This window comes from Solea senegalensis, linkage group LG8 (genome assembly GCF_019176455.1).
Source record: "Solea senegalensis isolate Sse05_10M linkage group LG8, IFAPA_SoseM_1, whole genome shotgun sequence".
Classification (NCBI taxonomy): domain Eukaryota; kingdom Metazoa; phylum Chordata; class Actinopteri; order Pleuronectiformes; family Soleidae; genus Solea; species Solea senegalensis.
This window is the reverse complement of record NC_058028.1, coordinates 2800324-3022107: the sequence shown is the minus strand read 5'-3', so window position 1 is coordinate 3022107 and position 221784 is coordinate 2800324. Positions and strand designations below refer to the sequence as shown.

The following is a 221784-nucleotide window of genomic DNA, read 5'->3' as shown; positions in this document are numbered from 1 at the left end:
CACAAAGCTAATATCACCTCTTTCTCTAAAACCCCTCTCTGATTCCACCGCTTTTATTTTGTCTATTTATTTAGCTTAAAGTTCCCCCGGAGCCGCAGACGTGCTCCACTTCTACAAACGCTGCATTTTTAAACTGAAGGCGCTCGAGGCCACGCCAACACCTGTGTGGTTTAGAGACTGTATGTTTCACGAGACAGAGAAAATAATAATCCTAATAATGATAGTAATTGTAGTGAAAAGGTTAAATGGATTTTTATTCCGCCTGATCTCAGTGTCAGAGGTAGAAACAGCGACGAGACGCTGAGGTCAGGGTCGACTTTTCATAACATTTAATTTTCCCTCTTGTTGATTTTGAAGTGCTGATGTTGACTCTAATGTGCTGCCTCGTTTACTGTGATTTTTGTTTTTTAGAAGAGACAAACAAAAACATGGACCTTTTTACAAACATTTATTTTAGCTGTGAGAACAATATTGTTGCTTTTTAGTTCAGAAATAGAGTTGAAAACTGTAACCCTTAAAAACACAGAGACACATTTTTGTGTCTCTGAATAGAATATTTTATCCTCTTTTTTCATGCAAATTGTTGAAAATTTATGCCAGTTTGTCACGCGTATTTTTGATTTAATTTCAGTCTAAAATACTCACAGTAATACACCTACGGACAGAAATGTCCTAATTGAAACTCATTCAGATCACTGCTTTTAATGCATCATGACAAAAACTTGAGACTTTAAGGGTTAAAAACTTAATGTACTGAAGGACTGATGTTGGTTTAAAACATTAAAAAAATTAAATAAAAGATGTGTAGAATTCTTATGAACACATTTTGGTGCTCCATATGTGTGACTTAAGCACATATAAGGGTTAATGCAGCTCTAAATCATCATAATGATGACAATAATGACATTTTACAGACTTTTTAAAATGAAAGTGTATGATTGATATATGCAAAATTAATCTAAAAATTTTAAATATACAGAAATAACTCATAAGTTGATATTAAGTGGCAGGCCCTTTGATGTTTTGATTTATTTATTTATTTATTTTTCTATTATTATTATCTTATCAAAAAAAAAAATTAAAGCCAAGAGAAAATACAATTTCATGGGTTTTGTGTCTGTTTCGTTTTGTAAGAGGTAAATTATCTCGTGTAGAATAATACAAAATGTTTTATGTCTTACTTTATTTTAACTTGTGTTTTTGTTAATTTGAAAATGCAAGTTTATTATTTTTTCTGCTCATTTTCATTTATGTTTTTAGTTATTTTTTATGTGTTCAAATTCAAAGCTTTAAATGACTAAACACAGGCGGTTAAATGAGATTTTCTCTCAGATTTTGATTCTTTGTGGACCCGAGTTCAGGTTCTCAGGTTCTGACTTAAACTGGTTTAAATCCTACCTGCAGGTCCGAGCTGCGGTCTAAGAAGTGGTCTAAGACGTGGGCTAAGATGTGATCTAAGAAGTGGAAGTAGCAGACCAATATTCCTCCAAGAATACAAGAATGACGTGGCGGTGTCCCTCAGGGATCAATCCTCGAGCCACTTCTATTCAATTTCTGAGGCATTTAATGTAAGTTTATTCTTCTTTCTGCTTCTTTTCATTCACATTTATCAATCATGTGTCACTTTCTTGTCATAGTCCATCGTTGACTCTCTACGAGAGATTATTATTTATATCTACTGCTCTCAACAGTACTAATTGCCCATCTATTATTTGACATGTATGTGACAATAAACATTGTAAATAAATAATCAACTAATAATTGATCATACTTGTGATCACATGTTGAAATAATCTAGTTAAGTACATAAGTCAACTAATAAAATGATTGTGTCAACAATAAAGTGTTTATACATTCCAAGACTAAGCTTTTATAACTATTTTATTTCCAGTGTAATTCAATTTATTCATTTCTTGATAATTGTGATTGTGTTCTTTTATATTAAAATGTTCTGTGTTAATTACAATATGTTCTATAATTGTTTAGATGTTTCCCGATACATACTGGTTTGACTTTGCTGCATTAAATGTGATTTACAAAAAATATAATTACTTCACCTTATTACACAGTATCAAAATTATTCAAATGTGTGAACGCTGCTGAACAACAAAGACAAATAAGGCAAGAAATAAATGTTGAAATGACTTCCTCTCAGCTCGTGCAGATGCTGCAGGTCGACTAAATACCTCACAATTCACTTCAAAAATATATATTACATGGAACAATTCAGTGATAAACTAAATTGCACACCTTTAATTAAGTGCAAACACAGCAGAGAGTGTTTTAGAGTCGATGCACAGCAGGAAACAAACGTGACATTGGCCTACAGACACATAATATACATGAATAATGGAAGTAAATGAATCATTTATGGATATTTTTACCTGGGGTTTAACAGAACAGCTTGACTTTTGGGAGGTGCACATGTTTGTTTTCATGCTGAGACGGTTAGCTTAGCATGAAGAAGACAAGAAAACAAGGAGAAACAGAGAGTCAGAAAAACATGGAAGTCTACGTCTGATTTATGACAAAAACAAAAATAAATTCACATTCTTTGTGTTGGACGATTTCTTGACTCCATCAGCAGAATTTTCCCATCGTCTGCTTTGAATTAGCAATTCTACAATGAAAGTGTTTATGAGTAAAAAACAAATGTAACACAAAGCAATGGGAATAAATGTTCTCACATTAATAAAACTGACTGGTACCAAATATAAAGTTTCTCCCGAGCAGGAAAGAAAGTTATGTTTGAAATAATTGAGCAAATGACAGAGATACTTTCATTAATTCACTAACTATTTTATGCTGATTATTCCAAACAAAGTCAATCAAAGTCAATTTCAACAGGTTTAAAACTTTGAGCCAAAGATATTGTCAACTTTGTTGCAGGATGATCATAAAAATCAGTACCAGTAACATTAATTACACAAAATATTTGACTCTTTAACGTGTAGAAGAAGAAATGTGTTATTTTAAAACTGCATGAATGTTTCCTGTATTTTCTTGACGTATTATAATAAACACGTCAAATGGCAGACAAAGACATTTGCTCAGTAAACTTTGGCTACGACACCCTTCTGATGTTTTGATGTGGGACTGCGGTAACTGTTATGACCACTAGAGGCTGCTCTTGTACAAATTCTACATTGTTTGAATGTTTCAGATCCACTGAGAAAATGGCTCTTTGGGTTTTTAGAACAATTTTAAATTTTAATGGAGGAATGGATGCCTTGCTTTGGGGGCACTTTGACTTGTCCTGGATTTTGAACCGGCGACCCTCTGGTTATAAGCCCATTTGCCCCTTCCTCTTATCCATGGCTCGCCCCATTTTCAGATGGAGACCAGGAGGATAAAATATGCGGTGATTTCAACGCTCACCATGAGATGAGTCCACTGTGCCACATGGACGACGCGGTGGACCAGTAATTAGCGTTGTTGCCTCACAGCAAGGTACTGGGTTTGAACACCTGTCCGTCAAAGGTCCACAGAGGTTCTGGTTTGTGTGGGTTTCTCCAGGCCCAGGGTTTCCTCCTGCCACCAAAACACACGTGTTTACCGAAACCAAGAGATGGAAATTAACCATTTTGAGTTTGTGTTATGATTCATAATAAATACTTATATTGATATAGATATATATATATACCCTTTTAAAGGTTCAGTTTTGGACTGAATTTAAGGTACAAACCCCAAGCTTACATAGAAGTACCCAACGTCAAGGGTACAAATATGCACCACTCCAGTGACAAGCTGTTGTGTCTCCAGAAAACACAATTCTGAACCTTGATTTCTGTATTGCTGTATCGTTCTAGAAAGGTTCCTCGTAGACGCGGTAAAATGCAGATGACGTGTTTCTTAACCTTCATCGATCTGCAGAAAAGGACGCAGTCCCCGGTGCTGCTGCACTGTTTGAGATGCAGTGAAGGCTGTCAGTCTAATCAGGGACCAGCAGGGTCTAATTATCAGCAGCACAATGAAAACACTGCTTTAAAGCTGAGTACTGTTTGTGCTCAATGGTTAAATAGTTTAATATTCGAGGAGAGTTTTGTTTCCTTCTGTTTTTGTCAATTTCAAGGAATTACGTTGTGGTATTTGTTCGATATAAACACTGCCTGAGCATCAGCTACAGCCACGTTTCAATTTCAAAACCATTACAACAAGAAAGGAAGAGCAGCAGCAGTGAGTGTTTTCAGCTAATGAGGCATCTCTGCTGCCACTTCTGACAACGCCGCAGAGTCGAAAACACACTTAAACGGGAAGCTTCATCGCGTGACGCGAGGACGCTCTGATTGCACGACAACGATAAAAAGCAACACAAACAAAAAATACATCAAACGGGACAAGGACGTCAACGCGAGGGACAGAGAAAAAACGCGCTCCGTCAATCACGCTGGTTTTTAATTTGATCAGTGGAGATTAGCTTGTCTACTTTTATGAGCTACGGCAGCCTTCAAATTAACAAGCTTCAAATAACACTGAAGACTTTTCTCCTCTATGGCGTTATTTTAGTGCCACGGGACTGTTGAACGTGAGTGAACGCGTGAACACACAGAACTTACAAATGTGCTATAATTACAACCAATCACAGACTGACTACCTGCCGACGTATCAGCCAATCATAGACGAGCAGAGGGGCCGCATCGACACATTTTACATTCAGTTGTTGTTGTTATTGTTGAACCACACGTCATGTGACTCGCCCTCCCAACGAGCCGCCATGTTGCCAGGCGAATATACGGCAGAAAATGAACAGGATCAGTGCTGGATTCAACCTGGCGCTTTAAAGCCACAGAGATTGATCGATATATCGCAAAACTTGTAGGTCATACTTTTCAAATACCTGGATTGCCAAAAACATTGATAAACTCATCAATTATTTTTAGCATAGCATATTTTTCTCTTGAATGCTAAAGAAGAGAAGTTTCAAGAGAACATGCTAAAAATGATTGATGTGTTTATCAATGTTTTTGACAATCCAGGTATTTGAAAAAGTTTTGCGATATATTGATCGTTGAATCCTGCACTGGTCTTGTTCATTTGTATTTCTGTGTTCACACCGTCCTGAAAAAGAAGTCTCACCAGATTCCCTTCATCCCGGTGACGTGAACACAGTCAGAGAATCGTGCAAGGACGAGTTTGTCTCTTGTCAGTTTGAACACAAGCAACGGTGTGTGTAAGCTTCTCCGACATTAGCTTACAAAGGTGTGAAATCACGCTTATCCGCGTGCTCGGAGCCTCCGCTCAGCCGGGACCGGGAGAATATCTGGAGCTGTCCATCACAGGATTCTTCTGGTCTGGGATTTACAGATCACCGCATCACCACCATCTGATCAAATATTCCGACGAGTCTTTGATCGCAAACCTCCCCGCATGAAACGATCTTCTAAAGATGCATCTTGTGCGCACCAGTTTCTACACCGACTGATGTGAAGCCGTGCACATGGAATAATTTTAACCCCTTTTTTTAGATTCTGACAGCTTCTTCCCCACAGAGTCTGCCAGTTGTGCCAAAGCTGCGGGGCATCGGTGGAAACTCCGAGTCTCCGTGTTGAGACAACTTAGCAAACGGAGTGCAGGGGGATATTTTTAGAGACGCACCAACATGAACAGTGGCAACACGAGTCCCCTGTGATGGAGCAGCACACACAACGTTTTGTCAGTTCTGTGGGGAAGTGACGTGGGAGCTTTATTCTGCAGCTCCAACCCTTCAGGGAGAAATGGTAGAAGATACTCGGTGTATTTTTAGACCACGCTCCTCGTGGCCTGAAATCTATATTACTGTTTGTTTTCTTTGTTCTCGCTCTAATTTATACCAGATAGCGTGTGGATGCGGGCGATGCCGGCATTCGTCTGTTCCAGATAAAATGGAATGGATTTACTGACGCTTATCCAGGTGCAGCTCACATCACATCTCTCCAGGTGGGACTCTGAGGTGTTCCTCAGCCAGCCGAGAGATATAATCCCTCCAACATGCCCTTGGTCTGGCCCTGGGGCCTTCTTCTGGTTGGACATGCCTGAAACACCTCCGCAGGAAGATGTCAAGGAGCTTGAACCACCACCACTGACTCCTTCTTACAATAATTTCCATCGGTCCGTGCAGTAAAAGGTGTAATGCTGCCCTCCACAGTTCCAAGTTCCCAATCACACCCTGCTGTCCGTAATCACAGCTTGAAGATCTCCAACATAGATCGAAGTTGTCCTTTACTCTCTTCTTGATAAAGCTGCTCTCCACAGCTCAAAGTTCTCCATCACAGCTCAAAGTTCTCCATCACAGCTCAAAGTTCTCGACTACTTCTAATAAATTCCTCGGCTCTGAAGTTCAAGGCCTCCCATCGTAAATCGAGGTCCTTCTTCTTCCAAAAACACCAAAGCTGCTTTAATGCCGAGGTGATTGTTCTCCTCAAAGCAGAGGAGTAACATTGAAACCCTGAGCCTCTCCCAGATGTCCACGCTCCTCACCAGCTGCTTGTATCTGCGATCTTGTTGGACCTGGAGAACGTAGACTGAGCTCAGCTCCTTCTTCACCACAAAGGACTGGTAAAGGGTCCACATCACTGCACATATGCGATTATTATGATATCGGATTGGGCACATTTTGAACAGATGTGGCACAATCGCTGGCAAAGAGGGGTGGCATCATTCCACATGTTAGCCATGATGAAGATGATGAAAGTGGACCGGATCTGGGCCACAAAACTCTTTGCTATCGAGGATTCTTCTCTTCCTCCCGTTTATCTAATGGGTGATGAAGAAGAAGTTCCTCATCGTTTTCATCAGTTCCAGCCAATGAATCACAAGCTTTGTTCGTTTTTCCTCTTTTGGGACAACCCCGGTCCACAGAAAGCTTCCAGAACCCTTTGTTTATATGGAACCAAAACAACACTAATGCTCTAGAATCATGGAGCCCAGTGAAGCTGTCTTCCGTGGACTCAAAAATAAAACATTTATGTCTCCACTCTGAGCTTCGTAAACTTGCCTTTAGCTTTTTTTTTTTTTACATGAAATAAGTGCAGAAACCAGAGATTTCCATCATTTTAAACAGTTACTTGATTTGTTACTACTTTTCTGAGCTTATTTTAGTAATATCTACTTATTATATGAATTGTTTTTATTTATAAATCATTGCCAGACATGTTTGCCTCCTGTCTGCATTTGTTATATTTGTCTTTTTTATTGTTCTTTTCAACGTTTGTTTGAATGTCATGTGAGTGCAGATTCACTGCAGAGCTGTAAAATAGGTCAGCGCTGAAGTCGATGTTCCTGAATAAACAATGCTTAACAGATAGTTGGGAGGTTGAGGATTTGCCAGCTGCTTTACAAATCCACAGGGCGGGCGCTCTCCCGCTCCTGTGCGACTAACACTTCACTCTGGACGGGAAAACGGACATCGGGGAGCACAGGAACTCGCCCACATGTCGGCTGCACATCTGTGAAGGCCATCTGTGCTTCACAGAGCCGGGGGAAACGTGATAAGCAAGTTCGCTGTGGGCGGAATTTCACACAAACAGGTTTAACACCTGACTGAGGAAATGCAAAAGGTGCTGCGGGGAGTTTCTAACCTTCACTGAAGAGGGTTTAATGAATCCACCTGTGTCTATTTGTTCTTTTTATATAACATTTTACAAAACTTTTATTGTCACTTAAGTCTTTTTGTGTGATACAATTATATTTTGGTGAAAGACGCAGCAGCTTTGAACTCTTCTGTGAGCCGTCACCGTCACTCCTGGACCGTTTGTGACTGTCCGGGGTGTGACTCCGCCTTTCGCCCTGTCACAGCATCCCGCCCAAGTGACCCTCATGTGGAGGATGAAGCGGCAGAAGACAGAGGGGTAGAACCTCAGGACTTCTGCGGAAGACGAGCTTCACCAGCGCGTCACGCGTTTGTTCGTGACGTCAGCTTCTCAATACCGTGACTCCGAAACGGCCGAATAACTGCCAGATATGGAAAGTGAACGTTATCTCTGGGGAAAAAAGGGGCAGAAAAACTCACTCATTGAACATTTTTGGACAATTCTACAGCCATAAAATCTAAATAAATCCAGGCCACAAAAGAATTAAAAGGATGAGCAGCTGGTTTCTCATTAGCTCATCGAGGAAGGCTTGTACATGTGATGCTGCAGGTTGCTTTAAAGCTGCACTATGTAACTTTTTCTGATTGTTGTTGTTGTTGGTTCAAGTGCTGGGTGTGACACCAAACTGCATCCAGGCGGAGTCAGGAGGTCGTGCATGAGACAGGTGACCGTTCACTCTGTGACGGTCGGCGCCACAGAACTGAACTGAGCAGGCCCTTGGGTTTCTAGGGTTTGGAACCTTCAAGTTGTCTTGCAACTGGCGGATGAGAGCAGCGCCAAGCGGGCTGGTGTCTCCATCCCCAGTGGTGCGAAGGCTATTCGGGCCTGAACTTTCTTGAGGCCCAAAGGATCTGATAGGAGAGTCAAGTCGAGCCAAGTGAGCAGGGATAGATATGTATAATGGTAAAGGACCCAAAATAACCCTCCTGTGACTCATCTGTGGGGCCTGACCCCGCCTTTGAGAACCACTGCACTTCACAGCAGTAAGGTGAGAAGTCAGCGTGAACTGTTGATGTTTGCATCTACTGTGAGTTACAGTAGATCTGTGAGGAGAAAACCACCGTAAATCAATTCTCCCACACGGGTCAGCTGAGTATCATCAGCAGCAGCAGCAGCAGCAGCAGCAGCGTTTACCATAACAAGGGTGGTGGTGTTTTCTTCTGACTTCACACTTCAGCTATTGACCCAAACACTTGCTTCCGTGATGATACAGCTGCTACAGTCTTGTTTCACCAGAGACGCATCAGTGGGAAAACCTGGACCTGGACTGATTACCCTGCGCTGAGCCTCGCACTCCTCTGGCCGCCGCCACCGCCGCCGCCACCGCGGCCTCCAGCAATTAGCTCGGGAGAGACGACAACAAAGGCACACACATCGGATTAAAGCGGGACTTTATTCACTTGTCAGCAAATCGATGCAGATCTGTCCCCCGACGCCGCGAGAGGCAGCTGTGCCTGAAATTGCGTGAACAGAGTGACGTATTTGTCGCCTGTGCTGTGATTTTCTCTGTGCTCAGTGAATGTGTTAAAACAGTCTGCTGGTATTGAAGTACTGTCAACGAGCGGCAAAGGAATTACGACAGCATCTGCAGCGCTGGTTTGTGGCTTTGTTTGTTTGGTGGTGCTTTCTGTTTTTTAGAAGCAGATATTTTGGTTATTCTCTCGTTCAGCAGCAGCAGCAGCAGCTTGTCATTTCCTCCTGCACATTTCAAGACTAACGAAAAGAAACTGACAAGAATCACAGAGGAATATTTCTCCTTTGACAGAGGTTGTTTTAATTGTGTGCTTACTTGAACTTTTTGGCAGGAGTTGCCCTGTTAGTTTGTATTTCCTTTTCTTTTTTATTATTATTATACAACCGAAATTGCACAATTAAATCACAAGGTCAGATGGAGGGTTGTGCTCACACTAAACCACCGTGTTGCCCAGTCTTCTAAATCCCAGTTTTGAAAATTGTCAGTATTTTGACATTTAAAACTCTTCACTCCAGAGGCTTAAAAAGACAACCAAACTTTAGAAAATAAACAATCAAAACAGCTCGATGTTCATGTTAAAGAGTGAAGATGCTGCTGGTTGTTGTGCGAGAACAGTTAAGGGACAAGCAAAGACCCGGAGAGAGTTGAATGACTTCAGTGGAATCCACAGATAATGGATTCCACCTGAAAGCAAAAGCAAACTGACCAACTGAAATATCTTCTTTCTAACACACTAACAGTTGATTACAGTAAACTGTCTCGCTGCGTATGCTAATGTGATGCTAAGTTATGCTAAATGACACTCATGGTGCTTTTCCATTATACCGTTCCAGAGTCGAGCTCTTTCTTCTCCATCATTGATTGAACCTGGTTGTTTTTTTTTTTTATCTCAGAATTCCAAAATCTATTTATAATCCCTAGTCCCACTGATTGGTCAGAGAGCGCGACGTCCGACACAAGATTCAAAGGCAACAATGTCCAACTGTAGCTCCGCCCCTCTCCAATTTTACTCTTAGCTTCACAACAAACAAACAACAATTCAAACAACCAGTTTTCACGCGGCCGTGCTGTGATGACTCCGCCCACGGATTCAAACTCAAACGGTTTGAAACCAGCGCCGGTGCAGAAGCGCTTCCTGCCAACATGGCCGTTTAAACAAACTCGCAGCTCCTCACGCACAAGTCTGCCGCTTGGCCACAGGCTCCAGGTTCAACATCAGGTTGTGTTTACTGTAAACAGAGCTGAGGTCGAGCGTGTGTGTGTGTGTGGGTGGGTGGTTCAGATCCATCACTGATACACACATTTACATGTAAACACCACGTGTGATAATAATAATAACGTGTGTGTGTGTGTGTGTGTGTGTGTGCCTCAGGGCAGCAGCAGAGCACAGAGCGCCGCGGCAGAGCTCAGCCTCAGATGCCCTGCAGCCTCACACTGAGCAGAGACTCGTGCTCACATCTGTCAGCAGAACTCAGCAACAGTGTCATCACCTTTCTTCTCACAATGTGATCAAAAAAAAGACAGAAATGTTCGTATTTCATACTTTTTGATCAAAGAAGTCATTGATTTTTGTAAGCGTGAACGCTAGCGAGCCGCTAACCTTTTCCGGACTTTATTTGCGTAAAGTAATGACTTTAAAAACGTAAAAACACAATTACAATAAAGACTTTCTGTTGTGTTCTGTTCTCATCTGAATTGACATAGAATGTAAAATAAAGCAGGAAATGCTCATCAATATTAACACAAGCATGGGCAGAAGTTAAGGGGAAATTTAAGGGAGAAGGGTTTTGACAGAGATATGATTTTTTTGTATAGTTTTAACCCTTAAGAGATAAGATTTCTTGAAAATGTGATCATTTTTGTGTGACATCAGTGAGTCGATTCTTGGGAAGTTACTAAATGACGGACACATTTACAGAAAGTGAAAGATGAAAGTCACGCTGGTTCAACATGAAAGAAGATTTTTTTAAAAAGGTGTTAGAAAACACGAGAAGTGTTAGTTCTCGTGTTTTCTAACACCGGCGAGTCCTCTTATCAGCGAGGTTGTGGACTGAGACCACGTCAGTGACAGCGACACTGAAAGTCTTGTATCTTGGTATCGATTTCTCTCACTCGCTGACTTTCCACTGCGAGCTTCCAGCTCGGCTCTTAATGGGACATCAATTGAAAAAGTCTCCTGTTAAAAGCTGCTGCTGGATCGATGACCAGCTCTCCATCAAAAAACAGTACATTTAATGAGTTAAACCACTTCATACACACTCCAGTGTTTACATGAGAAAGTTGTGTTTGGACGAGTAGAAAATCCAGGAATAATCCGGAGAAATTAATAAAAAAAAAAATGAATGAATTCACATTTGAAAATGAACGTAAACATTTGAGAGAGTAATGAAATATTGGACAGGAAAGGGATTTAAACTACAAGTACAGAGAGATTGTAGGATTAATTCATTTCAGGGAAAAGCAACTCAATATAATTTGGGTAACAATCAGAATCAGAGACAACGCAAAGTGTTGAACAGAAATAACGACAATGTAAAAATATGGTTAACACTAAAGAAAATTGTGGAAAGGACGGGAAACGATGATTCTGGACAGACGCATGTATAAAAAACTCACTCAATGAATATAACACCAAAAATCAAAGGAAAATTCATTAAATCATGGAGGAAAATTCTGTTTAAAATTACAAGCATTTTTGATTTAAAGAAGCCGATCCAATTCATATCATTTTAGATTTTATTCCATCAGGAATAATAAAAATCTTTAATAATATGTAGCGTATGGAAGAAGATTAGGGCCACATGTGATTTATTTTTAATAAAAAAAATAAAAAGCCAGAATTCTGAGGAAAGAAAATCTGATTTCTGAGAATTTTTTTAAATTTAAAAAAAAATATTTAAAAATACTTATCGTTAAGGTAACGTAAATAGATTAGATTTACTGAAACAGTTTAAATTTACTGAATCTGTTTAAATTTATCCTAATTCTAGTTAGGTATACTTTTATGTGTGTTTATATACTTCATACAACATCACGCACAATTTAGTCGAGCTATGGTCAATTAAGTTATTTAATCTTCCCATTTTCCACTAGGTGGCGATGTGCGTTTTTCAGTTGACGTAAGTAATTCATGTTATAACTTTGGGAAATACAATGTACTGTCAGATAAACACTTCAACACGTATGTTAGAAGTCAGGTTTTAGTCTTATTTTAATTCTTCTGTTTCTGGTGTATTTCTGTGGCAGCGATACAGCGCCATGTACAGGCCTGGCATATGTACTGCAGCTTTAACTTTCCGAGATTTTGGTTATTTAGTTATTTAATAAAGAAGCAAGAAAGGGGACAGGGACGTTTAAGTTTTACTTTAAGCGACTGCTTCACAGACTGTTGTGTTTTCTTATAGGTTGTTGTTTTATTTCATGTTGAAACTCTAATTTAAATTACATGCGGCCCGCCCACCACTTTGGGAGGTGATGGAATAGAGACAGAATATAAGACTAAATGTATTTGCCTGCAATATTTTTTATAATAGTAATAAGACACTCAACATGAAATTACAAATATTTAAGCTGTTTTAATCACAATCATCCTCATCATTTTTTGCGCATTTTTGCGCGTATTTGTGCATCATAAATATGTTTTTATTGTTAAACATTTTATGTCAAAACAAGTACTTTTACTTTTCAATTCTGTCTAATATCATAATGAATATCTTATATTGCCCACCGGCTACTAAATAGTTGTTTTTTCCACTTTTTTTCCTCTATGTTGGCCCCCACTTGACCAGATTAGACACTCATTGGCCCCCCAGGTCATTTGAGTTTGACACCCCTGAGTGTGTGTGTGTGGTAATATGATGAGGATCAGTGTTTAAAGAAGAACTCAGTGCTGAACCGCGTCGATCTGCGTCTGTATAAAAGCTTCTGCCAGGTTTCGCCTCGGCCTCATTTTTCACCCAGAAAACCCGGCCTGTGCTTTACTCGCCGCCTTGGCAGGAACGTCTCTTTATTCAAACTAATGGCCAATAATACATCTTAACCCAATCACTCCACTTCTCCTCATCCTATAGTCCACTGAAGAGCCATTTCAAGTCATAATCAATTTGAGCTGGATCAATATCTCCTGGTCAGGGAGGAAAATGGGCTGTAAGTTCTCACCGTGTTGTCGTTCAGACACAGTTTGCTCCATCAGTCTGTCGCCCGTTATCTGCCCCGTTTCTGTTGTTCTGCTCCCTGATGTTATCTCACTGATAAATACACACACACAGAGACAATTATGTCAGCATATCGGGGGTTTTTTTTTTAAAGGTTCAACGTGTAAAATTTAAGTTGCGTTTGACAAAAGCAGCATCTGAAATGTTTACATACAGAAAGAAGAACTTTCTAGATCTGTATAGAAATGAACCTTCTTATATCTGTTACTAGCTGACATAAACATGACACATTCATCCTGATCTGTTCAGATGTCGCTGAGATAAACACATGAATCATGTTACATTAAAATTTAACACCAAATCTGTAATCTGGGTCAGATCTAGATGATGGTAGAGACTCAGATCCCGCATTCAAATCCGATTATATTATAAGAAATTATAAGAGAGTGAGAGAGAAAAAACACCTGGACCATGTCATATTTAAATTGACACCAAATCTGTAATCTGGATTAAATCCATATGAAATTTAGTCCGATGGTAGAGAGTTAAATCCTGCATACACTTAGTGAATTTCATTCAAATCACATACGTTTTGACAGAGATATTTTATTTTGTTTTTACAAACCCATTATACATTAAGAGAGAAAAATAAAATTCCTGAACCTTGTTACATTTAAATTGACACCAAATCTGTAAAAAAAAAACAATGTTCTTTGACAGCGATGTGTTTTTTAATACAGTTTTGCACATTATAAGAAAGTGGGGTTGTTGGAAAGTTTGATGATTATTTGTGACGTCATCCGTGAGCAGATTCTTACCAAAATGTAATGGAAACATTCTCGGGTGATCCCCCACCCATCACAAAAAAATCTGATTGATTCATTAAAAAGTGTAGACAGGAAGTTGCAAACAGTAGATCAAATTTACGTCGATGATAATGGAAAAAGGTTAAACAAAATAAAGCTGACAAAGTGTCTCACATCCAAGTGTTTCTTTCTATTTCATATTATTCTGCACAAAATAAATGACCTGTCACAACCACACAAATCAAAACAAAACCTAATTTTAGTTTTAATTTGTATATATTAAATATATATCATATTTAAAGTGAAGCGCAAAGTAATGAGTAATGAACAATCCCCAACTTCAAAATGAAACCAAATAACTTAAGCTCAACACTATTTAGATTTATAATTTGGAATTGTAAGGCTGTCACAGTGGAACATATTTTTTTTGGATCCGTATCATGTCATCACGTGATAATATAATGTACAAACAGAACATTTAGTGTGTAGTGTACTCTGTGTACTTTTAGCCTGCAGTGTCACATCAGCCGCCTTCTTCCTTTGTTCCAAACCACTGCACATTTGTACAATATATTATCACATTATAACGTGATACCAATCCAGAAAAAACACGTTCCACTGTGACACTTCCGTATGATTTAATCCATAAAATACTTAGTAGCTTACTTAGCATCCTTCTCCTCCTCCTCCTGAATTAATAATTCAAAAATAGTGTTTTACCCGCGAAGCAGGTGAAGGAGTGAACCGTGTGTCGGACATTTTTCCTTTCACTCCAACAACAACAAAAGCACTTTACACGGCGACGAGTGCGTTCTGGTTTCGCAAATGGGAAGTATCATCTTTCCGATGACATGTGAAGGCAGCGTGATGTCAGCTCTGATTCTCTCTCTCTCTCTCTCAGTATAATTCTCTATCACCAGTCTGATGCTGCTTATATAAATGACATTGTAGTTCTATAAACACGTCATCACTGACTCAGAAACAATTGTTGTATTTCTGCTCCTGGTCTCTCTCTCTTCTGTCTCTACCTCTTTTTTCCTTTCACCACAACCTGTCTAGGCAGATGCTGCACATGTTTTAATGTGGTTCTGTCAGAGTTCCTTCTCTCCAGTGATGCCTCTAGTGTTTGCTGGTTGTGTGAACTGTTGGGTTTCTAATGTTGTCTATGTACAGAGCCTGGAGATGTGTGGTGTGATTTGTGTTATACAAATAAAGTCATTTTCATAAGTAGAAATATATGAGTCAATAAAGTGACACCCAACTTTTCTGGGTTAAACTGAAACGGTCTTTTCCTTCCTGTTTCCTGTTTCCACTCACTTTTCATTAGCTCTCCCCGGCTCCTCAACATGAAAACTCTCCTAAAACCAACATTATTCGCAAAAAAACGACGGAAAATATTCTAACGGCCTGTGTGTGTATGTTGACATTTGTTGTTACGACCACATCTCGGCGGCAAATGTGCTTTTTTTCCGTGCAGCTGGAGTTTTAGCTCGTCGTTTAATTCGCTCATGATCCACCGTCTGGCAGAACGGGTATATGAGCAGCCGAGTAAAATTGAAACGTGTCGTTAGGCCATTTTGATATTTGCAGGATGGGATGTTTGTTTATCATATTTACCGCCGCAGCGTTGCCGTGCCAGATAATGCAGGTCGACTGCGATCGTCTCACAGAAAGAATAATTGCTTTTTTTGCCTGCGTTTGCACGAAGCTTTTCTGAGAACAGGACTCATCTAATACTACACACACACACACACACACACACACAGGCTGTGGTGGGTTATGTAAAGACAATCATGCAAACACGTTCATCTTCAAACATAGAAGGTTCCTGAAAAGTCTGAAAAATGTAATGTGTGTAATATTAACGCATTAACGTTCTGCATTTATATCGAGCGTCTCTGGTCCTAACAACACTCCACTCTCTCTCTCTCTCTAAGTCTCATGATCCACAGCAGTGAGTCTATAAATAGCTCTGCATCACACATCATCCTCACTCTGCTGACACCGGCTTCCATCTGGAATTTCAGGCTCACTTTTCTTCCCAAGTGTGAGGGAAATTCATAAGTCTCAGAGCTCTCTGGGAACGATATGTGGGAAACATAGATATCGATATATATGACAGTATATCAGTGGCTGCTCTTTAAACCAGGCTCAGTTATTTCGACATAAATTCTGCAAACAAACAAACTAGAATCTCATCTCTGATCTGGATGAAAATGTGGCTGTTTTTATTGGAAATTACACAATATCACCTTCACCCGTCTGATACTGAAACCACAAACGATGTCGATATCAGTCTGATTTATTACAGTGGACACATTTGTGCCGTTTCAAACGTATGTAATGTAATGTATTCTGTATTCTGAGAAAAGTCGGAATTCTGAGGAAAAAGTCGGAATTCTGAGGAAAAAGTCTGTATTCTGAGAAAAGGAAACGTCTGTATTCTGAGAAAAGTCGGAATTCTGAGGAAAAAGTCTGTATTCTGAGGAAAAGGTCTGTATTCTGAGAAAAAGTGAGGAAAAGTCTGTATTCTGAGAAAAAGGAATTCTGAGGAAAAAGTCTGTATTCTGAGAAAAGTCTGTATTCTGAGAAAAAGTGAATTCTGAGGAATAAGTCTGTATTCTGAGAAAAGTTGGAATTCTGAGAAAAGTCTGTATTGAGAAAAGTCTGTATTCTGAGAAAAAGTCGAATTCTGAGGAAAAAAAGTCTGAGAAAAGTGAATTCTGAGGAATAAGTCTGTATTCTGAGAAAAGGAATTCTGAGGAAAAAGTCTGTATTCTGAGAAAAGTCTGTATTCTGAGAAAAAGTCGGAATTCTGGGGAAAAAGTCTGTATTCTGAGAAAAGTCATAAAAGTCTGTATTCTGAGAAAAAGTTGGAATTCTGAGGAAAAAAGTCTGTATTGTGAAAAAAGTCTTAATTCTGAGGAAAAAGTCTTAATTCTGAGAAAAGTCATAATTCTGAGGAAAAAGTCTGTATTCTGAGAAAAGTCGTAATTGTATTTCCTCAGACTTTGTTGTCAGTGGAATTGATTGATAAACAGAAGAGCCTGCCCTCTGGTGGTGAGGTAAGACGTTAGCTCTCCACCACACCTTCAGGCATCCTCAGCATAATAATAAATGGGGTTTTTTTATATCTAAAAATGTATGAATAAGAGTTTTAATAAAGAAATCCTAGCATCCTCAGAGATTTGTCCTGTCATGACTGAGCGTCAGAATTAAGAAACAACATCTATTCACTGTCACTTTGGTTTGAAGAATTTGTTTCCTGTTGACACACACACACACAGAGCAGAACAGTGATGACATGTGGTTAGGTGGAGAAAGACGAGGCCCTGCAGGCTCACACAGTCACTGAGGATTAAACACTGAAAGCTATATTCATACACAGAGTCACATTAGCAACACGAAGCTCTGCTTTATCAGGAAAGCAAGCAGCGTTGGCGGTGTTAGCGATGTCAGTGGCGTTAGCAGCGTTAGCAGCATCAGTGGCTGAGACTGAGACCATACTCTGCTTTTATTTGTTTCTCTGCAGGTCAAAGTCTCACTGTGAACAGACTCTGTCAGACCAGAGTGAGGGAGCGTTTGTCTCCATACAGCAGCAGAGCAGAGCAGTCTGACTTTATCTCCACCAGAATTCTAACTTTCTTCCCTCAGAAGTCTAAATATTTTCTCTGAATTCTGTCTTTGCTTTTCCTCAGTGCCTTCAGAATCTGACACTGACTGTGTGGTTTAACTCTGGGAAAGAGGCCAAACAATGACTTTCTTTGTTGTCAGAAACCTACAAAGGGCAATAAGTATTAATAAAAAAAAAACATATATATGTATGTATATATATATATATATATATATATACACACATACATATATATATATATAAATATATATATATATATACATACATACATACATACATATATATATATATATACATACTGTACATATGCACACATATATATATTAAGTAAGCAAATAGACAAGAAAAAGAAAAGTGTTTACATAATAACATTTGTAGTTTAAAGAAATGTTTGATTTGCAGAATCTCAGGTGTCTGACTGATGTTTTTCCTAAATCACCACTTTTACCTTAAATTATTACTTTTGGAGCAAAAAGCTGCAGAAATCCTGTTTCACTTCAGTGTGAAAATGATAGTGTGTGTGAGTTTGTGGATGTTTTCTTTCTGTTTTCTGCTAAAACAGCCTCTCGTTCACCGCTCTGTATTCGTCAGAGGAGAAAACAATCAGAATCGTCTGTGATTGAGGCGACTGTTTCTTTATCTGGACTCTGTGGAGATCTCAGAGTTCTGGTTCTGACTCCTGTGAGTCTGGACCTGAAAACCTGTTTGTTCTGCACATATGCAAAGTGTGACAACTTCCTGTCCCAGAGATTCAGGGATTTTAAATAAAATGACGTTATATACGGATTTTTGGAGTAGTTTAGTAGTAAAATGCATGTTTATGTTATCTTTTTTTTAGTGGTTATTCCTACAAAATAAAATACATGTTTTGTGCTATTATTTGTTTTAGCAGTTATGCCTTCAAAATAAAATACATGTTTTATTTCATCTTTAATTCTATTAGTTATTCCGACAAAATATTAATGTGGACTTTATTTTCTTCACTGTTCACTGTTCTGTTCAACCTGGCTTTCAAAATAAGAGCCTCTGAGTTAGGCTTTTTACGACTTACTGTAAAAACGTTTTGCCGTAACATTCAGCGATAAAAACAGCTCATAGTCGTTATTCTTATAAAATAAAATACACATTTTTATGAGATCTTTCACGACTTTAGTTAAATATAAAATAAAATACAAGTTTTTATGTGATTTTTAGTTCAAGCAGTGAATTCATTAGAGGTTTGTGTTCACACTGAACTGCTGCTGCTGCTGTTCTTACTGCTTCTGTTACTGCTGCTGCTGCTGTTCTTACTGCTTCTGTTGCTGCTGTTCTTACTGCTTCTATTACTGCTGCTGTTGTTACTGCTGCTGCTGCTGTTCCTGATGTTGTTACTGCTGCTGCTGTTGTCACTTTTGCTGCTGCTGCTGTTCTTACTGCTTCTGTTACTGCTGCTGTTCTCACTGTTACTGCTGCTGCGTTTACTGCTGCTGCTGCTTCTCACTGTTACTGCTGCTAGTGTTGTCACCTTACTGCTGCTGTTACTGCTGCTGCTGCTCTCACTGTTACTGCTGCTCACTGTTTCTGCTGCTGCTTGCTGTTACTGCTGCTCTGCTGCTGCTGCTGCTGCTGCTGCTCCATTGGCTGCTGTTACTGTTGCGCTGCTGCTGCTGCGCCACTGCGCTGCTGCTGCTGCTCCTGCTGCTGCTGCCTCACTGTTACTGCTGCTGTTACTGCTGCCGCTGCTGCTCTCACTGTTCTGCCTGCTACCGCTGCTGCTCTCACTGTTACTCGCTGCTGTTCTGCTGCTCTCTGCTGCTGCTGTTGCTCTCACTGTTACTGCTGTTGCTCTCACTGTTACTGCTGCTGCTCTCACTGTTTCTGCTGCTGCTCTCACTGTTACTGCTGCTGCTGCTGCTGCTGCCACACTCTTCCTCCCTCCACCTGTCTCGGTGCTGCTGCGCCTCCAGCTCATTTCCTCAGGTACAAATGTGACACGTTTCCTGTGCTGCTGTTTCTCTGCGTGCTTCACTGGTGCAGCACAAACACACAGACCATTAAATCTTCCTCCTGCAGCAAACACTTCAAACACAAGCCACAAGGAAACGCTCACTGTGCCCTAATTTAACACCGTTATTAAAACGGAGAACATTTTCATAAACTCCTCTGTGATCATTTTTCTAACCGTTTGTCTGTTCCTGTCTCTGCTCAATAATTCCTGTAAAGCATCATGAAGGATAAATGTACGGCTGATCTTATATCTGATGTATATCATTCAATATTCAATATATATCACCATTAATTAAATCAACATTTCAATATATGAGTGATATATATGAGATATACATAACAAAGTAACAAGGGAGTAAGTCAAAATATTACGAGAATAAAAGTCAAAATATTACGAGAGTAAGTCGTAATATTACGAGAATAAAAGTCGTAATATTACGAGAATAAAAGTCGTAATATTACGAGAATAAAAGTCGTAATATTACGAGAATAAAAGTCAAAATATTACGAGAATAAAAGTCAAAATATTACAAGAGTAAAAGTCAAAATATCACGAGAGTAAAAGTCGTAATATTCCGAGAAAAAGTCAAAGTATCACGAGAGTAAAAATCATAATATTACGAGAATAAAAGTCAAAATATTACAAGAATAAAAGTCAAAATAGCACGAGAGTAAAAGTCGTAATGTTAGGAAAAATTGATCTTGACTCATGTCACAATACAAATATGACCATATTACAAATATGACCATCCATATATTGACCTGACGTAAATACATGTGTTTGTCTCTGAAAGGTCAAAGGTCACAATTGATACAAAAGCAGCTACAAAGAAACGCACATGATGATGATGATGATGATGCTCAGGCTCATTCTGAATTCAAGACACACACACAGTGTACTCACCTTCATTGTCCTGTCATTAATGGCTGCCATAAAGACGTTCCTCTGCATCCACTCCTATTTTCACTGTTCTCGCACAAGTTGTCCGGTTGTCAGTCTTAGTCAGACTACGACGTTAATTCAGTTTTCTTATTGTCAATGTCTCGTCTTAGTCGGACTAACATACCTGGATTAATGTGACTCATAGTCCGATTACTCCTGCATTTAAACACACAAAACCAAAATGTCCTCCCCACTCTTTGACCCTGAAGTAGAAGGACACGAAAGGTCAACAGGAAACTGATTCACTACACACTGGCTTATCGAGAGGATACAGCGCCACCTACGGAGGCGGAGTCACACGTACACGGACAATAAATCCATTTCCTCCTCCCCATGTGAACTCAGACTGTAAATTGACAGATCGCCAACGGTCTTAGTCAGACTACGACCTTAGTCTGATTAAACGTACGAGTGATCAGCGTTTTCTAAATGAATCGACAGATTAATCATTGGTTTGAGGCCTGGATTTGAGACAGTTTCTCCTTCTGCTGATCAAGAGTTAAGTTTGGTTTGAGTGAAAGTGAAACTCCTGGTCTCTGACTGAAGACGCCGCCGCCGCCGTACAGTAAATTCTCCTGGAGTAATTTGTCAAACGTTTGACTAAACTCTAAACGCTTTAAAGTCTGTTTCTGTGCAGTTTCAAATGTTTTCTGGCAGAATCTGAGTCCAGGAGTCACTTTCTCACTTTTCTCAGAGACAGAAACATTTCTGTGGAGAAATACTTTTTTTAAATGAGACAGTGACGATGTGAACAAAGCAGCGCGTTTGAAAGAGTGCAGCAGAAAAAAAAAGGGTTAAAAAAAAGTTCCTAAAGGGATTTTTTTATTTAACTTTAAAAGCTTTTTGTTCTCCTGCAGCTTCTTCTTCTTCACTAAAGGTCTTCCGTCTTCAAGCGACTCTGTCAAAACATCATCTCCAGTAGGAGGTGGTATTTTCCGAGCAGTTTCCCTCTTTTTCATCTTGTTCCAGAAACAGGAAACGGTTTCACTGACAGAAAAATAAATAAACCAATTTTCCACTGAAACCGGAGGAAAGGGGTGTTTTTGTTTGTGAGACTTGAGGTGTGTGCAGATGCATGGATGCTGTCAGACACCGCAGCACAGCCTCAGGCCACAGCTTCCTCCTCCAGGGACCACTCTTCCTCCAGACTCCTCCTCCTCCTCCTCCTCCTCATGGAGACATAATCTGTGAGTCCCAGGGAGAAAGTGAGCGGAATCATGTTGTGGACATAAATTTGACTCACCACGACTAAACGCGCGACTTCTACTTGGACTCTCCTGCACTCAGGACGACAGATCGCGTGTTGTGGTCACCAGGGGGCGCTGATGTGCCGCTGCAGCTTCTACCTGAGTGATGAAGAATCTCAGAGACTTTTTTTTAAAAGAACAGGGAAACTACGGCGCTGTGGACGTCATGTGACCCGGTTTGTTTACTCCGCCATGTCGGCAGGAAAAGCCAGTGCTGGATTACAGCTGTAAGAGTTTACTGTCACTTTAAATCCACAGAGATTAAGCAAAAAATACATTACAGAACATGACAGATTAAACATTTCTGAGCCTTATACTGCCCCCTGGTGCGAGTATGGACGTTAGTTAGTTAGTTAGTTAGTTAGATACTTTATTCATCTTGCAGATAAATTAATCCAGACTATTAGATTAGATTAGATTAGATCAGATAGAAACTTGATTAATCTGTTTGTGAAATGTTGCTTTTTTTCCAGCGTAATGTATAAATCATCGGATTAGATTAGATTAAATTAGATAGAAACTTGATTAATCTGTTTGGGAAATTTTGCTTTTTTCAGCCTAATAGGCAAATCATTAAATTAGATTAGATAAAATAAAAAAATGTATGCCTTTGTCCCTTTTTTGTTTCAGTCATTAGATCAGTTTAGATTAGATTAGATTAGATTAGATTAGATTAGATTAGATTAGACTGAAACTGTATTAATCCCTTTAGGAAACTGAACTTTCCAATTTTTTCCAAGTATAATATTTTATTCATTTGATTAGATTAGATTAGATTAGATTGCTGTAGAAAGAAACTGTATTAATCCAGGGAAATGTATCTTTTTTCAGCCTAATGTTTTAATCATTAGATTAGATTAGATTAGATTAGAGGGGAACTTTATTAATCCCTTTGATACATTTCTTTTGGTTCTAGTCGTTTCAAATATCTAAAGGACACAGAGAAGAGAAGAACAGAGCAAAATAAAAGATCTACATTTTTAAATATTAGTCATCGTTTGCTGAAGTCCGAGAACCCTGACACACGCTGAGGCACGTGCACAGGTCATGAACTCAACGGTCAAAAACAATAACATAAAGTTAAACAGCATGAAAAACTGAGTGTGAGAGAAAAAAAAAAAAGAGGCTCAGAAGCAACAAAAGATCAGTTAGAGAAGTAACAACACAACATGTGTTCAAAGCCAAAATAACAGAATATTAAAGGTATCTCTGTACAGAAGAAGTGGACAGACAAGGAAAGAAGGAAAGGAGAGGAGGGAGTGGACTGTAGAGAAGTGTTTCTTAATCTCAATCCAGATGATCCACTGACCTGCATGTGATAACGACGTCTGAAACATGGAGGTCAGTGGATTATGATGAAATGATGGCGTTTCCTGGCGTGTTTCATTTTATTTTCACTTTGACAGTTTTCGGCTCCTCATTCTCCGTCTAATCACTCGTTACTTTGACACCTGAGTGAACTCGGCTCCGCGCTGATGAGCTGCTCTTATTCAAAGCAACGGGTCGTCCAATTAGAGAGCAGCAAGCGAGACAAGGTCACACGCACACGCACGCGCGCGCACACACCTGTACGTACGGAATGAAGAGCAGCCGCCGGCCTCAAAGCCTCAGCACTGAGTCAGTTCTTGTGTGAGCGGTTACTACAGGAGCGACGTGACACTTCAAAGTTATCTTGTTATCAGGAAAAAAACACAGCAGGAATAGTAATTTCAGTGACGCTCAACCTTTTGATGTCTCTGCGTTCTTTTTTTCCTTCTTTAAATGGAATGAGTATCAGGGAAGAGAAATCCTCCACGAGCGCGGTTTAATAAAAACACCACGAGCTGCAGATCGACTCACAATTCAAATGTTTCTTTACATTTGCGGGGAAATGACACACGTCAAATTGACTCCAAGTAAATCCTGATGTGTCAATGATATCTAAATATTTAATTTAGATACAATCCTTTTTCTAAATAGTGCTAATCAGAAGTTTTTCCATTTAAATTCAATGTCTTATTTTGTGATTCAAGCTCCTGCGCTCTAATGTGAAGAAAACAAGAGTGACACCATCCATCCATCTTCCATTGCTTATCCAAGGTCCACACTTCCCTCTCCCCGGTCACTTTGTCCAGCTCTTCCAGGAGGAATCCCGAAGCGTTCCCAGGCCAGCCAGTCCTGGGTCTCCCCCCCTGGTCTCCTCCTCCTCCTCCTCCTCCCAGTGGGACGTGCCTGGAAAACAGGAGGCCTGAGCCACCTCACCTGGCTCCTCCCGATGTGGAGGACTCGCAGATGCGACGAATCACGTTGGGGGTGCGAACACAAAACCTGTTCTTGTTCTTTCAGTCAGGGTCTTGTCTACATTTGAATTAATATCAGTTTTGCTCTGGGCCCCATAAAGACGTGGACCGGCCCTGACTGAGAGACGAGTGATTTTTCTCCTCTGTGGACGTTTATTTGCAGTAAACGCGGACGATAATCACGCAGCTGATTCATGACGCTACGTTTCTGACACTTAATTGTGGCGATCTGGCATTTTTAAGTGGTTTTTTATCACCACAACAATCTCCTCTTCTCTGTGCGGAATCAATAACGGAGCAGATTATGACAAAACGCTGCATAATCTACTAAACAGTCACTCCCAGAGGGAACCGTAGCGGCGCTGCAGATTAATCTGAAGAACTCCTCAGACACAATCGTGGATTAACTTTGACTGAAACAATTATTAGAAGTATTTCCACCTGTCAGCCTTTTTGAGTCTCTCTCTCTCTCTCTCTCTTTCGTGCTCAGTCAAAGAGAAAAAGAGGAATAATAAGCAGCTTGTGCTGGACCAGTGTTTGGTCAGCAGCTTCCTGCTGCACCTGCTCCTCTGTCACACAAATAAGCAAATAGCTCAGAGCTCAGGTAAAGAACCAGACTCATGAATCTTTAGAAGCACACGCAGTGTTTTAACCCCATTCATTACACAAACCCCACGGGTGCTTTCTCTTACATTTGTCTCCATGTTGTCACAGCCACAGGCCTCTCTGTGTGTGTGTGTGTGTGTGTGTGTGTGTGTGTGGATAAAGTCTCAACATGTGCCACGAGTCCAGACGCAGAGGAGCAGCAATAAAACTGAACCGGTACAAGAGCAGAACCTGTCGAGCATGACCCAGTGATTTACTGAAAAAAACAGGCACTAGACCAGGAATTTTGTGTGTTTCCATCGCAGGAACTCGCCACAGGAAGTCACTAAATGAATATTTCACTTTTTATTACTGTGGCTTTCGTAATAAAGCTTTAAATGACGATTAGTTTTAAGTTTGGGAACCCGGTAGAACAGGATTTCACACTCGCATCAGAACTAATTTGCTGGGTTTCGTTTGTGTCAATTGAGGATTGAGGGACTCACGATACGACACACGATACCAATAATATCACAACACAACGGTTCTATGACGATATCTGTCCAAGTGAAGAGAACAAAAACCTCAACGGGAAAAAGTGTCAGACTTCTCGGTTTATTCACACCATGAAGAAAGGTCAAAGGTTACGAACAAATCCATATTATGAGCCTCACCTACAGAGGATTCCTGGAATTTAAACTGCAGTTTTAAGCCAAGACGCTGTGATTGTTTTTATGATTGGGTCAAAGCAGGACACAGATTTAAAAGGATAAAGACACAGTATCTCAGCTTCTGCCTGAGACGGTGATGGTTTGTCCGCAGTCGCATCCGTTCCACAAATTATAGTTTCATATTGACCGTGATGTGCGACGCTTTTCATTCAATCCTGTTTATATTCTGCTAATGGAAACAGAAAGTCAATCAGTCTGGACATAAACTGTGGAGTAAAAGCTCAGGCAGGTGAGAGAGCTGTAATAACACAGCCGCACTGATACTGAAACTTAAATTACAACAATTTAGCCAATAACCGATCATTTAAAGTTGTGTTTCCGTGTTTATTTATATCTACTTTTGTGCCAAGGAAACAAAGAAATCATATTGATAGAAAAAAAATAGTATATCAATAGTTCTACAGACGTTCCAGCTCTTAATTAGACACAGAACATTTTTTTTTAATTAGGAAACATTTAACTGTACAATAAAATAGAAAAGTACATATGTCAGGATGAAGCGCGCACTCATGTGAGATGAACTATCTGTAATAAAACTCAAATAAATGAGTCAATCTTCCCTGACTTTAAAGACCGGTTTAATCCTGGCTTAATCCTGGTTTAATCCTGGTCTTCAGCTCTGCAGACACAGAGAGGTGAAGAAGTCCTCGGTCATGACCTGCTCTGACACAACGTCACAGTTTACAGCCGTTAACAACTGAACCTGCTGCAGAAAGCGCTTTGTTTTCCACAGCCTGAATCAACCCAACACGCAACTCAGTCATTATGGATAATTATTATCATATAATGTCAGATAAATAAAGGGTAAGTTTTGCTCTGGTCTAAGTCTAAGATGACGGAGTATTAGGGTCACACTGAAGAACACAATATTTATTTAAGTCACAATATGATGAGGAAAAAGTCGCAATATTATGAGAAAAAAGTAACAATTTGATCAAGAAAAGTCATAATATTACGAAAATAAAGTAGCAATATTATAAGAAAAAAGTTGTAATATTCCGAGAATAAAGTCACAATATTATGAGGAAAAAGTCGCAATATTCCGAGAATAAAGTCATAATTTGAGAAAAAGTCGTAATATTACGACAATAAAGTCGCAATATGATGAGGGGAAAAAAGTCGCAATATTCCGAGAATAAAGTCGCAATATTCCGAGAATGAAGTCACAATATGAGAAAAAAGTTGCGATATTTATGAAAACAGTCAGAATATTACAAGAAAAAAAGTCGGCATATTATACGTTTGTCATCGTTAACATTTTGCAAAATGTAATTTGGGATTTTGCCGATAATTGACATATGTACGTGTTTTTCCTGCGTCCAACAGTCGACGTCATTTCTCTTCTTCTGTAGAGAAATTAACAAAATAATTTGTCGCAGTTTATGTAGATATATTATTCTTAATTGGGGAAAATAAATAAACATAAACAAACATGACGCCAGCATAGAAGACAAGGAAGCTTGGTCACATCAGGGGATCTTTGTCATGTTTGATATTTGATGATACTTTTATTTTAAAGCCAATATCAGCCACTAATATCGCAGGTATATAGGTCGTAAATAAACGTGTTTGTGTGGAGACAAAGTCAGAGAAGTTTTTTTTATCACTTTACAGAAACTTTCAACAGAAACATTTCACAAATCAAGTCTCGTATTTGTGTTTTAACAAAGCAAAAAACATTCTGGAATGAATGTAACAGAGACACATGTCTCCACATCTGCCTTCAACAAACAAAAACCTGGTTACAAACTATTTTATTCTCACTAGGAAAGAAAGAAAGAAAAAACAATAACAGAAAAAAACCACCACGTTGTTGCTTAAATAGGAAATGATGTTTACGTGCTTGTGTTTGCAAGTGTCAGACAGACAGACAGACAGACAGACAGACAGACAGAGTCTCAAACAAGTGCACAAAATAAATGCTGGTTCTTATATTCACCATCACTGAAGACACAAATCATTATTTTACAAAGGAAATAAAGTAGGAGCGTGAGGATTATTCACACACACACAAACAAACACACACACACACACACAAACAAACACACACACAAACAAACACATAAACAAAAGCTTCAGGAGAAGTTTGTCAGGTTTTTACTGAGCCGCCAGCTTCCTGATGTTCATGATCAGCCTCTTACTGTAATCTTTGTGATCCACGGTCTTCACGTCCAGAACCGTGGCCTTGATTCTGGATTCATCCTGTCACAGGAAACACACACATGTGACTGAGTGAGTGAGTGAGCGTGACACACTGGACTCTTGTGTGTGTGATCCACAGCAGATGAAGCTTCTGAAGCACTTCCTGCTCACATTCACTCATTCACGGCCCAACCAATTCTTTCATGTGTTCACCTCAAAGCAAAGCGCTGTCTGTGTGTAAGAGTGTGAGAAGTTGTCGTTCCTGCTAAAGATCTTGTGATTTCAAAGATCTTTTAAAATAACTCGTCATGGGACGACATGAGCTTCTTTAAAGCACCAGTATGTAATTCCTGTCACTAAAACACTGCTAACGTTGCTAAACGCTAACGAATGTCCATTCATATTCTAACCATTTCTCACTCAATCACGTCAAGTTAATCCTGCACACTTAAGGTTAAGAGAATCCCTTAACTTAAAATCGGTTTCTTTTTAAAGACGATAATTTAATTTACTCACTTTGACTTTTCTGTTTTTATCCGTTGAGAAAAACGTGTGCTGTATAAATAAAGTTTTATTTTATTCTGTCTGTCAAAATAAAACCAAGGTGTTTGAGTGAGTAAATAAAAGAAAGAGATAAAAAATTAACCACAATCTATTTTTAGCTCACAGATGGAATGACGGTGTTTTAAGATCTTTTTTTTTATCAGTTTCTCAGACTCATTTCCTTTCTTTATTGCAGCAATACGTTCCGTCTTTAAATCTGCGGTGACGGCTTTTTTATTTCCTCAGATTAATTATTATCTTTGTTTTTACTCACGTTGTACGTTTCAAGCTTGACTCTGTTACGGAAGACAAACGTGTTGAAGTTGGCGTTTTGGAAGATTTCATCAAACGCAGTTTCATTCTGAAAGCGAAGAAGAAAATATGTTATTTTATTATCAATGAAAGCAGTTCAGACATTATCTATCAATCTTTATTGATATATGTAGATATATATATATATATATATCTATATATAGATATATATAGATATATCTATATATAGATATATATATATCTATATATAGATATATATATAGATATATATATATACACACGTGTGTATATATATATGTGTGTATATGTATGTATATGTATACATACATAACACTAAATATAGTAGAGTAGTTATAGTAAATATAATCCCCAAGATACATACCCAAGGTATAACTTAAAATTCAAACTTAGACTTTAATCCTAGAATTCAAAATTCTTATGTGGCCCTAAAACTCTTCCAAAATCTTACATAAATATCAAAATAAAATAAGAAAAATACAATAATAGATCAGGAAAAAACAGGAATAATAAAAAAAAATGTTGCTGTGAAAAGGCAGATTATAAAGTAGATAAAAATAAATAAATCAATGAAAAATTAATTAATAAAAATAATAAATAAATAAACATAGTAGTAAGTACTAAACAATTGGTAAAAACATGTAAGAAACAAGGAGGTAAAAATCTTTATTATTTCATAAAGTGGAGTTTGATCAGTGAACTCTCACAAACGACTGCTGTGATTTTCTCAGTAATTATCCCTCGAAGGCACAGAACACACACACACACACACACACACACACACACACCCGTGTGATAGTGTGTGTGTGTGTGAGAGTTCCACTGAGCCACAGTTTAATATTCAGGACATAAAACAAACGAAGACTCTCACCGAATCTTTGAGTTGACCCAGGTAAGCAGCGTTCTGGCCCAGAATGGCCTCAGCGCTCTCCTGGAAACACGTCACCCACTGGTTATCGCAATGATCAGCGATGTTTGCCTGACGATGGAAAGAAACAGAAAACAAGACAAAAGATAAGAATGGGAAGTTCTTAAATGTTAAAAATACTGCTAATAACGCTGCTGCACAACTGATGGCACTGGTTTTTTGTTTAAAGAATATGTAAAATAACAATTAATGCCGTTTATTTTATTTCCTATTGTTAAATCTGTGTGATCTACAGTAAAACAGACATTTAAACACAACATCCTACAGACTGAAGAGAACATCTTTGATCTACACAAATATCACACAGTAATCATCGTAAATAAGTTATTTGAATGAAAACAAGAAAACTTCAGTCAAAAATAATTGCGATTAGATATTCAAAAAGATTCAGCCCTAGAATGTTGAGTTTAGAGGAAAAGACGCATTCAGGAAACCTCGTAAATTTCATGACAAACTGAATACTTGCTGCTGCTGCTGCCACCTTGTGGTAACTAAATTCATGTTGTTTTTTTAAATACTAAATGCAACCACTGATAAAACGTTTCCTTTTAATATATTTCAAAAACTCAGAATCTACTTTGTAATAATCAAGCGAGTTATTTAATTCTAACGCCCACTCCTGACTGATTCATGGTTTTAATTTGTGTACTTATTTTAAATATAGAGCACTTAAAAATTCCTTTCAGGAAAAATACTCTTCATGATTCATGAAGTTGCTGCGATAGAGCGATAAAAATGTTAAGAATTCACTTTCTGATGTAGACTAATAAGTTTTAATGAGTTCAAAACACATTTATATATGGGGGGGGGGGATGTGTAACAAAATCATGATTCATGCTTCATCGAGAATCACGCAGCTCCGGTTCACACATGTGCAGACAAATGTTCTCTGGTATAAATGTTTGATGAGGTTTCTTTGCCAGTTTGCTTAAATGTGGTATGTCGTTAACTAAAATGCATCTCGCTCCTCTTAAGTCATTACATCCTCTAATTAGTCTGAATCCTGCTGGCAAGCCTGCGGAAACATAATCACAGAGCTGCACCAGCCATGCACACACAGACACACACACACACACAGCGGAAGCTAATTCACAGCTTATGCTACAGCGCGTGAACAACAACAATCGACAAAAGCCGCTTATTTCACGAGGCTGCACCGATGCCGACTGAGCCACTTCTAAAACATCTGTTTGTGAATGAGCAGAAACAACGAGGCTGCGTTTGTTGTGTTTAACGCTGCACTTTAATGTGTACATCGACACAGCAACAGTGTGGAAAAGCTGCAGCGATTAAACACACGACGCTGTGATGCAGCGAAAGAGTCACAGAACGACACTGGAACAGCGGAAGTGACAGTAAAAGTCACTAAAACTCAGCAGGAGAGGTCGACTGACAGTGGACTTTTATTACATTCTTTCATTTGTCGGTTATCCACCAAGAAACTGACTGCCAAATAATGAGCTATTCTGTACATCTACCAACAAACTCACTGAAAAATAATGATCTATCCTGTATATCCACCAAAAAACTGACTGCCAAATAATGAGCTATTCTGCACAACCAGCAACAGACTGACTGCCAAATAATGAGCTATTCTGTACATCTACCAACAAACTGACTGCCAAATAATGATCTATACTGTATATCCACCAAAAAACTGACTGCCAAATAATGAGCTATTCTGTACATCTACCAATAGACCGACTGCCAAATAATGAGCTATTCCAGACATCTGCCAAAAAGAAGAAAATGAATCATTTTGAGTGGTTTTTTTTATACTTAAAACCAGTTTGTGATTTTTCAGCTTCTTAAATGTGAATAGTTTCCGTTTCTTTGCTCCATTAAACAAAGAAATCATTAAAACTCAATCATTTTCTATTTGTGGACAAAAACAAGACATTTGAGAACATCATCATTTCCAGGTTTGACAAACACTGATCAATATATTCGACTTGTTACTCGTTTCACTGTCACCCACTTACTTTGGGAATGATCAGGCGAAATCAAGAAAGTGATGAATTTGCTCATTTCGCTGCAATTTTTCTGTAATTTGTGCTCAGTTCTCTCCTCAGCTCTGTGGAGCTTTGGTCAGGGCTGTAAAATGTCCTTTTAGGAGCTGATTAAACGGCTACAATGATGAATTGGTCGACCTCTACTAAGTAAAGAAAGCAGATTGGAGGTAAGTGGCTGAAGCATAAGGCGAACGAGTGGCTCGAGTCCCAGGAGAGAAAGAGAGAGAGAGAGATGAATAAAGACAGTGAGTCAGGAGAACGACAGGACAATGAAGAGGCTGACACCCACTGCCTCAGCACAAGCATCTGTTCAGGAGCGAGCAGGAAGAACAACATTTGCATATCTGCTTGTGTGTGCATGTGTCGCACTGCAAAAAAAAATAAAAATGGAATAAATAAATGGAATAAAAAAAATAAAGAGTCAGAAGTTTCAGGGAAGCCAGCACTGAGTCACTCACAGAGAGAATGAGACGGTACTTGAAGTTGGGGAACTCTTTGTCGCACTTTTCGCAGCGGAACATGCCGTTCTGTTGGTCCAACACTTTCTTGTTGCAGTCCTGGCTCGGGCAAGCCTGGTACAGACAGTTTTCCTTACGCAGGTAAACGATGGTGGCTATGCAGGTGTAGTAGTCTGCCTATTAAAAGACACACACACAAATACACATTTAAAAAAAAAAGAAGGTAGAGATGAGTTCCTGTCACTCTCACAAGACAAATGTGTGCAAACCAGGCGTAAACAAGTGTTACTTTAACATGAAGAGGACATTTTCACAAACAGAACAGGTAAGAAATGTCAGAAAAGCAGACACAATCATTCATTCATGTGAATCTTAACAGCTCTGGCACAAATACAGTGATGAAGCTGCTGCTGCTCATAATCAATCACTAATTTAATTGTCAATTGGGTTCGAAATATTGTATTAAATCAATCTGAATTACAGTGTGAGAGGCGAGGTTGGCAAGACAATATGGAGACAGATCGGTATCTGTCCAATACTGGTCAAAATCACTGGATCGGTTATAGGACGGATATAAATATAAAATCAGAGACAATTCAAAAATCCTATATGTATGTATATATGTAGTATATATCTTGCATGCTTCACTATGCACAGACTGTAAATACAAATGAGCAATAAGTCATGTTTAATTCTGCTTTATGAGAGAACATTATTTGTTACACAGTTGGACAATTGTCTGAATAATTGTGAGTTGTTATTGACATCCATCAAGACTACCTGCCAAATAGTGATCCATTCTAGACATCCAACATCAGACTGCCTGCCAATTAACGAGCTGTTATCAAGATCTATCAAGAGACTGGCTGCAAAATAGTGAGCCATTGTCATTATCCATCAACAGACTGCCTGTCAAATCATGAGCTCTTCTACATACACCAAGAAACTGACTGCCAAATAAATAATAATCGAGCGACAAATTGACTGCCACAAACTGAGATACTCTATACTGCCTGCCAAATAATGAGCTATTCCAGACATCCACCAAGAAACTGACTGCCAGTGAGCTGTTCTCTATATCCACCAACAGACTGAATGCCAAATCATGAGCTGTTGTCTATATCCACCAACAGACTGACTGCCAAATAGTGAGCTGTTGTCTATATCCACCAACAGACTGAATGCCAAATAATGAGCTATTCTGCACATCCACCAAGAAACTGACTGCCAAATAGTGAGCTGTTTTCTCTACACACCAACAGATTAAATGCCAAATAATGAGCTATTCTGCACATCCACCAACAGACTGACTGCAAAATAGTGAGCTGTTGTCTCTATACACCAACAGACTGAATGCCAAATAAGGAGATATTCCACACATCCACATGCCAATGCAGATGAAAAGTGTCAAATATCGGTCAGATTAGTGAGTTTACCTATAAGTTACTTTATAACTGCAGAACATCAGAGTCTTCAGACTCGAGTGTAATCAGAATTTTAAAACTGACTGAAAACGACTGATTTATTTATAGAACACTGCTTTAAAACGCTCTCATGCAGACGTCCTCGTCAGCGAGAGGAGTGTCGAGCTGGATTTCCCCTGAGATGTTTGAGAGAGGCTTAATAGCACCGTGTCATCATGACGGACTGAGTGCGAGACATATTCGTGCTAACATGGTGGACGTATGTGTCCTCTCCTCTGCCAACACTTCACAAACTTGATTTCTCAGAGAGTGAAAAAAAACACACGACCACCACTTTAATCTCATCCACTACAGACTTTAAAAAGGACTTCTCTTTGGGTCCTGACCCAGAAGAGCTGGACGATAAATCAGCTATATCTATTCATTCATTCATTTTAGGGATGAGCCGATATGATACTGGTTATAATCACATAATCGGGACATTTTCGGGATGCTTATTTTCTTATCGTGTTTCAGACATGAAAAGGTGATATTTATTATGTCACTTTGTAGTTTAGGAGGATTTTTCTCTTTAACTTCCACCGCTGATGCTGCTCTTGAGCTTCCGTAGTCAAGATAAAATCCCTGGAAGTTGTTGTTGTTGTTTACAATGACATCTTGTTTACATGCCTGTTTCGAAGCTTGTGTTTTGTTGCACTTTCACCCTAAAAGGGGAAATTTTGTTTAAATCTCACTTGAGAAAATAAAAAAAACAAACTATAAAAGCAACGCCAGCTTTTGAATAATTCAAACCATAAATGGACAAAAACACTCGTCGGGCTGTGGCAATCTTCGAAAAGTCACCACGACATAACATCTACAATCCAAGACAATTTCACAAAACAGATATAATATCCATACATTACCCAGTCCTCAGAGAGAGGAATAATGTGGATACAAAAACAGGAAATTCTTTCTTCACAAAGTGATTTTGACCCCGTTTAACTTTAGAACCAGGACACATGAGACTTTGTGTCAGCAAACAAAATAAGAGTAAAAAACATTTGACATATTCACACACACGTCGCTCCTCCTTTTCGGTTTAATTAGCATTTTCATTTACTATAAATAGACTTCAACCTCCAAAAGAGGTTCAATTAATCAAGTCAATGTCTCTTCAGCGTGGGGACGAGGACAGGAGGACAGATTTTTATTTTCTCCTCTCCCCCAAATACAGTGTCAAGTGAACAAGAGCAGAGGGCGACCACTTCCTGTCAGCGAGGGCACAGGAGCGGCGTGGAAACGCGAGATTATGACACAAAGACTTTGTGACGGGGACGATTAATTGCAACAGACGACTTTAGCAAAGAGGGGGACGATGGAGGGGGGAGTTTTTGGAGAGGTTTGACCTCCGTGTCCCTGCGTCTCCGCGTGTCGGACGTCTCACAGAGGTTGAGGACAGCCAGGACTCATCACACGTTTTCTTCCTCTACTTTTTTTTTTGCTCTGCAGGAGTCACAGCCTCGCTGACCCCAGGGTCGATCTCATCCTCGCTGAAGAAGTCTTTTCGTGGACAGGTGGACTCGTGGGTAAAGTCAGGGAAAATTAAAAGCTACATTAAAACGAGCGTTGAGACGCAGCAGTGAAGCTCTGACACGAGCAGATAGAAAGGTCTCAGTCATGATTAGGGTCGTCACTTTTATTCAAAATTCAATATGATTTTTAAGAAGTGGGAGGAAAAGAAATTTAAACGCTGCAATTTAGTAGTAGTACTCCTTAAAATCCAGCAGGGGGCACGCCAGTGGCGGGCCACATGCAGCCCCGCCACTTGAAGTTATTTGTTTTTATTATTAATAATAAAAGATGAACAGATTTTGCATTTACATTGTGAACAATTCATTGTTCAAAACAAAAGCTTTTATTTTGAAATTATGAGAAATATTGTCATAGAAATTATCATTTTTGCTGGGTTTTTTTCTCAAAAAGTTTGAGAAAATTACTTTTCTGGGTTTTTGGACCTGAACTCCATCTTAAATATATGATTGGAGACTGTGGAGGATGACACGTCACTTTTCGATGATTAAAACAAGTTTCTGTGCTTCTTCAGCTTCTTAAATGTGAATATTTTCCAGTTGCTTTGTGCCATATAACAAAGAAATCATTGAATCATAATTGTAATCATGCTCAATATTCAGACTAAAACCATCAGATCAATTTGGCTTTTTAGACTTTAATTAAGCTTAACGGTCAATAAAAAACAAAAAAATAATGGTTTTGTTGAAGCCATTTATTTGACGATTTCTCTGTAATAACAGGGCCTTTATATTGTCTCTGAGTTTCCAGTGAGACATTAAAACTCTCGTCTTCCACAGACGCCGCAGAACTTGTCATTCTCGCGCCTCTCGCCAACTCATCATAATCACCGGCATCTATTAATTGTCCTGGTTTTAATGGGAAACTGTCGGAACACTGCGCCGATCACTAATGTGTTACATTATGTTAAATGACACGCGTTGGGATCCGTGCACAGGTCACGTTATCTCACACACTCCGCTGAGCAGCGTTTCATTAAAACACCAGCGGAGAAACTGAAAGAATCAACGTTACTTTAGTGATGAGAAGGCAGGAATTTTACCACTGAGGTCAAATGGAAGTTATGTAATCTGAGACATCAATCTTACTTTCACTGAGGCTGAAAATGAGTAAGAATATGATGATAAAATACAGATTTACTAAACACGGTGATAAATAAGCCTGAAACTAACAATTATTTTCATCATCGACTAACCTGTCGACTTGTTTGTTCGGTAAAATGTCAGAAAATGTTGATCTGCGTCTGTCAAACCTGGAAATGATGATGTTCTTAAATGTCTTTGTTTTTGTCCACAAACACAAAATGATTCAGTTTTAATGATTTCTTTGAAAATATTCACATTTAAGAAGCTGAAAACTCACACAAAGTGGTTTTAATTAGCAAAAAAAATGTAGTAATTGATTAATAATCGATGAGTTTTAAAGTACAGATGTTAAACCGACCTTTACTGATGAGGAAATAATTGATAACATGTTGATTTTCTCTATTGAAATGGTTTTTGAAGTCTTCAAAATATCTAAAATTCTCTTAAAAATACTTTATTTTCCTACTAAAAACTTTCCTCATCATTTCATGATCTGACGTTGTGTCTTTAAAACTTTCCTTCGACTATTTTCTCGATGATTGATTTGTCGTTTGGTTCAGAAAAAGTAAAAAAAAAAAAAAATGGAGCAAAAAAACAAACAGGAAATAAGAATTTAAGAAGCTGAAAAATCTCATTAATTACAGAAAAAAAACACTCAAAATAGATGACAATTCATTTAGTAACTGGTTAATAATTGAATAATTGTTGCAGCCCGTGTGACAATACTATGTATCAGTGATTCACAACCACTGGCTAAGGACCCATGGATGGGTCACAGGGGATTCTTTTGGGATCCTCAACAAATTTGATTTTTAAGATTTATGTGTTTATGTTTCGAACAGCATGCACAAACAGAAATTCTTTAAAAAAGATTAAAGGTTTTACAGATATGGTTTTAAAGGTACAGAACTTATACATCCCAAAAGTCTGTTTATACGCAGACGATATTCTTCTGACTCTCACTAATCCAAATGTAAATTTACCCAAATTGTTTTCCCTTCTCCACAAATTTAGCTCATACTCGGGATGTAAACTGAACTTAAATAAGATAAAGAATATTCAAACTAAAATGCAGCCAAAAACTAAAACAAATGCTCTATTTTTGCTTCTCTAAAACCAAAGTAGTGAGGACGACAGACTTACGCAGAGCACAATGTATGTGTTTTTAAATAAAACCAGAACAGTGGAGGATGTAGAGCCTTGGAGAGGACACACACAGAGCAGAGGGACTAATGAGCAGTCAAATCAGGAACCGCTAATATCGTCCAATTTTCAGTACGCACACCTGGCGCAGTGATTCTAATCAACTAATCAATCAATCAATCAATGATCATCAAGATTCATCACGCCGACAAAGGAAGTGCCAAGGTGACACGTGCGCTCGGCGACGGGCGAGCAGCTGTGTGAGCTCTTAAAAGTACAAATGCACTTTGATATTTGTTGTTTGAGATTCAACGCAGGTGTTTTCTCAGTTTGTCCTTGAACGTCTTCAAAGAGACATCTTTGAATAACAATGTGTATGTGTGTGTGGGGGTTTCCGTGTCTTCAGAGTGTGTGTCTGTACCTTGTCTCCGTGCCCCAGGTGCTCAGTTTTGACGTCAGACAGAGACTTCCAGTTGGTGTTTCCTCCTCCGCCGCCGCCACCTTTCAACTCGGTCAGAGACTGTCCCTCCATGGTGTGTCCCTCCTTATCGTACCTGTGTGAGCAACAGTTCAAACCTCTGAGTCATGATTTCACCACCAGCATTAAGAATTAGAGCCTGAACAATGTGAGGTTTGGAGTTTGATAAATGATTTTCCATGGTGAGGAAACTATTTTCTAATACTATTTTTCCTAGTTCTCTAAATGCCAAATAATTAGCTATTCCAGACATCCACCAAATAGTGAGCTGTTCTCTACATCCACCAATAGACTGACTACCAAATAATGAGCTATTCTCTACATCCAACAGACTGGCTGCCAAATAATGAGCTATTCTCTACATCCATCAGACTGACTGCCAAATAATGAGCTATTCTCTACATCCAACAGATTGACTGCCAAATAATGAGCTATTGTAAACATTCACAAACGGACAGCCAAATAGTGAGCTATTCAAGACATCAACCAATAAACTCACTGTAATATAATGAGCTGTTCTATAAATCAAGCAAACAGACTGAATGCTAAATAGTGAGCTATTCTACATTCCCACCAAAAGACTGACTGCAAAACAGTAAACCATTCTATGAATCTTGCAGCACACTGCCTGCCAAATAATGAGCTGTTCTAAACATTCACAAAATGACTGCCAAATAGTGAGCCAAAGTTTACACCCGAAGTAACATGTGCTGTGATGCCTCGTACGAGTGTGATCAAGGCTTCAAGAGGCTTGTGAGTGCAGAGGGACTGATGAGCTGGTCTGTGATATTAGAGGACAACTTTTACCAAGCGCTGCCACGGATTCAAGCTAAAGAGGAAAAGAGAAGGTGACGTAAAGAAGGAAGAAGAAGGAGGTAAAATGCAGTTATGGGAGGAGGGAAAAAGAAGTTTAAAATGGTCGCAGAGATCAATAAACTCACTAATCTGTGCACAATAGGGAGGTCAGGTTGTAAATACAGTGAGCGGTCGCCTGCTTCGCTCCTGGAGGCTCCACTAATTGAAAATATCCCCATTAACGTTTAAGAGTAGGAGCGAGCTTCACATTCCCACTGACAAATGTGAGCAATTCTTCAACGTGACACCAGATTCCTCACCAGTGCACCTGCTCTGACTCGCTGTAATTGTACTTGCACACAGTTAGGAGGAGGTTGGCAGGGACCAAAAAAAAGAAAGAATATTCTGACAAATCAATCCAGATTTATCACAGAGAGCGTTTCCTGTCGCAGCTTCAACAGGAGAGAAAAATGAAGTGACTTTTTAAAAGAGTCGGAACGTCAGCGTGTTCAACTCCGACCAAATCTGATTCGACCAAATATGTAACTGTGATTTTTCTGACATTTGTCACAAATCTCAACATCAGAATTCACTGAGAAACAGATGTGAAATAAATGATGTCACTTTAACACCCAACACTAAACATTCACTACACTATAAACCAATACAAGGATATAAAAAAAAAAAACGTCTGAGAAGCTTCAACCAAAAAGTTTTAAAATTTTTCTTCAAAATAAAAGCAGAATTCAGCCTAGTTGATATTTAAGTCCGTTATGAATTAACTTCCAATAATAATAATAATTCAGTTTTGGATAAACTGCTCCTGAATCATCATCAATGAATCTGTAGATAGTTATTTTCTATTATGGGATTGTGAGAATGACTTATTGTTGACCGTTTATTATATTAATATTACTTATTTTATTCAAATATAAATGGACTGAAGAAATCTGAATGGAACTCACGTCTAAGACCCAAACAGATTCATCTACTGTCAAAACAGCTGACGGTTAATTAAGTCGTCAATCAATCGTTTGCTGCTGAGAAAACACTGGAGTCACGGTGAGGCAGAGGAAATGGAAGCCAAAGTCATGTGACAGCATGAATTAAGCGTGAACGTCTGAGAGTGACAGCAACATCAACAAACATGACTCGACACAAAAGTGATCGTCCTGCTAGAAAATAAGACAAGAGGCGGCACAACCTTCTGTCAGTGCGCTGTCGCCACCTAATGGACAAATGCTTCGGCACACTGATGGACACAAGCAGTGGGGAGGTTTATTTTTTATTTTTTTACTTTTTTCCCCAGAAAAAGAAGCTCCTGCAGTTTTATAGTTAAATGAAACGGCATCACATCGTCTCACAGAATCAAGAACTGAGCCCAGATTAACCCGAGGACCAGGACCAGGAGTGTCTCATGCTTCAGGTCTCATTTCGGGGGGAAATTAAAACCAGGAAAACGAGACACACAGACACATACAGATACACATACAGACACACACAGTGATGATGCAGAAAATAATGAATATTTATAACCTTTGTTTTTAGAAATCAGTCAATTATTATTATTATTATTTTGTTTTCAGAAGCAGGCGATGATGATGGTGCTGCACAACTACTGTTTATTTCATACATGTCTGTTCTCAGAAACTTGATAAAAAGTTTCAGCGTCGCCACGGTCGATATTAGGGCTGAACAACTCATCCAAATTTGATTGAAATCGCAATGCGGCCTAAATGTGTGTTAACATGACTATTTTAGAGTCCACAGACTGAAGAAAGCATCTTTGTTTCCCACAGATCTGCACAAATATCACACAGGAATCATTTGAAATATTATATATCCAAACGAGAATAATTATGTAAAAATGACCATTCCCTCTCACACTGCGGTCGCAATTTCAGTCACAAATAATCACAATTAAGCATTTGTTCAAAATCTTTCAGCCCTAATCTACAGAACCTTGAGTTTAAGGGACAAGATGCATTCAGGAAACCTCGTAAATTTCATAATTTCTGTCCCTGAATTCCCTCTCATATCACAATTTCCACCACAATTAGATATTTATCAAAAATGGTTCAGCGGATATTATAAAAATATTTCTATAGTTACCTTAATATAAATCAAGAAACTTAAAAAAAGTAATAATATATGATAATATGATAAATTCTCCAAATATTGACTTTTTATTCACTCTTAATTCATCAAATGACTTAAAGGACCTAAGCAAACGTGTTATTTTCTTCCATTTTTGGCAGACACAAAATGACGACATGTTTAAATATTGATGTGAAAAATGTGAAATGATTATCTTAGTCTGACTAAAACTGGACTTTTAAACATGTTAGTCTGACTAAAACTGTATTTAAAGTCAATTTGTTTACGTTCAACTGGACACAAACTATAATCAGTGACTCTGCACATGACCCACAGAGCCTGCCCTTGACCTTTGACCCAGAAATAATAGAATAAGCAGGTAAAAACAAGGAGAAGAAAAACACGAGGAAATCCAGACGTCATATTTTGAAGTCAATGTATGGCAGTAAGATTTTGGTCGACCAGTAAACGCCTCATACCAACAAGCTGACAGGGGAAATATCGCCCCCTAGTGTCGAGGAGTTGAACACACAAGTCCCTGCTGGTGTTTTACTGTGACCATCGTCTCATAAAGTCAAACCACAACCGTCCCTCGTCTTACATGAGCCTGAAACCAGAAAGAAAGACGACAACAAAGCCTTTCTTCCTCCGCCCTCCTGATGGAGACGAATCAAACACAGATCGTGCCTCACACACAAGGGAGGAGAATTATTTAGGAAAGAAAAGAAGGAAGAATCGAGGAAGTGGGCGCGAGGGACCAGAGGAAAAGATGAAAGCTGGAGACTTTAAGTGTTCCTCTTCTTTTCCTCAGCAAGAGAAGCCGCGAGGAAATCTTCAAGGAATACAGTCACACGTCTATAATTGTGAGAGTGAACTGTAACAGAACAAAGCTGTGGTTCTAAAAAAAAAAAAACAAGCTACTATTAACTGAAGAGCGGAAAACACACGACGACGACAACACAGAGACTTAAACACACGGCGACAGCAGCTGATTTATACTTAATAAAAACATGGATTAGACGTGTTCAAGGAGGAAACATCATACTTTACATGTACACACACACTGCACCATGTTAAAAAAAGAGCTAAATTAAATATAATCACACAGAAATGAGTCTGGATTTCATTTAATCTGCAAACGGGATTAGAGGAGAAAACACACATTTCCACAGATTTAAGTATAATTTCCATTTATATGTAATGCTTCAGGGAAGCCACACACACACACACACGGTGGCTAATGGGGGAAACTAATCGTGATAATAGGAATCGGAGCATGCTCTCTCACAACTTAGGGAAATTATCCGTTCAAATCCTCAGAGTTCTTCAATCTCAACAGTAAAAGTCGTGAAGTGAAGTTTGTCAAGAATGAAAATAAATAAGGAATTAAAATGTTAAAGAATATTCCAGTGTTCTCTTTTTTTTACCTGCTGTCAAAACACTTTGTCAGTGAGTTTATTTTCTAGTTTCTTTCATTGTTCAGCTTCTTACATGTGAATATTTTCTGGGTTTTTTGCTCCATAAAACAAAGAATTCATTCAAACTGAATCATTTTGTGATTGTGAACAAAAACAAGACACTTTTCCAAAATGATTCAGTTTTAATGATTATTTTTTGTGTTATGGAGAACAGAAAACTCTAAAACTGAACAATCGATCGAATATAGCAATCGATTATTAATTGCCCTAATTAATTCTATATTTAAACGTTAGTTGTAGCTCTAGTCCGAAACCGACAGCACCTCGAGAGAAGACGATGGAAACCAAATGTTGCGTTCACTGTCCTGTCATAAAATAGTACAAAATCTAAACAGAAGTCAATAACTTTAAAGTGTCTAATCATTTATTGTTTAATTTGTTATGCATCTAATTATTATTTAGTCATACAATACAGTCGAAAACCTTACGAGCGCCCTCTGCTGGAACCTAACGAGTATGACTTCAAAAGTTCTATGAGACTGCAGCAAAACTTTTACACTCCACATTTAAAATAATATGAGATTTGAAGTAAAGCGTGACAGGTGCGACCTGACCTGAGGCAGCCTGACTCACCAGCCTCTCAGCTTATGCGCCTCAGGGATGTCGGGGTTGATCATCATCGTGCTGCTGAAGGACGCCGACAGAGACCGGCCTCCGAAGTCCGACAGCTTCGCCCCTTTGATGGCTAAGATGGGCTGACCGGCACCATCGAACTTCTCCGCCTGCACAGAGATGCAGAAACAAATGTGTTAATAATATGTTGTCGTGTTTATCTGGATTTCTTCCGTTTGGTTTGTCAGGTTCTGTGTTAGAATATATGAGAGATTAAGATTAAGACTTCACAGGCAGAATAGTAGTGTTTCAATTTGATCGGACAGTTTAATAATAACAAAAACAATCCACCTTTTCCAGCTTTATTAAAAAATAAAATAAAATAAAAAAGATAATTAAAACTAGTTTTCAGATGTTTTATTTTAACAAATTTGAAGACATCATCATTTCCAGGTTTGACAAACACTGATCTCTTTTTTTACACGTAATAAATGAATCAAGAAAATGATTGACAGATGAAAAGATTAGGAACAACGTAAAACTCACTTCCTCTCCCCACAGCGTGACGGACACCACCTTCCCGGACATGTCCATCAGACTGAGCGTCCTCTTGGACACCTCTTTGTTGGCTTTGGTCGTGAGACGCGTCAGCTCGTCCACGCTCTTGCACACGCCGATCACATCTGGAACGACACACAGACAAATCAAAATCAGAGTCACTCTGTTTGCAGACGACGGCGTGATGTTTTCTGATGAGGTCACGGAAAAAGAAGCTAAAAAAATAAGTTTCAAATCACAGCGGCGTCGACTCAGAATGATCTTTTCGAGTCTCTCACACACACACACACACAATGATCGGTTACTGGTATCAGTCCCGTTGCGGCTGCTCCGTGTGTACATCCCATAAATATTAATTGCGGCGTTTACGCCCACAGGTCACTGCAGGTTCCGTGGTTTCAGGCACAAACCGCCTCTCGGGAAATAAGTAATTCATTCACTTCATACAGGTCAGCGCTCGAGCAGCGGACGCTCGCATCAGTAATGCAGCAGAGACGCCGTCAAAGTGGCTTTAATTGTTCCTACAGACGTGTTTAATCAATCACACGCTGTCCACTAACACAATTAAACACAACAAGGTGAGGCGGAGACATCTCTTACATAATGTTCTTATACTTGCTCTGCGTTTCAATCAATTACTGAATTTAATCTGCAACTATTTTGATATTCGATTCATTGGTTTCTGTGTTGCTATTTTTTTTTTTTAGCATTTAAAAATAGGTTTCTGGGATTTTTCAGCTTCTTAAAATGTGAATATTTTCTACTCTGTGTCATTTGTGTCGCCCGCTCACCGATGACGGCGTCTTTGTCTCTGCTCTCGAGGTCGGCGATGGGAACAAAGTCGCACTGCACCATGGGAACGTCGGAGTTGTCCTCGCAGGGGATGACGGTGGTCTCCCCGTTCAGCGTCATCTCGTAGTCGTTCTTCACCGACGTGTACTGTTTGTTGGCGATCTTCAGCGAGCCCTTGGAGATGTAGTAAACCTGCGCGAGCGAGACGGAGCAGCGAAGAGTTAACGCGCGTTCACCACAGATCAGGAGGCAGAAACTTTCATCTGAGAGTCGGGGAGGAATCAAACGCTGGCAGGTGCGTCATAAGCTGCTTAGTGAAGCCAGATGACTCACTGAGTCTCTGTGGTTTGGATACAAATCACTCTAACAACACAGTCTTTTTGTTTCCTTCAGTTGAACATCAATGTTATTCAACAAACACCCTTCTTACTTCATACACTCATAGATATCTATCTATCTATAATAATCTGTGTTATGTTAACATGTGTATCCAACAGTTTCTTTAAAATGATGCAAAATTTCCTGTTAACTCTCATCAGTTCTTTTAAATTCCCAGGGAAAAATTCCAATTTGAAATAAAAATCTAATGGAAACTCTGGAAATATACCAGGAGTTTCTTTGCAACCCTATTAACAGTTCAGTAACACCCAAATATATTACATGGGTGCACAAATCCAACATTTACTCCAAAACGAAGAAGATTAACATGTATTTTAAGTCTGTTTTTTTGTCGTTCTGACTCAATAACTTGGAATAACGTAAATCTTACCTTTCCAACTTCAATAAGGGTGAAGAACTTGTCCACCTCTTGGTTAAAGCCAGTCACTCGTATTTCACCCTGTCATAAAATAAAGCATTTAGGTTTATGGGCATTATGTTTAAGATTCGTTGAGTAACACATTCATAGAATTGACCCATTTATCAAATGTGTCTGTAGAAAATGTCACATTTACCAAGAAATGTTACAGAAACGGCCGTTAAAACGTCCTATTTTTATTTCATGACATTCTGCTGTGAATTTGGGTCACGTGTGTCCCTTGATAAAAAGTCTTGTGTAGTTCATTTACATAACATGCAAATGAACGCGGTGACTCACGCTCTCGTCCACGATCTCCATGGAGAACAGTTTCCCGTCACCACGCGAGTTGCTCCACGTTCGGATGCTGCTCTTGTTGGTGACGCGGGCGCGGACGGTCCACCTGACAGAAGAAGACGACTTATTCACGTCACTGTTATTCATGCCACTGTTATTCACGCTCTTTTTCCAAAGCTCCTCATGGACGCACAACGCACAGTTGTTTATTCAAACTTCCAACAATCTTATATATAATCTGCCCCCCAGTGGCTCTGAGGGCGAAGTCAACACTAAACTCTATTCATCTTTATAAACATAAATATACGAGGGCGACGGGGTAATAATTAATGTAAATGTGTAGAAAGAAGGTTAATTATTTACAACAATGGTTCATAGACAGTGAATAAATGAGTGTTTTCTTCTTCCTCCCACTTCAGTCATTAAATCTTCATTCAGTTACTTTGTCAATCTGTTGTTTTTAAACTCCCATTTTCTGCCTGTTGTTAGAAATAAACTTTAATTTAATTCACTCCAATGAATACAAATCAATAAATGGATGTAGACAGAACAGATTAACGGCAAATTAGCTTAGAGAGACAGACAGAGAGGTGAATTAACCAGCTAGCATGGACGGATAGACGTCAAGTTAGCTAACTAGCTTAGACAGATAGCTAGGTTACGAATTGTAGCTAGCTTCAACTGATAGATGGTGAGTTAGCTAACTAGCATGGATGACGATGTCTAGTTAGCTAGACAATGAATTGTAGCTATTTTAGACAAATAGATGGCGAGTTAGCTAATTAGCATGGATGATCGACGTCTAGTTAGCTAGACAATGAATTGTAGCTATTTTAGACAAATAGATGGAGAGTTAGCTAACTAGCATGGATGAGCGACGTCTAATTAGACAAATAGATGGCGAGTTAGCTAACTAGCATGGATGATCGACGTCTAATTAGCTAGACAATGAATTGTAGCTATTTTAGACAGGTGGCAAGTTAGCTAACTAGCATGGATGATCAATGTCTAGTTAGCAAGACAATGAATTGTAGCTATTTTAGACAAATAGATGGCGAGTTAGCTAACTAGCTTAGACAAAAAGATGTCGAGACAGATAGCTAGATGGTGAATTAGCTAGTTAGCTTGGACTGAAAGATGGCTAAAGTATTAGCTAGCCATCTTAAAACAGACAGATACATGTAGATGACAAATTACCAAAGTATCTCAGACAGATTATTAAATTAAATTAATCCCACAGGAAATTCAACTCACAGCAACATCAACATACATCAGTGTTAGACATTTAGGACATAAAATAAAAAAATAAAACCCATTTGAAAAATACTGTAGTGAAGGTAAAAATGTAAATAAACGCTTTATATAAACAGTAAATACAGTTTAAATGCAGGAGTCTGTGAAAACTTTGTTGTTTTGTTTCCTCTCCATCGTATTTAAGACGTGATGGACAGTCTTTGAGGACACACACTCACTTGGACTGGTACGGGTTAAGGCTGGCGATGGGAACCACCTTGGACCCGCCCCCTGGAGTGCTGGGCATGGCAGATGTCGCCTTCTTCCCAAAGTCTCTGTTGAAGCCTCTGTTCACGCCTGGAAAACATGAAGCGAGAAGAAACACATGATCCGTGAAGAGCGAGTGATGGAAGCAAGGAAGCAAGGAAGGAAGGAAGGAAGGGGAGCAGGTGTGGGGGATTAGGGAAATCCAATTTTCTGAGGACGGCAACTGTGATTATTGAAATTATTTCACTTCATGAGCAAAGTTTCACCGACGCGATGACTTAAAAGTAAATGTATGACATCAGAAATCCAGTTGAAATCCAGAGACTTGTGATCCAGCGTTTGAGAAGAAAGAAAAGCTCTAATACGCTGGAGCTTCTTCCCCAGGAGAACATGATTACTGCTGCTGCTGCTGCTGCTGCTGCTGCTGCTGCTGCTGCTGCTGCTGCTGCTGACGACAAACCACTGAGTGACTTTGAGGTTTTCAGGCTGAAAAAGCAGCCGCACGTTTGATATGTGTGAACGACAAACAACGATTCACACGCAGGACACGAGACGGACGAATATCAGCGAGGACAAAACCTGCTGTGATTTCCCTGCTTTAGCTTCACATGAACTCATTTAAGTTCCTAATTAGGATTGCAATGAATCATTAATCAATTACTAAATCCATCGTCAACCATTTTGATAATTGATTAATGGGTTTGAGTGTATTTTTAATAATTAAAACCAGTTTGTGTGATTTTTCAGCTTCTGAAATGTCATATTCATATATACACATATATATATACACATATATATATGTGTGTATGTATATATATACACATACATACATACACACATATATATATGTGTGTATATATATATATATATATATATATATATATATATATATATATACACACATATATACATATATATATGTGTGCATGCATATATATATATATATACACATACATATATACATACACACACACATATATATATATACACACACACATATATATACACACACACACATATATATACATATATACACACATATATATATATATATATATATATATATATATATATATATATATATGTATATATATATATATATATATATATATGTATATGAAATCTTTTTATAATCTTTTCCAGATTAAATGATGACTTCTCTGGACAGGAAATGATGAGCAGGAGCAAAGAAACCAGAAAATATTCACATTTAAGAAGCTGAAAGAAATCACAGAAAACTTCTTTTAATCTAAATAAAATAAAATATCAAATTAGTTGATGATGTATAATCGATTTACAGTGAACGTTTAGAAAAAAACTATTAAAAATGATGATGTGATGAAAACTGTAACTGTGTGAGGTCACCGACTGAGTTTATGACAGAAAACTACAAAGAAATGCTGCCATCTAGTGGTTACTGACATGAAATAAAGGATTTAAAAAAAAGAAAAGTAAATAAAATCGCATTAAAAAGCGTGAAAATCAAAAGCTCGACTCACTTTCATTTCTGTTCTGTGGCTGCAGAGGACGAACCTCAGGGGCCGGAGCCGACGCTGGAGCTCGACTCTGACCTGAGGAAACAACAGGAAAATAATCCATGTTATTCATATTATTCATATTATCATAAATAACAACACAATAGGCTACAATTAGGACGGCTCAATATTTACTTTTGGATAATTGATGAATGGGTTTGAAAGTTTCTTTTTCTACATTTTAAACCAGTTTGTGTGATATTTTCAGCTTCTTAAATGTGAATATTTTCAAGTGTCGTTGCTCCATGAAACAAAGAAATTTGAGACCGTCATCATTTCCAGGTTTAACAAACACAAGTAATCTATTAATCTAGAATCTCATGTCTAAATCTGTTCAATCTACAGCTACAAAATAAAGAATGATTGACTGTTCTGAAGCCCCACCCTCAGTGTACGGAGTCGGGTCTCCGATCTTTCCTCCGACTTCTTCAGGACTTTTGACGACGTTGATCTCCACGACGATGACCACGCGTCTGCGAGCGCACAGAGAGGAAACACTGTGTTACAGTTTCACTGACGAAGAGCAAACGTCGTCATTACCGTCATCACATACCTGCCGTCCTTTAAGATGTTGGTCACGTGTCTCTTGAGGACACAGACACAGTTTGGGACGAGGACGTTTTCTTCTGCCAGAGTGTTGAGCTGCGTGGACAACATGAACGCTGCAAAATAATAATAATAATAATAATACATTTCAGTTATGAAGCACTTTTAAAGATCCTCACAGGAGTTTTACAGCAGAAAATGACAAAACTACACATTCTAAGACGCTGATTTTGGCCAAAAGTCAAGTGACGAATAATTTTTGTGATAAATTGTGAGATAATTAAACATTAAAAGGACATTTAACTGTTTCAGGAGTGAGAAAAACAGAAACTATTACATACATGTGGGGTTTGAACAGTCCTTAAATCCTTCTACCGAGATTCATTTAACATTTATTTATTTCTTTTACTTTACAATAAAGATTATATGATGTTATATCACATGAGTTATACGACACGTGAGGAAGAAGAAGAAGAAAACAAACACAAACGTATTCATCTCCTGAATGACTTTTCGCTGACTCAGCGCAGCACAGATTTCTCTTTATTGAGCTTTAACTTCTGGTTATTATCGTACATTCAACAGAATTCATCGGATTGCTTTTGTTGTTTCTTATTTGTTTGTAATTGCTTTTGCGTCCAGAGCTCACGCTGCATTGTTCTCTTTTATTTTATATTATATTGTGTTCTTAAATAGTTTGTTTCTGTTGTTTTTGCTGCTAAAACACTGTAAAATGATCCGTAAGACAGATATTGTTTTACATTAGAGTGAAAAAAAAGTAAATAATGAAAAACCTCAACATTGAATTCACGTACTTTTAAGTTATATCAGTGTGTGTGTGTGCAGATGTAATAAAAATACAAATATTAATTGAAACAAATATAAAATAATAAAATCACTTACAGGACAGCGTGTTCTGTCCGTCGCTCATCATCACTCGGTAGCGAGCAGGACCACTGCCTCCCTCTATCCTGCGGATGTTCTGGAAGAAATGAAATTATTAACAATAAATGTTAAAGTTTTTGTTTAAAGAAAAACAATGTGATGATTATTCTCTTTGTGACACATTTACCTACAGAAAAAGTTGCTGAAATTACATTTCCATATTTAAAATTTCATGTCAATTCATCACAATAACAAAGCCTGTTTTAACATTTAACAGCTAAATTCGACTGTCGGGATAGGTATATATAAAAAATAAAGTTTTAGTGACTTCTTATCAACATTTATTAAGTTACAACTTCAAGCTAAAATGTACATGTTTTTTTTACCTAAAAGGGAATTAAAGCCAGTGGAAAATAGAACACATTCATTTTGACAAGAAAGAGTTAGATTATTTTTATATATCTGTACTAAACATCCAGGTGAGTGATGATATTTTTAATATCATTTACTCACCTATAACTGAATGTCTATACCCTATTTTTCAATAAAAACAATGAATAAACTTAAAAAACTTTCAGAGAAGAACAATGCAGCAAGTGTAAAAACTGGACATATTTTGGTTGATTCAAGTTCAAATTTAATCTGCAGGGGAAAGACAGTGGAAAAGCTGACATTATAAAAATCTGACACAAATTTTGACAAGAAAGAGTTAAGAACACACATATATATATATATATATATATATATATACATATACATACACACACACACACATAAATAACACACATACATTATACATCCAGGTTAGTAATAAAATACTTTATTTTTAATTTACTCACCAATAATTGAAGCACAGGATCAGTGGTGGTGACTCCATTAGCCAGAGCCTAAACACACACACACACAAAGAAAACACACATTAATTCAACATGATTATTCTGTAAATATGTCATTTTATTTCAAACACAAATATTCAAATCAAAGAAAAATTTACGACAAAACTTCAAATCTGTCAATAATTCTTGACACTAACATTCCACAAAATAGATTATTTTCATGTTTTTTAGCAATAATAGAAGAATTCGTGTGCGAATAAACGAGTGTACTACTACAGCTGAACTTGTCGTTAATGTTCTTATTTTCAAATTTAAAATCAGATTTTTGTTGTAAATGTTAGTGTCTCACCTCAATGGCGCCTTCAGAAAGCTTCGTCATGTCCGCGAATGAAAATAAACTTCAGATTTCAGGATAAAAACACGACTTTTCTGAGCAGAAAAGCAGAAAATCTCTTCTTTCTTTCAAAAGCTCCTTACTGTGTGTGTGTATGTGTGTGAACAACGTCAGTGGCGCCAACAGCTCGGACACAAACCCGCCAAATGACGCTTCGAGACGCTCAATTTCCGCTTCCGGTCACAGATCTGACGTCAGTGGTTCAGTGGAAATGTAAACGGATCTAAACCGCGTTCTAAACTGACAAACTGACCCGAGACCAGCCGAATGACACTTAGCGCCAAACCTCGCGTGACGTCAAGACAGGGAAGCGAGCATTCTAAGATGCGTTCAAGGCCACTGGGAAATGTGATGTTTTGATGCCGCAGCACGATTAGCACGAGACATTTACGGTACATTACAAGATAAAAAAAACAAACACTGAGTCAATGAGTCACATTTTCTATTATAATATAAAATATATATATATAATATATTTATTTTATATACATATATTAATTGTGTCATATTAATAATAAAGGACATGGATTTTTATGTTATTTTATTGCGATATGTGACCTGGTGCGTTCAAAGCCACTGGGATATTTGGCATCTCATACTAAATCACGATTACGAATCATTTTTAAAGGATTAAAATCACATTTTAGGAATTACTAGAGGTTTAGAATTATAATATTGACATTAATTATGTCATAATAATAAAGTACGTGGGGGTTTTGTCATATTTTACTGCGATATATACTGTACATGACATGATGCGTTCAAGGCCATTGGGATATTTGGTTACTTATACTTAATCACGATTATTAATAATTTTTAAACTATTAAAAACACATTTTATACGTTTAGACGTTTTAAATCATGATGCAGGACACAAATTATATTTTTTATATATCAGTAATGTGGGAATAGACACGTGTGTCAGTTTGTCTGAATGCAGTGATTACGGACAATATGTTGATGAAAAAAGCCAAATATAGTCAAAAAACTACAAAAAAAGGAAGGTTGGTGACTTAATTATGGAAGAACTGTCAATACAGACAAGCAAAAAATGTCAGTGTCAGAAAACTACATAAAAATAACATATTTACTTCCATTCCATTTTCAACTGCTTTTTCCTCCACAGGAATAAAATATTACCCAAGAAATAAAAATATCACCTGTTTTTTTGACCATGCACTTTTTAAACAGTTGTGTTTTGTTTTATTACTTTTTATAACAAACTTTGCATTTACTTTGGAACATTGTTAAGAAATGTACATAGAAATCATGTTTATTAACTTTTTTCTTTTACATACCCAGGTCAATTCAGTTTGTGTTTATTCCATTACAACATTATTTAAAAGTTAACTACATTCACACTGACACTGTCACATCAAATTATCAAATGTTGTCATGTTATATATAAATGTTATCATGTAATTAAACAAAAATAAGCATAAACAATTGGATTTAAACTTTTTCTTTTTAATATTGTAGGGCAAACTTAGCTCCTCTGTAAGTTTGTTCTCTCATGAAATAAAGTAATAAATGAAGAATAAAGAAGCACATGTTTTCACACAGACTTTGACTGCAGCTAAGTGATATCCTCAGGATACTGGGATTATCAGATTATCAGTCCCTACTTGGGCGGGCCTCCAAACGAGCCCTCAGAATTCTTGTCAAAGGGGAAAACCACTTTATCTTTGCCGCCATTTTCTCCTTTCTGCAGGACAGGAGTGTCGGGACTGGGGTTGTTGATGATGCCCATGAAAATCGGCACTTGTGTCATATCGTCCATGAGAGCGAAAAAGAAGGGGTGGTTGAGGTGGAAAATGGGGTTGGACGCACGTGAGATGACCACAGTCGTGGCGGCGGACGCCTCGGCGCCCTCCTCGTTTATCTCCATGCTGGACTTGTGCTTCACGCTGGAAACCAGCAGGGGGCCGTCTGCCATATCTGCCAAGTTTGGATTGGAGAAGAGTTGTCCCATACCTGAAGAAGAGGAGGAAGCAAAGACTCAGGGTTACCAGTATCACCCATAAACTCTAGCATCCACCAATACCGATATCACAATCTTTGGTTACAACCGATATAACAACCTCCAGTATCTACAAATACCAATATAACAAGCTCTAGTGTCTACAGATATCGCAACCAGTATCTAAAAATACCGATATCCCAATCTTTGGTATCTAAAAATACCGTTATCACAACCTCTAATATCTACAAATACCGATATCACAACCTATAGTATCTAAAAATACCAACATCACAACCTACAGTATCTACAAATACCGATATCACAATCTATAGTATCTTCAAATATCGAAATCTTAAGTATCTAAAAATACAGATATCCCAATCTTTGATCAGAGGTGGGTAGAGCAGCCAAACAAATTACTCAAGTAAAAGTACTGGGGTTCGACTCCACCCCTGGCTGATTGTACTCAATTCCATTGTTACTGCTAAATGACATGTAATGTAATGTAAAAAGTACTGTTACTTTAAGATAATTACTCAAGTAAAAGTACTCAAATACAGTACAAACTCAGTGCTGAGTTTCTCCGGATTTATTTTTGAAATATTCAGAGCAACACAAATGGTACAAAATAGACACAACATAATATAAAACAGCAATGTTCAAATTAAGATATGTTAAATAATGCTATTTAAAATAAAACAATAAATATGGTCTTTATAATAAAATAAATGACCCATGAACTAAAATAATAATAATAATACATTAATTCTTTGGTTTATTAAATACATGACCCTTTAACTAAAAGTATAATAAATTAGGATTATCCAATTCAGATACAGCTGACAGCTGAGAGCTGAAACAACTGATCGATGAAACCCGGCGTCCGGAGTGTTCAACAGAGACCCGGAGACAGGAGACCAGAAACCAGAGACCAGAGACCAGAGACCAGAGCCTCGGTGTCGGACACAGTAAACAACGAGCAGCTGGTGTGTTTTAAGTCCACTTGGAGCCGAAATCTGCTGCTAACAGCTGAGCGGCTAACAGCTTGAGCCATGGCACGGAGTCACATGACTCAACTAGCTGCATCTGATTGGCAAGATTTTGTCAGCCATAGCCAACAGGGAGGGAAATAGATCACTCATGTAATAAAAAAAAAAAGGATATTAAAGTAACGAGCGTCACTTAGCCAAATGGAACGGCGTAAAAGTACCAATCCAGATATCACAACCTCTAGTATCTAAAAACCCAGACAGAATAAACACTCCTTGTCTCCGCCCGCCCTTGCTCTGCTGCTGTATACACTAAAACGCTCCCTCAGACAGGTCTGATAGTTTTCCCAGACAGAGCCTGTTTTCAGCTGAATGGCCCTAAATATTTCACGCTTGACCTTTACTAAAACAAACTAATAACAGCCTTAAATTGGACATATAACTAAAAGTTTTTACCCATCTTGGTGAAAACGTCCTGTAAATCTTGAGCGTAGTCCAGTTTGAATTTGGGGACTTTGACTTGAACGGCTCTCTCTTTAGGAAGACGATTGTAAAGCTCTGAGATGTTGACTTTGGAGTAAAGCGAGGACAGTTTGACTTGAGTGGACAGAGGCATGACCACCAGCAGACTCATGCCCTTAGTGAACGGGAACTTCGCCACCTGCAGGCGAGACAAAGAAACACAGCTCATTCACACTAAAAAAGCACTTCATTGTACATTGTACAGGATTTACGACACAACATTTGAGCCGCAGCTAAATCAGGAGACAGAATTCAAATGATAAGAAAAAGACAATTTTAACAAAACATAAAATAAAATTATAATCAGTCTATTTACATCAGAACTCGGAGCTGAGAGTGACATCATCTCTGAATTCAGTACATTGCAGAGACATGTAAACCTGTCCCATGCTACGCTAGTATTAGCAGTCAAACGCTAACACTACAACATCAGTTAGCAATACCAGTGGATTGCTAAAGTAGCAACATCAGTTAGCAAATGTTAGCAATACCAGTGGATTGCTAACACACCTACATCAGTTACACATTGTTAGCAATATCAGTCAATTGCTAACATAGCTAAATCAGTTAGCAAATGTTAGCAATATCAGTCAATTGCTAACATAGCAATATCAGCCGATTACCAATGTAGCTACATCAATTAGCAAATGTTAGCAATACCAGTCGAGTGCTAATGTAAGAATAGATCAGGATATCAGGAAACTACGGTGGCCTTCACAGACCACAAAGGACATTGTTTCTTGTTCTTCTTCTTGTTCTTTATTTGTGTTGTACATTTCTACTTTTAAAAAACAAAAACTCTAACTGTGACTGTGTTGTCCGTCCAGGTTGCCGTAAAAACACCTTAACTACGTTTTACCTGAGCTTCCAGTTCATTGTGAAAAAATAAACTGAGAGGATGTTTGGCGTCTTCCATCACGTCCACGTCCACCATGCGACTGTCGTCCAGGTAGAAAACTCCTCTGGTGGTGAAGCGAGGATCAAACCGAGCTTTCCATTCACCTGTGGACGAACAACGGTCAAACACGAGAGTCCATTCAAATCCCATCAGAAAACAAAAGACAACAACATTCATTACTTTCAATGGGACATTTCAGTCTGATGACGACTTAAATGTCCAGCGTGTGTGAGCAGTAGTGACATCTAGTGGTGAGACTGCAGATTGCAGACAACAAACAGAAGACTCCTCCCCTTTCCTGAGTGAGTAGAGGATCTTCTTAGTTTGTGATATACATAAACACACAGGTTTGTCCTTGCTGCCTACTGTAGAAACAAAATGGCTGCCTCTATAAATCAAGGGCCCTGGTCTGTCGTGACCTCCATCCACAGAAGTCCATCCAAACAGATGAACACATGAATAACAAACACATACAGTATATAACAGAAGAATGGGAGTGACCTTTGAAGTGGACGGCGTTGATGAGCATGATGAGCAGGTTTGGTGGTAACCCAGACAGGAAGTCGGTCATCTTTCCTTGCGTGGCGTTCTCCACCCACTGGTTGATCTGCTCCACACTCTCCAACACGGACGGCTCTGAGTCGTACAACCTCCGAGATTCATTCAGGAACAGTTCCTTTGGATAAAAGCCTAACACATCAAAACATCTTCAGTCTAAAGCAGGAAGACAGTGTCTTTCATTTTCATTCATTGATTTCTTCCACATTAAGAATGTGAACAAATACAAAGCCCTTTGTTTATTTAACGTCTTCTTCTGGGTTTAAACGGCAGCTCACACCCATGGTGTTGCATTACTGCCACCTTCTGGAATCAGAAAACTCCTACGCTAACCAGACCATCCTCTCATCTCCTCAGTCTCATCCTTTCATTTCTTGCTTCTTCTGGGGACTGACCTTGACGCAGGAAGATTCGCGTGGCGATTTTCAGGTCGTTGTTTCTGAGGCCGACCATGATGTTCCTCAGAGACTGATGGTAACAGGGGAGCGTGTGTCCGTGCAGGTGAGACATGAGCAGCTCCTCCGTCTCATTCACTGCACCTGTTCACAGAGACACAGGGATGGTCTTCAGACGACCAGAAACCTGAACAAGCTGCCGACGCAGCTCATCAACTGTGGTGAATGTGTATGTGAGTGTGGTGTGAAAGCTCCAGCAGGACACGAGTACCTAGAACCAGCTGAGAGAGAGCCAGTGAGATGCTGAGAGGAGAGATGATGATGTTTGGTTCCTGAGGCGTCGTCTCCAGGTTCTGCAGCAGCTGAAGACCCAGTTTCTGGATGGCAGTGGCCATGGCCGCCCTCGACTCCGGGCTTCGACCGATGGACATACATCCTTCCTCTTCTTCTTCTGATGTTTCCTCACCGGGACTAACTGTTACAGGTATCTTTGTGGCATCTGCGACGTCTGGTTGTGCTGTACTTTCATTTTCTGCTTTCTGTCAACGCAGAAATTAGACAATATTGATTAAAAGGAAAAGGATCTTTATTGTTTATTCTGTTGTATTGTCTGAAATTACGAGGTCCGAAGGAGCGTAGATCAGCGCGTGCCAAGTCACCAACCTAACCACCAACCTTCCTAGCCACCTACCTACCAAGCTACCTATCTAGTCACCTACCTACTTACCTAGCCTCTAACTTACCTATCCTTCTAACTAGTCACCGACCTACCAACCACATTACCCATCTAGCCAATTATCTACCTAGTCATCAACCTACCTACCAACCTTCCAAGCCACCTACCTACGTACTTACCCAGCCACCTACCTACTTACCTAGCCACTAACTTACCTACCTAGCCACCTTACTACTGTACCCTGCCACCTTCTTACCTAGTCACCGACCTACCTACCAAACTACCTATCTAGCCACCTACTTACCCAGTCACTGACCTAGCTACCAACCATCCTAGCCACCTAGCTACCTACCAAGCTACTTATCTAGTCACCTACCTACTTACCTAGCCACTAACTTACCAACCTAGCCACTAACTTACCAACCTAGCCACCTACTTACCTAGTCACCGACCTACCCACCTACCAAACTACCTATCTAGCCACCTACTTACCCAGTCACTGACCTAGCTACCAACCATCCTTGCTACCTACCTACCAAGCTACTTATCTAGTCACCTACCTACTTACCTAGCCACTAACTTACCAACCTAGCCACCTACTTACCTAGTCACCGACCTACCTACCTACCAAACTACCTATCCTAGTCCACGACTGCATCAAGAAATGCAACCAGGAACTGTTTTTCACAAACATGAAGACACACCGTTTATTAAGTCTCAGCATCAGAGAACAAAAGCATGGTCTGATCTTCAAATATGTGAAGGTTCCATTGATGCAGAGACTTATTTTGAAATACTGGAGACACAAACGTTCTCACAAACTTCACATAAAGTGTGTGTTTTTGATCCTGATTATGAATGAATTATATCAGTCCTCAGTAAAACAAAAGCATAAGCTTGTATTTTCACATGCTTTCCAGAGAGAATATTTCCTCATTTTCATTCTGCTGTGACTCAACAAACACGTGACCTTTGCCTCTGACCTCTGTGGGTTGACTGGGGATCAGTGGGATCAGAGGAACCATGGGGATGGACCCATTTTCAGCCACCTCAGCATTCTGTCGAGTTAAAAAAAACACGGTTTAAAAAAGCATCAATAAAAACTCTGAATGTGTTTAATTCAGTGTTCATGTTTTACAGAAACTCCGAGGCTGCAGACGTAGATCAACAGGAGTGTCAGACGCAGGTCCATGTCCTTCAAATGAACTGGGCAAAAAGACAAATTGTGTTTCCAGCATTAAATTAACTCCTCATATACAGTTTAGACATTTTCATATAAGAGGACACTCACCTTTGTTTGTTTGTTTGTTTGTTTGTTTCCTGTATTCTCTGCAGGTCTTAAATATTTAGTCACCCTCTTTTAAAGGAAGAAGATCATCTGAAAAACGAACTAAAACCACATCAGTGGTGATGGAAAAAGAAAGTCGTTTGTGGAAAAGAGTTTCAGCTGTTAAATCTGATTAAAGTTCTGAAATTTCAATTTTTTTTGTATGCAACTATTCAGACATTTAAAATATAAGAATATTAAACTTTTATCCCATAGTTCTACTATAGTCGGTTTTTTAATCATTCTTTAAAGATTTTTACTTCATGTACATGTTTCTATTGTTTTTTGTTTATTTTATTCCTGTAAACCATATATTTTAATATTTTCCATCCCTGCGTGTACCCGTTTTTCTTTTGTATGTAAAAGCAATTTATAAACTTTGAAATATAAAGTGAATACTGTTATCATAGAGAATGAATTAAGCTTGCCTCGTCTAAAACAGTCACTGTCCAAATTCCCAAAATTGCAGATTAATGTCATTAAATAACAAAAGAAATGTTAAAAACTGTGCATTTGTACAACAGAAAACGGATTTATATAATATAAAGTGTGCAAATGTTTCAGGAGTTGAGCAACAAAGTCTCCTTCAGACTAAAGGGGAAAAAACATTAATATTCTAAATATTCCTTCAACTCTTTAAACTCTGCAAATGCATAGTTTATTTTGGTGAATTGATCTCAAAAATTTCTGCTCTTACCTTAAATTTAAATAGAAAAAACTTGCTGCCTTGTCCAAAAAAGGAGCGAGCGAGTGCTGGTGGACGACAGAATTCCTGAGAGTGAAAGATTGGCATTTGCTCAGCAAACAGTTAAATATCAACTTACATTGATCGTGGGCCTCGTATTAAGCCACACTTCGTTTGTAAATGCAGCCGCGGAGACTCAGAGACTCTTCCAAAAACACGGAACACGGAAAACCCGACACACTCCCGTCACCCAGCAAAAAACACACATTATTCAACCGCAAATGTTTGCAAAAGTGTGATTAATCTGAGATTATGAGGAAAAACAAACACAATCTTCTGATGTCACAGAACATGAGTCATCATTTCCCAGAATCCTTTAGATTTTTTAACATTTAAATTAGCCTAATTATTTGGTTTAAACTTGAGATGAATCAAAATATAATGATAATAATAATCTTTAAATGGAGTTAAAGGAGAGAAGAAAACAGCTGATTTGATCACATTGATTATCTCGGACGTCACATGACCAATGTCAGCAAACACACACCGAGGACTTTGTTCAATTTGAACACGAGTGACTGAGTGAAGACGACAGCGGAGTCAGTGGTGATGAATAAAAGGTGAATCACACACAACAACAACAACAGCGTCATCAAAGTCAGGTTTTTTTTTATTATTAATCCTGTTAATAAATAATAATATTTTTCATTTTCCTAAAACATTCACACACAGACGGTGGATCGGCTGTAACATTGTCGCTCGTGCGACTACAAACTTGATTGTTTTTACAAAAAAAACAAACAAAAAAAAGTAAAATGTAGATATCAAAAAGGTGTAGAACATTTTGTCAAAGCGTTTAAAGCTCCGAGAAAAGTCGGCAGTTATGAAATTTGAAAAAACGCGAGTTAAAAGAAAACTGTGCTCGATCTCGACTGTACATTAATTTGCGTTTTAATTGACTCAGCGTAATCATCCTCGGTTACATAGAAATGTTAAAAATACAAAACAAAAACGTTATTATCTTGGCGTTGACTGTTTCCTATGTCAGATTTGTCGCGACAGACGCTAACTGCGAAAACCAAGAAGACAAAAAAAACCCAAAGCAACTTCAAGTAATTTATTATTTAGTGGATTAAAAACATTCAGTCTTTAAAATCCCCGACTGAGAGTCTAAATGTTACAATCCAGGCGGTGAATGTGCAGCAGAATAAAGGCTGTGCATTTGCGTGCGTGTGTACGCCGACGACTGCGCCGCCTACGCTCGTCAACGCCAAAAACAAAAAAAGAAAAGAAAAGAAAAGAGAAAAGCAAGTTTTTCCCAAACAAAGGGACTCTGGAGCACGGAGAAAACACAAAAAACAAAGACTCGATCCACAAATACTGCATAGTTTCATCAGTGCGTTTGGATGAATGAGTGAATTCTGGCACGGGGGAAAAAGGAAACGGGATATTTTTTGGTGTTTTGTGTGATGCGTCGATTTCCGAAAAGAACCAGACTCGGTTCCACCTTCTTTCTTCCTGAGCTCGTCGTTGTCTCATTCATTCACTCACTCATACAGAATTCAACATATTTGTTCACTTATAGGCTTTTTGTTCTCTCTAAAAAAGAAATACCACAGGATTTTTTTTGACATGGTGAATATCGATAGTTTGGCCGTTGAATTCAGTGCCAGCAGCTGAAGGTGAGTCGTGACGAGACGTTCACGTGCAGCGTCTTCACGAACAAAAAAACTGTTGTTTCACATCTTTGTCGCAGTGAAAATCGCAATTCTTTTTTCCTTTTGAAAAATGTGTCACTGACCACTTTTTTTTTAACCAAATTATTATGATTTAAAAAAAGTCTAAAAACACTGGGGGCGTGTCAAACACATACAGACCATTTAATGTAAACTCTCTATTATCAAACATTTCCACATATTTTGGTGTCAGAATAATGACAAATTGTCCACTGGTTTAATTCGAGTCCTGCTCTCTGTCTCCCCCTGTGTCTATCAGTGGTACTGATAGACAGTGGTCTGCTCTTCTTAACTTCATCTTTGGGATGTAGTTTTAAATAACGCTTCAGAGTTTTTCTGTGTGGTTATACATGATTTCCAGCAGTGATTTTAATTGTCGTGTTTGAGGAGGAGTTATAATAACTATTATTCCAAATTAAATCTTCTGAACAGAAGAGAGTTTTGATTCACTAACATTTTCGACGATTGTGACGATGAGAATCTTTGAATTTGCTTTAAAGGGACTTTATTTTGTTTTCTTTTGTTTACAGTTTAGTTGAGACGTCACATTTCATGAACAGGTGAAAAGAAAACACCACAGGACAGAGGTTTGCTTGCTAATTTTAGTGTTTTAGAAACACGTTTTTAGACGCTGCATGTGAACGGCCCTCGTACGACGTCTCCACCTGTGCTGCTTTGTTCAAAGAAGAGAAACTACCATTAAAACTGACCTCACACACAGGAGAACGCTCAGACTCCTGCTGTCTTCTTCACAGCAGATGGGTCGAGTAAGTGCAGACATGGGAACCCACACTGACTGATGCTAAGCTAACAAGCGGATGGCTCCGTTCTCGGAGCCGAGCAGCAGGAGCCTCTTGGTGGGCAGCACGGCCAGGCTGGTCAGAGTCCCGCGGAAGTTCTCCGAGCTCAGCTTGGTGCTGCTGACGGGGCTCAGGGAGATGTCGGCCATCGAGTACACGCCGATCTTGTTCGCCACCGTTCCCGACACGATCTCCGAGCCATAGAGGTCGAAGGCGTGGATGGGGTCGGACGGGGACTTGTACTGACGCACGGGCTTGTTCTCCAGGTCCTTCCACACGGCGAGGGTGTGGTCTGTGGACGAGCTGACCACCAAGTTTCCCTCTGCGGCCTGAAAACAAAGCAACACCAACATGAGAGAAAAATATTAACTGTTGATGCATGTTTACAAGTGAACAGACCAGTTATTATGACCTGCTCTGTTTGTGAGCAGTAACTCTGTCCGTCTGTTAATGGCGACAGTTCACTGAACAGCACTTGGCACTTCACAGTTCCAGCACGATTCTGCTCCACTCGCTTTTTTCTTTGCTTCTCCATCAGTGATAGAACCTGATGTTTGTTTTAGTTCCTGCTCTGACGAGGTTCAGCTGAGCCCATACTAAAATGTGACGCCATCAGACTGACAGAAGGTCATGGATTGGTCAGAGTGTCGTCACTGAAGAGTCGTGAGCGCGACGTCCAACACAAGAATCAAAGCCAACAACGTCCAACTGTAGATCCAAGTTAAAAAGACTTAAGAATCCTACTTATAGTTCCAAAATCCACTTATAATTCCAAAATCCACTTATAGTTCCAAAATCTACTTAAAGTTCCAAAATCCACTTAAATTTCCAAAATCCATCTATAATTCCAAATTCTATTTATAATCCCTAATCCCACTGATTGGTCAGAGCGTGTCGTCACATGAGCACGACGTCCGACACAAGAATCTGAAAACATGCGTTCATCTCCAACATTTAGCAAAGCAAATGTATTGAACAGAGGAGTGTGGTGCATTTAGAGACAGCACTGCTAAAAGCCGGCCATCGTGACCACGTTCACTGGTATTTCAGTTCAGTGACTGAAGGACTGAACCATTCTGTCAACACATCTGAACTAATGATTCACTTTCATCCAAAACAACTGCTTTACAAGTCACTCGTTTGTGTCGCAAAGAAAGCCACGTCACGTCAGTTTTCACGCGACCGTGCTGTGATGGCTCCGCCCACATTGAGGACGCACTATAGTAATGAAAAATTATACCAAAATGAGTCGAGTGGAGCCGAAACTATATAGTGGAAAAGTGTATTTTCCTGTGTTTCCATTAGGAAAAGAAACAAAATAACCAGCTCCCACAGTTCCATCCTTTGGCACCCTTCCCTTTGGGAACCAGAATAAAATATACGGGGGGCGGAGTTTGACCTGCTCCTCTACAGATCAATTGAACAATTAAAACTTCCCTTTTTTTTGCTTCTTAAATGTGAATATTGTCAAAATGTAAGAATTATTTTAGAACAAAGGAATCATTAAAAACTGAATCATTTTAATTTTGTGGTCAACATTTTATGGACCAATTCATCGAGAAATAATCAACACATGAATCGCTTATAAGAAGAATTGTTAGTTTCAGCCCTACATTATTGTTTTTATGTTTAAATGACTTTAACTGACCACATTTGTGTCAGAACATTAAAAAGAGCACAGAGTGAATGATGTGTATGAACTCAGCTGAAGTCTGAGTAATGTGAAGGAGCCAATAAGAAGAGCTGCACTGGCTCTTTTTCTAATGAGTAACTCCGGTCCATGTTTGTCTAAACTTGTGCCTTTAAAACCAGAGACACAATCCTTGACCTAACGTGGGGTTAAATAAAGTTTGCTCATCCCTCTGTTGACAACAGACTCACCGGGTACAACTTTCACCATCTCTGTTACCACTGGAAAAAACGATACAACACTTTTCTCATGTTGAACTTGTGTCAGGGTTTGAAAATCACATTGATCATAATCAATTTAGGCCTACACACAAAGGAGAGATGAACATTTTCTTATTTTTCTATTCCTGCTGCCAAGTAAACTCATATTTTACACTATTTTCTCCATTTATTATGACACATCGTGACTGCATGGGCTGTGTGTTCCACAGTCTTTCCCAGAAAATCTGATGTGATTTTAAAAACACGCCCATTTTAACAACTTTGTCGTTAACTTAACGACAAACAGAGACACAGTTCATGTCAGTGAAGATGTCAGGGTTTAGGGCTGCTATCACTTATTGTTCATTGGTTAAGAATTACTTAAAAAAACAATAATAATAATAATAATAATAGTCAACTATTTTGATCATTTTTAATAGTTAAAACAAGTATACGGCTTCTTAAAAGTGAATATCCTCTGGTTTCTTTGCTCCTAGAGCTGCAACTAACAGTTATTTTCATAATCTGTTGATTATTTTCTCGATTAATTGAGTCATCGTTTGGTTCATAAAATGTCGAAAAATATTGATCAGCGTTTGTTAAACCTGGAAATGATGATGTTTCTCAAAAGAAGTGTTTTTGTCCACAAACATGATTCAGTTTTAATGATTTCTTTGTTTTATGGAGCAAAAGAAACCAGAAAATATTCACGTTTAAGAAGCTGAAAAATTACAGAAATAGAAAATATTCACATTTAAGAAGCTGAAAAATGAGAGAGGTAGAAAATATTCACATTTAAAAAGATGAAAAATTACAGAAACTGGATTTAATTCTTTAGAAGACAATCAATTATCAGAAGAGTTGACTATTCATTTAGTAATCGCCAACTATGAAAATAATTGTTACCTGCAGACAAGTCTGCATTATGGTTCAAATGTCAGTTAGCTGTAAACTTCTCAAACAGCAGATTCAAATAAAATCAGCCGGAAGTAATAACAAACACTTTGGTTAATTGTGTCCAGTACTTTTAAAATGACGTAATCGGATTAGAGCTGAAACAATTACTCGATTAACCGATTATTATTATAAGTGAATATAAAACTAAAATCTCTGACCAATAATGTGATTAGATTCATCTGTGTTCAGTCAAACAGACACTAGAGGGAGACAAGGACACACACACACACACACACACACACACACACACACACACACACACACACACACAGAGTAAACGTACCTTCATCTGGAGGATATCTCCTTCATGAGCAGGCCAGCCCTTCAGAATGAGTCCCGTCCGAGCGTCGAGAAGAACAATGAAGCCCGACGAGAAACCTGCGGCCACAGTCCGTCCTGAAGGACTCACCGCCAGGTAACGGATGAGACCGGCGCTCAGATTGCTGTACGCCAGACGGAATTCATGCTGAGGATGAAGACACAGGTTTGTTAGTGAAGAACGTACAAAACCTTCAGAAGTCACAGCAGAAACAGACGGGACTGAGAAGACTTTATCACTATTAAATTAAAATGTTTCTTGTTTCTTGTTGTCTACAGAGCTCCCCCTACAGTTTGGGAGTCCAGGTGTTTATGACACCGTGTGTGTTTGTGTGTGTTGAGTGCCATGAAGCAACTTCTTTTTCTCACAAGACCTGAGACTTTGCGAGACCTCCTGGTCGGCTATCCTAGTCTTACAAAGCTTACAAAGTGCAAGAGAGAGGCGGAGCTATGACATCATCATTTCCCCAACATTTGTCTACACAAAAACACAAGGGTGCAGTGATTCTCCTGAACGTGTCCTGTGTACGCTGAGTTTATAAATATATAAAGTATAAGTATATAAAAAAGAGACTGCTGCTGTTTTTGATGACCATTTCACGTCACACGTCTCCACAGAGTGAGTGAGTGAGTGAGTGAAAGGTAAGTGAGTGAGTCGTCACCTGCAGTCCTGGTTTGCGAGGATCAATGAAGCGTAGAACAGAGTCTGCGCTGCCAAACACGACGCTGCACTGAGGCGCCGGCATCGTCGTGACCGCTGTGATGGGATTCTTCCCGTCCACAGCTTCATACGAGCGGATCCATTTGCCTGAGGGCAGAAAACAATGTGATTCTATGATGAAAGATTTGAGCGAATTTAGCAGAAAAATAATGATACGAATGACGTACAATCTTCTCTACAGAGTTTGTCCTGGACAAACTAAACTTCTTCAGAGCTTTAATGATACTTGAGGGCTACAGTAGGTTCTCAGGGCGAGGTGAACAGCGAACAGCTGCTTTATTCTCCGCTGCTTTTTTCACTACTTTGTCACTATTTCTGTCCATTTGTTGGAAAGAAAAAACATTTTTTGACTGTATAAACAAAGTGAATTCACATGTGATTGTATTAACCTATGTCAGTGTGTTTCCCTGTCATAGTTATGACACTAAACATTGTCATTGTTCACTTTAAGAGTTTGCTAAACAATATTTATTGGATGTGAGATGCAGGAAAACTGATGAGTAATGTACAGGAAAGTGATTTCAGAGAATTTTACAGAGCTTATTTACAGAATTGTGTCGTGAGATTTTCAAATTGTACGGCCCCTTTTTTTTTTACTCGAACTCTCGTACCTGTATACTGGTCCCACAGGTGAATGGTGCCGTCGCAGCTGACGACCTCCTGCGAAGTCTCTAGCTGTCCCACGTAGAAGATGGACTTCCGGTGTTCGCTGTATGTGAGCCGAGGCTCCACCTCCTGCGTCCCGTCGCCATGGTTATACAGCGGCCAGAGCTTCACAGTCTTGTCCTTGCTCCCGGAGAGGAAGTAATCCTCGCCAGCGAGGGGCGCCAAACACTTTGTGGTGCCCGAGTGTCCGAGGAAGCTCTGCAGTCGTATCTGGTGGAAGTGGAAGTGTGGATCCTGCTGGTTCAGACCGATCTCGTACTGCCAGTACGCCAGCCAGTTTCCCTGCAGCGAGCGGCCGCTGCGGGGCAGCTCCTGCTTCAGTGCGCTGTCCTCCAGGTTTGAACCCGTCAACCAGGAGGTGGGAAGTGCAGCAAACGTGTTCACAGACGCTGTGGTGAAGGTGGATGACGTGGTGACGCTCGGCGCGGTGTGGCTGGAGCGACCCCAAGAGGTGGCCAAGCCCGACTCAGAGTCCCGGGACACCTGGATACGGTTACCTACCAGGTGGCTCCCAAACGTGCCGGACTCGGGGAGGGAGTCTCCCAGAGGACTGGAGCTGTTTGACGGTGCAGGGAAAGGCCGTCTGCCAGACAGATCCACGGAGGACGGAGGCTGCTCTGGCCTGGACGTTGCCGTGGCGTTGGTCTCGGGCGTCACCTGACTCAGACTCTGGTGGTAGGACTGAGCCAACTGCCAAACCAGCTGATGGTTGGGAACCAGCTTACGGATCGCCACGTCACCTGCAGAAATCACAATAGAAACACAAGTGTAAGAGTATGTTGAAAAGTATCTCGGTGTGTTCTTGTAAATTCACACCACCTATGAGACAGTAGAAGGGGATGTAGGAGGCGTGGGCCATCTGAGGATTGAAGACCGTCTGCAGCTCTTCCAAGACGCTCAACTCGTACGTCACGTTCGACTCTTCGGGCGTACACACGTCCACCACTGTCACTTCTCCCACAACTCTGCGGGGGGCGCTGTCCAGCTGCAACATAAGAAGATGAGAGTGAACGGATAAACGTTTAAATACAGAAAGTACAGCATTTCAGAGACTTTCATTTTCTAATTTCACAGGTAGAACACGTGCTTCAGCTAAATCATTTCAACTTGAGAAGTAAAGTAACAAAGTACTAATGTTTATCTTCATAATCCTGCCAAATGTCTGTTTCAATAAGGCCTGCTATGATTAATCAAACTATTTTAACAATCGATGAATCAGTTTTAATAACCAAAACAAGTCTTTCAACGTGAATATTTCATCAATATAGATTAACTGATTATGAAAATGATTGAGTTTTAATGACTTCTTTTGCAGAGAAACCAGAAAATATCCACATTTTAGAAACTGAGAAATCAGAGAAACTTGTTTTCGTAAGATAGAAGATGGAACACTGATAAGCTCTTTGTGCATTTAGATCAATATAGTGATCTGTGAAGTCATGTATTTACATTTTTTATTATGATTTGTAAAAATATGTAAAGATTTGAATGTTTTTAACAGTTTTTATATCACGTGTGTGTGTGTACCTGGGGCTGCAGACAATGCAGCAGAGAGAAAACAGCGAAGAAGCCCCGCAGAGTGTCAGCCATGTGCTGCTGCACCATCTCCCTCCCGATGCGCAGACAGATGAGAGCCATCAGGCTGAGAGTCTTCAGACACACTGCGGTGCGCGTCTGCACCCCGCTGGGGAAACTGTGGTACAGCAGGACGAGCGTGACAAAGCAGAGGACGAGTGTTTTGTTATGATTACCTTTCAGCACAAACAAAGAAGCATGTCACTACCACCATGTGTTAATGTGTGTGTGTGTGTTATTTACCCCATAGTGGGAGTGGTGAGCAGGTCGAGCAGAGGCAGAAGCACGTCCTGATTGATCTTCATGAGCATGTCCATCAGGGTGGTGTCAGAGAGGAAGACGACGATCTTCTGCGTGAGTGCGACGGCCGCGAGCAGACTCGCCTCCTTACGCGTGTTGAGGCGCTGCGAAGACGGCGGAGACACCTGGAAGACACGCGGGAACAAAAGTCAGCTTCTGAAACGTCCTCGGTACGAAGACGAGTTTCACAATGAAAAACTAACTTTGTGATTTAAGATGTGTTTTAATTTGAAAGATCCGATATTGATGAAGAAAATCTCTGGATCGACCATTTAACATTTCCTGTATCCTCTGCACTAATGTCTCATTTGTTTCTACCCTGGACTTTTCTTTTGTTCTCTAACTCAAACTGTTTTTTTATGACAGAGTATTAGGACTTTGAGAATAAAGTCTTAATTTACGAGAATAAAATCTTAATTTACGAGAATAAAGTCTCAATTTATGAGATTAAAGTCATAATATTCTAACCTGTTGTTTTAGAAGAGGAAAGCAAGAAAACGCAAACCTTTATATCTTTACCTGAAATTATGACAATGTGATGCTGATGTGCCAAAAGATGAGGTATCTCCTTGTTTGTGAAACCTATTCTTAAGTACAATTCCACAAAATGCTCCACGGCCCTCATTTTAACAACTCTCCTCTTCTAAAACAACAGGTTAGAATATTACCACTTTAATCTCGTAAATTTACGACAAAAAAAAAATAAAAAAATCACAGACCTCAAGAATAAAGTCGTAAATTTCCGACTTTATTCTCAATGTCTGGGTTTTTTTTCTCTCAATGAGAGAAACTTCGTCGTAGTTTTTAACTCAACTCAAAGTTCATTTATAGAGCACATTTAAAAACAACCGAGGTTGAACCAAAGTGCAGTACAGAGTGACGTCAAATACCAAAATAAAAACAATAAAAAGAGAAAGCCTAAAAACATAAAACATTTAAAAACGATACAGAGCGTAGTAAAACACATACGAACAAACAAACAAACAACAATGGGAGTCCAATAGAGTAAAAGTAGGTTTTTAAAGAGGATTTTCTAATGTGCCTCTGATGTGCCAGGGCAGGGCGTTCCAGAGCTGAGGAGCTGCCACTGCAAACATCTAACTGCAGCTGATTAAGGTTCAGGTTTTACAGCTGCACTGCAGAGTTGCACTGTGTTGGGAATCGTCAGGGTATGCAGTAAAATTGTCCAAACAGCCCAAAATAACCTCTCTGATCTGCACAAGGTGAGGTCAGATACAGATCCAGACCACCGCCTGCATGAAGAGGTCAGGTTGCTTCCGGATGCAGAGATGCGAGACTAAAAGATTCATTAGTCCCTGCAGCGATTAGACTCGGGTTAAATTACCCGTTGTAATCTGTTTGTCATGTTTTGTTGTGGCTGTGAAACAATAAGATTATTGAACATGAACTTGTGTGGTCATATTAAATTAAAAAGTAAGCATTACTGTAACGGCTTCGGGGTAAATTAGTATGAAAACTTTAATATTTCATGCGATGCAGCAGGTTAGAGATCAAACCTTTATACAATTTTCAGCATTAGTTCTGTTAAAATATCCAAAATAACCAAGCAATATTGGTATGAAGACTAAAATATCTCTAAATAAATCAAATAGAATCAAATTGGGACCTTGTAAACTCAAATCTTATTCATAGATGTGACCAAAGTGCTGCAGAGAACCACATCAACCTGAAATAAAGGCCAGGGTGAAAAAGCAGGTTTTAAAAGCTTTAAAAACACTAAAGGTACTTCAGTTTAAGTAAATTATTAAAATTCAATTGAATGGGAATCAAATTGATTGAGGAAATCAGGCCGACTTCATAATCATGATATAAAACAATAGAGTGAATGTTCTCCTCTCACCAGGTATCCTATATAAGGCAGGTACTGGTACGTCAGCACAGGCTCTCCATAGAGCTGAGCGATGTAGATGAGACAGTCCAGCACAGGAACTGCTGTGTGATCACCAACCACAGGTTTCTTCTCATACACGCTGCCCATTCCCACGCTGTCCAGGCTGCTCTGCTCCTGAGCAGGAGCCACAAACAGGTGGTTCTCAGGCCCTGAAGTCAGAGAACACACGGTGGCGGTGAAGAACGAAAACATGTTTATGTTTTAGGCTTAAAAAGAAAATAGGAGGGGAAAAAAAACGTACCGATGTAGCAGTTTGTCAGCAAACGCAGCAAATTTCTGGCAATGAATCGAGACGTGAGCGTCGGTCCGAGCTTCGCAGAGAGCCAGCGAACGGTTTTGCACATCGTGTCTGTGTGGAGACATTAAAATCAAACATTTCATACAAGGCTGCAACGATACATTTTGAGAATCGATTAAATCGGTTTCTGTGATTCTCTGTGAAGTTTTCAGATATATCAGCTTCTCAAATGTGAATATTTTCTGGTTTCTTTTGCACAATATAACAAAGAAATCAACAACAACATTCAACAATCAACACGTTTCATTCATTTTCTGGACCAAAACCTTCAATTAATCAAGAAAATGACCGACAGATCAATTATGAAAAGAATCGTTAATTGTAGGCCAAGTCTACACAACAGAGTTGTCACTAGAGGTAGACAAAATGCTCAGTTGGGCTGATTAATCTAATTAATCTACACTGGCCAATTATTATTTATTAATTAATGCATTTTTGTTCTCAGAAACCTGATAAATGTTGCTGAGTCACTAAAACTTATTTTCATCGAAAAGGTTGACACAACTTATAATCAAGAGATGAATCAAATATGGAAATAATCGTGAATTGCAGCCCTAATTTCATGCATCCAGAATTCACTCACCTAGAAGAATCTTTTGCTCCTTCTCCTCAGAGTTCTCTGATGGATCCTGGCCGTCGTCGTCCTCTTGTCTTCCCACGATGCCTTTCTCCGGTTCTTCCAGAGCCATCCCGTTGACGAACTCGCCCTCCAGAGTAACAACTGTGGCTCCTGAAGCTTCAGTGCAGCCAGAGAGCGACAGCTCCAGGCTGGTTTCGGTGGTTTCCTTCCCCTCGTTGGCCTCAGTCACCTCCTCTTCCTCCAGTTCTCCTCCTTCCTCTCCCTCGCTGCCGTGCTTCAGGTCCTGGCTGCTGTCGGCCGACTTGAGACTGACCCGATCGCGAATCGAGTCTCCGTCGCCCAGCGAGAGTTCACTTGTGCTGCTTTTGTCGCTGAGTTTGCCCACACTCAGAGACTCCTGGTCCTGGTCCTTGGAGGCAGAGTTGTGGTTGTGCTGTTTCCCGGCAGCCACAGCAGCTCCGTTGTTAACGTAGAATCCGTTCTGAAAGTCCTCGGCCTCGGAGAGAAACACTTGATCGTTCAGACTGATGCCCGACGAGTAGTCGACCAGCCCCGCGTCTCCGACTCCACTGCCTCCGCTGCCACCGCCCATATTCCCGCTGACAGACCCAGACGAGGGCCGCACCTCACCGCACTGGAAGTCCTCTTCCTCTTCAAGATTACAGGTCCCGGCCCTCAGTCCTTTACAAGTGTCTGCACCGGAGCCCGAGGTGCAGCTTTCAAAGCCAGTGATGACCTGCAACACGTGGGGAAGTAGGCTGGAGAGAAAGGCCTGCAGGCCGAGCCTCACAATCAGCTGCAGGATGAAACAGTCGGTGTAGAGATAGAAACGTCCTCGCAGGCAATGAGGGTTTTCGTAGACGTTGATCAGGGGCTTCAGTAGGTACTTGTTTGCGTTCCTGGGACCCAGTACTCTGGAGATGGGCTCGAAAAGGTACCAAGCAGCGTAGACAGCTGTGGATTCCTCGAGCATGAGGGCGAGAATGAAGGGCAGGAGAATCTCAAGACCTTCGGCGGTGATGTTCCCGCGCAAAAGCGTCTCAAGCTGCTGCCACAGGTGGAAGACGACGTCCCTTCCTTGAGCACCACACGACGTCTCCATCTTGGTGTGGAAGGAGAAGATGAAATTATGAAGTGCTGGGAAATAGGGTGGGAAAGGAAAGGGCGAGATGACGGAGTTCAATAACTGGCAGGGGTTTGGAGGAGGGAGGCCGTCGCAGATGGGGTCGTACTTGAAGAGGAGTGGACGCGGGCAGTCCGGGATTTCTCTGTGTGCTTCTCCGGAGTGTTTCTCTATGAGCAGCAGCGTCTCGAGAGCGTGGTGCAATGACAGCGGTACGTCCCGCAGGCTGGCAGAGCAAAGCTTCATCACGGCTTGGAAACGCTGGGCGAGCGGCGTGCCTGGCTTCAGTCCGCTCAGTTTGAAGGAGAAGAATATCTCTGCGATGAGAACACCCAGGGCCTGCATGTCTCTTTGGTAGAGCCGGGTCAGGGAGGGCAGAGATTCGGCCACCGCGCCACTTCTCGTGCAGCCGCTGGATCCTGCGAGATGCTGCACTTCAGCGTGCAGACTCTTCACCAGGAAGTTGCTCAACTTCTCCAGCTCTTCCAGAGGTTGTAGCGGGTTGAAGCCTTCGGGGAGGGTGATTTTGATTTCCTCCGTCACGGTGGCCGTCACACTTCCATCGCCGTGTTTTTTGTTCACGGCTCCGCCTCTGTGCAACACAACACTGCGTAAACCCCCAGGACCTAAGCCGCTCGTAAAATCCCCCGGGAAGGAACTCGGAGACTGAGACACGATCAGTGCAGCGTGCTCTCCTCCGAGTTTCCCTCCTGCTGTACTGACACACGGCAGCGGCACAGAGCTGGACGCCCCGGTGGATGCCAATGAGTCCAGAGCTTCTGTACCTTGCTCCAGCTCATCATCTCTGTCCACCATGGTCCAGCCAGTGGACTCACATCCGATGGACTCGGGCACCATTCCGTCCACAGCGTCGACCACCGCGTTGAATTGAGGGATGTGAAGAGAAGGCACATAAAGAGCAGCAAGACCGAGGAGAGGAGGTTCTGCTGGAGCGTACTGTGTGGGGGACAGGCGGGGCGGGTGCGGTTGGTCAAACAGCTGAACGACACCATACGTAGTCAGATTGGTGTGGTTGTCCACGAGGTGCAGGCACACGTTCTTGGCTTTCACGGCTTCTTTACCAGACAGCTTGAAGCCAAAGGTGAGGTCGATCCAGTGATGCAAATGCTGCGACACCTCCCTGCTCTCCAGCAGATGGCGGTGGACCTCAACAAACTCCTCACAGGACTTGCACCACGAAGGCACATCCAGGTCCGGCATGTCGGGGTGGATGGAGCGGAAAATGGTGGGATCAGTGTAGAACTCTGGGATGCACTCGTCGGGAGTCCAGCTCTGCATTCGCTCCATACTGGCTGGGTATTCGTTGGGCTCCCACTGAGACCTCACGTGGCTGCACAACACTGATTTGGGCGTCTGCCGTGCTTTGTAGACGTAGTACGTGATGTCCGAGAGCACGTCAGAGATGTGATGGGGAACGTGGAGGTGGTCCGACTGTCCGGCACCGCCGGCACCAACAGAGACGCCGAGATCTCCACCGACACCACCTCCTCCGGCCGCCAGAGCCTCTTTGGTCATCTCATATGTAAAGTCCAGCTGTTTGTCCCCCTTATTGAGCCTGAACTTTGACCTACGGAGGTCCCGGAATTTTCCAAATGGCACAGTGAAATCCACCACCCACGGCAGCACTGGGTGGTAATTAGGGTCTCCTTCTCGTCGTCCCGCCAACCTGTTAAGTTCCATCAAGTAGCGGAAGTTACTGACTCGTCCGTGCACCCAGTCCAGAACCAACGTCTTGAGCTCGTCAAAGCAGTCTTTGCACAGTCTTTTGTTCTCTTGGCTCACGCACAAGCGGTCCCGTGGTGGGACACTTTTTGGCACTTGTCTGCCACTAACGTCGCCGTTTGTCTCCCCCTCTGCCCCCAGCTCCTCGTAGTGGGCCAGGTTGAGCTTGAGGCGACTGCAGAGCTGCTCATCGACTGCTACGTCCTGCAGGGAGAGCTCGCCACAAGACAGACCCGCTGCGTGACACGCCTGCAGAGCGCTCAGTAACTGGTAGAGGATGAACAACACTTTGGCGTGGCTGTTAGCGAGCTTGGCTGGGCTGAAGGAGACGATATCTTGGAGCGAATACTGAGTGTATGGTAGGATGACGTACAACATGTCTGCCGTCTCCAGCAGACACTCTGCAGGCAGGACGTTAGGACACATGTTGTCTGACGGGGACCTGGGAAAACAAGACGAGGTGGACGACGGCAGGTAGTTTTCTTTCTCTTTCTCTCTGGCCGGAGAGAGGGATGGCGACGCTCTGTCAGACGACATGAAGGTGGAGTTGAAGAGCTTCTGCAGCGCGTGACGCACGGCGTCTACGGCGGCAATGTGCATCTGCTCTCCTGCTCCTGTGTATGGCTGCACGAGTTTGTGATGAAAGTCACGCCACAGGTTCCTGGAAAAGGCAAAAGAAAATCTGTTACATACGGGTTTTCTTTCACCTGAGGAACATTTAAAGTCATTGTATACAAGACATTTATCTTCTGACATCAGGATTTCAAACAACACAAGTTTAACAGTGAATTTATTAACTTTGTACAATAAAACAACCTCATGTGGGGCAAAGAAAACTAATACATTAATAATCAAACTGTTGAACCAATAGTCAAAATAGCAGCTTAACAATTGATTACCAGCTGCAGCCAACCTCATTTTTAATAGTGAATAAAAACATGAAGGAACCCTTTTTTTCAAGTTTTTAGACATATTTTAAAATAAATAATAAACATAATAAATCATACTAACATAAACATTAAATAATGGTTAATTGTTGCTTAATTAATGTGCTTTGTGATACATGATCCACTTCACAATAAGGGGTGCAATAAGCATTAATAGATGTTAATAAATGCTTAATTTTAGATAATAGTGTATATAGTTAATAGTTTTTTCTGTGTTGTGGCTTCATAAACTGTTGAATAAAGTATGAATACCTTATTTACCCTGAATAAAATGTTAATTATTAACATTAGTACATGCTTACGACAATAACAATTAATGTTATTATCTTATGTAAATATACATGTACACAGTACCTGACATTATGCTGGGACACACACTGCATGGTTTTGACATAAGAATCCTTTGCCTTAAGTTCCATCTGTTGGTCACACGGGTCTCGGGCCAGTCTGTAGCTCAGCTTGTTTTTCCTCACACCCTGAACACACACTCGTGTCCAGCCTGCGGGCAGCTTTGCCTGAGAACACTGGAGGTACGTGCAAATCTCCGCCTCGCTGACGCTGTCGAAGCGGGCGCAGCGTATCAGCCTCCTCTCCCTCAGAGCCGTCGCCCAGCGCACAGGAACCAGGGCAACGAGCTCGCGGGGACGACGGCCCGGACCTTGCTGCCGCTGGTCGACGCCCAAGTCTCTCTCCACGGCGTGCATCAGCCAATCCATGGCGAGTCTTCAATACTTGTCCAGAGTTTGCCACTGCTCGGCTGCGTTTCCTCCACTGTCTCACACTGGTGATGATTCTCAGTCATCCATGGAGGGGGAGCTCGTCCACTCCCTCTGTCCGTCTGTCCCTCTGAACATTGGAACAAAAATCAATAATTAATCAAAGATTCTTTCTAGTCATAAACTTACAGTACAACACTGTTTACCAGGAGTGAAAGTCAACTTAATGAATAGATGACAAAAACAAGGACACACTTAATAACCAGGGCTGTAACAATGATATTATTAGAGCTGCTGTAAACAATCATTGTCATAATCGACTATTCTGTCGATTATTTTCTTGATTGATCATTTGGTCCATAAAATGTCTTTTTTTGTCAAACCTGGAAAAGATGATGTTCTCAAATGTCTTGTTTTGTCCACAAACCAGAATGATTCGGTTTTGATGATTTCTTTGTTTTACAAAGCAAAGAAACCAGAACATATTCATGTTAAATAAGCTGAAAAATCACAGACAGTGGTTTGTAATGAAAATAAACTGAATTTCTTTGTTTTGTGGACAAAACAAATATTTTCCACATGTTAATTGAGAAAATAATCAAATTAAATTGTAATGCTTATGAGAGTACTCATTAGTTTCCAAGACTTCCAATTAAACTGTTAAAAATGCAAGTAACGTACAACAACTCGCAGCCCTAATGTCAACAACAATAGACTAAAATAGCTATAAGATATGAAATAAATATAAATCTCTAACAGTGCAGAGGGAGCACTTTGCTGACAAAAGTTTATTTCACGGTGCTTTCACTGTCACACTGTCAGGCTCTGCTGATACCACAGGTTATTCTCTAAAACAGGAAATAAAGAAGATTACTGTCACGCAAGAAGGATGTGGAAAAAAAGAAAAAAGAAAAAAGAAATGGTGACTGAGCGTGACTGAAGTTTGAGCTCATCTCACATGACTGTACTACTTCTGCTCTATAAAAAAACAATCAGGTCCACACTCTGGTGGCAAGAAAGCAAAGGAAATCCTAAGTAACTGCAAATCACGACAATATTGCAATAAATGTGTTGTTTTTCAGATTGTGAAACATAAATGGGGAAAGCCTCCTGTGCATAAAACACAGCTTTAATGTTATATTGAACATTTTTAAGTAATTAATGTTTAACCTGAGGTAGAGCTCATAAAAGTACATCCCCAGTAACTCTACAATAAACGGTGCATTTTAACCTACAATGAATTTGTTCATATATATAAACGATATATATTCTTTGTTGCTAAGTTTTTTCTGTGTAAAACAGTGTAGATACAACTTCATTTCACTGCTGCTAAACTACTGCTAGAATACAATGCATGCGACAAAAAATTCTGAAAACGTAAATGACAAACTTATATGTCACATGTCAGGAGTCAAACATTGAGATTTTTCTTTCCTAGAACAAAGATATTGTGTTAAAAGGAAGACGTTGTATTTCCTTGTCTGGTGCTGTACTACCTGTAATACCCCCACAGCCCACTAGAGGGCCGCGACTCACACTTTGGGAAGCACCGAGCGCGACGCTAAGGCTATGAAAGAGCTAACTGTCCAGCAGAGACTGCAGTCAAACACGTCAAATAAAACCAGAACACTTCAGTGAGTCTGTTAAAAGTGACTCCGTCACTGTAACACGTTAAACTCACCTCCTCTCACACACTTAAACAAGATGACAGCTAGTTAGCATCGAGCTAACGGTGCGCCGCCGCCGGTTTCACGCATCATTGTGTAACTCGTTCCTCTCACGTCACGAGGACATGTTGCGGTGCCGGCGCGTGCCTGCTCCGTTTGCCGGTGTTTGCGGACGCGTGACAGCGGCGGCGGACCCACGACAGTCCGTCACAACACGGGCTGCTTCTGCTCAGCGCTAACAAGAGCCATGTTTGAAAAGAGACGCCTCACGTGACAAAACAGCAGCCCCGTGTCATGTGATTCCTGGCTGCAGTTCCTGCTGCCGCCGCTTCGTGGCGCCGTTGCTGTTGCTGCCGCTAGTACCGCTAGTAGGCGAGTGGCGCCACCGCTAGTACCGCTCCACTAGCAGCGACAGAGAAGGCAGTAGCTATTGGCGCTAGTACCGCTAGACGCAGCGGTACATTTACCGCCACACTAGCAGCGGCAGAGGCCTCAGCAGCCAATGACTTTTACCGCAACATTAGCAGCGGAAGAGGGGGTAGCGTCACGAGCCGCGGTACTAGCGGCAGCACTCGCGGCAGCACACGCGGCAGACAACACTAGCAGCGGCAGAGGCGGTGCTTGCAGTATTACTACCACTACTAGCGGCAGGTGGTTCCGACGCCACTACCGCAGCTGGTACCAGTACTGTTAATGCCAGCGGTACTAGTTCCGATAACGCCGCCTCTGCCGCTGCCAGTGGTTAACGCGGAAGCCGCTGTTCCGCAAGTGCTGCTAAAAACATAAGAAAATAAAGTTGAATAAAGTAAATAATGAAGACAGACAAGGATATTAATGTAAACATAAAAAGTAATAAATACAGCTGAGTCATGAATTATAATGTTGCCCAATTTAATCTGGTAATTAAATATAATCTGGCCAGGAATTCACTTTCATGTTGTTCATCTTTTGTTTACACTCTGCTCATTCCAACACAGAAATATCATCAGTGAGAGGTTTCACCACATGGTGGCGTCGTGTGTGTCATTTCAAAGAGAAATCATTTCAGCAGTCTTTTACAGTTCTACACAAAAAAACATGTAATTTAAGATAGGTTGTGTTTTTACTGTTGTGTGAATCAAACATGATGAATGTGAGTCAAGTGTGTGATTGATGTGTGTTTGATTTACATACATGATTCTCAGTCCTATATCATTCTTATTTGTTCTTATGTATTTATATGTCTTAATATATACTGCTGTCTGTTAGTTACTTGATTTTGACTTTGTTCCACTGTTAAATATGTTTTTTAAAAAAAAAATAAAAAGTTGTATATCACATTCCAGTGTTATAGTACACACTTAATCTGGATATTTGCTGTGATGTGAACTTTGACCTTTTCACTAAACATCAACGTCAAATCAGAATTTAATTGAATGAACACAAAAAATTAAATGACAACAATAAAAATGTAAAACGTGATTGATTCATGAATCAATATTAGTAGCGGTACTAGCGGTAATGATTCTAGCAGTATTAGTTGCAGTACTAGTAGCGGTACAAACCATACTAGTAGCGATACTAACAGTAAAATTAGTAGTGGTATCAATACTAGTAGCGGTACTAGTAGTAGAAGCGATACAAGCTATACTAGTAGAGGCACTAGGAGAGGTATTTGCAGTATCTGTACCAGTAGCAGTACTAGCAGTAACGATCCTAGCAGTACTAGTAGCGGTACTAGAGGTAGCTTTACAAGTAGCAGTACTAACTATACTAACACATGGTAGAATTGCTAGTGGTTGCGGTACTAGTAGCAGTATTAGTGGTAATAGTAGCGGTACTAGCAGTTCTAGTGGCAGAACTAGCAGTTGCAGTGCTTGTGATAGCATTACTAGCGGATTCAGGAGTATTTGCAGTACTCGTAGTAGTACTAGTAGGGTTACTAGCGGTACTATTCGCTGCTAGCGGTGCCTGCTGCGAGTGCGTCTCCTGTGCGTTTTTCAACAAAGTTGTGAAGCAATAAAATAAATAATGAAGACAGATAACGATATCAAATGCAAACTAATAAAGTCACAAATAAAGATGAAAGTGGGGGTGTTTTTTTGTTCTGTGCATAAAAAATAAATATTTAAGCAGAGAAACAAATCTGATTTTAAAAACTGTTCAACCTCCTCAAATGTTGACACAATTGTATGTGTTTGTTGTAAAATGAGTCTATTTAAAGTTGTTTAAACTTTAAAAGTTGTGAAGACGAGGACGATCGTGGATTATTAACTTCAGAAACACAAGTGAGATTATATAATAGAGTCATAACAGCCACTGACGGACTGATATCATGTCTTATCTTTTAATAAGACTTTTCTGATATAACAACACAAATAAAAGCTTATTTTATTCTTTGTTTTCAACCACATTTATAGCCTGACACTGACAAAGGAAAGTGAGTGAATGAAAATGTTGTAACAGTGACAGTGACTGCAGGATAAAGTTATATACAAGGAGGGGTCACATGTGGCTGATTAGTTATCAGAAATAAAAACAACAGTGCTGATAATGACGGGAGTGATTGTCGTGTATCTGCAATAAGGTCAAAGGAGAAGTTCATGTGAGAACAAACAGAAGATAAAAGACGTCATGTTTTGATTTTGTCCATCTGTAGAATTGAGTCAACTTAAGACTTCAGTTTAATTTTAGGTCATTTTACTCTGTTTCTATCAATCACTATAACAATAATAATAATAATAATAATAATGATGTATGTTTTCTCTTTTGTCTGGCAGCTTTACAATACAATACAATTTTTATCTCAATTATGCAATTCTTAATAATGATAATGACACTTGTAAACATGTTACCACACGTTTCCAAAGACTTCCTAACACTTGTTAGCATAACACAAGAATATGTTCTGAATGATTTGTCTGTCATAAATAAATCAAATGTTCTTCCTTCTCGTCTCCTGTGCCAGTGTCAACACAAATAAAATCAGCGGGACAATAAAAAGAAGACACCTTAAGTAAATAAATAAATAAATAAACATAAATAAGGAGTGTGTGTTTTATGTGAAGCAAATTCTTGTTACATTGTACAAGTGAATGAATACATTTTTCTACCATCTACCATACCACTTCTTTTGTCTCTCTCTCTCTCTCTCTCTCTCTTTGTGATTCGTCCTCTCTCTCCCCCTCTCTCCCCCCTCCCCTCCCCCTCCTCCTCTGGTGAAAAGCCTCAGGTCGATGGAGCCTCAGTGTTCTTGTGTCTCCGTGTCTGTGTGTCCTGCAGGATGGCAGCAGCAGCAGCAGCAGCAGCAGCATTCTTCAAATATCTGCTCTCCATTAAGAACGAGCTGATCCTCTTCTGTGCTCCGTTTCTTCTTCTTCCTCTGCCTCTCGTCATCGGGACTCCGGTATGTGACTGATGTAGATTTGGGGGTTTAAACACGTAGCCTACTAAAACTTATACACTTATTTGTTCAGAGAAGTCTAATTTCTCATTTCTGCGAGCAGTACATCACGAGAGAGTTGCGTTTCCACAGGTTTAAAAACACAAAGGGTCTCAATCCTTGCGCAAATGTAGCGCGTAATTGACATTTTTGCGTAAAAACGCATGCGTGCTGCACCTGCTGCTGCTCACTGATCACTGATCTGAGGCTGAAGCTGAAGTTGGTTTAACATCAGCGTGGGAACTGAACGCAGTCACAGGCTCCCGTGTGTCCACGCGCATGAGAGACACACAAGCATGTTATGATAGAGACACACGAGGACACGCAGAGTGTGAGAGGACACAGAGGACACGTGAGCCTTGACTCACACTGAGCGGTTCAGTTTTGCACTTTTCTGTTTGGCTTTAAACTGTCGATTATTTTCCAGAAAATATTGATCACTGTTTGTCTTGTTTTGCGTACAAAATGTTTTAAGAAGCTGAAAAATCGGAAAATTCATAATGACAATAGTTGACTGTAATCCTTAATCTGGATTAGATCTGGATGAAACTGTATTTCATTCAAATTCGATGAGTTTTAACAGAGATATGATTATTTATTCAGTTTCTCATTACAAGAGAGTGAATTTGAAACTTGAAATTTCCAAGAAACTGTAAAAATATTAAGTCATATCTCTGTTAAAACTCATCGGATATGGATGGACTTTGGTATTTGTGTGCAGGATCAGACTCTTCATCATATTACTTTGTGGTACTTATATAAAATGGTAATAGCTGTAAGTAGTAGCAACAATTTATTGATCACTAAATTATTCTGTTTTGATAAATTCAATGATTGTTCAGCTTCTTTTCGTGAGTATTTTCTGGTTTCTTTGCTCCATAAAACAAAAAATCATTCAAAACTGAATCATTTTTGGTTTGTGGACAAAAACTGAGACATTTTGACAACTTTTTTCAACACTTTCTGACATTTTTGGACAAAACAAATACCAGGACATTAGACAAAATACAGATTACAGGCTGGTGAAGTTACTCATACTGAGGCATTTTGTTAAATTTAACTTATAAATACATAGAATTGTCATAAAATGTACAAGGAAAATAGAATTTGACCATATTTATTGACTATTTCATTTCACAGTTTTCAATTTCACAGGTTTGTTTTAATAAAATGTAAAAAAAACTTTGACAAACACAGATAAAAACCAGATAAGATTTAAAAATCTCAGCAAAAGAGAAAGAAAGAACTCGTGAGAAACGGCTTTTGAATAAAAACAGGGTGATAAAGGAGAAGATGTATTTCCAAGCAAAAACTTCTAAAAAAGAAAATTTTTAGAGCTTTTTATTGAGATATTTTAGGAAGTAGCTTTAAAAATATCATGATTTATAAGTAAATCTCAGTCACTCTTCACGTATCCACACCCTTTGAACCATCTTCACTGATGATGCAACACTTTCTGAGCTCAGATGTGTTTTTATCACCTCCGGCAGAGAGGTCATGTTTTCACGAGCGTGGCTTTATCTGCAGGTTTGTGCTTCTCTTGGCAACTTCCTGTCTTCAGCTTATTTCCTCTTTAACGGATCAAAGTGAGTTTTCTGTGATGTGTAGATGATCACACGGGAATGTTTGGTAAGAATCTACTCGCTGATGACGTCACAACAAAAGCAAACCCAAAGAAAATCATATCTCTGTCATAACTCTTGTATTCAGGATCAGACTCTCTACCATTGGAACTCAAAAACGGAACATCATATCTCAATCTACTGATCTTTGTTTTTTAAACGATTCATTCATGTACATAAATGGCACATTTAAGAGACGTGTTTATTTAAAGAAGTAGTAAAGTAACTTCACTTAAATTTGCCACAGACTTTAACTCATGTCTTAAAACTGCTCTTTAAATCAGTTCTTCATTTTCCAGAATAAAAGTCTCTGAATTCTGCGATTTGTTCAGCAAATATGTATTAAAAAAAAAAAAATCGTACGGGGCCAGATATTAACACTGGTGGGCCAGTTTTGGGCCCACTTCCCCAACTTCTTTTTGGAACGCTGTGAATTTGGAGGTAACGAGTTCCAACGTAAATGGAGCGCAGCATAAATTTAATCCAGGGCTGATCCAGATTACACATTTGGCCATAATTGTCTTTTAACTTAACTTAATATTTTCTAATAACACTTTAATTTATATGATGACCTTTTTAACATCTGTCCAGGAACTACAAAATATCGGTTAATTCTAAAAATCAATATAAATACATTCATTGTCCCTGTTAACTAAATAAATAAGTTCAGATGTGTATTTCTCAGCGATGTAATGTAAGATAATAATAAAATTTTATTATTATAAATAAGATGTTTTTCTTTGTCTCACAGGAAGCAGAATGTGCTTATGTGATCGTCCTGATGGCCGTGTACTGGTGCACCGAGGTTCTTCCTCTGGCCGTCACCGCCCTCCTGCCCGCGCTCCTGTTCCCTCTGTTTGGCATCATGCAGTCTAAAGACGTGAGTGAAGCTGGAAGTGAACGGAAGTCTGTGTTTGTCTGTGTTCTCCAGTGTTCATATCGTACGACGTTGAGCGGGTTAAGTGGGTTAAGGTTTTACCATGTCCATGTCTCAGGAAAGGGAAAACAGCCCAAATGAGTATTCTTTTGTTGCAGTACCACGAGTGGCCACCGGAAATAAAATTAGCTACAAGCCAAAGGGGCAGGTGCTGTATCCAGCTTTAATAAAACATCCATGTCAGGCACCTGTGTGTCGTACGGGATTTGAGTGCAGCGCCACCACGCGTGTGTGGCAACAGCAGGAATAGCAGTCGGTTTATTCATGGAGACGTTGACAACTTGGTTTGGAAATCGGTCTGTAACGAGCGAATTGACACATTTTCATACAGTATATTTCACTGTTATTTACTTATTTCAGGGAACTCATTGTACAGAAAATGTAATTCTGTAAAAGCGCGACACAGAAATGGACGATGTCTCAGAGCTGCCCCTCTCGAGCTGTATTTCCATTTGAAAAAGAGAATAATGAGCAGACACGGAAGACGAGCAAGAGGAGGAAAGTGAGACAGATAGTGAACAGCGAGTGGACGAGCAGACGTTTGTCCACATGTGACACAATAATGGACGATGTTTCAGACCGAGCTTTAAGGAGGAGCTGTGTAGCATTCATAGTGAGGACATCCTTACCCTAACCTGAACCATCACAACTACTGTAAGTGTCTAACCCTAAAACCAGGTCTTAACCCTGAAATAGACATTTTTAGGGGTGTCAGAATGGGAGGACCAGCCAAAATGTATATAAGTTTTTTGGTCCTCACACACGCACGTGTGTTACCCTGCTGTTCCAGGTGTGTATGCAGTACCTGAAGGACACAAACCTGCTCTTTGTTGGGGGGCTGATGGTCGCCGTCGCGGTGGAGCACTGGAACCTTCACAAGCGCATTGCTCTGAGGGTGCTGCTGTTTGTCGGCGTGCGTCCAGCGCTGTGAGTCACTTCACTTTCCTTGAAAATCCTTGAAAGTCTATGAAATATTTGAAAAAGAAAACAAATTAGCCAGACATGGGTTGTTGAAAGTGTTTTGAATTTTGTGCAAGAAAAGAAGTGAAGATGATATTGAAGTAAATGTCTCCCTTGATTGTTACGACGCCACCTACTGTTTCATGCCCTGCGTTGCTTGATGTACGTGGACGAGGCCGACGCAGGACAAACGTGGAGACATTGTTACCGCCATTGTTGACGTGAGATTCCGTGCAGAACAATGAGCGAGTAAAGTTAAGACAAGGAAGAGATCTCTGTCTCACCAAAGACAAATGACAAAGACTGACTCTGACCAAGAGCCCGAGGACAATTACTTGTCCAGAAGTTCCCATCTTAAACAGTGTCAGCACATTCACTCCTTGAATTTGAGGGAAATGTTCCTGGAAAGTCCTTGAATTTGATGTCAAAGATATGGGAGCCCTGATTTTATGGCTTCCATGTAATCAGCTGTGGGATCGTAAAACACCTGGTGGAGATAAGAAGGTTTTGCCTCCTCCTTGTTGTTGTAAAACATTTTCAGAGCCACGGCCGTGAAACGTGTTTTCTTCTTCTCCTCTTATCTCCGCTCAGTTTGATGTTGGGTTTTATGGGCGTGACGGCCTTCTTGTCCATGTGGATCAGTAACACGGCCACCACGGCCATGATGGTGCCCATCGTCCAGGCCGTGCTGGAGCAGCTGAGCAACAGCGAGGCGGAGGTTCCTCAGATCCTCAGCACGGACGAGCAGCTGCAGACAGCAGAGGGCGACGGCAAGCAACCGCCACTCACCGAGAAACAGAGCGAGGGGCAAGGTGAGATCAGAGAGCGGAGACCTCCACCAAGAATTTAACGTGCTATGAACCAGCTCCTGAAATGTTTACATTCTGATCCACTGGATCCAGAAGAACCTTCTGGATCTGTATAGAATTTCATTACCATCTTACATGAACATGACGAAACTCATCCAAGATGTTGTTGAGATGTTGAGATGTACACATCTGAACTTGCTCAATGGGATTAAACCAAGTTCATTTTAAATTGACGCCAAATCTGTAACTTTCCTGCAGTTATAACCTCCACTTTCTCCTCGCACAGCTGCTAAAACACGCCGGTGAATGACGACATCAACAATCTCGACATTATCAACAGTCCATTTTTAGCTGGAAACCACAAATGAGACGCTGAAGCTCAGAAAATCTTTGTCTAAACTCGAAACTTTTGTCGCTCTGTGCTTAAAGGCCAAGTGGTGGTGACTTTCTTAGACACCGCAGTGGAGGCCGCCAAACAGAAGGAGGCAGCAGAGAGGCAGAGGATGTGCAAAGGCATGACCCTCTGTATCTGCTACGCTGCTAGCATCGGAGGAACCGCCACACTCACGGGAACTGGACCCAATCTGGTGCTGAAAGGCCAAATGAACCAGTGAGTGTTTCTTCATCAGCTCCACCTCCAGGAACAAGGAGGCAACCAAACTGCAGATAAAGCCAATGAAATATTAACAGAAAACAAACTTGGATTAAAAAGTGTTTCTTAGTCTAGTGCCTCCTAGTGGGCAGAGGTGGGATTAGCAGAGTTAGGTTAAGATAAGGTAAGGAGATAGGATAAGATGAAATGGGATGAGATAAGATAAGTGATATCAACAAGATGATATCATGACTTTAACTGATAAGTAAAATGAGCTGAGATAAGACAAAATAAGATGAGATAAGATAAGTATAAATGAGATGAGATCACTTCAATAAGATGGGATAAGATAAGTGAGATCAACAACATGATCTCAGATGTGATGAATTAAGTTAAGTACAATGAGATAAAAATGAATTAAGATACGGAATAAGATAAATAAATTGAGATGAGATAATCTAAGTTTAATATAAACCTCTATGCTGATGACATTTTCATCGTTGTTGATGATGTGAAATGTTTTGGTTTCCTGACCTGTGTTGACATTCTGTATCTGTGTGTCAGACTGTTTCCTGAGAATGGTGACGTGATAAACTTTGCCTCCTGGTTCGGCTTTGCCTTCCCCAACATGATCCTCATGCTCACGCTGGCCTGGCTCTGGCTGCAGTTTGTCTTCATGGGATTTAAGTGAGTGTGTTTCCATGGTTCAAACCTCAGCTTCACACACTTTTTTACAGCTTTGAGTCGCTGCCTTCAGGCTCCTGCTCCCGTCACCCTGACGAATTGTCGTGATTATGCCAAAAAAGTAGAAAATACCAGTGTTTCCCAAACCCAAGGCGGACGCGGAGACACTTTTTTAAAGATATTTTCCTCTTTTTTGTCGTTGGTGACTCAAATCACAATGTTAATCATGACAAAAGCCAATTTGTGCGCAATCTAACGACATATTCACAGACTTACAGCCATATGTGTAACACCTGATACGAGCTGTTTGCAAACTTCATTTAAAACTTGTTATTTAAAACATATACACAATTAATCTGAACTAAAACTAATAAAAAGTTTTTTTGGAAGGCACCCAAAGAAAATCTCCCATGACCCATCTTTGGGTCCAGACCCAGTGTTTGGGAATAATAGAAAATATTTCTTTCAAAACAGTTTTCATAAATACGGCGTTTTGCGCTACCATGACCGTGGCTGACCTGTAGGTGGCAGTGTAAGCGGAAGTGGTGACTCAGTTTCCCTCAGTTTTCAGTGACTTAAAACTGAGTTTTCATGTGGATTTAAGGCAAAAACCCATGAACAGATATCAGATTTGTGCAGACACTCGTCCTCGTCAGATTTATGATCCGTCCACAGCTTTAAGAAGACGTGGGGCTGTGGAGCTGTGAAGACAGAGAAGGACATCGCCGCCTATAACGTGATCCGTCAGGAGCATCGTCTGCTCGGGCCCATGTCCTTCGGTGAGATCAGTGTCCTGGGTCTCTTCATTCTGCTGGTGGTCTTGTGGTTCACCAGGGACCCGGGCTTCGTCGACGGCTGGGCGACGTATCTCTTCAACTCCCAAGCAGAGTTTGTACACGTGACTTTTACACTTTACACACTTGATTTGTCCACATGAGCTCGTTTGTGAACCGCATCTCGTCCGTCCACCTCTCAGGTACGTGACAGATGCCACCGTGGCCATCTTCATCGCCGTGCTCCTCTTCGTCCTGCCCTCAAAGGCTCCAGGTTTCTGCTCACGGAGGAATCGCAGTTTTGACACAGGTGAGTCGACGTTCTGGAAGAATGTAAAATATGAAGGAAAGTGTCACTGCAGTGCAGCAGAGACTTATCACATGATATCGTCTTTAAAATGTAGTTTTTATTCATATGTTTTATCAGATATTGGCAAACAAGCCAAGATTCCCCCGATATGAAGTATCTTGGTAGTTTAACTAGTTTGAATAAGCTGCTGATTCCTGGACTTTTATGCTTTTATTTATTTATGAATTTTGCACAATGAAGAAAAGTCATATCTGCATCTACTGTGACATGAATTTGAAAAATAATATGTTTATGTTTATATGTATATATATATATGTATATACACATATATATATATATATATATATATATATTCATAGTTGAGTAACTCTGCCATAAACTGGACTGTTGAAGTACAATGTACTCGATAAACTATGAGTTTTCCGCCTGTAAACAAAGATTCAAACAGATTTGACATTATGTTTGCTTCGTGATTTAATATCATACATTTCTTACATCTTTAAATGTCATATTTTTATTTATGTTGTGAGAGTGGGAGGACACTGATTAATCATGCAAATATCGTTACGTGTAGTTCCTCATGAGAGCGTTGGGCCGACTCCGCCTCTGCTCACGTGGAAAGTCGTGCAGAAGAAGTTACCGTGGGGCATCGTTCTCCTGCTCGGAGGAGGTTTCGCTCTGGCCAAAGGCAGCGAAGTGAGTGAAAGGAGAGAAAATAGGTAACTCTGAGTCTGAGTCTGAACCTGGTCTTTACTGTATTCATGTTTATTTTCATGTGCAGGTTTCGGGACTCTCGATGTGGATGGGCGATCAAATGACTCCTCTGAAAACCATCCCTCCCTGGGCAATTGCTATCATTTTGTGTCTGCTGATTGCTACCTTCACTGAGTGCACGAGTAACGTCGCCACGGCGACGCTCTTCCTACCTGTCCTAGCCTCAATGGTAAGTTATCACAGCGAGAGAGAGATGTATTTAAGAGGATTAAGAAGTTTGAAGAGAGATTTGACAGAAACCAACCATCCTGAAACATCCGTCACTTAACAGTGGAAGTGATTTACGACACCAGTCATTAGCTGCTTTTCTGCGACGTCAGCGCTAATGTTTTAACTTTCGATCTCGCCTCAGACGCCTGAAAATCACACGACTGAAGTTACAGAAAATACAGCAAACGTGGAAGAGTGATGGTAGAAAATGATAAACACTACGTTCGCAAAAGGATCAGCTCAGTGGCGGTGTGAGTCGTCTATCAAATGGAAGGTTGTAGGTTTGATTCCCAGCAAGACACTTAACAACCAAGTTACTCTTGACGTGACTGTTGTGTAAAGCAGCTTTGAGTGACTAGAAAAAGTGCTATATAAATACAGATCATTAACCATTCATCAGGAAGTTAATTCAATTTTATTTATATAGCACCAAATCACAACGTACATTATCTCAAGGCTCTGTACGTAGTAAAGAAAAACCCTTTACAGTATTACAGGAGAAGAGAAACCCCAACATGAGCAGGCACAGTGGAGGCAACAGTGGAAAGAAATCTCTGACAGAACCAGACTCAAAGATGTGCAGCATGTGCCCAGACAGGTTGTGGTGAAAGGAAAAATGGGGGTCAAAGGAGAGGTGGGGGGAGAAAGGGAGACCAGGAGCAGAAATATAATGTGGAGGTCTCCATCTCAATTTCTGTCCAAAGACACAATTTACTATAAAAACAAAAAGTTACAAAATTCTTACTCATGGTAACACAAATACGACTACGACATCTGCGACGAGCGGGCGTGAAGTCACCCATAAGAATCTGAACTCCCGTTTTAAAGCCTCCATAATCAAGTTTGGCCTGTGAGATGTTCACTTGTCAGAAGACATGTTTATTTCAGAGGTGAAAGAACTTCAGAGTTCAGTCACTTTCATATTTGAAAAGCAGGAGCTGGATGACAAATGTCTGATGCCCAGATCTGAACCACTTTTACAACTTTCATCTGGAGCTCCTACCACGTGGCATGAGGGCACTTGGGCGGTCCCACTCCTATTTACCAGAACTGAGCCACAGGCCGGTCACTGCGTCACCACAGGTCGACCACATCTGTACCAAAGGTGGCCCACAACGGTCTGAAGTTTGCCAAGAGGACCGCATGTTTGCCAACAAAGGATAACATTTGTCCAAGGACATTCAGGCCCACAGATGCCTCGTCACATGTGGGCCACTTTAAATCTGTCTGGACCACATGAAAGCCGGCAGAGCCACATCCACACCAGACGTGGTCCACATCCACACACTTTCTGGGGCTGTAACTTCTCCTGAACCCATTTCCCCAATAGGAGTCCAGGATTTCGGCCCCTCCCAGTGGGAATCAGCCCACTTGGCCTTGTTTGGGCGCCATAGTTCTCGCCGATCATGGCTGAATGTGAATATCTTTCAGGGGTCCCTCCCCCCACTTCCCCCCCTCACCCCCGACCCCTCCTCCCATTGATGAGCTGCCAAACGCCACCAGAGCTTGAATGGTTGATGCTGAAGAATGGCACGACTGTGCCTGCTGGCCGAGCTCTCGAGAGGACAGCAGAAAAGACGGTGCCAAGCCGCTCCATTCACAGAGATATTTACTGAGGATGAGACCAACACTCGTGAGAACAGAGAGGAGAATGGAAACACTGTAAGCAGTGATCATTACACTGATGTTACATTCAGGTCCTCTCCTAATTTATAGATTTATTTGCCCTCTATGGCACAGTTGACTGTTTTTGTTAGATGTTTTCCTTATTCTATGTTTCTACCTTGTACGTCTGCTGTTGTAGCCTCGGTGAGCTCAAGAAAGGCACTTTTGAGTTTTTGAGGCAGTTATTGTTTTTGTTCCATTCATTTAAACAGCACTGACCTTAACCATAACCAGTTAATGACTAACCCAAACCCAAAGTTTTAATTACAATTCAAGTCTTAGTCCTAAATTTAACCAGTTCAGAAATTACAACAAGGTCAGTGTTTATGCTAGGTCCTAAAGAGGTAACAAATACAAGTATACAAGTAAGTTGGGCACTATTGAGTCTTTTATAACCATTTGTTTGGTTGCTAACTCAAATATTTAGGACCCCAAACTCACACTATTGCCTTTGATCTGCCCCAAAAAAAACCTTTCTTTACATCTTTATAGACCTAAACATTGCCATAATAAAATAATTCACATTACTAGACCAAAACATCACAGTGATAACCAGTGCTAACCATTTTTTTGGTTGCTAACTCAAATATTTCACACTATTGCCTTTGATCTGAGCACAAACCCTCAGGTCCAGCACTTACGTAAAGTTTGAATGTAGTTAACTTAAGGATTTACATTTTATACCAGTGTTTCCCAAATTCAACCAAATTGTGACTTGGTATTTGTGGAACTATAATGCAGAGGTTCTCAAAGTCTGGGTCGAGACCCTGAGATTAATCGTGGGAGACATTTTTGGGTCCCATAGCGGGGACTGTTTTTATTGTATTCTTCTGGAGGGTTGTTTTTAAAATGATGATTTCCTTCCTCCTGATTCCCTAAACACACACGTTTGCCTTTGATGTGCCCTCTCCAAATTTCCTCTTTAGTATTTAAAAAAAAACTGCTGCAACGTTCTGATGTACACATTATAAATCATCCCAAACAAATGGGAATTGCTGAATCCGCATTCTCATCCATTACATTAGAAATAAAAAAAAAACGATGTGAAAAGAAAAGGTGAGAAATGAAACTCAGAGATAACTGTGTTTGCTGTGATCCATGAATCCTTCCTTACAAACTGTAAAAGAATCTTTATTTCTTCATTTAAAAAAAAAAAGGACAAAACTCTGACTAGGCAAAATGCCGTCACCGTGGTGACCTGGTTTAAAAACGTCTTTTTTCCCCCTCTTTGTTTATTCTGAGAAGCAGAAATTATCGTGTACTCGTAAGCTACAGTGAGACGGGATATGTAATTCAGACGCACATTCCGCAGAGTTATGTTTCCTCCGCCGTAGCAGTCTGCCATTAAAGCTGCTTTTGCACTGTCCTTCTTCTATTTTGGAAGTCATGACTCAGCAGCGAGCTCGCAGGAATTACATCTCAATTACACGGGGCCTAATGAGAGTTTTCACTCAGCGCGGAATTACACAGTGAATTTTCCCTCTGAGTTACGAGTCAGTGATTACGGCGGCTGTGGAGATCATCCCTGTCTCAGACTGCTGACGCTCGCTCTCTGTCTTTATTACAGTCTCAGTCCATCGGCATGAACCCGCTCTACGTCATGGTGCCGTGTACGCTGAGCGCCTCGTTCGCCTTCATGCTGCCTGTGGCCACGCCGCCCAACGCCATCGTCTTCTCGTACGGATACCTCAAGGTCTCTGACATGGTGAGTGTCGTCATTATTCACTCCACTCATTCATGCTGTCACTTTAAGAGCAGCGCCATTCTTGCTGCATACACAAAAACTGGGTCGGGACCCTTAGATGGGTCATGAGAGATCATTTTTGGGGGGTTTTCCAAATGTTTAGTGACGATTGATGTGTATATGTAGAAAAATCAGTCATCAAGTAGCAAATATAACGTGAAACATCGCAGTCATAAAAGTATTCTCAGTACTAGACCAAAACTTTGCAGTACTAAAAGTATTCTTGGAGCGAGACAGAAACATTGCAGTACTAAAAGTATTCCCGGTAGTAGAGGAATAGTATTCTTGACACTAGACATTCAAGGTCTTGTACTGAAACATTGCAGTAATTGAAATATTCAAAGTACTAGAGTGAAATAATGCAGTAATAAAAGTATTCTTGATATGAAAAGTCTATTACAAAAAAGTTCTAGACTTGGAAGTTCTATCCCCAGGACTAGACTGAAACATTGCAACAAGGAAAGTATTCTCTGAACTAGATGTATTCCATTTACGACCGAAACACTGCAGTACTAAAAGTATTCTCAGTACTAGACTGAAACATTGCACTAATAAAAGTATTCTCGATATGAGAGGTCTATTACCAAAAAGTTCTAGACCTTGAAGGTCTACTACCGAAACATTGCACTGACAAAAGTATTTTCGATACTAGAGGAAAAGTTGCAGTACTAAAGGTATTCTCAATGAGAGGTCTATTACCAAAAGATTCTAGACCTTGAAGGTCGTTCAAGAACCTTTGCAGTCATAAAAGTATTCTAGATACCAGACCTTTGTGGTCTACTACCAAAACACTGCAGTACTAAAAGTATTCTTGATACTAGACCTTTGTGGTCTACTACTGAAACATTGCAGCACTAAAAGTATTCTTGGTACGGAGGTCTAGTGCCAAAAAGTTCTAGACCTTGAAGGTCCTTGAAGGACTTTTGCAGTAATAAAAGTGTCCTTTGTACTAGACCAAACGCAGTTTGTCAGTTATCAAAGTATTCTCAACACTAGACCTTCGTGGTCTACTGAAACAAAAAGTTCTTGACCTTGAAGGTCTAATATGGAGAAGTCGCAGAATGTCCCCACGTTGATTAAAGATCCCTGGCTGCTCTTGTTCTCCCCCTGCAGGCCAGAACAGGAATAGTCATGAACATCATCGGGATCCTGTGCATCACGCTGGCCATTAACAGCTGGGGCAGAGCCATGTTTGAGCTGGATTCGTTCCCCACCTGGGCCAACGTGACGGGTGTGTGAGCCTGGTTCCACCTGAGGAGATGATCCATGCACAGCTGGCCTCCCACCAGGCTCCTCCCACCAATCCTCCCACACACGAGAAACAACGGCAGCGTGCGGCGGCGCAGTGCGTCGCACCGCTGTGAGGACACGGGCCACACGAGGCTGCTTTTCTTTGACTGGTTGCTTGTGAAAGAACGAGGTGATTATTACGAGAAGAGAGAGAGAAAGCAGTTTAAAACTTTAACTTTAATGTTTTTTTACTCATGTACTGCAACAAAACTACACTCTAGAGCCATGGTAACACTTTTCTATAAGAGTATGTTACTTCATAGTTAGTAAATTTCAGGTTAATAAAGGTAATTAACAGTTAATAATGTTATTTAATGTACTGTTATTGTAAAGTGTTACCCAAAGATCCCTTATATGAATTAAATATGAGTTAAAATGATATATTGTGTTAATATTTACATCCAGAAATAAAAAGACTATTTTAGAGACAACTCATGTACGGTTATTATTTTTTTAAATAAGGAAAATCAAATTAGGTTCAAAATTTATCATAGCATTGAAAAATTAAACATAATATAACACAAACCCTTGGGTTCAGGACTTAAGTGAAGTTTGAATATACTTAACTTAAGGATTTACAGGGTTTACATTTTATACCAGTGTTTTTCAAATTCTACCAAATTACGAGTTGGTTTTTGTGTAACTGTAACGCAGGGGTTCTCAAAATCTGGGTCGGGACCCTGAGATGGATCGTGGGAGACCCAAAAAGGGGTCTCCAAAAAGACTGTTGTTGAATTTTCCTAAACTTTTATTAATGTGAAGGCTTTTCAGTAAGTTTTATTTTTAATAGTTTATTTGTAAAAAGTGACGTCCTGGAACACTGACACTGGTATAATGTTTATGACTTTTTATAACAATTGAATTAGCCCCAAATACGGCTATACGTTTTTTATGTCATATATACATGAATACTGCCAATTCATTTGAGGTCACGTTTGCTTTTATTTTTGTACATGCAAGAGAAAAACATGGTCTTTTATTTAAAAAATAAATGATGATAATAAAAAAAGCTGTAATTTTTGGTTCATGTTCATATTAATCTTTAATAACGGTTAATGTTAAATATGAAAACCAATATACAGTATATAGTAGGCACCACATCCAGATGCATTAAAACTGTAAATGTTAATTCTTTAATAATAATATTACAGTAAAATTACACATACTCAGTGTAGTTCTGTTAAAAAGGTCTGCTGTACTTTTTTTTAAATTATACTTTATATTCATGTCAATATTTCTGCACTTTCACTTTAGTAAATATGACTTTAAACTGCAATAATGTTGTTGTTTTTAGATGATTTCTTTTTTACTGTTTCTGCTCGTACAAATGCCAAGTTTAACATAAACAGCCCTCGAGCTAATCCTGCTTTTCCACTACATGGTCCCTCCCACCTCGCCACCTCCTCCACGTGGGCGGAGTCATCACAGCACGACTGCGTGAAACTGTGATGACGTGGTTTTCTCCGCAGTTGTTTTGGGTGAAAGTGAATCATTAGTTCAGATTTGTTGACAGAATGGTTGAGGTCCTCTGTGAAAAGACATTTGCTTTGCTAAATGTTGGAGATGAACGCATTTTTAAGTCTTTTTCACTTTGATCTACAGTGGTACATTGTTGCCTCTGACATCGCGCTCATGAATCTTCTCTGACCAATCAGTGACCTTCAGTCTGATGACTTCACAGTTTTTCGCTCCTTAAACTGAAATAATCGCAGAGGTTTGAGGAGAAAAGATTCTTCCAGCATCAGCTTAAACTTTGAACTTTATCACCGCGACCAAAGTGCAAACATTCCGACACATTTCCCGATGTTTTCAGTCGATCCGTGCTCTGATACTGAGAACTGTCTGTACTTCTGTCTGAATCGTCAATAAATATAAAAAAAATCACTGTGTTTGTTTGTTTTCATTTAGTAAAACTATGACGACATGTTTGTACGTCGTATTCTACATGTATTAACTGATTTAAAAAAAAAACACCACTATGACTCAGCAATTCATCAATTTTTCACATTTTCAAATTTAAGATTCTAAATTTGCTACAAAACTTTAAATATTTTCATGTTCTATTAATCAGAGTGTTTTTTTTATATAATTAAATCAAGTTTGTGTGATTCTTTTCTTCTTATTCCAAGTTAAATGTGAAGATTGTTTGTTTTCTTTTGCTTCTTAAAACAAAGAAATCCTTAAAAACTGATGGTTTGTGTTTTATGGACCAAACAACTCATGGATTATTAGAGAAAATAATTGACAGATTACGAGATTAGAGAAATAATCATTAGTTGCAGCCATCAGTGTATCACAACAGTTTTACTGTACATTTTTTTTTAAATGATAAATGTCTATTTTGTTTATATATTATTTTAATAAGTGTTTATGAAAGACATTTGCTGCTTTTTTAAGTGATTTTATTCTTTTTCCTCTCTGCATGTGTTTGATTGTTATGATAGTTTTAATATTTTGTATAAATGCTGTATATTTATTTATTTAAAGTGTAAATTGTGAGCTGTTTTATACATGTTTTATAGTTGCCCGATTTTTTATGGTCTAATTTGACATTTTCTGGTCATATACTTTTGTTTGTTCATCAGTTTTTATTCTTTACTCACCAGATTTTCAATCCATGAGGATTTATGACAGATTTTAATCTTAAAGACCGGATTTTTTTCACAACATCAGGCCAAACACAGATAATCCTGTTTTCATCCCGTCAGCTTTTTCTCAGCCTAACGTGTCCCGTTATACGCTAGAACCTGCTTTTCTTGCTCATAACCACCCGTCTTGCACACAAAGACGCTTTAATCCCATAAACACAGAGCGGCAGGTCACCATAATCCCGCGCTGAAAGGCCGCGCCTAATCTCACGAAGGCAACTGTCTTAGATCGTGCAGAGACGTTACGTATGGGAGCGGTGGGTCAAAGGTCGAGGCGGGTGCAGTTTTACAGGTGAGACGTCACAGTGGTTTTATTAAAGATAAACTGTTTTCATTCATAATTTTTCAGAAAATTAAAAAAAACTGTGCTTCGTGGAAATGAAATGTCTTTATTTTTGTCCACAAACACAAAATGATTCAGTTTTTAATGATTTCTTTGTTTTATGGAGCAAAGAAACAAGAAAATATTGAAAATGTCTGTGGAAAAACAGAGGAATTAACACCTTTGACGTTTATGGTCTGTTTGTTTCGTTAACACAGCTGTTTTTTTAAGCATAATAAATTTAACCTTGTTAGGTTAAATTTAAAGTAAAATGTACTTCACTTTACAAAGTGATTCAGTGCCATGATACCCGGACACTTTATTATACTTTATTCACTTTTATAGCCGTCTATTATTCTTTAACACCTTATTATATTTTTCTTTACATGCATCTGTGCAAAGTCTTCAACTCAATATGAAAAGTTTTCCGTTTATTTCTGTGATTGTTAGATCATTATTTTGACTTTTTAACTCACGAGTTGAACCACACAGTGATTCAAAGTGAAAGATCACTGCAGTTAATTTGGGATTAACAAGGGATTTTTAAAGCAGCAGCAGGTGAACTTCTCTATTTTCTGTCTCAGTTTGTGGCTCTGTGCTGAAAACATGTCAGAGGAAGGATCATATCATCACTGGACAATTCAAATGTAAAAAAGGTGGTTAAAGAGCCGTTTGGTTCACGTCTCTGTGATCTTTGCTTCCACTGTGGAAGAGGCAGAAGAAGAAAAAAGAGAGAAACTTGTGTAATTACAGCGTGGTTCTCCCTCAGCCACCCACTCATTATCTAAGTAACGTGTATCACAGCCTCCATTATTGACTATAAATACACGCGTGAGGCTGCACATTCTCCTCTCTGAGACCTGCTGTGAACCCAGAACCAGACCTCGGTGTTCGTGGATTAAGCAGCGAACCAGATTAATAAATGACTTCCTGACAAAAAACAAAAAAAAATCCTTCAGGCATGCGCGAGGTTTTTGAAGCGTGCTCCTTCTTCTGTATCAGTTACACACGAGCACAATACGCAGCCTGTGAGATACGATCGCTCCTCTGAAAACAAAGACCAGATGGTTTCAGGTGGAAATCCGAACAGACAATTAACTCAAACTGTCCAGGATGCAGCAGACGACAGAGGCTCTTTTCTTTATTCTCGGGAAACTGTTTCTTTACAAACTATAAATCACTGACTCCTCATCCTCGTTCACCGCCTGCGCGTCCAGCAGAGACACGGCGTACGCTTACATGAACGGTGTAGTCGAGATAAAGCCGCAGTCACGACTAAAGCTGGGGACACACGAGACTAAAAGACTGAAGTCGTGTTCACAGCAGCTCTCGTCGGTTTGCTCGGAAAGTCCGGTTTCATTTGTGGAACGTGTGAATGAACCGAACTCTGATCTGCATCAAACAAGTGAACTCTGCTCCGGCGAAAGCATCGGCCTCAGTTTGCTTCAAGTGAACCAGGGGAACGCAGGGCATCGTGGGTAAACACAACCAGAACATACGCGTGCGTAGAACAAGAGCCGGGAGAAATGTAAAGAATGTGTCGTATGTTCACATAAAACTATAGAATTGGATGCAACTCCATATTTTGTTCTTATGTGGAGGAAACAGAAGTTTTCCTGCAAAAGATGAGCCACTTTTCTGAGTAAGAGAGAAAACTAGAAACTAGCTCGGCCTAAATGAAGGAAGAAAGAAGGAACTTTTGCTGTTTGAAGCAAAACATCAACCAATTCATGTACAATAGTAAATATAAGCCATCGTGTACAGCACTCATTACAACATTAATTACAGAGTGCTTCCATCACGCCAGAGTGCTTCTGTCACACCAGAGTGCTTCCGTCACGCCAGAGTACTTCTGTCACACCAGAGTGCTTCCGTCACGCCAGAGTACTTCCGTCACGGCAGAGTGCTTCCGTCACACCCAGAGTCGTCAGACACGCAGAGTGCTTCCATCACACAAGAGTGCTTCCGTCATGCCAGAGTGTTTCCGTCATGCCAGAGTAATTCCGTCCGCCAGAGTGTTTCTGTCAAACCAGAGTACTTCCGTCACGCCAGAGTGTTTCTGTTAAACCAGAGTACTTCCGTCATGCCGGAGTAATTCTGTCACACAGAGTACTTCCGTCACGCCAGAGTACTGCCCTCACACAGAGTACTTCTGTCACGCCAGAGTACTTCCGTCACGCCAGAGTACTTCCGTCACACCAGAGTAATTCAGTCACACAGAGTACTTCCGTCACGCCAGAGTAATTCCGTCACGCCAGAGTAATTCCGTGACATTTTAGTCTTAGTCTGACAAAGTGTTTACATGCAGGAGTAATCGGACTATGAATCACATTATCCAGGTTTGTTAGTCTGACTAAAATCAGACTTATAATGTCATGTTAATGCAATGACAGTTTCAGTTTCAGATATACAACCTTTTATTTTGAAGGTTAAACGTCAGTTTAAATCAGATTTAATTTATTCATTATAATTCTTGTGTGTGTCGTTTAATGTATTTTTTGTCTATTGTTATGTATTTGCAGCTTTTTTAAATATTTTATTTTACTAAATAAAAGCCCGACAAGGGGCTGCTACAAACTCTTTAGTGTCGCACATCAGATTCCTGCTCTGTCTCCACGACGTTAAATTGCCGTTTTAACTTTAAACATTCATAGTAAACAACGAGGAGGAGAAGAGACAGAGTGAAGAAAGTCTGGGCGACGAAGGAAAGAAAATAATAGTCATCACAAAATGAAAAGACCAAACAAAGAGCAAGAGAGAGGGAAATGGGCGGGGCTATGACGTCATCAAGGGTGGGGTTTTCAGATTTCTCCACTCTGCTCAGTTTCTGCTAAAACGTTTGTTTCCATGAGGATAAAAAGCTTCAACAGTTGCAAAATGGACTTCAATGCTCTGTTTGAAATGTGACAATTACTTTGTTTGCAATTTATTTTACCAGGATTTAAGGCCCTGAAGGACATTTAAGGTGATTGCCAGAAATGTCATGTGGTTCATATCCAGGGTTTTAAGAGAGCCCTGAAATTGTGTCTGAAATTGAAATCGCTTGATTTTAATGTCTTATTGTTTTTATATTGTATTCTGCGTGATGTATGTTTTGAATAGTTGTAACATTGCGCTGTCTAAACTGTTTGTTTCTTGCGGAAGTGATTTATTCCTCTTTAAATAAAAGATTGAATAAATAAAAATAAATAAAAACATTCACATGAGTTAAAGTAAAGACATTAACAACCTTCACAATCGTCTCCTCGTCTGACACCACAGACATCAGTATTAGCTCCGATTTATCTTCAAATGTACCTATTTTACTGAACCATCTCAGCTGAAACAGTATTTAATACCGTTTACCTTTACGTACACTGTAAAACACACTCAGTAACTTTTACTAACTGACAAACGTCTCTGTGAATTCATTTTCGTCTCATTTTACGCATTAAAATGAAATAACCGCACATTTCAGTGGAAGTTAATGTTACAAACATTATTCACTCTACGTTTGGACAGAAGTTTTGAAACATTTAAATGAACTTTTCTGTCAGTTTTCAGTCGTAAATACTCACCTCAGTGTTGTCTTTGTTTCCTGATTTGAACAAACACCAGAAAATGGAGGAACTTACCCTGAAGAGCTCCGCCCACAGGAAGTGGAAGAGGCCACGATTGAGTCAGAAGAGGGGGGGTATTTTGTTATTATTTTATGAGTTTTGTTTTGTTCTTTGACTTTATAACTTCCTTCTTTTGATAGACTATGTTTGAGTTAATTTAATTGTTTTAAAGCTTCAGTTTTGTTATTAATAAATCCCCCAATTCCATCTTTGACCAGTGGATTGACAAGGATGATATAATCTCCCTCTACAGTTATTTTTATTTTCAAAACTGAAACCCTCTTTTTGTGAATTACCTTCATGTTTCTTCAGTTGCTGAGATTTCTTCAATTTTCTCATTTGTAAATTTAATGAATGATTTAATAATTATTTTCATTACTTTGTTTTTCTGTTTTGTTTTTTTTTAAATCTTCTTTGACTGGAACAACCTGCTCATTCCTTTAAGAAACAATTCACTCACTACAGCTGTTTAATAAACCAGTAGATCTGTCTAATTTCCAGGGTTTTGGGTTTATCATCAGCATAAGTTTGACTTCCTGTTAGCAACTTGCTGTCTACAGTTTTTGATGGACCAGTCTGAATTTTTTGTGATGGGTCGGTGATCACCTGACTACGCTCCCATTACATTTTCGTTAGAATCTACCCACTCATGACGTCACAAAAGTGATCTAATTTTTCATAATCCCCATCTCATTTAATGGACAAAAAGGTCATATCTCTGTCAAAACTCTGCAAATTTGAATGCAGAATCAAACATTGGACACATTTAATCCAGATTATGGATGAAAATGAGCAAAAAGAGATAAAATAAGACTAAATGATAACTTGAATTTATAAATTATTTCAATTTCAATTATAAAAGTACTGTTATTCATATTCACTAAAGACAATTTGCCACACTGTGGACAGTAAAGCTGAGTGTCCTGTGGTCTCTTTAGACGAGGACAGACTGTGATTCACTTCCATTCACCATCACAGTCGTTTCGTGTTTACTGCTGTTTTCTGCATGGATTCGCCTCGTGTCAGGGAAACGCTCGCACACTTGTGCACCTTTGGTCAAAATGACATTTTTAGACGCCTGTTTTGGTTGCGTGTTGCTGCAGGAGCCTCACGTGTGCTGGAACACAGGCTGAAGGATGACTCAGCAGACCGCGTGACCACAGGTCGTGTGTTCTTTGCACTGAAAAAAGGGGCATTTTTCGGTGTAATAAGAGGTTGAGTCAGTGCCACCCTGCTATTGTGTCGCTGTGTCGTTCTCCGTTTCACTGTTTTCATCAAACTGTCTGGTCAGATTGACATTTACAGAGTTGTCACGCCTGTTTTTCTCGGCGTCGGTGGATGTTTCTGCTCCAGAACAACAGCATCTCGTCAGTGAAGAGATGAAGCCGTTCACAGTCACAGACAGCAGCAGCTTCTTCGTGTGAGCGACGGCTCTGTTTTGATGTTCTCGTGGTCAGAGCTGAGTTTATACAGAACATAACTTCATTATTACACAAACAGCGCCGTAAACATGAGGATTCATCTGTAAGTTCCGTCTGCACTGAACTTACATGAAGACAACGTGTTTGCTTTAGGTGTTAATATTTTTAAGTTTGGCACCAATTTCCGAAACGTTTAATATTGCAAAATTGATTTTAATATTCAAGATTGGGTCACACGGGGATGTAGTGGCGAGCATTGTTGCCTCACAGCAAGAAGGTCATCAGAGACCCTTCTCACCGCCTGTCATCTGTTCCACCGTTTGCCCTCAGGGAGGCGCTATAGGTCAATTAAATCACGCACCTCCAGATTTATTAAGTTATTTTTACACCCTGACAACCGAAGGACGTTTAGCAAAAATAAAGATATAATATAATTTAATATAAAAATAATTCTACACACACACAGGTTTGTTTAGCTAGGACTCTGCATTGACTCCCATTCATTTAAACAAAGTCTTATCACTAACCAGAAATGAGATAAGATAAAATAAGACAATTTACATTGTTACAGCAGCAAAGATGGTAAAGATAAAGATAACAAATAACAATAATAATAATAATAGACAGTAATCATATAGATTTATAGACAGTTTGCAGAGTAGGACTTGATATTTACAGTGTATTGCACGTGGAAGGGAGGGATGAGGAGACGTGTGGTCTACCTTTGATCTGTTCTCTCCATTCATTTCTAATGAGGGAAAAACAATTAGAGAAAAACATATTCAAAGGATTCAAAGCTGAAAAATAAATAAATAAAATGCATCGGGAATGTCCTGAAATCGCTGACTCAGCATTGTCAGTAGTAAAGTGTTGTCAGTAACACAAGGAAATGTGAAAATAGGAACATTTTCAAAAAAAAAACAAAAAACTGTGATGGGTTTGTCAAAATAAAAAAAGTTCCAGTGTAAACTATAGCAATATACAGTAAATAACAGAGGGAATCTTTATTTGATTAAAAAAATAACTTTGCGTACAAAGTCAATGCAAAGATGTACATTTCATGGATAGCGTGATTTATTTTTGCGTCATTCGTGTTTTTATGTCATTCACTCGACGTGGAAATTTCTCCACAAACAACGATGTGAGAAGTTTTATCTACAGACGGTTTAAAAAGGTAAAACAGCTCAGAATGATTCACATGAATGCACATATTATAAAAAACACGTGTCTGACCACGGCAGAAGGATCAGCTCTGTTGATGGAGATGTGGCGCCATCTGCTGGATATCTGCAGCAAAACTTGACTAAGAGTTAAGCCTGTGATGTTTTGAAGAGACAGAATATATGAGTTTATATGTATATATGCTCAGAAATATTTTTTGTTTGTTTGTTAGTGGTGGTGGTGGTTAATACACAGTTTGTAGAAACTGTGAATATCTGAGTGTTGACAATTAAATAACAAAAAAACTTTAAAAATAGATTTCAAAACGTTTATGAAAGAGTTCTAAAATATAAAATTTCATTTTTATAACAGATGGTCAAGCACTACACACACACACACACACACATAAATAACTTTATTATGAGGTACATTAACCCAATCCAAGACAAAATGTGTAATATATAAGTTTATAACATATACAGTATATATGTGTATACATATGTACATATATATAAAACTGTTTATATCATTTTAATATGCTGTGATGTTTAATGTTATATACATAATGACATGATTCCATGTTTTATTTAAACAAAAATCAAAACTGTCGTGACAAAATTAAAACAAGTATCTATACATATATACATATATGTGTATATATATATATGCATAGCTATATACATATATACATACATATATACATATATAAATATGTATATGCTGTAAAAGAGAAAATATAAATAAGAACAGTTTACTTTAATCTCTCTCGTACCCCTCCGAAAGGAAGTGACGTCACGTCGTGTCTCGTGTTTCATTTAAAGGCGGATTGCCTAGTATTTCAGCACACACACACACACACACACACACAGAGGCAGAGCGGCAGAGATCGTCGTGTGAAGTTTCATCTGTGATGAAGATGATGAGGATGAGGCTGGAGAGCAGACACAGGGACAGGGACAGAGACAGAGACAGCAGAGACAGTGTCTCTGGTTGTTGTCAGTTGAAGAGGATCCAGCAGCTGCTGCTGCCTGTTGGTTTCAGGACAGAGATCAGAGAGTTGTCGTCACTGGCTGCTCCAGTGGTGAGTTTCAGTCCACGCTCACAAATCACGTCATACTAATCAATAATCCATAATCAATAAAAAAAAAAACAAAGCAATATCTGTGGGATCCTCGGGTCCGCGGGAGCGCGCACTGCGTCGCGTTTTACTGTTGAAATAGATGAACACGTGACGAAGCTGCGCGTGTGAACTGTAACGTTTTTAAATGATTCTTTCAAAGAAACTGTGAAGTGATTCTGAAGCAGAATGAATGTGTGTGATTATTATATGTGTGTGTGTGTGTGTGTGTGTGTAACTGTTTACACGTGTAAAATAAAGCACTAATAATTTAATCATTTCCTCATTTAAAACTTCTGTCAATCACTTCAGTCACTGTCATTTTTCCTGATTTCAGACATAATAAATGCACAAATACAGTGTTATTACATTTTAATCCTGAGAAAATGTCATATATAAATATATACATAAGTATATACGCCTGTAACTGACACACTTACTGTATGTGTGGTTGTTTATTAGGGCCCAAGCACTCACACAATGATGCGATGACACATTGTTATTTGTTTGGGTTTTTTTTTGGGTGGTTGTTTGAGATTAGTTTGGTTAGTTGTTTGGTTTTTTGGTTGGTTAGTTGGTGAGTTGTTTGGTAGGTTAGTTGTCTTTCTGGTTGGTTGGTTGTCATTTGGTTGGTTGGTAGTTTAGTTGTCTGGTTGGTTAGTTGGTTAGTAAGCTAGTTGTTTGGTTGGCGAATTGTTTGGTTGTTTGGTTGGTTGTGCAGTTTTTTTGCTTAGTTGTGTAGTTTGATGTTTATTTGTTTGGTTAGTTAGTTGTTTGGTTGGTTTGTTGTTTGGTTAGTAGGTTAGTTAGTTGTTTGGTTGGTTAGTGCTGGTTTGTTTGTAGTAGGTTAGTTTGTTTGCTGGTTAGGTAGTTGGCTGGTTTTGTTTGGTTAGTAGGTTGTTGTTGCTAGCAGGTTGTGTTGTTGGCTAGTAGGTTAGCGTTTGCTGGCGGTAGCTGGCTGGTTTGTTTGGTTAGTAGGTTGGTTAGTTGTTTGGTTAGTAGGTTAGTTAGTTGTTTGCTTAGGTAGTTGGCTGGTTTGTTGTTTTAGTAGTTAGTTGTTTGGTTGGTTAGGTAGTTGGCTGGTTTGTTGTTTGGTTAGTAGGTTAGTTAGTTGTTTGGTTGGTTAGGTAGTTGGCTGGTTTGTTGTTTGGTTAGTAGGTTGGTTGATTAGTAGGTTAGTGAGTTGCATTCATCAGTTCTCTCAGCAGTCTGATCAGATGTCAGATACTTTAGTCTCCAGGATTTTAACATATTCTAATATGTTATGATGCTAATGTGGTTTCTTTCTGTTTGGACCGTTTTATGATGTTTGCTCCTCTCTTGCTCTGTGAACTCTCACAACAGCTGTTTAAACAGAACTAATTGACTGTTAAGAAATTACAATCAGGGTTTATTTTGGATGTGACTCTGACACTTTGTTCTGTTTTATCTCTTTGTCTGAATTAAACTGATTTACTCTGAAAATGTCTGCAACAACATTTCCTTTCTCAGCTGATTGAGCTTCTGTCAGATGTTCATGAGGAGATCTACCTTCAGACTCCTGTCCTTAGCCTAACCTTAACCATCACCCTAACCTTAACCAACACCCTTAACCTGACCCCAGCATTAACTCAATTCTTCTCACATTAAAACCAAGTTTTACCACTCACAAACATCCTTTAAATGTGTGATGACCAGACAAAACCTACGATCTGTTTTCATTTTCTTTTTAGTGCATTTCCCAGCTAATGGTTTTCGCAGTGAGTTTTGTCAGCACGGTTTTCTGTGGACACCTGGGAAGAACAGAGCTGGCAGGAGTGACTCTGGCCATCGCAGTGAGTTCTCTTTCATAATAATAATGATGATGATAATAAAACTAATCACAACAAGAATAAACTTTACTCACTCTTGTTTTAATTATCATCTAACATCAGAAAGTGAACATAACCTCACTAATTGTGTTTTATGTCCACGTGTCCTCAGGTGATTAATGTGACTGGAATATCTATTGGCAGTGGAATGTCTTCAGCCTGTGACACTCTGATTTCTCAGGTTTGACTCTGTCCATCACACTGTTTTCTCTGTGTGTGTGTGTTTGTCAGACAATCTCCGTGTCTCTCTCTGGTCTTTAGACGTTTGGGGGCGGTAACCTGCTGAGAGTGGGCGTCATCATGCAGCGAGCCATCCTCATTTTACTCCTGACATGTTTCCCCTGCTGGGCGATCCTCATCAACACTGAGCCCCTGCTGCTGGCGGTCAGGCAGGAGCCGGAGGTTGCCAGGTCAGATTTCTCTTCACAACCCAACCCCAAGTACAGTATGTCCATGTGGGTTGAAACTTGGGCTGACAACATGGGTCCCAGGCAGGTTTGTCCACGGTTTCCGTGGAGGCCCCACGTCAACAGGTTTGCTCACTTCAAGCCCATGCCTACTTAATACACTTCCCATGATACCTGGGCACTAACACCGTGTTTCCACTGAGTAGAATGGTTTGGTTTGGTACAGTATGTATTTTTTTGTGTTTCCATTAGAAATAGTACCAGAATAACCTGCTTCAACCATTTCATTTTTGGTACCCTTTGGGGTATCCATCCATCCATCCATTTATTTTCTACCACTTTATCCTCCACATGAGGGTCGCCAATCGCAGATGACATAGGGTGATAGGCGGGGTCACACCCTGGACAGTTCACCAGCCAGGGACACATACAGAGACAAACAACCATCCACTCTCACTCACACACCTATGGACAATTTAGAGGGTTCAATTGACCTAATCCCCCAATCTGCATGTTTTTGGACTGTGGGAGGAAACCAGAGAACCTGGAGAAAACCCACGCACACACAGGGAGAACATGCATACTCCCTTGTTCTCAATGTCCTTGATTTCCCACAGGTGATATCAGATCATCCTCTTATTGATCTTGCAGGACACCCAAGTTAGAAAGCAATATAACCATGGGAGGCCAGCTCCAGCACGGTGTGAAAGCCAGGGACTCCTGATCCAGATCAAAAGCCCTTTGAAGAGCCATGAGAAGGCGTTCCCTAAAGTATACATGTAGATGTCTCTTGGTATGTCAGTGTCTTTGCTGTACAACACTGCTCGTGTGCAGACTGAACTTTCTTGCTAGAAATAAAAACTTGTCGGCCGGCAGAAGTCTTCATAGTTTCATTATACACCAACAACAAGCAACAGAGAATTTCCACAACAGGTACCAGAGTAAAATGGTATTTTACGGTCACGGCAGTCAGCCGATTGGGCGTCCGCAAAACTCAACTCTGTTGCGATCGGTGTCAGCCAACACCCCGCCAACCAAGTAAAGGTACTGTTCTCAGTCAAGCCTGACCCAGGACTTTACCATTCCAAACCAAACTGTTCCATAATGGAAACACGGCTTAATCAGGTATGAAGTGGACAACTTATGCAGGTCCCCAGGTTTAAAGTAACATTGGAAGTCCATGTGGACAAACACACACAAGTTGGGCCACCATGGAAACCAGGGACAAACCTGCTTTGGACAAATACTGTCAGCCAGGATATGACCCTCGTGAGGCTCACATGCACATGCTGGCTGGGACATGCCAGCAATAGTATGTCCAAATTGATAGGCTGGATCCGTCGGATTTTGCATCCGCGTGGTCGACAGAGACGGTGACTCCGTCAGTCACATCCTTCAGAGGATCCAGCCCGTGGATTGGGACACACTGTAGATATTCCCTAAATCACTCATGTCCTGAGTTCTTGTTGATTCTGACAGAATATTTCTCTCCAGGTTGGCTCAGCTGTATGTGAATATTTTTATGCCGGCACTTCCTGTGAGTATGACTAATAATTGATCAGATGACGTGTTTTTGATTTTGATTAAATTGCCAAATCGATTGTGAAAAAAACAATCATGTCTTGTCGTGTGTGATTATGTGGACTCTTAAAGAGGGAGGAGCCAGATAATTGAGCACTTTGTGTACTCAACAAACTTCAACACTAAACAGTCAAAGCTCGATGCACTGTCTCTCTGAATAATGATGGACTTTCGTCCAGTGTCGCCAATGTTTGTGTGCGTTTGCCTTGAGGGACAAACATTTTTAGAATCTTATTTCTTACTCTGGTACGTTGTTGTTTTGGAGTTAGATAAGATTCCATTGCACAATTCTGTTTCAAATGCCTTTTAAAAAAGTCCAAGAACACAGCAACGACCGCACGAAGCAGAGGTTAAACGAAGGCTGAGGGTCAACGAATATTCAAAAAATCCGATTCAATCTTTAAAAGAGAAGAAAAGAAAAGCAGTCACTGTGCTCGGATTAGAAGGTTCAAATTTACATTCTTCTACCACTAATCCCACTTACCTCTCCCCGATCACTTCTTTGTTTTTAAAATGACATATTGATCTTAATCACCTCATTGATTAAAGCTTATATTCAGTATATTCTGGAAACTGACTGTGTGCTCTTCTTTTTTTTCTATTTTTTTTCTTTTTTTAAATCTACAGGCTGCGTTCATGTTTTCATTACAATCAAGATATCTGCAGAACCAGGTAAATACACTCTTATTATTTATTATATTATAATAAATATATTTATTATTTACCTTTATTAGGTAAATAATAAACGTATTATATTTTAAAGTTTTGTAATTTAAAAGGTTGTGATATTTTATATCGGACACAAAAACAGTGAGTAAGTTTTTGAAAATCACAAATTCAATAGACATGGGTCATTGAAAGTGCTTGATTTTTGACAAACGTGGCGTCATTATTAATAGCAGTGTCTCTCTGGTGTTGACGTGAGATTCCGTGCAGAACAATGAGCGAGTAAAGTTAAAATGATGATGTGATGTCTGTGAAATGAGAACTCCAAGATCCCTGTCTCACCAAAGACAAACGACAAATCTAAGCTGTGTCAGCACATTCTGTCCTTGAATTTGAGGAAATTGGTCCTGGAAAGTCCCTTGAATTTGATGTCAACCAAAGTGTGGGAACCTTGTGTCATGCCGCAGTCACACTGGAGTTGACACACAACGTCAATGCACAGACCATAATAGCGTAATCTCTTCACTCGTACTTCTTCTTTTCCTCACCTTTTCACTTCTCCATTGCCATTTTTAATCCACAATAACATCCATTTGTCGGCCGAAGCAGTTGTTGTTTGGGGGTTTGTTTTCTTTGATGTGTTTTTGTCCTGGGAAGCACTTTGAGTTGCATCGCCTTGCATGAAAAGTGTTTGATTGACATGATTTTGCGTTGGCCGGGCTGCGTTGAGATTCTCCGACTGAGAGAATTTCTGAAGTGGTATGATGTGTTGGTTGTGTCTACCCACAATGCCCTATGTTGGAGTCCTCTTCCTGCATTTGAGACGTACGTTTTTAGGCGGACCCGAGTTCGCGTCTTTGATGTGCATCAGAGTTGGGTCGCGCGTTCACACTTTCTGAGCAAACAAACTGGGGTTGGATTAAGAAGAGCTGAGGTCTTACTCAATGTTTGCTCATGTGTCATTTGTCCTTAATCTATGTTTTATTCCAGGGCATCATCTGGCCACAGGTCATTACAGGCTTTGTGGTGAATCTTCTCAACGCGTTTTACAACTACATCGTCCTCTACGCCTTAGACCTGGGAGTCGCGTGAGTAGGGTTTATGGTCTGTTCCTGACTCATTCAGCGTGACTGCGTTTCTTCATGGTCATAAAACCAGAAAACACTCGTTCACAGAGGTTCTGCCGTCGCCAACACCATCTCTCAGTTCTCCATGGCGATCATTCTCTACGCTTACATCATGTGGCGAGGTCTTCACAAGGCAACGTGGGCAGGTGAGAGCGCTGTCAGGGCGGAGCTAGAGCTTCTCTGATAGATCTGTCGAGTTTCTTATCCAAACAACCTTCGAAGTCGCCTCCACACAAGTTTAAAAACCTGTCAAGCAAACTGTATGTGATTTCCTTGTGTTCAGAAGACAAACACGTGATTTCTTGACTCTGTGATTGACTGCATGACTTCACAGGTTGGTCCAGAGAGTGTCTGCAGGACTGGCGCTTGTACGTTAACCTGGCCATCCCCAGCATGGTCATGATGTGCGTGGAGTGGTGGACGTACGAGATCGGAAGTTTTCTGGCAGGTACCGTCTCTCACACTCTGTCACGTCACGTTGTTCTCGGGTTTGAAACCGTTTGTGGCCAAGTGGAAGGGAACCGGGCTCAAACGCCTGGGATGTCCCTGAGCAAGGTTCCTCGTTGAGGAGAACACGAGAACATTGTTTATCATTGACAGGTTTAATCAGTGAAGTGGAGCTCGGTGCTCAGGCCATCGTGTACCAGCTGGCAAACGTTGCATTCCTGGTGAGTTCCGTCATGTGAAATAATCTCTCCACCAATTTTTACCCAAAATAACTCTTTCTTTTCTTCTTAGTTCCCATACGGTTTCAGTATCGCCGGCAACGTGAGGGTTGGAAATGCTTTAGGAGCTGGAGACACAGAACAGGCCAAACTGTCGGCTAAAATGACCATTCTCTGTGCAGGTCAGTGTTTGATGAAGATGATGTGATTTTGAAGTTGAAATAATACTTTGCTAAATAACAAGAGGGTCGAGAGGTTCTCACTTTCTTAGCCAAGGATCTTCTTCAAATTAAAAAAATATTCCAGGAACCCCTGGACCAGAGTTTTCGGATTATGAATTGTTGGAATTGTTTCATGGATCTTCATTTAAGAACAACTAACAACTGTATTATTGTTAGTTATGTCCCGTAGTTAGCTGCAGGCGACTGGAGTTTCGTTGAGAAAGTTGTTAAGTTAAACAAACAGATCGTTCAAACACTGACCCAGTTCCAGGTTGTTGGTTTTACCTGAGTTAGGCTCACCTGAGACACATTTCTACTCGGTCATGTCTCAGTTTTCTTGGTTTAAAAGCTCCAATAGAGCTTGGGACGTCACAAACAAACATGAGTTTGTTTACACCACGACACTGGTGCTTTTTAAGAGTTTGGAAACAGCCAACAACTTCAACTTTCTGATCAAATTTGCCTCATCCACCTGTGGAGAAGTCTTGGAGGCGTGTTAATCATTAACTTATGATGTGACCGTTGTATGTTATTGTGGTCTTGACTGTAGGTCAGACGTCACAGAGCGAGTCTCTTTGTCAGCTGAACGTTTGTCACATGACTCATTGTTAACACACCCGCTTGTGTTCAATGGAACTCAGTGTGTTAAAGTTAAAGTTAACCGTTTGATGACCGAGTCTGTTCCTCTTCAGGTTCAGTGTCTATATGTACGTCCATCCTCATCGGGAGCCTGAAGGATCACATCTCTTATGTTTTTACATACGACGAGTGAGTATGTGTGTGTGTGTGTGTGTCACGTCTTCCTCTGTGTGAAAAATAAAGTGAGTGAAGTTGTGTTCACACATGTTTAACCAGTTCAGAGGTAACAATATTACCGTTCACTGGCATGTGAGGAGGAGAAAACCCTGACCTTTACCTTCATGTTCTGTTACATATTAATCTGGGCTAAAGGGTGATCTCATACTGAGTCGCATCACTCAACAATTTTAACGACCGGATACTGTTTTATTTTAGAGCTGCAACAAACGGTTATTTTCATAATCTCATATCTGTCGATTATTTTATCGATTAGTTTTAATGATTTCTTTGTTTTATGGAGCAAAGAAACCAGAAAATATAAATGAAAACGTGTTTTCATTATTTAAAAAAAAAAACAAACAAAAAAACAGTCAATCCAATTAATAGATTATCGGCTTTGTGGTCATTTTGAGGGGATTAACGTGCATAAAAACTCTGCAAACTTTGCACGGACGTCAGGTCTGGTGAAAATGCGATATAGGCATAGGGCTGGGATATGTGTGTTGCACCAGGGCTCTTTAGCGCCCCCCTATGGTGAGACATGGATGGAACACGCCAAGATTTTAAGCTGCACCGTATTTCATGAAATTGTTGGGACCACGGCCTCAACTCAACAGGAAGTCGGCCATCTTGGCGATTTGCACACTTCGTAAATGAACAAACTCGTCTCAGCGTGTTTATCGTAGCTGTGCTGCGGAAACACGGCTAATTTCCCCATTGTGGGACAAGTGAAGGACTCTTTTCGTATCACATCTTATCTTACGCTGCGTTTCATTTACACCAAAGCCTGGAAATCTAATGTGGGAGTGCCGTCACCCCAACATACATATCTCTAGGTTAGCAATAGTTAGCCATTATTAGCAACAGAGGGGATAACAACTGTACGTGGTATGTTGCTCTACAGAAGTAGCATAGTGACATGTCTACAGATAAAACTTAAACAGTTCTACGTGTTTTTATTTATAATGTTGTTCTTTGCTTCCTGCTCGAGGACAACAGATGGAAATTAGCACGTAGCGAACACTAGCTATCTGTTTCTGTCAGCTAAACGAGTAATAAATAGACAAATATAAATAAAAACATGAGGTAGATTTTCATTTTGTGTCCTCTTTGTCGACAGACAAATCAGAGAGAGAGTTGCGGACGTCATCGCCTTCTATGCTCCTTTCGTTCTCCTCGATGCCCTGTCAGTAAGTAACGTGGTGACTCTGACGTAAGCATGGTAACCGCGCTTTTGACGCAAGGTGTTGTTCGTTGACTTTTGTGCAACTAGGCCGCCTCGAGTGGCGTCATACGAGGATCGGGTAAACAGAGAGTCGGTGCAGTCTGCAACATCGTGGGTTTTTACGGGATCGGTTTCCCGATCGGAGTGCCACTCATGTTCGTGGCCAAATTAGGAATCAAGGGTAAGATTAACAGCTAATGGTGTGTTGGAACCTGGTGCCTGATACCAGGTTCAGCTGTAGCCGATAATAATATTCTTGTCACAGGTTTGTGGACCGGTTTGTTCATCTGCGTGTTCCTGCAGTCCTCGTTTCTGCTCGTCTACCTGGTCAAAATGAACTGGAATAAAGCTACAGTGGAGGTAAACACCGGTTTAACTCCATCTTTAAATCAAACAGCATCCACTTCTGTTATGTTTAAAATGTTTTGCTCACTGTGTTTCTTTTCCCTCAGGCTCGAATCAGAGCTGGCATGTGTGGGAACGACACAGACACAAGTAAGAGGCGTTATTATTATTATTATTATTATTATTTATATGTGATTTCTTTCAGCTGCTCCCTCTCTAAAGGAGTCGCCATATTTATCCAGGCTTGGCACAGACTCTTGGAGGGCACTGGATGTGGCCCCCCTTGTGGCTGGGGTCAATTTAGAGTGTCAAATTAATGAGCGAAGGAGATTTGGTGCTTTGCTCAGCCATTGAACTGGTGGGGACTTGAACCCTCCAGGTTACAAGCCAAGTTCTCATTAAACAGGGTTTTTCTCAACTGCGTAACAGGTGTGCCCACCAGTAAACAATATTCACATTGGCTAGAAACTCAAGAAATACCAAAATTGTCGTAAATTGACAGTCAGACGCCGTATATACAAAATACAATACCCTGCTTATACATGCGTCACATATGTAAATGTTCCCAATGCTGTTTTACAGAGAAAAACTAAAGACAAAACAAACTAAGGACAGAAATACTGGTAGGAATCTTATGTCCAATAATCTTTCTAGATTATAATAAGTGTCGTTTAAACTGGTCACTGTTTCAATAATTCAAAAGGACTCGCAGGAGGCCTCAGAACAAAATCCAAATTTAATTAAACATGCAGGTTTCGGTTACACAAGAAAACCTCCCATTGAGCTGAAGGACAGAACAACAGTTACACACTGGAGAAACCGAACGTGCTGGAAGGTTCACAGAGAGCTCAGCTCATGGTGAGAAACAGGTGGAAACAATCAGGAAGAAGAGGTGGAACAGGAAGTGAGAAACGTGTGTGAAATGTCAGGAAGTGAAACGGGAATAAAACAAAAGAACGGATGCAAAGTGAAACAAGAACGGAGCTACAGAACAAGACAACACCAATCAATTCAATCATGACTCTATAAAATACAAATATACTGTATATATAAAAATAGAGAAAAATGCTTAGGTGATTTCTTCAAATTGTTAATCAAAACTGTAGTTTAAAAGTATTTAATTTAATTAAAATATGTTGATATGGTAAATTAACGTGATCATTAAAATAGTCACTCTATCGGCCCCCTGTGGATTTCTGAGTAATTACCAAATCTGTGTTGTAAACCTGTCTTTTAACGTAGCGTTACTTGTCCACCCTGCAACCGGGAAATGTGATTGGAGCTGCGTGGTGAAGGAACAGCAGCAGTTGTGAGTGGTACATGCAGGCAGGTGTGCAGGGAGAGCTTAATTGCTGTTGGCGGCACCGTCCCATTCCAGAGGAAGCCAACGATTGTGTCCGACTGAACGTCCAGGTTGTTATTTTTAGCGGTAGAATCCGCCTCTGAAAGTTTTCATGGACCTTTCCTGGTGCTTTTTCAGCGGAGACGAGTCTCGGTGAATCTGCCGACGTTTCTTATCGCATTAGCGCTTTATCCTCACGGAAACAGTGTTTTGGACGCGGTAAAACTGCTAGTTTTTGAAAACAGGTCTCAAACAGAGTCTGAAAACACCGCCGTTGTCATTTGTGTGGACGACCAATACACTACTTTGAGAGAATGATGATGTCATAGCTCCACCTCCCTCTTGCTCTTGTCTTTTTCTCTTTAAATGAACTTTTATATTTTTTATTAACTTTCTTCAACATACAAAATAAGGTTCATACACATGCTCAACATCTTCTTCTCTGGTTTTGGTGTAGCAGCGTTACAGCGCCACTCATAGGCCTGGCATATGTACTGCGATCATTGAAGACGAAGATGGAGACGTGTTTACGGAAAACTTTTTCAGAACGGAAAAAATAAAAAGAGCGTTTACATTTAGTTTGCGTGTGTTCTGTGTGCTTCTTCCTCTCAGAGCGGGAATGTCTCCACAGACACCAAAAACAAACTCAAACTACTGAGACACACAATGAGTCATGTGGAGCTGGTAGATTGAAATCAGCACCGTGTGAACTCATTTGAAAAGGGTTTGAGTTTAACAGACATTTGTTTATATTTAAAATATAGATTAATAAAGATTTCCTTTGTACAAAATTCCAATCCTCAAACATCATCTCTGATTTACAGATCATGCCCTAAATGTCCTGGCTGTTACTGTCCAAACATTAAAAATGGTTCTCATTCATAACAGTTTCTATTGAAAGTTTTGTGCTAAGGGATTATTTTTCTCCAAATATCATTAAACGAGTAACAACTGGAATAAAATCTACTGGATATTTGGACAAATCTGATTTATTAGTTTGTGAATCTTCATAAACGGCTGATCTCATGTCCTTATTTTTCTCTATCTGTGTTTGTTTCCAGGCGAGCATTCGGACGATCCGTCGTACTCGCAGCCGCAGACGGACACGACGGAGCTGGTGGACGCCGACGACGCAGTGACCGTCACCGTGCGAGGGGAGGAGCTGGCGTTCCGAGCTCTGGTTCTGCGACGGGGTCTGGTTCTGGCGATCATGCTCTTCGTCCTGTTGGGCGGAATCACTTTGAACTTACTCGTCACTAACTTGGTCACGTGATCGGAGAGCCACACTCAGTGGGCGTGACCCGCGAGCCGGCAGCCCGGTGCGATGCAGGTGTTTGCACTGCAGCAGGTGGAAGCAGGACGGAGGAGAACAAGAGCAGGAAGCAGAGGGGGAGACGGACAGATGGACGGACAGTGACTCATTCCATGAATAAAGACCTGCAGCTGTCAATCACACTGGTGTCCACTCATATGTGTCGCACTTCATCGTCTGTTTTGGAGGAGCTGAAACTAGTGTTTGGGACCATTAACATTCACCGAAGTCAGAAATCAAGTGACATTCAGGCTGATTTTCAGATTGCTCTTCAGATCAATACAGAGAAAACGGAAGAGGTTGTGTTTTCTTCGTAAAGTACCAGTTAGTATCCGGAATGACAAAAAATAAAGACGGTTTTCTCGTGAATAAACCGTTACCATCGAACTGGAGATAAATGCTTCCAAGATTTACGAAGTTCCGACTGAAGAACTGCAGCATTCCTTCCTACTTCCTGGTTTCCACCGGGAGACCACGTCCATTTATTTATAGTCAGTGAGAAGAACGTAAGTCTTTTAATCTCTTAATCGCTAGTTTCAGCTCTTCTTTAGTAGAACATGAAGTCCGTTTTGTAACTCATGTCCACATTTGGAGGAAAACAGACGATAAACTACGACACCAGTATGACTGACAGCTGTTGACGTCTGTGGATAAAAACCCCAACATGGCACTGGACAAATCACAAATCCTGCGTCTCCTTTTAAATCCATTTCTTCCGTACAGCCCATGTTTACGACCAGTGAATCAAACTCATTCTAAAGATTTTTTCCAGTGAATCGACCAGTATTTTTTTTTTTTTTACATGATCTCTGTACACAACGCAGTCTGATGTCGTCACATTAAACACTTTACGCTGACTCCTCCTTTCGGCTTAAATGTGATCCGGAGTGAACGTGGAGTTGATCCAATCCGTCGCGTTGTAGCCGCCCTCCGGGGCCAGAGGCACCAGGAAGTGCACGCTCGCTCCCGCGGCCAGAAGAGCGAGCGCTGCAAATGCGGTGAGGCCTCGCCTGAGGATCAGCTGAGCGCCGGAGAGACGACCGCCCGTCTGCTGCTGCTGCTGCTGTAGCGCCACATGTCCACCGCGTGTCTCAGTGTTTCCATTGTCACACTCACTCCTCACAAACACCTCTTCATCCACAGGCTGGGAGAAAGTATCAGAGGAATTGGTGGAATTATGGGTTTGAAGGCTGCTTCATGTTTCTACACGTGTACACGCTCTGTGACACTTTAAAACTCACATTCCATTTGCGTAGCAACAAGGGGAAGATTTCACCCCCCACTTGTGTGTCCTTGTTTGTGTCGAGGCCACGAAGAAGAAATAATGTCCAGATTATTGCCGTTTTATGTGATTTCTGTCTGGGCTGCTGTAGAAAATGGCAACGCATTGTTTGCCGCCCTCGTAAAACAAGTGCTGTTTAAAGTCCATATAAAAGGCTTATTCTCACACTAAGCAAACAATCTTTGACTCATGAGTAACGTTTGTTTTACGATGATGTGTCACTGCCGTCTTGTTTTATGGCAGCGGGAATAAGTGATGTTTTACTCCTGCTGTGTTTCCATCGTGGTACGTTTCCGTTTGGTACAGTGCGGCGACAACAAACATCGGGACGACCTCCGTGGGATCTTTACGCCGATCGCAAGGGAGTGATGTTTTTCTGTCGCCCAATCAGCTGACCTGTCGCAGACGGTCGCACCGTACCATTTGACTCTGGTACCCCAAAGAAACAGAGTCAAAGAATGGAATGGTCGGAATATTTTGGCACTGTACCAAACTGAACTCGTTCCACGAGGTGGAAACGTGGCGCACGACCTCCTCTTTTGTCAAAGTCAAGAATCTCTTTGCCTGAGGCGAAATATTGATAGGAAAATGTGGCGAAAGAGGCTCATTTAATGATATATCTGTCACATTTCTACCTAATATTTCTTGTGTTTCTTGCCCAAACGCCGCCGTGGTTGGCACTGCACACACTGGTGCCCTTAGCAAGTGTGTTAAGCTTATGTTCTTTGAATTAATTACGATATTTCTTACATATATAGCACCTTTAATGCTGTGAAAGTTGCTGGTTTAGGTTGATGAGGTGACTTACATGGTCATTACCTGCTGTTTGGTCAGCAGCGCTGTTCCCTGCGCTCAGTAAAGTCACGCGAGTGTTTTTCTGTGCCCGCGTCACCGCCTGAAAACAAGCACAGACTCAAACAATCACTTGGTGTTTTCACACGGAACAAACACAGTGGCCTTTGAAGGCAGCAGTGAGCGCACCTCCTCTGTCATTCTCTCCCAGTTCAGCCTGAAGATGACAATGATGTAGAAGGTGGATTGTAGAACGACACAAACGAGGAGCCCGAGCCAAAACCCTGCAGACACAAGAGTCCAGTAAACTCTCATCAGTGCTTTGACATAACTTCTTAAATACAAACAAAAAGATCTAAATTACCTAAAACTCGCAGCTTTGCTGCAAACATTAACGTAACGCCAAGTGAAAGTCCTACGCAGTAATATCCGAGGAAATTGGCCACGGCTGGAATCTTCTGTTTGCCCGTGCCCAGGAAAATACCGGTGCACACACACTAGGACGTAAACACAGGAAACACAGTGTGACGTTCACACAGTAACATGTGGATCAATCAACATTTTCATATTTGACTGAACATAAAAAAAACAACTCACCACGAGACCATCGAAGAACTGAAGGAAACAGTAAACGTTCATCAAGTGAGACACAAGAGCGATGATCTTCCTGTAGATAGAGATAAATATGGTATGTTTCTCATTTTCGACTTTATTTTATGGTAGTTTTTACAGCATTTGTAATTTACTTATTTATTTAGTTTCTTTCTAATCTTTCTAAAATCTAATTACGAATATTTAAATTTCACATTTAACATTAAAGGCATTTGAAAATCATGAAACAATGTAATTTAACATGTACAAAAAAAAACAATCATTAATGAACTATAAAAGAAATAATCTTTGGATAAACATAAGCTAGCTAGCTGCACTAAGACAGATAGTTTGCTAGCTTAGATAGATATTTAGCATAAAACAGATAACACATGTAATTAACTAGCATAGATAGGTAGTTAATTAGCTAGCTAGCATAAATAGACAGCACAGATAGTTTGCTAGCATAGATAGATAGTTAGCATAAATAGATAGCACAGATAGTGTGCTAGCTTAGATAGTTAGACCTAACATACATTTACATAGAAAGTAAGTTGTAAACAAACTACAAAGAATAATCTTTGGATAAACAATAAAATGTATGGGGGGAAAAGTTCTAGCTTAGTTATATAGTTAGCAGTTTGCTTGCTTAGACAGAGAGCTAGCATAACTAGTTAGTTAGTTAGCTGAGATAGTTGGCTAGTTAGTGTAAATAGATAGCACAGACAGTTAGCTCAGTTAGCTAGCATAGACAGATGTGAAAAACGGTTTTCAGAAGTTGCAGGAGAAACTACAGCTTTGATGAAACATCACAAATCATTTATTTACTTTTATTGTTTCTTTTAACTCTCAGTGTGTGTGTGTGTGTGTGTGTACTGTCATTGACTCCCAGGTCATGTGGACATGTGATCCAGTACTCCTAAGCTAAGCTCAAAGACTCACAGGTCAGAGGTGAAGATGAAGCCGAGCACTGATTTGGTCGAGCCGAGCACCAAACCTTCAACGACGGCGATGATTCCTGTGAGAGAAGAGCAGCCGTGAAACCAAGAGGGACAAAAGAAGACGAGAGGACAAGAAAGAATAACTGACCTGCGAGACTGAGGGACACTTTGCTGCTGATGACGGCTCTGGCTGTGTCTCCGGCTCCCAGAGCGTTTCCCACTCGAGCACAAGCTGCAGCTTGAAGACCCAGAGGAAACTGGATTTCAGATTTTAGGAAATAACGGACACATTTAGACATTTGATACCAATGCAACTTTATGAACTTCATGTACGTTTTGTGTGATTTGTCTTCTTATATCATTGTCCATTTCCATGCTAGTTTTAAAATACATAACATAATGTAAATAATGTAAGAACATATAATAATTATAATGGGAATTTTTAAAGATTGACGACTCGTCGATTAATAGATTATCAATCCTTTATTAATTTATTTCTCAAGTATTTTGATCACCTGTTACAGGCATAATGGACTTCATACGACTTATTTTAAATAAAACCATTGATGTTGTCAATATCTTGTTTTTTTCCACAAACCAAAATAATTCAGTTTTATTGATTTCTTTGTTTTATGGAGCAAAGAAACAAATATTCACATTTAAGAAGCTGAAAAATCACATTAACTGGTTTTAATTCCTTCAATAAAAAGTCAAACTTATTAATCGTTACCTGAATAGTTTAGTCATCGATTAATAATAATTTCCACGATAGAGGTTCATATAGGATGTTTATCTTTTTAAGGGAAGGTAAACAAACATGTTTTTAGAGCATTATTTAAAATGAAAATGTAGCAGGAGAAATGAATACCATGTATGTGATAAACGACACCATGATCACAGCGTGTTGAGCTGCTAGCTCGTCTTCACTCAGCATTCCTGATCCACACAGAGAAGAGAGGAGGAAAAATCATTATCTATAATCAAAACTAGTATTTTACTGATATGAAATGAATGAATTACCTGCAAAGAATCCCCCAAACTCATAAACCCACCACTCAAAGCACTTCATCAGAGTACTGGGAACGGCCAGCTTCATGTAAGAGCCCCACTCCTGCAGTGATTCCACAGACCAGCCTGCAGGGGGAGACAACCTCACTTGTTATACACCCAGAAAATCTGTTGTTCCACGTGCACCAGAAGGGAAAGCTCTCCACATGTCGTTGTATCATGTTTTACAAAGACAATAAAGGACTGTAATCCAGTCTAAAACAAAACACTGCGTCTGTTTCCTGTGACGTTCAAACAAAAACAGTTTCTCACCTCCCCACGTGTTCACGTGAAGATTCTTCCAGCGAATGTAGGCAAAGAGAAAAACACAGATGTAAACCTGAGACAGAGCGTTGGCTGCTGCTGATCCACTGCAACACAAACACACACACACACACACAGTGTGGGAAAACGCAACAGTTCCATCCGGGTGTGCGATACGAGATATTATAACAATATTTGTGACACGATTTCAAAATAAAAGTGTTGAACGATATATAATTTAGTTCATATTTTAAAAACACATTTATGATACAACAGGAATGTAACAAATGGCAAAAATTGTCATTTTATGGTAATATAAAGTGGCGGGCCGGATGAAATAGACGGCGGGGCCGCAAGTGGCCTGCGGGCTGCAGGTTTGAGACCTCTGTGTTACGGTAGATTCTCACCGAACTCCCAGATCCAACCAGTGAAGGGTCACGTAGTTGGTGAGCACATTAGCGACGTTGGCCATCGCAGCTGCGTACATCTGTGGCGTTATTATTCCCTGTGTGCACAAACACCAGGTCATGTGATCACTGACACCTCATCATTTCACATCGGACATTCTAAGTGCGTTCCATTTGTAGTGGGAACTCGGACGAAATCTGCTACTTTCACCATGAAATATTAAATATCAATTTATGATCGTAGACCTGTGTGTAAAAAAAACACACAATGTTTTTTTCCAACTTCAAGTGGAACTTCCGAGTTCCGATGTAAATGAAACACAACTTTAATCGTTACATATGGTTAGGCTCAGATTTGAACTACGGTATTTTGGTATTAAAAAGCAGCTAAAAATGGGGGAAGTAAATGTGTTTTGTTAATGTTTATTTCAAAATGATTTTTTTTTTGTTACTCAAAACCAAACAAACCAAACCATGTTTTTTTACATATATAATATTGTTCTCATATATGCACAAACTAAATGAAAAAGGGGGTTTAAATCAAAGATTTGGGGCTGGGAATTTCACATATTTTACTAAAACTATTATTTGTACACAAAACTGTTGACTAAATTGGTTAAATAAATTAAAAGTTATTTCTTTTCTCTGATTTTTGAAAATGATATGAAAGTGAGCATGAACACACCTGGTTCTGCAGATACGACACCTGGAGATGATGCAGAAACATCGCCTGCACAAAAGAAGAGAGAATGGTTACAATTATTCATTTAATGTGTAAACAGTGTATTTAGATGAGAGACAAAAGTCAGGACTCACAGGAACAGCAGGAAGGAAAGCTGTGATATACAGCTGCGCTATTCTGAAATACATACACACTGCTTTCACTTCATATTAAGACAGTTATTAATAATATTTACAGCAATAGATTCACGGAATCTACAGCAATAGTGTATTTAAAATTAACAAAAACATTCTGCATTTCTGAAACATAAAACCAGGGATCATAATAACAAATAACCAATGACATAAAAAGAAAAAAGCTTGTACTAATTTGTGTAAATGTACAGTATATATATATATATATATATATATATATATATATATATATATATATGTATACCCTCTGAAGTTGAAGATGCAATATATGGTAACATGGGATTTTGTTTTAGATTACAGCAGAAACTCATTCAGAGATGACGGTGATTCTCTCTTTATGACGTTATATTGCCCCCTAGTGATCAAACAGTTAAAATGCAGGATAAGTGAAAAATCAAAGTGTTTCTACAGACTATTTCCCTTTCCCACAATTACAGTGAGAATATAAAGAGGTGAGAAACAGAATAAATACTAAAACTACTAACTACTAAAAATAAAATACTACTTCAGTATAGTACCTTTACTTTTAGTATAATGTTTATAATAAATTGTAATAATTATGTCTTATTGGTGTTTTTCACCAAACTGAATATAAAAAAACAGATTGTGTGAATAATTCAGAGAGAAGCTGGTTTTTTTTTTATTACCAGTCAAACTTTCCCCTCATCATTGATCGCTACAAATATGTGTTGCCATGGTTACCTGGCCACCTCCGGCTCCTGGCCCAGACGTAAAAGGATGATCTGGGCGTTGATGAGCAGAGCCCAGCACGGCAAGCAGAACAACATGAGGATGATGATGCCACGCTGAAGGATCACTCCCACACGCAGCAGGTTCTTACCCCCAAACGTCTGCACACACACATTCATGAGTTTAGACAGAAACTCAGTCATGAACAGAAAACGTTTAGGTTCAAAAAGACTAATAAACCCACAGTGTGTTATTCATAAGTCTTAGGTCACAACTCATAACCATATGATCATATTAATTTTCAGGACAAAATGACCAAAAAGACAATATTTTATGTGTTTAATGAGCTATTATCTATGTCTACCAACAGACTGACTGCCAAATAATGAGCTATTATCTATATCTACCAACAGACTGACTGCCAAATAATGAGCTATTATCTATATCAACCAATCGATTGACTGCCAAATGAGCTATTATCCATATCCACCAACAGACTGCCTGCCAAATAATGAGCTATTATCTATATCTACCAACAGACTGCCTGCCAAATAATGAGCTATTATCTATATCCACCAATTTACAGACTGCCAAATAATGAGCTATTATCTATATCTACCAACAGACTGCCTGCCAAATAATGAGCTATTATCTATATCCACCAATTGACAGACTGCCAAATAATGAGCTATTATCTATATCTACCAACAGACTGTCTGCTAAATAATGAGCTATTATCTAAATCTACCAACAGACTGCCTGCCAAATAATGAGATATTATCTTTATCCACCAATTGACTGACTGCCAAATAATGAGCTATTATCTATATCTACCAACAGACTGCCTGCCAAATAATGACCTATTATCTATATCCAGCAATCGATTGACTGCCAAATGAGCTATTATCTATATCCACCAACTGACTGACTGCCAAATAATGAGCTATTATCTATATCTACCAACATGTTTTCCCAAACCAATAAGTCAGGTTCTACAGCATTAAAATGTCTAAAATTAAAATAATAATTAGTTAATTAAACTCCTACACAATGTGGCAGCATTTGTTTTAATGTCGAGTTTACACAACAGATTTTTACAGTGAAACTTGTGACCAGTCCTGTTTATCGTCATCTTTATGAAAATATTATTCCTGACCTGAGACACCAGAGTATCACAGGCTAAAGCCAGACCATATCCTGTCGCTGCAGTCGTCACATTAATCGTCTGAAAACAAGAAGAAAAAGAAACACAGTTTAATTGAGTTTGAGTTAATATACAGTGTAGTTGAAAAACAATGGTACAGATAAAACTGAATAATTACAGCCTTCTTACCTGAAAACCAGAAAACTTGGACTTCTGACTTTTAATCTCAGAATACTTTAACCCACAGAATCCTGGCTTTAATGATTCTTTTTTTTCATAATTCTCAGAAATCCGCCCCTAAAATTCGAACTATAATCTCAGTATTCTCAGAAAAAAAAAACAGAATTCTGGCTTTATTCTCAGAATTCTTAGAAAGAAAACACAACTTTAATCTCAGAATTCTTAGAAAAAAACACGACTTTAATCTCAGAATTCTTAGAAAAAAAACACGACTTTAATCTCAGAATTCTTGGAAAAAAACTTTTTTCTCAGAATTTGAAATTTTCTCACATTTCAAAACTAAATGTCCACGTCCTCATCTTCAAAAACAACGGTACTGACAGAATAATTTCTGGATTAGGACTCACAGCAGAAGCTAATCCATATCCAGCCATCACTTCATTCCCCAGACGACCACAGAACATGGTGACCACAAATGGAAGGAGGTAGTTGAGGATGCGAGAGAGAAGCTGCAGAAACAGACACATGTCCACGCAGATTAAAGATCACAGATTACAAAATCAATCAAAATGATTTTGCAAATGATGGTCCACTCTTTGTCAGATTAGAGTGACTTTTAAAAAACAGTTTTCTTGATCTCATATTTACAGGGCGTGGATTAAACACAGAGCAGATTCTCACCAAAGGTCCGGTCATCTTCAGGATGTGCTGGAGTTCTTCTCTGTGATGAACCCAGCAGCAGAAAAGCCTCTCTCTCAAACCTCCCATGTCCACGGAGACGCCGGAGCAGGACTGTCCTCTGAAGACTGCGACTCCTCTGTGATCCCAGTTTCTCTGCAGGAAGCTGGAAAAGACGGAAATCTTGTTGTGGTCCCGGTTTCCCTGGAACAAAGCCAGGGCAGCTGAAACAACGAGGACTGTGAGAGAAGAAGGCCGACAAACACAAAGACTCAGAGGAGACTGTTGTTGTCTTTGGCTCCATCAACACATCGAGTAACTGTTTACTGACTGTGAACTTTATCAGACTCTTCCTGCGTCCAAACACGACACGTTTATGAGACAACACACACTATTTATTAGCATCAAGAGATAAATGAAAAACTCATTTTGCCTTCTTATGAAGACAGGGATTAACAATCACTGACTAATCATTCACATCAGTCAATCAACAGAACTTCAGAAAAAATCAACTTGCTAAAATTTGATAAAATAAATGTCACTGTTGAAAAAAAAAAATGAAATGATGGCACTGAAATTCATCTGTTTCCTTCAACTGTCACTTTAAGTCTCTTACTTGAGCGTAGCATCTTTGCACTAATGAATACAGTTGTACAGTTTGCATTTACATATCACACTTTCCCACTCAGGCGTAGTTTCTCCTAAATACAAAAAGATCTGATTTTAAAATCTTTTAGATTCTATAAAATTATAATAAAACCTTTTAAATTTTTAAAAAATGTTTAATTTTTACCAAAACATTTAATGATGTAAAATATTATATGAATAGAAAAGACTGAATAAACATCTTAAAGCAAAAAATATTAAAAAAGAAACAAGAATAAAGGAAAGTTAAACATCACAATAAAAATCTAAAAAAAAATAAAATGAAACATTTGTGTCTAAAAGACGTTTGAACTTTTACAGTTACATCATTTATTTATTTTACTTCACAGTTTTATCAACATTTACCGGAGTCATTTCATGATCAGAAGACACTAAAGACTGAAAACTCTGAAGACTCCGAAGATTCTGGAGACTCTGAAAACTCTAAAGATTCTGGAGACTCTGAAAACTCTGAAGATTCTGGAGACTCTGAAAACTCTGAAGACTCTGAAGATTCTGGAAACTCAGAAAGCTCTGAAGGTTTTGGAGACTCAGAAAGCTCTGAAGATTCAGGAGATTCTGCTGTCTCGTCTTACTGGATGAGCTGAGTGGAAAGGACTGGATCAGGACTGTGTGTGGCATCGATCCAGTCCAGCGTGTCGTTCTTCTCTGAGGAAACGTTCTCTGGTACAGGCACGAGGAAGTGAACACATGTTCCCACGACCAGAAACAAGACGGCGGTGAGGACGGTGAGGCCTCGTCTGAGGACCAGCTGAGCCGTGGAGAGACGTCCTCGCGTCTTCTGCTGCTGCACATCTTCATCCTTCACCTCAGTGTCGTCGTTCACCGGCTAAAACAGAGGAACAAAAACTTCAGGTAGCTGTAGCATCGCTCTCCGCTTCTTTGGTAGCAATGCGTCCTAATCCCTGCATCCAGACTTGCACCGCCACCCGATGGTTAAGAGGGATACTACAGGACCCTGGGTCGCATTGCGAGGACCCTGGTGTACTCGATATTTTCACCATTAGCAAAAACATTGTTGCTCTCTCTATTGTGGAAACGTCTGCAGCGAAGAAACGACGTCATTCGGAGAATCTCAACGGCCGATTGGCCATCGTGTTGAAAAATTTGAAACCCGAGCATCAGACGAGATTTGTGCGATGGGCGCCATTTTGTCGTGTCACTGCACGCCAATCGCATAAAGTTGCTGCGTGACAAATTTGCGGGAACACAGCATTAATGTTGGCTTTAATCTAAATAGTAGCAAAATCTTGTGTTTGTAATGAATCGATCAATCCAGAAACTCAGCGACAGATTAATGGATTATGAGAAGAATCGTTTTTTGCAGACCTAATGAAAAACCACTTAGGTTGTTAGTGGTAGGGGGTGAAAAAAAAGCGAGGCCACGTACATTCCCGTTACCCACCGTGTGGCTCTCAGCGATGTTACCGTTGTCCATCAGAGCTGCGTCGCTTAACAACGTCATGTGAATCTTTTTCTGGGCTCGTTTCACAGCCTGAAAACAAGAGAACAGACAGAAACTGTCGATAAAAAAGTCCTGGAATGTTTTTGATAATAGTACTTTGTTTAAAATGTGTTTTTTCTGCTGGACATTCACTTCACTACAGTTCCTCCGCAGGGTGCAACACTAGTCTTTTAATTTTTTATTTTTAGCTTATTAATGGCTTTTATCATTTTAACGTGCATAAAAACTCTTGAAGCTTTGCACTGACTGAGGTCTGGTGAAAATGTAATATTGACATAGTTCCCAGAACCTGTGCTTTGCTTAAGGGCTCTGTAGCGCCCCCTAAGGTGAAAACAGAGACAAAACTGAGTTCTGCCTAATTTCCCTAAACTTGGTGGAAAGATGTTATAGACCAAGACAAACAAAAAACTAAATCTGAACCATGGCCTCAACCCAACAGGAAGTCAGCCATTATGAATTTTGGCGTCCATTTTGGCGAGTTGCTCCAATTTATACTCGACACATCAAAGGCAAAAAGCTGTCAAAAGGTTTTACAGATTCTAGAGGGCGTGGACACGGCAACCCTGGACTATTCGACACGAAACAGGAAGTGCCCTTTAACTTCGGCATTAATTGACCAGTCGCCTCGAAACTTCATACCTGACTCAAGAGACCGACCACAGACACGTCTATGGACACAAACTTAACCTAAAGTGAAGACTCTTGAGTGAGGGGGACTCCCTGACTTGCATGAGGGCCCTTTCAGTCCTAATTATTATTATTATTGTTATTGTGAAGCTGAGTGTGTGAGGATTATCAGGCCTGTGTGTCTGATATAAAGTGAGCTGTTGTTCCATTAAAAACCTGCCACATTTTTCAGGTTATTTGTGTTATTCTTCTATAAAACGGATGTTCCTGACTCTTTCATACAGCACCTCCTCTGTCATTCTCTCCCAGTTCAGCTTGAAGATCACAGTGATGTAGAAGGTGGACTGAAGAACGACACAGATGAGGAGGCCCAGCCAGTAACCTGCAGAGACGGGATTCACTCGTCACATTCACCACTTTGTTTGTACGTGGAAATAATAAAACATTAATCCAGTCACCCAAAATCCGAAGCTTTGCCACAAACACTAAAATTATGCTGAGGGAAATTCCAATGCAGTAGTATCCCACAAAATTAGCCACAGCTGGAATCTTCTGTTTGCCGGTGCCCAGGAAGATGCCTGTGCACACACACTGAGGACACACACACACACACACACTGTGAGGAGGAACAAACACACACAGTCTATAAAACCTACTTTTGTCATCATAATATAAACAGCGTTGATCAAAAGTCTGAGTCTCTGCTCACTTTGTTGTTTCAGAGACGTTTTAAAAAAAAACCTCTGTTTCCGGCACTGTGTTCAATTGAATTTGTTTATTTCTTTTTTAGACAACATAACTTCATAACTGTGTCAACGGAGGAGCAGGAAACACAGAACATATACCGTATATCTCACTTACAAAATTATGATTTAAATCTCAAAAAACTTTAATTTCTGACTTTAATCTCACACAATTTTAATGTCAGAATTATTGTTTTTTTATATATATTTTTATCTCACATGTGGCCCTAATCCTCTTCTGTAAAATGAGCAAAATTAAATTTTGACATCTCGTGGAACTTGAACGCCTTCTGGTCGTTCAAAAAAAGACACACTGACAAAATTCTTATTAGATCTTGTCAGATTTCGACATTTTCATTTGTTTGACCTTGACCTTGTTTTTTATAACACATACGTTTGATCACTGATTTTCTCTTTGATGGTGACTTTTCTAACAGATTATTACAATGTGGTCACTTTCTGAGGGACAATGATAGAGAAATAAATAAATAAATATGATCATTAACACGATGCTAAACAACAAATCTAATCATTGTCTATGAGACTTTGACATACACAGTATATATATCTATATATATATATGTATAGATATATATATCTATATTTTATTTTTTATATATATATATATATATATATATGTATATGTATGTATGACTCACCACGAGACCGTCAAAGAACTGCAGGAAACAGTAAGCGTTCATCAGCTGTGACACCAGCGCGACGATCTTCCTGACGTGGAAATTCAAATGTGTGACACAGTTTGTGTTACAGCTGATATTAAATAAGTGTGTTTATGTTTAAAGTCTCACTCATCAGAGGTGAACATGAAGCCGATCACAGATTTAGTCGCTCCCAGGAACAGACCCTGAACGATCGCGATGCCGCCTGTGAGAGAAGAGCAGCGACCGCCGCCAAACATCAAACAAGTGTTTCCAGAACTAAACGTGGAGAAATGACATCTTCTTTGTGAGCAGCAGAGTATGTTTACGACCCACCTGCGAGAGCGAGCGACAATTTGCTGGCGAGAACGGCTCTGGCTGTGTCTCCTGCTCCCAGAGCGTTCCCTACACGAGCGCACGCCGCACCTTGAACTCCCAGAGGAAACTAGCGGATTTGTTATTTTAGAAAGAAAACACATTTTTGATTTAAAGCCATTATACACGTAAACAAACACATTTTCCTGCTGATAAACCTTGGTAAACGTCTCCCTCTGAACCTTTAAAGAACTCTTTTTCAGGGGAGAATGAAAGGTACCATGTAGGTGATGAACGCCACCATGATCACAGCATGTTGAGCTGCCAGCTCATCTTCACTCAACATTCCTGATCCACACAGAGACGAAGAGGAAAAGTCTCAGTCACCACTCAGACTCAGCCCGTTTAATTAAACTGCACAACAAATATTCAGATTACCTGCAAAGAATCCACCAATCTCATAAACCCACCACTCAAAACAGGTCATCATCGTACTGGGAATGGCCAGTTTCATGTAGGAGCCCCACTCCTGCAGTGACTCCATCGACCAGCCTGCAGGGGGAGACATAACATAACGTAATATCGTACAAACCGGATGAACATGTGTGCATGTGCATATTAAATCCCTCACCTCCCCATGTTTTCAAGTGGAGCTTCTTCCATCGAATGTAAGCAAAGAGAAAAGCACAGACGTAAACCTGAGACAGAGAGTTGGCTGCAGCAGATCCACTGTAACACACACACACACACACACACACACACACACACACGGTGTGTGTTACATTACTCAGAATGTGATTGTGTTTCAGTGACATGAGTATTTACACACCTCACTCCCAGATCCAGCCAGTAGAGAAAGACATAGTTTGTCAGCACATTAGCGACGTTAGCCGCAGCAGCCGTGTACATCTGAGGCAAAATCAGACCCTGAGAAACAAAACAACACATGTTTGTTTGTTTGTTTCCACAACACATCTGATGAAATACACTGTAAAACTGTAAATAAGCCAAATATTCTTACAGGTTTGTGGCTTGAAGTCAATTTTACTTGTATAAAATACTTTTAACTAACTCAGATTGTAATGTCATTTACTTAAAGTAAGTAAATAAATTAAACTTTATTGTCATTATACACAGGTACAAATCTCTCAATTGCGACTAGAAGCATCTCTGCACAAATAATAGATAAGAAATGCAGAAATATAAGAGCTTGAAAGTCTAAGATTGCACAGAAATGTACAAAAATACACTGTATAAAAATTGCATACGTTGTATAAAATGGGGCAAGATATAAGAAAGTTGTTCTGATCACAAGCAAACAAATTCTATTATGTAAGAAACTTAAAATGAGTCTCCCTTAACTTAACTAAGCTGACTTTAAGAATGTTTGTATTAGAATTTCTTATATTTTCACACTCGCCAATCTGTGATAGTGAAATCTACGTTATACACACCAGTCGTGAGCACTCAAAGCTAGTTTTAGCTTGTTATTTAAGATTAAAATAAGATTACATTTCTATATTACGTAATTACATTACTGTAGAGTATCTGTGTGTGTGTGTGTGTGTGTGTGTGTACTAGACCTGGTTCTGTAGATATGAAACCTGCAGCTGATATAGAAACATTGCCTAAAAGACAAAGATGAATAAACAAATGAATGAATAAAAAGTCTTGATTTTATTAACGTGAGTTCCTTGATTTTGTAGATGAACGAGTGAAAAGTCAAACTCACAGGAACTGCAGGAAGAAAAGCTGTAATATAGAGCTGAGCTATTCTGAAATAAAGAGGGAAATATTCAGGACTTTTCCTCCTGGGACACAAACATCATGAAAATGTGCTACGTTCATAAACACAGCACTAGCATGACATCACTTAGCTCGCATCATTAGCTAGCTTAGATATTTAGCTTACATTATTAGCTAGCTTACATCATGTAGTTCGCTATCTTAGATAGCTGGCTACATACATAATGTAGTCAGCTAGTTTAGCTTGCTAGTTAGCTAGATTATGTAGTTAGATAGTCTTCGTTAGATAAATCTTGTCCAAGGTTATTTATGTGCGTAATAAATTAAAAAAAGGGTGCAGAACTCTCTTAGAATTCTCTTTGTGAACAGCGATCAACTGTGTCAAAGTCCTTATTCAACACATAAGCTATGTTCAATTAAATTGTACGTCGTTCCCCTTTTTCAGTGTAGGTTATATTTTCAAACACTGAGGGGATAAAATATCTTGACATTTCTTGCAAATTTGAATTGCTCCAGGCTCATGTTCTGACATTTGTGCAGTGTGACACACATTGAGCTGACAGAGACCAGAGCTTTTGTTGTGTTTTTGGTTTTACACTCTGTGGCAGAATGAAGCACGACTTCATTAAATGTCCATGAGAAAGTCTCTCCTTGTCCCTGTGGGACATGACTTCGAATGATCCTCTCCACCGTGGAAGGATCCTTGTCTTTGAGAATCTCCATCTGACGGAGTGATGTGAGGATAACTGTTGGTTACCTGGCCACCTCCGGCTCCTGGCCCAGACATAAGAGGATGTTCTGGGCGTTGATGAGCAGAGCCCAGCACGGCAAACAGAACAGCAGCAGGATGATGATGCCGCGCTGAAGGATCACTCCCACCCGCAGCAGGTTCTTACCCCCAAACGTCTGCACACACAGTGGAAGAGAGTGTTGGGATGTGGAGTTAGTCAATTTAAAGGAATACTTCACCCATTTGCACTTATATTTGTATTACTAGAATAGGGGTAGTATTTTTTGAAAAAATGTGCTTCCCTACCTCAGTTGAGTTGAGAAATATCTTCATTCTTTTCTTTATGTGCCAACCAGTGACACACTCAAAAATAATGCACCTATTCTAGTAATAATAAGCTAAATGCAAATCGGTTAAGTATTATTTAAGGGTTATGGTGCATTCCGGTTGTAGTCGGAATTGTGGAGTTCCAAGTCAGACGAGTTTTCACTGTACTCAATATTTGTATTATCTATTTTACTCTGATTTTAGTGATTCTTGAATGTGTATTTTGTTATTTTTATTAATAGAAAGGAAACTCAGTAAAAGCGCTCTGCTACTTTAAATCCACTTCTGTCTTTTATCAGTTGTTCACATCGTACTCTTTCTTCAAATTTAAGCTATTTTGTGTGAGTAAAATATCAATAGAGCAGAGGTCGCGAACTCAAATGACCTGAGGGCCAATGAGCATCTAGTCTGGTCAAGAGGGGGCGGGTCATGAATTTATGTTTATTTATATTTATGATGACATTTCAAAGTAGAAGTGTTTGTTTTGTTGTTTCAACTTTTAATGTAAATGGAACACAGCATGAATCAAATATTGGGAACTTATTGGGAAATAAAAAAGGCACGAGATGAGAACTTAAATAAAGAACACTTATAGCTGTTATATACTGTATACTACTGTTTTGTTGCGGCTTCAGTTCATTATTAGTTTTATTATTTTCTGTCACTCGGGTTGATTCTGTTTTCGATCGACTGGTTTTGTGAACAATGGCGAGCCTGAACGAGGCTTGTGTCCATGTTTCTTTTCCCTCCGACTTCTCAACTGGAACATGATCCACAAGAAAGTTCCGACCTCCGATGTAAACGGAGCGCACCATCAAAATCAAAATTGCACTGAGACCTGAGACACCAAAGTATCACATGCTAGTGACAGACCACATCCTGTAGCGATCGTGGATATGTTAAGAGCCTGAAATGAAAACATGAAGAAAACTCACATCAGTAAAAGCACCACGTAATATTTCAGTGACTCGTGATATTTTGATAAAATCATCACGTTTCTGAGAGTTGTAAGAGCTTCTTGAAGTTCTAGTGTTTTTTATCACAAATTAAACCTCGAGTACTTCTTCTCATGTCGGCCTCCACACCTCTGACGATCACTTACCGCAGAAGCTAATCCATATCCAGCCATCACTTCATTTCCCAGACGTCCACAGAACATTGTGACCACAAATGGAAGGAGGTAATGAAGGATTCGAGCGAGCAGCTGCAGAGAAACAGACAAACATCGACAAGAGCAGCAGCAGATAAAGAGAGCAGCTCTACAACCAATGCTAATCTGGAACTAATCTCACAGCTGATGAATATATAACTGTTTATTCCATAAATCAAACACAAAATGACTGATTTTTGAAAAACACTGTAGCAAAGTGTTATTGCCATCAACCAGAAAATAATCAGTTCACATTATTATGACAAACAAACTTAAGACGATATAACAAGAAACTGTAAGTTGTCTCAATATAACAAATAACAATGTTTAAATGTAATGTGTTCAGGATCAAGGAGCTTTATTTGTCGTTCAACAAGTAAGGAACATGAGAAACCTTTAAGGAACATGTGGAACCTTTAAGGAACATGTAATGAACATAAAGAACATGAGGAACCTTTAAGGAACAAGTAAGGGACATGAGAAACCTTTAAGGAACATGTGGAACCTTTAAGGAACATGTAAGGAACATAAAGAACATGAGGAACCTTTAAGGAACATGTAAGGAACAAGTAAGGAACATGAAGAACCTTTAAGGAACATGAGAACGTAAGGAACGAACATGAGGAACCTTTAAGGAACATGTAAGGAACATGTATGAGGAACACAGTAAAGGAACATGCAGAACCTTTAAGGAACATGTAAGGAACATAAACAACATGAGGAACCTTTAAGGAACAAACATAACCATGTAAGGAACATAGGAACAACATGAGGAACCTTTAAGGAACATGTAAGAACATAAACAACATGAGGAACATAAACAACATAGGAATAAGGAAAGTAAGGAACATGAAGAACCTTTACGAACATGTAAGGGAACATGAGGAACCTATAAGGAATATGAGGAACATGTAAGGAACATGAAGAACCTTTAAGGAACATGTAAGGAACATGAGGAACCTTTAAGGAACATGGAGAAACTTTAAGGAACATGTAAGGAACATAAGGAACATGAGGAACCTTTAAGGAACATGTAAGGAACAAAGAACATGAGGAACAATACTTTATATATTTAACTAAAACTACTCTATATCAGTGACCAAAGTCTGGTTTGGGGACCACAGCTTGGTCGTGGGACAATTTTCTTGTGTCCCCAAAAAAATGAGCAGAATTTTCCCAAACGTTTAGTTAAAATTTATACAGAACAGACTTTTTAAAGGTAACGACCAAATCACAATATAAGTTGTGAAAAGAGCTCATTTGTCATAATAACTAATAATATTACTTTGACTTGTTAAATAAAACGTTTTCAAGAAATGTTTGGTAAATTAATTACAACTTCATTTCATGTATGTTACTTTAAACAAATACATACAAAGTTTGCAAAAATTCAGCAAACTGGTTTTGGGACCCAAAAACAATCTCCTGCGACCCATGTGTGGGTCTCGACCCAGTGTTTGGGAAACCCTGCTGTAGTGCGTAGTCTCTCCAATCTGCATTTTTAAACACATAAAAAAGGAACGTATAATAATATAATTTAAAATAGAGTTCTTGATGGAAAAATAAAGTTTTAGTGTCTAAGTTTGAGTGCAAAAATGTAACTTTAAAAATATATAATAATTTGCCAAAGGTCAAAAAAGATAGAGATTGATATTTTTAACACTTCTCACATATTTTTCTTTTTTTATAGTACTGCTTACTGTATTTTTGAGTTTGTATATTCTTTATTTTAAACGCTGTTGTATTTTGTTGCTTGTCTTCCTCTCACTCCTCTGCTGCTCTAACAAAGTGAATTTCTCCACTGTGGGATCAATAAAGTCAAATCTAATCAGAGAATCTAATCTCATTTGAAGATGGCAGACGCGAGCAGACTGAGCAGCCTTTCGATCATCTCTCCTCACAGGTAAATGCGCTGTAAATCACAGTCAACACCAGTTACAGTTAATTAGCTTTTGCCATGTTTTGAAATTGAGCCTGTGCACTTTCATCGTGTTGACAGCGTACAGGCAGCCACCGGCTGAAATCCTGCACAACACTGCTTTAGTTTGACTCATTGCTGCCTCGGGAACCCAGACACAAAGTCTATTTTCCCCCTGACATTTCAAAGCAAACACTCTCATCAATCCTGGGGTGAAGAAACCAACTCATTATTGAGAACACCCAGGAAGCACGGAAACCACAAAGTCTGGTTTCCATGACTTCAGACGACATGACTCGGACTTATGTCCGCGACCTGGAGACTTAGGGTCACTCGCTCTTACCTTAACCATAACTAATACTGACCTTAACTTCACCCTAACCTCAACCCATGGGGACTTGAGTTTCATGTAAACAGGTCCCCACAAGATGAGGAATACCTGGAACACACACAAACCCTTACCCTTACCTTAACCGTCACAAATAAATGCCTGACTTAACCATAACTTAGGCTTAAACAAAAGCCCTTTAAAGATAAAATGTCCCCACAAGGTCAAAATGTCTGACTAAAGCAGTTAATTTTTAATCCTAAACTTAGCCTAACACCACTATGGATCCATGCTGTTGCACCTTTTGCCGATATCAGGTCTTAAAGTGTATTTTTCATACTCATGTCACAGCAGATGTAGATATACATTTTCTTTAACGTGCAAAATAAACAAACTTTATAAATTATTATAAAAAGATAATAAACAATAATAGCCATAGAGGGCGCCAGCGAAGAAGTCGAGGAGGATCTTGGTGTGTTTGACGATATCTGATAATACTCTGTAAAGCCAATATCGTGCCGATAATATCGTGCTCATAATATCCTGTGTCTCGACAAAACCACAATTCACATCCGAGTCCTAAACTTAACCAGTTTCCAAGAAAAGAGGTTCTTCCTCACTAGGACCAGGTTTTGTTCTCCATGAGGACTTCTGGTCCCGACAAGGTCAGCCTCAGACACACACACACACACACAGTGCAGGTCTTACCAGAGGTCCAGTCATCCTCAGGATGTGATACAGTTCTTCTCTGTGAGCTCGTGGAAGCTTATCCTGAACAGACCTGCAGCACAAAAGCTTTTCCCTGGATTCTCCCATACCTGCAGGACCAGAGGCTAAGACTGGACCAGAGACCGAGACTAGGACAGGATCAGAGACTGGTGCAGGATCAGAGAACTCAGAACTGCTGCGTTAAGTATTTTATGATCTGAAAAAGTTACTATTTAATTTCCGTCTCTGTTTGTTTAGCTGGTTTCAGGTTGAGCGCTGAGTTACACAGTAGCCAGTATATTCACACTGTACCATTTATTTATTTAAATATGATATATGTTAAAAAAAAAAAGGGACAACAGTGACCTTTAAAATGTCACACTGTGTAAAGAGTTGGTTGCAAAGGTTTCCATAACTGTCTGTAATTTAATTTGAACATTTGTAACCATTCACGAGGAAGGAGATTCTACAACTACGGTTGCAGAACGACAGCCGATAGTCGTGAATGACTCTGGTTTATCAGGCTCTTCTTGGCTTGGTTCTTTTCTTCAGAGAACAGAAATTCATTATTACTGATGTTTTTATTAACTATGATGTGTGCTGCTGCTGTTCTTGGCCCAGTCAATGCTCTTTTATCTGGTTAAATGAAGGTTAAATCTAGTACGTGGGGGAGTTTTTGTCAACCAGCGACGCTCATTTGAACGACGAAGCTACGTGTGTTATTCTCATTGTCTGTAAACGAGACTTTTTTAACCCTAACCTCACTAATGGCTCTTTTCCATTAAACACTTTTAACTCTACTCAGTTTAGTATCAGTCGTGTTGTTTTTCATGTATTCATAGCTCCTCCTCAACATGGGCGGAGTCATCATATAATGATTTGCTAAATGTTGGAGATGAACGCATGTTTTCAGGATATTTGAGTCTTTTTAATTTTGATCTACAGTTGGACATTGTTGCCTTTAAGTCTTGTGTTGGACGTCGTGCTCGCGACACTTCGGTGACGACACTCTCTGACCAATCAGAGGCCGGCAGTCCGGCAGTTCCAGAGCAGGAACTAAAAAAAAAAACCCAGGTAAGACCACGTTCAGTAGATTCATGGGCCCGTCGCAAAAAATTCACATTGATTCGTCAAAAACTGCAGACAGGAAGTTGCTAAAAGAAGAACAAATGTACAGATAAACCCATGCCCATGAAAACAGAACCTTCTTGATGGAGGTAAATATAATTGGAAATAATTTGGAAAGAATAATTGTACGGGAGGAAATAAAATGAAATTGCTCCGAGAAAGTAATTACCTACAAAGCAGGCGCAGAGAGAAGGTCAGCTGCTGTAGCCACATATCAGCGCTCACACAGAAGCAGCTGATTTATGACGGACCTGCGACGCTTCACAGCACAACTCAAATACTTCACTGTCGTTATGAACCGCAGACGTTTGTGTGACTGAGATTCAGGTTCACAGGCTGAGATGACAGAACGTTATTTCTGTTCATGTTCACTTATTTAACTCACACTCACACTGAACACATGCTACATGCTAATAGCTGAAGTCACACTTCCACATTCAACTGGAGCCACGCATTTTCGCACTTGTGTACATTATCATGGTTGTGTTCGTACTTTCATGAGGGTTCACGTCAGGCTAGCCTCTCACATCAGGCCAACTAGCCTTCCACGACAGGCTAACTAGCCTCCCACATTGGCCTAGCCTCTCACATCAGGCTAACTAGCCTTCCTTATCAGGCTAACTCGCATTCAACATCACGTTAACTAGCCTTCCACATCAGGCTAACTAGTATTCCACATCAGGCTCACTAGCCATCAACATCAGGCTGACAGGCCTTCAATATCAGGCTAACTAGTATTCCACATCAGGCTAACTAGGCTTCAACATCAGGCTTACTAGTATTCCACGTCAGGCTAACTAGCCTTCTACGTTAGGCTAACTAGCCTTCAACATCAGGCTAACTAGCATTACATGTCAGGTTAACTGGCCTTCAACATCAGGCTAACTAGCCTTCTACGTTAGGCTAACTAGCCTTCAACATCAAGCTAACTAGCATTACATGTCAGGTTAACTGGCCTTCAACATCAGGCTAACTAGCCTTCCACGTGAGGAGAGTCGTGACTTTAAGTTGGCGGAGGTACATGTGATTTGACAGCTTGAGGTTCCGCCCACTTGTAACCCCGCTCCCTCTCTTGTCATTTGCGTAATTGTGACCTAACACTAACCCTCATCACGTAATACTGATCTCCTATTACTCTCTAATTTTTCAAATATTCCGCCCACTTGTAACCCCGCCCCCTCTCTTGCAGTCTGCAGATGGATGCGACTGATTTCACAAGCGTTTCCTCACCAGGTAATTACCTTCTTTGGCGTTTCCCTTGGATCCAGTGAATGGTTACCGTCTTTCACCTTGTATCTTTTGACCAAAAAAAGAGCGCCACCACGTGGTTAGGCATTAACAGGTCAGTTAGTGATAAGGCTTTGTGCATGTGTGTGCTCCTCCAGACTTCATCGATGGTTAACTCTGTAAACGCAGACGTTGTTTATTTAACCTCTGTTGTCTCATGCGTCGTCCATTAACAGATTCAAACGTACGCTGAGCTGTGAAATGCAGTAACGGCGAATTGTTGCTACATCAGAGTTATCTAACACGTCCACAGTTCGTCTCCTGTGATTCACCGTGAATGTGCATCAGCAGAGGAAGAAGTTGTTGGAGAAACGTTCGCCTCCTTGATCTCATTTTCATGTGAAGCGATGAGCGTCGAGAGTAAAAGAGAAACTGTGACTCAGACAAGACAAGGTCATAAACTCACACCAGTCATTTTTAAATCAGTTATAGAATTTGGGAAGCGTCTACTTTACTGAGACTGTAAATCAGCACACGTATATAAGTTATTATTTGTCTGTGACACTGGAAAATGTGCTGCTCTATTTTGTAAAAAGGAGATTTTTAATCTCAACGAGGCTTTCTGAGGCAAGGAAAGGTGACAGTAATATGAATATGATGAAGAATATGAATGAAAATAAATAAATTAGAATATCTTTGAATTTGTATTAGGAGCATCACCCCCTGAAATGTTGCCTCTCATTTTCAAGGATTTCAGCAGTCAACAGAACATCCTTTGTGCACATAGATGTTTATTCTTGGACACATTCAGTTTTTTTTAAGATTTACTGATTTTAAGTTTGATTTCCTTTTATCCTCTGTCATATATAGTATTTTTTTTTAACTGTAGTTAAAACTGTAAACGAGAACGTAAAAGAAGTCCTGAAGCAACTGAAAGAGAAAGATGATTGTTCCAGTCAGAGAGACTTTTATTTTGAAATGATCGCCACCAGGGGAGGTTTTAAAGATATAATAATCATTATACCTAAATCTTTATATGTAACATGCATACATAGTATTTACATTTTGAAAGTAAAATCATGTAAGAATACATCCAAAATGTGATTATTTTGATATAAAAGTCTGGCTGTGTTTCGCCGGCTAAATGCTAATAATATGAAAGTGAGATGGGCCGGATAAAACTGGTTTGCGGGCCGTATCTGGCCCCAAGGCCTTATGTTGGATATGTGTAATCTATGCCTAACTTAATAAATGAATACATAAAGATGACTGCCAGGTGTGTTTGAGTCTAAAATGTCAGCATAACTGAGCATGAATAAGAAAATATGCTGAAATAACCACCTATCAATATTTTTTTACAGTGTATTTGTAACTAATGAAGCTGAGTAAAATGTCTGACACTGAGAATATGTCATAAAAAAACACAATAATGCCTCGAATGTACAACTTATCGACAGAGAACAGGTTTTTCTTTCAGACAATAAAACGTCTGAATGGACAGAAACAGGAAGAGGCGGCAGATGAGAAAAGATTACGATACAAAACCAGATGGAGTGAAAAGAAACGAGCGACTCAGCAAACACAAAGAGCAGAGCTGCGTTCAGGAAAATAACAAGTGACAGATACAGATCAGCAGAGCTGCGGCACATGGTGTCGGTGGCACTCGTTCCTGATTGATTTAGGCAGAATAATGTCCACAGGGCTTTGGGTTGTCACACAGTGGGAGGCTCATTCTGTCTCCAACACAAACTGAAAACCTCGACGAGGAAGAGAAATGCAATATTTGACCGTCAGAAGAGAACATGTGCAGGTCTAACGAGATGTTTCTCGTCTACTTCTATCTGGGAAAACTAAATCTGCCTTGTTAAAGAGAAAAGAAAAGAACAGAAGCTCCTCCTCTGTCAATTCTGTGCTTTTGCAATTTAAATTGTGTTACTGTCTCAGCTTGTTTTCATGCACGTCGTCACGTCTTTGCAGAATCATTATTTATTTTTGCTGCAGAGAGAAAACAAACATGTTTTCACACATTTGAGTAGCAGACACTCATATTTTTAAAGGAACTGAAAGGTTCCTGGTTCAATGTGAACTATTATATGAGGAGATTTTACACAATGCTGTGGACAATATGAAAAACTGAGGCACAACTAACAAGTTCCACTCAGAAGGTTCCTCAACTATCTCAAAGTACTACTCCCCCAGGCCATGTCTCCACTGTATAGTTATAGGCAGGAACCTTAAGTAACAAGAACCCTTTTCAAGGAACTGAAAGGTTCCTGGTTCAATGTGAACTATTGGATCTTTAATATCAGGAGATTTTATGCGATGTTGTAGAGATGGATTGGCTGATATGAAAAAAAACTGAGGCACAACTAACAAGTTCCACCCAGAAGGTTCCTCAACTATCTGAAAGTACTACGCCCCCAAGCAGGAACCTGAGGTCACAAAATATACATAAGCTATTTCTTCACATTTCTCCATAAACCAGTTAGGTATAGTTCCAGGCAGGAACTTTAGGTACCAGGAACCCTTTTCAAGGAACTGAAAGATTTGTGATTCAATGTGAACTGTTGGAGATGTTGTATTCTGCTAGGGTTAGGCCCCCAAGGAACTTTTTTGGGCCAAAGAATCTACCAGAAACATAAGCCATGTGTCCACTGTATAGATCCACGCAGGAACTTTTAAGTACCAAGAATCCTATTCAAGGAACTGACAGATTCCTGGTTCAATGCAAACTATTGGTTCTTTAATGTGAGGAGATCGTACATAATGTTGTGGATTGATTGGGTTAAAAACTGAGGCACAATAAACAAGTTCTACCCAGAAGGTTCCTCAGCATCTGAACGTACTGCCCCCTGTACAGATCGATGAGGTTTCCACCTCATCAATCCATGCAGGACCTTTAAGTACCAGGAACCCTTTTCAAGGAACTGAGACAGTCCTGGTTCAATGTGGATATTTACTGTAAGGGGATTTTAGGTTCTGTTGGGCATACATTGATTGATTGACTGATATTAAACAGTGAGGTACACCTAACAAGGTACACCCAGAAGGTTCCTCAACTATAGATTAGCTGATATGAAATTCTCAGGCGCATTGAACAAGTTCCACCCAGGTTCCTTAACTATCTAAAATGACTGTCCCCGAACCAGAAACCATGTCCCCAATGTATACTTTAGATACCGGGAACTGAACTCAAATATAAACTCAATTTTATGCGATGTTGTGGGGATATTAAACGGTGAACCACAACAACAAGTTTCACCCAGAAGGTTCCTCAACTATTTGAGCATAAAATCTCTACAAGCACTTTTTGAAGTGTCACAAAATCAAAACCAGAAACATGGTTACGGAACTGTAAGTACTAGAAACCCTTTCAAGGAACCGAAAGGTTTCTGGTTCAATGTGAACAAGTGGATCATTGATATGAGGAGATTTTACATGAATTTGGAGATGGTCACCTATCTGAAAGTGCTGCCCCCTGAAGCAGGGAACTTTTGCGGGGCAATAAATACACAACAGTTGATCCACGTGACAGTTTCCATGTGTGACACGTGTCGTTCTGGTTTCCTGTGTGATGGCAGCAGAGAGCTGCATCTTAATGTGTGTGTGAGCAGTGACTGATTAACCTCTGCTGAACCATGTGACACGTTAACGTTTCATTTCCTCAAACACACGTGTGATTCCACCGCGCCGCCTTTAACGTGCAAAGACCACGCCGACCTCTCACCTCCGGTATCTGACAACAGAGAGGTTAATGCGTTAATGCGCGCTGACCTTTAACAGTCGTGTAATTACACAGTCGGAGTGTGTGATGGAATGCAGAATCAGACTCTACCATCAGACTAAATTTCATCCAGATTATGGATTTGGTTTAGTCCCATTGAACACGTTCACGTGTGTTTATCTCAGTGACATCTGAACAGATCAGGGGGAATTTTACTTCTACTTTTCAAGTCCTACAAATAGCTATACGCATGTTAAATAAGCAACAATTAACCATTAATTAACCATTATTTATGCTCCTACAACTGCACACCAACACATTTGTTTAACATGTTTCCCTTTTTACAATAACGGTCACAAGGAGCATTAATAACAGTTAATTAATGGTTAATAAATGCTTAATTATAGTTAGGTAATGGTGATTTAATGCTATTATAAGTCACTATGCTTTAATGAACTGTTCATTAAATTGAATTGAATTGAATTGAATTGACTTTATTCCTCCCCCAGGGAGGAAACACACATTCACCACAGCTCAGTTGTGAAAAAAGAGAATAGAATAAAAATAAGAATAAGAATTAAAAAAATAATATATATGTATATATATATATAATAAAATAAGATTAAAAAAGAACAATACAGTGCAATAGTGAGAACATTTCAAAAAATAAAATAATCAAAAAATAAAATAATAAAAACTAAAAAAATTAAAAAATTAAAAAATTAAAAAAACTGAATAACAGTTAAAACATTAACTGTTAGTAAATGCTTATAACAGCATTAACTAATGTCAGTTGATGTGACCTGACCTACAAATTGCTAATAAATGGCAAATTAGACTCTTGGACAAGACAAATTCATACTTAGTCATTGGTAAATTATGAATAAGTCTTGTATTTTACAGACTGGTGACAAAATTAAAGAAACGATGGAATAAGTGAGCAGACGCATTGGTTACTAAGTAAAATCCAGATTAGGACGTACAGAATATGTATTAGTCAGTTAATAATCTCAGGATTTATATACGTTTTTAAATAAAAACATAAAAGAAAGTGTATTCAGTTTAAAACTAAATGAGTTAGACGTTGAATGAATGAATGAATGGTCATGTTTATGTCGGATGGCAGCAGCAGACAAAGGTGCGTGTGCGTGTGTGTGCGTGTGTGTGTTCTCTGAATGATCGGTGTGTGTGTGTGCAGCGTCGTTATCGAGTGTCCATCACTTCAGATTTGAATGAATTCCTAAACTCTGCTCGTCCGTGCGTCCAGGATTCAGCAGCCGCGTCACAGAACAACATAGAAGACGACTCTGCTGTGTTTGAATAACAACGAGGATGAATCACTGATTCACTGCTTCACTGCTGCTGCGGCTGCTGGACGTCACACTGAGCCTGAGGTCACTGCCAACACTGACTCATGTTCTGCATGAAAGGATGACGGCGTCGCTCTCTTACGCAAGGGTGACGTCGCTCTATGAATATTATGTCAGACTCTATGAGAAAGACAGGAGACGTTTCTTTGGGCTACAAATAAACAAATAATCAGCTTCTTAAATGTGAATATTTCCTGGTTTCTTTGCTCCATAAACCAAAGAAATCATTAAAAATTCACAATTTTTAGTTTGTGAACAAAACCAGACGTTTGAAAACATCATTTCAAAGGTTTGGACAAACACTGATCAATATTTTATGAACCAAACAATGAATCACTCATCACTGCAGTTCACTTGCAGTTGTGATACATGTTATGTTGTACAATATGAGGTCCTTTTAACATCCTTTATCACTCCTTTCATAAGACTTGTATCACAGTACTTTATCTTTAGTTTTAAATCCACTATAATGCTTATTTTTGCTTATTTTACTTTTTGAAAATCTCCTTACTTTACTACTTTTCTCTCAGCTTTTCCAACTACACTTTATTATTAATTCATCATCATTTTTGCTAACAGAAGCATTTTTATTCTACTTTCATCATAATTATAGTCATCTCTTGCTATATTTCTCTGGGTCTGTGTCTCCTCCAACAATTCATCACATCCTTGATGACATACTTGTTTGTCTTAATCTTAAATAATCTGTGATGTATGGCGTGTATACCGTAGACTGTGCATTGATTCCTTCTCGTCCTCTCTGTGTGTGGGTTCTAAAAGCCTCGGTGTGTAAGAGTTGCCTCATAAATAAATCTGTCTTCCTCATCAGTGATTCCTCAGAAAATTCCTCATATAAATGCAGCTCAGTACTTTGCGTCCCGCGGCTGCATCACTCTGCCGAAACTTATAAATATATAATCCCGAGTCGTGCTTTTAAATTAGGAAAACTTCCCGGAACATAAAGCATGAGCTGCTTCACAAATCAGGTCCATCCACCTTGAGCCAGAGTCGGGTTCTGCTTCCTAACGAGACTCCGAAAAACAACAATCAGGGGAGAAGCGGACGACATTGAAAACCTTCCTTTGAGGGTTTTCTTGTCGTTTATCTTTTTCCATTTTTCCACAAAAACACTGCGGTTAAATCAAGTCCTCTTGCTTCAAATAGACGAGCAGTGATGCACTCGCGCGTCAGTGGTTTGTGAACGAGCGACAACACTCACTAAAGACTCTCAGGGGAAAATTACCTGGATTCAAAATATTGATCGGCTGAAGACTTAGAGGAAAAACAAAGAGGTGGAGAAAAGAAATGTGCTCTTTTTTTTTTCTTCAGTATTATATATTTAGCGATCACGTAGAAGAAGAAATAAAACATCGCCCCCGGAGCAAGAAGCAAAATTATCCAAGTGTGTAGTATCTTTATTTATACAGCGATAAGAAGTGACGTCAATAACCACAACAATTATCTTCATCATCACAGCGGAACAAAAAAAACAGTTTTTTCCCCACAGTTAAATAAAAAGGCCACAGTCAGTGTTCAAATAAACAGTAAGACTTTATAATAAACATTAGTTCATGCTATAATAAGCATTTACTAACGTTAGTTAATGTTTACTAAGGTTAGTTAAGGTATTAATTCATACATTATTCAAGGGTTGATAGTGATAATGTTACTTAACTATAAATAAGCTTTTATTAACCATTAATTAACTGTTATTAATGCTCCACTTCTCTACATACTAACACATTTGTGTATCATGTTTCCCTTTTTACAATAACAGTCACAAGGAGCATTAATAACGGTTAATTACAGGTTAATAAATGCTTAATTATAGTCAAGCAACGATAGCTTCTAGACCTTTGAATATTATATGAATAAATAAGTTAATTAAACTGAATAACATGAATAAATTGTTAAAGCTTAACTGATAGTAAATGCTAATAACAGTATTGACTAACGCTAATTGATGTACCCTCATTGTAAAGTGTTACCTAAATAAAACCACAAAGGTAAATAAAAAGCTCAGACCATGAACTCACCGTTAACTTACAAAAACTTCTTTAACTTTTTAAAGACCTACAAATTGTTAATAAATGGCAAATTAGACTCTTTGACAACACAAATTCGTACTTAGTCACTGGTAAATTATGAATATTTGAGGATGGAATAAGGACATGCACAAAGATGTCAGTTAATAATCTCAAAATATTTCATTTAAAATGGTTTGAAGGGGGACGTTTTTGTTCCTTAGCTGATGAATGCAACAAAAATGCCACAGAAACAGAAGTCAACATTTGAAAAGATCACATAAAAACACTAATCTTTTTCAGTTTTAAAGCGTTATACATTAACACAGCCAATCAGATTATCAAAATATAAATTCTCAGCTTTGTTCTGGACTTGGATTAACACTGACCCCCTTTAACTTCTCCATCATAAAGGACTTGATAAAGTAAAGCAGAATGAGATCAGACTGCATGCAGTTGAAATTGGAGAATATTTCTGTGACGTTACAGAGCAAAACCTTTAATTTCACGCATGAACGCACACGTGAGGGTTCAGTGGTCAGGGTTCATCAAAACCAAATTATGGATCATTTATAATGGATTTAAACCTGTTATTTTTTTCATTACAGCATTAATGTTTTTCTACATGAACTTACATTATTTTGTTTTCGTGTTGTGTCACTTTTTAAAAAGAACTACATTCACAGCACCGTAAGTCCAAAATTGTCCCATCCACATTAACTGCTATTAAACTTTTAATCTTCAACTTTCAATAAACATCTATTTTTTTTTAAAACCAACGTCAATCCTGATCATTAGAAACAAAACAATATTAATGTTCAATACTTTCAGTGTCAGTCATGGTCACATGCTGCTCTACCAGTAAAATTACATCCATACCAAATGAGGAAATCAGGGTAAAGTATGATGCTCAATAATAAAATAATAATACCCAAATCTGAGGCAAGGAATTCAAAATGTTCAACAATGTACATAAAATGCATTTTATAATCTAAAATGAGTTTATGATGGGTTTGAACTGGTACATTTTTGTACTTAAGGTGGTGAATGTAACAAATTGCTTTACACGGTGTATTTTAGACATGATGCCAAAAAAACCAGACGACTAAATTTCAAAATATCACACAAATATACTTCTCTCTGTCAATTTTCAAGCACAGTCGGCCAGATTATCAAAATAAAAGATGACCAAGCATAAAAGAACCCAAAGAATTCATGAAGGGGATTTTTCATTTATTATTTTGTCATCAGTCTGTTGTGTTGTACTTGACCAACACTCGACATTTTACGGTTTAAATATCAGTAGTTTTGTTGATTTATATTTCAGTTAATCTCTGCTATTTATCTTTAATACTCTTTTCACAATTGAATAATCATTTATCGATGAGTCCTGATTCAGTTTTTAATGATCTTTGTTTTATGACGCAAAGAAACCAGAAAATATTCAAATATAAGAAGCTGAAAAATCACTTGGACACGAGAACTGGCAAATTATTTAGTCATCGATTCATTGATAAACTGTTGCAGCCCTGAAGTAAAAGTACACTTAATTTAATTTTCAGGAAGAACATTTCTTATAAAAGACAAATTAAACAATTAACACAAAATGGTCTTGATCTTATTCCATAAAAGTCTGTTTCAGTTTCCATTCATTTCACTAAATGAGTGAAAGTATAAGGAGGGAACATTATCATCTGCACTTTGCCTCAGTTACAATTATTTCTCACAAATGTAAGCGTGTTAATAATGTGTTCATAAATAATTAGTCCTCGCTTATTCACAAATGACGACTGCGAGGGAGGCGCGGCGGTCGGAAACAACTGCCGATAACGAACATGAAGAGAAGAATCACCAGTGGATCGTAATTTGCCATTTACTAAACGTTGCTCTGCTAAAATGCTTGAATATTTCACTGCTCTGGTTTCAAACCATGACAGAAAAACATCCTCACACGTGTGTGTGTGACACAGACTGACACAGTCACTGGTTCGTTGTGTGTACATTCGCGGGCTTGTGTAATAATAATGTTTATACTTTTACAGAGTATTTCAGTGTTTCTACAATATCATACAATCACCGACTTAATTGGTGTTTCTACGATTACAGGGGCGTCACTACAGGGAGCCACACACACACACACAGTGGTAATCAGAGATAATTACTGCACCACCTACTGGATTATAGTTCAGGAGGTAAAAGAAAACAAGTCATAGATACAGCAGCGCCTCCCTGTGGCTCGCACGCTCCACTGCACGAGCGTTTCCTCAAAACTACACGCACAGACACACACACACACACACACACCTGTAAAAATACACACTGTACTGCAATGAGAACATGCAGGTATGCAAACACACACACTGTTACTACAGTTCCACCACAACTCAACTTACACACACACACACACACGTATATACACAAGCTTTAAAACAAAATGTCAGCCGATAAAAATACACTTTGACGAATGTGACGTAACAGGAAAAACAGACTGTATATAAAAATGGGCGGAGTCTTGCAAAACCAACTCCCGTTTTGAAGCCACAAGGTTTAAAAAATGTGGCTCCTATTGGACGATACCAGCTGTCAATCACACTGGTGTCCACTCATATGTAGGGACGCACAATATTGTCTTTTGGCCGATAATCAAAACAAAAAAGGTTAGATAGAAAATAACGTCATGTTTTTCGTACTCATGTAAATTTTCTTCATTGTGCAAAATAAAAAGCGGTGGATGACGCTAGCATAGAAGTCAAGAAGTAACGTACATACTGCGATATATCCACACAACAGCTCTCACTTTTAAAATTCAACGTTTGTCACCTCAGTTAAAAAACATACATGCAAAAATAAAACACGAATTTGACACTTGGTGTTTACAAAGCAATACAAATATCACCACGCAAAATATCGCAATATTTCACCTGCATTTGTTCCCCCACCTCTAATATTCAGCGAGTGTTTGTCATTCGTTGATTTGGGGGATCTTGTTACGTGTTCAGTAATATCTGATAAAACACTTTCAAGCTAAAATGTCTAATACCGATATTTTGCCGATAATATTGAACATTTACAGACATTTACGCAAATTTTTACTGTTCTTTTCAGAGTTATTTTTGCAACCAGCAGAGTCGCCCCCCGGTGGCTACTGAAACAAAAAACTGTTGTAGGGGCACCAAAATAAAAGTCAAGGAGGTAGCATCGTATTAAGTCAACTGTTTTAGTCATTAGTCACATAGGGCGATTTTGGCGCAGTCTCACAAAAAAAGTTAGCGCACAGGCATTTAACGAATACTGTGGCACATTAGCATTTTTACGTAAAAACGTAAACGTACGTTGAAAAAAATGTCAATTTTGGCGAAAAACCATTGCCAAACAATTTGGCGAACAATTCTGCGACTGACGTCTGTGTTTGACGTCCAACAAGAAAAACTTAAGTTTTATCTACAGAGAGCTTTTAAAAAAAAATGGGAGAACAAGCTCGGAATAAACTCAAAATCGATCTTAAGTCGCGACATTCGCCTCATACGCACCACATTACGAATATTTGGGTTGTGTGACGACAAACTAGAAAACCACGCCCACTTTTAATATACGGTCTATGTCTGTGAGCAAAACTCAATACTTTGGTCAAAGAAGTAAAATAATCGTTGTTTTTTTTTGTTTATCTAACAAACACAAACACATCAAATCCAGTTTAAGGCAAAAATCAACCGTTCAACAAGTAAAAGGTTCCAAAACATAGACGATGAAAATAGTTCTATTTACAGTTATTTCCTCATAGAAAAATAAGTTTGACTTGCACAGAGTTTTTAAAACATGGTCACACTGTTATTTATTTATTCTACACGACGTCAGATCTCATCACAAATCGCTGTCGTATGTAACGGATTCCGTCTATGACACAGAATCCTGCGAGCGAGCCACTAAACTAACGTTACCAAGAATTACATTTACACTTATTACTGTAAATATGTCAAACTGTCGTCATGTAAACAAACTCCGGGAGCCTCATTTTTAAAAATCGGCGTAGAATCTGTACGGAAACCTGGCGAACGCTGGAAATCACAAAATCAAGGAAAATATTCATATTCAGAAAATGTCGTGGCACAAAATAAACAAACACCTGCAAAGAACCTGCAGTGTTCTGTTCTCAGTGTCTTACAACAATCGTCCAATCATCGTTCGTACTTAAAGAATATCCAGACCTAATTAATGGATCATCGACGCGGGAAAGAACGGCAGAAATAAAATGTCAAATTTCTGATGTCAGAGCATCAGGAATCATTTAAAATTAAACTTTTTGGAGCCTTGGCAGCAGCAGAATTTTCCCCTCACGCCTAATATTAACATTGTTAACATTCCATTTACTTTTAGTTTTTAGTTGTTTTTAAGTCTTTACATGTATTTTATTGGTTTGTGGGAGGTTATAAACCTTTCATTTATTCTTCTGTGCAGCACTTTGGTCCAGTGTGGTTGATTTAACGAGCTTCACCAATAAAGATGGACTGGATTTTGTCAGGTCCTCACATTTTTAAGGGATTATTCAAGGGTTAAGGTTAGGGCTGCTGCTGAAGCTCATTTGATATCATAACTGAGGACGGAGATTTTTATTTCATGATCTCACTGCGTCACAGTCAATGTTTTCCACGTGGAATTTCTTTATCAATCCCACTCTGTGTGGTAAGAGTTGCAGACGCATGTTTCGCCAGGTGACTTTTATAAATGAGGCCCCAGATTTCTTCAATCTGTAAACATTTTTATGTTCAAATCACCACTTTTCACTTTTGTTGAATCCTCCAGTTGTTACAAGAACAACGTAAATACAAGTCCTAGAATCACAGTAAGTTTACTGAGGAATGAGGTGTCCCTGCTTCCATAGTGCAAATGCAAAAAATCCGACGGCAGAGCCGAGTCGAGCGTGACCCGCGCTCCGGTGACACCGTGTGTTCCGCCCGACTGCTCCAAAACAAGGAAGAGCAAAAAGGGCCGGAGTCGTTGGCTCAGTGAGAGGAAAACGTCACAAACGTCAGACATCCAGAGCTCGACGGGTCTGAGCTCGTGTGCGAGGTAAACCTCCACAGTCGGAGCTTCTGTGTCCAGACGAGTGGCGAGTATTTACACGAGCAGCTGCCGACACAGCAGTGTGGACGCTGCGACGTCTCATGATCTGCTGATAATCCATAATCCACCAACAAGCAAACTCCTCTGATATCACAGTAAAAAAAAACAAAAAAACACAAACACTTGGCATCTTTTGCTCCTGCGTCTCCTCGAACAAGAGGCACAAAGACGTTCTCCACATCAGCTCAGGAAGAAGAAACACAACAGGTGACAAAAAGTGTCGAGGGCCAAGGAGGAGGAAGCAGGAGCTGAGAGGAGAGGAAAATACCAGCAGAGAGGAGAGGAGAGGAGAGAGACACTGTGAAACAAGAGACGGTGATTAGACGTGACGTTCATGTTTGTGGACGTTTGTTCCTACAAAATAAACCCAATCTCCACCATTGTACAGAAGCGGGACGGTGCAGGTGGAGAACATTAGTCCTCATGTGATAACAATCAGAGGGAAATTCTTATTCACGCCTCTGAAGTCGCGACAGTTAATGAAAAACTCATCTCAGATTAAATCTACACCACGATGTTTCCACTGAAGTAAAACGAGACTTTATTTCAGCTCCACACTGTGTCACGTGACCTTTTCGAGGGCGGTGCCCTCCGTGGTCTCCGCCCCCAAACGTCTAAAAATCAGGTCGACTCACGCGAGGACATTTTAACTTTGAGCAGACTTCACAGCGCGAGTAAATCAGATTTATTCGTTATTTATTTTTGTTTAATGTGCGTGTTTATGTTCATTTTATTTGCTCGTGAGCATGTTTTACTCTCTGCTCTCACGACGTTTGACAAATGAAGCGTGCAGGAAAACACGTTAATGTTGATAATTGTTTCATAAATGACAAACTGAAGCAGCATAATAATAATAATAATAAGACAATAATCAACAGAAGTTACCCACTACAGTACAGATTTAACACGTTTAAACATTTCGTTCAACAGCTGAAGAAAAGTGTGACAGTGTTTTCAAACGTAAACAGAGCCAGCAGCATTTTCAATTTTCATTTTCACAATTCTAAGTTTTGTCGCTCAAAATATCAGGTTATAATAATATTATAATAATAATTGCTTTAAGTGCTTTCATAGACCACTTCAATAAAAAAACAGCATTTGGTTCTTTTGACAGAACAGAACTTTTCTGGTCGTAATAACTCTTTCACATAATCCTGTCATACTTGATGTGAATAATCATTATTATCATTATTATCATTATTAACAATTTCCCGTGACTTATTTGTGTCGCTGTTAATATTCAGAATGTCACAGAACAGTCGTCGGTGTCTGGCCTCCGTACTCTCAGACAGTAGAATCACGATAAATGTTCATGTGTTCATAAATCAAATTCAGAGGACGTCTCTCTGAATGTTCTCGTGTAGGATCTGATCAGAGGTCAGAGGTCGTCTGTTTTGAATGACAAACACGACGACCTCTGTGAGTCAGTGAAGATAATCATGTGACAGGAGACACAAATCAAACATCACCACTTCATTTCATGTCTGCACATCTATGTTCTATTTCTGTCGCAGGCTTTTCATCTGGATTTGAACTAAATTGCTCTCGTCAGGGGATTTTAATGACGCACGCTATCAAGTTACATTAGAACACTGATCTATGAAGAAGAATTAAAACGATTCTCTTCTTCTAAGCTTCACTCGCTTCATTTTCACCATTTTTGTCCAAGTTCCACTTCATGGAACTGTAACACCATCTATTATTTATTTATCTATAGTGAATAACTCGGGGCGACGCTAGCTCAGTGGTAGAGCAAGTCGTCTGGGGGTTGTGGGTTTGATTCCACTAGACTATATGTTACTGTGTCCTCCTTGAGCAAGACATTTAACCCCAGGTTGCTCCCGGTTAACTTGTGTTAATGTGTATGAAAAATGAGTGATAAAAATGTGCTGCACATAGATCTGTAGTGTAAAGTAGCTTTGAGTGGTTGAGACGAGAAAAATACAGACTACTTATCTGTCTATAGTAGCTAACTAGCTGCTATCTGTTGTCTGTAGTAGCTACCTAGCTACTAACTGTTCATAGCTAACTAGCTGCTATTTGTTTATAGTTATTAACTAGCTACTACCTGTCAATAGTAGCTAACTAGCTACTACCTATCGATAGTAGATATCTAGCTACCTGTGTATAGTATCTATCTATCCATCCATCCATCTATAGTAGCTTGTTGGTTATCATCTATCTATACTAGCTAACTAGCTACTATTGATTACCTACCTGAGCTAGCTAATAATCTATGTGAACTAGCTAACTTTCCATAGATGCAAGCTAGCTGATGAATTATCTGTCCGATTGATTGCTAATTAGCCACTTATCGTTCTATAAATTGACCTAAAAAGAGAAGATGTTTATTTATTTTGGTTTCCATGCACTAAATAAATGAATAAAGGACAAAAGAACTTGAAAATCAACTGAAAAGAAACTAAACCTCATTTACGCCAACACAAAATCACCATTTCCACAGAAACATGGCCATGACGACAACAAAAGAAATGTTCACATTGATGTTGTTAAGTTACCACATATTTCCATTTGCTCACATTTATAATAGTTTATTACGAGGTCACATTATTATTAAATACTATTCCACGTCACCCCGGCTGATCTCTGGCTTATTCAAACATGAATGTTCCTCTCAGACTATTGTCAGTCCTATATTTGACCCAGGCTTTTCATCAGGAGACCAAAGTGGTCGGATTTTAACAAAATTGCGTTGCTCGGGGAGATTTTAATGACAGACGGCGTCATGGTGCACAAGGAAAAATGTCCCCAATTGTCATTTTGAAGCTTAAACCATATGGAGGTTTTTCTTGTTTTCTTTCTGTCTTCAGTTCCTCAGGCTGAAGATAAAAAGTTGGTTTACACCTTCACCTCTCACCTAGCAACACTGTAATTATCAAAAACAAGGCTATGGCAACAAGCAAAGAAATACTGTGTTGCTGTGCCAATACGAGATATTACATATTTCCATTAACCTTTTGAATTTTTAATCGTGTAATTGCGAGGTATTTTGAGCCTTTTGCACAACATTGAATTATGATTATCTGAGTCTTTTAATTCTTTTTAAGTTGAAAACAATCTATGTTTTATAACTTAAAAACAAGATGGAGCATTAACACATGAGACACACACAGGACAATGAAATATAAAACTATTCACATGTTGGTAGTTGCTTTGTTTCAAATTTCAAACAAATGTTCAGCTCTTTACTGGATACGAACGCTCTACCAGATTTGACACTAACAATTCCAACAGTTTTTCTGCTTGCTTTAATTTTTGTTTCTGTACGAAAGAGGATTTTTTTCCCTCGGAATTGGAGGGGGAAAAAAAGAGTCAGAATTCCAATTGAAATTCTTTTTTTTAATTTAATTCCAGCTTTTTTTTCTCAGATTTCAGATAATAAATTCAGAATTCTGACTTTTAATCACAGAACTCGGAGTATTTTCCTGTTCCAGGAGACTCGTCTAAAGCACAGTTTTTATTCACCGTGCGCGTCACAATAACCTTATCGTATCTTGTGTTTCCTGCTCGTGATGAATCAGTGAATCAGACACAGAGCTACTTTAAATTCATACTCACACACACACACACATCTCTCTCACCTTGGCCCTGGACACTTAAACCTCTTTGTTCTCCTCTTCTTCAGCCTCGCTGTAATCCATCCCTCTCTGTTTTTGACGTCAGGGAGTCGTGTCTCCACGATGTATGGTGGATCGTCCCCATGGACCTTGTCCTCCTCCTGCACCTCCTCCTCTTCCTCCTCCTCCTCCTCCTCCTCCGTGGTCTTTGTCAGACTCGGGCTGGCTCTGTGCTCGCTCAGGTTTGGGGTTGGGCGTGCACGGCGGGTCGGGCTGCTGCACAGACATGGTCCTGCGCAGGTGGGTGCGTTTGCACAGGAAGTCCGGCTTAGCCGAGAGACCGAATGAACCTTTTCTCAGGACCATGCGGACTGAGGGGGATTTCTTGGGTCTGGCTCTGTGTCCAAACTGCAGAGTGGAGAGGTGAGCGGCATAACCCTCACTCAGGAACTGCGCACACACACACACACACACACACACACACAGAGAAAGAAGCAGCAGCAGTAAGAGGATTAATAAAAGATTTCATAGAAAGAGAATGAAAAAAAGCTCAGCGAGAGAAATGGACGCGGAACTACCTGGCACTGATTTTGGTATTTCTTCGAAGGTCGACCGACAATATAAATCTGTGCCGGGCTGAGGCCGAGCATGTTGTAAACAGAGATGTCCTTCATGGAGCCGTAAGCAGAGTTGATCTTTATATGACACTGGTGAGAGCGACAGAGAGGAAAAGAGCAGTCAGCGATGGAGACGTCACACGAGGCAGATTAACGGCGCGGCACAGTGACATGAATGACGTTCTCGTCACCTCCTGGACCAGGTTTCGGAGGAAGATGGTCTTCTGTCGCAGCGGATCATGGACCAGGCCTTCAGAGAAGAAGATCATGCCGTGGGGGAAATTGTGCTGCGAGAGCCAAGAAACCACACGCTGCTTCTGCATGTCAGGACGACCTGTGATGTAGATGATCAGGTAACCCAGGTCCTGCCAGTGCCTGCACACAAATACACAAATAACTCAGATATCTCTGTGTGTTAAAGGTCCAGAAAGGAACATTCAGGAATAATAACAGATGCTTGTATAAAATCTTTGACTTTGGTACGATCCAATTCACTGAATTCTCTTAAATAACGTCTTGCTATCACACTTTGATTATTGCTTAATTTTAAAGGGGAAAAATGATCAAAAAAACAACATTATCATGTGAGAATTAAAGCTATCATTTAGAATGATTTAGAGCACGGGTGTCAAACTCATTTTTGTTCAGGGGCCACATACAGCACAATTTGATCTCAAGGGGGCCGGACCAGTAAAAATAGTCAAATAATAGCATAATAACCTATGAACAACAAGAACCCCTTTGTTTTTTCTCCTTTGTTTTACATTTACTGAAGGATAATTTTACAAAACATGAAATTCCTTGAGAAATATAAGTGCAATTTCAACAATATCGTGCCTAAATTTACTATTTACACAGCACACTGGATCTATAAATGCACAAACATTTAGTCACGGGTATCTGGAGCATTTGACATTACATTTAAATTAGTGTGAAACTTTAACAAATTCATCCTGTGGGCCGATTGGACCCTCTGGCAGGCCGGTTCTGGCCCCCGGGCCGTATGTTTGACACCCCTGATTTAGAGTCAACACCTCCTCGACTTTAGTATGACTTCACTCAGATTCACAGTTCCAGTGAATTCTCTTGAATAACATCTTAAAGGAATTCCGATTTTTACAGACTTGACTTTATGTGAAGTCATATTTTTATTATTTTAACGAGGACAAAAAAAAAGTCAAGCACATGAAAAACCTCACGTCATGTAACAGTTATGAGCTTTTATATTCTAAGTAGTTTTAAAGGTCCAGTGTGTCACTCATAGTAAGAAGTGACTACACTCGAGTGCGTTTGTACAAGTGTCTTTTAAAAAAAAGCTGCGACCTTAGATTCTCCTATTTTTCCAGCCTCTCATTATTTATCATTTGTCAGGATCCAGACGATGAGTTGAGACACAGCTGGTGCAGATTCCTGAGGTGTGTCCTTCAGCTGCCACACACACACACACACACGTTACCTGACGACGTCCACAGCTCCCGGACGGACCTTGGGGTCACTGCCCATGATGGACACGCTGGCGGCGAACGAGCCGTCGATGCTGAAGACGACGCACTCCATGCAGCGCGGTAACACGGTCAGATAGGCCTCTGCGCTCGTCTGGTCTCCCCTGAGGAGGAAACAGCGGCGTCATTCACGTCCAAGTGTCTGCTCCGGCACACGGACAACAACGCTCTGGTTTCTCCGTCACTAAACACTCACTTGACGACCATCTTGACGGGATAGACTCCCAGGCCGAGCTTCTTGCTCTTGGGAACGGTGTACGTGACTCTGCCGCTGCTGTTGGTCACCTCGGTGTCAAAGTGCACCCAGCGTCCAGACTGAGGCTGAGTCATGAGCAGGACGTCCACCTGACAGGAAGGGGACAGGAAAGGTCTCTTAGGTTAAAAATCATCGTTATTATCGTCGACGAGTCGCGTGACCGACTCTCACCTTCTCCCCGGTCAGAGTGACCATGTCCAGAGGGCCGTACATGAAGCGTCCCACCAGAGTCTGAGGTCCGTCCTCGGTCGCGATGATGTCGTTCACTCTGTGGTTGGCCGTGACGTTCTGTGGCAGAAGAAGAGGAGCAGTGAATTTTCACAAAAAATATAAATATTAGATTTTTTTTGCTTGTAATAAGCAAAAAAAAAGGTGAAAATTCTCTTGGTAAGATTTCTTAAAATAAGCCATTATATTTAAGCCTTACAAGATAAGAGGGATCTTTAAATGACCTGGGAAACTCTTTTTTTAGCTGTATTTTACGAGTCTTGTGATGTTTTGTGTCTCATAATAAGCTTGTGATGCTCAAATATAGTATTTTATACTATTTTATAGTGTATTTAACAATTTTTTTGTTCTATAATATTATAATATATTGACACCGTTCTAGATTTAAGTCTAACACCTACTCTCCATGTAGGTGTTAGACATGTCAAAAAATTCTTGTTTCATCTGAGATTATGACTCAAAACAAGATGTTTTCAAGACTGTTTTCCACTTAAGACATTCAAGATTCACCGTCTAAAAACAAGCTCCTTTATCTCACGTAAATCTTATCGTGATTTTTATGTGACGAGATATTATGACTAGAAATTAGAAAAAAAAATTGCAGTGCGGAGCTTTAAATGATTCATTAACGTCAGTGTTTTCATCTTTTACTTTACAAGAAAGACTCATTTGACGTGTCATCCTGGTTTATAGATGGTGTCATTATTATTAAGCCCAATCTCCTTTTATCATTTTAATTTGACCTTAATTTAACCCAGAAAATCCTGTTGAGATTAAGAACCTCTTTTTTAAGGGGGTCCTGGCCACGTTAGGCAGCGGCGAATACGCAAAACACTCAACAGCTACACATTTACAGTGATTCATCAAATAATCCAGATTAAATTTACAAGCACGTGATGAAAAATGTCGTGGATTTGAAAGCATTCAATGAAATGAACTCAGTTCAGAACGGACAAATGGAACAGAAAGAATCTAATAAAGGAATAAAGGATTATCTTATTATTATTTTATATAAACTGATGAGAAAGAGCTGAAAACAGCTGGTATCGTCGTGGTTACAGTGACGTAAAAGAAACCAACAATCTGACCTTGTTCTGACCTTGAAAACTTGTTTTTTTTTGGCTTCTTCGTGTACAGGGGTCGTCTCATGTTCCCTTTACGGACTGAACCACTTTATTTTTCTCATTTTGTCACCATGTAAGTGTGTGGAAGGAGCATGAAAAGTGTGTGTGTGTGAAACTTTCCTCTGCTTTGACACGTTAATGAAGCATCTAAATAAATAAAATACAGATAAAAGAGCGTTAACTCGATTAACTTTCCCTGTCGTGTTCTTTTCTCCGGATTTCACCGCTCGGTGAGAACCTCCGCGTGAGCCAGCGGAGACGCACTAATCCTGAATCTGTTTTCCTGGGAGACAGAGTTGCATTTTAATAACGTACGACGAGCTCATTTAGAATCTGCAGACTGGGCTGAAACCACCAGAGAAGCTGGACGGCACTTTTTAATAACATAGCGCGCTCATCGCGTTGAGTCATTTCCACGAGAGGCGGAGCTTTTCCCCTCGACACAACTAGCTTCTTCATGGTTTTTCATTACTATAGCTCCTCCTCAGCGTGGGCGGAGTCATCACGTCACGTCTGCATGAGACTGTTGGTGAAGTGACTCGTTCAGTCCTTCGGTCACTGAAGTGAAATCCCAGTGAACGTGGTGACGATGGTGTCGTGTGTGAAAACACATCTGCTAAATGTTTCCAGCGTTTTTGAGTCTTTTTCACTTTGATCTACAGCTGGACATTGTTGCCTTCGACGCCGCGCTCGTGACTCCTCAGTGACATCAGAGGAACTTCAGTCTCTGATCAGAACAAGTCACCGTGGAAAACACCGGTTCTGCTTCAGCGGGAGAACGCGCCAGAAGTCCACAAATGAGAAGGTGTCATGGGGGAGAGGGTTAAGGTGGATGCTCGAGGGCCTGAGACCTGCAGGTGGTCTTGTTCAGTGAGAACGGGTCAGCGGCTCGAGCCTCTGTCACAGCAGATAAAAGTGCGGAGCAGATTCAGGCGTTCATGTCGGTGAAAAGAGCAGCACAGACACAGAGATCAACCATCACACCAGCGAGTCGCTCTCCTGCTGCGACAAAGACCTCTTACCCAGCGGAAATAGATGCCAAGCCTCTCACAATCATCTCTCTCTCTGCAGCGGTGGCCGAACATTGAATAACAGCAGCAGCGGCGGCAGCAGCAGCAGCGCCGGCTCTAAATCTCTGAACAATAAAAACTGCGTCCAAGACGGAGGCAAACTGTCAAATCCGTTTCTTTTCAGCACTTAACATCAGACACGCTTCACTCGGCCAAAGTGAGAGCAAGAACACGATGACACTGGCAACAAGAAAACCTTCAGCCGACTCAAAGATAGCTATGTTTCCATGGCACTGTGGTTATGCAGGTCTATTTATAGCCTGGTGAAAAGCAAAGCACTCACTAAATTCTCCTCTTTGGAAACAGTGACCTTGATTGTTCTGCTGCTGCACGACTCAGAAACACCGCGTCAAGGTGAGCGTGTGGGAGTGTTTTCAAACACAAAGGCTTTTATTTTTAATTTCATTCTTCATCTGCACTCATTCACACAGCTCCACGAGTCTGTTCCCATCACGGTACAGTTTGGAACGGTAAAGACCTGGATCAGGGTTGCATCTCGACTGAGAGCAGTCGACGGCGTGTGGGCTGTGTGAAGTCACGTGATACCGGTGCGAAGACAACGAAGGAGGACGTCCAGCAGCTCTTTCTGTTTGTCTCAACAAGACAAAGTCAGACTGTGGACGCCGCAGCTCCACCCTGACCGTGCCATGTTACTCTGGTACTTCAAGAGAACGGCGCCAAATAATAGAACAGTTATTTCGGTTCCATTTTTAATTGAAACGCAAATAAATATGTAAATACTGAACCAAACTGAACCGTCCTTCTCGGTGGAAACGCCAAGCATTGAACCAACAACCTTCCGGTGAGTGGACGACCAAGTCTAACGCCCGACTCACACCGACGATTTGTGTGTGAGTGTAAACCAAAGCAGTGACTCATGTCTCACCCTCAGTTTGACGTGTGTCCTCCTCCTGAGCCACTTCTCTCGTGGGCTGGACGGAGAAAACGGAGCCGAGTCCAAACGATCCGCCTCCTGTGTCTTCACACAGTCGCAGCGCATGAGCTGTCCAAAAACACAGATGAATACATGAATAATATATATATATATATATATATATGAAAATATGTGTGAGAGCAGAAACATGAACACACACACACACACGACTGTATCTGCTTCAAGTGGTAAATAAATAGACAACAACAACAATAATAATAATAATAATAATAATAATAGAAACAATTCACAACCTGACGCCTAGGAATTAAATCTGCAGCCAGTTTATTTTTTTCTTCTAATTATAAAAGACAATTTAAATGTAAAACTGTGGCGAAGACGAACATGGACGCAGATGAAAGGTTTGAGGACGATTTCACAAACACTCCAAAGAAAATGACTGAACGTGTCCACGCATACGTACGTTTACTGACGCGCTCACAAGAGCTGCAGGATATCACAGAAACACCACTCACTACAAACTCACACCTATATATATATATATATATATATATATATATATATATATATATATATATATATATATATATATACATATATATATATATATATATATATATATATATATATATATATATATATATATACATATATATACACACACATATATATACACATATATATAGCTATATATATACACATCTATATATATATAGTTATATATAGATATATATGTACATACATATATTTAGGTGTGTATATGTATATACACATATATACATATATGTGTATATACATATCTATCTATATATATATACACACACACACATATACACATACATATATACATATATGTGTATATATATCTATCTCTCTATATGTATACATATATGTGTGTATACATATATACACACACATATAGACATATATAAATATACATATGTGTATAAATATCTATCTATCTATATATGTATATATATACACACATATATACACACACATATAGACATATATATACATGTATATGTGTATAAATATCTATCTATCCATCTATATATGTATATATATACACACACACATATATATATATACACACATATATACACACTCTAAATGCATTATTTTCATTTGTGACCATGTGATTTAAAGAACATCTCAATGTCACCTTTAAAGCTCCTGTGAACTACGAACATTTCAGGTTGAGGTTACTTTACTACTGTAAAAACTATAAATGCACTAAAATGAAAATAGGATTTGAAAGAATATTAAGGTCACAGCTGATTCAAAAATGTATTCTACTGCATTCTGTTGACATTGGAACGTCCTGAGTTCACCGCGTTCCAGCTGAGGTTGGAAACGCAATCATAACCTTGTCAATTTTTGTGCTTTTTATTTTTGTATTATAAAAAAACTTGACCTTTTCCTCCACAACAACTCAAAATAAATCACCATGGCTGGATGATGTCATAGTTATCAGTGGTTAGAGTTTAACAAGAGTTAATAAATGAATCAAAGAAACTACCGTTAAAAGTATTTATATTTCATTTCTGTCCATAAACCCTGATGATAAAGTAAGATTTGTGTTGAAATGACAGAAGAGCTCCAGTATTTTGTCAGTGGATCAGAAGTCTCTGTGGATGCTTCCTCAACAACAACAACAGCCTGTTGGCTTCTATCTTCCTCCTCCTCCTCCTCCTCCTCGTCTCTCTCTCTGTTTCTCTCTGAGCGTTGAATGTGTGGCACAGAAGAATGGAAGAGTTAAATGCAGAGGTTGAACTGAGCAGCACAGAGGTGAAGAATGATGGTGTTTGCGCCGCTGATAATGAGCAACAATGACATTCTGCAGGAAAAACACCAACAAACCAACAATTCCTCCTCCTCCTCCTCCTTTCCTTCTCCTCCTCCTCCGTGTGATTCATGTTTTTATTCACTGAGAGAGAGAGAAGCTGCATCTTCAGTGTTCAACTTAAAAATGGGCTGATTGTTTGTGTGTTCAATGCATAATTTAAAGTTTGCATAATAGTAGACATATGTAAATGAACTGTGTGTTACAGGTTTTCACACACACACACACACACACCTGCATTAAACCATCCGTTTTATACTACAAATAACATTAATATTAGTAATAAAAAATAATTTGGTTTGTTTAGCTGTTCCAACTGTTCAAATATTATACTTCCTTATATCCAGTATAGCTGTGATGTTAGCCTTTAACTCTTTAAACACTTTATGGTCATATTTTATTGCAATATTTTCCTCATATATAGCTGTTTTATAATCTCATATCTTCTAATGTTTATATTAAGATTTGTTCACAATCTTACAATAATATCTCAGTTTTGGGATCAATAACGTAAATCTACATATGCTAGCTTGCTTACTAGCGTCTATCCACCTAAGCTAGCTGCTCATGTTTTCCTCTTATTTAAATGATTTTAATGTTGTTATTGTTGTGGTTTTAAGTCTTGTTCTTAGTGTGATCAGTAAAGACTGTACGACTCATTCTATTCTTATTTATCTATCGATAAAACATCTTTATTTCACATTTTTATGTTTGACGTTATGAACATTTGGTCGCACTCCTGTTAACTAGCGCTAGCATTAGCCTCAGACGATAAGTCACTCATTGTATTTTAGTAAAAACTTTTCTCTGTGTTTGAACCCTAGAAAACAAACTTTACACAGTTATCAGCTCTTTATAAAAGACACAAAAACTACTGTAATAAATCAGAGTGAATCTCAACGGTTCCGAAATGTAAATTCCCATTATTTATGCACTAAATATTGATTTAACTTGTAGTTTTCTTTTTTTATTTGCTGCTCGCGCAGTGAAAACTGTGAGGTCGTTTACCTGCCGCAGAACAAAGGCTGCAACGTCAGTGGATTCCCAGTAGGAGGCGTGAAAGAGGTGAGGAAGAGCCACAGTGGGGAACGTAGTGAGTACGTCGGGACAGTAGAGGGCGTAGTCCAGCCTTTTAGAACCCCACCAGCTGCTGGAGACTGGAACACACGACACACACAAAAATTTACGGCCGTCAAACTGTAAAATCTAAACTGACGATTTGCTGTTTTTAAACATGTGACACCAACAGACCACGCCCCCCACTCTCTCCCTGAGTGAACACCAGGAAGAATCATTTCAGAACATTTCTCATGTTTCTCTAAGAATTTTTGTTTTTTAGTACTTGTTCTTTTTCCTCATTTTAAGGCAAATTACAGTCAAATTTTACGACTTCCAGGCAAACAAAGTTGCTCACCCCACAAGAAAATATAAATAAATGTAAGAATATTTGGCACTGACTGGCTGCTACTTGTATGTGTGTGCATTTATTAAGTTAAGCCTAATAAAGTTTAAAAATAAAATTTTTTTACATTAAATTTAATTTAATTAAATTCTCAAGTCTTAAACTCTTAAATTGGCTGTTGATTTACAAGTTAATTTTAAGTATTTTAGGAAGGAACGTTTACATTGGCAGATCCTTTTTCTAAAAACAAGACAATTTTAAATGTATTTAAGAATATTTACGGTTTTTTTTGGGTTCACTAATCACAGATTGGTGTGTGCAAGGAAAAATTACTTAAAGTCAACATTTCTTACATTGATTTCTTTGATTCTGGTCTGTTTGTTCTAGTTTTAAGGCAAATTTCAGTCTTAAATTGGCTGCATATTTACATATTTAAGAATTTCTTTTCTAAAACAAGAACATTTAAATTAATTTAAGAATATACAGTGTGTCAGATTTAGGTGAAAATATTACCATTTGGCAGAAATTGAGTAAAAAAACGATCATATTTATTTATTTTGAGTTATTAATAACCTGAATGTATATTTTTTTGTATTCATTAGCAAAGAATGAGCCTTTATATTTACATCAGGAGCGAGTCTTCACAATAGAGGCGGCCATTTTGTTGAACCACCATTTATTTTAAATGAACAAACTAAAGACGTCTTTGAGTTTTAAAAGCAAGTTTTTAAGTGAAGGATAATTAAGTGAAAGATAATTGAATAACTGGGACGTTAATGTCCGTCCTCCCACTCACTGTTAGCGATGGTGTTTCCCAGCTGACCCACGGAGCAAATGGACGTCCCACTCTCCACGCTGGTCACACTGGCTCTGCGACCTCCCTCTCCACCTCCCTCTCCTCCTCCTCCTCCTCCGTCAGTGCTGCTCCCTGACGACTGCTGTGAACCTCCTTGAGTTTGCTCACCTTCCAAAAACACACTTGCATGGCTTTGGATGTTCTCCACTATAAAGAGAGGAGGAGGAGGAGGAGGAGGAGGAGGAGGGAGAGAAAAGACAAGGGCAAACAGGGACAGAAGAAAGAGGAAAGAAATTCTTTGTTCACACAACAATTGACTGAACTCAAGTGGTGAAATCAATGCCGTTGTTTTGTCTAATACGATAACCTCCTGCCGTGAATCGACCTGTTTTATGTTTTATTGATTAAAGTGCACACAGAGGAGCTAAGTAACTGTACATTAACAGAGGATCACTTCGTTCTTTGTGAGGCTCAATGCGATAGAGTTCGGCCGTGGAAGTCTCGAGGAGAATAAAGCGCTGGACGTGACCAGTTTGTTTACTCCGCCATGTTGGCAGGAAATACAAACAAGTTTCCTGTCGGACAGGATTTTGTCACATGTTCTTCTTATTACTGCGACTCCTTGTGATATCTCGAAAAGTTTAAAAAACTATGGACTGGTGATCTCTCCAGGTGGTGACCCCGCCTTTCACGACCCTCATGTGGAGGATGAAGCGGTAGAAGATGGATGGTAGAACACTTTACTCAGGATTCTGCCACCTTCAGATCAACTTTCCCTCGTTCTGCTCCAGAGAAACTCAGATTTAAGATTTTTAAGGGAAAACTTAACTTACAACAATCAACTAAAATAAAAAGTAAAATAAGGGAACACATGGTTCTTATCATACGCTGTTTTTCTCTGTTGAGTGTCTTTATCGCTATCAAGATTAGCTTTGGTCAGGAGGACATTCATTCATTCATTCATTCATTGGACACATGTAAAGAGTGAATTTTAAGTTAGGAAATTCTCAGAGTGTAGTTTAAATGCTGCCGTTTATGTTTGTCTCAAGACGTAAACGCCGTCACTTCCTGTCAAAATGGCGTTGACATCAGATACCAGAGCGCTATAGATTATGTTGATTCTTTTCTCCCGCTCTTCTTCTCTTCTCCCGTTTGTTTGGTGATAAAGAAAAACGACCCTTTTCCCCCCGGAGAGAGACCAGCTTCCATCAGACTTCATGGAACGCGGTGAATTCCCTGAGACGCAGGAGCTCACATCGATAACACGTTCAAAGCTCAACCCCATCATCACCACCTGTGTCACTGATTATCCTGTTAGCTCTGTTGCTACGGATCTGCTCTGACTGTGAGCTTTGGCTTCCCTCGTGACCTTTGAACCTTTGAACAGCTACAAAATCTAGGTCTTTTAAAAAGAGGCTTATCTTTGATGTTATAAAATACTTTGCTAAAATCCAGCACTAAACAGGTTGGTAGTTTTGGTTTCTACTCACATTCTTTTGTTAATATTTAATATTATTAAAGGTTTTCAGCTGAAATATTTCATTCATATGTTGCATTTGCACTGCACATGCTGGTTAGTTTGAAGCCAATCAAGCACGTCAAGTGATTAACATCATTTCCAGGACAATTATCATTAATAGTTGGGGGTAAAAGCTTGTTTCCTTCATCAGGAAACTTCCAGACTTCTCCAAATCAAATGTAAGACTTTCAAGAACCTTTAAAAAACACTTGAAAATGAATTTTCAATTTAATGAAATTTAAAGCCAAATGCAATCCTGTAACAGTTTAAGGCAGTAATTCATGGCAGATAATTGTGAAAATGTGATTATGCAAAAACGAGGCTTTGACCGTTTTCCACTGATGTGAATAAACTACACAGAAACACATCTTTGTGTTTTTTTACTTACGTTAAACGTTTAACTCACAGCCAACAAAAGAGGAAGAAAGAGAAATTCACTGCAGCACAAACAAACAAACAAACTTCACTCTGATTCTCTGACACTAACGAACAACAGGTGAGCTCCTGAAGTGGATCATTCCACTGCAGGAACGGGTCGTACCACTCCTCATGGGGGAGTAAACTCACAATATCCATTGTATTTTTAAGTCTAGTTTAATATTTATTGTTTTAATTTTATTGTGAAGCACTTTGTGATTTTAAATCTGTGAAAGCTGCTGTATAAATAAATGTTACTTAGTTACTAGTTAACCTTTTGAACAAGTTGTGATTTATTTACAAATTTATTGGAAATGATGTGTTTACCAATTTAAAATCAGCTTTTTACAGATATGACTGTTAATGAGTCACCAATTGAATTTACAGCTCATTTGAGCCTGAAGATAATTCTTGATTTGTCCAACAATGGAGGGGATTAACTGTGTCACAGCAGCACAGACCATAATAAACATGCATTTACACATCTGTCAATGTAAAATACAGAAGATATCGACTATTAGGATAAAAAAAAATACTTCACAACAGAAGTCTAGAGTTTTATAGTGGAGTAAAAGCATATGTAAAAAAAATCAGATTTGAATCTCATTTTAAACCACTTTGAATCAGGTAAACAAAATGTATTTTAATGGATGTTTTTTTCTGTGCGTATGTTTGAAAAACAACCTGGAGGAAGCCTGTAAATGTGTTTATTTAAGTGTGATTAAATGCTCTTTTATCTCATGTCATTTCCTCTCACCTGTCTGCAGGTAATAGTGCGTGTTAATCCACGGGGATGTGTTTGTATGGGATGGATTCACAGTAAACACATGCAGAGTTTAGTAAAAGCTGCAGCGTCTGTGGAGACACCACATTCTCCCCTCACGGCTTCATCTGACACCAATTTCTGTGTTGACATGACATCAAAAACAAACATGACTGTGTGTGTGTGTGTGTGTGTGTGTGTGTGAGTCACGTTGATCACCCAGGATTGTGGGTTTTCTTCACAAAGCAGCGCGTTATTGTCAGGTTAACCTCGTCTTCTCCTGCTTCCTCTGCTGGAATGGTTATAAATAAAGCATCAGATGCAGACACATGGCGCGGCGGTTCTGTCTGTGAAGGATCGGTGTCAGCCGCGGAATACAGATTAACAGACGTGAGGGAGAATCCAGCGCGGTTAATAAATTCCCCCGCCATTAAGACAAAGATCAATCAGGGTTCTGAATGGTGGGGATGATGAGGACGATAGAATCTGACCTTTACTGCGGACGTGTCGCTGTTTCCAGACTCAACATTAAATTCGCTCACACACACACACACACACACGCTGAGCTTTCTAATAAATCGCAGCAAAGAAGACGCTTTTGTAACACAAGAAGTCTCAGAGCACAGACCTAAACACCTGGATCCACTTTATCTGTTTTATTATATAAATATGACAAAAATCACACTGACTGCACCATGTTACACTTAATCTGACGTCAAATCTGTAATCTGGATCTAATCCTTCATACACATACCAAATTTCATTCAATTTATATTGACGTATTTGTACTTATGTCCAGGCTCTGTATAAAGTACTTTAAAGTGACACTTAAAGAGTAAAGTACCTTAAAGTGATACTTGAGTAAAAGTGTGTGAGCAGAAAATGACTTTGGTCGAAGTTGAAGTCACTTTTTTATAAAATGACTGAAGTAAAAGTCTTAAAGTTTATGACATTTACTTTACTTAAGTATCAACTTAAGTCATTTTCTAATATAAAATACCAACTCTTCTTCTTCTTCTTCTGATTTTATTTGGGAGTAAAACGTGACAAAGAGAGTTAGAGGAAATGCAGTGGAGTAAAAGTTAAACTAGAAATATAAATAACAAAGTAAAGTACAGATACGTGAGTGTTGTACTGAAGTACAGTAACAAAGTGTTTGTACTTTGTCCAGACAAATAATGAGCCAACTTTGGTTGGTTTACAGTGTCTCAGACTTTTTATTTCTTCTCTCATCATCCTCCTCTTCCTCACATATACTTCACTGGTAGAGTGACATTAGAGAGACAGAGACAGTCACTCTAATTATTATTATTATTACCATTTGTTTAATTTTCTACTCACTCTGGTTTATTTACAGTAGAACAGCGTTTCTGATTTTCCACTCGAGGAAGCTTGTGCACCACAGTTTGAGAACCATGGTGCTATATATGAAGACTTTCATTACAGGTAACAGTTGCTGTGTTGTTACTTAGTGCTTGATAATAAAGAGTCTTGAGTCACGACACAAACAGAAGCAAACAGAGCCGCTCTCTACACTGCAGTGATTACAGTGAATGTACCTGCTGTGCTGTGAGGTTATTTAAGAAACTCTGTCACACACACACACACACACACACACACACACGCAGACACACACACACACACACACGCACACACGCAGACAAACCATCTGTTTTCATTAGTGAGGCCAGGCCTGCACCTCTGAGAGGAGCTTTATTCTGCTTCAGTCTCTGGAACATGAGCATGAATCTCTCTCTGTCTCAGCACAGAGAGAGAGACAGTGAGTGAGTGATGCATACATTTCACAGATGTGCAGGAACAGAGGCACAAAGAAGTGGCTACATTGTATCAAAGATGAACACAGAGAGATGAAACAGGTTGATGAACGCTCACAGCTGAGCAGGAAAATCCAAACATCTCTTTCCCATCGAAATTAAACCTGGAATTTACAGAAAGGTGATTAACTCAGTCAGTCTGTTGGTGGATATGGAGCTCATTATTTGGCAGTCAATCCATTTGGTTAAGTTTAGAACAGCTCACTATTTTGCAGGTAGTGTCTTGGTAGATGTACAGAACAGCTCATTATTTTGCAAGAAGTCTCTTGGTGGATGTCTAGAACAGCTCATAATTTGTTGGTGGATATCAAGAACAGCTCATTATATGGCAGTCAATGTCTTGGTGCATGTATGGACCAGTTCATTATTTGGCAGTCTGTTTGGTTAAATTTAGAATAGCTCACTATTTTGCAGACAGTCTTTGGGTAGACATATGAAATAGCTTACTATTTGGCAGTCAGCCTGTTGGTGGATGTATAAAATAGCTCATTATTTGGCAGTCAATCACTTGATGGATATGGAGAACTGCTCATTGCATGGATCTCAATGTGTTGGTGAAGAAATGGGGCAGCTCATTATTTGGCAAGCAGTCTGTTGATGGACGTTTAGAACAGCTCCTTTTTTAAAAGAGTTTCTCTGTAGATGTTTCGAATAGCTCATTATTTGGCAAGCAGCCTGTTGGTGGATGTATAAAATGGCTCATTATTTGTCTGTCAATCACTTGATGGATATGGAGAACTGCTCATTGCGTGGCGCTCAATGTGTTGGTGAAGATATGGGACAGCTCACTATTTGGCAAGCAGTGTGTTGATGGATGTTTAGAACAGCTCGCTTTTTAAAAGAGTTTCTTGGTAGATGTTTCGAATAGCTCATTATTTGGCAAGCAGTCTGTTGGTGGATGTATTAAATAGCTCATTATTTGGTATGCATTGGTGGATGTGTGGAACAGCTCATTATTTGGCAGTCAGTTCGTTGGTGGATATAAAACAGCTCATTATTTGGCAGGCATTGGTGGCTGTGTCTTTCTTGTGTAGAATAGCTCATCAGTTAATTAATGACTTATTGTCAGATTTATTGTGTTAGTGAAAATAAAAGCATGATTGTGAGAGAGAAACAGCTGATGACAGAGTTAAGAAAGAAGGACACACAGACATTTTCACTGTGGCCTTGAAACGTCTTTGAGAAGAGTGTGAATGTGTGCAGTCACATGCACCAGCAGCATATTAACCAATAATGTCACGGTGAGTAAAATAATAATAATAAAAATCACACCATTATCTTCACACGATCAATACTGATAAAAGTGATATAAGAGGCTCTGTCCTCGCTGATCATATTTCCCTCTGGACTGCAGCTGAAAATCAATAGGAGCAGAGCTCTCGGTGTGTTTATTAGCCACATTCATCATAATAAAAGCTGCACTCTCTGTTGGGAGCAAATGTCACCGACGTAAACCCACAGGAGTCTGATTTGATTGGCTCTTGTTGCCTTCATAACAACTAATTACCATATTACAGAGCAGGAAGTGGCTGATGTGTGGCGCCCCCTGTGTCCTCGGCGTGTTTGTGTGTGTTCGTCTCGTCTCAGAATCTGATAGCACAGAGTCAGTGGATCAGGGTCACAGATCCCTCATTAAAACCTGGTGTAGCCGTGTGTGTGTCTGTGGTGACACAGTTCATCACTTCATCACCTTTATCAGCTCCACTTTCTCGCTCTGTGACAGGCTGAACATGATTACATTAATAAATCACAGCCTGGACACAGATATGAACACGGAGATGTTTACAGTCAAATATGAGTCTTATTAATCAGCTGATTTATTCAACATGTTAAGAAGCAGTTTCTGTATAAAGTACTTAAGTGATACTTAAAGAGTAAAAGTATCTTAAAGTGATACTTAAAGAATAAAAGTATCTTAAAGTGATACTTAAAGAGTAAAAGTATCTTAAAATGACACTTAAAAAGTAAAAGTACATGTGTGAGCAGTAAATGACTATTTTATAAAATAATTGAAGTAAAAGTATTAAGTTTAAGACTTTTACTTTACTTATGTATCAACTTAAGTCATTTTCTGGTATAAAATGTACTTAAGTTTAAGTTAAGTTAAAGTATTAAAAAAGGGAGGAGTTAGGATTGAGTAACAGTGAGTCATTGGTAGGGCCAGTTGTCTTTCAAATTTGGAAGGTTGTGGGTTCAATTCCCGGCTATGCTCGTCTACGTGTGTCTTTGAGCAAAGACACTTAAGCCCATGATGCAGCGTGTGAATTTACTCAAGTATCACGTTATTAAGGTACTTTACACACAGACTGCTGCTCGGCTCTGACCTGAAAAGGATTCATTGTCAGCTTTAAAATGCAAATTCCTGGAGGTTATTAATAATAAGAGAACACAATGAGAGCAAAGAGACAGAGCGGCCGATGAAATATTCACGAGATTGATTTCAGCTGTCTTACCGATGAGCAGTGAGCGTCCGTCGCCCAGCGGGTAGCGCTGGTAGCGAGGAACGGCGAACGGCGGCAGCTTGTGGAAGCGCGGCTGCAGCAGAGGCTCCAGTCTGGAGGCGGACGGATCCGACGGGTAGAAGAGGTTAAAAACCTGAGCGCAGGCCGGGTGGAGGTGATTCACTGACGGTCACGGAAAGAAGACAGAATTTTACCGTGAGAGATTCAGCCAAATAAAACTTTCTATCACTGGAAACTGAGCCGTGTGAATAATAATGAAAAGAGTCGAGTCTTTTTTAACTTTGGAACAGGAAACACAACAATCATCAGAGAGTGTGGAGGCGAAAAGGACTTTATACTCATTTGAATGTGCTTTTTTTTTTTTACAGAAAATCAGTAAAAATATAATAAAAAAACTAAAAAAATACCAGATAACTTTATCTGGTAACTTTTATAGCATAATTCATGCAGATTGAAGTATTTATTGTCTGACAAACTTAGAACAAGAACTATGTAAAACATTGGAGGAGAAAATTTACTAGTGTACTAAATATAAATTTAATGGTGTCGTCATCAAAACACCACCCCACTAAACTATAACTATACTGTTATGTACGTGTTGCATGATTACATTTTTTTAACATACTATTCTTTTCTATTCTCCATTCTGTTATCATCTGCATACTTTTGACCCTCTCTTAGCAACTTCCTGCCTACAGTTTTTGACGGCGCAATGTGATGTGATCTTTCATGTGTAGGTCATCACCCGACTATGTTTCCATTAAATTTTGGTGAGAATCTACTCACAGGTGACGTCACAAAAACTGATCAAATTTCAAGAAATCCCTACTTTTTGTATAATGGGGAAATACTGTCAAATAAAATAAAAATTTCTCTTGTCAAAATGTCAGATTTTAACAACATTTGGATTGTGAATACAGAATCAGACTCTCCACCACCAGACCAAGTTTCGTGTGTATGTGTGTGTGTGTGTGGTTCTCACCGTGGACAGCCGGGAGAACGGTGCGTCTCATGGCCAGCACGAGTCCGAGCGGACATCCCAGCAGGAAACAGTCGGACACCTCGAAATCAAACCGCCCCGGGTTCAGCAGCAGACAGGTGGCGCTGGTGCTGCTGCTGCCGCCGCCGCGCAGCTCTGTGTTCTCTTTCATTAAACTGCAGAGTCACACAAACACAAAAAAACATAATATCTAACATTAGTTTCCCTGTAGATGGAGAATCAGATGAAACTGTCATGTCACGTGAGGACGGCAGGTTTTAGTAAAATTTGGTCGCACAAAGCATTTAATGAGATGACATTTATGATACAGACAAGAAAAACTGAGTTTCTTTAAACGTTGAAAGTGAAAATGTCTTCACCTTACATATAAAACATAAAACTGAGTCCACCTTTAAACTGCTGTTCAACATCAAACCTGATCATTAACCCTTTTACACCCGAGCCTCAAATGTTCGTCTATTTTGCTCAATTTAACTAGAAAATGTCCCGTTTCCACAATAACTTTAAATATCTGGTAGTCATTTACATTTTACTGCATGTTAAAATAGTGTAAAATCCATTTAAAATGAAGAAAAACTGAAAGTTTTATTGAGAAAAATCACTGTAGTTGTACATGTTGTTAAATTTGAACAGCACAAAACATATTTAAAATAACATTTGTTTGAGTTTCAATGTCTCAATGTCCAAGAACAGGCATTTTTTCCAACTCTCTCCTCAGAATTATTTAGATAACACAAACCGTAAAATAAAAGTACAATATTTTCTAATATTTTCTTCATAATGATGAGATTTCCTTGGGTAACACAGTCTGACAACAACACTGTTTACCAACAACAATTATCATTTTTGCTCTTTGTGTGTGTGTGTGTGTGTGTAATAACACAAACACTCTCAGCACCTTAAGTCCAAAAAAGTCCAATTACATCTAAACATTAGTAATGCTTTACTTTCATTAAATGATGTTTTAAACCAGCGTTCGTCCATGTGGTCATGGTCAGGGAGTTTTCTCTCTCTCCTGTTTCAAGTGCTCGCTCATTGTGTTCTGTTCTCTGTAATAATGGTAAGGTCGTGACCTTTACCGTGTAAAGTGCCTTATGAATTAGGGATAATATATAAATACAATTGAATAGAATTGAATTGAAATACATTTTCAGCCATCGTCAGTCCACTGAAAAACAGCACTAACTGGGAAACTGGGTCAGTTTGAAGAGGAATCATTAAAAATATAAATCTGAATACAAGTATAAAAGTGAGGAATGCATGATTTATTTTTCCATGATGAGAGAAATTACTTTATATTGAGTTTCAATTGGTACATTTATGTACTTAAGGCGAGGAATGTAACTATTTGTTTTACATAGCGTCAAAAGGAAGAGGAGTGAAAATTTAAAATTCTATTAAAAATACAATGTTTGTGCCACTTTTTTTATACCTGGTTATAGAGGAATTCTTATCAGATTTGATATAGTCAAACTAGTAGTTCTGTTATATTATAATAGTTTTACTTTACTTTTTGGAGTACGGGGAGTGGATGTGGAGGATTTATTGGTTTGTTTAACCTAACATGTGAAAAGGAACCTATTATTAATCAGTTCTATTGTTCTATTGATACAAAAAAGACAATACAGACTGAAATAAAGTCCATTAGCTGCGGCCTCAGGTGATTAAAAGTAAATCATCTGAATTATTCCTTTCACAGTTGATTTATCTGAACGACACTTTGTTTGGACTCATCGTGGCTGTTTCTCAGAATCGTCTTCACTCATCTTCTCACAGCTGTTTGAACAGACTCGTCTCTGCCTCATCTGTTCTCCAGTGAGACGAGATTTCCTCATTAATCCTGCGCGGGGACAAAGACATTAGCCAACTGTCTCCAGCTAAATCAGCGCTGCTTTGTTTGTATTTTTGCTTCCATTTTTTAATTAGTGACTTCTCTCTCTTTTCCATGCACCGCGTCGTTCACTTCTTTCCATTTTTAATCTCTCGCTCTGTTCTTTTTTTCCCCAGACTCTCATACAGCATGCGTCGAATCTTCCACTCGTACAAATGACTTGGTTTGGTCTATGTTAACGTGTTAAACTCAAGGTCATTAAGGTTACATTGTTCGGTTTAAAGCTGTCTTTATCTTCACTCTGAAGATGATAAACTAGGGTAAAAATCCTGCATCGCTCTGCTTTAAATGAACATCTAGAACATCTGTGCATCTTTGGAAAGAGTCTGACTGGATTACTGAAATGCTGCGAGTGTGATTCTCAGTCAGGTCCAAAGCAGGAGGAACGTCAGTGAACCACAGGTGGAAACGGGGGGGATAATGGGGGTGAAATGCAGTTTTAATAAGCTCCACTGGTGAGTGGGAAAATCCACGGGGACGAGCAGAGAGAACAGAGTGGGGGCTTCCCTCCACATGAACGCAGACTGCAGCTTAATCAGGAGTGAAACAAGAAGTGAAAGGCGAGGGCTGAGGTGCCATGAACACAGACTGGTGGAACTGTGAAGTGTCTGTGTGTGTGTGTGTGTGTGTGTGTGTGTGATGGAGAGTGGGAACACTGGTTACATGAATTGAATCAACATGGCAGCAAAAGCCCCTGCAGGTTCCGTGACCAAGCTAAATTTACCCGCAGCACAGACTCAGTGGCACAAACAGGCTATTTATAGACGAGCAGAGGCCGAGCAGTCGAGCTGCACATACTGATGAAGAGGAGACGCAGCAGCAGAGACACACACACACACACACACACACAGAGACACATTCCAGGACAAACTGGACGAGTGCAACATCTGGATGATTACATGAACGACAAAGACATCAATAACAATCTGAACATCTGATCTCATCTTTGTTGCAAGCTGAGCGGGTGAAAATCGCCTCTGATCATTTTTATACACAAACCATAACACACACCTCAGCCTATGTATTTATGTATATAATGTATATAATGTTTATAATGTATATAATGTATGTGTGTATATAATGTATATGTGTATATATGTATATAATGTATGTGTGTATATAATGTATGTGTGTGTATATATAATGTATATAATGTATGTGTGTATATAATGTATATGTGGATATATGTATATAAAGTATATAATATATGTATATAATGCATGTGTGTATATAATGTATGTGTGTGTATATATATATGTGTATATATATAATGTATATGTGGATATATGTATATAATGTATGTGTGTGTATATATATAATGTATATATGTATGTAATGTATATGTGGATATACGTATATAAAGTATATTATATAGGTATATAATGTATGTGTGTGTCTATGTATATATGTATATGATGTATATACATATGTGTATATATGTATATAATGTATAAGTGTATATAATGTATATATGTACATAATGTATATAAATGTATATAATGTATATAACAGAAATCAGACAGTGTACGGACACAGAGGAAGACAAATGCAAAACTGTCATAAGGTCAGCAAGCAGGGGCGGGATCAGCACAGAGGCCCCGCCCACTGACAGCTTGCTTTCACAGTAACACACTGACCATGACGACCTGTAAATGACTTATTATTCATCCATTTAAATCTCCTCACAACATTCAGCTTTCAAACATAAACTGTGACGTTATATCGCACTTTGACAGGAGAACGTCTTCAGTGCAGAAGATAAAAGACAGTAAGTTCATTCTTTATTTGTTGTTGTTTGTTCAAACAGACTGTTTGTTTGACGTTTAAGAACCCGATAAAGTCTCTGTTGAGTCAGCAGTGAATTGTGTCTCATTGTTCTGATGAAGTTACTCGAGACAGAACGTTTCACTGGCTGAGATTTGACATTTGTTTTGTTATATTAAATTGTCTCTTTTCAATTATTAGCTCCTTTTTCTGACTCACTCTCTGCTCGCACTTGTGCGTCTCCTCTCGTCTCGTCTCGTCTCGTCTTGTCTCTCCAGTGTCTCCATTAGTTCATTAGTTGATTAAAATTTGTCTTTGTCCATTTTAATGTCACAGACTTTAACTTTTCTGTTTTTTCATGTCTTGTATACTGTACATAAACAATATTACAGCAGTCAAGTATATATTGTTGGGATGTGAAAGTTTGAATCACTCTGATCCAAATTTTACCTCATAAGTGATTATTTTGTTGATAAAAATCAGTTAGTTTGAAACAATGAAATCTAAGAACGAGTCGAGTCTTTTGAACGACTCTTTGAAAAGAACAACTCCTCGAGATCCGGCGGAAATCCCAGCTCTGCTCGAAATATCATTAAACCAAAGTCGTGTTAACTTTTAACTTTTGCCTCTGCACCAGCTTTAAAACATGACGATTTTCACGAGGACGGACACATGTGCTTTATTTTTGGACGATATTGGAGAAAGTTTCAATTCTAGAATCAGTGATTCACGTCAAAGAAGAAGAAGAAACTCAACAGTTTCAATAAAGTCCTCGTCATATTTGTTTTCCAGTTCAGGCCATTTTTAGGTTTAATAATGAATAAGTCAGGAACTAAAGTGAACATCAAACATTCATACGTGTGTGTGTGTGTGTGTGTGTGTGTGTGTGAGACCTGGAGAAGAATCCGTGTTGTCCGGTGGACGAAGTGTCTCCGTCGTACGAGTCGCTCTGTTTGCGACTCAGCGGCGGCTCCGTCTGACCGTGACCTTCGTTCGGTGCAGAGACGTCGATGTTGCTCTTGCTCAGTCTTTTACTGGAGCTTAGACCAGGACTGGAGTCTCTGTTCAGACCCCCCGAGTTTTCCTGAGAGGTATAAATAAAGACTGACACTCAGACCCTGGAAAGAGACCATTTTCTCAAAATTCCAATTTAAAATTCAGAAAAAAAAAAATCCCCTTTTTTTGTGAGGAAATTCTGACTTTAAAATCAGAATATTAATGCGTATTTATTTTTTCTCAGAAAACTGACTTAAGAAAGTTTGCTTTTTCTCAAAATCCAGAATATAAACTTTTTTTCTCCAAGAAAACACTAAGAAAAAAAGTCAAACTTCAGACTTTAAACACAGAATATTGACATTTTTCCCTCATAATTCTGAGATTAAAGTCAGATTTCCGAGTCACATCTTCAGACTGTTTTTCCTTTCACCACAACCCGTCTCGGCAGATGCTGCACAGTCTGTTTCTGTCAGAGATTTTTCTCTCCACTGACCCCTAGTGTTTATTCATGGTGTGAACTGTTGCGTGTGAATCGTAGTGACAGATAGCAGAAGCAGACATATAATCTGGATTATTCTCAATCTCATGTATCACCAGTGAACATGAAATGTCCTTTCCACAGACGTTAACATTGTTAACATCTTGTTACCTTGAGGCTCTCGGTGCTGTCGTTCCTGCTGCCGCATCTCTGCTGGTTACTGAAGCACAGCGCGTCGAAGCACAGGACTCCGCCCACACAGTCGCCCATCAGACACACCTGCACAGGAAACACGGGATTTAATATTAAAACGTTATTTTGTCGCCTGTGTTTTGTTTACTTCACTGTTGAGTATTTTTAACAGTGTAAACAAACAGATCGGTCGTCACGGTGTTTGGTGATTATTTTAATTTTCCTGGACGTGTTAAAAAATCACACATTTATCAACACGGACTCAGTCTATCGCCTTTTTTCATTTATTTATTTATATACCGCTATAATATTTCATCCTTTTTAGACTTTGTGTTTGACCTCAAACCTTTTAACGAGTGCTGCGTTAAACATGTTCTAATTATCGGCCTCTAAGCAGCTGAAATAGCGAGGAAATATGATGCTAAAAAAGGACGTTATATTTGAATGTTTTATTTTTAAATGCACTGAATCATGAGTGAACACAAAGAAAGTAAATAAAGAGATTTAAATAAGAGTTCACTGAACCTGAGCATTTTTATTATTTAGAAAGTAGCAGCGTTAGTTTTTCTGGGTCAGAAAAATACGACATCACCAGAGGGACGCAGTGCATTGTGGGAAAAACTCTGGCTTCAAATGAATCCGCAGCAAAGATCCTGTTTTTGTGATAAGCAGCAGCAGCTTTAATGTTTCCATCATCATCAGGCGGTAAACTATTAAAAAGTTATTATGAGACGAGCTGCAGGGGAAGAAAGAGACATTATCGTTATTATCGTTACAATAAAGGTAATAAAGACAAAAGTCGACTCGTCATGGAACAAAAACATGATGAAATAAAAACGTCCACAGATTTGAACAAATACCATAAATAAAACAGTCAGATGATGATTATTCTAATAAACACACACATTTCTGTCTCTTTTTAATGTCTTTAGTCAGAACTAACGACGTCTCCTCACGTCCAACACAGAGACAAACCCTTTAAACGCACTTTAAAGGGACAGTGGTTCTCAAACTCTGGCCCACAGATGGGTCACAGGAGATGACTTTTGCTTCAGATTAATGAGTCTATGTTTTATGTAGTCATGTATTATCTCTTGTAAATAATAATAATAACATAAGATAACAGATATGTCTGTACATTAGTTACGAGATCATGTAAACATTTATTTTGTAAGCAGGGTCACAATATCTTGCTTTAAAATTCAGACCCCAAATTCCTCCAAAGTGTTGGAAACATCACTGTGAACATCACTCACTGTGACTTCTTGCCTTTTTAATGTTAATTGTAGAAAATAAATCGTCTTCTATCAAAGTGACTTCACTGCTGAAGCTCAGATTGTCAGACGTGGTCAGTCAGTCATCATCTAACCGCTTTATCCTCCACCAGAGGGTCGCGGGGGGTGCTGTGCCAATCTCAGCTACATCGGGCGATAGGCGGGGTACACCCTGGACAGTTCGCCAGTCCATCGCAGGGCCACACACAGCTAGAGACAAACAACCATTCACTCTCACACTCATTCCTATGGTTAATTTAGAGTGTCCAATTCACCTAATCCCCACATTGCATGTTTTTGGACTGTGGGAGGAAGCCGGAGAACCCGGAGAGAACCCACGCACACACGGGGAGAACATGCAAACTCCATGCAGAAAGGCCCTTGTTCCAACCGGGGCTCGAACCCGGGTCTTCTCGCTGCAAGGCGAGAGTGCTAACCACTACACCACCGTGTGGTCCTGTCAGACGTGGTTCTGAATTAAATTCCTCATGAATTCATGAAATACGCGCATTGTGAACATGAATGGTGAAGAAGACGATGCAGCAGCAGCAGCAGCAGCGTGACCTTCTCTCTCTCTCGCTCTGCTCCACAGTCACAATCACATGGTTCACGGCTGAACGAGCTTCATATGTGAGGAAACGATCATGTTTGTGAAAACAAGGAATTCAGGTCTGATCCACAGAACTTTCCCTTCATCGTCTTTTTCATTCTTTAAAGGTTTTTCAGTGTCGCTCTCTGAGGCTGAGAGACAGACATGGACAGGTGAAAAAGGATGCTGCTCCTTCTTCTTTAGCTTTAGACCAGGGTTCTGACAAACGCACACTCTGGACGATCCAGTCTGTGGATTAGAACACGGCTATAAAACTCTAAACACAAGAAGAAGACGAAGACGAAGACGAGGACAGCGTCAAAGATCACGACAGCAAACGTAAGAGCTGTAAGAGTTAAGGCTGTGACGTCATCGTTTCCCCAAATTTGTGAATATGTTGTCGTCTCCAGCTGAAAACACAGGAGTGGTGTTTAGAGACGTTTTCAGTCGAGAACTCCTTTTCTAAATATAGTGTTTCATGGCTCCTAAAAAGCAGCTCTGTGAGGATAAAAAAAACCCAGGTTTTTATGGATTTTTCCAGCTCATAAATTTAAGTTTATTGTGGTTTCAGTTTCTGCCGTAAGAATAAAAAAGAAGTCAATAATACGACGACGGCTCCGCGAAGAACACATTATTATTTCAATTACACACTTGAAGTTTGTGACGAGCAGCAGTGCGAGGGCGGGGACTTTATTACCTCAACAGCAGCCTCTGAGCTGACCACAGCCCACTCACACACACACTGCACACACTTCACCTCTGACCTCTCCTGAAGGAAACACCACTGACCTGACCGCTGAAGCCCTGTCCGTCCTCCGACTGCAGGAAGCTGCGGTACACCTGGTTGGCTCGGGCGATGACGGTTGCCACGGCGTCCTGGTAACGCGGAGAGACGATGGCGAGGAGGGGGAGGGCGGCGAGCGGGAGGTGGTCCACGCTGCTGGAGACGCAGCTCTCATCGTAGCTGTAAGGATTCAGACTGAGGAGAGAAAAACACACACTTAGTTTTCCTTAAAGGTCCAGTGTGTGATGCTGAGTTCAAGTCAATGCACGGACGCGACGGCGCTGAGATTCTCCGGATGACGTCGCGTACTCGCCGGCATCCAGACTCCGCCCGAGGAAACTTATTATTAAGATTTTGACACTTTTCGGGGGCGGAGCCACTGGACTTTGATTGACAGCTCTCAGGGAGCTCGGGGCTGCCAGGTTGGGGAGTTTCACATGTGATAGTTTTTGGTCACGTTTTAGTCATTTCTATACGTAATAGTTTTAGTCACGTTTTAGTCATTTCTATACGTGATAGTTTTAGTCACGTTTTAGTCATTTCTATATGTGATAGATTTAGTCACGTTTTAGTCATTTCTGTATGTGATAGTTTTAGTCACGTTTTAGCCAAAATTTGACAAAAAAAGACATAGTATAGTATGTTGTCCAAATTTCCACAAAAAAGTCATAGTATAGTATGTCATCCAAAATGTTACAAAAAAGCCATAATATAGTATGTCGTCGTAAATTTGACATGAAAGTCATAGTATAGTATGTCGTCCAAAATTTGACAAAAAAGTTATAGTATAGTATGTCGTTCAACATTTGACAAAAAAGTCATAGTATAAAATGTGACAACAAAGCCATTGATATGATAATTTGACCTTCATGTTTTACCTTGAACTTTTTGATTCATTTTATGGAAGAATGCATTAAGATTCTGGGTTGTTTGAATTCATTCAAAATCAAATATGTAGCGGGTGATGTAACTCCTTGTTGTAACCACTGGAGGGCAGTGAGCACTTTCTTAAATGTTGTGTGATGAATAAAGATTTCATAGATGGAACAGCTTTTGCAATATTGTGTTCAAAGAGAACAAACCAAGCAGCACTTTTATTCATTCATGGATCTATTTTTGAGAATCGTTTTCGTTTTTAAGATGTTTTCCATAAACACACATACACATGGAGCCCCCCAAAACAGCAAAAGAACCAAGACATGTGGGACTAAAGAAGGAAAAGAGAAGTTAACATGAACCAAAACAAGTCAAAAAGACAAACTACCACCAAACCCAGGTTGTACCACAGTTTGAGAACCATGGAGCTACTATATAAAAATATGCACATCACTTCTTCCTGACATGATGATTTCATAGCAAAATAAACCCCCCACAGTAAATGAGTAAAGCAGCGTGTCATCGTATGACATACAGATTTCTTCAGCTTCAGAAGTTGGTAAAAATATATATATATTAGATTTACCTTTAGCTTGTGTTTTCTTCTTGTGCATCTCTGTGGCAGAAAGCTGTTTGAAGTTGTTGGCACCACTGTAAGTGATCACACAGATTCACGGACTTTCCAGGACCAATTCTCTCAAATTCAGGGACTGATTGTAATGACACAGCTTAAGATGGGTGGGCAACTTATAAGAGCTGCTTCATCCATGGCGTCCACTTTTATTGATTTGCAGCACACTCTGCATCTGGACAAGTGAGGGTCATTAAGTCCTTATTGTTGCTGGGATTTGATTATTAGGTGAGCCGGCCAAGGATGGAGTTTCTGGAGTCAGAGATGAGTTAAGTTGAAAAGCTTTATTGGAAGTAGCTCGGATCTTAGGAGAACTGAGAACACCATAATGTATAAAAATATCAAAATGAAATAAAATAATTTTTTCAGTGACAAAACTTGTTGTTTCAATACCAATATTTATATTTATTTTCAATACCTCGGTTTACTGTCACTGTTCTAGCTCCATAGGTGTGTTGCTATGTTGTTTGTGTGTGCAAAATACTGTGTTGTCATAAATTGGTATTGCTAACATTGGCTTGCCTGAGATATACAGTATGTGTTCATGGTGGGGGTTGTTAACGACTTCTGACCTTGAACGCAGTCAACTTGGACGTGACGTCGCCCAAGTTCTGACTTATGGTGTAAATGGAATGCACCATATGAACCTAATGCTAACAGTTAAGTTAGCTTAGCTAAAAGACTGGAAACTACTTGCCTCACTGTGTCTAACAAAACATACCGTATCTACCATCACGTCCATGGCTCAGTAGTTTAAACATCAGATCTAATTTGTTTAATTAGCACAAAAACTGATGCCACCAGTGTCACGCTAAATGTAAGGCTCCTGAAAACAGGAGCCACTGAATGTGAAGCTAAACGTTTACATTTAAGTTAGCTTAGCTTAAAGACTGGAAACTGCTACTCGAATATACTATGAACGTACACATCATAGTTTGTTTAATTAGCACAGTTTATTTTGTTGCTGTTGTTATGACGACATGCTAAAAGCTAATTAGGCTAGGTCTTGTAGTTTTGAGCGTGAGACATCAAATGTTAGCTTTAATGAATCGGAACTGAATCAGATTATAACAACGTGACTGTGAATCAGAAGTTAGCCTAAATGATTTTCCTTCGTTCACCACAAACACAAACACTGTGCGATATATATTTACAATCACTTGGAATTTTTTATTAGACAGAATTAAGTGATTTTCACGATACAATTGAAAAATCGTAAATGTCTGAGACTGAAATGCTGAACCAAAGACTCTATTTCATTTATTTAAATGTGTAATTTAGCTCATTCAGGAGCTCTTCCTGTAGCTGCGGGCGAGGCTCACTGTTGCCTGAAGAACATCGCAGCTTTCCTCCTCTTCTTCCTGTTAAATTGTGCCTTCACCCTCTCGATGGAAAGCTGAATCGGGCTCATGTCGGGAGACGCTGACGTAGTCCAGCGGGCCGTTGTCTCAAACCTCCGCGGACCGAGCTCTTCGGCGGCAGTGACTTTGGATTGCGCGTCCGTGAATGTCAGTGGCGTGCATTCAGTTTGTGCCAGGACAGAAGCTCCGTTGTTGACGGGAGCGGCCGCCGCCGCTGAGGCCACTTTCTTTTTCGACTTCCTCTGCTGTCTGAATGTGTGCCGGTGACGCTTCACATGAACTGTAGGGTGAACTGTTATGAAGGGCAGGTGACTGATCGCAGCAGATGTTGCGTTGACGTTCGGGCCACCGCTGGAGTCGGGAGTTGTTTCAATAAACGGCGCAATGTTATCGTAAGATTCTTCTGAAGGAGGCACCTTTGTTTTCCTCCGTTTGACTCCTCTCTCTTTTGGCCTTTCCAAAACACTAAAGGAAGAGTTCAAAGCTGTGGCGTGAGCGTCCAGCCGGTGAGAAACCGGGGTGACGTCTGGAGCACCGTGGAGAGGGATCACTTTCAGATCGTCCGCAGAGGAATGTTCGGGGCTGGCGGCCACAATGGTGCCACCTCTCCTCCTTTTTTTCCTCCCCTCTCTGCCTCCTCTCTCCTTTGACCTGTTCCTTTTGACTTTCAGGATTCCAGCACTGACGGGTCCTTTTTCAAGGCTTTGTTGCTCGGGCTGTGTCGTCGTCGTTATGGTAACGACGGTGGGGGCAGGCGTGCCGCCCGAGTTGTCTGTTGTGTTCGTTACAAGTCCGTCAGGAGAAAGAACCGGAACTTTCTCGTGCTTCTTTCTCCTTCCCTTCCTCGGCCCTTCTTTTATTTGTCCTTTAAGAGGAACCATTGCCATGTTTGTTGAAGTAGAAGGTGTGGTTTCTTCTGTCGGCGCATCAGTGTCCGTCACAGTCGGCTTCGTCTGGACAATCACGGGCGACGTAACGGGAGCGGTATCCTTGTCGTCGGCTGGTTCATCTTTCATGACTTCATTGTAGGGCTCGTCTTTTCCTCTGAGCTCATATTCACTGTCAGCAACTCTGTTTTCGTTTCTACTCGACTGGTCGTGTCTGTGCGACTCGTTGATGAAGTTACTCAGAGCGATCACTTCCCCTGTTTTGCCACCAGTGGGCGAAACCGCAGCGCCCTCCTCAGTTTTAGAGCCCACCTCAGGTTTCTGCTTCCTCTTCCTCCCTTTTCCTTTTTGCTTCTTGGTTTTCTTCTTCTGCTTCTTCTTCTTATTCCCCCCTGTGTTCTTCTTCTTCTTCTTCTTCTCGGAGCCCTGCGCCTCGCCTTTGTCGGAGTCGGCGGAGGAGGAGCTTTGGGAGGTGGAGACGGTGGCGAGGACTTTGATGAAGTCCTCGGCCGCCGTGACGACGTTGGTGAGCGAAGGCTCTTCGTGGCCTGACACCGTGGACTGAGTTGTGCTCTCAGGTTTCTCCTCTTCCTCCTCCTTGCTCTTCTTGGTGGGAGGAGCCAATGTCAGCTCGTCAATGACATCAATACCGCCGTAGTCGTAGGGCACCGGCTCTTTCATCACAGCAATGGGGAGCTTCTCATATCGCTTACACCTATGTAAGAAGGAGAGAGAGAGGCAGAGAATGAATGGGAGGATTAGTGAGGCAATTTGAACGCAGAAATATGCCGCAAAGCTTCTTAAACGTTGATCTTGTGGGTGTGCGCATACTCACAGGCCGTACCAGTGCCGCTCTGCACACTGCTCTTCATAGATTAACTCAAAGCACGGCACACCGATAACGTTGAAGAACGCCTGACCCACGACTCTGGAGGACGTGTCGTTAACTTTCCTCAGACAAGATTTCAACCTGCGGTTTGACCGAGAAGAGAAAAGACGATGAAACTATGAACTGCTCAGTCTGCAGTTTCTAACTAAGACTGAACTACACACTTTATTTTCCTAGATAAAGTGTGTACTATTACTACATTTCCTAAAAAATTGTACTTTTACTACATTTCCTTAAAAAAATATGTACTTTTACTACATTTCCTAAAAAAATTTACTTTTACTACATTTCCTAAATTTTCGTAAATAGATTGTGTACTTTTACATTTCCTAAAACATTGTCTACTTTTACTACATTTTGTAAATAAATTGTGTACTTTTACTATATTTCCTAAATACTGTATTATTTACTACATTTCCTAAAATATAGTGTACTTGTACTAGATTTAAAAAAATGTCAATAAATAAAGTGCGTACTTTTACTACATTTCCTACATAAATTATGTACTATTGCTACATTTCCTGCATAAAATGTGTACTTTTACATTACCTACTTTTAATACATTTCGTAAATATATTGTGTACTTTAACTATATTTCCTTAATAAAGTGTGTACTTTTACTACACTTCCTAGTTAAATTGCTCACTTTTAATGCAAGGACACATATAGATGAGCAGGGCCAGGAACTGAACCCACAACCTTCCAGTTGAAAAAACAACTTGCCCGACCACCGTCAGTCGCAGCTGTATCTGGACCAAAAGGCTTTGGAATGACTCTGAAATCATTATATTCTGAAACCACTCATGATCTAATAATCTGTTAAATAAATGGTTTGGATGAAGGGATTATTCATTTAGGACTAGTTCAGTTGAGTTGGACTCACTCGGTGTCACAGTCACAGTGACAGATGGAGTGCCACTTGAAGTTGGCGTAGCCGTATTTGGAGGAAAAGGCGTGGATGACATGAGGACAGTGATCGTGTGTCCGACAGCAGCTGTCCGTCCCTGCAAAGTCTCCTACAAACATGAGGTCACAGAGGTCACAGAGGTCAAACCTTTGTTAAATACTACACACACACACACAAAGACTTGTTTCAGTTCCTCCATATCTGCACAAAAGCCACGATTCTCTTCATTCTCATGAAGTTCTCTGTCTCTCTGTTCCACATGTGTTCATGGAACCTACTCCAGAATAAAACTTTCACTACATTTCCTAAATAAAGTGTGTATTTTTACTACATTTCCTAAATAATGTGTGTACTTTTACTACATTTCCTCAATAATGTGTGTACTTTTACTCCACTAAATTTAAATTGTGTACTTTTACTTCATTTTGAAAATAGTGAATTTTTGCTATATTTTATTAATAAATTGTGTAATTTTACTACATTTCCCCAATCAATTGTGAACGTTTACTAGATTTCCTCAATAATGTGTGTACTTTTACTCCGCTAAATTTAAATTGTGTACTTTTACTACATTTCCTAAATAAATTGTGTACTTTTACATATACTCCACTACATTTCCTTTAATCTGGTAACATACATAAACGTATTGAAAGTGTGACTGGTCATACCCAGCTGCTCATAGTGGTCAGCCATGTTCCCAGCTCCACACCAAAGTGTCCCAGGATACGTGAAGCCTCTCCTGGATCTTTTTAAAACCTTGTCCTCATCACCAGACTCTTGTTTCCTCTCATGGAGCTCGCGACACATTCTTTTGGCTTCATTCATGCGCGTAAAACGCGCCACCTCCTCCTCCTCCTCCACCACCACCTCCTCCAGCTCCAGCTCCAGCCTGCACTCGTTCATGAACGCCTTCACCTCCGTGTGGTTCACGCTGACGCTGCAGTCCACCAAGACTCCCGAGGGACTGAGGACAGAGGACACCACCTCGGCTCCGTCTGACACCTGGTACAAGGAGTTCTCGCGCGCCACGGCGGGCACTTTTGCGCACCAGGTGCCGCCGCCGCCGCCGCGAGCGGACAACATGTCTCTGCTTTGCACCTCCGCGTCCACGAAGTGTCCCTTCACCAGGTTCCTGTCCAGATAAGACAGAAAGACGAAGAGGACGCACCACATGATGCGGCGAGTGGCACTGTCTTCAGCACCACGCGTAACGGAGACAGCTCCACGCAAAGGACCTTTCCCCCCAGCGCTCGAGACTGCGGCTGCCCTTCCACTTTTAAAGCCACGCTTGAGTGGCGCGATTTTTGATACGATCAATGACGGCAGTGGGAGGAGCCACAGTGGACCTTTGCCCTGCGTGGAAGAGAGTTCAACGTTAAAACCCAAAATGAACCACAACTCGGATTAAAACCAATAAAAGAGTAAAATGTACTATTTTTGTAAGAAGTATTTTACCAGAAAATTACTACTAGTAAAAGTGTTAACAAAGTGAGGAGTTAGGATTGAGCCATGGCGGATCAGTGAACTGTGAGATGTCTCTCAACTGGAAGGTTGTGGGTTCAATTCCTGGCTCTGTGTGTGTGAGTGAGTTAGTGTGTATGGAAGTGAGTGAGTTGTCTTTCAATTAAAGGGGCTGTGGGTATGAAAGATGTATGAATGGGTGAAAACTGTAAATGAAAAACTCTATATAAATATAGACCATAAATTGATTATGGTAGTAACGAGTGGCAAATGAACTCATCAGGTTTTACAGTGTGTTAACTAATCATTAGTTAATTATTATTTACTGGACTGATTACTTGATGATTAGTTCACCTTTTTGTCGACACGATTCTAAAGTGTGATCACTACTGTTTTTGTGTTAAATTCATACCAAAAACAATACAATTCTACACTAATCCAGAGATTAATTCCTTTAATTCCATGCGTATTGTTAAAAATGTATGCCAGGTTTTGCATTTCATGTATTTTTTTTGTTTTTAGTCTACTATAAAAAATCTTAACTAAAATACTCACACTAACACACCTTACGCACAAAAAGGTCCTCATTGAAACCCATTCAAATCACTATTTTCGCTGCATCATGACAAAAACATGGCAAATTAAGGATTAAAAACGTTAATGTTTGATATGTATGATGAGGACTGATTTTAGTTTAAAAAATGAAATAAAAACAATAATTCATACAATTTGACACTTTACAATCAGCAGTCTTGTATAAAGTATCTTAAGTGTACTGTACTTAAGTATCAAAAGTCATTTTCTGATAGAAAATGTACTTGTGGCAATATAATTTTGACGATTTACGTAAATGAGCGAACTCGTCCAAGTCCAAAAAAAACAAAAACACCAATTTGTATTAGACAGGTCAAAGGTGAAAAATCAAAAAGGTTTTTGCAGATTCAAAACGGCGTGGCCACGGCAACCCTCTGCATTTTTGCCATGAAACAGGAAGTGCCCTATAAATTTGGCATACATTGAGTTCGACCGAATTTCCCGAAACTTGGTGGGGAGATGTTATAGATCGAGACGGACAAAAAAGTCGCCCATGACCATGGCCTCAACTCAATAGGAAGTCGGCCGTTTAGAATTTTTGCGACTTGCGCCCTGCATAAATGATCAGATTCAAAAGTGAGGTCAGGGAACTGCTGCAGTCCCGACTTGTGTGGGGACGCGAGGGCCCTATCATGACTGTAAAATTAACACTGGTCAAAAACAGTTTAAGATTATATTATGTCAAGGGATATACAATAGAATTAGATTTGTGTCAATGTTAACAATAACTCACAAATTTATTCATATTCTTCACATAGCTGGAAGTATGATACACAAAGAAACTCTTGAAATTTGGCAATTGTGGCATAGGGCACAAACATGTTTGTAGCCCCAGGGCTATATAGCGCCCCCAGAAGTCGGGTTACGGTCAGCTAAAAGTCGTCAGATCAGGAAATTTGGTGAGTGTGTCGGGCTTAATCCAAAGTTTCTTGAGGAATATTTTGGAAATATTGACAAATATGGCCAAAATTGTGTTAAATGCAAAAATGTATATTTTTTTCTATTTAATCTATCTATATCTATAGATATATATATGTTTATATATATAATATCTATCTATCTATCTATAATATATCTATAATTTATATATTTAATATAATTTTTTCGATTGCATCTAAGTCATACATAGTTGTTCCGATTTTAACCAAACTTGGTACAATCAAATTTCTAATGTACTTCCATTTGCTCCGCCCACCCAGAAGTCATGCAATTGAACTGACTTGTCCTAGCTGGTTTGAGCTAGCCGCGTCAAACTCGGTCCATATGTTCCAGACAAGTTAATGATTAAAAGTTATCAAATTTCTCTACGTCAAAAGGCATGGCCTCAGCCCTCTGATAAAGTTGACATTAAAATGGCAGGAAAACTAGTTTAAAACCCCACTTTTTGAAAGCTTTAACGTAAACAGCACTATATGAAATTTGTCACAGTCATCGGATGTGACGGGTTGCGTGGGGCGAGGCCTATGAGTGGTCCTAGTTGGTAGTAGTATTGTTTGTTTTTTTCTGGCATAAACACTGACCTTGACAGGTCCTCATGGAAAAACCTGGTCCTACATAACGAGGCAGAGAACTGAGGTTAGGATAAGCTTAGGGTTAACTATTATTAACTGGTTATGGTTATGGTTAAGGTTAGCGATAAGGCTTTGTTTAAATGAACGGAAGTCAATGCAGCATCCTGAGAAGAATAGCTGCACAAACTTGTGTGTGTGTGTGTCACATTAACCTCCATCACTGCAGAGAGGAATGACCGTGAGTTACCTCCCAACCCCCCTCACACACACACACACACACACACACACACAGCCCTTGAAAGAGGAGATTTACTTCGGGAACATGCATGGAGGAGGAGGAGGTTCTGGCTCGCCCCGCTTCCCATGGTAACAGGCATGGGGTGATTCTGCCGACCCAGGAGATTGGACATCGTTCAGATGCCACAGAACGGGCAGAGAGAATTTGGCGATGACCTAAATCACATTGTAAAGCCGCAGGAAAGAAAAAAAAAAAACTCCTCCTCCTACTCTCAGTGTGGAATGTGGAGAACCACGCTGACCGAGCAACCGAGCCAAAGGCCGAGAGACGACTCACACAAATCTCATTCCAGTAATCAAGCGAACAAATCAATCAAAACCTGATATACACTAACCAGTCACCAACTCATTAGTATGACACTGAGCCAGTGGTAATTATTTGGGAATCTATACCCAACTATTGTTTTCTCGTGTTAAATATTTTTAGTAGCTTTCGCCTTCTACATTTTTTAGTCAATTTAAACAAAATGTTCCACATGTTTCTCTCCTTATCATCTGAGTTTGATCTGAACTGTAGGAGCTGTTAGCAACCAAAAAATGGCAGAAATGCTGACTCACTGATTGAAGACTATAGTTTTTTATATATTGGCAGTTATTTGATTTCTCAGTCATTGCTGAGCCACCTATTGTTTTCCTGTTTACACAATTTCAAACTATTTATATTGTTAATACCATATATTGTTTCATACCATTCAAAGTTATTTTAATGATCTTCATACGTTAGGAAATAAATCTCATAAAAATCAGACCCCGGAAAAAATCTCGTAAAAACAGACCCCCAAAAAATCTTGTAAAATCTGACCCCTAAAAATCTTGTAAAACAGACCCTGAAAAATAATCAGACCCCAGAAAAATCTGAAAATCCCCCAAAAATCTTGTCAATGGAAAATCATCTCCCCCCAAAAAATCTTGTAAAAACAGATCCCGATGAGAGTTCACATTGGTGCTGTGTTCAGGGAGCATGGTAAAAAACGTTAAAAAAGGTAAAAAGTAGTGACGTTAACGCCACACCAATTGTATGGAAAGCCAATGGGGTCACAATTCAAATTTCGATCGCTGCATCAAGCATAATAAGATCTGAACTGTGGGAGAAGTTACCCACCAAAAATTATGAAATTGCAGATTATTCAATTCCCTATTATTGATTTTCTGTTTCCATGGGTACTTCAAAATACTGTATTACAGCTGATTTTAATCGGAACAGTTAGCGACCAAAGTTGTGGGAGTTGAATTTTCCCCCCGATGAAAATGAGAGGAACTCTTGTCTGACTTTGATCAGAAATGTGGAAGCAGTGGGTGGTCAAAAATGCCAGAAATGCTGAGTCAGCGAATCCCGGCTATTGCTTTCACCTCCTGCTACAATTTTCAGCCCATTTGAACAATTTCTACATCAAAATGTTCTGCTCAGGCTATTTTATTAAAAAGAGACAGCTGGTTAGCACAGAACCAGATTTACTTCTGACCTTTGTCAGATTGTTTGGGTGGAGAAAACAAAGCCGCAGCTCTGCTTCTGTTTCCTCGTCTTTTCTTATTAATCAGCCCAGGGTTTTTGTCACATGGCTGGTCTTTACTCTGAGGTCCAGCCTCCTCAAGGCACTGAAATCGGATTGTAGGAAGGCGGAGAGAAATGATGTAAAATCACCAGAGGCAACATTCGACCACTTCTACGAGAGAGGCGGTGGAGGAGGAGAAGGTTAATCCTGCTGTTCATCAGGAAACTAACACAGCAGCAAAAGCAGAAAGGTGACTCTTCATGTGATGTGTACTTTATTGACTCCCGCAGCGTGAGACAGACAGGAATAAACCTAAAATAATTTTTAAAAAGGCTCTTTTTTTATGAGATTAAACAACTTAAACAACAAACAAAAAAAATCTCGTAAAAGCAAGACCCCGGAAAAAAATCTCGTAAAAACAAGACACCACAAAAAATCTCGTAAAAACAGACCCCCAAAAAATCTTGTAAAATCAGAACCCGAAAAAAAATCTCGTAAAAACAGACCCTGAAAAAAAACATCTCATAAAAACACCCTGAAATTTTTATTTTTTTTAGAAGAATAAGACCCCGAAAAAAATCTTGTGAAAACAGACCCTAAAAAATCTGGCACCACATGGCCTAATACAAGTTTTTTTTTTTTTTGCTCTGTTTTTAGCACCTCCCATTTCCAATATTTCACGCCCATTCACCATTTTCAGACGACTTATTTGAAACCTGGGAAGATGAGTTAAAATTGCGTCTTTTAATCCTTCACACTGTGGGATAATTTGGCCAGATAATCTCTTCAAATCAGCCTAAAATCAGAACGATTGTCAGAGAGGACCGAATCGGGAAGAAAATCTGAACAATCATCTTCTTAAAAGAAAACACCCCATAAACAATGCACTAGTCTACAAATGCAAATCTATAACTAATGATTAAACTATAAAAAAAAATTAGATAAAAGAGAATGGATAGAATATGTAACAATATAAAATATGACAGCAGTTCTGTCCACACATGAAATTCAAGTCTCAACATTTTCTTTTCAAACTTAATCTCTGAAAAAAGACTATTTTGTGGCAGCTGCTCAGCACAAAACCACAGATTCAATGGGTCAAAAATAGGTTTTACATTAGTTTTTGTTATTAGGTGGTAAAAAGTCTGCATGATGTTCAAATCATAGTTTGTTTACACTGCCCCCTTGTGGCCTCCATATTCCATCACCACCACCAACAGTGTCAACCCCTGAATATTGGTCAAGCGAAAAATGCTGATTTCTCCCCTCTATCCGTTTGTTTTGATTGTGTTTTTTCACGTCACCAGTGCTTGTTTGCAAGGGAAAAATTAATGGATTTTTTAATAGTAAGTAGGGCCCAAGCCACGAATAGCAGGGGCCCAAACAAACAGCTCCTGGCACGAATCTGTGCAAGGAACCTATTGTTAATCCTTCAGGTTATTATTATATCCGTGGCTTTGCAGTCATTTTTGAGGGTCATTTTCTATAGCGCTGCCTAAGGTGAAAACGGAGGTAAAATTCAGTTCCACCGAATTTCCCAAAACTTGGTGGGAAGATGTTATAGACCAAGATGAACAAAAAAGTCGACTGTAGCCATGGCCTCGACTCAATAGGAAGTCGGCCATTTTGAATTTTGGCAATTTACGTAAACGAGCTATCTTGTCCAAGCGTGTTTGTCGTACCGACACAAAAACACGCCAAGTTGTACTAGACACACTAAAGGTGAAAAATCAAAAAGGGTCCACGCCGTTTTGAATGGCAACCCTCAGTGTTTTGGCGAATTTTGATCATTCGCCACGAAAGTGGAATTGCCCCATAAATTCGGCATACATTGATACATTGATTCACTGCCAGACTTGCGTGGGGACACGAGGACCCTATCATGACTGCGTGCAGTCCCAGTTGATAGTAGAATTCAAAAGCGTCTAAGTCAGTTCGCCGGGTTCAGAGTCTAAAGTGTGAGAAAGTGGAGTTGGTGAAACATGAACACAGGCGAGAGCTGTTTGACTCTGTTGTAAAAAGACTGGGGTGGAATTTCACTTTCCAGTTTGTTTAATAACGGATGTCGTGTTTTCAGTCTGAGAGCTGGAGACGTACAGTGAGGTCACGGTTTTTATGTTTCATTAGTGTCATCTGAGACAGCAGAGACAGTGAGCGTCCTCTGGTTTTAATAAACACCTGAGGACAAAGAAGACATTTTCACAGGGTCTTTATAACACGAGTGGAACTGTTTAGATGTATAATATGTGGGGGGAAAAAAATGTGTTTAACTTTTATCTTGTCGTCCCGCTCTACATTTTATTTAATCACTCTTTAAATGAGTGTGTCCATGCTTCCACTCTGCTTCTTCTTCTTCTCATTATTATTATTAAAATTATATTCAATTTTAAATGATCCATACATCAAAACATTCACCTCCAAAAATGTACAAAATACACTGTCATATCATATGTTAGCCAAATTTAACATTCTTTTATTTAGATTGATGACTTAAATTTATACTTTTATAAAGGGCAAAAGATTATGTAGATTACAGATTACCCCCCCAAAGAATCTACGGTAGTAAAATCTCAGACCCTGAAATTTTTTTTGTAAAAACAGACCCGGAAAAAAATCTCGTAAGAACAGACCCGAAAAAAAATCTCGTAAGAACAGACCCGAAAAAAAATCTAGTAAGAACAGACCCCGGAAAAAAAATCTCGTCAAAACAGACCCCCTAATAACATAAAAACAGCACGTGAAAAAAAATCTCGTAAAAAAAGACCCATCCCGCCCAAAAAATCTCATAAAAATAGGCCCCCCCCCAAAAAAATCACTTATATTAACAGCTTCTTCCCACCCACCGTTCTTCTCCCTGCTGGAACCTGATATGTGCCTCCCTCTCTCCCTCTCTCCCTCTCTCCCTCTCTCTCATTCGCAGAGCAGGTCCTTCACCCCTCAAACAGTACAGACCAGGGTAGTGTAATCAGATGGACGTGTTGGCCGTTCCTGCACACAGACATAAAGGGTGGTACCTTTCCCTCATGGCGCCAAACACAAAGGGACCAGCGTTTGCTTGGCTGGATCCGTCCAGACTCTACTGTAACTCCCAGGTATCTTCACACTGTTAAAGTTCATGTGTGGCTGCAGAAATACACACATGTCGTGAGTTGTGTTTTTGTTTTGCTCTGTTTGTGCTCACCAGGCTCTGGCAGACTGCGTCGCTGACCTTCTCAGTCCGTTCTCCAGCGACACCGTTGACCTGGTTGCCGGGATAGATGCGATGGGATTCATCCTCGGTGAGAAAACAAAAGTGCAAATAAATGATAGTTTGAGAGCAGTCACTGTGTCACTGTGTGTCTCACCGACTTTATTTTAGGAGGCAGCTCTGGAAACCTAACCCTTAGTCCTGGACTTCAGTCAGGACTGAGGGGTGTGTGTGTGTGTGTGTGAGGCACTTAAAGAGACAAACAGTAAAAACTGTGTTTTAGTGTTTAGAACAGACACTGTTTAACATGGTTTTCCAGATGGAAAACAAACACCTGACAACCAGGCTCCTATTGGACAAACAGAATTTACAACATCAACATCATGTTCTACTGAAGAAGAGCTGACGTTCTCTAAAGGTTCCTCTAATGTTACTTTGTTACAACCTTCAGAGAACGTTCTCTAAAGGTTCCCAGAACGTTACCCTAACGTTACTTTGTCACAACCTTCATAAAACCTTTAGAGAACATTCCTTTGTCACAGCCTTTATACAACTTTTAGAGAACATTCTCTAAAGGTTCCCTAGTGTTACTTTGTCACAACCGTACAATTTAGAAAACCACTGAGGCAATTTTTCAGTGGTTTCTTTGCTCGGTATAATAAAGCAACTAAATGATTTTGGTTTGTGGACAAAACAATCCACATTTTCGGATATTTTGACAACAAATGAATTGAATATTCAACAAATTTGAGAGTTTCAGACCTAAAATGAATATTTCTGATGTGTGTTTTTCAGGAGCGTCTGCTGCCACGAGTCTGGGAAAAGGTTTCCTGGCGATCCGTAAAGCAGGTCACCTGTGTGTCGCGACTCAAAGCCAAAACTACTCTGACTACACAGGTCGAGAGAAGACCATGGAGACGAGACTGGATGTTCTGAAACCAGGTTCATCCCGCAGCAGTCTCTTTCATCTTAAATATCTGTCACTGGCAGACAAATGTTTCACACACCAGTGGGAAAGATAAGATAAAGGAATCGTTCAGGTATTTTGAAGTGTGGTTAAACGTTAGGTTGCCAAACACAGATTTTACCCACTCACAAAAAGACTGTAACAAAATCTAGAAAAACTGGATCACGAACTGAGGTTTTTAAACCACTCACTCTCCCACACCAAAGTCCTTTGTGAAAATCAGTGATTTTAGCTTGTGGGTACACAGGAGCTCCTGGTCTACTGCTGCCTCGTGTGGCCAGTTTGTGTCACTGAGGTAAATCTGAATGAAGGATTTTAAAAGCCGAATTGACAAAATACATTTCAAGTGAGTGATGGAGGCAGCGGTGGATCATTTAGTTTTTTTTGTAAAAAGAAAAGCAGCAACTGAGACACTGGAATCAAAGCTCTGGTTTAACAGCAGCTGTGATTATTTAAAATTTAAAACTACCAGAACAGAACAAAACTGCAATGAATCAGCAAAACCTCTTCAGTTTCCACTGTTGCACAGTGCCCCCTAGTGTCAGATTAAGGAGGTTACAGCTAAATCATCCTTGAATCTGAGTACATCTCATGTGGTAAAAGCTCAAAAGTGATCAAGAATAATGTCGTAATTGTAATTATACGACTTTATTCTTTAAAGCTTAAACATTTTATTATATATATGTATGTGTATATATATATATATATATATATATATATATACACATATATGTATGTATATACATATATATGTGTGTATATACATATATGCACACATATATATGTATAAGACAACCAAAAACACATATAATCGGTGAACTTCGAGATTAAAGTCATAATTCTGATATTTAAATCAGAATTTTGAGATTAAAATCAGAAATCTGAGATTCACCTATAATCACAGATCTGTGCTGCGTGAGCACTAAGGGTCAAATAAAGCATTATTATGAAGTATTAACAGTATCGTTTCGTTTATGTCCCCATGTCCTCAAACGATACTGTCATCATGTGTGCACACGTTGGCGAAGTTAAACGTTTCTCTCCGTGTCACAGGAGTGAGAGTGTTGCTCGTGGACCAATGGATCGAGACGGGGGGAACGATGAAGGCAGCGATCGAGCTGGTGGAGCAGCTGGGAGCCACTGTTGTAGGTCAGTTTCACCATCTCTGCTGTCACCTGCTGATTTATTCACACACCGGATGCTGAAAACATAAAACGCGGCTCGCTCTGTTTCCCGCAGGCGTTGCAGCCGTGGCCGTCGAAAACACCAAGGGAGGGAAGTGGATCAAAGACAACTACAGGGTGTCCCACTGCATCCCCGAAGAACTGCAGAGCCAAGTGGATCGAAAACACCTCGAGTCTTTCAAAAGCTTCAACAGCTGAATGTGCAAATCCTGTAAAATATAACGTTCTTAGTTGTTAAAGTTCCAGTGTGTAAGAATTAGTGACATCTAATGGTAGGATGGCAGATTGCAACAAACGGAGGATTCCAGTGCTCACCCCACCATGTCACAAGCACTGTAGAGGAATACAGGGGCCTTCACAGACCAGAAAATTCCACTTCAAGACACATTAAGGCACAAAATGGTGGGGATGAGTGTCAGAATTCTATGATTAAAGTCAGAATTTTGAGATTATAGTCAGAATTCTAATATTAAAGTCAGAATTCTAACATTAAAGTCAGAATTCTGAGATTAAAGTCATAAATAAAAAAACGGAAATCTAAGAAAGTCAGAATTTTGAGATTAAAGTCAGTATTCTAAGATTAAAGTCAGAATTTTGAGATTAGTCAGAATTCTGATATTAAAGTCCTAATTTTGAGATTGGTAAATTTTTTGAGATTAAAGTCAGAAATCTAAACCAGTCAGAATTCTGATATGAAAGTCAGGATTCTGAGATTTAATTCAGAATTCTGAGATTAGTCAGAATTCTGAGACTAAATTCAGAATTCTGAAATTGAAGTCAGAGATTTTAGATTAAAGTCAGAATTCTAAGAAAATAAGAATTCTCATATTAGATTAGACTTTAGACTTCAGAATTCTGACTTCACTCTCAAAATTTGTGCTGTTTTTTTTATTTCAACACCCAAGTCCATTCACTCATTCTTACAGAACTCTGGTGATATTTGGCAAGAGTGACACTCCCTCTTGTGGCGGGAGGCTGGCAAGACAAAAAACATAAAATGACTTGAACATAGAAAAGAAATGGATATATTTTCTTTTTCCTCTTTAATATATTTATATGACAGTTTAAACAAAAACATGGAAAAACATTAATACACAGTGTTTTTGAAAAAGGTATTATTGATATTCAGTCACTCAAAAATTTAGTTTTCACACAAAAACTACATCTATAATCAAACCTCTGTCTTGGTATTGAAACACTTTTTTTGTTTAGTAAAAAATCGTAATACTATGCGGAAAAATACAAAATTGTGAAACAAACTACAGCAGCAACACTGATTATTCAATTCAAGCTCAAGGTGAAAACACTCATACTCTGTCCGACCACAATAAAATAAAACATCAACACCTGGATTTAAGCCAACAAATAGGAAATTAGCCTAGTTTTTAAAAGTTTAAATAATTACAGCAGTGACTGATATGTTTCAGCCTCAACAACTTTTTCCCTTTATAACTCTTAAACTGCAGCAGATTATTTCTTCAATAAAACTTTGGCAGTGGAAAAGAATCAGATTCAGAACCAACTACACAATCTTTTGGGCTCTTATGATTATGTTGCGTTATACTGTATTCAAACCAACGGCCAATTTCTAAGAATTCTTAGATCAAAGTCAGAATTCTTAGAACGTCAGAATGTTGAGATTAAAGTAATTCTGAATTTAATCTCAAAATTCTGACTTTAATCTAAGATTTCTAACTTGGTCAAAAAAAATGAAAGAAACTGTTACGGAACAAGCTATTATTATAGTTAACTATATTCTAACTCCATCTTGTGCGATGGGCCGCATAATATTGACTAGAAGGCCACAGGTTTGAGACCTTAGTCCTTAAATAAGGGACCTAAACATAAACAGTTTTTCCCCCATCGCACAAGAGGCTGGTTTTACGCAATACGTCAGCAGCTTCTGTAAAATTCCAACATGGCAGCCGAGAGAAGCTAAAACTACGAAAACAGGGTTAAAATCTGACCAAAGCATTATTAAAGCTGTAGCAGTTAACTTTTGTTGTTGATGTTGATCGTTCTGGTCTTGGAGAACAGAACCAATGTGAAGTCATTAAGATTAGCATTGCGATTAAAAATGATCAGGAGGAGCGTTTGCTTGTATCCAGCAGATAAGAAGCACGTATCCCATCACATGGGTCGATGGCAATATTTTCACCACGTGGGCTTTAATGCATCATTTTGCCAAACTTTCTCCCACACTTTTAAAGACATAGAAATAACAATAACACATATGCACAATGCATAAGGAAGCATCTAATTTAGCTCCAACATCTGTAAAATACCTAATATAATTTTGAATCAGTAAAATGTACCAAAATCACAAAAATCGTAATCAAGCAGTCGGGGAAATATGAATAGGTTTGAGCTTGAATTTGATGATTCTACTCATAGTTCCAAAATGTACTTAAAGTTCTAAAATATCCTTATGGTTTCAAATTTTAATTATGGTTCCAAAATATGCTTTAAGTTCCAAAATCTCTTTATAGTTTCACATTTTACTTATAGTTGCAAAATATACTTAAAGTTCCAAAATATAGTTATAGTTTCAATTTTACTTATAGTTCCAAATATACTTAAAGTTCCAAATTTTACTTATAGTTCCAAATATCGTCCCGTTTCGGTCTGTGTTTCGGTGCTAAAAGTCTTTCGGCCAAAAACCGAAAATGGAATATTGGAATGGAATATATATATATATATATGTATATATATATATACATATATATATATGTTTTGGTCGGCGATTAGGTAAATTGGACACTCTAAATCAGGGGTGTCAAACGTGAAGCCAGAGGGCCAGAACCTGCCCACCAGAGGGTCCACTCTGGCCCACATGAATTTGTTATAATCTGAAATATGATCTGAAATACTATATTTTTCACTTCCAGATACCTGTGACTAAATGGTTGTGCCTTTATAGATCCAGTGTGACGTGGGTTATAATTTTTTATAAACAATTAGTGTGTCAATCACTTTCTCGATTCATTGAGTAATCCAGTGTTCGGTCCATCAGTGTTTCTCAAACCTGGAAAGGAGGACATTCTCAAATGTCTCGTCTTGTCTTGTCCAAAAAAACAAAAATCAGTCAGTTTGAATGACTCTTTGTTACATGGAGCAAAGAATCCAAAGAATATTCACATCTAAGAAGCTGAAAAATCACGCTTTGATTCCTTAAAAACAGTCAGACCGATTCATCAATGATCAAAATAGTTGACAATTCATTTAGTAATTGATTAATAATCGAGTCATTGTTTCAGCCCTAGGGAAAACAGTAAATTTAAGCATAACATCATACTCATATTTCTCTCAAGAAATGTCACGTTTTGTAAAAAGATACTTCATTAAATGTAAAGTACATGGGAACAAAATTTGAGTTCTTGTCTTTCATAGATTATTTTACTATTATTTTACTATTATTTTACTGGTCTGGCCCACTTGAGATCAAATTGTGCCGTTTGTGGCCTCTGAACTAAAATGAGTTTGACACCCCTGCTCTAAATGGACCTTAGGCGTGAGTGTTAGAGTCAATGGTTGTTTGTCTCTATATATGTGGCCCTGTAATGGACGGGCAAACTGTCCAGGGTGTGACCCCGTCATATCTTTTTGGAGCTTGAGACGAAAATTATGGGCATAAAATACTGGGAACTAAGGTTGGGTTCAACAAAATACTGCAGTATGTGACTATAGGCAGTTTACAGTATATTAACCGTGTTAAAAAAAACATCCACACTCTTTCTTTGGCATCTCAGGAGAGAGGTGGTCATTTCTGTGTCAACTCTGTAATTCCACACACGACCACAGGAATCCACATCCCACGGAGGGGAAAACTCAGTCCACGTCCACAGGGGGAAAAAAACTGAATTTAAAAAGACCTCAAGGAAGGGAAACTTTCTGACCACAGATATCCCTCCACTGAGCTCAGTCACATTCTCAGTCCGTACCTTTCATGAGCCTAGCGCTCTCGTCCTCACTGGCAGCAGTCGTGCTGCTTCTTCTTCTTGGACGTGGCATACAGGTTGTTTGAGTTGCTGTTAATTCCTAAAAACAGAAGCGGGAAGAGAGTTGTTAGAGGGCATTAACAACTCTTGAGGGTGTTTTTTTTTTTGTTTGTTTGTTTGTTTGTTTCCGTGGTTACAGGGTGACTTACTGACGACGTCTCCAATTTGCCTCAAGCCACTTTTCTCCAACTCGGCCAGAACATTGATCTCAAACGCCAGCGATGCCACGCGGAAGAAGAACTCTTTCACATTTTCCCCTGCAGCGAAAAAAAAATAGAAAGTAAGGGACTGTATGAAAATGACTGGAGTGTAGATAGAAACTAAAACAGATGTGACTTTTAAAAATGTGTTCAAGTTAAGACAAAAAAAAGTTAAATCTTGTAATAAATAATAACAATAATAATAATAATAATAATAATAATAATACACCTTTAAATCTAAATTCAGAAATTAACAACAAAATGCTGGGAATTTTTTCCCCACTATTCACTTATTTTTTATTCATAAACAGGAAAATAAAAACAAACAAAGCAAATAAATAATATAAATAAACCTAGGAATTTAATTATTTAAACTAAAAGAGCAAGAGAATCAAGATTTTCCACCCTTGAAATAGAAATTATACTGCCTGGCCAAAAAAAGTCGCCACCTGGATTTAACTAAGCAAATAGGTAAGGGATGCTGCAGTTGGTCAGGTCTAGGTTCAGCAACATTATGTGCCCAAAGAATGAGGTAAGCTGACTACTTGAATATAATGAATGACCAGATTATTCCATCAATGCATTTTTTTCTTCCCTGATGACATGGGCATATTCCAACATGACAATGCCAGGATTCGCCAGGCTCAAATTGTGAAAGAGTGGTTCAGGAAGCATGAGACATAATTTTCACACATGGATTGGCCACCACAGAGTCCACAACTTAACCACATTGGGAATCTTTGGGATGTGCTGGAGAAGGCTTTGCTCAGTGGCCCGACTCTCCCATCATCAATACAAGATCTTGGTGAAAATTGACTGCAACACTGGACGGAAATAAATCTTTTGACATTGCAGTAGCTTATGGAAACAAAGCCCCAGTGAATGAGTGCCATAATCAAAGCTAAAGGCGGTCCAAGGATGTGACCCTTTTTTTAGGTGGCAACTTTTTTTTGGCCATTTATTGTATTAAAAAATATAGTATACTCTGTCGGCAGAATAGTGAGAGCAACACTCAACCACAAACCACCGCTACAAACTTCAGCTTTAAAAATCCAAAACTTTGACCTGTGAGTGACGACACGGCCCAGTACTCTGCGCTGATCTCCTGTGCCATTCTGAGAGCGTCCTGTTCCATCTGAGAATACTGAGCCGGAGACTGAGACACACACAGAGACAGAGAGACGGACAAAACCAGAGACAGAGTTTACTGGTGGACTGGAAGTCAACGAAAGGACGAGAAAGCACATTCCTGAGGTTTGAGTCTGGACACAAATGCTTCACACTGCGAGCAACAATCCAAACGATTCGCATTAGCCAGTAAAAAGTGTGTGTTCAGAGTAGAAACTGGAAAAGGACACGATTTAAAATAAAAAAAGAATTCTGGCCTTAGGCAATGAAGTGATGAATGAGGTGAAAACTGCATACAAATGCTCTCTGTTTCAAATTCTACTAGTTCCACATTGTACTTATAATTCCGAATTCTACTTATAGTTTCAAATTCCACATATAGTTCAAATTCTACTTATTTCCAAATTTTACTTATAATTCCAAAATCTACTTATAGTTTCAAAATCTACTTCCATCCATCCTCTACCGCTTTATCTTCCACCAGAGGGGTGCTGTGCCAATCTCAGCTGACATAGGGCGATAGGCGGGGTACACCCTGGAAAGTTCGCCAGTCCATTGCAGGGCCACACACATGGAGACAAACAACCATTCACTCTCACACTCACACCTATGTTCAATTTAGAGTGTCCAAAAAACATAAAAGTACACATACACTCAGGTCTTTCTTTGTGCCGACGAGGAACAGCTGAACAGCGGTGGGGTCGTTCTCTTTCAACGCGTCTTCCAGCCACTGCCTGCAGATGGAAAAAGGAGCAATGTTTTTAAAATAAATAATAAATTAATCCTCCTGTGAGAGTTTAAAAACAGCGATCTTAAAAAAGTCAACTCACCGCACATGACTCAAAGAGGCAACGTCATTTACGTCAAACGCGATGATCACAACTAGAGGAAGTTAATGAAATGTTTCATCAGTGGAAACGATGAATTAAATGATGTGGAAATAAATAAAAATGAGTTTAAAAGTACAAAAAAGTTTTTATTAGTTTACGCAATAAAACACAAAAATGTCTCACCCTGGGCTCCTCTGTAATACGTAGATGCGATGCACTTGAACCTCTCTTGACCTGCAGTGTCCCACCTGTGAAAATGTGCAAATAAGCTCAAATAATCACAAAATAATCAAGTAATTTCACCACAATTATTAGTTTTACTTCAACCAACTCCGTATCGGAGACTGTTGACTTAACTGTGATTTTTCTCATCCATTTTATTTCCTATTTTTAACTTTTATTTCACATCTTTATCAAAAGGCCCAGCTCAAACTCATTTGATTTGCCATTTAGTGAAGCTTTAGTGCTTTAAAATGAAGTTGTTGAAAACGTATTTACTGTTTTATACTTTTAAAATGAGCAAACCACTAAAAATATCAAGTACTACACAAACTTTAGGATGAAAACTTAAAAAGTATAATTTTTCCCCCCAAAATCTAACCATTACACTTTTTACAGATTCTAAAAGGTTACGTTAACAGACCTAGAGCACCAAAATGTGTTTATGTTTCAAACCAACATCAGTCCTCATCATACATTCATCAAACATTAATGGTTTTAACCCCTAAATCGCAAAGCTTTTGTCATGATAAATATGTATTTGAATGGGTTTCAATGAGGACATTTTGGTCTGTAGGGGTGTTAGTGTGAGTATTTTAGTTAACATTGTTTACAATACACAAAAAATAAAAATACATGAAAAATTTAAAACACTCAAAAAAATAACTCACAACATGGCATACATATTTGCAATAACAATATGCAAGAAAAAAAGGATAAAATATTCTCGAAATTAAAAACCAAAAACACAAAAATGTGCCTTGGTGTGTTTAAGGGTTGAATTGTCAAATAACAACTAAAAATAGAGCAATTTAATTGCCAGTTTTCTGCGATTTGCTAATCACATCTTTTCAATTTGCAATTTATTGCCATTGCCATTGATTCAGTGCCAAACAGACGTGCTATATTCTGGTAAAATTTGGACAAACTGACTTTGGCCGCGGCAGAGGTTTACTCTCTTCTATTCAATTTACGTCAGACATCAGATGTCCGAACTGGCAGTGAAGTCATTGTTGATTTCACCATGCCTCCGTTAAGACATTGGGTTAGCCATTGTTACCGAATGAATTGGACTCACAGCTGTAGACTGAAGGGAACACCCAACACCTCGAACCGCTCCATCTCAAAGTCCACGCCAATCGTGGCCTTGTAATTTTTATCAAAAACATCTTTGCAAAATCTGAAACACAAACAAATGTCGATCAGTTACTGTGGCATTCCAGTCTTTTTTGCGAGCTGTCCCTAAATACGTCACTCCACTTTAAAAGACTTCTGTTAAATATAGAGGTTTCCCTGGTAGTTGTTGGAGATTAACCCACGTTGTTAGGATTGTTAAGTAGTTTTAAGTGATCTACACTTCGACGCTGTTCCGCTTGATTTCTGTGTGGGACGTCTCTTCCTGTGACAGGACTCTGGCCAGTCAGCAGCCGGCAGTCTGACCAATGTTATTTTACAGTGTTAACAGGAATAATAAAATTAAATACACCTTTTATGTCATTCCACAAATGTTGTAGTAAATTAGTGGAGACAAAATGAAAATACAATACCAAAAACAGGGGCCATAGGTGCCACATTAACCTTTTTTTTTTATAAAACAGGAAGTAATTTTTCCTTGTAGAATTTCCAAGAAATGCCCTTTGTGTTTTACCTGTTGATGAGACAGGTTTTCCCGACGGCCAGGTCGCCCACAACGATGACCTTAGAGATTTTAAATCTACTGACAGGAACAAAACAAGAAGGAATGCGTGAATACGTAGCATGAAATAAACAAAAAAATAAAAGAAGAAAATCCTGTATAATCTGTGTCTTTAAATAAAGTCACCCCACGGTGCCAGTGCGCTGCTCCTGACAGGCTGTTCTCACTTTGTTGTTAAAGTCATTTTTAGTGTGGAGGGCAGCTTCTTTCCTGAAACACTGAAGAAGAAGAAGAAGAAGAAGAAGAAGAAGGAGAAGAAAAAGAGGGCGTTAACTTGCACAGGTTAATCAAGCTGAGGCCATAGTCTGACTAAGACAGACAATCGGTCAACTGGCAGAGTCCAAGTATTCCCGTATCGATTTATTGGTCGTGTATGTCTGACTCCGCCTCAGTAGGTGGCACTGTATCTATTCTATAAGTTAGTATGAATTGTTGTCAGTTTCCTGTTGCACTCCTTTAAGTGACAGAAAAACAAACAGTGAGCGGTGAGCTGGACAATGCTGTGGTTTGTCTTGTGCCTGCTGTACGTGTTAATCGTGATACATTTTAGAGCGTGGCCTTTCTGGTTGCCAAGTCTTCCAAAGAAAGACGCAGGCGCCGCACTTTACACATTGTCACCTACTTTCGGGTCAAAGACCAAGGAGGACATTCAAAGGAAGAACTGAACGATTCTGTGAACAAATCTTTTTAAATCGACTGATTCTACCCCGCTCACTTTTACAGGCGAGTAGAGGCGTGCTGTGCCGTGCAAGAACTGTACAGTGGAAAAGCGCCAAAATTGTATACATGCAGGAGTAATCAGACTGTGAATCTCATAATCCAGGTATGTTAGTCTGACTAAGACTAGCTCAATTACAGTAAGTCTTAGTCCGTCTAAAATCATGTAAACGCACTTGTGTGTGAGTGCAGCTGTGGACTGGACTGTGAACATTCATGACGTTTACGTCACAGATGATATTTACCGGAGGAAGCTGAGCGATGATCCGGTCTCTTCGCACAGGAGGAAGAACACTCATGGATGAAACTCGGACTGACATGAAGCCGCCGTTTAAATGTTTATCAGAGGTCAGAGCTGAAGAAAGAAAGAGAGAGAAAGTAAATCCAGAAAACACTTTTTTGCATTGTTCCATGATTCACTTATAGTATTGTTATTGTACTTTTACATACATCTTATTTTATATCCGTGTAGTATTTATCTGCACCCAAACTTGCTGTTGTAACAAATTCATCTCCCCAGTGTGGGATCAATAATGTCGAAACCTATTGTTATCCTACAGATTATCATTATATCCGTGGCTTTGTGGTCATTTTTGAGAGGGCTACGTGCATAAAGACTCTTGTTACCCGTTGCTGGAGGGCTCTATAGCGCCCCCTAAGGTGAAAACAGAGGCAAAATTGAGTTCCACCTAATTTCCCCAAACTTGGTGGGAAAAGTTATATAACCATAACCATGGCCTCAACTCAACACAAAGTCATCCATTGTGAATTTTGGTATTCATTTTGGTTATTTGCAGCCTGCGAGACGAAAAGTTTTGACAGCATCGTCACAGGAAACCACATTAAACCCTCATTTAAATTACACAAGTTGGCAAAATGTGCGAAAAAGGTCCATTTATTTCAGTATGGACTAAATATTTGAATAAAAATAGCTGTTTGTGTCTTCTGGTATCTTTTATTTACTGAAAAGTGTAATGATTTACTACTTACAAACATACAAGTCTCATATGGATAAGCACTGGATTAATTAATGTTCGTGTTAAAACAGTAGTAGTTATGGTTAAGATTAAGTCTCCTAAGTCAACTTAATGTCCTCTGAAGTCGTGTGTGTATGTGTGCACTTGTATTTATGTCGTTGTGAAGTCCAACAAACTATCTTTGTGACGACATTTTGTTTCCCCACAATTTTAAATGGATTTTTCCAGGGTTAAGACCTGGTTTTAGGGTTAAGAGGTTCAGGGGAAAAAGGGAATGCATTATGTCTATGATTTTTCTTCCTCACTAAAAACGTTTGTGTCTCATATGGAGACACTAAGGCAGAGACACTACTCAAACAAACAGTGTCATAATGGAAAAACTTTTAGCTAAGTTACGTGAGCTCAAACACAGAGAGAGACAGTTACTTTAATCCGTTTACTGCTTGAGTCAATCTGAGCTTCTGCTGAAGAAGAAAAGACACCATTTTAGACACAAATTACCAGCCGAATTAATATTTTTTTAAGCTTTTAAAAATGAAAACTAGTTTTGCGCTTGTTCGTTTGTCCATTTTGGTCAATAACGTACGCACACGTGGACTTTTAAAAAGCAGTTTAAATCAACGCGTTGCACACATTTTCTATTTGTTGTTGGGTTTTTTTACGTGAAATAAAACCACAAACATCGTCTCACCGTCTTCTCTTCTGCCACTTTTCACGCCTCGTTTTCCCGTTTCCAGGGAGCAGTTAAATAAATCCACGTTTCCACGGTAACCACGGTGTGTGTGTGTGTGTGTCGTGACCACAGAATGACGAAAAAGAATTCACGGAAGTCGTCTTCGTCGTTGCTCCGTGGATCTTCTCACTGTTCCATGGGCTTTTTTTTCTCCCTCTAGTTCTCTGCTTCAGCCCCCTGCTGGAGGAAATGGGGAACAACCGGAAATGGAGGGGGGGAACTACATGTGTGTCCCCCATGGATGGTGTCCCCCAAAAAAGGGTCCTCTAGTGGGCTTTAGAGGTATTGCAGGTAATCCTGACCAGGGATTTTATTTAAAAAATAATAATAAGAAGAAAAATAATAATAATCAGGTTCTGAACGTTTGTGAATCTACGGAGGAGTATTAGGGTAAGAAAGAAATGTAAGAAAGAAAAAAGAAGTTAAAAGAAAGAAAAAAGTAATAAAACAGCATCAATTCTGAGGGTAAAAAAGTCAGAATTTCTGGGAAAAATAAGACAGAATTCTTAGGAAAAAAAGTCAGAATTCTGAGAGAAAAAAATTCAGAATTTCTGAATCCAAATCTGCTTTTAAACGCTCTTTCCTCAACATTTGTTTATTTCTAACTAAAGTCAAAACAGTGACTGTAGTTACAATATTTTGACTGCAGGGGGAGCCACCGTCATAAGTCTGTTCTGGACACAGATGCACTGTAAAAAGTGTATCATTTTAATAATATAAGGGATCAAATGTGTTTTGGGCGGAAAATCCCTACTATTTTACAAACAATGGCAATTTCTCTGCACTTTCTTTACTTTATGTATAAATACACAAGTTTGCAGTAAATAAACTGGATATTTATTCATATTGAGCAAAAAAGGGGAATAAATCCTTGTGTGATTTGAAACACTTTCTTTAATTCACACTGTACTGAATCAAACACACACACACAGAGCTCCTAGAAACAAAAACAGTTGTCACTTTAACATGTGACACATATTACACTGCAATTATGGTCGTTAGCTTTGCAAAGAAAACACCCTAACCAGCAGGAAATACAAATGTTTTTTAACAATGCAATACAACCTCAAATCTGTCATTTGTCGAATGACTTGACCCATTTTTTAAGAGATAAAATACAAAGTTTGTTTTCACTGATACACCAAATTTTATTTTGCAAACATACATATAATATATGTACGTATACATATATACCTATATACAGTATATATAGTACAAATATACTTGTGTATATATGTGTACAGTATATGCGTATATATTAATACATATATAGACACACATTTACACGTATATATATGTATATATATATGTACACACATACTTTTGATTGTTTGTTTTTATGGACCGTCACATTTATTGATGAAGAATATTCAGTGTGTGCATTGTGGGCTACTGTCACAACAGGGTGGTCCAAAATGGATCGAACCCAACTCATGACGTAGCTTAAAAAAAACCCGACTATAATTCATACAATTACATGATTGTATGCTTTAAAATGAAGTATCCTTGTTTTATTTTTAATTTCCGCCAAATGAAAATGATTTTAGCTACTAGGTTTTTACACATTTGGAAGTCTTGAAAAGTGGCCAAAATTAGTCGTAGTTCACTATTTTGTCAGTTCAAAGAAAATTTTGCATTTTCTCTACATAAAACCGTGAAAAGATTCAGGGAGTTGGGGGAAATTCCGTCCTGTGTGAAAAGGCGAAGAAGGCATCGATTTAGACATTTGTTAAACACACCAAGTTCAACACTGAAAAATCATCTCCTTGTCCTTTTATCTGTTAAATTAAGGTAAAAGTGAATGAAACCTTTCTTGAAATATGACTTGTATCCATACTTTCTTATTCATATTTCATCCTGATCGCTGCTTCGTGATGACTTCAGTAAAGGCACTGTGGTCAAAGGCACCCGTGTTGGCTGGGATTTGAATAAAATAAAAATAAAAAGACGAAATGTACTGATCGTTATGGGTTTGTTTTTTTTAAATGACACTGTCAGCACAAAAGATGTTTGGCAAAATTAGCATGGAGATATTATCCACTGAAATATCCACACACAAAATATTTACACAATCCTGTATTTTTAAAGGGGAATGAAAGGAGTCTTAATATTCATGAAAAGGGGGATTTTAAAGTACTTTGAAAAACATGCAAAAATACACACACACACACTGCGGAGATATTGTTGTTAGTCCACATCTGGGGTTAAGTGCTGATTGTGCTGTTTCTTGTCAATGTTGTCAAACTGTTCACTGGCAGGAAGATCCGGCTCCGGATCTGCGTTAAAAATACCACCCAGATTTTATTGGTGTCTGTGTTGGTCCCTTTTAAAAACATGTCGTACCACTTCTCGTCATCCAAAAAAGGCTTCATCAAGACAAAGGGAGAAAATGTTTATATACTGTATATATGTGTATATATACACATTACTTTATATATACACATATCAAAAGGAGACTCAAAAGGAGCGGATTACATTTACCTAAAATCTTTTTTCTTTTTTTAAATGAGATTTTTTTTTTGTTTTTAAGTCTGTTTTTACAAGATTTATTTTTCGGGTCTGTTTTTATGAGACTTTTTTTCAGGTATGTTTTAACAAGATTTTTTATGAGACTTTTTTTTCGAGTCTGTCTTTATGAGACATACGCGGCCTGTTTTTAAGTGATGTTTTGGGTCTGTTTTTACCAGATTTTTTCTAGTGAAAAAGAATTTTAGGTAAACACAATACGCTTCCGTAAGACTCTGCTGCTGCTGCTGCTGCTAAAATGAAAAAGTCCAGTGTCAAACACCCAGAGAAATGTTTCCTGAATAAAACCTGACTGTTTGACGTGCAGATGTCGTGAGTTGTGAGCACAAACGTAACTTTGATGGTTTAAAAATAGTTTAAATATAATTTACTGTTATAGTTATAAAACAAGATGGAGCATAACTGCATGAGAAACCAACATAATATTAAATACTGTACTTTGATGCGAGAGATACGACAGCGTATCAGAGGGTCATACTGAAGAAATAAAGAATAAGAAGAATAAAGTCATAATGTTACGAGAAAAAAAGTCAATTTTTTTTAAATTGACATTGAACATAAAACTGAATCTACAGTTTATTCTTAATGTATCACGTTGACATGTTAATATTGTGAGAAAAAGGATTAGCTTAAATATTTGTTTTCATCACAAAAATTCATAGTACAAATTTGAGAACTTAAAATCATTGAATTATTTCTAAAAAAACACTTCAGAATAAAGTTGTGACATTGTGACATTTTTCCTAATATCGCAACTCTCCTTTCGTAATATTACGACTTTATTTTCAAAAGCGTAAATGTTTTTTTTTCTTCTTCAGTACAGGTCTAGTACTCTGTCGTACAAAGTCGAGAACTCAAAATCGTTGTACTGTTGCAAACGTTGACGTATCACATTTCTTAAATTGAAATTTAAACATTAAACTAAATCAAAGAGTTCAATTGCAGTTAAGCGATCTGCTAACTGTGTTGTGTCAAATTGCGATAAAAAAACAAACAAAAAAACAACTGATCGTTCGCCCCCTATTTTGTTGCGCCGATAGCGATGAATTGATTGATTACGTGTGGTGTTGATGTTTGACGGTGACACACAATAGGGGGAACTTTTCTGACAAATTGCGTGAAAAACTTGTAAACGCTAACCCAAAAACAGTCCCATAAAAAAATCAATCGCTGAGAAACTTCTTGTTGTCGCGATGAGTCCCATTCTGCACCAGGTGACTCTTCTTCTGCGGCGAGAAGATGTCGGCGCGGAGCAGGCGCTGGAAATAAATCAGCATCATGACGTTGATGACGATCATGCACGCGAGGAAGTATCCGCCGCTGTCCAGCCAGGAGTAGTTGTGGACTATGTACCAGGTGAGGTAGAACTGGGTGCCCAGGCGGAACGTGACGTAGGTGAAGAGGTTGGCGTACTTGTTGACGTGGTACATGGTGGAGGACTGTGCGCCGGCCAGCTTCAGCATCAGACGCAGGTGCAGCGTGACACTGTTGACCTCCACGAAGAGAGCGACCACCGCTCCGGCTACGTACACCTGAGTGAAGAGGGTGTACAGGAAACACGAGATCACCTGAGGGACAGAGAGAGGGAGAGAGAGAGAGGTGTTTATACAGCAAACAACATCAGCTGCTGTCTTTTAATGATTTCTGTGTTCACACCGGATGTGACGCATCAGCCGGGCCAAGCGGCGCACAGCGACTCGCCTATCGCACAAATCGAGTCTGATGCTGTGTTCACACCGGAAAAAAAATTTCGGGTCTGTTTTTATGAGATTTCTTTTTAGGTCTGTTTTTACGAGATTTCTGTTTCTGTTTTTACGCGGTTTTTTTTTTCAGGGTCTATTTCTATGAGATTTTTTTTCAACGGTGAAACTCGCCAAAGTTGTGTCCGGTTATTGTCATGTTGTTGTTGTGAAACCACATAAGTCTCTTCTCTGCAGACGTTTCCACAACAGTGAGTGCAACAAATGCTACGTTACTTCTGTTTAAAATATGGCGATTTCTAAGCAACGTCCTCATTCCATAGTACCGTTCAGATGGTCAAGTAATGGCTTCAGATATTTAGGTGTTCACATCACCACATCATCTTTTTCACAATAATCTTTCTCCCCTGGTTGAAAAGACTGAAAGGGACTTTGGCCGTTGGTCGACTTTGCCTCTATCGCTTGTGGGTCAATTAAATTTGATTAAGATGGTTGTCCTTCTAAAGTTTTTATATTTTTTTCAGCACCTCCCTGTTTTGAAAATATCAACATTCTTATGGAGTGGGAAATCAATTCTGCAGTCTCCTAGAGATAGAGGTGGTTTTGCCTTCCCTGTCTTTAGACATTATTATTGGGCAGCGAATGTGCATAAGCTTCTCTTCTGGTTGTGTGATGATCATGATTCCTCGCCTGTGTGGGTACGGTTGGAAAACAAAGCTTTTCCATTTGCGCTCGGCTCTGCCTGTGTCGAACACATCCTGTTGTCCAATCCAAGATATGGTGTCAGTTTAGAAAGGTTTTTGGCCTCCCGGCTCCATCTACTCTGACCTCCATATACAGAAATTGTGGTTGGAGGCGAATCGTGTTCGGTGTGAACGCAGCAATGTGTTCATTTGTGTGTTTGACTTTCAACAAGATTACGCAAAAGGTACGAAAGTGTATCAAAGTTTCTGGAGATCAGAAATATTTCAATGATTATATGATTATATTTATATCTATTTGATGTCGATAATTATCTTGATCTGTGTTTACTAAACCTGGAAATGATGTTTTCAAACTAAAATAATTCAATTTTAACAATGTCTTCAAACATAGATGTATATATATGTATATATATATATATATATATATACATATATATATGTATATATATATATATATATATATATAATTATTGAAAACCCTGATTGTCAAAGTAGTTGACAAATAATTCAGTAATCAATTAATAATGGCGTTTCAGTCCTACAGTTTAAAACAAGATTATTTTATCTTTTTAAATAATAATATATTATGACCCAGGGTAACATAACACCAGAATAAGAAAAGTTTTGCACAAATGATTTCTTGGTGATACTGAGCAAAGAAACCAGAAAATATTCACATTTCAGAAACTGAAAAATCACAGAAACTTGTTTAAGTGATTGAAAAAAGACTGATTATCAAAAAATGTATTCATTTAGTAATCGATTAATAAAGGAGTAATTGCGTGAGCTGTATAGCTTAAAAAACAAAGATATTTTTGCGTAAAAGTTTTTTTTTTCTGGTGCAAAATAATGTTGTTTTTCTTTCTAGACAGAATAAGAACACTTTTGCACAAACGAGGCTTATTTTTCGTCCATGACATTATTTTGATTAGTTTCTCCTTTGAAAATACAAAGGTAAGGTCAAAGATGATGTTGTCAGACAGTGGAGTACACACCTGTTGTTTTTACTCATGACCTCATCACGAGTTACAAGCATCATCTGCTCAGTGACATTCAGCTCAACTCAGGCGGCACAAACAGCCCGTGTCACATTTCCCCCTAATTACTCCCTCGCTGGCTTTGTTTCTTCTATGGCTCTTTAATTACTCATTAAAAACCATTCATTAAGAAATCAACAACATATACGGCAAATTCAACAGACTTAATGTACAGTTGTAGATTTGATTCACTGCCCTTTTACTTTCACAAACACGTTGAAGCGCGTCACAGAAACAACAGAAAAAAAACAAGCCCTCACATGTACACAATGCAAAAACGGCCCAAATCGATTATGAAATAATATGAAGTTTGAGGTGGATACAAAAAGCCCTGTTTGAGTTGGATACGATAATATCTATAAAAGTTATTTCTGAAATTGTAAAGAAACTTTTTTTATTTCTGTTTAAACTGTTTTTACAAGTTTTTTTTCCAGGGTCTGTTTTTACGTAATTTTTTTTAAGGGTCTGTTTTTACGGGATTGTATTTCAGGTCTGTTTTTACGGGATTATGTTTTCATGCAAATTTTGCTGTTATTATGAGGGCTGTTTTTATGAGAGATGTTTCACAGTCTCACAGGAATAAGTCTCATTTTACTTTTAATGAAAATCAATTTTTGCTTCAGTTTTAATGATTTCTTGGTGATACGGAGCAAATAAACCAGGAAATAGTCACATTTCAGAAGCTGTAAAATCACAGAAACATGTTTTAATGATTGAAAAAACACTGATTATCAAAGTAGTTGACGATTAATTTATTAATCCATTGATAATGGAATAAATGTTTCAAACCTATAGCTTAAAAAAGACATTTTTTGTAAAATTTAATTTTTTTTGTGCAAAACTTGTAAAAAGAGATGATTTTTTTTTTCTTTTGAGACAAAAATAAGAACAAGCTTAATTTACTTTCTTGAAAATCAATTTTTGCAGTGCACACACTCAGACACACACACACACAGTCATCTCACCAGTGAATGATGAAGTAAGAATTCCCATGAACCTTTGGCATGTCCTGTCAGGATGATGTCACCCGCGTCCTGCAGAAAATATCCTGCAAGGACAGGAAAAGGGAACTAATTAATCAGCTGAGCGACAATTTGTTATGATCGTCCAGTAGTGGATGGACAGACGGACGGATGGACAGTCCAGGGGGGACTTTGACTTTTCAGGTCTCAGGCAGGAGGAACGTAGTACAAACTGTCTAAACAGAAAATTAACATCATTTAAAACTTCTTATCAGCAAAAAGGAAACTGATAAATAAATCAAATACAAAACGACAAAGAAAAATTTGTCTTTTGTCGAACTTGATACAATTATATTAAAACTCGACACACGTCAAACAACACAACCTCCAGCATTGTTGTTGTTGCTGTGGTGAAGGTGAAGGTGGTGGATGAGCCTCGTTGGAGCCCTGAGATGTTTGCAGTTGTTAAGGTTAGATCTCCACAGGTTTGTGTCTCCTTGGTCACACAACGATGCAAAGACCGTAGGGTGTGATCACCAGTGTCGTGTGAGATTGAGGAGGAAAGTTTATGTTTTGAGAATCAGAATGTTTCAACATGATTTGGATTTGGCTTTTAATTTCTAGAATATTGTGTCATTTTTTTCATGCATATTGTTAAAAATTGATGCCAGGTTCTGCATTTTTGAGTGTTCTGAGTGTTTATATTTGTATTTTTTTTTTAGTCTATTGTAAACGATGTTAACTAAAATACACTAATACACCTACGGACAAAAATGTCCTCATTGAAACCCATTCAAATCACTATCTTTGATGACAAAGAAATGAATTAATATTTGAAATGTATGATGAGGATTGATGTTGATTTAAATTTAAATCATATATAATTTTTTTATGAGCACATTTTGGATTTATATTGATATATATTGTTGTACTGTTTTACGTATTATAAGAGATGGGCATTTCGGGACGATCACCAACCCATCACAAAAAGCTGCTAACAAAAGGACAAACTTAAAAAAACTGAAAATTTGGTTTAAAAACCCCAAAACAAGGTTTTACAGTGTACCAACATGTTCTTACGACATAATACTGACCTGTTGAGCAGCAGACAAGCAGGTAACACAGAGGCGTGTTGTACGAGTGCAGATTGTGAAGCGTCTCGGGCCAAATCATCACACTGGAGAGGGACAAATGTATTTTTATTCATTCTGACAAACATACAGGGTTCACTCCTGAGAGAAAAGCCAGACTAAGCGGAGTCATTAACATCGGCTATGATGTGTTTTTTTTCACCTGACATCAGTACATGGGCTGTCTTCTTGTGGTTGTACATACAGTGTTTTCTTAATGTTTTAACCCTTAAACACATTACCTTGACACATTTTTGTGTTTTTGGCTTTTAATTTCTAGAATATTTGATCATTTTTGCATGCATATTGATAAAATTTTATTTTATGTCTTTAATCTATTTTTTATATTGTAAACAGTGTTAACTAAAATACTCACACTAACACACCTACGGACAAAAATGTCCTCATTGAAATTTGCATTTGGTATGTTGAGTAAAACTTAAAGAAAAAAAAAATTTGATATGTATGGAAAGGACTGACGTTTTTTCTTTTTAATTGAATTAAAAAAATAGGTGGCGGACTGACTTGTTTTTGTCCTTTTACATTTTTTATTGCTGAAGGAGGCACTCCTTAAAAAGTAGACTTTTCTGCACGTCTCCTTCTTGTACAAACACATATTGACAGAGTCATAGTGACGTGACCTTTATCCTCTTTTCTTCCAAAAGAAATGTACTGTTTCACAGTACAGGTTGAAACAAATAGACAAAAATATCAAAAAGTATTAGGTTGAATGTAGTGAATTTCCATTATTGGCACAATCGTGAATGGAGAAATTTTTGATATTTTATGAGTGACTTAAAAATGCCGATATATAGTCCTAGTGATTTATTTGGAAGTTCCACAAGGGGAGCATGCATGTTTCCAGCCATTCCAGGACCTTCATAACATCAATTTCGGCCTAATCCTGGTCAAAATCCCTAGATTGGATATTGCAACAAGAAAACGTATAATCCAGAGCTATTGCAAAACCTTAAATTTCACATACATGCGTCACTAAGCACAGCCTGTAAACATTTATGCCTTTTATGTTTTCTTTATAGTTGAAACATTGCATTTATAGGTTGTAAATCTCAATCCAGCTTCTGACCTATCAGGTTTTAGATGTTTCAGGTGAATCAGGTGTGTTGGAGCAGGGCAACATCTAAACTTGACCTCTGTGGCTTTAAAGGGCACAGTGAACTCTTAAAGCACGAAACTGACACTGGTGCCATTCATTTTTTCCAAAAGCTTTTCCTGCCAAACTGGCGGTATAAACAAACCAGAGTATCTTTGCATTATCGTAATTACGCAATGGTAATTTAACTCGCGCTGTTGCAGGAACCTGGCGAATCAGTGTCCATGTCACCAGAAAGGAGAGAGTTGAAAAAACACCTGTACATAATTTTGTTTACTGTTTTTGGACATTGAGACAAAAACTCAAACAAATAATGGTTTAAATTTGTTTTATACTGTTCAAAACGCAAAATCTAGTGTTCATGTACAACTACAGTGTCTTTTCTATATGAAATTGTAAATATACTGTAAAGATAGAAAATCTGGAGTAATATTGCAACTTTATTCTTTAATATTACTTTTTCTAGTAATATTATGACTTTTTTCCGGTCATTTTATGACTTTTCTCTGGTAATATTATGACTTTATTTTTTCTCTCTTCAGTTTGGCCCTAATACTCGGTCTTAGGACTGGAGTCTATAATTCTACTACCTTATCGTACAGTATAACAGGATGTTATTCTGGAAAAATGGGCAAAAGCACATAGTCACAGGAAATTTTCTGGTCCTTTTATAGACAATTTGAGGCTTAGGTGTTAAAGGGTTAACTATTAGGTTAGACATATATTATTATAATAATAAATCATAATATTAAGTAGTAAGAAAAACTTTATGAAAGACAAATTTTACCAGGATTTACAGTGACACCAGCTCACATATTCATGAATGGGCCCCCCAGATAAAATATGGGAACGCGGTTCTAAGAAACACACAACACGTTTGTTTCTGACATGAAAACGTGAGTCACAGGCTTGGTCCCCACCCCAAAAAATAGTTTCTCTCACTATCCTTGAACAAGAATTCTCCAGACAACAGGTTTTTCCAGTTCATACAATCTACAGGCCAGCACTTGAGTAACGAAAGTCGCTGAAAGAGGTGAAAATACAATTGTGCTCTAACCCTAACACCTCAAACCCTCACAGTGTAAACAAACAAACAAACAAACAAGCGTTAAATTCAGTGGCGTTTCCCTCCTCACGCAGAAATATGTCATTGTCTGGACATGTCGTCATCTTCTGCTGACTGCCACAGACTGTTACTGCCACACACACACACACACACACACACGTGAATAGACAATGGTGACCCACTGTGTGCCTGGTTTGGGCGGATAGAAGCTCTGTGTATCAGCGAAAATCTGGGGATACGATACATCGCGATATATCAGCCTACGTTGCAATTTTTCCCCACTAAAACGTGTCTCATTTAAGAAAAACTACCATTACAACAAAAAGTTCTGTTATGAGAGTAGAAGAGAGTCAATTGGCCTAAAAGCGTGCTGCCAACTAGTGGACGGAGGCTGAAATACAGCATACAAACAGTATGTGGACAAATTAAGCAAGTTTTCACAGGTTTTTCATAATTGTTTTTTGACATAAACAAGAGTGGGAACTATTATGCTATTCATACAGAATGATATTAAAGGTGTGTAGGGATTTGTCCGCATACAGGTTTCGCAAACCTAAGCAGAAGTTATCAAATTTACATCACACAGGCACTAACAAACCTGTATAACCCAGCCCTTTAGACACTGATTTGTACGTACAGCTTGCGGGGTCCTGGTGGACTTTCTCGCAAATCAAGCCAGTGTTCATGGCTACCGTCTTTTCTTTTTCTTTTTTTTACTTTAATTGTCTTTTGACGTAAAACAAGAGTGCGCCACCAGCTGGGCTGGAAAGTGTTGTGCTACTGACACTAGGGGTGAATACGAAAAGTAACGGCGTATAAGGATTTATCGTCCTCAAACCAAAGTGATGAAACTTACACCGACACTAGCAGACATGAAGCGTATAGTATATACACATATACATATATATATATATATACATTTATATTTGTATATATATATATATATATATATATATATATGTACATATATATATATCTCCCATTTAAGCACTGATCCATACAAACAGTATGTGTACACTGATGATCTTCACGGTTACTGTCTTTTCCGTAATGTGTTTTGCTGTAAAACAAGAGTGCGCAACCAACTGGACACACGGAACCAAATTGAAGTTGTGTATGTGGGGATTTGCTCAAAGTAAACGCAAAGTAAATTTGCAATGAAAATACTCAAAAAGTAGTCAAAATAACATCGGTCATATAACCCAAAATATATGGTCCCAAACCCCAGGTTAGACTTACCAGGTCATGGCCCATGTGGCGGTCAGCAGGGAGTGAACCATGGACACCGAGAGGTTCTTCCATTTCCATGAGCGCAGCTCATCGTGCCTGACCACGCTGGGCACAGGCAGCCTCTGCAGGAGTCTGTGGATCAGTCTGAAGAGCAGGGAGCTCAGCAGCACCGAGGGGCCCGGGTGACTGTTGAGCACACGGAGCAGGGCCTCCATCCTCGGCTCCCCGCGTCTTTTACGCCCCTGTCACACGCGGTGATGGACGGATATGCGCGGTATGGAGCGAACTGAAGGGAGTGTTTCCCCCCAGGTCAAGGGCCCCCCCGGACTGAGATACAGAAGAAGAAGCTGCGGCTGCTGGATTTATTCTTAAAAATCGGAGGTCCTCTTTACGCAGAAGCTCCAGTTCCTCCTCACGTCTTCAGCGTGGAGTGGGAGGTTTGGGAGGCAATTCCCGTGACAGCTCATTCCAGTGCGACGCTGTTTGTTTGTTTTTCCCCCGCCGGAGCCGAAGCTGGAGCCGCCTCCGCCTGTGGTGGTGCGAGCAGACTGAAGGCAACAGAGGAGGAGAGGAGGGCGGGAGGTGCCGCTGCCGCTGATCCTCATGACCACGAAAAAACGAGAAAAAAATCAAGGATGGGCAAAGATTGCGATCATATTACGCAAAGAGGGAAATGACAGTGAACACTGGCGCTGCTGCTGGAACCCGTTTCTTTAACAAAATCAAAACCAGATGTGAAAGAATGAAATGCCTGCACTCTTTTGCCTTTTATGTGAACATTTATTGTTTTGTCGTCACTTTGAACGAAACCAAATGATCCACTCATCAATTAGACGCTCAAACAATACCTTAAAGTTATTTCCTATAGACTCAGATTGTGTACATTATATTCATCAACCTTTTTATTGTTGTTTTTAGCTTCCAGTGTCATCCCTTTTTCCTTTTATATGAATATTTATTTATTGTTGGGCTTCTTTTATTTTCCTTCTTTTTTTAAAAAAAAAAACTTATATTTTCCAACAACAACACTTAATGTACTCACTTTGAAAATGAAACCGAATTTTACATTTTATCATTTAGAAGCTTAAAAAAAATACATTTAAATTTATCTGACTATGTGTGAACCAGTACTTCCAAACAAGTTAATTTTGTAGTATAATGTATAGGTTTTATTTTATTTACCAAACATCAACAACAATTTAAAATGACATTAGGTGTACTGTTACAGACGCTGCTGTAAATGATTTCTTTAATTCAACCAAAAATTTAACAAACACAAACACATGAAAAAAACTACAGCATCTACTACACTGTAGTAGACGCTGCCTTTCAGGTGACCCCCTAACGACCCGCCCCCACACCTGGTCTCAGGTGAAACCAATAAATTTGAAACCGGGAGGGAGGGGTGATGAACCATCTGAATTGTTCAGCAAGTCCAGGCATGATGATGAGCTGATTCCAGCAGGGGGTAGCATAGATAGATAGCATAGATAGATAGATAGATAGATAGATAGATAGATAGATAGATAAATAGATTGATGTCTTAACAGATTCATAGCTATTAACAGCTAGCGAGCTTAGCTTTGTATTACTAGAATAGGGGTAGTATTTTTGAAAAATTGTGTTTCCCAACCTCAGTTTCCCCTGAGTCAAGAAATATCTTCATTCTTTTCTTTGGTTCGTGCCCACCAGTGACACTTGGTCCTGTTAGCATAACTGTTAGCAAAGATGGCGGACTCTGTTTACATTCTAGGAATGAGGTCCTGTCCTGTCCCCCTACGAGTGGGTCTGAAATGTGCGGAATTCCCGTTGCAGTTTCAAGCCTCGGATCAAGCCTCAGACATTGTTTATGGAAGTGGGAAGGTGGAGTATTAGGCCTTGGAAGCCAGGACAGATTAAGGTGCCCAGTGTGTAGCTAGATAGTTTGTTAGTTTGAGCCAGGTGCTAGCTAGTGTAGATGATAGCCCACTAGCTAATAGACAGACTTGGAGTGATAGCCAGCTAGCAAATAGTTAGTTAGACAGTCAGTCAGTTAGTTAGGGCTAGCTACTTAGAGATAGATATGTTTCAGCAACAAATCAGCAATCAAAGTCATTTTATTCTAGGTGTAATTTGTTGTTCTCTGAGGCAACGTTTTCACAAACTTTTAACAAAACATAGAAACATTTTGTGATGACAACAATAACAAATGTTAAGTCTGTCCTCCCATCTGTCCGTTTAAAAATTATTTTAAATTAAAATCAATTATCGATACTTAAACACATTACTGGTCATTAAAAGCTGTATCAGCAGTGTTTCTAAAGCAGTTTATTTGTGGAAAAACAACATGGTTGAATGTTTCTGTTCCAAACACTGTCTTAGCATGATTTATTACACAATGCACCAGCAGATGGCAGCAAAACCAACATTTCACACTGACATGTTTTGTTGTACTCAGAGTTCTTCATTTAGCCACTTGATGGCGCCATTTCTCTGGTGTAGTGATTGTACAACACAGTAAACTTTATATATTTATCCTTTATATATTATTTAATATTTTCTTATTTATTGTGTTTCATGGCTAATTTATTTGCTGTGTTATTGTATTTTACTTTTTCTTTTTCTTTTTTACAAAATATGCTACAGTACAGATACAGTAAATTAAATTTAATTGATTTAATTAATGTGCTATTACAGGGCTTTCTTGTAATAAGTGAGAATAAATGCATGAGTCACATGTTTCAGAAGTGGGTGTTGCATCATTGCATTATTCACCAACTATTTTGATAACTGACAATTATTAAGTAGGGATTTTTTTTTCCATAAGTAATTCTAGTTTTCTGAATTTTCATCTTCTTAAATGTGAAAAATGTCTGGTTTCTTTGCTCCATATCACAAAGAAATCATTCAAATTGAATCATTTTTCAATATGTTTTAACATTTTGCGGACCAAAGGTTTAAAAAACTATATGGACTATATGTACCTATATATAATTGCAGTCTCTATAAAATCCAATACACAAACAAAGACAGTTCAGTCCATTAGCGTCAGTCAAATAATAAATTTACCTTTTGTTCCAACATGAAACTTATATCATGAAATATGAACCACATAATTAATATGTTTCTATGCACTGGGTACAGACTGAGTTTTCTCTGAAACAATAAACCCTGAGGTTAGAGAGAGAGAGAGAGAGAACACTGTAACTTAACACCATGACTAATGTTTCCTGGTTCACTCACTGTGGTTATTTTGGTTGTTGTTTTGAGAGAACCAAACTTACAAAGAAACAACTCTCGATTTCAAACTGTAAATACGTGTAAAGACACCAAACAAAGGGCTTCAAAGAGCTGAAAGGGTCTCAGTTGATCTTGACACTGACGTTTATTGATCTCAGGATGATTTTTCTTTTCCCCCCGAGGTGAAACGGTCACTGAGGAAGCTTTGCAAACAACAATAGAGAGAAAAATCCACGGGTTTATTGATTTCCAGTGAGTGCTGTGGAAAGAGACAAAAGAAAAAGTAAAAAGAATTGATCTGCGTTGCTTTCGTCAGCCATTTTATCAATATGTCTGTCTGAAAAAGCCTGTAATAATAATTATTCATATAATATATATATCGTACTGCACAAAAATCTTAGTTCACCATTAGATTAATTGTTTTAACACTATAATGTCCATAGTGTACAATTAGTTATTAGTTAGTTAAGTTAGGGTTAACTACTTAGAGAGATGCTAGCTAGCGTAGATGACAGCTCACAGGCTAATAGAGAAAGAAAGACAGAGAGAAAGAGAGTGAATGAGTTAGTTAGTTTGTTAGTTCAGGCTAGCCACTTAGAGGTATAGCTAGCAAATAGTCAGTCAGTTAGTTCGAACCAACTAAAGATCTTTAGTTAGTTAGGGCTAACTACTTAGAGAGAGATATAGCACAGATTACAGCTCACTAGTTTATGGGTTAGGGATAGATAGATAATTTGCATATTCAAAGTGATTCTGAAAATGTATAAAAAATTAAATAAATGTGCAAACGAAAAACACTTTTTGATATCTAAATGTATCTAAAACTGTCTTAAATATATAAAAATGTTTTTGTTTCCCACACTCTATTGCCACTTAGCCTCAGGCTGACTGTGAGTTTCACAATCACTCGCTCATCAGGGACGCACCGGAAGTTGCACCCATTCACGCAAGCTATCATGGACTAACATTAATCTTATTGCTTTTACTTTAATGCCCAAATCCTGAATCCAGACCTGGATCACCACCAAAATCTAATCGTAGTAGTTCCTGTTGAGTTATGCTGCTCACAGACAGACAGACAGTATAAATGGAGTATGTATCCTGAGGCTCAGCATCAGTTTCACTGTCAGCTACATTTACATTCCTAAACACTGACAGAAGACACAAATATGTCACTGAGCTGGTCTGAGCATCACCACATCAACTGTGAGGGTTTATCACACTGAGGAAAGAGCAAACTGTTGTTACCTCAGGTAATAATCTGCATCTTCTACCCTGCCACTAATCTTCATTTAAAGGAAAAGAAAAGAAATGCTAGAGGAAAGGCTTCAATTACACACACAGATGACTGTTTATGGTGATGTATATCATTATCACAGATTGGTGATAATGGTGGAGGTTTGTGCTTCAGTACAACACAGACCTGGCTTTGTCACAGCACAAGGCCTTTATTATCCTGGTAGTGGCAGAAAACAGGAAACAGTCTCTTTCCTTTCTCCCTATCTCAGATAAGAAGAAGAAGGTGCTTTATAATCAGCAGGCGTTGACTACTGTGTCTGAAGTTCAAGCTGAAGACGCCGGACTAATCACGTCCTTCTGACTTTTTTTTCCCCACTTCAGTTTTCACTCCAGATGATTTGGTTTTCTAGGACACAGTCGGCTAACGAAGAAACAGGACTTTCACTAAAAGATCTTTTTCTTTTGTCATTTCTTGAAAAACATAGCATTCCGGAAATGTCAACAAAATGCCCCAAACTACTCTAAACCCTGTAGTACTTATGTCGGGCCTTATGTAATGCTGCAACACCGAAAAAATGGAGAAGAAGATGTGACTGTGTCACTGTGTGCAAACGACAAAACGAAAAAGATAAGCAACAGTGAATGCATGCGCAAGACCGGCGGGATTCATTTTCAAGCGGACAGTCCCTAAGTGGCTGCTTATCACCACACTAGTTTGAGCAGCCCATGGCTAAATGGAAAGGAACTGACCTTCAACCATGAAGTCGCTGGTTCAACACCAACTCCGGCAATGGCTTAGTGTTAGTTAGTTTGGGCCAGCTACTTAGCCCAGCTACTACATGGATATGCATCTATCCTATTTTC

The 221784-nt window shown here is 39.3% G+C and overlaps 12 protein-coding genes and 1 long non-coding RNA gene across 20 annotated transcripts; 3 read left to right on the top strand and 10 right to left on the bottom strand.

Annotated features, from left to right (window-relative positions):
• Positions 1-26895: 26895 nt before the first annotated feature.
• On the bottom strand, positions 26896-50661 carry rpa1 (replication protein A1). The gene is made up of 17 exons (XM_044033087.1): positions 50500-50661; positions 50154-50201; positions 49333-49411; positions 48437-48545; positions 48268-48356; positions 47848-47919; positions 46321-46438; positions 44852-44954; positions 44525-44593; positions 43755-43947; positions 42952-43088; positions 42427-42575; positions 37427-37559; positions 31782-31958; positions 29255-29362; positions 28367-28453; positions 26896-27609 (listed from the first exon to the last, which is right to left on the bottom strand). Exons 1-17 carry the CDS (start codon positions 50527-50529, stop codon positions 27505-27507), a joined length of 1806 nt encoding a protein of 601 aa, XP_043889022.1. The 5' UTR covers positions 50530-50661; the 3' UTR covers positions 26896-27504.
• Positions 50662-51799: 1138 nt separating this feature from the next.
• serpinf2b (serpin peptidase inhibitor, clade F (alpha-2 antiplasmin, pigment epithelium derived factor), member 2b) lies at positions 51800-58643 on the bottom strand. 3 transcript variants are annotated; one of them, XM_044031509.1, is made up of 10 exons: positions 58570-58643; positions 57837-57935; positions 57684-57751; positions 57529-57603; positions 56141-56408; positions 55870-56013; positions 55418-55606; positions 54878-55020; positions 53953-54157; positions 51800-52518 (listed from the first exon to the last, which is right to left on the bottom strand). In XM_044031509.1, the coding sequence occupies exons 3-10, from the start codon at positions 57735-57737 to the stop codon at positions 52166-52168; spliced, it is 1431 nt and encodes a 476-aa protein (XP_043887444.1). In that variant the 5' UTR covers positions 57738-57751; positions 57837-57935; positions 58570-58643; the 3' UTR covers positions 51800-52165. The 3 variants fall into 3 exon arrangements, with proteins under 3 accessions (XP_043887444.1, XP_043887445.1, XP_043887446.1); XM_044031510.1 differs by having other exon boundaries at positions 57684-57753; positions 57843-57935; XM_044031511.1 differs by having other exon boundaries at positions 57684-57753; positions 57843-57923.
• A 1017-nt stretch (positions 58644-59660) lies between these two features.
• Positions 59661-76793, bottom strand: wdr81 (WD repeat domain 81). The gene is made up of 12 exons (XM_044032062.1): positions 76521-76793; positions 74478-74969; positions 70314-73837; positions 69674-69781; positions 69382-69581; positions 67464-67645; positions 67173-67338; positions 66465-66630; positions 65591-66385; positions 64921-65066; positions 64224-64406; positions 59661-61422 (listed from the first exon to the last, which is right to left on the bottom strand). Exons 2-12 carry the CDS (start codon positions 74837-74839, stop codon positions 61096-61098), a joined length of 6159 nt encoding a protein of 2052 aa, XP_043887997.1. The 5' UTR covers positions 74840-74969; positions 76521-76793; the 3' UTR covers positions 59661-61095.
• A 2935-nt stretch (positions 76794-79728) lies between these two features.
• Positions 79729-94181, top strand: LOC122773831 (solute carrier family 13 member 5-like). The gene is made up of 12 exons (XM_044032777.1): positions 79729-79891; positions 82301-82429; positions 83277-83413; positions 84038-84258; positions 84685-84865; positions 85412-85534; positions 86207-86419; positions 86508-86614; positions 87189-87310; positions 87396-87557; positions 90831-90968; positions 92121-94181. The coding sequence occupies exons 1-12, from the start codon at positions 79769-79771 to the stop codon at positions 92244-92246; spliced, it is 1782 nt and encodes a 593-aa protein (XP_043888712.1). The 5' UTR covers positions 79729-79768; the 3' UTR covers positions 92247-94181.
• An 8093-nt stretch (positions 94182-102274) lies between these two features.
• On the top strand, positions 102275-114961 carry slc47a3 (solute carrier family 47 member 3). Its single transcript, XM_044031993.1, has 17 exons — positions 102275-102529; positions 104278-104379; positions 104528-104596; positions 104677-104825; positions 106317-106359; positions 107031-107075; positions 108060-108157; positions 108245-108342; positions 108531-108644; positions 108797-108864; positions 108935-109043; positions 109775-109850; positions 111001-111070; positions 111154-111286; positions 111371-111465; positions 111558-111600; positions 113854-114961. The coding sequence occupies exons 1-17, from the start codon at positions 102359-102361 to the stop codon at positions 114063-114065; spliced, it is 1695 nt and encodes a 564-aa protein (XP_043887928.1). The 5' UTR covers positions 102275-102358; the 3' UTR covers positions 114066-114961.
• LOC122773362 (multidrug and toxin extrusion protein 1-like) lies at positions 114481-123300 on the bottom strand. The gene is made up of 17 exons (XM_044031992.1): positions 123000-123300; positions 122726-122827; positions 122151-122219; positions 121007-121155; positions 120245-120287; positions 120114-120158; positions 119429-119526; positions 119031-119128; positions 118731-118844; positions 118579-118646; positions 117859-117967; positions 117712-117787; positions 116776-116845; positions 116543-116675; positions 116368-116462; positions 116195-116281; positions 114481-115248 (listed from the first exon to the last, which is right to left on the bottom strand). The coding sequence occupies exons 1-17, from the start codon at positions 123084-123086 to the stop codon at positions 114976-114978; spliced, it is 1716 nt and encodes a 571-aa protein (XP_043887927.1). The 5' UTR covers positions 123087-123300; the 3' UTR covers positions 114481-114975.
• Positions 123301-123777: 477 nt separating this feature from the next.
• On the bottom strand, positions 123778-134588 carry LOC122773361 (multidrug and toxin extrusion protein 1-like). Of its 3 annotated transcripts, none has more exons than XM_044031988.1 (17): positions 134379-134587; positions 131377-131478; positions 131113-131181; positions 129975-130123; positions 129204-129246; positions 129055-129099; positions 128301-128398; positions 128103-128200; positions 127910-128023; positions 127752-127819; positions 127493-127601; positions 127307-127382; positions 127157-127226; positions 126213-126345; positions 126042-126136; positions 125053-125157; positions 123778-124491 (listed from the first exon to the last, which is right to left on the bottom strand). In XM_044031988.1, exons 1-17 carry the CDS (start codon positions 134484-134486, stop codon positions 124234-124236), a joined length of 1740 nt encoding a protein of 579 aa, XP_043887923.1. In that variant the 5' UTR covers positions 134487-134587; the 3' UTR covers positions 123778-124233. The 3 variants fall into 3 exon arrangements, with proteins under 3 accessions (XP_043887923.1, XP_043887924.1, XP_043887925.1); XM_044031989.1 differs by having other exon boundaries at positions 125068-125157; XM_044031990.1 differs by having other exon boundaries at positions 124226-124491; positions 125068-125157; positions 126042-126345; positions 134379-134588.
• LOC122773364 lies at positions 131762-134052 on the bottom strand. Of its 3 annotated transcripts, none has more exons than XR_006360885.1 (2): positions 132354-134052; positions 131762-132011 (listed from the first exon to the last, which is right to left on the bottom strand). It is a non-coding gene; the product is annotated as an uncharacterized LOC122773364 (long non-coding RNA). The 3 variants fall into 3 exon arrangements; XR_006360887.1 differs by having other exon boundaries at positions 132436-134052; XR_006360886.1 differs by lacking the exon at positions 132354-134052 and adding an exon at positions 132110-132161.
• Positions 134589-143226: 8638 nt separating the features above from the next.
• On the bottom strand, positions 143227-179550 carry pitpnm3 (PITPNM family member 3). The gene is given in 17 exon segments (XM_044032272.1): positions 143227-149220; positions 152575-152754; positions 152756-153000; positions 153129-153257; positions 153359-153542; positions 154624-154773; positions 154866-155014; positions 155097-155213; positions 158234-158350; positions 161097-161245; positions 162287-162493; positions 169274-169444; positions 170265-170437; positions 174831-175021; positions 175583-175690; positions 178256-178466; positions 179534-179550. Coding segments are annotated over 17 exon segments (2841 nt in total). The 3' UTR covers positions 143227-148877.
• A 1352-nt stretch (positions 179551-180902) lies between these two features.
• proca1 (protein interacting with cyclin A1) lies at positions 180903-185173 on the bottom strand. The gene is made up of 4 exons (XM_044031381.1): positions 184470-185173; positions 183778-183910; positions 182841-182975; positions 180903-182720 (listed from the first exon to the last, which is right to left on the bottom strand). The coding sequence occupies exons 1-4, from the start codon at positions 184972-184974 to the stop codon at positions 181076-181078; spliced, it is 2418 nt and encodes an 805-aa protein (XP_043887316.1). The 5' UTR covers positions 184975-185173; the 3' UTR covers positions 180903-181075.
• Positions 185174-192052: 6879 nt separating this feature from the next.
• zgc:174895 (uncharacterized protein LOC100126024 homolog) lies at positions 192053-194972 on the top strand. Its single transcript, XM_044032598.1, has 5 exons — positions 192053-192249; positions 192342-192435; positions 193140-193286; positions 194365-194460; positions 194551-194972. The coding sequence occupies exons 1-5, from the start codon at positions 192127-192129 to the stop codon at positions 194691-194693; spliced, it is 603 nt and encodes a 200-aa protein (XP_043888533.1). The 5' UTR covers positions 192053-192126; the 3' UTR covers positions 194694-194972.
• Positions 194973-197943: 2971 nt separating this feature from the next.
• Positions 197944-205144, bottom strand: rab34a (RAB34, member RAS oncogene family a). Of its 2 annotated transcripts, none has more exons than XM_044031486.1 (11): positions 204952-205144; positions 203529-203638; positions 202693-202784; positions 202519-202587; positions 201949-202050; positions 200835-200899; positions 200652-200703; positions 200474-200555; positions 199759-199849; positions 198643-198750; positions 197944-198533 (listed from the first exon to the last, which is right to left on the bottom strand). In XM_044031486.1, exons 2-11 carry the CDS (start codon positions 203601-203603, stop codon positions 198463-198465), a joined length of 807 nt encoding a protein of 268 aa, XP_043887421.1. In that variant the 5' UTR covers positions 203604-203638; positions 204952-205144; the 3' UTR covers positions 197944-198462. The 2 variants fall into 2 exon arrangements, with proteins under 2 accessions (XP_043887421.1, XP_043887422.1); XM_044031487.1 differs by having other exon boundaries at positions 202519-202584.
• A 2496-nt stretch (positions 205145-207640) lies between these two features.
• tlcd1 (TLC domain containing 1) lies at positions 207641-217049 on the bottom strand. The gene is made up of 4 exons (XM_044032930.1): positions 216472-217049; positions 213017-213099; positions 211926-212008; positions 207641-209087 (listed from the first exon to the last, which is right to left on the bottom strand). Exons 1-4 carry the CDS (start codon positions 216675-216677, stop codon positions 208683-208685), a joined length of 777 nt encoding a protein of 258 aa, XP_043888865.1. The 5' UTR covers positions 216678-217049; the 3' UTR covers positions 207641-208682.
• Between the last annotated feature and the right edge of the window lie 4735 nt (positions 217050-221784).

Excerpts from the sequence above, each read along its gene's own strand:
- rpa1 (XM_044033087.1), bottom strand. The coding sequence starts at position 50,529 with ATGACGAAGCTTTCTGAAGGCGCCATTGAG. Across the intron at positions 48,357-48,436 it reads AACATCTTAAAGGACGGCAG|ACGCGTGGTCATCGTCGTGG; the intron begins GTATGTGATGAC and ends GTGCGCTCGCAG. Across the intron at positions 28,454-29,254 it reads TGGGTCAACTCAAAGATTCG|AATGAAACTGCGTTTGATGA; the intron begins GTGAGAGTCTTC and ends CTTCGCTTTCAG.
- serpinf2b (XM_044031509.1), bottom strand. The coding sequence starts at position 57,737 with ATGGACCTGCGTCTGACACTCCTGTTGATCTACGTCTGCAGCCTCGGA. Across the intron at positions 56,014-56,140 it reads TCTCTCTCAGCTGGTTCTAG|GTGCAGTGAATGAGACGGAG; the intron begins GTACTCGTGTCC and ends CTCTGTGAACAG. Across the intron at positions 55,021-55,417 it reads CAACGCCGTCCACTTCAAAG|GTGAATGGAAAGCTCGGTTT; the intron begins GTCACTCCCATT and ends GTTCGTCCACAG.
- wdr81 (XM_044032062.1), bottom strand. The coding sequence starts at position 74,839 with ATGGATTGGCTGATGCACGCCGTGGAGAGAGACTTGGGCGTCGACCAG. Across the intron at positions 67,646-69,381 it reads TGCCTTATATAGGATACCTG|GTGTCTCCGCCGTCTTCGCA; the intron begins GTGAGAGGAGAA and ends CGTGTCTTCCAG. Across the intron at positions 66,631-67,172 it reads TGCATTGTCTGCAGCCCCAG|CTGGACAGCGCCCCCCGCAG; the intron begins GTACACACACAC and ends CTTATGTTGCAG.
- LOC122773831 (XM_044032777.1), top strand. The coding sequence starts at position 79,769 with ATGGCAGCAGCAGCAGCAGCAGCAGCAGCATTCTTCAAATATCTGCTC. Across the intron at positions 84,866-85,411 it reads CTGAAAGGCCAAATGAACCA|ACTGTTTCCTGAGAATGGTG; the intron begins GTGAGTGTTTCT and ends TCTGTGTGTCAG. Across the intron at positions 87,558-90,830 it reads TACCTGTCCTAGCCTCAATG|TCTCAGTCCATCGGCATGAA; the intron begins GTAAGTTATCAC and ends TCTTTATTACAG.
- slc47a3 (XM_044031993.1), top strand. The coding sequence starts at position 102,359 with ATGAAGATGATGAGGATGAGGCTGGAGAGCAGACACAGGGACAGGGAC. Across the intron at positions 108,158-108,244 it reads GCCTTAGACCTGGGAGTCGC|AGGTTCTGCCGTCGCCAACA; the intron begins GTGAGTAGGGTT and ends ACTCGTTCACAG. Across the intron at positions 111,601-113,853 it reads TGGGAACGACACAGACACAA|GCGAGCATTCGGACGATCCG; the intron begins GTAAGAGGCGTT and ends GTTTGTTTCCAG.
- LOC122773362 (XM_044031992.1), bottom strand. The coding sequence starts at position 123,086 with ATGGGAGGTTTGAGAGAGAGGCTTTTCTGCTGCTGGGTTCATCACAGA. Across the intron at positions 120,159-120,244 it reads CTTTCCTTCCTGCTGTTCCT|GCGATGTTTCTGCATCATCT; the intron begins GTGAGTCCTGAC and ends TCTTTTGTGCAG. Across the intron at positions 118,647-118,730 it reads GTTTGGGGGATTCTTTGCAG|GAATGCTGAGTGAAGACGAG; the intron begins GTAATTCATTCA and ends TGTGTGGATCAG.
- LOC122773361 (XM_044031988.1), bottom strand. The coding sequence starts at position 134,486 with ATGGGAGAATCCAGGGAAAAGCTTTTGTGCTGCAGGTCTGTTCAGGAT. Across the intron at positions 127,602-127,751 it reads TGGCGTTCATCACCTACATG|TTTCCTCTGGGAGTTCAAGG; the intron begins GTACCTTTCATT and ends CAAATCCGCTAG. Across the intron at positions 127,227-127,306 it reads TTCATGTTCACCTCTGATGA|GAAGATCGTCGCGCTGGTGT; the intron begins GTGAGACTTTAA and ends TTTCCACGTCAG.
- proca1 (XM_044031381.1), bottom strand. The coding sequence starts at position 184,974 with ATGTGGTGCGTCCTCTTCGTCTTTCTGTCTTATCTGGACAGGAACCTG. Across the intron at positions 182,976-183,777 it reads CACTGTGACTGTGACACCGA|GTTGAAATCTTGTCTGAGGA; the intron begins GTGAGTCCAACT and ends GTCAAACCGCAG. Across the intron at positions 182,721-182,840 it reads GAGCGGCACTGGTACGGCCT|GTGTAAGCGATATGAGAAGC; the intron begins GTGAGTATGCGC and ends CTTCTTACATAG.
- zgc:174895 (XM_044032598.1), top strand. The coding sequence starts at position 192,127 with ATGGACGTGTTGGCCGTTCCTGCACACAGACATAAAGGGTGGTACCTT. Across the intron at positions 192,436-193,139 it reads TGCGATGGGATTCATCCTCG|GAGCGTCTGCTGCCACGAGT; the intron begins GTGAGAAAACAA and ends TGTGTTTTTCAG. Across the intron at positions 193,287-194,364 it reads ACTGGATGTTCTGAAACCAG|GAGTGAGAGTGTTGCTCGTG; the intron begins GTTCATCCCGCA and ends TCCGTGTCACAG.
- rab34a (XM_044031486.1), bottom strand. The coding sequence starts at position 203,603 with ATGTCAGTCCGAGTTTCATCCATGAGTGTTCTTCCTCCTGTGCGAAGA. Across the intron at positions 202,785-203,528 it reads TCATCGCTCAGCTTCCTCCG|TGTTTCAGGAAAGAAGCTGC; the intron begins GTAAATATCATC and ends CTTCTTCTTCAG. Across the intron at positions 202,051-202,518 it reads AAAACCTGTCTCATCAACAG|ATTTTGCAAAGATGTTTTTG; the intron begins GTAAAACACAAA and ends TTTGTGTTTCAG.
- tlcd1 (XM_044032930.1), bottom strand. The coding sequence starts at position 216,677 with ATGGAGGCCCTGCTCCGTGTGCTCAACAGTCACCCGGGCCCCTCGGTG. Across the intron at positions 212,009-213,016 it reads GCTTGTCTGCTGCTCAACAG|GATATTTTCTGCAGGACGCG; the intron begins GTCAGTATTATG and ends CTGTCCTTGCAG. Across the intron at positions 209,088-211,925 it reads TCTTACTTCATCATTCACTG|GTGATCTCGTGTTTCCTGTA; the intron begins GTGAGATGACTG and ends TCTGTCCCTCAG.